The sequence below is a fragment of the Sarcophilus harrisii genome, chromosome 2, assembly GCF_902635505.1.
Source record: "Sarcophilus harrisii chromosome 2, mSarHar1.11, whole genome shotgun sequence".
NCBI classification, from domain to species: Eukaryota; Metazoa; Chordata; class Mammalia; order Dasyuromorphia; family Dasyuridae; genus Sarcophilus; species Sarcophilus harrisii.
In genome coordinates this window covers 532,091,478-532,335,270 of record NC_045427.1, presented here as the reverse complement: position 1 = coordinate 532,335,270, position 243,793 = coordinate 532,091,478, and the positions used below count along the sequence as shown (strand labels likewise).

At 33.1% G+C, this 243,793-nt stretch overlaps 2 protein-coding genes and 2 long non-coding RNA genes across 29 annotated transcripts in view; 1 reads left to right on the top strand and 3 right to left on the bottom strand.

The window, feature by feature from the left end:
* Positions 1-1,302: 1,302 nt before the first annotated feature.
* MEF2A (myocyte enhancer factor 2A) lies at positions 1,303-224,115 on the top strand. Of its 20 annotated transcripts, XM_031955499.1 has the most exons (15): positions 1,847-2,410; positions 61,027-61,148; positions 64,077-64,147; positions 64,397-64,491; positions 118,632-118,831; positions 134,166-134,345; positions 134,826-135,029; positions 166,950-167,087; positions 169,335-169,554; positions 171,053-171,112; positions 207,259-207,446; positions 209,666-209,689; positions 213,706-213,832; positions 217,606-217,732; positions 219,766-224,115. In XM_031955499.1, exons 6-15 carry the CDS (start codon positions 134,289-134,291, stop codon positions 220,142-220,144), a joined length of 1,524 nt encoding a protein of 507 aa, XP_031811359.1. In that variant the 5' UTR covers positions 1,847-2,410; positions 61,027-61,148; positions 64,077-64,147; positions 64,397-64,491; positions 118,632-118,831; positions 134,166-134,288; the 3' UTR covers positions 220,145-224,115. The 20 variants fall into 20 exon arrangements, with proteins under 20 accessions (XP_031811362.1, XP_031811363.1, XP_031811359.1 ...); XM_031955498.1 differs by lacking the exon at positions 64,077-64,147; XM_031955514.1 differs by lacking the exons at positions 1,847-2,410; positions 64,077-64,147; positions 64,397-64,491 and adding exons at positions 12,635-18,543; positions 166,754-166,885.
* On the bottom strand, positions 74,895-81,656 carry LOC116421851. Its single transcript, XR_004232413.1, has 2 exons — positions 81,070-81,656; positions 74,895-75,182 (listed from the first exon to the last, which is right to left on the bottom strand). It is a non-coding gene; the product is annotated as an uncharacterized LOC116421851 (long non-coding RNA).
* LOC105749481 lies at positions 149,567-183,468 on the bottom strand. The gene is made up of 3 exons (XR_001120564.3): positions 183,138-183,468; positions 161,999-162,081; positions 149,567-149,951 (listed from the first exon to the last, which is right to left on the bottom strand). It is a non-coding gene; the product is annotated as an uncharacterized LOC105749481 (long non-coding RNA).
* A 12,269-nt stretch (positions 224,116-236,384) lies between the features above and the next one.
* Positions 236,385-243,793, bottom strand: part of LYSMD4 (LysM domain containing 4) — an 8,658-nt gene continuing 1,249 nt past the window's right edge. For 6 of the 7 annotated variants that reach the window (XM_023497422.2, XM_012542657.3, XM_023497430.2 and 3 more), the window contains 2 exons: positions 242,067-242,342; positions 236,385-239,045 (listed from right to left, as the gene is read on the bottom strand). In XM_023497422.2, coding sequence (XP_023353190.1) covers positions 238,446-239,045; positions 242,067-242,333 — 867 coding nt within the window. In that variant the 5' untranslated portion in view covers positions 242,334-242,342 and the 3' untranslated portion in view covers positions 236,385-238,445. Of the gene's footprint in view, positions 239,046-241,513; positions 241,540-242,066; positions 242,343-243,793 lie in introns of all 7 variants that reach the window. The other variant, XM_031955496.1, reaches the window with a different exon arrangement.

Below are 243,793 nucleotides of genomic sequence, written 5' to 3'. Positions count from 1 at the left end.
CTGCTGGGCAGGTTTTGGCAGGGTTTGAGAGATGGGGTGGAACAAAAAAGGAACAGCGTTCCAGTTTTTTTGGAGGGCTTTAATTTCACGCCTCTATTTCTGAATCAAAGAAAACTACTTTGGAACATCTTGTTTTATTTCTTTCAGTTCTTTGTTTTACTCTTTTCCTTCTTGTGGGGTTTTAGCGAATCACCTCTGTATCATCCCTCCCTTCTCCAGCCAAGCTCCCACTTCTTTTGGCTAAAAATGTCGTTTCCTCCATTATAGTGGTGTCACAGAATTATGTCCAAAGCGGTTTGGAAAAGAGAGAAAAATATTTTCACATTAATTTTTGATTTATTTTAAATGTTGTTAAAGCGTACTATTTTAAGCACTTGTTTTTAACTACGGAATTCTTTTATTCAGCACTATATACAACTCCTTTAAGTTAAATGTTTATTTTTCCATTACATATGTCTATAGGTATGTCTTATTTGTCTCCCCGTTGTTTTCCCCCGTTACATTAGCAGTATACATGAGGGAGGATCATGTCTTCTACAGCATTCACTTTGTGATTCTCCAGTATTAGATGTTCAGCTCATCGTAGAGGCTCAATAAATGTAGACTGAATGAAGTTAATTCTCTCTCCCCGCCCCCCCCCTTCTTCCTCCTCAAAGAAAACCCTTTAGAGAGTTTTAGAATTTATTTTCACACCTACATGAAATGAACAATTCAGCTTATTGTGTTCGAACAGCATATATGTTATTCCCTATCCAGAGGTGGTGCTCTCATAAACAGAAATAGCCCTTGATAGTAACTGGCTCTCTTGGCTGAAGAAATGAGATAAGAACAAGATTAAGTATATTAAGGAACAGGTCCAAGATCTTTTGATTTTTTTTTTTTTTGGATGGGGAAAGAGATAAAAAGACAGTTTTTGTAGTTGCCAAGACATCTTCCTAATGGGAAGCTACTCTATAGATTGTTCCATCCTCCAGCGCATTTAGCCAGGTTGGCTTCAGGTAAAGACATTTTTAGCTATTTTTCCATCCTGTACTGGAGGGCTTTTTCTTCACACAGAGCCTGCACTTTTCCAGAAGTGGCGGCTCATTTTTTTTCTTCCGCCGCTAGTGTGGATTTGGTGAGGCCGGGATTTCCACTGTGTTTGTGGAGAGCGTCGGACTTGCGGTCAGGCACGTCCTGTGATTACAGGTGCTGTGCAAATAACAATAAACTAGCGCCCGGGAAGTGCGGCGAGATCCGGAGCGAGATAGAAAAAGTGTGCTGGCGGGCTGGGGTGGCTACTGGGCGGGGCGGGGCCGGGGGTGGAGCTGTGGCCAGGGAAAAGCCGGGAGAGAAGTGTGGCTGCACTGGCCCGAGACCACGGAGAAGGAGAACGAGTCTCCAGAGTAAGGGCAGGAGGAAGCAGAAAGGAGATGATCTTAAGTGCTCCGAAAGGCACGGTGAGGTACACACGCCATAGGCACTACTCGATACGCGGCTTCCTGACGCATGCGTTCCAGGTCCGTCCCCACCCCCACCCCCATCCCCATCCCCATCCCCTCCAGCCAGGCACCCCACCAGCCTCGGTCCGGATCCGGGGTCGCTTTGACTGGAGCATCTCCAGCTTCCCCAGGGAGCCCCGCCCTCCCTCGGCCTTTATTGGTTGATGACTCCGCTTGCGCGCAGTGATTTGAGAAATTTTTTTTTGTCCCTGCTGTCGCCGGTTTTGCTCCGGGTGATTTGGTCCGAGTAAGGGGGTGGGAGAAGCTGAAGGCAGAGGTGGGGAGAAAGGAGGCGGGGGAGGAGGGTGTGCCTCTAGAGGGCCGCTGAGACTGCCCGCGGGCCCCACCCCTGGAGGCGTCCGAACGAGCATCAAGTGACCAATATCCCTTCCAGGGGAACACCATCCTTCAGAGGAAAGCCAAGCTCCAGGCCATTCCCCCGGCGCCAAACCGCCGTCATCTCCTTCCTGTGCGGGGTGATCCGTCTTTTCTCCCACTCGGAAAAACATAGTCCGTGGTTCACCTTCCAGTGGAATACCCCTTGGTCCTAAATGCACTGATTAAGCTTCTGTCTAACTTCATTATCTTCAACTCCGGCTCCACTAGGTTCGAACGCAAGGGGAAGAGAGCCGCGGAAAGGAAGCTTATCCACTGGGGGGCGAGAGGGAAGGGAGAAGAGAAAAAAGAGGCGTAGGGACACTGAGGTAGAAGATCACACAGCGCACGCGCGCGGAGAGAGGAAGAAGTTCCGGTCTGGCTGGGGCCCTGTCTCCTAAAAATAGCCTCCGTGTTGGGATTCATCCGCTGATGTCCCAGTGAGTCCCAGGCTGAAGGAGGAGGAGGCTTCGGGCAGTGCTGTGTATGTGTGTGTGAGTGTGTGTGTGAGAGTGTGTGCATATGTGTGCAAACCAGCCCCGCGGGGGGATACGGTGAGTTCCGACCTGGCTCGTATTCAGACTCGGGTAACGGAGTGGAAGGGGGAAAAGGGGCTAGAAGAGGGGACGGCGGCTCCGTCTCCGTGGCCGGGGTAGGAGACTGGGAGGCTGGGTGTGGGTATATCGGGGTCGCGAGGTGGCGGCCGTGTGATAAAGCGTAATCGGGCGGCTCTGTGTGCAGTTGAAGGGAGTGATCTGAGACGGCTGACTATGCGCCGGACTGATGTGGCATTGACCTGGTGGGAGGGGGTCGGTTGGCTGCGGGGTCACGCTAATGAGGTCTGGTGGGAGGGGGGGATGTACTGGGGGGGTGTTAGGGATGGGGAGGGGCGCCATGGCGAGTCGGGGCTCACCGTCTGGAAGGTGAGGGTCGTCGAGAGGAGGTACCTTGAGGAGGTGGGTGGGAGGTGAGTGGTGTCACGATGCTGGGAGGCTTGGAGAAGCGTGAGCCTGGATGTACTGTTAGTAGAAGGTGTAGGGTTTGTGTGTGTGCGCTCTTTGGGGCTCTTATTTGGGATTAAGTTAGGTTGTTTGTGTGTATGTATATATATATATACACACACACACATATATATATATATAATATACATACACACACATATATATGAAAGACGGAATCTTTGAAGTAAAGGGATAGTCACTTTTGGCCATGTTGTAAAAAATACCGAAAAATTTCTGATGAACCCGTGGTATCTGTGCCCCTACCCAATTTTTAGGGCAGGGGATTGTTGGGAGGCCAAACGATATCAGTTTGGCTTTGAAAGTTAAGGTAGTATTGAGTTTAGCGAAATTCTGAGGTTGAGGTTCCTGAGGGCTATTAGAAGATGCCATTGTCTTAATTGGGCCACTGGAAGTTTTCAGCTACTTCTCATCCTGCCACTACGGTTAGGATACTCTTTGGATATGTTGACTTAATGGGATCTCTAGTTTAGATCTCCTAAGGTTTTCTTTGTGAAAAGGGCTGATGTAAATTTATAGATTAGTCATGCTACTTTTTGGTTTAGGAAGTTCTTGTGTGTTTATGGAGAGGGGAAGTAGAATATGTTAACAGTGCGACTTTGTAAGTAATCTTTAAAATGCTCTGTGGCAGTAAACGGTAAATGTAAAATAAGAGAAATGTTTGGGAATGGGGGAAGGGGGAGAAATGTAGTGGGAGACACCTGCTAATGTGAAGCAGTGCTGTGTTTAACTGAGAGAGTTTAGCATGAAGACTGCTTTCTCTATCTACTCTTTGTGGTTCAGTAAATTTTCAGTCCTATGGATGTGTTATGGATTATAGAAGCTTTTGAAATTGTGGTATTTCAATAGCAAGTAAGACGATAAGCGTTTTCAAAATTAAGCAGTTTTACCTCTAATTGTTGTTGAAGTGGAAAGTCCAGAGATTTAAATTGAGTTTTCTCTTATAGTGTAGTAGTGGCTGATAAGCTCCTGAAAAGTTCTAGATATTTACCTTTATATCAGGATAAGGAAATGACATACTAATAAGAAATAAGAATTAGAGATATGTTAGAAAAAGACCTTGCTCTTATATATTTTTTTCCCATTTTCTGTGTAATGAATGCCTCTAAGACTTTTAGGTATTTGTCAGTTTTTTTTTTTTTTTTAATGTAGCTTTTATTACTATGTAGTTGGAAAGTTTTCTGACTGCATTTAGGTAGGTATATCTTGAATAAAGATACTTTTTCTTTAAGAGTCCAGCTCTATTTGTTTTGTCATTTTAGTACTTAGCATTGTCAGTTTTAAAATCAGTTTTCATCATAACAGGTATATGAACAATGTAGGAAAAGGGAAGGGAACATTTTTTTGAAGACATATAAAATGCCATTTATCTTAAGAATTTAATTTAGGACATACAAGGTTAAAATTGCTATGACAATACCTTATTTTAAATAACAGCTATCTTTAAGTCTTTCAAGAGGTGACAATTTTGCTTTCAACATTGTGACAAATGAAATTCATGTTCATAGATTATATTTTTAATATTGGAATTGTTTTTATATGTTATTGTACTCATAATTAGCTTAGATATTTTTTTTACCACTAAGTGATAAAACAATACTTTCACAAAGGTTATGATAACGATAATCATACATACATATATTTCATAAACTAATGATTTAAAAATATTCCATTTTATTTAAACTTTAAGTTAATTTAATGCTTTCTACATGATACTTGTGCTTTAGGAATTGTAGATACTACAGTTTTTTTGCAATCACTATATTTTTTTGGTAAATGTACATTTACCAAATAAATGTACATTTACAAAAATCTGATTTTCCTTTTGTTTTTATTTTCATATTATATTCATGTTTAACTTTTAGGGTTTTATTCATAATGCTGAGGAAAGTTTAAACCATCTCCTAGTCCGTATTTCATAAAATTAAATTATGAACCTGAAGAATAATGCCACATGACTTGAAAGTTGTAATTTGAACAATTTTATGATGATAACAGTAGTATGGGGTGAGAAATTTTCATCTAAATTTTAATTGTCTTATATTGTCTATAATTTAGGATGGGGGATTATCTTATGACCCATAGAGGTTTTAAAACTAATTTATTTATATTGGTGGAGATCAAGGTATATTTAGCGAAAGTTTACATTTTAGTGTTTGAATTTTTTTCCAAGCAGTTTTTCTTTTTTTGCATAAGAAATTGAATTACTACTCCAAAGAATAAAAATGTACCGACATATTATAAATGCTTTTCACAGTACTGAGAATCTATTAAATACTTATGAGTAAGGTGCTGTGCTAGTTGCTGAAAATGTCTTCATAGATAACATAGTTTCAAAGATGTTAAATAACAATTCCCATCTTTGAGCAGCCTACATATTAATAGGGCAGAATCAAACACATACATATGATACAGAGTATAATGTGATATAGCTAAGAAAGTTTCAGACAAAAAATGTACGAAAATTTAAGGAGGAAAATTTAAAATTTTCACTTGTGAGAGAGAAGAATAAAAGACTATTCTTTGGAGGACATAGTACTGAAACTAGTACCATGAAGAAGGAATTGACTAAGTGTAGATGTGCAAACCTCAAAGCACCATATGAAGAAGTTGTTATTAGTATTATGTGGAATTAAGGCATTCTATCTTAAGAGTACATGGAAGTAAAAAGATGGTAAGAAAGGAAAAATAAAATTTGTTGTATAGTTGGGCTGAAATGTAGCCTGTATGAAAGGAAATTTTGTGAAACTTTAGAAGGTAGATTAGAGATTTTTCACTTCTCAAATACCAGGCTAAAATAAATGCCGTTTATCCTAAAGGAATTGGAAGACAGTGAATACTTTTGAGCTTAAAAATTAAATGATTAGACTTGTGCATTATGAAGATGATTTTGATATGTGAAAAATGCTGATGAGATCGGAGGTAAAGAAAACAGGATGACATTGTTTTAAAGGGCTCAGAGGAAACAACAGGATTGTGGAAGTATAATTGATTAATTTGGTCATTGATTGGGTATTTGGAGTTATGATGATGGAGAAACTAAGAGTCAAAGATGAGTGGAAGCTTTCAAATTTGGGTTAGTTGGAGGGTAGAGAGAGACCAACAAATAAAGAAACGCAAAGAAAGAGAAGAGGCTTCAACTTTTGAATACATTGAGTCTGAGGCATCTATGAAAATCCAGGTAGAGATATTCACCAAGCATTTGGAAATATGACTTGATAGATGTAGAAGAAATCTGTGTAAGGTATTTCAAACTATGTGAATGAATGATTGCCGTATACTTTCAACAGAAATGTTGACATTTCCTCCTACGTGATGGCATTCTAGTTCTTCAATTTCTCCAGTTTTATAACTTATTTTTTTACTCCACCTTGGACACACATAACGATGTGGCTTCAAATCTTTGATCCTAACTTCAATCACAAAAGCTCCACTTCTCTGATCACAAATATTTAAATTCCTCTGGCCAACTATACACTGCTGTTTAGATGGAATCATCTTTTCCCCTATGTCTTATCTAGTTAAACCTCTTCATTATCCTCCCTGTAATCTCATCTTTCCACTCCTCAGTATTTAACCTGACTTTCACCTCTAGTTTGGCCTAATTTTCCTCCCTTTTTGTGTAAATAATACTATAGTTAGTTTAATGTATAGATATTATACTTAACTATTAACATTTCATATTGTCTTTAGTTCTTGAATTTCTTGTTCCCCGTTATCCTATGCTTTGCCAAATATCAACCCTGTATTACTTCTACCATTTACTTTCCCTCTTCTTTATATGCTCCTTATGGTAGAAGAAACCCCTTAATTGTGCTAATCCCACTACAAACGAATAATATCTAATATTAGCTGGATCCTTATCATAACAAGTTTTCTCTAATTGATTTTTATGCTATTTTCCAAAGCATCTTTTCCAAAACTTCTCTTTTAAATCTCCCATCTCTAGTACTTCATACTTTACTGAGAAAATAGGGATCTTTGTTAGCAAGTTTGTCTCTTGTTTTTGTTTTTTCTACAATTCAAAACTCATAATAACTCCATAATTCTTCATAGTCTCAGTTCTTTTACTGTAGTCTCTGATTGAAATGCCTCTTCTACTTTTCAAGGCTAACCTTCCCACTTGTGTTTTTGATGATGTTTTTTCTCTAGTGGATTTCTTTCCAGATTATCCTTTTTCTCTTTATCTTCTTATCTACTGGCTTTTCCTGCTTCCTATACTTAGGCCTTGGTCTTTCCCTATCCTTAAAAAAAATCTTTGCTGACTCAATATTCATTTAAGCTATCATTTTATTTCTCTTTTCTTTTTCATAACTAAGCTAGAAAAATGAAACTCTACTTTTGTTGCCTCTATTTCCTTTCTTCTCACTTCTCAACACTTTGTAATACTATTTCTGATCTCATCATTCAACTGAAACTGTTGTCTCCAAAGATACTAGCTAACATTTGACCTGATTAACCACTCTTTCTTCCAGAATACCTTTTTTTCCCCTCTGTTTTCATGGTACTGCTCTATTTTGGCTCTCCTTTTATTTAGTACCATACCTAGTACTCCATAACTGCTTAATAAGGGCTATTCATCCTTAAGTGTCCTTTCATGGATGATTCATTCCTGATCCTTAATTGTAGGTTTGCCGTGGTTTTCTATCCTATCTGAGGTCTTTTTCTTTATAGTCTCTTTTCCCTATGCTCAATTATAATATTTAGGCAGATCTAGCTATATGCCAGTTTTTTCTTGAGTTCCAATTTCACTTCACCAACTGCCTATGGAACGTTTCAAATTGATTGACCTATAGGTACATCAAACTCAACGAATCTGAAACAGAACACAATATATATATATATATATATATATATTTTCTTCCATACATACCCTTCCACACTTCCCTGTTCAGGGCACTACTATCCTTCCAAGTTAACCTGTGTTTACAGACTTTAAATGATACTTGATCGTATACTCTTTCCTCACCTCACACAGCCAGGCAGTTTCCATATCTTGTCAATTTTACTTTAATATTTTTTGCATCTATTCACTTCTTTTCTATTTAAATGGCTACCACCATATTTCAATTCTGCCTTATTGGATGTCTCCTAATTGGTACATTTTATCTTCAATTTATCTTTTCGACTCATCTGCCAAATTATATTTGTATAGCACAAATGTAAGTGGCCTCTTCTCAGTGATCTCCTCTGACTCTCTGTTGCCTCTAGGATCAAATAAACATTCTGTTTTGCACTTAAAGTCCTGGAGATCCTGATTTCAACTTACCTTTCTGGGCTTATTATACATTAATTCACCTTCATGGCCACTATAATGTAGCCAAATTGGCCAATTTACTGTTCCTTACAGAGAACATTTTAAAAATATGTATATTTTATTTTCCCCCACAATTACAAGCTTAAATAATTTAAAAACTTTTTAAAAAAGTTTTGAGTTCTAAATTTTATCCTTTTCTCCTTCTCTTTCTCCCTTCTGAAGACAGTTAGTCAAATATAGGTTATATATGTACAATCATGTAAAATATTTTCATGTTAGTCATTTTGTATAAGAAGACTAATGAAAGAAGAAAAATTAGAGAAAGAAAGTGAAAACTATCATACTTCAGTCTGTATTCAATCAATATTAGTTCTTTCCCTGGAGGTAAATAGTATAATTCATTATTAGTCCTTATTGTCTTGGATTGTCATATTGTTGAAAATAGCCAAGTCATTCATAGTTCTTCATTGAACAATATTGTTTTTACTCTGTACAGTGTTCTCCTGGTTCTGTTTACTATGCATCAGTGTATGTACATCTTTCCAGGTTTTTCTGAAATCATCCTTCTTATCATTTTATATACACATTAATATTCTATTGCAATCCAATTCCTAGCCATCACAAAAAGAGCTACTATAACTATTTTTGTACAGATAGGTCCTTTTCCCTTTTTTGGATATCTTTGGGATATAGATCTAGCAGTGGTATTGCCAGATCAAAGAATATATAACCCTTTGGGCATAGTTCCAAATTACACCCAAGGGGGGCATTTTACCACCTGTCTCTTTGTATTTGCACAGGATGTTCCTCATCCTTGTAATGTACTCCCTGCTTTTTAGTTTTTATTGATATTTGTTTATATATACCTACATTTTCCAATATATCTCTGATCTCTCCTTTAGAGAGCCATCCTTTACCATGAGAGTAACAAAAGGAGAAAACTAGTAATAGTTTTACTATTACTAATTACACAATTAATAAACAATCAACTAGTCACTCATCATTAGTCCCCTGTCTCTTCAAAAACGTAGAAGTAGATACCTTCTCATGTATCTCTTCTTTGGGGTCAACTGTGGCCATTTTAATTTCATAGCATTCATTTTTGATTTTTCTTTTCTTTTTTTTTTTTTTTTCCTTTTAAGATTGTGTATATTATTTTCCTGGTTCTGCTTACTTCACTCTTCATCAGTCCATATAAGTATCCCCATGATTCTGTATATTTATCATATTATTTCTCAAAATATAGTACTGTTTTTTATATTCTTGTACCACAGTGTGTTTAACCAGTCCACAATCGATGGATCTGTACTTTGTTTAGTTATTTGATGCCACAAAAAAAATATTGTCATAAATATTTTGATATAGATGAGATCATTTTAAAAATCATTTCCTTTGCAGTGAGATCTGTGTGTCAAAGATAAAAAGCATTTTAATAACCTTTCCTTTTTTTTAAGCATACTTAGAAATGGTTGATCAATTCACAGTTCTACCAATAGTGTATTACTGAATTCATATTTCTATAGTTCCTCTACAGTTAAGTATTCCCATCTTTTCCAGTTTGTGAGGTATGAAATGAAACTTAAATGGTTTAATTTATACTTCTCATTATTGATGATTTGCTGTCTTGTCACCTAACATTTAAGAATCACTTTCTCCATGCCAAACACTATAGTAAAGGCCTGGGGATACAAAGAAAAGCAAAAGACAGCTCTCTTTTCTCAAGAAATTAATTCACATTCAAATGCAGGAGACAACCCATAAACAAATATGCATAAGCAATATAAAAAACAAGGTCTCATAATATATTATATGGGGGAGTGGGTTATATGAAGACTGGAAAAGTAGGAAGGAAGCAGATTATGAAGGGCTTTGAAAGTTGAACAGAATTTTATGGATGATGGTAGAATCATCAGGTCTTAACAACAAATTGGTTATGGAGGAGGATGAGAGTGAAGAATTAAGGATGACATCTAGATTGTAACTAGGTACTGGGAAGATGGTATCTTTGAAGTTTGGAAGAAGTCTGGATTTTTTTTTTGAGGAGATAATGAATTTAATTTTGGACATCTTGAGAATATAGTGTCTTATGAGACATTGAGTTGAAGATATTCCTATTTTGAGAATGGAGATCAGCAGAAAGTTTAAGGTTGGAGAAGTAGACTTGAGAATCTTTGTAGAAATGGTAATTGACTCTGGGAGCTGTTGATATTACCAAGTAAAATAGAATAGAAAAAGAAGACACAAGGGTCCAGGGCAAGAGCTCTGTGAGACATCAATAGTTAATGGATATGACTAGGATCGAGAACTTCCAAAGGAGACTGAGGAATGGTCAGACAGGAAGGAGAAGCAAGAGAAAGCAGTGTTGTGAAAACCTAGAGAAAAAAGAATGTCAAGAAGAGGGTGATCAACAATGTGAAAGCTTGCAGAGAGATCAAGAAGAGTGAGGTTTGAGAAAAGGTTATTAGATTTGGCAATTAAGAGATAATGAGTAATTTTGGAGAGAGCAGTCTGGATTGAATGATGAGAATGGAATCCAAACTGAAGATGAAAGCAAAGGAAATGGAGGAATTGATTGTATATACCCTTCCAAGAAGTTAGGTACAAAAGGCAGAAAAGAGATATGTAATGCTGGTAAATGAGTGTTCTTTGAGGGAACATAGACATTTTGATAGGATGAAGAATAGAGTGAATTCTAATGACCTCTTTTAAGCACCTTAATTTTTCAGTGAAATTTGAGAACAATCTTTCAAATAGTTGTTTGATAGTTTGTAATTCTCCTTTTTTGAGGACTGTCCATACATTTTGACACTTTTCTACTGTGTCTTTTGGTCTTGAAGAATTTGTGTATACCACACAGTGGTGTGTGTACAGTGCTTGACATGGAGTCAAAAAGATCTGAATCTAAATTCTGCCTCATAGATTTATAAGCAGTGTGATCCTAGGTAAATCACCCAACTACTCTGTACCTCAGTTTACTCATATATAAAACGAGATAACAGTATTTAGATAATAGTATCTAATAGTAACACCTAAGATAACATATGAAATATATGTGAATGTACTTTGAAAATCTTAAAATGCCATATAAATGTTACTTCTTATTATTACATTTGTGCTACTTCTCAAATTTTAGCTCCTAGGCCATTATCAGAGATAACTTAACATAAAGGTTGCATTGTTCATCTTTACTTTTTAGAATCCTAAGTTGCCTTTAGCTTAGTTTCAAGTACTACCTCCTATGTTAGGCCTTTACTGATTTCCTAGTCCATCTTGTCTTCTCCAGCAGATCATCCTTTATCTCATCCCTGATTCTCTTGAATTTTTTTTCTTTCTACCAGATTTTTCTCTACTACCTATAAACATGTTCCCATTCTCAACCCCTTTCCCCCCCAAAAAAAACCCTCCCATTTGATCCTGCTAGCTAGCATCCCATATCTTTTTTCTTTATGGCTATTCTTTTTTGAGAAGGAAATCTATAACAGATGTCTTTACTTCCTTTCTTCTCACATTGTCTTTGCAGTTTGGCTTTCACCGTCAATTGCATTCTCCAGAATTAATAATGATCTCTTAATTGCCAAATCTAATGACCCTTTCTCAAAGGGTCTTTGTACCTCTTGCACCTCTTCAGCCTTCCACATTGTCAGTCCTGGTAGTCTTTAGATTTTAATAACACTGTTCTTTGCTACTTCTCCTTTTAACGTTTTAAGTCTCTTTTGCTGGCTCTTGATCCTTTCAATCACTTATCATGGGTGTGACACAGGCCTTTCTCCTGGATGTACTTCCACCTCAATACTATATTAGTTTGTCATTCCATCAGATCCCCTAATTTCAGAAATTACCTCTTTGTAGATGTCTCTCAAATTGATTTGATTGACCTTAACCTTTTCTCCAGTCTCAGGCCTTCAATTGACTTTTTAAAAGTAAAAGTTTTTATTTGATTTTTTAACAAAATCACCATAGTTTCCCCCAGTTATCCCTCTTTCTTCTCCCAGTGTCATCCCATATAATAAATAGTATTTTTAAAGACAACCAAAAAAAAAAAAAAAAAGAAAGAAAGAAAAAAAGTAGGGAAAAAAATCAGTATAACTTATCAGCGCATTGAAAAAGTCTGAAAATATGTATACAATGCTTGTGGATGTCTCACCTCTGCAAAGAGGTGGATTTGGAGAGTTTTATCTCTTCTGTGGAGCCGTTTTAAGTTTTTCCATAATTTTATAACATTCACATATTTGTGTGTGAATGTGTTTGAAACTTTTTTTTTTCCATTTACATTGTTGTAGTTGTGTATGTTTTCTTGGTTCTATTTACTTCTTTACCAGTTCATGTAGATCTTTCTGTGCTTCTTTATATTTATCACATTTATCATTTCTTACATGAATTCATGGACTTCAGTTTGTTTAACCATTCACCAATCTATGGGGAGCTACTTTGTTTCTGATTCTTTGCTATTAAAAAAAATGTTGGAACATATATTTTAGTGTTTAAAATTCTTTCTTCTTATGGAGCCATTGTGCTGATCTCATTAGTGTATGCCTATGAAACCTGGACAATATACTAGCACCTTACCAGGAAATTGAATTGCTTCCATTGAATTGTCTTAGGAAGATTCTGAAGATCACCTGGCAGGATAAGATGCTGGACTCTGAGATCCATTCTCAGACTAAACTGCCATTCAAACTCTGCTGCAGAGAGTGCAACTCCATTGGGTTGTCCACAGTTTCTAATGCCAACTATACACTTGCCAAAAGGATTATTTTCTAGAGAATTCACACAGGGCAAGAACTCATTAAGTAGTCAAAAAAAGCAATACAAGGACACTCTAAAGGTGTCTCTAAAGAATTTTAGAATTGATTGTATGATATGGGAGACACTGGCACAGGACTGCTCAATATGGCATCACTTTGTACTCTGTGACCAAAGCATAATTGAATTATTTAAGAAGAAACACAAGATGTGCAAAGTTCATCCTAAATATTCATAGGAACTGTGTCCAACCTGTGGCAGAGCATTCCAAGCTCGTGTTGGTCTGATCAGCCACAGTCGGACACACTAATTTGACTCTAATATAACGATGTCATTTTGCTCCTCTTTGAGAATGAAGGACAATTAATCTTATTAGGGATTTGGCTAACAGTGGAATCTTTGGGACAAGTAAATCTACGTTTTAGTCACTTTTTTGATATTCCAAACTGCTTTCACTGTTGCACAGCCTTACCAATAATGCATTAGTAGGCCTATCTTCCTGCAATCTTTTGTAAGATGACTGTTGTCATCTTTAACAATTTGTATTGTGTAACAATACCTCAGGATTATTTTGATTTGCATTTTTCTTCTAATTAGTGATTTGGGATAGTCTTTTATGTGGTTGTTAATTATTTGCAATTCTTTTCCTTTCACCATTTGTCTGTTTAGAAATGGCTTTGGGTATTTAGTCTATGCTACTTGTGCCTGTTTGCATGTTTGCATGTGTGCTTGGGAGAGTGTGTGTGTGTGTGTGTGTGTGTGTGGTATGTATTTGTTTTCCTGTTAATTGTTTATAAATCTTGGATGCAAAGTCTCACAAAAGAAAATTAATGCAATTTTTTTTATTTGACTGTTTCCCTTCTTATTGTAGGTATATCAATTTTATCTGCACAAAACCTTTTTAATTTCATGTAATCAAAGTTGTTGATTTTTTTGTCGTTTGTAATTATCTCCATTCCTTGTTTAGTTAAAACTACATCTCCTTATAGCTGTGAAAAGTATGTAATTTGTTTCTTGCAGTCTTATCTATTCTATTTATGTCATTGAAATAACATTTTTTTTCCCAGGAAGAGGGCCATAGTTTTCACCAGATGCACAAAAATAATTAAGATCTTATCAATTATTAGATCACTAAGGTAATAAGATCATAGTTTTAGAATTGGAAGTGACTTTAAAGGTTCTTTGAATTCATCCTTCTTCATTTTACAGATAAAGAAACTGAGGCACAGAGAGATAATGAGTTTCCCATGTATCAGTAAATGTTTGAGGTGAGATTTGAACTGAGATCTTTCCAACTAAGTCTTTTCCCAATCTAAATCCTATGATTTCTGAGACCCTTTCAAGCTCTAACATTATATATGTAGAACCAGGTCACCCTTACTTAAAATCCCAGTGAGAGGATTTGTATTCTTTTACTAGGTACACAAGCACATTTATCCTGGTTTGGCATCTTTCTTTCTATTAATCTGGCAGTTGGATTTTCCAAGCCTTGCTTGGAGAGTATTTATTTTTTATTGTTAGCAATCTACTTTGCTTCTTTTTACATAAGGAATCTATCACCCCTCCTAAAGTTCATTTAAAGACATCCCCTTTTGTCTTTTGAGTAATACAGAAAGTTTGAGTAATACAGGATCTTGAAGTTAGGAGTGTTTGAGAAAATGTTCTGTAGTACTAATTTTATTATCAGATTGTGTATGAAATGTTTAGTTATTTTCTAAAGCAGTTTTTGACTGTTTAAGACTATGTTAAAAAAAACATCAAAACCCCCTGTTATCTATGTAGGAAATAATTCTTAAATAAAAGCATTTTTATTAATTTATGAGTAAAATCAACCATTTAAGGAGTAATTTAGAAAGTTGTAGGCAGGGTGTAGAATTTAAGGTGGCATTTGCAACCTAGTATTTATGTCCTAGGAATAAATGAAATTTTAAAAAGTTTTCTGAAGTTAGCTTCTGATTTTGAAATTTTCATTTTACTTTAGGTATGAAACAGAATGACTTTTAGTTCAGTAGCCTCAGATCAATCTTGCTAATTGGATAACAATTATAAAGATAGAGACAGAAATCTTACGTATTGTGGTATTGTGTGTTGTATTTATTGACACCTGTGTTCAATAAACTTTTTACAAACTGATTTCTTTTGGTTATTTACAAGTGATATAATCTGAATCATGATTGTAATGAAAGTTTGACTTATTAGTATGTAAATCACAGAGATTAAAATTAGTGAGAAAATGTGACAGGTGATAAGTTAGACATTTGAAGGAGGTTGTATAATTATAATCCTTTCTTTTCTGGTAGAAATAAAACTATTACTTTGACAATACATAACAAACGAAATGATTCTTGTGAAAAACAAAAGAAATGTTTGTTGATTCAGTATCCTTATCTGTAAAATGAGTGGTATTGGTCTTCATTATATCTTAAAGTCCTTTCTACTTTGAAAATCTGTGAAATTATATGCATTTAGAATATCTTTTACCTATGAATGAATGCTAACCAATGCCATTCTGGGGAGGTAATTGTGGGAGAGTGGGGACATTGAATACTGGAGAGTAGGAAACACTTCCAGACCTCCTGAATCCTTTTTCCTAACTGACTAGTGGTTATGGAATTTGGGAGAATGATATACATTTTTTTCCCCCTCAAAACCCAGTGACTGTGGTTGGGAAATTGATTAGGTAAACTTCTTAAACTTTATTGAAATGCATTTTCTTTATAGGTGTTAGATCTTGCAATTTAGTTCCTATACTAGCCTATGAATGTGTGTTTAACTCAGAACTTGATATGAAAGTACAGCATTAATTGTGAGAACCATGGTTTTTTGTGAATTAGTCTGGAAACTTAAATCATTATGGCACCATTGGTTCTATAGGAAAATGAATTATAAAATAAAAGAAAAAATTTCGATTAAAATGACCTTTGGAATCTTACCCATTTGTAAATTGATTGCTATCGGCATTTAGGTGATATTTATCATTTATTATTCATTTGACATGAACCGGACATTAATGGAGTTTTTAGGCCAAATAGTTGGGTCATGCGATGAAAAGAAAAGGGGGATTTAGAATCTGCTGTTTGTGTTCAAATCCTGCCTCTTATGTATCTCTTGTAGACTTGGGCCAGTCACTTCTTTGAGTTTCACTTTTTCTATCTGTAAAACTAGTGGGTTGAGCTAGAAGATTTCTTAAGATCCCAGCTGTCACTCTGGGGATTATGAGGAAGTTGAAACAATAATCATAATACAAAAACAACTTTATGCTATTGTGACTGGAGGAGAGAGGATCAGGATAGAAGTAAGCTTCTTATGCAAACTTTGTTTCTTTAATTTCCTAAAAAGTAAAATTTACAATTAGGTGAAGATTTTACTTTTTTTTTTTTTTTTTTGTTAGGAAGATACCACTTTTACATAAAACTGCTAAAGAAAGGTTTTTTTTTCCCTTTTAGAAATGCAAATAATGTGTAACATACAGTTTCTGTTTTTCTTTCATTTGAATACTGGTTTAATTTCAACAACTATTTATTAAATATTTATATTTGAGATGAAATGTGCAGGACCAGATAAGGATAAGGAAAACCTGAGTTCAAGTTCTAATTAATATATAAATAAAACATTTAACTTTTCAGACCTCAGGCAAGTGTAAAACTGAGTCACAGAACAATTGTTAACCATAATTGATAGAGGGAGTTCTGACTATTACTAAGATCACAGCATTCAAAAACATGAAAGACATAGTGCTGCCAACACTGATGATAACTTAGATATTTTATACTATTTAATGTTTGTAAAATGCTTTATATCAATTTATATTTCAGTCCAACAGTGTTATGCAGTAAAGTTACCATTATCCCCATTTTGAGGATGAGACCGTTAATATGAGAGGTTAGACCTACCCAAGTTCACCCAGCTAAGTGAGATGGAATTTACGTCTTCCTGACTGAAAGTCCATTCTTTTAAATATCTATCTCCTTACTAGGTGATTAAATCCTCCTTCTTAGGTATTGTGTATAGTGATTTGAATACAACATATGTGTAATAAATATTTGTAATCTGTATTTATGGAAAAGGATGTAAGTTATGTTTTTAGTCCTGTGTTTTCTTATATATAGGATCTGATGGTTGTATATGATTTAAAACCCCTTAAAAATTGGGGGAAATGTACTTTTAAAATCAAAGCTGTATGTAACATTTAACTAGTTAAAATGCATCAAAATCTTCAAGTTTTCATAATGTCAGTTTTTGATTTCAAATATGTCCACTCTAGGCCTTTGTCCTCATCTTTTATAAATTTTGATGTTAAACTAGGTACCTTGAAGGATGTTTCTAACTTTATGATTCTAAAGTATAGTAGAAAAAGTACTCTAGATTATGAGAGATGAGATTTTGAGATCTAGTAGTCGTGTTATAATCACAGGGTAACTTTGTACAATTTCTTTTTAATTTCCTTCAAGTTTAGTTGCTTTTGCAGAATGGAAATACCTTCCATAAACATTGGACTAGACCAGAAGATGAGGTTTTGCTACTCTGAGTATTGTAAAATATAAGTTTGAAACAAAACAGCAAGACTTTTGGCTTGATTTGAAAAATAAATTTCTCAAGATGAGGAGGAGGATGGGAGAGAAATTAGGCTACTCCATCCTGGTTTAAAAAAAAAAGTTAATCTTTAATAGAACATTGAAGTTTTGTTTCTGTGTTAAAAGGAACAGTCCAACAGCTAGAAAGTTATATTAAGTATATACTAGGTAATTTATTTAAATAGTTCCAGTACTTAAAGTATAAATAAAATATAATAATAAATCATGTTATATTCTTTAAACATCAGCCAGTTGAAAACATTTATGTCAATTTTTTCAGAACTCTAACTAGATGTGCCTTTCAGTTAGAAGTGAAGAAACTATGCTTCCCAGTTAAGAAATCTGTCCTATTAAATTTGATTTTTGTATTGTATGTTTTAATAAATTTAGTAAAAACATCTTTGCTTACTTTCCTGATAACTTAAATTTTGCTAACTTTTTTTCAGAAAAACTAAGCATGCCATCTCTCAAATTTTAAGATGTACTGCTGACACATGAGCATAATTTTGCTGATCCACCATAATTACATAATGAACTTTTCCTTATGGTGTTGACAGGTGATTCTTTTACTTTTATTTTCTTAACTAGTTTTTTTTTTGTGTAACTAATGGTACAGGCAGACAGGACAGACCTTGGAGCTATGGATAAGATAGGCTTGTGGAACATATTGAATATTGTTGTTATAGGCAGTAAGTTTCAATTTTGGCCAAATTAGTACAATACGATAACATTTTCAGAATAAACATATACACACATATATCCATAATTCATCATTTAAAACTAAACATTACACATATTGTGCATCTGTATCAATTTATAGTTGATAAAGTATTTACTAAGTGTCAGGCACTGTGAGGCACTGGGGATCTCCCCACTCTACTAAGATTGTCCTTTTAATCTCTAGGAAAAAGACTATATACCTAGAGAAGCTGAAAGGAGACAAAAGGTACCTGATACTTTGTTGGAAAAGTCAAAGAAGTTCCAAAGCCATTCTGTCAGATAGGAAATGAGATTTGTACTGAATCCTCTTCTTAAATGGAGGTTTTGGAATTCAAGACTTCTTCCTTCAATAAGAAGAGCAGATGTTCCATCAGGTGAAATTTCTACCTCCACAACATCTCTTCCATCTTACTCTTTTTCTTCACTCATATGACCACTAATTTAATTCAGACTCTCTTGCTTAGATTACTGTAAACTGACCCCAAAATAATTTTTTTAATTTAATTTTTATTTTTCAATTCTCTACTCAGTGAGTAGGCAAAAACAATATGCCACCCATTATCCACAAGAAGTCATGCAAAACATTTCCACATTAGCCATACTCTCCCTCCTTCCCTGACCAAAGTAAGAAAAATAAGGAAAGGAAAAAAATTCTGCATTGTTGAGTCATCAGTTCCCTATTTAGTTCATTTTATAGACTTAGTCTTTTGGAGTTGTGGTGGATCATTATATTGATCAGAGTTGCTACTCTTTTATAGATGATTGTAAAAGTTTACCATATTGTTATGTGTAGTTTGTTCTCCTAGTTCTTCTTTGACTTTGTACCATCAATTTATCCATCTTCCCACATTTTTCTGAAACATCCTTTTTTATCATTTGTCACAGTACAATGTATTCCATCACGTTTCTATACTATAACTTATTTAACTATTCCCCAATTTATGAGCATCTCCTTCAATTGCCAATTCAAAAAAATATTGCTGTAAATCTTTTTGTACATATGATTCCTTTTCTTTCTTTTTTAATCTTTATGGAATGTTGACCTAATGTTAATATTGATGGATCAAAGGATATGAACAATTTTATAACCCTTTGTGCATAGGTATAAATATTTCTAAACAATTATTTCCTATACTCTTCCATATGTGAACTTTCTGAGTAAAACTTTTAATTTTATCTTTTAATATAAATATATTATAATTTTTTCTTTTAAATGATATATTTAGTAGTTTTTTTTAAACACAACAAATAACAGTTTGGAAGCCATAAATCATTATTTTTAAAATGAGCAAAATCAAATTTCTGTTCAATCAAAAATATAATTCATTTTTCAATTTCAATAATCTGTTTAAACTTAGCCCTCTTGAGAGTCACCTTATCTCTATAATCAGCTTTTTCAATTGGACACCATATCTTTGCAACGGTTTGGCAACAAACAACTATTAAAGATTTGACTTTTAATGAAGTTAATGATTTTGATAATGATTTTAATGGATGATTTTTTTAAATTGGCTACAAGTTTTTGCCGATGGATCATGCAATGAGTACAAGTGATATATTCATTGCCATGATTTGATTTTTGCTACAAATCCAACATTCTTGCTTTAGCATGTTTGCATAGACTGCAATACGATTTTTCTACCATAATCCTTCACTTAAAAAAAAATTCATCAGTTAGGATATATATCTTCCCATCTTGTACAGTCTTCTAATGGCCAACAAAACAGCAATTTGCTCTTATATGCTTTCTTCATAAACTTAGTAAGCTATAGTAATAATTGTGCCATGTTAGAAATATCAGTTGTTTCATCTAACTAAATTGCAAACTGAGTTGCCTAACAATAAGCTGCTAGAATTGGTCATTGCTAATTACAGAAATTCTTTTGGAAACAGTACTTCTCCATATTTTTTCTTGTGAACTATTTCTGACATTTTAATTGCAGTAGGTAACACAAGATCTTCTATTGCATAGGGCTTTTTAGCTTTTGCAATTACATAAGAAGTTTCATATGATAGAAATAAATACTTTTTGTTGACAGGAAAAAATTTCTCAAAACATTGTTCTTCTTTATTTGAAGATTTAAAAAGTTGTTTAAAATATTTGTTTGGTTTATTGCAATACAATGCTTGGTATTAAGATGTTGCTCTGGCTGGTTTCATGCTCTCCGTAGCCAAAACTTCATTACAAAGAGATTTTTCCACGCCTTCATCTTTACTAGAAGTAAATCCACATTACAAAAATGATTCTACATATTTCTTTTTCTTGTCAGTATTATAACCTGGTAGTGAAAACTCTGCTGTCTTGTCATTTGTATTTTTACCTCTTCTATCTAAATTTAGCTAGTTGTTCACAACCACAATCAAAAAATATTTTTGTATAAAAATGGAAATAAACATTGCTAATATTTTCTTAAATAGTAGCATTAATTTATGAAATTACATTTGTGCTTAATTTAAAATATTGATGTTTACACTTACATAGACATAAATAGTGATGAGAGAAATATTAAAAGAGCTTTTGTCTTTACTTGTTATAAATAAACACGTTTCTGTAAAAAAAGGAGCAATTTAAAAACTCAAACATTCTAACACAATACAATCCAAAGATATACTAATTTGATACTTAAATCCTAAGAAATGATGATAGGAAATATTAAAAGTCTTTATTTTCTGTAATCCAAACTGTTATATTTTTATAAGAGCAGGAAATTTTGTATGTAAATAAAAACACTGTTATTCATAACAAACAGTAGCCTCAAATCTGAACTTGGGTATTTCTGGCAGCTTTCATTGATGTTGTGTTGTGTGATGACATGCATAGTATGAAATATGTATGTTGAATGTTCAAAAACAGGGCTGCAGTGAAATTGTTGAATGTAACATGGGCAAACCTTTTCAGAAACAACTCAGATTCAGTACACATTTGATTTTGAATTAGTTTTTGATGTTCAGAAACCTTTTATTGTTGCCATAACTTTTTTTTTGCGAGTTATGTTATGGGGTCACAACTCATAGTTTAAGAAGTTTTGGTATAGATAAGAGTGCCAGGCCTGAAGTCAAGAAGACTTATCTTCCTGAGTTCAAATCTGGTGTCAAACACTTATTACCGGTGTGATCGTGGGCAAATCATTTATCCCGTTTACCTCAGTTCCTTGGAATGAGCTGGACAAAGAAATGGTAAACCATTCCAGTATCTTTGCCAAGAAAAGTCCAAATGGGGTCACAAAAAGTGGGACATATCTGAAACAATTCAGCAACAATAACAAGTGGATGTGTTCTTTCTCACTGATTGCTTGTAGTTGTCCTTTCTTCTCAAAGAGACCAAAATGACATCACTGTATTAAGAGTTGAATCACAATGTGTCCAACTGTGGTTGATCAGACCAATATAAGCTTGGAATGCTCTTTGGCAGGTCAGACTTGTGCCCCTATGAATATTTGAGGTGGATTCTCTAACTTTGTTCATCTTATGTTTTTTCTGAGCTAATTCAATTCTGCTTTGCTCATAGAGCACAGAACCTTCTTTTATGAAAGAATGCCACACAGAGCAGTCCTATGCTAGTGTTCTCCTGTGTCATAGTTCTTTTTTTTTTTTTTAATTTAATAGCCTTTTATTTACAGGATAGATATATGCATGGGTAACTTTACAGCATTAACAATTGCCAAACCTCTTGTTCCAATTTTTCACCTCTTACCCCCCACCCCCTCCCCCAGATGGCAGGATGACCAGTAGATGTTAAGTACATTAAAATATAAATTAGATACACAATAAGTATACATGTGTGTCATAGTTCTTAAGAAACACCTTGATTTATCACTTTTTCTAATCACCTTGTGAGCCCTTGCCCTATGTGAGTCCTTTTGGCAAATGTATATTTGGCATTAGAACAGGGTGGCCAGCCCAGAAGAAATTTTGCTCTCTGCAATAGAGTTTGAATGCTTGGCAGTTTGATCCAAAAAAGGACCTTAGTATCTTATCCTGCCAGGTGATTTTCAGAATTTTCCTAAAACAATTCAGATGGAAGCAGTTCAGTTTCCTGGCAAGAGGGCTGGTATACTGTCCAGTTTCACAAGCCTACAACAGTGCAGTCGGCACAATGACTCTATAAACCTTCAGTTTGTAGGTCTAATACCTCTCCTCCCCCACAATTTGCTTTGGAGCCTCTCGAACACTGAGCTAGCTCTGGCAATGCATATGTCAACCTTGTTAACAAATGTGTATATCCCTGGAAAGTGTATTTCCAAAGTAAATGACTTTATCCATGGTATTCAAAATTTCTCCATTTGCTGTAACTGATGCTTCACATGTGCATGGTGTGGTGCTGGCTGATTGAACATTTGTTTTCTTAGTGTTAATTATTAGGTCAAAGAGGATGCTTGTTTTGATTATGGATTGGACAAGATGGCTTTCTAGGTCCTTTCTGATTCCAAGATTGTATAAGTATATAATATAGTACTGGAATTTGAAGAACCTTGTTATTTTGCTTTTCAATTCAAGAAACTGATTCATTTATTTTCTCAATTCTCACAAACAAGTGTGAGCTGAAATGGGGGGAAGGAGTAACTTTGGGATGAAACTGTATTTCTTTGAGTTGTCCAGACTAGCAGTGCAGCATCCACTTCACAGTCCTTGATCCTGATGCTGCTTAGCAGGGAAGCTTCGATCTGATTTCTTTCCCACCTGATCCATTTTGCTTCTCTTTAGGCAGCCTTTAGGCTTGATGTTCGAGACTCACCATATTAGTTCTGGATTAGAGCAGATACCTGGTTGACTTTTAGCCAGACTGCAGCACGACTCTTGAGTACAAGAGATCCATAAGTCATATTCTCTCCCAGTAATAGCGATTACTAATATTTAGTTCCCTGTGCCTGGCTCTGAGCGGAAATTTGAACTGAGTTTTTCTCTCCAGAGCTTTCTAGTTTTTCTTCCATTATACCTCATAGCTTGTGTAGCTGTCTTGAAATATTTGTTGAAAGTGTCTTGCAGAAGAGGGATTACTCTTCTGCTTAATGTAAGGAGGAACTTCCTAATAAATTAGATCTGTACAGAAATGGATGATTTGAGGAGGGGTAATGAATTCCCCTTTACAGATTAATGAAGTCTTTAAATGGGGATGGGATGACAATTTGTTGAAGATGTTATAGATAGATTCATGATTTGGACCTAATGATCTTTGAAGTTTCTTTCAACTCTGATGCTGTGAAAAAACATTATTAATACATCTCTATCATCTTTTTCACATCATTATTTGACTTCAAAGCTGATTCTCTACCCAGCGAGAAGAGGTGTGGTATAAACATTATTTCCTACTATTCAGTGTAATGTACTAACATTTTGAAAAAGAAGGATTAAGGGCTCGTGTGTAAATGGATTCAGGCTCTCAGGCTCCTACATTTTTCTAGTCATTTACTTTAGCCATAGAGTAAAGTTTTTCAACTTTTTAAATGAAATGGTCTTTTGTCTCTCCTGATTTCTTTTTCATTTCTTTTTACTTTACTATTGACTGCCCCTTCCTGTGATTGTCTTTCTCCTTTGCTTTCCTCATAACAGCTACACAATTCTAGTCTTCTAACAATTAAGCCAGCAGCAGTAAACTCCTTTTTCTTGTTCTGTGCCAGTGTAAAAAAACTCTAGTTATGAGGAAAATAGGGTGCCACCTTAATCCACCAATGAGCTAAAGACACTTAGAAAGTTGACTAAAGGTTAGAACTTGACCAACTGAAGTGATATCACTTCATTCTGTTGGTGTGTTTATGTGGCTTCTGAGAAATCAGAGAAGTCTGAGAAATGTTTTTTAAAGCAAGTTTATTAACACAAAGGCTTAAAAAAAAAAGCCAAAATCTAAAATGCACACTAATGTCTCTAAGAATCTCTCAATAACGGGGGCTTTTGAAGACACAGTTTTTGTTTTGTGTCGGGCAGATCAAGGTCTCTCTCATGCCTTCTAATTCTGTACTTATGATTCTTAGAATATATGATAATAAAATATATAATTTATAAACCAGGGATTCAATTAGGTGTATGTGTTAGGATAATGACATTCTTTGGAAAAGAGCACTGTGTTTGGAGCTAGATAAGCAGGGTTCAAATTCTTGCTCTGGTATTTATTACTTTTGTGACCTCAGTCAAGTCATTCAACCTCTCTGGCTTCAGTTTCTTCTTTTGTAAAATGAGGGTATTGGAATAGATGGCTTTTGAGGTTCTTTCAATATATAAGATTATGAAAATTTAAAAGTATGAAGTTAATGCTTATTTAATCTTGAAACTGCATCTTTTTTTGGGGGGGGGAACTGCCTATTAATTTATGGGCTTTAAAAAAATTTAGATTATATTATTGTTATATCTTCTCTAGATTCTTTACTTTTGATTGTATAAATTATAAGGAACCAAGCCATTCTCCAGTTGATAAATGACCAAAGAGTATGAACAGACAATTTTCAGACAAAGAAATTAAAGCCATTTCTAGTCATATGAAAAAGTGCTCTAAATCACTATTGATTAGAGAAATGCAAATTAAGACAACTCTGAAGTACTACTACACACCTCTTAGATTGGCTAAGATTACAGGAAAAGATAATGATAAATGTTGGAAGGAATGTGGGAAAACTGGGACATTAATTAATACATTGTTGGTGGAGTTGTGAACTGATCGAGCCATTCTGGAGAGCAATTTGGAACTATGTCCAAAGGGCTATCAAACTGTGCGTACCCTTTGATTCAGTAGTGTATCTACTAGGCCTGTATCCCAAAGAGATCATAAAAAATGGAGAAGGACCTACATGTGCAAAAATGTTTGTAGCAACCCTTTTTGTAGCAACAAGGAACTGGAAACAGTGAATGCTCATCAGTTGGGGAATGGCTGAATAAATTATGGTATATGATTATTGTCCAATAAGAAATGATCAGCAGAATGATTTCAGAAAGAGCTGGAGAGACTTGTATGAACTGATGCTAAGTGAAATGAATAAAATCAAGAAAACATTGTACACAGCACAACAAGATTATGAGATGATCAATTCTTTTTTTTTTATTTTTATTTTTTTTATTTAATAGCCTTTTATTTACAGGTTATATGTATGAATAACTTTACAGCATTAACAATTGCCAAACCTCTTGTTCCAATTTTTCACCTCTTACCCTCCACCCCCTCCCCCAGATGGCAGGATGACCAGTGGATGTTAAATATATTAAAATATAAATTAGATACACAATAAGTATACATGACCAAACTGTTATTTTGCTGTACAAAAAGAATCAGACTCTGAAATATTGTACAAATAGCTTGTGAAGGAAATAAAAAATGCAGGTGGGCATAAATATAGGGATTGGGAATTCAATGTAATGGTTTTTAGTTGTGATGATCAATTCTGATGGACATGACTCTTTTCAACAATGAGGTTATTCAGGCTATGGCTAGTTCCAGTGGACTAATGGTGGAGAGAGCCATTTGCATCCAGAAAGAGGACTATGGGGACTAATAGTGGATCACAAGATAATATTTTCACCCTTGTTGTTGTTTACTTGTTTTTTTCTGTCTCATTTTTTTCCTTTTTGATCTGATTTTTCTTGTGCAGCATGATAAATGCAGAAATATGTTTAGAAGAATTGCATATGTTTAACCTATGTTGGATTGCTTGCTGTCTAGAGGAGGAGAGAGGGAAGGAAGAAAAATGTGGAACACAAGGTTTTGCAGGGGTGAATCTTGAAAAGTATCTTTGAATGTATTTTGAAAAATAAAAAGGTATAAAAATAATAAATAACAAAAAATAAACTGTAAAAAACCAAGCAAGCAGTTAGTAAATTGATACAAGGTTCCAAAGCATGGTTCTAAGAATATAATCAATAGACTATTTTGAAGGCGTTGTGAAGAGTGATCACCAAACTTTTTGATCACACACCCATATTAGGTAAAAAAAAATAGCAAATACCTCAATAGTTTTTTTATTTATTATATACATATATTACTGTTCTCATAATTGTATACATTATTAAAACTTAGAAAATAGAAATTAAAAGAGAAATAAGAATGAAATTATATTTGATGTCAGACTCAATAAGGAGTCACTGGAGTGAAGAGGTCAGAATTGTATTTTAAACTATTTTGGCAACAGTTTGGAAGATAGATTAGAGAGGAAAAGAATTTGAGGTAGGCAGGTGAATTTGAAGTCTCAGAGACGTAATGAAAGCATGAACTAGATATTGAATTGCATCAGCAGTCAGTGTTGTAGAGGTAAAAAAAAAAAAAGGACACAATTTGGACATTGCATATATGGGGTGTGGGGATAGGAAGAAATTAAATATGATTCTGAGGTTGTGAACCTAGAGTGACTGGCAGTATGGAATCCTTGACAGTAATAGGAAAGTATTAAGATCTTTGATGAAGTTGATGAGGCATCTCTTAATGTTTTTCTAATGTGACTTTCTTGAGACCTCTGTGTATTATTGAAATTTATAATATGAGATCATTTATACTTTTTGGTTTTGATAGGAATTAATTTACAATATCATTCATTGTTTTATTCACAATGGTGCTATATTTTGTTGTATTGAAGATTTTCTGATTGACAAATATTGTTGGATAAAGTGAGTAGTGACAGGGGATTTTTTTTTGCTGAAGTAATCTCTGAAGGCAAAAAGTTTGAAAGCCACTACTTTGAAGAGTTATGAGGTATTTCAAAGCATTAAATTGAGTCTTAGTTACTGATCTGACTTATTATTTCCATGTAGGTTAGATTCAATTACCTGATTTCAGAAGCTAGGTAAAGTAGTAAAAGTGAGAGCTAGAGAGATATTTTAATTGGGGTTGACTGAAAAGCAGGATGAGTGCATCTGGACTGGAGTGTAAAAGTTGATACATTTATAAAACATGTATAAAATGTAAAAAAACCATACCTTATCATCTACAGTATGTATAATATATAGTATATTTAATAATTATGTATATGTATATAGAATTAATTGGAAAAACATTCAGCGTTTTGGAATTTGTTAGGAAACAATAATATTGATATATTAATATTAATAATATTAGTAGTAGGCTTCTTTCAGACTTGGACAATTTTGCTGATCAGAAGGATCAAAAGACAAAGATGAATGTGAGACTTGTTTATAAGTGAGGGCAACAACAATAAAATGCTAAGAAAACAGCCTGCAATGGCATTGCATATATCCAGAGCAGAAAGTAAGATGCCTTATTTTCCAATACTCCTTTGTATATGAGCAACATGAAAACTTCAGAATTATGTGGAACTCTGAATTTCCAACTTGGTTATGGTCTAGCTGGTAGAAATGAGGATCTGGTTACTCATCAAATAAGCAAAAACAAGGATTCTTAACTTTTTTTGGTGTGTGTGACATGGGCCAACCAAAAAAGCAATCTGATAAAGCCTCTTCACCCATTCTCAGAATGTTTCAAACTCATAAAATAAAATGCACAAAGTTACAAAGGAAACCAATTATATTGAAATAGTTATCAAAATGTTTTGAAAAATTCATAACCTCCAAGTTAGTAACCCTTGAACAAGAATGATGGTCCTTATTGGGAGGATTCAGCCCAGAACCGAGAAGGGTTGATCCAAGAAAATATTTTTTTGTTACGTAGAAGAAAGGCTTTCTTTTCTGCCACCTGTTACTTGAAAGAATTGGTTGGTAAAAGAGTAATGCTTATTTATTTGTACTGTAGCCTGCTGCCTGAAAGGTAGCAACACCTTGGAGCCCAGCCAAGGAAGCAGAATTTGAGAAGTTTTTGGAATCACAGACTTTCTGCTCTTTCTAAAAGAGAATATCACTACCCTGGTGGAGAAGCAGCCAGGCCCAGCACATCCATATCAGTCTTGTAGCAGAGTAGCTAATCATAGCCAAAGAACAGTCTAATTTAGCAGCAGAACTATTAGCCCAATAAAGACACTTAACTATCAGTGAACTTTGTAAGAATAGTTCCCAAGAAAGAGAATTGAGTCTTTAAATTTTATAGTTATGAGTTGCTCTGGCTACATAGTTTTCTAACATGCAGGCTTCGGTATTGTGATACTTTAAATTTGTAACTGTTCTTGACCATAGACATTATGTATGTTGGTTTGGAAAGTGTACTTTGATTTATGTGTAGAAGATTGGGAATTTATTCTTGTTTTTGTTTTATAAATTCTTTTGTTAAGAATTAATTTAGTCAGCTGGCTGACTTATTAAGAGAGATACATTTGATGGGCGCTCAGGAGCTACAATAATTGTAGTAGTACTTTGGGGAACCCCAACCCAGACAGCATGGGTGTAGGTCAGGAGAAATAAATCCAGAGAGAATGTCGGAAGATTTGATCAATTGGCTAACTGTGGTTTTTCCAGTTCTATTCATTCACAATATTAAAGGATACCAATATTTGTATTTTCTGCTGCCCAAATACCAACATTGTATATGTATTCATTAATTTTAGTGAAAAGTTTCTGGGTAATAATCCCAGATGATATTAAACTAGTCCAGATTTTTTGGACAGAGAAAATAATTTGACTTAAAATTTATTTTATTTTTGATATTTTAACCATCCTAGTTTTATTTCAGTCTCTTGTCCTGGATATTTTTAAAGGTTGAATTTGATTTGGTTAAGAGATCATAGTGAGGGATAATGGAAGTTACCATGGAAATATATATTTTAGGGGAGTAACCTTTGACAGTTCACTCTTTTGAGGTATAATTCTGCTTCAGAGTTCTGATATTTGCATATGACAGTGCAAGAACTTTTAAATATGAAGTGCTGATAAAAAAAAGAATGAAGGGAATATACATTACTCTATTGCCACTTGTTGCTGAAGAAAAGACAGAAGAAACTTGTGGGTATTGTCACCTGTTGCTGAGAATGGAGAAGAGTTGGGATTGACTTTTGCCAGTTTGGAATAAGGCTGTTGATTTTTCCTAAATAGGAATGCCTTATTATTCCTTTGTTTTATTATATGCTATTACGTTTTATATATGTATCATATATTATTATATTATTATGTATTATGTATTTTATATATGTATTATATTACATATAATATATATTATTCCTTTATTATTCCTACATTAAAATCTTGCATCAGCTAAGCCTAAAATTGGAAGCAATGGATATAGTTGTTGTCAAGGAGCAAGCCCAACTGAGCAGAGAAACATCACAGAATTAGAGTATTAAAGAAGCAGATCAGTAGATTGACTTGTTCAGCTGAATTGTCATGTCTAATGAATGAAGTATTAGTGCCACAAAGAATGGATAAGTTTAGCAGTGGAAACTATTGTTCATACAGTAGTTAATACTCTTCAAGGAACATTTATGGACAGATCCTGATAAAGAAAGGCCTACTAGGTTTTAAAAGCTGTGAGTTGTTCTGGCCTCATATATTTCCTATATTTGTACTTTGCTACCCTGGGACTTAAAGGGTATTCAACATGGTTTTATGGAATGCTTTGTAAATATTATGTGTTTTATATTTTTGCATGAAACCTAATGATCTTAAGAGAATAATGTAAAGAGAGAGGAAGAGAAGTGGAATGGATGAAGGAAGGAAAGTTGGGGAAAATTCTGTCATATAGCAAGGGTGTGCAAATAGAAATCTCTATAAATGAAAAGGAGTGATGGGGAGCTGCTAACAACAATTGAATTTCACTCTTATCTGGACTGGTCAAAAGAGGGAAGAATATACACACACTGTTGGATATAAGAATACATTTTATTCAGCAGAGAAATAAGAAAAGGGGAGAAAAGGAAAAGAGGGAGTTAAAAGGAAGGTAGATTTGAGGAGGGATTAGTCCTCAGCAAAACAAACTATACAAATGTACAAGAATATTCATACTTCTTCTTGAGGTGGCAGAGAATGGGAATTTGAGGGAGAATCTATAAATTGGGTAAGTATTGAACAAGTTAGAGAATATAAATGTGATGAAATATTGTGCTGTAAGAAATTATGAAGGGAGAAGGTTTCTAAGAAATTTGCAAGATTTGTATGAGTTGATACAGAGTGAAGTGAACACAACCAGGAGAACAATTTATTCAGTGACAACAATATAGTAAAAACAAAAAACCTTTGAAAGAATTTGGAACTCTGACCAACAATGAGTACAGAGGATTAATGATGGAATCTGCTACACACCTCTTGATGGAAAGGGAAAGACTCAGAAAATAGAATGAGGCATGCATGGTTTGTGTCATGTTACCTCTTGGTAATATATAATTTAATTCTCATAAACACATTCCATCCTGTTTACATACATATTCCATTATCACATATTAAATGAAAGTTCTGGATCCTGAACACAGTAGACGCATATGGCACAAAGTCCTAATGACTGCCAAACAAATGATTTTCCTTGTAGTCTTACACCTTTAAACCAGAGCTGAGTCACACTGTATTCTTTCTCATATTTGATTTCTCTGCCACCAGATAGAGTCTTCAGTAGATGCTCTGACTTTGCTCTCTTCTTATTCCAAGGAGTAAAGTCACTCTGCATCCTGTAATTTCTGACTTGTGTGAAGAGCTTTGTTAACAGTTTGAAGTACTCAAGATTCAGGGTGGATACTGTGACATAAAAATGGGGAAAAACTGAAGTAGAAATGGATTTTATCTCCAATGATTGTGGAAGGAGAAATTTTAGAGTTTAGTAGGAGGAAGTAGACATGGCTTTAGAATGGTAAAAGACAGGAGGAAAAAAACAAAAGGTAACTATCCAAATTTAAATCAGGATGGGCTGAAGGCAGCTTGTGACCCTTTTATTTTTTCAGCAGCAATTTAACATTCTTGTATAGAAGTCATACCTAGGGCAAGCTGTGCCATTCTGTCTTGTGCAAACCCCCTGTTCTGCACTATACTACAGTGCTATTCTTTCTAGCTTTCCTTCCTCCACTGTACATATGTAAGGATGACTTATTAAGTCTTCTTAAGTGCTTTCTTGAAGTATAATTAGGAAGTGTAAATGATTGATGTAAGATATTTTTCTTGTTAGAATTTGAGGAAGAAAGCTGGTACATCCTAGGTGCCTAGAAAATTAGAAGCAGCATAGAAAAACATTGTCATTTTCATAGTTAAACTATGTTTACCTTCAGTTATTGGAGATCAAACAGAAGCAGTGTGAAAACTGTTTTTCCCTGTGTGGGAATCTTGTTTGGGATCTGTAATATTCTTCTCTAAAATAGCACCTTGTAAGAATTGTAACAGGATCTGCCAGTGGGTTACATAAGATTTATTATACTTTATTCTCTGTTAGAAAAATGCAAAATAAATAAGTAGCTTGGTACATATTCTTCTTAAATGATAACTTTCTTTTTAATCTCTTTTTTCAGGAGATTGGTTTTTGTTCATTATATTTTTGATTTTCTGCAGAAATTAGGGTGTTTGATAAGATGGAAAAGTATAGTCTCTCTAAGGTAAAACTTCTTTCTCATTGGGAGTCTAAATTATGCTGTAATCCATTTATTCAGTTATCAGAATTTAAAGGCTTTTTGTTTACTTTCATGTTAAATTCAAGTATTGGGCCCTCTTTTTAAAGACTATACAACTGTGTTTTGCCCACTTGACTTCACTCCATCCTATATCCTACTTTAACCTTTGTTTCTCTCCCCCTCCCCCCACTCAAATTTGTGACATCTTTCTAGTTAAGGAATAGAAAGTTGTAGCTTACAATCAAAATTGGGAACAGGCTTTGCTTAAGGGTGGAGTAGGGAAAGGTAGTGAAGGAGGGAGTCAAACTATGTGGGAAAAAATTATTGCATGTATGGAATAGGTGCTAGACTGAACCATTTATTCAGTCCTTGTAAGGAGAGGTCTAAACATACCAGCTGAGCAGGCATGAAGCTTTTCAATTCCCATCTCCCAGCATGTTATGCTTGACCTGGCAAACCAGAAATAGTGAATTAGTTAAATAGCAAAAGACTTGGGTTCATGGATGGACTTCAAGCAGTCCAGATCCAGAATTCATTTGGGATGAAGGGACAAAGGTCTCATCTTCTAGAGCTGCTTCAGGCTGATAAGGAGCATAGAGTTGGCCCTGCCTAGTGGGATCCAGACTGAAGAGGGAGACAACTGACTTGTAAGTTGTGTTGGCAGCATCCAGTGCTGAATGTCAGAATCAGGTATCAGATAATTTTAGGTTGACCAAACAATGGGAATTTCATCACTTGGAGTCTGGAAGAAAAATCTCTCACAACTATATTAAAAATGCAAGGACTATTAAATATGAGCAAAAGAAAAATAAACAAAAGTGGAATTAATATGGGAGTTCTTAGGGACAGTAACCAGGAACCTCACCCAGAGGAAGACTAGGGGGGAAGATGAGGTTATCATGAATGCCTCTCTTCCCAACAGCTTTTTCTATGATAAATATCAAAGAGTATTTTCCCCAAATTCCTGCTTTTGTTTCCTCAAAGGAGTAGGATTAATGGGTGGAACATTGTGGTCTAAAGTGAGTGTGATCTCCTTTAGCAAAAACTTTCCTTACAAGAGAAGGCTTTTAGTTTCATTTAGTACAGGTGTTAACAAAACCAAAAGTAGTTTGAAACCCCTGCATGGGGGCATATGTGTAGGCCTTTTAAACGATCCTTTTAGAATTTACTTGCCTAAGAGATAAAGAAGGAATGCAGGAGTCATGAGTTGGAGAATTAAAGGTGCCATGGTCAGGGGGAAAGGGGCAACAGCATGGGCAGCTAAATCTACAAGCCTTGTTTCTTTGGCTTGAAGCCCTCTTCCTTTAAGAAACAACAGAAACCTCTCTAGATCCATGGACAGCTTGCAGTAATTGTTCCCCTACTACTTAATGGGGGAATGTTTGACTGTCAAAAATTCCCTTTCTTTCCACATAGCCCTCATGATCATGCAAAACATGAAAAATGAGATCTTCATTCTCATTCCCCCCCTACCCCCAATTTTAAAGTTCTGATATAGGCAAAAATGCTCTGAAGCATTTGTGGGGAAGCCAGAATTTCCAGTGATTGGCTCAGGATGAGTTTAGGAGCTTCCTCAATTAGAAGGGCTGTGGCAGTTAACTCTAAGGCAGGAGGATCACCCAAAATGTCTTTGAGAAGTAGGCAAGGGGTTTAGGATAGGGTTCCAGAGACTGACTTGAGACCCCTAGGAGCCTAGGAAAGTCCCGCCTTCTATCTATGTACCGTATAAAAAATAGGGCTAAGGTGGGGGTGGGGGTGGGAGGGGAGAGGTCAGTTTAGTTTTCAAGGTCTTAAAAACCTTGGTCTGATCCGGGTTTGTGATAAGATTGTCTGCTTTCTCTCCCAAAGAGCAAAAAATAGGTGGAAGGTAGTCCAAAGACTTAGGCAAAGTAGGCCTTCTGACAAAGAAACTTTCACCCCAGGAAGCAAGAAAGTTAAGGTTATATGGCAGCAGCCAGAGAAGCCTCCAGGGCTGGGCTACAGATCAAGATATCATCTACATACTTGTATTGTACCTTATATTGTGTACCACTTCCTTTGATTGCAGAAATTTGCTATAAGAGGAAAAAAGCATGAACATGGTTACAATATAATTAGTGAAAACTGATTCTTTGGGACTTGAATCTGAGAGCACATACATGACAGGATAAAGCATCTATAGCTCCGAAAACCAATCAGGCAATAACAATTACACCTCATAGCCAGACTCCGGAATAATCAGGTGAAAGCAAAGAAACAGAACTGGGAAACTGAGCCAGGAGAATCCCGTCTTAAGCAGAGGCTAAGGTTGTCCTCCCAGCTCTTGCCCAGATAAGTCTATCCACCTATAATAGTTCAGGGAAGGTATCCCTCTGAGTAAGTTATAACATTTCTCTGGAATGGTGGGTTACTGACTTAATGATCCATCAGGCAATCATATCCAAATTCTAAATTCAAAACAATATTAGTTACAAGTCCCAAGAGAGTTCATCTCAATAGCAAGTTTCACCAAGCAGGAGCTTCAGGCCTATATAAAAACAAAATAAAAATGTTATAAACCATTGGGCATCACTTATCAAATGTGCTTGCAAGACAGTCAAAACTGGTATAGGGATATCAGGTTAAAATTCAATTCTGGGTACTTCAAGCATATGTGTTATCATATTCATTGAAAAGGAGACCATTATGCACTTAAATAAATATTATAATTTGCTAAATGGGTTTTGAAATAACACTTTCAGAGAATTTGCAGTTAACCAGAAATTTAACAAACTTCTTTTAGAAGTTCCTTGCATTGTTAAGTGGCAGAACCTTTGACATAGAATCACAAATGACTTTGCCTTAAAACAGCCACAGACTTGAAAAATAAAAACATTCAGTTAGTAACATAAATGTAAGCTATTCCTTTAAACAATAAAAGCAATTAATGTTAAAGTAATTTTATTTAACCAGCAAAGGGGGGTGGGGAGGAGTGAGTGTTCTATCACTTCTAAGAAGCCATACCTAGTGGAAGAAGCATGGGTTAAATCTTCACCTTTCCAAGTTGACAGATCTTTCTCTTTCCCCTTCTCCTACTCCACATAAGAGTTTTTCCTAACTCCACTGATTCCCATTTCTCTTTATACTAACTTTTTTAGTGTGCCGAGGTTCCCTCTCTCCCCCCTCTCTACTCCTCCCCCCCCCAACCCATCAGGCAAGGACATGCCCCAACCTCACAGGGTATTTCCTTTTCCCTGGCAAATGGCAAGTTCCATTAGGAGCTTGCCCTTTTCATAATAAATCTACTTTTTGCCAAAGACAATGGCCAATGTGAATTCCCTATATGACTGAACCCCAACTTTGGTGCCTATCATCTGGTGTCTACATAACCCACATAATAGCTAATAATTTTAGGTCTCAATATTACCACAGTAACCCCAAATACTTTTAATTAGCAGTATTATAATTTTCATAAGTGATAGCCAAATAAACACAACATAATCTTATCACAAAAATGAATAAGAATCTCATGTAATTTACAGTCATTTCCAATTTTAACGTATACACCAATTAAAAAGTTATTTTAAAAATCAATACTTTACATTGTGATAGTCTAACTAGATGTTCCCTTCAAACTATTAATTGCTTTTGCAAATCAATCTTGTTTTTAATCTTGTCCCTTGTTTTTAAAATCACCTTTTTTTTTAAACTTTAACATTCACAATATACTAATATCTAAATAATGTTGGACTAAATTTCATAAAACTTATACATGTCCAGCAGAGCTGACAAAATTTTAAAGCACAGCTCATAATTTTTTTTTTACAAAATACACATTTTAGAAAGCAACATACTTCATCTAATTAGGGGATTCAAACATGTAACCCCCTAAGGTAAGCTACCAGAATTTTAACAACCTAATTTTTTAAACTTAAAATCAAATAAAATACAAATTTAAATTTCCAATAGTGTTTCACTATTTGTACACAAATTTCTAAGAAGTGCTTAAAGTAAATAAACTTACAATTCTAACACATACCATTTAGTAGTGATTGTCTCACAAAGTTTTAATAGTAAGAGATTCATATAAACATCTTAAACACTTTCCTGCTGTAAAAACCAATCCTTATAAAAATTGTTCTTGCTTAACAAAGTTGTAGATTATCAATAGTCATTCCTTTTTTTTTGAGATTACAATTTATATAAAACTTCTTTTACTATCATATCTTAAATAATAAATTTCACTGAACTGATTGAGCATATTTTCTCTCACTCATCCACCCCATCATGTATCTCTTTATCCTATACACTATCCTCATGGAGGCCTTAATTTAATTGGATTTGCTTCCAAATTACTTTACACACACAAAATTCATTTATCTTAACATTGGTGTTATATGTTTGTCACATCTAAAAACCCATATAAAGTTTCCAAATATGAAGCAATTAAATTTAATAAAATAGTTAACACTCATAGCATTTGTTTTATAGTGAGCACTTTTGCAATCTTGAAATGATCAATTGCCAAACTCCCCAATCATTGCTCTCAAAAATTAGCTAACTTTTTCTGTCATTCCTAGCTTGACCAGAGCTAAAGTCCACAGGGAAAAGTCAAGTCTTTTTAAAAAAAATTTTTTTTAAACAAAATCTAGTTCACAGAACAGACATTACACAGATATTTTGCATAAAGACATAGCCACAGATGAAAATTACATGGAAGAGGACCATCCCTTTCTCACACAAAACAGCAATATCTCATCAAGTGCACTTTTACTCCAAAAGATTTGGTTTAGACTGCTTCTTCGCTTTCCCTCTGCAGAGTAGCTCCAGTCTCAAGGCTTGAGATCCTGTAATACACAGAACTGACCTCTTGAGTTGGATCCCCAAGCCTGGAGAGGTCTCCTCCATCCAGCAATCATCCAGAGCACCCCTGGTCTGTGCCATTTATCAGGATTTCCTTCTGGCTTACTAGGTGGCACCTCTTAACCTTGGATCACCAAGCCTGATCCCAGGGTCCCCTTCTACCTAAAGGCAGCCCAAGGACATAGGTAGTGTCCTAGGGAAAGCAGCTTCATTCTCTGGACTGCTCCTTCCCCTTTATCCCTGGATTATGCATGCATAAATTATCTAACTGGTCACTTGCCCTTGAGCTTCTTCTGCTTTGGAGACTGGTGCTCCTGTTTGTATTTGGATGCCCCATTTCATTTTTATACTCCACAGAGAGGAAGGCTGAGAGTCTGATCTCAAGGAAGGTCAGAGAAAATCCAAGCTGGTACTTGTCTTGAATTGTAACCCAATCATCTCTCTGGGAAGTCACAGATCCCAGAATGAGTGAGTCCCCATAAATTATGTGAAACAGATGCTAGATCCCCTTACCCAAATTGACTACTCAGAGGCATCTTCAATTATAAACAGGAAGCATTTATTTGGTCCTTGCAAGGAGAGGTTCAAATACACCAGCTAAGCAGACACAGAGCCTTTCAGCTCCTATCTCCCAGCTTCTTTGAAAGGTCTAGTTCCAGGGAAAAAAAAGTGACAAGGCAACCATATTCTGCTTTCATCAGAATTAATCTCAAAAACTGTATTTAGTTCTGGGCATCAGTTTAAAAAGGACAATGGTAAACTAGAGAATAATCAGAGGAGAGTAATCAGGATGATGAAGAACAATAAGTCTGTATCAAGAAAATCATTAAAGAACAAGGGGTGCTTAAACTAAAGAAAAGAAAAGAATATTGGGGGAGGGAAACTCACAGCTGTCTTTTTCAAAAGGCTACTATGTGGAAGAATGTTTAGAATGTTCTGTTAATTGTAATTGTTAACCTCTAAGAAATGGCAAAAATTAAACAGAAGAAGAATGTTAAAAAATATTCAAGTTATCCAGGTGTACTGGTCATCTCTACTACCAAGGTGACTAAGAGTAGATCTTATTCTCTTGAGTTTTAGCTCTGAATTGCAGAGGGTCTGAGGTGATTTGGAAGTCCAAAGTAAAGTTTGGCATTAAATGAAATCGAGGTGAGGGGGAATGACACCAAGTTGCCAAAGGAAAGGACAACTTATTTATACTTATATGCCTGAATCAACTGATAATACAGATCACAATCACATCCAGTTTCAATGGTCAAGGGCTTATTTACATAATTTATTTGCTGAATTATATTATCTATCACTTGGAAGAGGTTAGTTAACCTTCTTAGTCTAGCTTTTTTTGACTTGGATTTGATCTTTTGTTCTTATTGAAAAAATTCAGTGTATTTATGCAGAGGAATACTTTTTAATCCAATGAATGGGGTCAGGCGAAGATTTCTCAAAAGTCTATGAGATGGTGTGGGTCAGACCCTAGGCCTAAGATTCAGGAAGTCATGTGATCTCTATTCTCAGAGGGCTGTAGGGAAGAAAAGGTCAAGACTATTTCTATCCATATGAAAAGGTGTTCCAAATCATTATTGATCAGAGAAATGCAAATTAAGACAACTCTGAGACACCACTATGCACCTGTCATATTAGCTAAGATGACAAGAAAAGATAATGATGAATGTTGGAGGGGAAGTGGGGAAACTGGGACACTGATGCATTGCTGGTGGAGTTATGAATGGATCCAAGCATTCTGGAGAGCAATTTGGAACTATACTCAAAAAGTTGTCAAACTGCATACCCTTTGATCCAGCAGTGTTACTACTGGGCTTATATCCCAAAGAGATATTATTAAAAAAGGGAAAGGGAACTACATGTGCAAAAATGTTTGTGGCAGTCCTTTTTGTAGTGGCTAGAAACTGGAAGTTGAATGGATGCCCATCAATTGGAGAATGGCTGAATAAGTTGTGGTATATGAATGTTATTGAATATTTTGTTCTGTAAGAAATGACCAACAGGATGATTTCAGAGAGGCCTGGAGAGACTTACATGAACTGATGGTAAGTTAAATGAACAGAACCAGGAGATCATATACCCTTCAACAACAACACTGTATGAGGATCAATTCTGATGGAAGTGGCAATGAGAAGATCCAAATCAGCTACACCCAGCGAAAGAACATTGGGAAATGAGTATGGACCACAACATAGCATTTACACTCTTTCTGTTATTGTTTGCTTGCATTTTTGTTTTTCTTCCCAGGTTATTTTTACCTTCTTTCTAAATGTAGCAAGACAACTGTATAAATAGGCATATATATATATGTATTTATTGTATTTAACATATACTTTAACATATTTAACATGTATGGGACTACCTGCCATCTAGGGGAGGGGATGGAGGGAAGGAGGGGAAAAGTTGGAAGAGAAGTTTTTGCAAGGGTCAATGTTGAAAAATTACCCACACATATGTTTTGTCAATAAAAAGCTGTAATAAAAAATATTCAAAGAAAGTAATTTGCATATTTGTCATGTTGTCCAAGAAAAATCAGACCAAAAAGGAAAACAAACAAACAAGGTGAAAATATGCTTCAATCCATATTCAGTCTCTATAGTTCTTTCTCTGTATGTTGATGGCATTTTCCTTCTCAAGTCTATTGGAATTGCCTCGAATCACCACATTGTTGAAAGAGCCAAGTCCATTACAGCTGATCTTCACATAATCTTCTTGTTCCTATGTACAGTGTTCTCTTGGTTCTTCTCACTTCATTCAGCATCAGTAAGTCTATCTATGCTTTTCTGAAATCAACCTGCTTATCATTTCTTATAAAACAATAATATTCTGTTACATTCATATACCATATTCAGCCATTTCCCACAACTGATGGTTATCTACTCAATTTCCATTTCCTTGCCATTACAAAAAAAAAAAAAAGGCACAAGTAGAACCTTTTCCCTCTTTTTTTATGATCTCTGCTGGATCAAAGGGTATGCACAGTTTTGCATTTTTGGGGGCATAGTTTCAGATTATCTTTTTCCTTTATTTTTGGGGTAAGGTATTTCATTACCCTCACCTCCTTGATTACTCAAGTTTCATTTAGTTTTCTTGTATTTCTGTTTGTCTGGAGTGTTTGCAAAGCGTATTTTCTTTATTTGGAATACTTCAGATATCTATTTTACTAAACATCTCTTTTCATTGATGATTAGGCTTGTGTCTTAGCTTGTTTGCTTTTCAGAACACCTAATCACCATCTCCCTGAAATTTTTCTTGGGTTCAGAATATCTTGCGTTCCCAAAATTTCCATTATTTTATATTTAATCTTTCTTTTTTGTCTCTTGCAGAATTTATCATTGAAATTGTAAAATTTAATTACTATGCATCCTTGGAGTTTGTAGCATAAAGTGACTCCTCCCACTTATGAACTCCTAGATACTCAATGGTATTTTGGTATTTGGTTTTCTGTGTTCAGAAGTTCTAAGAAGTTTTCTTACACTTCTTGCATTATGGTGTTAATGTTTTTTGACTTGTGTTTTGAGAGATTTTTAACTTGTCTATGCATCCTGTCTAAGAGATTAGTATATTTTCTTCTCTGTAAAGAGTGTGTGTGTGTGTGTGTGTGTGTGTGTGTGTGTGTAATAGTTATAACACTTTTGCTTTTTCTTCTTTTTTTTCTTTTTTAGTTTGTTTTTCACTTCTTTGTGTCTTCCCAAATCCCAGTCAATTCTCTCAATTGTTTTTGTGGTGAAGTTTCAAGTTTTAATATTCTGTCAGTTGTTTTTGTTTTGATTATCTAATTTCAGTACTATTAGGTGTCGAGTTTTTGTGTTTTAATTTCACCTTTTTCTGTTCCCCCTCCCTCAATTTTAAGAGATCTTATTAGTCAAACCCTCAATGTCTTCACTTTTGCATTGTTTCTAGTGTATTTTTTATGTTCACTTCACCCAATCTAGATTCTTTTCCTGTCTTTGTTCTTTTTAATACCATTTCTTCCTTTGCTATAAGCACATCTGGGACGGTTTCTATGTGGTGACTGCACTGTCCTTGAAAGTGATGTTTGTTTAAAATTGGTTTTATGATTATTTCTCAATTTAGTCCTTTAGTACTCTCAGGATGACTTTACTTAGTCGGATTTCTCATCATAAGCTTATTATAAAATGTTTTAAATCTGAACTCTTATTTTATTCTGATGCTGTTCATCTTCTAGTATCCTTATTCATAAGTCTTTTGTGAAGGAGTTTATGTTATAAATTGGTGTTGTCCTTGGCTGACATTTCTTTCCTCTTGACAAATATCAGGTATTTATTGACTTAGACACTTTTAGTCTTTGTTTTAAGTGCTTGATTTATATTGATTAAATGTCTGTGTAAAGTTAATGTAGTTTAGATTTGCCTTTTTTCGACATCCATATTGTATTTTTCTTTACCAATAACTTGTTTAAACAAGTCAGGATTGAGTTGTTTTAACTGCATGCTTTATCTTTTCCTCAATTTTAATTTTATTAGCTTTGTATTAAATTTGAACTGTGTCCTAAAATTTTGGTAGTCTGATATTTAGGAGTAACCCCTACAAACTAGTAGGTCTTGTAGATTGCTATGTCTATTGCCTTACCTTTGTCCAATGCCATTTATATTCTATCACTCCAGGACAATTTTTTTGGATTATTTCTTGCATTATTGTGTCAAGGTCCTTTTTTTGTTCACAGCTTTTAGATAGTCCAATTATTCTTACATTTTCTCTTAATCTGTTCTCTAGTTTTGTTGTTTTTCTTATAAGATGTCTCATATTCTGTTCTGTAATATTCTTTATATTGTTTTGTTATTTCTTGGTCACTTGTTATTTTTTGGTCGCTTATAGCTTGACTGGCTTCCTGAACTTGGCCAATTTTAATTTTCAAAGAGTTGCTTTTGTCTTTAAGACTCTGTATCTCCTTTTTTAGTTTAGTTAGTTAATAACTTTTTTTTTCATAATCTTGTTTTTAATAGTGTTTTTCCTCAATGTTTTTCATTTGATTTTTAAATTCTTTTTTGAGTTATATAAATTCTCTCTGGGCAGGGAGCCATTTAATGTTACTCTTTGAGGTAGAAGAAAGAAGACTTTTTAAAAATTTCATTGTCCTCCTCAGAAAATTAAAATAGGTTTTCTCTGTCTCATAGTAAGTTTGTATGCTTTACTTCAGCTTTCCCCTCTGACCTGGAACCTGCTTCGTATTTCTGTGTGCTGCCTCTTTCTTGCCTTGGGCCTTGGCTGGGTCTGGCATTCTTTTTTTTTTTTTAATTTATATAGCTTTTTATTTACAAGATAAATGCATAGGTAATTTTTTTCAGCATTGACAATTGCCAAACCTTTTGTTCCAGTTTTTCCCCTCCTTCCTCCCACCCAATTCCCCCAGATGGCAGGTAGACCAATACATGTTAAATATGTTAAATTATATGTTAAATATACATATCCATACAGTTATTTTGCTGCACAAGAAGAATCAGATTTTGAAATAGTATACAATTAACCTGTGAAGGAAATCAAAAATGCAAGGGAACAAAACCAGAGGGATTAGAAATGCTACGTAGTGGTTCACACTCATTTCCCAGAGTTTTTTCGCTGGGTATAGCTGGTTCTATTCATTATTGAACAAATGGAACTGATTTGATTCATTTTATTGTTGAAGAAAGCTACATGCATCAGAATTGATCATCATATAGCATTGTTGTTGAAGTATATAATGATCTCCTGGTCCTGCTCATTTCATTCATCATCAGTTCATTTAAGTCTCTCCAGGCCTTTCTGAAATCCTCTTGCTGATCATTTCTTACAGAACAATAATATTCCATAATATTCATATACCACAATTTATTCAGCCATTCTCCAGTTGATGGGCATCCACTCGGTTTCCAGTTTGGGGCCATTACAAAGAGTGCTGCCACAAACATTTTTGCACATGTGGGTCCCTTTCCCTCCTTTAAGATCTCTTTGGGATATAAGCCCAGTAGTAACACTGCTGGATCAAAAGATATGCAGAGTTTGATAGCTTTTTGAGCATAGTTTCAAATTGCTCTCCAGAATGGCTGGATGTATTCCACCAACAATGTATCAGTGTCCCAGTTTTCCCACATCCCCTCCAACATGCAGCATTATCTTTCTCTGTCATTCTAGCCAATCTGACAGGTGTGTAGTTGTATCTCAGAGTTGTCTTAATTTGCATTTCTCTGATTAATAATGACTTGGAGCATCTTTTCATATGGCTAGAAATAGTTTCAATTTCTTTGTCTGAGAATCGTCTGTTCATATCCTTTGACCATTTATCAATTGGAGAATGACTTGATTTCTTATAAATTAGAGTCAGTTCTCTCTATATTTTGGAAATGAGGCTTTTATCAGAATCTTTGACCATAAAAATGTTTTCCCAGTTTATTGCTTCCCTTCTAATCTTGTCTGCATTAGTTTTGTTTGTACAAAAACTATAAATTTGATCTAATCAAAATTTTCTATTTTATGATCAATAATGATCTCTAGTTCTTTTTTGGTCACAAATTCCTTCCTCCTCCACAGGTCTGGAGGTAAACTATCCTATGTTCTTTTAATTTATTTATAATCTCATTCTTTATGCCTTGGTCATGAATCCATTTTGACTTCATCTTGATGTACGATGTTAAGTGTGAATCAATGCCTAGTTTCTGCCATACTAATTTCCAATTTTCCCAGCAGTTTTTATCAAACAGTGAGTTCTTATCCCAAAAGTTGGGGTCTTCAGGTTTGTCAAACACTTGATTATTAAAGTTATTGACTATTTTGTCCTTTGAACCTAACCTATTCCACTGATCAACTAGTCTATTTCTTAGCCAGTACCAAATGGTTTGGGTAACTGTGCAGCTTTATAATATAATTTTAGATCTGGTACAGCTAGGCCACCTTCATTTGATTTTTTTTTTCATTAGTTCCCTTGAAATTCTTAACTTTTTGTTTTTCCATATGAATTTTTTTTTAGGTCATTAAAATAATTTTTTGGGAGTCTGATTGGTATAGCACTAAATAAATAAATTAGTTTAGGTAGTATTGTCATCTTTATTATATTTGCTCACCCTATCCAAGAGCATTTAATAATTTTCCAATTGTTAGATCTGACTTTATTTGTTTGGAAAGTGTTGTAGTTTTGCCCATATAGTTCCTGATTTTCCCTTGGATTCCTAAGTATTTTATACTATAAGTAGTTACTTTAAATGGAATTTCTCTTTTTAACTCTAACTGTTGGATTTTGTTAGTGATATATAAGAATGCTGATGACTTCTGTGGGTTTATTTTGTATCCTGCAACTTTGCTAAAGTTGTAGATTATTTCTAATAGCTTTTTAGTAGAATCTCTGGGGTTCTCTAAATATACCATCATATCATCTGCAAAGAGTGATAATTTGGTTTCCTCTACTCTACTCTACTCTACTCTACTCTACTCTACTCTACTCTGTCCTACTCTAATTCCTTTGATCTCTTTCTCATCTCTTATTGCCACAGCTAGCATTTCTAATACAATATTGAATAGTAATAGTGATAGTGGGCAACCTTGTTTCACTCCTGATCTCATTGGGAATGGTTCCAGTTTATTCCCATTATATATGATGCTTACTGATGTTTTTAAATAGATGCTACTGATTATTTTAAGGGAAAGTCCATTTATTCCTATACTCTCAACTGTTTTCAATAGGAATGGATGTTGGATTTTATCAAATGCTTTTTCTGCATCTATTGAGATGATCATATGGTTTTTGTTAATTTGGTTATTGATATGGTCAATTATGCTAACAGTTTTCCTAATATTTAATCAGCCCTGCATTCCTGGTATAAATCCTGCTTGGTTATGGTGGGGATGATTTTCTGTAATCTGTAATGTTTTTGCTAATATTTTAAGATTTTAGTATCAATATTCATTAGGAAGATTGGTCTATAATTTTCTTTCTCTGTTTTCAACCTACCTGGTTTAGGTATCAGTACCATGTCTGTGTCATAAAAGGAATTTGGTAGGAGTCCTTCATTCCCTATTTTTTTCAAATAGTTTATATAACATTGGAGTTAATTGTTCTTTAAATGTTTGGTAGAATTCACATGTAAAACCATTTGGTCCTGGGGATTTTTTTCTTAGGGAATTAGTTGATTAATAGCTTGTTCTATTTCTTTTTCTAAAATGGGACTATATAAACAGTTTACTCCTTCTTCTGTTAACTTGGGAAGCCTATATTTTTGAAGGTAGTCATCCATTTCACTTAAGTTGTCAAATTTATTGGCATAAAGTTGAGCAAAGTAACTCCTAATTATTGACCTAATTTCCTCTTCATTGGTGGAAAGTTCTCCCTTTTCATTTTTAAGACTAACAATTTGATTTTCCTCTTTCCTTTTTCTAATCAAATTTACCAAAAGTTTTATCTATTGTTTTTTTTAACAAAACCAACTCTTAGTTTTATTTATTAATTCAATAGTTTTTCTGTTTTCAATTTTATCAATTTCTCCTTTTAATTTTAGAATTTCAAGTTTTTTATTTGATTGGGGAGTTTTTAATTTGGTCTTTTTCTAGCTTTTTAAGTTGCAAACCCAATTCATTGATCTTCTCTTTCTCAATTTTATTCAAGTAAGCCTCTAAAGACATAAAATTTCCCCTTATTACCGCTTTGGTTGCATCCCGCAAATTTTGGTATGTTGTCTCATTGTTTGTCATTCTCTTGGGTTAAATTATTGTTTCTATGGTTTGCTGTTTCACGCATGGTTCTGGCAATCTTAATCAGTCAAGTTTCCTTCAGTCTTCTTAGGCCCAGATCCCAAACTCCACAACCTGTCCAGGAGGTGAAAATTTTTGTGGTTCCTTCAGAGGCTCCAGCCAAACCCACATAGCTCCCAGAGTCCCTACTTCCTGTTTCTGTGGAGCTAGCCTGGAGGTATTTGCACTTCATACTGCTTAATTTCCAGTGCCTTTCTTTGGATCTTTTTGGGTTGTTCTAGGAGGGCCCCTGTCTGCTCCCAGTCTTGACTCTCCACTGGTCTGTATTTGCTATCTGGGACAAATTTGTTCAGTTTGTGGGGGCAATCTGAGAGCTTGAAATTGATTGATCTCTATCATCTTCCCAGAATCCTTCTCTCCAAGTCTAAGTTTTAAGGAATTGTTTTCTTTAGCTTCTGTATTTCCTTTTCCATTTGACCAGTTATACTTTTTTTCCTCCCGAATGTCTTTTGGTATTCATGCCAAGCAGTGATACTGCTGGGTCAAAAGACCCAGCTGGGCACAAGTCACATCATCTGATCATTCATCAATTGGGGCATGGCTCTTATTTTCTATAAATTTGACTCAGCTCCCTCTGTGTTTGAGAAATGAGGCCCTGTCAGAGAAATTTACTTCAAAATTCTTTCCACAATTACCACTGCTAATTTTATTTCCCCCCATTTATTCTCTCCTTTTACCTTGTCCTCTCAAAAATGCCTTAGTACTGAGATACTAAAGAAGGGAAAGGGACCTGTATGGGCCAAAATGTTTGTGGCAGCCCTGTTTGTAGTGGCTAGAAGCTGGAAAATGAATGGATGCCCATCAATTGGAGAATGGTTGAGTAAATTGTGGTATATGAATGTTATGGAATATTATTGTTCTGTAAGAAATGACCAGCAAGCAGGATGAATACAGAGAGGATTGGGGAGACTTACATGAATTGATGCTGAGTGAAATGAGCAGAACCAGGAGATCATTACATAGTTCAACAACGATACTGTATGAGGATATGTTCTGATGGAAGTGGATTTCTTCAACAAAGAGATCTAACTCAGTTTCAATTGATCAAGGATGGACAGAAGCAGCTACACCCAAAGAAAGAACACTGGGAAATGAATGTAAACTGCTTGCATTTTTGTTTTTCTTCCTGGGTTATTTATACCTTCTGAATCCAATTCTCCCTGTGCAACAAAAGAACTGTTCGGTTCTGCACACATATCTAGGATGTACTGTTACCTATTTAACATGTATAGGACTGTTTGCCATCTGGGTGAGGGGGTGGAGGGAGGGTTGGGAAAAATCGGAACAGAAGTGAGTGCAAGGGATAATGTAAAAAATTATCCTGGCATGGGTTCTGTTAATAAAAAGTTATTTAAAAAAAAATACCTTAGTACTGACCACTCTCTCCCCCCAATATGCCCTCCCTCCATCACTCTAGTCCTCCCATACCCTATTTACCTCTTAATTTCTTATAGGGTAAAACAGACCTCCTTCCCATACCCTTATTGAATATGTATGTTATTTTCTTTTTGAGGCAATTCTGATGAGTTTAACATTCACTTCCTCCCCTTCACCATCCAGGTGAGATCCACCTCACCTCAATCCCTCTTTTCTGCCCTGGACCTGTTAAAGTGTGTTTCCGCCCCACTCTAGGTGTAAAATTTAGTGTGATGATTTTGGAGCCCTGGGATTGGTATCAAGGCTGTCCTGGTATGGCCTGTGTTAGGACTCCATGCTGTACTCCCCCTGGTGTCACAGATCTTTCCTTCTGACCTTCTAAATCAGGGGTCCTCAAACTATGGCCTGCAGGCCAGATGCGGCAGCTGAGGACGGTTAACCCCCTCACCCAGGGGTATGAAGTTTCTTTATTTAAAGGCCCACAAAACAAAGTTTTTGTTTTTACTATAGTCTGGCCCTCCAACAGTCTGAGGGACAGTGAACTGGCCCCTATTTAAAAAGTTTGAGGACCCCTGTATCTAAATTCTTTTCAGCTGAAAAATGTTCTAGTCTGTCTTTGGAATGTTCTGACACTTTAAAATTTGTTGAGAGTCATTATTTAAAGGAATTTGGAGCAGTTTGGGGAAAGGTTGGGCGAGTTCCTACCTTTACTCTGCCATCTTGGCTCCCCCTCCAGTTGTACTTTTTAAGGGGTTGTTTTCTTTAGCACATTTTTGTATCTCCTTTTCCATTTGGTCAATTCTACTTTTTAACCAATTGTTTTCTTTTCCCAATCTGCTGATTCTTTCCCCCCTAAGTTTTCTTGCATCACTCTCATTTCTATTCCCATTATTCTTCTGCCTTCGTAAGCTCTTTTTTGAGCTTTTCCATGAGTTTTATTTTTTTTTTTTTCTGGGCTTGAGATCACTTTATATGTGTTTTGACATTGTTATCTTCTGAGTTTGTCTCTTTTACCTTCTCTGTCACCATAATACCATTCAGATTCTTTCATGTTTTTTTTTACTCATCTGTTTTGTTCTTTTTCCTTTTAAATGTGAATTGTGCTCCTGAAGTAGAAGGGGCACTGCCAGGGCCTACAAGTCCTGGATGTTTACCTGGTAGTGCACTGATGTTGCTGTGAGGCCTATGGGAGACCCCCTCCTGTCTAGTGCTGCCAAATCCCATAGGGTTCTGGCAGCTTGCCTAGTAATGAGTTAGTGTTCTAGTGTTGGTGTCTGGTATTGCTGAGGCCAGTTGGAACGTTTGTGTGTTTCCCCAGGGTGTAGCAAGCTGGAGGCTACTTGTTTATCTGGAACTCTTCTGAAGTACGTGGAGGCTTAGTTGCTAGAGGTTGCCTGTTCATTTGGAGCTGTGCTGAAGCAGGTTCTGGTTCATGGAGCTAGATTCGGTCAGCTCCTCTGGCTATGCTGAGGTGAGTGAGGGGTCCTGGTGTTGGTGTTTGCCTGCTCCACAACACTGTAGGTCAGAATCTCCTCGTTTGTTGAGGTGGGGTTTTCTGTCCTGGCCTATGTTCCCTTTTTTACTTAACCTGAGTGAGATGGATCTTTCTTGCTACTTCTGAGTTTCTTAAGGTAAAGATTGTTTCATCTTTCTTTTTGCTGGTTCTATTGTTCTGGGATTTGTTTTAGTGTATGGAAATGAATGTGGAATATGGGAAAAGTTATAGTGATTTACTTCTTACTCCTCCATTGTGGCTCCTGGAAGTTTGGCTACTTCTAATTTTAATATTAATTGTATATATTAGTGTATCTAGCTTTTCTATTTTTTTTTTGTATTGTAATCTTTCAATATCTTGAGCATTTGTACCGTGCTTTCTCTTTTAATCACTAATGCTTGTTATGCCTTATACATAGCAGGTGTCTAATTTGTGGTTGAATTAGAATCTTTTTTGTAAAGGGCCTTCAAATATTAACACTCAGTTTTACTTGGGAGTAAGTTTATTTTTTAAATGAATGTGTCAGATCATGGTCATATTTTGTCTTTGTATTCCTAATACATTCCTAGACTCATTAGATTGTGAGCTTTTTAAAAGAACTATCTTTTGCCTCTTTTTTATATTCCCAGAAGTTAGCACCAGTGCATAGTATGTACAAAGTGCTTAATAAGTTTATTGATAGTTTCTAGCACTGCTTCCTGGATACAATAGATATTTATTAAATATTTGAATTGATTGATGGTATAACATGTTTGCTCTAACAGACAATAAGAGCCTTTTGATTCTGAGGATAAGTGATTTCTTCAAGATTATATTGATAATAAGTAGGAGAACCAACATTTGAAACTGATGGTCTATACTCCAGATCCTATACCACTTTCAGTCTTTTGAGTTGTATTAAGAGAAATTCTGTATAAAATGCATTTTAGTCCATTGTGGTGAAAGGGGACATAACATAAAAGGCAAAGACGATTGATCTGGAAATTAGGCTTTAGTTTCAACACCATATTTGATATTTAATTGGCCATGTGATTTTGGGGAAGTCACTTTGGGGAGGCTTACCTTCCTTATCTGTAAAATGAAGGATTTAGATTAGATCTTTACAGCTCCTTGAAAGCTCTAACATGCAGTAATTTTATAGAATTTTTAAAGGTTTTACTTCATATAAAGTATTTTTATGATAGAATAATACATGTCAATGGAAAAAGCTTGCTTAGATAAGTTTTGATTTCACAAGAAACTCATGGAACAAATATGCCCACAAAACTCTGCATTGATTATTGTAGTCATTTTATGTGTTCTTCTACCAACTTTTTTTTAATCTTATTTATATATTATATATTTCTAACCTATAAATTCCTCATTATTTAGATATTACATTAAAATTTAATTCTGTCTAATGAGATTTTGCTAATCACCTAAGTTCCAAGAGCAGGACTGCTATATTCATTAGCAAATTTCAAAGAAGGTACAAATGGAGAGAAAGGAGTTTGCTAAGTGACTATATAGTTACTTCGTTTGACCTATAGTTAATGGAAGTCATAAACACTCTAATATATCTGCAAAAAAGATGCCAATTGGATTCACAAAAGGTTGGATACAATTGAAAAATAACTAAACAATAATGACTGGCAGTCAGAAAATTTTAAATTATAGGAAACATTGATGCCCTGTCTGATTTTCAGTCTTCCTGACCCTGAGGTCAGCTCTCTGTCCACTATACCATGCTTCCTCTCATTACTCATCAATTCCTCTAGTGGAGAATGTACCAGAGAGTATGAAGCACTCATATCTTTCAGCTTTTTTTGTGTGCTTGAAATTTTTATAGTAGTAATTTTTAAGAGAAGTTTTGTAATTTGGCTAGATTTGCAATCTTTAGAACACTATCCATGAGTTTCCTCATACCCATTAATTACCATGGAAAACTAAAATTTGTTATTAGTTAACATTCTAGGATTAGAAGACAATAATATTAAAAATAAATTTACATTAATGCCACTGACCATTTTTCCAGCACATGTTGAACATTGAATAAATAATGATAAAATATTTTTATCACAATTTTTTTTCAAATACCCACATAATGTTTCTCTTTAGATATTTAATAGATGTGTAATCTTGAACAACTAACTTGTCTATTTGGGCTTTAATTTCCTTATCTTTAAAAATTAGAATCTTGGGCTTCATGGGCTATAAATTCCATTTTTAGCTCTTTGAATATGTGTTTTTATTTTGATATCATATTGTTGACATAAATGTCAGCAAAAAAGTGACTTCCTGGTACTTCCTCATCCCTATTTTCAAACCATTCTACCCACACTTTAACCATTATCTTCATTTTACTGCTCCCTTTGAAAACTTGGACTTGAACTGTGTCTTGGAACCAACCTGGGCTCTGATAGATGAGCTGATACCCTATATAACCATATCTTTAAGCATAGAACTAGGCCTCTACCTCATTTCCCAGTCATTTCCAAACTGTGTTGCTTTCATGATTGTATATTCAGGCATTCATTCTCATGCTGTTTCTACCTTCTTACCCCCCTTTTCCTTTTATGTGATATCTTCCTCCACTTATTGGAATGTAAATTTGCTTGTATTTGAATCCCTAGGCCTCAGTAAGTTCTGTCATCTCATAAATGCTTAGCAACCTTAAAAAAGGGCCCTTGATATATTTTCAACATTTATTTTAAAATTTCAACCAAAGAGCATCTTTTACTTTTACTTTAGTCCCTTTTCTTTAGCTTCGATTATTCTTCTTCTCTGCCATAAGCAGAAGATGGGAATTTCAAAAATGTCAAAGACATTAATACATACTATTAGATAAAATGCTTCTAAGATGTGTGGGGTGGTGGTTGTTTGACTTCACAGTTTCTTTGAATGTGGTTTATTAAAAAAAGGGGGGTTATCTGCATCCACTTACTGCCACATGACAATATTATCTCTTTGAATTGAGGTGATTGGAAATCTTTATTATATTACAGTCTTTTAAGGCTATTTTCTCTTTTGTATACTTGGGCTTTTTGTTTTTGGTCTTGACCTGTGATTTATTGTTTTAGACATGTTCATTGAAGAAACTCCTAATATCAACTGGTTTTCACTTTATAGTCTTAAATAGATACAGCCTTTTATATTGAGAAGTAGGAATTCAATTCAAGTCTTTTCAGCTCTGGTTAGGGTTCATATACCATATAATATTGCCTTTTACTATCTTGTTTATCATAATTTAGTTCTTCAAAGGGTATGAGATTAGTAGATAAGTATACTATATTCTAACTTAATTATAAAGATACATCTGTTTATTTGCTTCATAAAATCGAGGGTATAAATATGCAAATCATAAATGACAAAGCATTTATGGGATTAAGTTGTAAATACACAAATGGGAACCTAGTTAATTTTTATTTTATGTTCTACCATCCATAATACTAAAACTTGAGAACTCATCCTGCCATATACTAGAAGTTGATCTTCAAATTGAATTTTTAAGTTTACACAATTTGAATAGGATTTAGTGCTCATGAAAATTAGTTTCTTTTTTGTATTGCTGGTTTTTGAAATAAATGAAAATTAAATAGCAACTTCTCCCCACATTTTAGGAAAGTAAATCAACTCATTCCAGCAAGGAAAGATTAAAACTCACTGTTAATTTTGCAAAAAGGAGTCTTAAAATTTCTTTTTAACTCAATAATATTTAAATTTTTAGTGCTTCTTTAAAATATAATTAGCACATGTGTCTTATTATTGCTAGGCTATTTAAAAATTTAACAATAAAACTGATGAAAAGCTTTTAATTGTAGATTGGTTAAAATGGAAAAAAATTATAGAATCCAATTGTTATGACAAATTTGGTCAGAGATTCTAGTGTATATGGTATGTGAACTAACTATATCAGTGCTAAATGAGTTATTCTTGCCTATTTGGGACCTATCCCAAATTTGGAGTTAGACATATAGTTAGGGGTAAATATATAATTCTTGTGTCTTTGACCATCTTACCAAGTAATATATCATTTTCCACACTTTGGTGTTAGCCCAGTTCTTTCCATTAGTATGAGTAATAATAAATTGGTTCTTTTTTTAAATTAAAATTTCTAATTAATGAATTGCTAATTAATTGTGGAATTGTGAAATGAGGCAGGCATACCTAGTATTTTCTGGGAAAGATCACCGTAGCAGTGGGGAATAATATTTCAATAGCATTTTAATAAGACATAAAAAAAGTTCAAGGATGAACGGCATAGAAAGTATGGCGATGGATAAGACATAGAGGCCGACTGCATGGAAATAAGAAAGAGTGGAGAAAGGCAGGAAGCAAGGGGAAGGGGAATGGGGAGAGGGAAAAGCAGAGGGTGTCAGTTCTATAACTTTGAATTAGAGTTGGAAGCACTTAGCAGCATAATTATATGTGTAAAAACAGTTTTAACATTCCTTTTTCTTTTTTTCTTCAGATTTTGAGTTCTAAATTCTACTTTTTTCACCTCTCCACCTCATTATGAAGACAAGCAATTTGACATAGGTTTTATATATATATATATATATATATATATATATATATATATATAGTCATACAAAACAGATTTCCATGTAAGTCATTCAGTAAAAGGAAACATGGACAAAAAACCCCCAAGAAAAATAAAGAAATAATACATTCTGCATTCAGGGTCCACCAATTCTTTCTTTGGGGATAGACAGCACCTTCCATTATGTCTTACAGAATTATTTTAGAGCATTCTATTGCTGAGAATAGCTTAGTTATTCATAGTAGATTTGTAATAGACCAGAACTCTGAACTTGAAACAAGGATTCTTACAAGGTGCTGTCAGTGGAATTATCTAGTTTAGTATGGTGCTTAATAGTTCTCTAAGTTTAGTATAATTAATTTAATCTTACAACAAATAATGGTTTCCTAGTGATATAAGGATTTGGACTTTAACACCTGGCTATTCTTGTGGTGATTACTGAACTGAAAAACCAAGGCTGCCCAGAGACCTCCAGAAAAATCAAATAAGAATATCACATAGCTTATCATACAATATTGCTGTTACTGTGAATAGCATTCTCTTAGTTCTGCTTATTTCATTTTACATTAGTTCATGTAAGTCTTTATATGTTTGTCTGAGAACATCCTGCTCATTCTTTTTAAAATTTTTTTCAAATATTTTCTTTTTTCCTAATTACATGTAAAATGTTTAAAACTTTTTAAAAATTTGTGATATTTAATGTTTTTATTTTTCCCAGGTACATGTAAAATAATTTTTAGATTTGTTTTTAAAACTTTTGAGTTCCAGATTCTCTCCCTTCTTTCCTGCCTCACCCCATGTGAAGTTATACAAAACATTTCTATAAAAGTCATGTTACAAAAGAAAACATAGATCTTCTCCCCCCAAAAAAAAATCTTCAAGAAAAAAAAAATTTAAGTATTCTTCAATCATAAACAATTGTTTTTCTGGGTATGAATAGCATTTTTTCATTATAAATCCCTCAGAAGTAGTTATGGATCCTTGTACTGCTGAAAATAGCAGTCATTCACAACTGATACAATATTGCTACTACCTTGTATCCAGTACATTTTACTTTGCTTTAGTTGATGGAGGACTTTTCAGTTTTTTTCTGAGAGCATCCTACTTATTTTCCATAGAAAGTTAATATTCCACATGATACAGTTTATTCAGCCATTTCCCAATTTTCCTCAGTTTTTAATTCTTTGCCCTGAGAAAAGATCTGCTATAAATATTTTTGTAATCTTTTTCCTTTTTAAAAATCTCTTTTGGGATTCATGTTGAGTAGTGGTATTGTTAGGTCAAAGAATATGCATGATTTTATAGCCCTTTCGGCACAGTTCATAGCTTTTTATCATTTATTAATTGGGGAATAATTTATTTTTTAAAAGAATACATTTGACTTACTTTTCTATATTTTTGAGAAAGGAGGCTTTCATCAGAGAAACTTGTTTCAAAATTCTTTTCCCAATTACTATTGCTAACTGCATTTCCCATCATCCCTTGTTTATTCTGTTCTCTCCTTAAAAGTGTTTTTCTACTGACCATTCTTCCTCCAATATGCCCTCTCTTCCATCACCCTCCCTCTTTCCTGTATCCGTTTCCCTTCCTACTTTCCAGCAGGGTAAGATGGATTTCTGCATCCATAGTTTTTAAACTCAAATCCTTGCCCCATTTGTTTTTATCTCTTTGGGATATAGTCCTAGTAATGGTATTGCTTGGTTAGAGGATTTGCATGGTTTTATAGCTCTTTGAGCATTGTTCCAGATTGTTCTCTAGAAAGGTTGCATCAGTATACTTCACCAATAGTACATTAGTGTTTTAATTTTTCTATATCCCCTCCAACATTTGTCTTATTTCTTATCTTTCATATTAGCTAATCAGACAGATGTGAGTTAATAGTCCATTGTTTTAATTTATGTTTATCTCATTGATAGTGATATGGAAAACTTTTAATATACTATTGATAGATTACTTTGTCTGAAAATTGTCTCTTCTTATCCTTTGATCATTTATCAGCTGAGGAATGGTTCTTATTTTAATAAATTTGATTCAGTTTTTTATGTTTGAAAAATGAAGTCTTTTATCAGAAAAACTCACTGTAAAATTATTTTCACAGCAATATTTATTAGTTATGTATTTCCCTCCATCCTATTTTCCTTTTTTTTATTGTCTGTACTTTTACAGTATCCATTCTCAAAAGTGTTTTGCTTCTGAATTTTACATCTCCCAAATAGCCCTCCATTCTGTAGGCTCTCTTCCCCTCCCCCTTTTTCTTATTCATTTCCCTTCCTACTTTCCTGTATGGTATGATAGATTCTGTACCCAACTGAATTTGTTGTGTATTATTCCCTCTGAGTAAATTCTGATGAGAGTAAAGTTCATGTGTTCTCTCCACTTCACTCATTTTCCCCTCCATTATAAAACTTCATTCAGTCCTCTTTTACTTCAGATCATTTGTCCCTTTTTACCTCTTTCTCCTTTTTCTTATGTATCCTCTTTTCTCATCCCTTAATTTTATTTTTTTAGATAAACATGTCATCCCATTCAAGACAGATCTCTACTTTCTGCTTGTGCATATTCCATCTAATTGCCCTAAAAAGGAGAAAGTTTTTAGGAATTATAAATATCCCAGGTAGGAATATTAAGTGTAACCTTATCAAATCCCTTATGATTTCTCTTTTCTGTTTACCTTTTTATGCTTCTTTTAGATCTTGTGTTTGAAAATCATATTTTCTATTCAGCTCTGGTCTTTTCATTAGGTATGCTTCAAAGTCCTCTATTTCATTGAATATCCAATTTTTCCCCTGAAGGATTATATTCAATTTTGCTGAGTTGATTTTGATGTGTGACTCTTGGTTCTGAGTGAACCTACCTCTTGTGTTGTCCAGAATATTATGTTTCAGTCTTTAATATAGAAACTCCTAAGACTTGTATTATCCTGTGACTTCACGATATTTGAATTGTTTCTTTTTGGCTGCTTGCAGTATTTTCTTCTTAATCTGGTATATTTGGAATTTGGCTATAACATTCTTGGAAATTTTCATTTTGGGATCTCTTTTCAGAAAGTGATTGATTGATTCTTTCAATTCTCATTTTATTTTCTAGTTCTACAATATCAGGGCAGTTTTCCTTGAAAATTTCTTGAAAGACTTTTTCTTGACTCTTTTTTGATCTTGACTTTGATGTAGTCTTAAATTATCAAGTCAGTTATTTTCCCAATGAGGTATTTCACATTTTCTTTTATTTTTTTAAAAAAAATTTGATTGTTTCTTGATGTCTCATAAAGTCATTAGCTTCCACTTGTCCAGTTCTGTTTTTTAAAAAATTATTTTCTTCAATGAGCTTTTATGGCTCCTTTTTCATTTGATCTATTCTGATTTTTAAGGTGTTATTTTATTTGGTATTTTTGTGCCTTCTTTGCCAAACTCTTGAATCTTTTTCTCATGATTTTCTTGCATCCCTTTTATTTTCCTTTCCAATTTTTCTTCTACCTCTCTTACTTGATTTTCAAAATCCTTTTTGAACTCTTTCCTGTCTTGAGACCAATTCATATTTTTCTTGGAGGCTTTGGATGTAGGAGCTTTGACATTCTTTATCTTTTTCTGAGTGTGTTCTTTTTTGTCACCATAGTAACTTTCTATGGTAAGATTTTTTTCTGTTGTTTGCTCGTTTTCTAGTCTGTTTCTTGATATTTACCTCTATACTAAAGTGGGGCTCTGCTTCCCAACTGGAGAGGGCACTGTCTTAAGCTTCGGATTTTTTGTGTAGCTGTTTTTAGAGGTAATTCTCGGAACCTGTTACGTTTTTGACTCTTTCAAAGTTTTTAAGACTCTTTTTTGTTTGATTTAGGGCAGATTTTTTTCCTCAAGAAATTTTTTATGTGACTCTGGATATAGGTATATAAAAAAGGTGTGCAAATCAAATATTTACTGATAAGAAATCATAATTTTAAACTGACACATTCTTATGAGGCACCATATGGGATCATGAACCACAGTTTAAGAAGCTGACATCCCCAAAAGTTATCAAACTGTGCATACCCTTTGATCCAACAGTGCTACTACTTTTTTTTTTTTTTTTTATTTAATAGCCTTTTATTTACAGGATATATACATGGGTAACTTTACAGCATTAACAATTGCCAAACCTCTTGTTCCAATTTTTCACCTCTTACCCCCCCACCCCCTCCCCTAAATGGCAGGATGACCAGTAGATGTTAAATATATTAAAATATAAATTAGATACACAATAAGTATACATGACCAAAACGTTATTTTGCTGTACAAAAAGAATCAGACTCTGAAATATTGTACAATTAGCTTGTGAAGGAAATCAAAAATGCAGGTGTGCATAAATATAGGGATTGGGAATTCAATGTAATGGTTTTTAGTCATCTCCCAGAGTTCTTTTTCTGGGCATAGCTAGTTCAGTTCATTACTGCTCCATTAGAAATGATTTGGTTGATCTCGTTGCTGAGGATGGCCTGGTCCATCAGAACTGGTCATCATATAGTATTGTTGTTGAAGTATATAATGATCTCCTGGTCCTGCTCATTTCACTCAGCATCAGTTCGTGTAAGTCTCTCCAGGCCTTTCTGAAATCATCCTGTTGGTCATTTCTTACAGAACAGTAATATTCCATAATATTCATATACCACAATTTATTCAGCCATTCTCCAACTGATGGACATCCATTCAGTTTCCAGTTTCTAGCCACTACAAAAAGGGCTGCCACAAACATTCGTGCACATACAGGTCCCTTTCCCTTCTTTATAATCTCTTTGGGATATAATCCCAGTAGTAACACTGCTGGATCAAAGGGTATGCACAGTTTGATAACTTTTTGAGCATAGTTCCAAACTACTCTCCAAAATGGTTGGATTCGTTCACAACTCCACCAACAATGCATCAATGTCCCAGTTTTCCCGCATCCCCTCCAACAATCATCATTATTTTTTCCTGTCATCTTAGCCAATCTGACAGGTGTGTAGTGGTATCTTAGAGTTGTCTTAATTTGCATTTCTCTGATTAATAATGACTTGGAGCATCTTTTCATATGACTAGAAATAGTTTCAATTTCTTCATCTGAGAATTGTCTGTTCATATCCTTTGACCATTTTTCAATTGGAGAATGGCTTGATTTTTTATAAATTAGAGTTAATTCTCTATATATTTTGGAAATGAGGCCTTATCAGAACCTTTGACTGTAAAAATATTTTCCCAGTTTATTGCTTCCCTTCTAATCTTGTCTGCATTAGTTTTGTTTGTACAAAAACTTTTCAGTTTGGTATAATCGAAATTTTCTATTTTGTGATCAGTAATGATCTCTAGTTCTGCTTTGGTCATAAAGACCTTCCCCTTCCACAGGTCTGAGAGGTAAACTATCCTATGTTCCTCTAATTTATTAATAATTTCATTCTTTATGCCTAGGTCATGAACCCATTTTGACCTTATCTTGGTGTACGGCGTTAAGTATGGATCAATGCCTAGTTTCTGCCATATTAGTTTCCAATTTTCCCAGCAATTTTTATCAAACAGTAAGTTCTTATCCCAAAAGCTGGGATCTTTGGGTTTGTCAAAGACTAGGTTGCTATATTTGTTGACTGTTTTATCCCTTGAACCTAATCTATTCCACTGATCAACTAATCTATTCCTTAGCCAATACCAAATAGTTTTGGTAACTGCTGCTCTATAATATAATTTTAGATCTGGTACAGCTAAGCCACCATCATTTGATTTTTTTTTCATTAATTCCCTTGAAATTCTTGACCTTTTGTTTTTCCATATGAACTTTGTTGTTATTTTTTCTAGGTCATTAAAATAGTTTTTTGGGAGTCTGATTGGTATAGCGCTAAATAAATAGATTAGTTTAGGTAATATTGTCATCTTTATTATATTTGCTCGCCCTATCCAAGAGCATTTAATATTTTTCCAATTGGTTAGATCAGACTTAATTTGTGTGAAAAGTGGTCTGTAATTTTGCTCATAAAGTTTCTGATTTTCCCTTGGCAGATAGATTCCTAAATATTTTATATTATCAGTAGTTACTTTAAATGGACTTTCTCTTTGTAACTCTGAACAGTGCTACTACTTATATCCCAAAGAGATAATAAAGAAGGGAAAGGAACCTGTATGTGCCAAAATATTTGTGTCAGCCCTGTTTGTAGTGGCCAGAAACGAGAAACTGAGTGGATGCCCATCAATTGGAGAATGGCTGAATAAATTGTGGTATATGAATGTTATGGAATATTATTGTTCTGTAAGAAATGACCTGCAGGATGAATACAGAGAGGCTTGGAGAGACTTATATGAACTGATGCTAAGTGAAATGAGCAGAACCAGGAGCAGAAACACTTCAGCAAAGATACTGTATGAGGATGTATTCTGATGGAAGTGGATTTCTTTGACAAAGAGAAGATCTAATTCAATTTCAATTGATCAATGCTGGACAGAAACAGCTACACCCAAAGAAAGAATACTGGGAAATGAATGTAAACTTTTTGCATTTTTGTTTTTCTTCCTGGGTTATATTTTTACCTTCTGAATCCATCTCTTCCTATGGAACAAGAGAACTGTTGGGTTCAGCATATATATATATATATATATATATATATATATATAGTATCTAGGATATACTGTGACATATTTAACATGTATAAGACTGCCTGCCATTTAGGGGAGGGCATAGAGGGAGGGAGGTGGAAAATCGGAACAGAAGTGAATGCAAGGGATAATGTTGTAAAAAAAAAAAAAAAAATTTACCCAGGCATGGGTAGTGTCAATAAAAAGTTATAATTAAAAAAAAAAAAAAAGAAGCTAGCATCTAGGGAGAAGTATATTTACTATTCTCTTGTATCGTGCACTGGTTTGTGATCAACTACAAGCACTCTTTTCAGCCCTTGAACTGTGACTGGGGTAAGCTTTGCTATGGTAGTGCTCCTTCTTGGACTGTCATTAAGACCTAGGACTGTTACCTGATCCAAGTATAGGCAGTGAAAAAGAGTTGTGCCCTTGGTGCCATCAAAGGCATGTATGTATGTATGTACATGTATGTATGTACATCTCCCTCTGATCCATTGTCCCATCCCTTTACCATCTATGGGCTGAAAGGTTTGGAAACTGCCACTGTTGCCACTGATAAAGTCACCTGGTGGCCTGTTCCTGATTTGCTGGGGCCTGGTCTTGGCTGGCATTGCACACACTGGATAGCTTTCCTTTTTTTCCCTGGTGTAACAGATCTCTCCTGTAGATCTGAGTTGTCTTGGGCTGGAAAAAAACATTTCAGTTTTTTGGTGTATTCTGCTGCAATAGAATTTGTTTAGAGTCATTATTTAAAGATATTTGGAGGGATTTGGAGGAGAGCTCAGGCAATACTTTGACATCTTGGCTCCACCCTCATAAGATAGTCTTAATACAGGTAAAATCTTTTTTTTTTCTTTTTTTTTTTTTTTTGGTCTCCCTGTCTCCCTCCCTGTACAACTGAAAAAGTAAAAGTCCTTGTCACAATATATATGTAGTTAAGTCAAGCAAATTCTTACTTTGGCCAGGTATATGTATATATATGTGCATGCATGCATATACATACATACATGTATATATGTATGTATACATGTCTCATTTTGTTTTTTGGGTCCATCATCTTTCAGGAAGTCTGTGTTGTGTTTCAAATTGAGTACTAGGGAATTATGTTTGGTCATTGTGTTAATTAGAGTTTTTAAGTTGTTCAAAAATCTTTTAAACAATATTTTTCCCATTTTGTTCACTTTATTCTACAATAGTTCTTTATATAGGTCTTTTCAAATTTCTCTCAAGCTGTTCCCCCTTCATTTCTTACAGTATAATAGTAATCTATAACATTTATACACTAGAACCAATTCAACCATTCTTTTAATTAATTAATGGACAGTCCCTCAATTTCCAATTTTTTTATCACCACAAAAAAAGTTACTATAAATATTTTCCTTTTTTTTATTTCCTCCATTTGATTTCTTTGGGTATAGGAACTTCAATGTAGTGCTATTGTTATGTTCGAATCTTGACTATTTTATGGTTCTCTACTTGAAAATTCTCATGTGTATCAAGATAAAAAAATATTGTTATAATAATGTAGTGATGCAAATCATAGAACAGCTTGAAAGTTTGCTTTTAAAAACACAAAAAGAAGAGAGTGAGTTTTTAAAATGTGGACTATGAAAAATAAAGGACTTTTAGAGCTTTCACTGACAGTAAAATTCTAGTAGACAATTGTATTCAATTGACATATTCATTTAAATAATGTGGTTAAACTATGAAGTTCAGGAAATATTTTAGATCTCACATACAAAATTATAATACATTTTTCCTGGGATGAAACTTTCAAATGTTGTATATATTACATTCAGTTGACTCAAATTTTTGTTTTTAATGTTACTTAAACAGGTCTTATTTTGGAAGTAGAAAGTTAAGTTGACAATCTTATATATGTAAAACAAGGAGAGATAAATATTAACTCTTAATTTCCCCTCCCCTTTTTTTTTAAGGTGTTGCATTTTAAGAAAGAGTAATCAACAAGAACTTGCTGCAAGGGCTGAACTGTCTATACTTAATTGCTTATCTTTTTGCTGAGTTTTGTTTATACAAAAGATTCAACATACCAGTTCTGGTAAGAATTTTTTTTTTTTTTTTGATTTAGTACTGTATAAATATATTTTAATTGGAAGATTCTTTAAATATGTCTGAGTTATGCTGAGTGGTGTTTTATTTGAATTGGCTTTCAGAAAAAGAAAGCCTTACTCTATTAATTCCAAAAGACTCGTAATAACTTTTGGTGGGGGCTTTTATTTTTCTATATATTCTATACCTTTTATTTAGAGCAAATTTTTGTTTTTTAAAATTTTTTATTCATTTTAAATTTAAATACAAAGTGAGAAAAGAGAAAAAATGTTTATATACACAGCAGAACATGAGAGGATTTAATGTAAAACAATAAATTTCCATTTCACAAAAAACTATGTAATAAATCCTACACATTGTTTTCAAGGCAACCCATCTGTGCTTCCTTCTAGGTTTTATTTTTTTCTCTGCTGTGTACTTTAAATTTAATTTTATTATTATTTTTTCAAAGTCAGTGAAATAATTTTTTTTAGTAACTTAATTGTAATGGCATTGAATAGATAGATAAGTTAGATAAAATTATTGGCTTTACCTATCTATGAATGATAAATATTTCTCCAGTTATTTAAATCAGACTTTATTTGCACGAAGAGTATTTTATTCTTATGTTTATGGAGATTGCTCTGTCTGTTTTGGCTAGTATACTTTAAGGTATTAAAATTGCTTAGTAATTTTAAGTAGTCTAAAACAGTGTTAAATAATATTGGTGATATGTTGTATAGTTTCCCTATTTTTCTCTTTTAATTTATTTTAGCTTTAACTTTGATGTTATGATTATCCTCCCTGCTTTTTTTTACATAATAAATTCTATTTTAGTCTTATTTTATCTCTTTATCTTTTAAATAAATAAATTTTATTTATTATCTGCATATCTCTCTTTTGTATCCTGTTTCCTAAAAGCACAAGATGTTGAATTCATATTTTTTAATCCATTCTGTTTTTGTTTATGTTTTATAGGTAAATTCACATAGTGAATTATGACTTTATATGTATTGCCCTCCATCCTATATTTTCTCCTTGTCCTTATGCTAGCTCTCCTCACTTGTCTAATTCATATCTGATACCTTGCCCTCGTTTTTCCTTAATCTGCATCCCTCTAAGAGTTTATCCTTTATTTTCTCTCCTCACCCCCTCAATCTTAATTTACCTACCTTTCTAAGTATTTCTCCCTTATTCCCTTCCCTTCCTAGTTGTTAATCCACACATCCTTCTAAAAGTCCTTCCCTTTTCCTATCCCCTAAACCTCTTATTTCTTTCTAAAGTTAGAAGACATTTATAGCCTTCTAGGTGTATATATTGTTCCCTCTTTAACTTATATCTGATAAGAGTAAGGTTCCAACCTCCCAGCCCTCCTCTTTCTCTTGCTTTTTCTATATCAATTTTTCCTTTCATGCTTCATTTGTAAAAGATAATCACTCCTTTTCATCTCTCCCTGTGCAATTATATATTTTTAGAGGCATCCTATTTTACAGAGTACAGCCAAACCTTTCAAATTACCCAAATAATGACAGTCATAAGACTATTGATAAAATTTTCACATATAAGAAGTAAACATTTTGACCTTATTATGTTCCTTATAATTGTTCTTTAATGTTTACCTTATATTTCATCTAGATCTTACATATTGAATTTTCCATTAAGTTCTCTTTTTGTCACAAAATTTTTCAGTTTATTAAAGGTCCACTTTTCCTCATTTAGTATTGTACTTAATTAACTTTGTTGGGTAAATTACACTTGGTAACTCCAGCTCTGTAAAATATTGTGGTTTAATACTTATGGTCCTTCAAACTACAAGATCTTGTATAATCCTGATCATAGTTCCATGGTAGTTTTTTTTTTGTTTTTTCTTTCTGTTATTGATCCTTAGTTTCTACGTAACCTAGGAGCTTTGAAACTTGGCTATGACATGTCTGAAATTTTTCCTTTGGGGATCTCTTTCATTTGGTGATTGGTGGATTTGTTTTTGTTTTTGTTTTTTTTTGTGTGTTTCTGCTTTAGCTTCTTGTTGTAGAACTTCAGGGTAATTTTCCTTGATAATTTCTTGTAATACTGCATTGTATGTATGTATATAATATATGTATTATATTATATGCAGTGTTCTTTTTCTTAATTGAAAATTTCAAGTAGTCTGAAAATTCTTATATTGTCTCCAGTTTGTTCTCAAGATGAAATATTTTTCTGATGAGATATTTCACATTATGTTCTTTTTTTTTTTTCATTCTTTTGATTTTATTTTATTGTTTCTTGATGCTTGATACTATCATGAGTTTTCTCTTGCCAGTTCTAGTTTACCAGGGATTATTTTCTTCCTTAAATTTTAAAATTTCTTTCAAGTTGGTTGACTTCCTTTTCATAAATTTTCTTGATCTTGGATGGCTCTTTTTCCCCCCCTAATTGTGATGACCGCGTTTAGCACCCAGGGTATTTTGAAATCAGCCAGAGTCAAGATAAGGGAAAATTCTTGATCTTTATTCTTTGCAGAGGTGAAGGGGAATGGCTATATGAAGTGAGAGCAATAGGGACAGAATCCGGCCAGCAGTGCCTCTGACTCTCACACTCCACCCACCAAATCTTCTACACAATCTCCTATACAGCACATCAAACTTGCACAGAGAGTGGGCGGGGCCATTCTTTCTCCACGCATATATTAATAGAGTATTGTCCAATTGCTAATTAGCCTTAAGTGGTGGAACTCAGTGCATCTGCTCAGCTTCAGCCCATTACACCTAATTTTTCCTTCATTTCCCTTATTTTATCTTTAAAGTTATTACAAGAAGGCAAAACTTTTTTATCTCCACTATCGTCCTCTTAATATGAGCCCAGATTTTTCTCTATCCCCATAATAGTAGCTATCTATGATTGGGTTCTTTCTCCTTTGCTAACTCTTTTTAAAAATTTTTTAATTTTTTATTTTTAGCAGATTATTATATAATCAAGTACAACCTGAAGTATGAGGAATGGTGCCTCAAGTCTAAGATCCTTCTCATGGTTAGTTTCTAAACTCTATCCAGGGCCAAACTTTGGGCATTCCTATCCAATTCTCATTCATGGCTAGTGCTCTCAGCCGTATTTTCCTTTAAATGCTCATGCTTCTTGTGATTGCAAACATCCTTTACCCTTGGTGCCCTAGAATTGAAACCAGGGACTCTGTTCTCTGTCAAGTGCCCATAACCAGCAGGATCTCTGCCCCCTGCTACCACATTCACCAGGTGTATGTCTGCTCCTTTTCCTCTGCAGGAATCATGTCTGGTCATCATCCTAATTGAAGATGATATCTGTGTATGCATGGGAGAAATGGATAAGTTTAGTTATATTCTTGATTTCCAGAGTTTGTAAGTTTGATTATCTGTTTCTTATTTCTTTTTTTTCATTGATGTTTATTTTCCTTCTCTGATATGGATTAACATTAGCTTTTGGTATATCATTGTCTCAAATTGAAGTTTAAGAATTAAAGGAAAGTTAGTATCTAACTTATCTGAATCTTAGGAATATGGTATAAATCCCATCCTCTGCCTCTGTCTTCTTTCATAGGCATTTGGAGGATCTTATAATTAGAAGGAACTTGTACAATCATCTTATTTTTTCTGTTGATTTTTCTCAAATGTAGAAACTGTGGCATATAAATTGAGCTACTCATTGTCACAAGATACATGATAGATATTTGCGTTTAAATCATATATATATGCATATGTAGATATAACGTGTATGTGTATATATATATTAAAGATATGGGTATATATATTTATATTTGAATGTAAAATTCAAATAGACAAGCAGTTGTCAAGTTGTCAAATAGACAAGCAATTGCAAAGTACTATAGATATAGCTATATATATGACTAGATATACTGTTGCTTCAAAAACTGTTAAAAGTTTAAAGCTGAATTAAGACTTTGAGGCATTCTGTATATGTACATACACACACATAGCATCAATTAATTGATATAAGAATTCATGTGTTTTTATATTTGAAAGGAACCTTAGAGTGGTTCCAGATTCCTTGATGACATGTAGGACTTAAAAATTTGCCTATACTTTGGGCTAATTCCTCATGTTTTATTGTTGGGAAATCTCTGTATCTTTCCTGCCTTTCTTTGTGTGCATTTGGCTATCTCTCTTTCATTCTGACTACTTCAAAGGAGTTTTAAGTTGCAATTTTCCAAAGCTTAGAAAAGGTTCCTTTGAAATCTTAGGATGTTTGTTTTTTGGGAGTATGTAAGGGAACTATATCTTTTCTTTTAAAAATTTTTATTCTTCTTGAGGAGTGCTCTATTTGAATCTTTCTTACTACTTGAATCTTACTTACTTGGGGCTATAGATATGTACTTTGGATCCACTGTGTCCATATGTATTTTTTTTTAATTATTATAGCTTTTATTTACAAGATATATGCATAGGTAATTGTTCAGCATTGACAATTGCAAAACCTTTTGTTCCAATTTTTCTCCTCCTTCCCCCCATCCCCTCCCTCTGATGGCAGATTGACCAATACATATTAAATATGTTAAAGTATAAGTTAAATACAATGTATGTATACATGTCCATACAGTTATTTTGCTGTACAAAAAGAATTGGACTTTGAAATAGTGTACAATTAATCTGTGAAGGAAATCAAAAATGCAGGCATTGTCCATATATATTTAAGTTGTGGGTTTTTTTTTTTTTTTGGTGAGGAATTATAAGAGGTCCGTTTATCTGAACTATAGAGTACTAGATTTCTTTCTAAGAAGAGATTAAAAATTATTTGAACTATTCTAGTTCTAGACACTTTGCCTTAGAGATGCAAATACATTTTGGGGGGATAGGCTTGTGCCTAAAACATAGAATATTAAATTTTTTTCTCCAAGATAGGTGGGAGCCAGCGTGTAAAAGACTGAAAATGTTAGTGTTTATTTATATTTGATTCTAGAGGTAATAGGGAGCTATTGAAATTTTTTGAATAGGGAAGTGACGTGGCCATATTTGTGCCTTAGGAAAACATTTTGATAGGGATTTGTGTGTGTGTGTGTAGAGTTGGATTAAATTAGGGAAAGAGACATGACTGATATAGACTAATATGGAATCTAGTGCAATATTTCAAGTAAGAGATGATGCAAGTGTAGTTAAAGGAAGTTGGTAGCCATTTGAGTAGAGAGAAGGGTAAAATTATGAGATGTCGCATTGGTAGAAATAATAATACTTGACAACTGCTTGTTGTATCTGGTGTCTGGTAAATGAGAATGGAAGGTGTGGGACACTAATGTTATAAGCCTGAATGAGTAAAAAAAATGGTGGTATTCTGTAGGGAAACTGGAAAATTTGAAAGAGGGAGTGTTTTTGCATGGGCGGGAAGATAATGAAGTCTATGATACAGGTTGTAGCCTTTTTATGCTGTTCATATTGTGTTACTGTTCCCTTCCAAAATGAAGGATAATAGAATTTTGATTTATTGCCAGTCTCAACATTGAAATGATGATCTTAGGGCCCATAGTGGCATATGCTGGGGGAGGGGTAGACTTTCTCTGTGGCACCTGCTTAACTGCTGCTATTAGTGACTGAGTTGGTGTCTACTGTAGAAGCAGCAGAAAGAAGAAAGGAATTCAGGGCTGGATGATTGCCCAACAAGCATCAGAACAATGAAGAAAAAAATAAGGCCAGAGCAAAAAGAATTAGTAAAAGGTAGGGGTTAAAGTAAGAATAAATAATAGGTTTATGGGAGAGCGAGGTGGTACAATGGATAGAACACTGGTCCTGGCTTCAGGAAGACCTGATTTCACATTTGGTTAGAAACTTATTAGCAGTGTGACCCTGGACAAATCATTTATCCCCATTGCCTTCCTATCAAACAGAATAAAGTACATCTTTGTCACATTTTTTTAAAAAATGGCAGGACAGTAGATAATCAAAGTATTACTTTTTCAATTTTCAGGATGACAACAGTGGTATAGTTAATAAATGATATTGACTACCTTTGTAGTTGGCTTAGGTGGAATGAAGTAGATAAGAGGAATTGAGAGAGGTGATAGATAAACTTGAGATGCTAGAGTATTTGAAAGAACATCAACATGTATATTGTGATCTCTGAGTATGAGGACAAGGTTAGGGGATAGCGAGTAGTATTGTGAGCTAAGGACTCCTTTAGAAAGGAGAGAAAATGACTTGGAGGCAATAGAATAAAGCAACAAGAATCTGTCAAGAGGCAGTGAGGGAAAAAAATAGTCCAGTCTCTCTCCTTCCTTTTCCTGCCTACTTATTAGATAGTGGTAGAATCATGGCAATTAGGGGTCTTAGAGGAATGTACTAGTTATAAGAGAAAGGAAAAAAAAGTTTCAAGGTTTGTGATGACAGCGTAGTATTTCTGTAGGGACAGAAACTTCAACTTTTAGGATGAGAAAGTTTGGCTGGATTTTGATGTTGCCGTGTGAAGAGAGTTTCCACACTGTTGAGATTATGGATTAATTTATTGTTTACTACCTATTTTATAGCCAACTTCAGCAATGAAAGTTTGAATCTAGTATTAAGTATTAAAATTATTGACAATGCTATTTTGTATGACCTGTTGTGAGGTTTATATATAAGGCTCTAACAAAGTTTGAATATTGTCTCAATTCTCGTTTAATTAGAAATTATAATCACTATGCTTTAATGATATCTTTGAATTTGAAAATATTTCTGTTTCACAATTAAGTGCATATTCTAATTATGTAATATCAGTATTATTTTATATGAATGACTTTATAGTTTTGGATTTGGCATTTTACTATTTTTTTTTGTTGTTGATGCAAGTGATTTAGAAGAATTTGTTTTCTTGACAGATGAATAATAGTTCTCCAAAGCAATTAACAAATAAATTTGTTTTCTAGATGCAGTTCTTAATTTGTAGTAGGGACAGGAATTGAGTCTTTAGTTTCATTGATAAAGGGAGCTCTCAGATGAGAAAATTACTTCTACCAATGTAGGTTAGGACTTGTTCTGCAATTTAAAGTCTCAGACTTAAAGTTGCCTAGAGCACTTTGAGGTTAACTAACTTGCCCAGGTTATCTTGGCTAGTTTGAGTCAGAGATGGTACTTGAATCCAGGTCTTTCTGCTTCCAAGCACACTGTTTTTGTATTATATCTGATTTAACTAGTGTATTTTGTTTTTTTCCCCCATAGAGATTGCATTGTTTTTTTTATGTTAAACATGTACAATTGCTCCATACATGCTTCCACAAGTATCATGTTGTACAAGAAAAATCAGATCCAAAAGGGGAAAAGAAATGAGAAAGAAAACAAAATGTAAGCAAACAACAAAGAGTGAAAATACTATGTTGTGATTGACATTGAGTTCCCACTGTCCTCTGTCTGGATGCAGATGACTTTCTTCATCACAAGACAATTGGAACTGGTCTAAATCACCTCATTGTTGATGAGAGCCATGTCCATCTTGCTGTTGCCATATATAATGACTTCCTGGTTCTGCTCATTTCACTTAGCATCAGTTCATATAAGTCTCTCCAGGACTCTCTGAAATCATCCTGCTAATTATTTCTTATAGAATAATAATGTTCCATAATATTCATATGCTCTGACTTGTTCAGTCATTCTCCAATTGATAGGCATCTACTCAGTTTCCAGTTTCTTGCCATTACAAAAAGGGCTGCTACACACATTTTTGCACCTGTTGTCCCTTTCCCTCCTTATGTATGATCTCTTGATCCTATGATATGATCCCGTCATATAATCATGTGATAAAAGCCCAGTGGAAACACTGTGGATCAAAGGGTATGCATAGTTTGATAGGCCTTTGGGTATAGTTCCAAATTGCTCTCCAGAACGGTTGAATCAGTTAACTCCTCCATCAGCAATGTATTAGTGTCCCAGTTTTCCTACATCCCTTCCAACATTTATCATTATCTTTTCCTGTCATCTTAGCCAATCTGAGAAGTGTATAGCGATATCTCAGAGTTGTCTTAATTTGCATTTCTCTGAACAATATTGATTTAGAGCACCTTTTCATATGACTAGAAATGGTTTTAATTTCTTCATCTGAAAATTGCCTGTTCATATCCTTTGACCATTTATCATTTGGAGAGTGGCTTGAATTCTTATAAATGTGGGTCAATTCTATATTTTATAAATGAGGCCTTTATCAGAACCCGTTAAAGTAAAAAATTTTCTCCCAGTTTGTTGCTTTCCCTTTAATTTTGTCTGCATTGATTTTGTTTGTACAAAAACTATTTAACTTAATGTAATCAAAATTGTCAATTTTGCATTCAGTAACGTACTCAAGTTCTTCTTTGGCCACAAATTCCTTCCTTCACAGATCTGAGAGGTAAACTATCCTTTGTTCTTCTAATTTGCTTATAATATCACTTTTTATGTCTACATCATGAACCCATTTCGATCTTATCTTGGTATAGGATGTTAAGTGTGAGTCAATTGAATTGATTTTTGAAATTTATGCTTTAAAAAAATAGCTTCAAAAACTCATGCCATGAAGTAAATTAGCAGATGCCTTATATCTGTCATTAATCTTTACTAATCAGTTTATGGAGATAATGAAATATTAGGTTTATAAGAGAAAAAACTTTTTAGAAATATTAAGGAGAAATGAATCATAGTATCACAGATTAGGATCTGTAAAAAGGGGTGATTATTATTCCTTTATTCCAGGGGTCCTTAATTTGGGGTTATTTTGGTACTCAAGGGTTCAGTGGGTTAACTTTGGTGGGAGTGAGACATGAACTTTTATGGGGAGAAAATTCATCTTTATCTTCCAACTGGATTTAGCATTTCCTTTAAAGTATGAATGGCAAAAATGATTAATTGTGAAGGGGTTTATCCATAGGCTTCACCAAGTTGTATCCATGACTCAAAAAAGTTTTAAAAAAAACAACCCTTCCTCATTTTACAAATCATGAAATAGGTACAGAGAGGTTGTGACTTTCCTAAGATAACACTTCGCTAATAAGTGTAGATGGTGTACAAATCCAGGTAAGGTATAACATTAGGACTCTTTGTACTTCACTCTATAGTATGTTGTTTCTTTTCCTTTAAAATACATTTTATTGTTATCTGTTGCTTGTTTCACACATAACTCACATATGATCCTTTTTATTCACACTGCCACCATTCTCAAATAGAGTCTTGATCTTCATCCCACCACCTGCTTGTTCTGTTTCAAATATTTGTCATATTTGAATATCTTTATTATTTGTCATATTTGAATATCTTTCTAACAAGTCTTCCTCCTGTATCTCTTCTCATCTAATTCATCCTTCATATTGTTGCCATATTAATTTTTCTTATGCATGTGTGAATCTGGCCATATCTTCTCAGAAATCTTCAGTGGTTCCTTATTACCCAATTAGTAAAGTTCATCATCCTTTACTTATTGGTGATGGTCAAGATATTACTCTGAGCAGGACCAGGAGATCATTATATACTTCAACAACAATACTATATGATGACCAGTTCTGATGGACCTGGCCATCCTCAGCAACGAGATCAACCAAATCATTTCCAATGGAGCAGTAATGAACTGAACCAGCTATGCCCAGAGAAAGAACTCTGGGAGATGACTAAAAACCATTACATTGAATTCCCAATCCCTATATTTATGCCCACATGCATTTTTGATTTCCTTCACAAGCTAATTGTACATAATATTTCAGAGTCTGATTCTTTTTGTACAGCAAAATAATGTTTTGGTCATGTATACTTATTGTGTATTTAATTTATATTTTAATGTACTTAACATCTACTGGTCATCCTGTCATCTGGGGGAGGGAGAAGGGGGTAAGAGGTGAAAAATTGGAACAAGAGGTTTGGCAATTGTTAATGCTGTAAAGTTACCCATGCATATATCCTGTAAATGAAAGGCTATTAAATAAAAAAAATAAATAAAATAAAAGCTTTTTGTTTATTAAAAAAAAAAGATATTACTCTGAATTTATTTGCTATTATATGTTCCAGTTTCCTCATTTGCAGTTCAGTACGGCTAAATTTCATTAAGGTACCATTCCTTCCCTGAAATATACATGAAACTGGGACAGTTAGATGGCACAGTGGATAGTCCTGGTGTCAGGAGTACCTGAGTTTAAATTGGGCCCCAGCTACTTAATACTTCCTAGTTGTGTAGCCCTGGGCAAGTGATTTAACCCCAAATACCTTACACAAAAAAAAAAAGATAATTTTTTTTCTTTTAAAAGAAAGTAATATATACATAAGCCAAAATGTATAGTAAATACTGGCTATACTTGTCTCTTTTTCAATTTGCATTTGTACCAGGCTTGACATTGAATTCAGACATTAGAATCCTTCTCATTATTATTTTTTTTCCTGTCAGAGAGATGAAGTAGTTCAAGTGATTGTTCTAATTAAAAAAAAAACCAAAAGCAGTTATTCCTTTTGAATTTCACTGCCTCACATCTATCAATCTATCTATCTATCTATCTATAAGTTAGGATATAATCCTAACTTATTATTTTAATTTTTATTATTTTATAGAAATATTATATAAATATGTAAATATTATTTAATTATTATTATTGTTTATAGTGTACCACTAAATATTAAAAAATATTCTTATTTTTGCCAGTAATAAAAAGAAATTTTCCTTACTGGTATGGTTAGAGTCCTTAATGCTATGTACTTTATAGTGATCTGCTAAAAACTTAGTTACTGTTATAAACATTCCTTTTCTGAAAAGTTTTATTGATGCTGTTTTATTTTTACATTCTTTTAATTCTTAATGACTACCTCTCCCCCAAAACCATTCTTCATTTTTAATAAATTGATCTTGTTAAGTTGTTTTATCTATATCTAACTCTTTGTTCTTCCATTTGGGATTTTCTTGGCAAAGTTACTAGAGCGATTTGTCATTTCCTTCTCCAATTCATTTTACAAATAAGGAAACTGAGGCAAATAAGGCTAAAGGACTTGTCCAGGGTTATATAACTAGTAAGAGTCTGAAGCTAGATTGGAATTCAGATTATCCTGACTGCAGGCTTGGGAGCTAGACACTGTTTCACTTAGCTGGTTCAAATATAGTTAAACAAAATACCATGTTTTGAAAAATGTATGCCTCATTCTTTTCTTCCCCTCAATAGTATATTATGTTTCCTAATACTTATAAGAGGTATTTCTTGAAATTCATTTTTATAAGATTGTGTTCGAAATTTTTTCTTTCTCCTCTTCCTCCTTTCCCTTCCCCAAGACAGTAAGCAATCTGCTATAGGTTAAATGTGTACAATCCTTGTAAGTATATTTTCATATTTATCATGTTATGTAAGAAAAAAACAGACCAAAAGGGGAAAAAAATCTACGAGAAAAAAAAAGCAAGCAAACAAAAAAAGGTGAAAATACTATATTTTGATCCATGTTGAATCTCCATAGTTCTCTTTCTGGGTGCAGAATGGCAATTTTATTCTGAGTCTATTGAAATTGCTTAGGATCACCACGTTGATGAGAAGAGCTAAGTATATCATGTTTGACCATAGGAAGTGTTACTGTTACTCTGTACAAGGTTTTCCTGGCTCTGCTCACTTCACTCATTAATCAATTCATGTAAGTCTTTCTTGATCATTTTCCAAATGATGAGCACCTAGCATGCTCATCATTTCTTATAGAACAATAATATTCTATTACATTTATTCTATGCCTCATTCAGCAAATCTGTCATCCACTACCGTTTTATCAAAAAGCAAGAGACATAATTCACTATCATTCCCCTGAAGTCACAGTTGATCACAGGATTGATAGTTTTGAAGCCTTTTCAATACTGTTTTCCTTTAAGTTATTGTAGTCATTATGTAAATTGCGCTGTTTTATGCTTGATTTGGTTTGAAGTAGTTTATCAGACATTTTCCAAAGTTTCTCTGAATGTTACTTATTTCATATTTCTTATGTACAGTAATATTCCATTATATTCATATTTCACAATTTTTTCAGCCATTCCTCAGTGGGTCCCTTCTAGTTCCTTGTGGCTATAAAAGTACTCAATAAATATTTGCAACATGGGACCTTTTCTTCTGTCTTTGATCTCAGGATTATATGCTTTATAGCGGTATTTCTATAATGCTTATAGGCAATTTAGTGACTTGTTTAATATGTTTATAAAATGCTTTCTGAAAGAATTGAAACACTCATAAGCTACATCAAAAGTTTAATTAGTATTATGTTTGTTATTCAGCTTAAAACATCACAATATATTATAGTTGACACTAGGATTCTAACATATATTCCAACATTGTCTTAAATCCCCTTTCATTAAAAATTTAATCATGATGTCTTTGACTTTGAACACATTTCAAACTTTCAATTTACAGATTACAGGAATATAATAACTGGTAAAATTCCATTTTAATGAGGTCATAGAAACAATACACATTGCTTACAGTGGAATACTATTACTATGACAAATAGTAGAGTGTATTATATCTTTTAAAAGTTGATTACAAATATGATACTCCACCTCGTTGATTGGTCTTGTTGATCTTTGCCAGACTTTATGTTTAAAAGTGATAAAATTCAGAAAAAGTAGAAAACAAATAGCCATCAGATTATAGGTTGAGATTGGAAGGGAACTCAAACATCATCTAATCTGGTTCCTTAATTTTAGTTTTAAAATATTATTCCTTTTCCTTTTGTCCTAGTTACTGACGATAACAATATTTCCTGTTTTGGGAGGCATTGCACTACTTGTTAAAGTCAACCAACCACTTATTAAGTATCACTATGTGACCAGCTTTGTGTTGGATTGGAGATTGGAGATGGCAAGATAAAAACAAATTAGCTTTTATTCTAGATCATTACCTTTTTGCAATTGTTTTATAGAAACATTTAATATATAGTGGTGTTATTTTTTAAAGATAATTTTTGATAGCTACTATATCTTTTACACAGGTAGAATCTTAAAGTACTCTTGATTTTAGTTTATTTTTATATTCTGTTTTTGAAGTTACATGTGAAAATTAATTTAAAAAAATGTATGGCTATATAAACATGCATTTTCTAGTAGTTTTCTAATGAAGGTTCATTGCCTATTTTTGAACAGGAGTGTTCTCTAATATTTTGGATTTAGTTTACTATTCCTTTGTCTAATATGAATATAGTTGTACTTCGAACGCTTATGATTTTTAGATAATTAGTTATTCTTATTAGTACATTTGGGAACTGCTATTTGTTATATATTTTAAAATAAGAAAAAGAAATGAGAATTTTTGTATTTGTTTTAGATAGAAGGATACTTTAATTGTGTGGGCACAAGTTTTTCCAGTGTTTGTTACTTATCCTACCCAGAGGTGGAAGAATAGATAATTTTGGTACCATTGATTCAGATTAATTAACTATGACACTTTCTCAATTTTCTTTGAAATGACATTACCAGATTCATTGGAATGTCTTAAGGTAAATAAAATCCTTTCAGACTTTTGGCCACATAGGATTTAGGACACGTGTATGCTGAAGTCAGCTCTTGATCTAATGAGAACCTGATTATTAAATTTTTTAAAAAATTATTTTTAACATTATTTTCTTTTAAAATTTTGAGTTCCACATTCTTTCTCATCACTTTCATGCTCAATGAAAAGGCAAACAATATGATATTAGTTATACATGGGAAATTCTGAAAAACAAATTTCTGTTTTTAGTCAACCCTCTCTTCCTCCCTCCCTCCCCCCAAAAGCAAGAAAATTATTCTTCAGTTTGTAATCAGAGATCATCTCTTCTCTCTCTGGAGATAGATAGCAGTTTTATTTTTTTTATCATGAATCTTTTGGAATTATTTTCAATCTGTATTTACCAGAGTGACCAAGTCTTTCACTGTTGACTATCATCACATTGCTGAACTATGCACATTGACATCCTGGTTCTTCTCATTTCACTTTGCCATCCGCTCATGGAGATCTTGCCATGTTTTCTTTTCTGAAACTACTTCCCGCATCATTTCTCAAAATATAGTGATACACTTTCTTAATCTTATGCCATAGTTTGCTCAGCCATGAGCTAATTGATGGGCATTTCCTCAATTTCCGATTCTTTGCCATGACAAAAAAGATCTGCTAGAAATAAAATATAAATATTTTTGTAAATATAAGTCCTTCCCCATTTTCTTCTATTTGGGGTACAGATCTGATAGTTATTGCTAAAGTTATACAGTTTTGTAGCCCTTTGGAAATTGTTCTTTAGAATTGTTTGACCACTTCACTACTCCAGCACTTAACTAATGTACCTATTTTCCCATATCCCCTTCAACATTTTTCATTTCTGATAGTTGTGTGGTGGTATCTCGGAGTTGTTTAAATTTGACTTTCTCTAATCAGCAATGATTTAAAGCACTTTTTTAAAGCTATCTTTTTTCTCCCTTGTATTTTTTTTTTCTCAATTGTAAAAATCTTGACAGTCTTGAGTGCACTGCCACCTTTGTTGAGGGACTTAACCCAATGCTGAGAGCAATAGCCGTGGCAGTAGGGACTTGGCCATGTGCTGTGAGTCTGAAGCTTTTTTTTTTCTCATTCAATTCTATGACTTTTGAAGCAAATGAGTGCCAAGATACTACTGTATTCACTTTTGCTGGCAGATTATCCTTGGTTGTAATTCTATACATTTTGCCTTCCAAATATCATATTCTAAGCCCCTGCTTATTAAGGTGAAAGCTTCTAAATTTTGTGTGATCCTGACTGTAGCTCCATCAAATTTGAATTGTTTCTTTCTGACTTCCAGTAGTATTTTCTCCTTTTCCTGGGGGCTCTTCCCTTTTTCCTTTTGGAATCTCTTTTAGAAAGTAATTGTTGCTTTCATTCAATTTTTATTTTACCCTCTGGATTTAAGATATTGGGGCAGTTTTCCTTGATAATTTTTTGAAATATGATGTCCAGAAACTTTTTTGAGCCTTGCTTTCAGATAATTTAGTACAAAAATATAAAATGATCTTTCCTTGATCTATTTTCCAGGTCAGTTCTTCCAGTAATATTTTTTTAAGTTTTTTCATTCTTTTGACTTTTGTTTCATTGTTTCTTAAAGACTCGTGGAATCATTAGCTTCTATATGATCAATTTCTTATTTTCAAGGAATTGTACCCCTTTTTTCATTTGGTCAGTTCTGCTTTTTAACGCAGTTTTTCCCTCTTTTAGCCAATTTTTGTACCTTTTCTGTATCACTTAGCTTATTCCTTTTTGGTTTTTTCCCTGAGGTAATTGGGGTTAAGTGATTTGCCCAGAGTCACTGTCAGAGCTGGGAAGTGTTAGTGTCTGAGATCAGATTTGAAGTCAGGTCCTTCTGACTTCAGGACTGGTGCTCTATCCACTGAGCCATCTAGCTGCTCCTAGCTTTTTTTTTTTTTTAAAGATTTTTTTAGGTTATATATGTACATTCCTTCTTCTTTCTTCTTCTTCTTCTTCTTCTTCTTTCTTCTTTCTTCTTTCTTCTTTCTTTCTTCTTCTTTCTTCTTTCTTCTTCCTTCTTCTTCTTCTTCTTCTTTTTTTACATATTTCCATATGATTTATGTGAGAGAAAAATCAGAACAAAAGGAAAAAAAAACACAAGAGAAAACAAAGCCAAAAAAAAAAAAAAGGTGAAAAGGGTATGTTTCAATCTGCAGTCAGAAGGCATAATTTTTTCTATGGATGAGAATGCTAATTTTCCATCCAAAGTTTATTGGAATTGCCTTGGATCATTGAATTGCTGAAAAGAGCTAAGTCTATCATAATTAATCATCACATAATATTACTGTTATTGTGTACAGTGTTTTCTTGATTCTGCTCACTTTACTTTAAAATACAGTTTGATATTTGGTATTTTAGGCCTTAATGTTTATACTTTTTTTCCCCTTGAGTTTCTATGCCTTTTATTTCTCCAAATTAATTTTTTTATTTCCCTTTTCTCCCCCCACAGAATTTTGCTACTTTTCATAGGTTTATAATCAAAGGTCTAATTCCTTTAAAAATAAGATTGATCGTTTCTCAATCCAACATTAGCATATGTAGAAATATATATACTATAAATACTATATACTATAAAAAATAAAATACCATATAAATATATACTATAAACATATTATATTACATTTTTTTCCTTTAGTTGAAAAGAATTTTATGATCAATGAGTTATATTGAAGTTCAATGTGATTGAAATTGGCAGCATTTTTAATTATATTTTACTTTTTCTAAGTTAAGGTAAACAGATAAATTCTTAGGTAAAACTGGAATAGAATTATAGTTATTTTGGTATGATTAACTACTTTGTTCACAGTTTTAGTGTGAAGGTAATTATATTACTATCTGTCATTCAGATTGAACAGTTGAATTGCATGAAAGCTAATTAAAGCATAGCAATTTCATTTAAATAGCTAATAATAATTTTAAAGACACAAATCATCCCAAATAATCCTAAGGAATAAATTAATCCCTTGTTGATAGTGTACCTCTAAAAGAATCTAATTTAATTCTCAGGGTTGTAGGTTATTACTGCACAGAATTAGTCCTTTTAAATGGTGGTCATTGACAGATTTGTACAAGAGTATAAATAGGATAATCAGTCAATCAGTAAACATTTGTTAAATGTCTACTATTTGTCAAGGACTGTGCTAAGCACTGGAGTTTAAAAAAAAAAAAAGCAAAAAATAATCCTTAACCTTAAGGAGCTTATAATTTATTGGGTAAACAATATCTAGACATAAAAAACAATAAATAGAGAGGATAAATAGAAAATAATTAATAGAGGAAAGGCTCTAGAATTAAAGGGGATGAGGAAAGATTTGTTGTTCCTATTTTGTTCCAGAATTTTAATTAGATCCTAAAAGGAATCCAGGAAGGTTGGTATTTGGAGCACAGAGAGAGAGAATATTCCAGCTATGTGGGACAGACAGAGAATATGTCTTTAGAGTTGAGAGATGGAGTGTCTTATTTAAGGAACAATCATATGAGGCCAGTGTTACAGAATCAAAGTATGTAAAAATCAGGTGTTAGAATACTGGAAAGATTGGAAGAGGCTGGGTTATGAAAGACTGAGCAATTTTGTATTTGATTCTGGAGGCAGTAGGGAACCACTGGAGTTTATTTGGTAGGGAAGGGACATGATCAGATCTGTATTTTAGGAAAATTACATTGGTGGTTTGGAGTGGGGAGAAACTTGAGGCAGGCAGACCCAGTAGCAGGCTGTGTGATAGTCCAGATGTAATATGGTAAGTCATGATCTTTTACATATAGCAATATATAGTTGTGAGAGTTAAACTATGCGGAAAGCTGAACATCACAGAATTGATGCTTTCAAATTGTGGTATTGGAGACTTTTGAGAGTCCCTTGGACAGTGAAGAAATCAGACTATATTTAAAGAAATTTGTTCAAAGTATTTACTGAAAGTCAAATACTAAAGCTGAGGCTTATATCCTTTGGCAACATAATGAAAGGATAGAAGTCATTAGAAAAGTTCCTGATGGCAGGAAAGATTGAAGGCAAAAAGAAAAAGAAGATGGAAAAGGTTGAGAAATATAGATAATATGTTGGAAATAAGGAACATGAACAAGGACAGACTTTGAGAGATAGTGGAAGATAGAAGGGCTTGACATACTATGATCCATGGGATCATAAAAATTATTACATGACTGATTAAACAACAGTAATGTGATGACAACTTGTATTAGAGTGGTGACAGTGTCAGAGAAAAGGATGGGATGTACTCGTTGAGTAAAATGAATAGATGATGTAAGTTTAAAAAAAGATTTCAGATATCCTTGGACCAGCTTGTGGTTTTTGTAATTTTCTATAGGAAATATATGTCTCAAATATCTTCTTATTCCAATTCAACCTCCCTTAGGTATTAAAGTCCTTTTCCTAAATTGCAGATCTGACCTTTTTAAACTTTAAGAGGCTCTCTCTTACCTTCAGGATCAAATACAAGATCATCTGTTAAATCTGAGGATTTAAAGTGTTTGATAATGTCTCCTTTCCATCTTTCCATTTTTCTTATAATTTACTCTTTTACACTGTAATTCAGTGGGATACTCTCTGTTCTTCAAAACAGGATACTCTTCTTTCAACTCTGTTCATTTGTATTGACATCTCATTTAAACAAGATGAGCAGTCAAGGAGCCCAGATGAGTTCTGGATATTCAGAATGTAAGGGAGGGATGGTAGTGGCTTCAAATAATCTGACATTAATAGAGTCCAAAATTTACTATCTTTAGATTTCCATTTATTACAAATTGCTAAATAATTGCTTTATTCAAAATTTTGCTTTATTCAGAGAAACTTTCTCCTTAGAGTGGTGAACATGGAATGAGTAATCTTTTCTGTATCTTAAGCTCATATAGTATTTAGGAATTTGGGAATCTGAGGTACTTTTGCAAAAAATCTAGTTCTTTTAATAAAGATTTGTTGATTGACAGGACTTACCTGGAGTCCATTGTTAGGAAAATCTTGGGTTGAAAAGCATGATATTAAAAAACAGGAAAGTATACAGATGGGGAATAAGGTTTAGAGCTTAGTGGGGAAAAGGAAAACATAAATCAGGGGTGAGTGAAAGGTATTTGTGGGCCCAATGAGAGGTAGCTTTTAAAAAGGTGACTCAAGAAGGGTGGGAATATGGTGAGATAAAGTCCTGATTTATACCAGCCTTATATTTTCTTATTTCATTGCTTTCAGTTTTACTTACCAACACAGTAGTATTCTGTACATCTTAACATATCATTACACATAATCGTTATCTCTAAGATTTTAAGATCTGAAATTCCTTTCTCTGATTATATAGTTTTATTATCTTTTATCTGTCCCTCCTTTTGACTCCTCCTAAATCTGTTCTTTGTATTTCTCTAATACTTCCTTTCTTTTTTCTTCCAGTTCAGCAACCTTGATTTGACCTTATTTTCCTTCTTTTTTCTCTTGACCCTATGGATAACTAATATAATTATACACTGTTCCTCACCCTTGACCTCTTGTTCTCTCAATCATTGCTGCTAGTTATATTCCCATTTTTGGATTATTCCCTTAATCTGCCTTCTCTGTTTTTTACTTCTTTGATACTGAATGATATTAGAAAAAATGATAACAACATGGATTGAATTCATTATAAATTTGTTATTTAAAAAATAGATGTCATTGAAGCTGTTTATATAATTTATATAATTATCTATCTGAATACCAACTGGACCCATACTGCTGCCTTGGAAATCTCTTTATTCATCATGGACTGACTCCCTAGTGCATCTCTGCCATGGGCTGTTGTCCTAAAGTTCTTTGCATCAGCTTTCTCTGACCCTTACCTTTCTTCTCAGTAAATGAACTCAGTTTATTAACTGAAAAATAACTCCTGATATTTATATTTTCCATTTCCCTTCTCACTTCTCTGTCTTCAGTTTCTCGTTATCTGCTGGCTTCTTTCTTATTGCCTATAAACATTTAGGTCTTTTTTAGCCTTTACCAACTAAACAGATAAACAGTCCTCCACTTGATCTTGCCACCCCTTCAAATATTATCTCATTTTATCATCAGTCAAATTTCCTTTTTAAAAATATATTTTAATAGTATTTTATTTCTCTCCTTTCATATGTATATACCAACACACATATATGTACATATAGATTTCAGCATTCATCTTTGCAAAACTATGTTCTGAATTTTTCTCCCTCTTTTCTCCCCTTTCCTCTAGACAGAAAGCAATATGATATAGGCATAACTTATATAATTATTCTAAACATATTTCCATATTTGTCACACTGTACAAAAAATATCAGATCAAAAGGAAAAAAAGAGAATGGAAAAACAAACAAAGGGGAAATACTATGCTTTGATGCACATTCAGTCTCCATACTTTTTTCTCTTTCTGCAGGCAGATGGTACTTTCCATCACAAATCTATTGGATTGTTTGAATCATTTCATTTTTGAAAAGAGCTAATTTTATCAAAGTTGATCATTGCACAATGTCAGACTTCTTAAAAAGTTGATTGTCCTACCTGCTGCTGTTTATTTTTCCACTCCTGGAAGTCTACTTGTTGACTGTATCACTTTACTGAAACTGCTTTTTCCAGTTTTATTAATTTTCATTTAGCTGCTGATTTCGATGATTTTTCTCAGTCTGCATCATCTTCTCTTTAGCTCTTGGTATTATTTTGCCCCTCTGTCTGTCTCCAGGATATGTTCTTCTCACTTGGCTTTGACTTTCTTATGTACCTGCTGCATTTGGCATGTTTGACAACCTCCTCTTGGACAGTCTTTTCTCTTTGGATTGCTAGGACATTATTCTCTTCTTTTTTTCCGGCTCCATCTTGTCTGATTGATCCATCTTAGTCTCTTTAGTTGGCTTATTTGCCATGTTCTTCGTTTCCCCCTCTCCCAACTGTGGATGTTCTCTGACCTGGGCCCTTTCCTTTTTTTCCTCTGTACTGTCTCAGTCAGAACCTCCCATGGGTTTAATTATTTCTGTGTAAATAATTCCAGATCTATACATCTATTCCATTTTTGAGCTTCTGTTGTAGATCTTTTAATGCCTATTAGATATGTCATTAATTTTTTTTTGAGACATAATAAACTCAAAATACTTTAAAACTGAATCCCCCAAATCTTCTCTTCTTTCAGACTTTCCTATTTCACTTTAAGGCACCATTATCATTCCAGTATTGCTCAGGATTGCAACCTCATCATCATTTTTGAGTTTTCCACTTGCCAGATCTTGCCAATTTTACCTTTATAACATCTCTTGCGTCTTCTCTCCACTCATGCAGCTACCACATTAATTCAAGTCCTCTTTACATCTGACGTGGATAAATGTAAAAGCCTTCTAATTGTTCTCTGTTCCTCAAGTGTCTCCCTACTCTTAAGTCATCCCATGCACTACTATCAAACTGATTTTTTCCATAAGCAAATAGCTTACTCCCCTACTTAACTCCAGTGATTTCCTATTGCCCTTAAAACCAAACATAAACAATCTCTTTTTAGCATTTAAATCTCTGCACATCTTGAGTCCATCTTATCTTTGTAGCATCACTGGACATTTGTAATGTCCAGGCTAACTTTCTGGAGGATTTTCTGGATGGATCTTGGTCTTTAGGTGGAGAAGTAATGAAGGCAGGAGGGCCACCGGGAGGCTGGTCAAAGATGGAGTCCGGAGTTTGGAATCTGGAGTCTTCTCTGTGTCTGTGACAGTGATTCTTCTGATGTATCTGTCTCTGAGGGATTCTTCTGTTTCTGTGGCTGAGAGACTTTTCCCAGTCCTCCTAGCTCTTAAATACAGTATGTCAGTATGATTATATCACTGCAGCAACTGAGCATGTGCAACCATTACATCACCATATCACATTAAGTATATATTTAGAGAACCGTTATCTCACACTGAGTATGTACTTAACTATAAGCACCCTGTTGTCCTTGATTCAAGTATACCTTTTCAGAATTCTGGCCCTCTACAGGTATTATCTTTCCTCCTGCACATTCCTCAACTCACTCAGATACTGCATCTGCTTAAACTAGACTTAGTTCTGTTCCTCACACAGGATGCTCTGTCTCTGGTTTCAGTACCTTTATACTTGCTATATGGTATCCCTGGAACTCATTTGTTCCTACTTTGTATATATTTGTATTTACCTTATACTTATATTGTATATATCTTTACATTACATTATCTTTTCTACAGAAAGTGTTTTAATTGTGATCAGTAATTGTTTCATTCTTTCTACTTGTATTCTCATTGCCTAATGCCTGAAATATAGGAGGCACTTAATAAGTGCTTGTTGTTTGATTAATTGGCTCTCCATCTGCCTGCCTGACTGCTTCTCAGCCTTTTTTTTTTTTTAATGTGCTGAATCATTATTTATCTCCCATCTGCTAAGTGTAGATTTCTCCTAAGATTCTGTCCTAGGCCTCTTTCTCTTATTTCTTTATACATTTTCTTTTGTAGTGAGTACTTAATAAGTACTTGTTGATAGATTGATGATCACATCAGCTTCCATGAGTTAAATTATTTCCTATTTAGTTGACTCCCAGATATGAATATCTTAGCCAGATCTCTAGTCAATGTTCCATTTTGATATTGCTATCTGTTAGTCAATGTGGCATATAGAGAGCTAGATTAATTTTGGAAAATAAGTTCAAACCTGTCATGACATTTATCATGGACAAGTCACTTAACTTTTTTTTGATAGTTTACTCATCTATAGGAGATGAATAATAAAACCTATAGTACTTACCTCAAAATATGGTTCTTAGACTCTAATGCAGGGCTTCTTAAAATTTTTCTATTAGCATTCCCTTTTAATCCAAGAAATTTTGGGGATCCAGGTTATATAAGTATATAAAATAGCTATTCAAATAAAACATTTACTCATAATAAATCATATTTTCTTTTGCCCCAATTAGTTAATAAATCCTATAGGCATCAGAACCATAATTTAAAAGTGATTCTTTTTTTTTTATAATTTTTTAATTATTTTTTTTAAACCTTTTTTACAGGATATATCATGGTAACAAGCATTAACAAATTTTGAAACCTCTTGAATTTTTCACCTCTTACCCACACCTCCCAATGGCAATGACCAGTAAGATTTTAAATATTTTAAAATATAAATTGATCACAATAAGTATAATGAAAATGTTATTCAAAAAAATCCAACTCTGAAATGTTTACATTACTTTAAAAATCAAAATGGCAGTGAGCATAATTTAGGAATTAGATTCAATTAATGTTCTTAGTACATCCAGTTTTTCTCTTGTAGCTTTCAGTTCATTAACTGTCCATTGGAAATGATTTGGTTGTCTCTTTAGGGATGGAGGTCCATCAGAACTGGTCATCATATAGTATTGTTGTTGAAGTATATAATGATCTCCTGGTCCTGAAGAAGCTAGATTCTAATGAGATAATCTATGTGAGGTGTTCTGCCAAAATTTTAAGTACTACATGTCAGTTATTATAATTTTATTTTACTCTTAGTATCACTTGCTTTTTATCATTTCTTTGCCCCCCCCCCCCACTCTCTCATACACACACACTCTCTCTCTCTCTCTTTCACTCTCTCTCTCATAGGTCCCTATCATCTAGAATCAGTATTTCCATTCTTCAATTTGGTACCACCCAGCCACTAAATCAATTTTCTTAGATTCAGGTCTGATTGTGCTCCTCTCCTGCTCACCCCTAATTTAGTATTACCTTTAGGATAAAGTACAAACAATTTCCATACCAGGTCACCTGTACTTCTGTCATCATCCTCAGCTCTCCTACAAACAGAACACTGTGCTTGAGTTAAAAGGGCTTTTGCTTGATGTTGTCTAGAAACTAGGGCTCCATATCACTTCTTGAATTTCACTTAAAATCTCCCCCCTTCTCTCTCTGACTGCAAACCCATTTTCCTACTTTCTAGTTCCTCCCGTGCATTGTTGTCTTCTGCCTCTTTGACTTTAAATTCCTTGAGAGCAAGAACTATCATGTTTGTGCATGATTGTATTGCCTGCAATTTTCACAGTGCTTCATGCATAATAAATACTTAATAAATTTTTGTCTATAATGAAGTTATCTATAAAAACAAAACTAATCCCCCCAAATGTGAAGATCGCGTATTTTAAAATCAGCCAGAGTCAGGAATTCAGATTAGGGGAAAATCATCAGTCTTTATTCTCAGTGAAGAAGGATCAGAGGTGGAAGAGAATGGGCAATAGCAATGTATGTAGCTGAGTCAAGAAGCTAGCTAGACCAGCAGCCACACGACCAGCAGCTAGGAGTATGGAACCCAGGCTCAATCTCTCCCAGCTTCTCTCCTGTCTCTCTCTGCCTCCACCCACCCAAATCATCATTTCCTATATAACACATCAGGACTTGTACGGTGAGGGACCATTCTTTTCAATCATGTATATTAATAAGTATAGCCAATTACAATTTAGCCTCCGTCTTGGGACCTCAGTGCATCAACTCAAACCTCACATTACATCTCCGCTTTCTTTTATTTTAGAACACGGGTGGTCATGCATCCCCTGACTCCTCAGGAGGTCAGAACCCAAGGGAGGTGATCACAGTCTCCTGACTTCTTAGGAAAGGTGGTGGAGCACTAAAAGGAGATGATCACGCCTCCCTGACATCTCAGGAAGGGAGATGAGAAAGCACCAAAGGGAAGTGGGGTTGCTAGCAGTTTGGGCTGAAGGGTCTTGTATGCACAAACCCATCAGCATGGGAGGTATTACACAAGCACATAGCAATAATGCAGAGGCTTGGGATGACTCTCCCCACAGTCAGTGCAGGCTGATGTGGTGTAACAATCATGAATTGTACATGCAAGTAGCGAATAGCAAACAATATAAATCAACATGGTGTTGGAAAAGATCAAGAAGTCCTAGAAAGGAGGGTATTAAACAACAGTCACAATACACCTTCTTCAGCAGCCAAAGAATAGTCCAAAACCAATCTATTGTCCATTCACATGTCAGGAATCCAATGATCCCCTGAGTTTTGAAGTCCTCAAAGTCTTTATCATTTCTCAGAGAATCAATGATTCCTGAGGGTTTTCAATCCTCTGTCTCAGAGAATCCAAGATTCCTGAGGGTTTTCAGAATCCTACAACAAATCTTATCATGTCTCAGAGAATCCAATGATTCCTGAGGGTTTTCAATCCTCTGTCTCAGAGAATCAATGATTCCTGAGGGTTTTCAAGTCCTACAACAATCTTTATCATGTCTCAGAGAATCCAATGATTCCTGAGGGTTTTGAAGTCCAACAATTTTTGATGTCCATGAGTCAAACGCCATAACTGCCGTGCTCTTTCAATGGTGAGCACAATCAGCAATAGAACCACCGATTTTCTTGGGTCGTCTCCTTTGTTTCAAGGGTCTGCTCTGTTCTCTGTGATGGACAAGGCGAATATTGGCTCGTTGGCACCCATCTGATTCCTTCTCCACCTATGAGATACAAGCAAACCCCTCTCCCCAAAGCGGTTAGCCTGTCTGGTCCTTTCCATTCACCACTTTCTGGGTCTCTCCATTCACCTGGCGATTATCTAAAGATAGTGGAGCTGCTCGCACTGGACACTGACCTTCGGTGGTATAAACATGTCTGCCAGAAGTGAATCTGTCAAAAATCTAGAAATTAATGTATAAAGGGCTAGATTTGAAGTTCTCTAGGGTTATTGTGGCTCCCCTTTCTTTTGTTTTGGAGGGGTCTTATATCTGTTTCTCCTCTCTACTTTGCCTGTCCTTGAGGATTTAAAAGGTATGCCTGTGGTGTTGTAAAATCTTATACTGTGCACAAAAGTGTGCAAAATATTTCAAGTATAACAGGACCATTTATCTGTTTTATTGCTTGTGGCACACCCATAATGGCAAATGCTTGTGTGAGGAATTCAGTGACCACTCGGGCTGTCTCTTCTGCCGCTGGTATTGCAAAAGTGAATCCCAAAAAGGTGTCTACCACAACGTGGCTGAAAGACAGACGACCAAAAGATTTATAATGGGTCACATTCATTTGCCAGATTTTAAACCACGAGGGTTCTTCCCTGGAGGCAGTGTAGGAGCGTGGAAAGGAAGGCAACATACAGGCTTTTACTATGCTCCAGCTTCCTCTCTGTTATTCCAAATTTAGCGTAAAGCTCGAGCAGCCTGATGATATTTAGAATGAGATGCCTGGGCTTCTTGGAATAAAGGGGTATTGACCAATATAGTTAGAAGGCTATCTGCCTTTGAATTGCCATCAAATATGGGACCTGGAAGTCCACTATGAGAATGGACATGTAATATATAGATCTTACCTGGATGCTTTCTCACTTGGTCTTGAAGATTCTTAAAGAGCTGATATATATTAGAGGCTGCAAATTTTATTTGGGCTGTGGCAATTCTTTGTACCACACCTAATGAATAGGCCGAATCAGATATTATATTTATGTCTCCTGGATAATAAGTAAGAACTAGAATGATCGTACAATTCATTCTGCTGAGGTGGACTGAAAAAGGAGTTCTGACTACTCTCTTTATAGTTAGATCATAAGAGTACACAGCACAAATATTATGTTTGGATGCATCCGTGAAGATAGTTGGTCCTTTAAGAGGAACTTTAGAAACTTTTTCTTCAAGAATCCATTGCCAATTATGTAATAGTCTGGTTATCTTTATGGAGACCATGTATAAAATTTGGAGCATGGCTAATAAAATTTCCACTCTGGGATGTCTCACAACACACATTAATTTGTGTGTTGGTATAAAATCTATTCTTGTCGGTCTTGTCCAGATAATTGTACTGCTCGCAAGTGGCCTTTTAATAAAATTCTAACCACAAGCACTGGGTAGGGTGTAAGGCTTTGTTCTGGTTGTGCGGAGGTTCACCCACTCTATACACTGTGCCTTATGAAGGACTGCTTGGGTGCCTCTTGTGTGCAAAACTGATATCTCAAGGGTTTTGGTGACTCTTTCAACCACATTGGATAAAACCAGTTCAACTTCTCAAAGCCTCTTGAGCTTCTTTTTAGCTGGGCTTGTGAATTTAAACACTGTCTCCTTAAAATGTCATATAACGGTTGTAACTGATAGGTAGTCAAACCCTAACATTGGTTGCATCCATTGGATATCTCCTATCAATTTCTGAAAATCATTCAATGTGTTTAGCTTTTCTGTTCTTAAGGAGAGTTTTTGAATTGTAAGCACCTTGGGGTATACTTCATATCCTAAATATTGAAAAGGAGCATGTCTTTGAATTTTTTCTGCTGCTGTGTATAATTTGGAATTCCTTAGTGTTCCTATGTTTCTTTTGTAGACATGCTTCTAATATTTGTTCCTCAGATGCACATCCCAATATGTCATCCATGTAATGTAATAGCATAACTTTTGGGAATGCTTTTCTTATTGGAGCAAGAGCAGCAGCAACATACATTTGACACATAGTAGGGCTGTTTTTCATTCCTTGAAAACTGTCCATTCATATCTTTTATAAGGCTCAGGTAAGTTAACGCTGGGCACTGAAAAGGCAAATCTTTTATATCCTCCTTATCCAGAGGGATAGAATAGAAACAATCTAATATCTTGGAAAAGGAGGCCATTCTTCAGGCAACTGAGTAGGAGATGGAAGTCAGGCTGAAGAGTTCCCATAGTTTCCATCTGCTCATTCACTTTTCTTAATCCATTAAACCTCCATTTCCAGATTTCTTTTTGACAACAAACACTAGAATTCCAAGGACTTAGAAAGGTTTTAAGTGTCCTTGGTCAAGCTTCTCCTTACTATATCTAATAAGGCCTGAATTTATAGTTACTTAAGGCCACTGTTCTATCCACACTGATATATCAGTTTTCCATTGGATGGAACAGGTGAAAGTTGGCAGGCCTTCAATAGCACCCTGCCTAAAAACCGAAGTACTAATTTTAATCATAATTGCTGTAAAATGTCTCTTTCCCACAGATTGATGGGTTTTTCAACTATAAAGGAGTAAAAACTCCTGTTTGCCTAAAGTCCATCTCATAGGGGCGCACTAACTTCAGCTGCTGTTATCTCCCTACCAACCAGACATGTAGGTGTCTGCTTTAATCTTTATTGATGACTGGGCCAATTGGCACCTCTAATGACGTCCGATCTCCAAGTGTCTACCAGTTCTTCCAATGGAAGGCCATTTATATAGATCATGAGCATAGGTGGTCCAGTTGTTACACTGCTGTCAATATATTTGGATTTTGTGATCTGAAATGGAATCTGGGTGACTATCACCAAGTTTGCAATAGGATTCTGTATAAGTAAACCTGATGTTACTATTTCTCCTTGGTGATAAGTCACACATTTGTCTGCCTGTATTGGTGACTGGGATATTATCTACACATTCCCCAGTTTCCCACATCAGTTGTGGATGGAACTGTTTTATGCGATACTCTCAGGAGGTAAAATGGTCAAGTGTACTGTGCCTGGAGGCAAGGGATCCATAGGCTGGAGACGAACAGATTTCACTTCTCCAGGGGGTATCTCAGTTGTCTCAACTGCATACAACTCTATTCTCCCTAATTGTAATCCCTTTCTCCCATCAGGTTGCTTCCTGGCTGATTGATTGTGTAATCCCTTTCTCTCATCATATGGCTTCCTGGCTGATTGGTCATGTCTGGGTATTGGACTTCTAGGCCTCTCTGGGTTGCACCATTGCTCCATCATGCCCCAAGTGTTTTTGCCTGGGGCCCTGGGCTGGGCCCCTCATCCGTTCCCTGAACCTGTCTACATTCTGAGGCCCAATGGAAACCTCTGTTGCATTTGGACATGGGTGCTGGGTCTTGTTCTCCCACCCTGTTTTCTCACTCTGCCTCTATACCAACATTGAGCTTTCAGATGCCCTACTTTACCACACTGAAAGCATTGATGTGTCTCTCTAGAAGTCCCTTGCTAGAAGGGACCCTGTCTACCCATGTTGGGATCTTGGGAAGTCTGCATCATAGTCTCACTATAAAAGGCATTTGTGTCCACTGTGGCACAGTGTCTTATGAACTCCTCTAAAGGAGCATCCTTGCGCAGTCCTAGTATAATTCTTCTGCACACCTCATTAGCATTTTCCTTGAAGTTGCCTTATTAAAACATCTGTTGATGAATTTTCCATTAGTTCTTGTATAGCAGTCTGCAAGCGTCCCAAAGTCAGCAAAGGGTTCATCTGGCCCTTGTGTTATTTTTGTAAGGTCACCTTTGTCATTTTATTGTGAATCGAAGCCCATGCTTTGATAGCATTAGCAACAATTTGCTTATAGCTGCTACTGAATAATTAATCTGTGCTGTGACATCTGCATAGGGACCTATACCTGTTAGTAGGTCTGAGGTGATCGCAACATGAACAACTTATTTGACTATTTTGTTGGCTTGTATCCTACAAGAGCTCACTATAAGAAAGCCCATGTAATTTTGTCCAGGTTCTAGGTATACCCTTGCTATAGATTTCCAGTCATTAGAGTCAAGATTTCCAAAACAAATTCTGTAATAGCATCTTAACATAAGCTGATGTAGCCCCATAAAGAGTGCAAGCCTTTTTCAGGTCTTTGATGATTTCTGTGTTAAAAGGGGCGTATCTTCGACTTTCTTGACCTGAGGAATTAAATTGGGAAATTACAGGGAAAATATGCATTTGGAGCTCTGTGACATCTACACCCTTTTCTTTGGCCTTCATTAAGCCCGTCCCGGAGGGTGGAGTTGATGGAGGAGAGTCAATCACTTGCTCCTGAGGTGGGGCTGAAGCTGCCTCCTGAGGTGGAAAGTCACCACACCCTTGCTCACTTAAGTCTCCATGCCCTGTGGGGATATGGTCATTAATCTCTTCATTGCCTTCCTCCTTAATATCAGGCTTCCCTATTTGGCTACTGGGAGGGGGAGCAATGGGTTTTTTCTTTCTTCTAGGGATAGGGTTTCTTAGTGCTAACTGAATTATATTGTATAAATAAAATGCCTCAATGGAAATTGAATGAGGACCGTTTTCACTGTAATACGTGGGCAACTGTTGTCCAACCAGGGACCAGTTATCTCGAGAGATCTGCTCCTCTACGAACCAAGGGGAGATGCGGTTTAATGTACCCACAAGTCTAGCTACCTGTTCCCAAGTTATAAGTAGCCCTTGTCCTTCTATCAGCTTAAGCATGCTTTCTATAGCATCACTCTTGGGTGGAGTTGAAGGGGTTAGGGGCGGGGATGGAGAGTCTTTAGCTAGCATTTGTTCCATTTTAGCCAAAAAGAAAGATTACTAGTTAAGTTTTTAAGAAAATAAGTTCCCTGTTTGTCTATTAACAATACTCACCCAAGTTACTGGTCACCGGAGACTTCTTCAGTCCTTCGTTCCCACCGTTGGGTGCCAAAAATGTGAAGATCACGTATTTTAAAATCAGCCAGAGTCAGGAATTTAGGTTAGGGGAAAATCATCAGTCTTTATTCTCAGTGAAGAAGGATTGGAGGTGGAAGAGAATGGGCAATAGCAATGTGTGTAGCTGAGTCAAGAAGCTAGCTAGACCAGCAGCCACACAATCAGCAGCTAGGAGTATGGAACCCAGGCTCAATCACTCCCAGCTTCTCTTCCTGTCTATCTCTGCCTCCACCCACCCAAATCTTCATTTCCTATACAACACATCAGGACTTGCACAGAGAGTGGGCAGGGACCATTCTTTATCCAATCATATATATTAATAGAGTGTAGCCTAATTACAATTTAGCCTCACGTACTTGGGACCTCAGTGCATCAACTCAAACCTCAGCCCATTACAGCCAAACACAAAACCCCCAAAACTCTTCAGTATTAACCTTTAGGATAAAATAGACTTCCCTATCTTGACCATGAAAACCCTCCACAATTTGGCTCTTGCTACCATTATTAACTTATAGTACTTCATTTCACATATTGTTTTAGTCAATCTGTTTTACAGGCTTTCCCCAAACTTAACATTAAATCTCCCTCTCAATCTTTGCCAAAGTTTACCCCCAGTTTCTGGAATGTGCTTCTCACCTCCATCTAGATAGCTAATTTATTTCAAGGCTCAGCTCAGGTGACACCTTCAATGACAAATCCTTCCTGCCCCATTTATAACTCTCCTCCCTAACCCTATGGTTGATTCTTTTTTCCTTCTAAGATTTTCTTGCATTTTAATTTTGTGTGTATGTTACATTTTTCCAGTCCAGTTCTTTCCCCTTCCTTCCCTGAACTTTAATTTCTTTGAATTGTAGGCTTGCTGTTTGAACCCCCATAATAGTACTCTGCATAATGCCTGAGACATGGTTGTTATATAATAAATGTGTATTGACTAAAATAATGCTTTGTAGGTGCTTAATGTTTGTTCCGTTGAATTGGTTTGTTGAAGGGATTTGTAATAGTATCACAGTTTCTATGGGTAGAGTAAAAGTCCTAAAAGGATTGAACATATAAAATAAGGAACTGACTTTATAAGTTAAAGTACAAAAACAAGCCAAAATATTCTAAATGGCTTGTATTAATTTCTTGTACTTATAATCTCTTTTCATATTAACTAGAGGAGTTTCTTTTTTAAAGAATTGCATGAACTATAGCAATTTAGCAATTCTGGGATCTCTCTTTTCTGTTATACTCTAACTGCTTGGTTGTACTTTTTGTGATGCATCCTGAGTAAGCATTTCTTCCATTTCCTTACCTCACTTTTCATTGCCTCACAATTTACTTATATATTGGTGAGCTACTGTTTCTTCCCTAGAATTGTTTGCTGTTGTTTAGTCATTTCAATCATGTTTTAACTCTTCATGGACCCATTTGTGGATTTTTCCTTTTGTTATTTCATTCTCTAATTCATTTCATACTTGAAGAAACTGAAGGAAATTGTTAGTGACTTACCCGGATTTAGACAATTAGTTTGTGTCTGAGGTGATTTGAATTCATGAAAATGATTCTCCTGTCAGAAGAATCATTTTCATGAATTCAAAGTCACTTAATATAAATTCTTTTAGTCATATATATATATATATATATATATATATAATAATATATACACACATATATATATATATACACACACACATACACACACACACATACATATATATATATATATATATATATATATATATATATACTTTCTTAAATTAGTATGGCTTTCTGAAACGTGCAGCTTTTCCACAAAAGTATAATTTTCCTTCTACTTACATGTTGTCCCCCCCCCCAAATTACAAATATGGATTTTTTTTAAAAGTTCACTTGGCAGAGTTACTATGTAAATCACACTGAGTATTTCAATCATACTAGATTTGAAATCCTAATCTTAAGTGGCAAATAGGATTACATATACCTACATATGTAAATTCTTCTGAATTTGCTGATATAAAAGATTAATATAAAATAATAAGCTGTCAATATCTTGCAAAGTACAAACATCAGTAGTGTTTTATTTTCTATGATTATTTAAAAAAATACCTATGGAAATTAATAAAGTTGTGTGTTTATGCACATACATAAAGTGCTTTTACAGAGCACTTTATAATGTGGAAGGCATTTTATATACATTATTTCATTTTAACTACACAATATAAGCTTGTCTTGACAAGTTAAGTAGGATTCTACATAAATTTTTATCACTTAGTGATAGACATGGTTCATAACTTTGAAGGAACAAAAGATCAACTGAGTCACCAAGGTGAGACTAAAAACCAAGATCTCTCTTTCTTCAGGAATTCCTTTCTCTTATACCAAATTATTCAATTATTTGCACTGAAAAAGGAGTTTTAAAACTGAATGGAGTAAGCTATCAGCCAAAATCAGAGACAGAATCAACAGAATCCTAAACTATCCCTTCTCTTCCCCTTTTCAGTCCAATAACACTAGTCTTCTAGTTACACCACCAAGAAACTCAGTCTCTGACAGGCATTTTCTGTCACTAATTTTCCAAGTTTACATGTTCCTTCTTCTCTACCTACTAGCTTCCCCAAGTCCCAACTAAAACTCCTCTTAATTCTAGTGCCTTCCTTCCTTAATTATATCCTATTTATCCTATATTTAGTTTGTTTGTATGTATTTGTATGCTTATCTCCCTATTAGATTGTGAGCTCTTTGAGAGTAAGGACTATCCTTTGTTTATGGATATGCCTGTGTTTAGCACATAGTACCTAGCTTATAATAGTTTCTTTTTTTTTTTTTTTTTTTTTTTTTTTTCTTTAATAGCCTTTTATTTACAGGATATATACATGGAACTTCAGCATTAACTTGCCAAACCTCTTGTTCCAATTTTTCACCTCTTCCCCCCACCCCTTCCCTAAATGGCAGGATAATTAGATGTTAAATATATTAAAATAACTTATTAATAAGTATACATGACAAAAATTATTTTCTGCAAAAAGAATCAGACTCTAATTATTGTACAATTAGCTTTGAAGGAAATCAAAAATGATGTGTGCTAAATATAGGGATTGAATTCAATGAATGGTTTTAGTCATCTCCCAGAGTTCTTTTTCTGGGTATATAGTTCAGTTCATTACTGCTCCATTGAAATATTTGGGATCCAATTTGGGGTGGCCTATCCATCAGAACTGGTCATCATCTGTATTGTTGTTGAATTATAATGTTCCTGGTCCTGCCATTTCCTCAGCATCAGTTTTTAAGTTCTCAGGCCTTTCGAAATCATCCTGTTGGTCTTTCTTCAGAACAGTAATATTCCATAATTTTCATATACCACAATTTATTCAGCCATTCTCCAACTGATGGACATCCATTCAGTTTCAGTTTCTGTACAAAAGGGCTGCCAAAAATTCTGCCAAAACTGGTCCTTTCCTTCTTTATAATCTCTTTGGGATATAATCCCAGTAGTAACACTGCTGGATCAAAGGGTATGCACAGTTTGTTATAATAGTTTCTTAATAAATTTATAGTGACTCATTGGTGATTGATTGATTCATTTTTATTTTTTTTCCCCTCAGCCTCTCCTTCCACAAAAACTTACAGTATTGAATATATTTTTACTCTCTCATTCACCTTTTATATATTCAATCATTTGCTAAATTTTGTTAGTTCTACCTCAGAAACATTGCTTCTAACTTGTTTTCTCTCGACTCATAGGGCTTCATTACCTCTTACCTGGTATTTCAATAGCTTCTGGATTGACTTCCCAATATCTAGTCTCTCCAGTCTATTCTCCACAACAGTACTGAATATTCCTCAAACACGTCTGACCATATTACTTTCCTTGTTCTCAGTACCTCTGGGATTAAATACAAGTTCCTCTACTGTTCATTTAAATCTAGCCTCCACTCACCTTTCTAATCTTAATACATATGCTTCTCCTTTTATGCTATGCTTCAACAAAACTGACCTATATCAACAATTAGATGGCTACAGGATCTGGAGTCAGGAAGACCTGAGTTGAAAGATGGTTTCATTCATTAACTATGGGCTCCTAGGCAAATCACTTTATCTCTGCTTTATTTTCCTTCCAGGTTAAAAAACAAAAGCCAAAGACCCATAGTAGGAAGTGGTAAGGAAGTGGAGGCAATATTTCTGGGCTTCCCTTAATTGTCCTAAGATCCTAACTTCTATGGTTCCTTTTCCAGACCTTCTTAATTCTAGTGCCTTTCCTCTCTTAATTAGAATTGTAGTGTTGCCTTCCAAAAAATAATGAAATTCGGAGGAGGGTGGGAACTAGAATACAGTATCACAGTGAATGTTTTCCTCTCAATTAGGTAATACAGTGAGTAAGCCACAACACAAAGACTTTTAAAAAATTTCTTATCAATACTCCTCTTGCTCCTACCCCATTTCAGAAATCTCATATTATCACTATCAATATTGGGCTATAATGTTGGATGAATAACAAAAAATACAGTGCTAACAAAACGGCACAACTGGACTTGGTGTTCCCAATAAGCCAAGGTTCACTCTTATTTCCCTGACTCAGACCCCCACTCAATTACCAGTTGGGGAGGTGAAAGTTTCTGTGGTTCCTGCTGAGGCTCCAGTCACAACCAGCTAGCCCAAGGGATCCCCACTTGATATTTCTGCAGAGCTAACCCCGAGATATTTGCACTTTAGAGAGGTTAATTTGCCCAGGTTTTTCTTTAGATCTTATGGAGTTATATCTGAAGGACCTCTATTCTGCCCCAAGTCTTCTTAGTTTTTCACCAGTCTATATTAACCCCAAAGGCACAAATTTGTTCTGTTTGTGGGAGAAATCAGGGGAGCTTGAAATTTATTTATTCCAAAATCTTCCCAGAATTAAAACATATTCTTTATCATAAAAAGAAGAGAGTAAGAAATGAGTGAAATTTTAACAAAGCCTGAGAAGTGACTAAAAAGTCAGTAATTTATGAACTGAACAAATTAAAATATTTTAAATGTTAATAGTTACTTGTATTGATGTTCAGTGTAAGTAAATCTAATAATAAAAGGGAGCCTATGTTCTCAATTCAAACATCTGATTAAAATTAAAACATCTGATTGTTAAATTTCTATTTTGATTTTAGGCATTTTCCTTATGCTTTTTTGGCCTATTTATATATTTTTCCCCATATTTATAAAGTCTTTTTTTCATGAAGACTTTTACTTTGTCTTCAGCTTACTTTTAATGTTTGTGGTTCGGGTAAACTTTTAATTATATTATTATTCCATTATGTGTGATTTGGAGCATTTGGACTTTTTTAGTGACGTAATGCCATTATTTATGGTTGTAATTAATGCTCCCTGGTTTCCTTTAGTGGCACAATAGTTATCTTTCAAACACCATTACAAGTCGTTATTGCTATTGTTTTTGAAAAGCTAAGATATTGTCATTGTATTATACCCCTTGATCAAATTTTTACTTTTTATTATATCAAAGCTAAATCTCAATAGTATCTTTTGGAATGTATATGGAAAGAAGAGAAGTTTGTTTTACAACCTTTAGAGTGATAGTAATAATAATAATAATATCTGTCACTTATATAGTACCTACTGTGTTTCAGGCACCATGCTAAGCACATTACAAACATTATCTTGAGCCTCACAACATAAACATTCTATGAACATAATTCATAGAATTATGAAGTAAATGCTATTATTTTATTGATTAGGAAACTGAGGCAAACAAGTTAAGTGACTTGTCCAGGGTCAAATAACTGGTAATTGTCTGAGGCTGGATTTGAACTTGGGTAGTCCTGAATAGAAGTTTTGTGTTCTCTCCATTGTACTACTACCTGCCTCTAGATTTAGATGATATTTTACTTTTTATTTTTATATCATCTTCAATTTTGGATTTATCCCTCTATTCTCTCTTATGAAGTAAACTGTCCCTTTTAACAATGAATATAAATGAGAGAATAAAAAGGATTCTTGTCATAATATCCAGTTATTCTCTGCTTGATGATTTTAGCTGAAATATACCTTTTATGGAAATGAAATATTTTATTATGATTTGTGTTCTCCGATAAATTTTTACATATCATCTTTGTTCACTTAGCATAAATCTCCAATGTTGAATTTGTGCTTCTGTAACCTTGTGATGGCTTTATTTAGGGGGACTGTTTGGTGACAGTCAGTCATATCCATACATCCCCATTACCTTTAAGATAGGTGTATAATATTGTACAGGGAAATTAGACTTGAACTACTGTGTGACTGTTAAGGAAAGACTAATCTTAAGTGTAAAATACAGTAAAAATAAAATACCATTGGTAAAATTTATCTGGGCAGAAGGCCATCTATTCTACTTTGTGTTCCTATCCTTTGGTGTTATCCTCTGCCTTTCTACTATGAGTATCCATCTACAAGGCAATACATATAATTGACCAATTCTGGTAACTAATGTATAGTAGGCATTAATAAATGCTTGTTGATTGTTAATCAATAATTATCTCTATCAGCTCTTGGCTAAAGTTAAATAAACCTTTAAATGAAATTACTATTCCCTATATTTTGAAAAATTAGTAGTATTTGAATTGAGAACATAGGCTCCCTTTTATTATTAGATTTACTTACACTGAACATCAATACAAAGTAACTATTAACATTTAAAATATTTTAATTTGTTCAGTTCATAAATTACTGACTTTTTAGTCACTTCTCAGGCTTTGTTAAAATTTCACTCATTTCTTACTCTCTTCTTTTTATGATAAAGAATATGTATCTTATTCTGGTTCTATTTTTTTTTTTTTTGGTGGGGGGAAGGCTTCATTTTATCAAGATCTTTATATTTTGGAATATTCTTGTCAATCTCATTTAATTTATTCCATTTCATTACCTCATTGTTGTGCATTTAGATTTTTCCAGTTTATTTTTGTCATTATATATAATCTTGCTATTAAAATCTTCAGATAAATATTTTTTAAAATTGTTGTCGATGAAGAAATTTTGTATATTATTCCCCATAATGGAATTATTGGAATGGTTATACCAGTTAATACAAGAAATACTATTGTATTGTTTTATTACTTTTATTTTGCCCAGTTTGATAGATATTTGAAGAAATATTTCAAAGATATTTTAATAATTATCTCTTTAAATAATAATGACCGTGTAGATTTTTTTAATTGACAATTTCCATTTCCTTTTCCCAGAAATTGACTTTTTGATGTCCTTTTACCATTGTGAATAAGGGATTACTTTATGTAATTTAATAGTTTCTTTTATATATTATATTTGTATGGCAGGTTTTATCAGTCAGAAGTTACTGACAAGTAATTTTCTCCATTCATTTATTTTTAAATCCTGCTCCTCTCCATTTTAGTATACTCAAATCTTTTCTCTAATAGTCTTTCATTTGTTTAATAGGACTAAACATTTCTCTAACAGTTGAGCTAAAAGTACATTGTTTATTCTTTCATTTTTTAAAATGGTGTTTTAAAAATGTTTAACACCTGGAATTCATTGAGGTAAATAGTGTAAGTTGTGAATCTCAATCTATTTCTAAAGAAACTTGATATCCAGTTTTCTCAGGTATATAGTTTAAAATTATTTTTCTTTATTTTCTCTGAATCTTCTAATCTTTGCTCCTTTCCTTTCTTTTTTAGACCTTAGTTCTCCTTATAATCTTATGCCTGAACTGTTAAAATAGTGTAGGTCTTCCTGTCTCAATTTCCTCCCCTTTTTAATTCATTTTCCACTAAACTTTCACATTGATCTTAAGAGTGTAGGTCTGAACATTACCTTCCTGATCAAGATGTATCAAATATAATACTGCTGTTACTGCTAGTACAACCATCACCACCACATTGTGAATGTGAATCAGTTAAATATTTAAATTAATAAATACTTATTGGTTAAATGATAAACATATCAGTCTTAATTTTAATATTCTAAGTGATTACTGATTTCACTTGATTTATGTGATTTATTGTTATTAATGATATTAGTAATTTATTAAAATGATTGACTTGGAAAATGCCAATGGTAGATGAAAACATTGTATATGGTATGTGATTAAGTTTCGGCATTTAGTTAACTAATTTTTTTTAATGTTTTAAATATAGCACTACAATTGTGGAGTCTTTTCCAGTTTTATGTTACTATATATATATATATATATATATACATATAAATGTATATATATATACATATACACACACATATATTTCAGAAATTATTTATAAATTTGTTTTTACACTCTACTCAATTTTTTTTAATTGTCTCTTCTCTTACCCCTCTCAGAAAAAAGGGGGAAAATGTTCAGCAAAACTAACTGACACATTGATGAAGCCTAACACTATATGCAATATGGTTTGTATGCTTAAACTCCTATATCTACAAAGAGGGTGGGCTGGTGCCTTTTCTTTTTTCTTCTTTGCAGCCAAGCTTGTTCTTTATATAAGCTATACTAAAATTTTGGCACACTCTTTAGCTCTGCAGTTTAGTTATATCATTCTTGACTCATTATTTTTCATCTCTATTAGATTTTAAGCTTTTTGAGAATAGAGATTTGTCTTTGGTCCCTTTTTGTATGCCCAGTGCTTAGCATAGTGCCTAGTACACAGTAGGTACTTAATAAAAATGTATTGACTGACTCCTCTGTTTCCATAGAGTTCAGTTATCTTGTTCTTTATGTTCACACTGTTCTAGTTATGTCTCTTGTTTTCCTGGTTCTGCTAAATTCACTTATCATCTCTTCATATCATCTTTCAGTGCTTCTCTGTGATCTTTATATTAAATCACTTCTTATCATATAGCAATAATCTGTTTACATTCACATGGTACAAAATTTTTAGCCATTCCTCAATCTCTGGACATCTACTTTTGTTTTCTTTCTTTTTTTTTCTTTTCTATTGCAAAAAGTATTGCTGTGCTTATGATTGTTTACATACAGCCTTGGATATGTAACAAGCAGTGGAACCAATCTCAAAGTATTTTTATGATTTTCTTATCACAACTTCATATTACTTTCCAGTATGTTTGTACCACTTTAAAGCTCCACCAGCAGAGCATTACTTTTTGTTAAAGAACTCCCCCATTATTGACTATTCCCACTTTTATTATTAGGGGTTTTAAGCAGTCTTTTGTGAAGCTATTAATAGTTCCTAATTCTTTCAGAATTTTTTTTTTTTTGTGTGTGTGTGGGAATGGTTTTTGCTCTTAAGTATTTTTGATAGTTGCTTCTGGGTCTTGGATTAACCCTTATGAGAGATATTTAATGCGAGGTTTTTTTCCCCCACTCAGTATTCTCTTCTAATCCTAATTGTATTGATTTTATTTCTTTAAAAGTGAAAAAATTTTTGTATGATGCAATCTTACTGTTTGCTCTTACTTAGTTGCTTTCCCAGAGGCTATGAAATTTTATCCATGACTGTATGTTCTCTTCCATTCTGGATGCCAGTTGTATCAGGACTTCACATTTCCCTTCTTCTGAGACTGGAACCAGTCAAAATATAATACATTTCTAATAGAAGAAGGCCTTTCAATCCAAAGACACCTATAGAATAAATAATTGTAAAGCCTCTTTCCAAAACCAGGCACCAGTCTTAAGTGAAATCCTCTCCCCTAGGCTGAGATCCACTCTTCCAACTCCTCCATTTCTCCTATTCTCAGTCTCCACTTGTGCCTTTCTCCTTCTTCTGCAGTCTCCTTTCTTACTTAGAGACTAGAATTGCCATCTCATCCCTTCATTCTTCTATCACAAAATTCCTTTTTCCATCTGTCCTCTAGTCTTTCCTCATGCTGCTTCTAACCTTGCAACTATATCCCTCAAGAGACATTGATTCAGTTTTATAAGGATCACATGATTCACCATGCTTTCTTTAGCTTTCTTCTACATTTGCTTCGTGTCATTCTCAGTTCTTAGATTTATTTTCTTATGTTTTTTAGAACCCTTTTGATGATGATTCTTTGTTCTATCTTATAAGTCAATCACTTGTTTTATCTCGCTCCTTATCCTGTCATTTTTTCCCCCTTTTCTTCTGCCTTTCTTTTTCTCTACCTCTAACCTTGAGGTAGTGTGTTTCATTGTTTTTTATACTTATTTTGCCTGTCTTTTTTTTGTCCTATTAAATTTTAGGAATTTAGGACTTTAGTACTTAAGAATTAGGGTTAGTTTTGTATGCAGTAATTCTCAAAGTGTTTTAAGAATTTGGGTTAGTTGTTTGGTTCTGCACACATATATCTAGAATATACTGAGACGTATTGAATATATATAGGACTGCTTGCAATCTAGGGGAGGGGGTGAAGATAGGGAGGGGAAAAATCGGAACAGAAGTGAGTGCAAGGGATAATGTTGTAAAAAATTACCCTGGCATGGGTTCTGTCAATAAAAAGTTATTATAATAAATTTTAAAAAAAGAAAAAAAGAATTTGGGTTAGTTTTGTAAGCAGTAATTCTCAAAGTGTTTTCCAGGAAAATCCTCTTGGCAGAACTTGATTACTTGATTATGATCTAGTTATATATGCACTTATGGCAGTTATGCAATTAACTGATATGCAAAGGAAGAAAGGAAACAAGTATTTATTGGGTGATTTTTATGTACATTACTAATATTATTTCATTTGATCCTAACAATAACATTTTTTCCTGGGAAGTAGATGCTATTATTATCCCCATTTTGTAGTTGAGGACATTGAGGGAGACAAAGATTAAAGAATTTGCCTAAAGTCACATAACTAGTAAATGAGTCCAGCTTTGAACTTTTCTTAGCCTTAGAGCCTATGCTGTATCCACTGTGCCACCTAGCTGCTTCAAACAATTAGATAATTTCAGTCAAGAAATTACTACCTTCTACTATATGTCAGGCACTGTGTTAGACTCTGGAGATTATACCTACTCCTTACCCTCAAAAAAGCTTACATTCTTTTGGGAAAGAAATATACATATATGACAAGTCTGTCAAACAAGCATTTATTAAGTGTCTTCTTTATTCTAATCACTGGAGAGACAAAAAGTAATCCCTGCTCTCAGGGAACATACACACGCTAAAGAGAAAGACAATTTGCAAACAAATGCTTACAAACAATATATAATCAGAATTCATTGGAAATCACCTATGAGGGGAAGTCACTAGCATTAAGGAAAGTTCAGGAAACATTGTTGTAGAAGGTACAATTTTAACTGGAACATGAAGGAAGGATAGAGGGAGAAAATCCCAGGTATGGAGAATAACCATTGAAAAAACTTGGAGTTCTAGAGATGGATTTCTTTTTGTGTGAGAGTCTGCAACAAGGTTATATTCATTAGATCAAAGAATACATGGAAAGAAATAAGAAATGTAGAAAGGTTGGGGGGACCAAGTTATAAAGGATCCTTAAAAGTTAAACCAAGGTTTTTTTATTTGAGGCTAGAGATTATAGGAATGGAGTTTATTGATTGTAAAATTAGTGTGGTCAGACCTGTGAATTAAGAAGATTAATTTATTTTTTAAATTAAATTTTATTTTCCTTTCCAAATTCTTTCCTGTCTTGCTTTGAAAGTAAGATAAAGTACATTACAAATTTGTATAGGTATAAAAATAAATTCCCAAGATAGCCGTTTTCCTCCAGGGTACCCCTTCTCCCCACCAAAAAAAGAAGAAAAGAAAACATGTTTCAATCTGTATTTGAAAAGAAAATGTATTTCAATCTATTTGTATTCAGAGTCCAGATGCTTTGTATCAAGAGGTGGATAGTGTGTTTCATCTTAAATCCTTTGGAATTATGATTAAGCATTGTGTTGATCAATGTTCCTACGTTTTTCAAAGTTGATTACCTTTACATTATTGTTATTGTATAAAGTTTTCCTGTTTCTGCTCATTTCAATTTGCACCAGTTCATAGAAGTTTTTACAGGTTTTTCTGAAACCATGCCATTCATCATTTCTTATAGTCCAATAGTACTATGTTCATTATGTTCATATAACATAAGTTCCCCAATTGTTGAATTTCCCTTTGGCTTTAGATTTTTTGTTACTGCAAAAAAGAATTGCTAGAAATATTGTATGTGTATATATGTAACTAGTAATAGTCTCATTGAGTTAAAGAACATGTACAGTATAATAGCTTTTTAGGAATAGTTTTAAACTTATTTCCAGGATGAGTAGACAATCCACAAACAGTGGATTGAACTATTTGTTTTCTCATAGCCCATCCAGCATTTGTTATTATTATTACAGTTTTTTTGGTCAGGTTAGCCATTCTGCTAGGAGTTGGAGGCTCAGTTTTCATTTGCATTTCTTCATATGACTTGATAATTGTATTTCTTCCTCTTAAAATTGTTTATTCATTTCTTTTGACTTTATCAAGATGAATGGTTCATATTCTTATAAATTTGACTCACTCCCATCTTTATCTAAGAAATGAGACCTTTATTAAAGAAACTTATTACATAGATTTTCCCCCTAGTTTCTTACTTCTCTTCTAACTACATTGATTTTGTTTCTTCAGAAAGTTTTTACATTTTATCTAACCACATTTTCCAGTTCCTTTGAACCTTTCCATATCTTGTTTCATCATTAACTTTAAGGAAGATTAATTTGACAAATGATGGGAAGATGGATGGAAGTGGGGAAAGAGATATATACAAAAAAAGTTACAAAGGCAGAACTGATAAGACTTGGCAAAGGATTTGATATGGAGGGAGGAAGGTTTAAAAGGAAGGAGTCTAAGATGATGCTTGATCTAGGAACCTGGGTTACCAGAAGGTTGTTAATTCCTCTCTGAACAATCATAGGGAATTAAGGAAGATGGGAAGTCCTGGAGGGAAATATAATGAATTCAGATTTGAACATGTCAAGTTTAAGATGTCCAAAAAGACATGCAGTTCAAGATGTCTAATAGGCAGTTGAAAATAAGAGAAGAGGTCATGAGAGAGTTTAGGTCTACATAAGTAGACCAGAATCATCAGCATAAAAATGGTAGTTAAATCCATAGGCACTGGTGAAATCATCAAATGAAGATGAAGAAGAAAAGAGTACTTAGAATTGAGCTTTAGGGGGATTCATGATTAATAGGTGTGACCTGCATGAAGATAATTAAAAAAAAAGACTGAGGAGTCATTAGACAAATAGGAGAACCAGGGAAGAAAAGTATCAGGAAAGCTAGAGAAAAAGAGGAACAAAGAGAAAAGAATAATTGATAACATCAGAAATTATAGAAAGATCAAGAAGGATTAGGACTGAAAAAAAGCAATTAGGTTTAGTGATTAAGAGATCATTGGTAACTTTGGAGAGAGTATTTTCAGTGGAATAATAAAGTTGCGATCCAGACTGCAGAGAGTAAAAGGAAATAGAAGCACTGGTTATTATATATGATTTTCTCAAGGAGTTTAGCAACAAAAGTGAGGAAAGATATACTAACATATCTGTGCTGATAAGAAAAATTGGTAGCAGGGCTGGATAGGGCAAACCATGGTTTTGAGCAGGAAGGAGATATTGACATGATTGTGACATCAACGAAGCATCTTGTAGACAGAGAGCAATTGAGATTTTGTGTAGTTATGGCAGGCAGTGAAGTCTGCTGGAGAAGTTGTAAAATGGGATCACTTGCTCATAAAGAAATATTTGCCTTGGCAAAGAGAAGGGCTATCTCTTCATGTGAGACAGGAAAGATAGAGGAAGGCATCTGTGTGATACAAAATGAGAAGAAGAATAACAGGGAACCCCTCAGTGAATGACTTCAATTTTTTTTTCCACCGTAAAATATAAGATGAAGATCTTAGCTGAGAATGGGGGGTGGGGGACAGGAAGTTTAGTGAGAGTTGTGAATAGATGAAAAACTTTAGAAAAGGTGCTATGCTGAGTGGGAGATAAGGGACTTGTAAGAAGAGGACATTGTAGATTTGATACCAAATTATCAAGAAAGGGAAGAAGCTAGGGCAAGGGAGATGGCTTGGGGAAAAACTAAAGAATCAAGAAATTATAGAGTTCACAGTGAAGAAGAGCTGGGTTTGAAGTTGCAAGGCAAAGAGAGAAGTATAATGATAATAGATTTTGATCAGATTAGGAAATATCAGAGTTCATGAACATGGAAATGGAATACTTGTGGATAATTGGCAAGATCCAGGGTATAGTCATCTCAGAATACTTGTTGGAGTGGAAGGAGGATGTCATGCGGGGAAAAAACCAACATAATTTGAATAACTAGGAGGTTAGGGTGTAGAGGGCCGGAACTTTGGAGAAGTATACTTGAAACGAGGTTAACAACAAGGTTAACTCAGTGGAATGATGATTCTCTATAATACATATACTTAGTACTTAGCATGGTGATGTAATGGTTCTCTAGTTCACATATAATCAGTGTGCCATAATGATGTAATTGTAAATAGGGTATTTAAGGGCTGAGAAGAACTGGAAATGAGACATTCCATCTTTGACCATCCTTTTGGTGGCTCTCTGGCCTCCTATACTCCTCCATTAAGATCAAGAGTGAGTCAGTCAGAATGAACAGACTGTGAAGTAGACAGACTGTGGAGAAGAGACTGAGTGAAGGAGAGTGAAAGTGAATGGCTCTAGCTCCATCTCAGACTTGAGATTTAAGAATAAAAGACTTTAGGCTCTATTCTTGACCATTCTTGTGGTGTCTATCCTGCTGCAACCAAAAAAGCTAGCCCAAACATTACATCAGGGTATTTGAGGAAGAATCTCTATATATCTATATCTATATGCAATCTATATATCTATATCTTTATCTCTAGCTCTCTCTGTCACAGTCCCCTAGAATGAGAACAAGAATTGGGAAGAAAAGAGAAATGCCCAAAATCTTGTTTGGACGGTGAATATGGCTTGAGTAAACCTGAAAGAGAGATTACTGAGTGATAGAGTTAGAGGGAGAACCTGGAAATAGCAACGGAAATGATGAAATATTCTAACTTCTCCACGCTGACCAGTGAATTGGGTTTGAGTAAAAGGGCAACCAGCACTTTAATAACTAGTCAAGAAAGCTGAGAGACCAGGTTTCAGTGAGTGTAAGAAGACTGAAGGAATAGAAAAGGTTTAGTCTAAAGGCACATTTGTTGTCTTTATAATAGGCATTCCAAAGAGCACAATGAAAGGGATCAATAATTTTAGAGTGAGATGTTTGTGGGGAGGATGCATTGAAAAAGGTAGAAAGAAGGAAGTCAAGTAGGCAGTGGATGACAAAGAACAAGATTTGATTATTACATTCTAGAGGACAAAAATCACTTAGCGCGGTAGCTTAATGAGGCACAGACATACAGATATAAATGTAATAAATACAAGGTAATTTTTGAGGGACAAGATACTAGCCTGGGAATGAGGTGACATCAGCAAATGAGTCATATAGTAGTGGTTCTTAAGTCTTTAAAGGAAAATAGATATTCTTAGATATAGTGGTGAGAAGGGAATACATCCAGTAAGTAAATTCACGGAGTTGTGCATGAAGACAAATAATGTATGATAAAGCTGGAAGGATAGATTAGGGACAGTTTATAAAATACTTTAAAAGATAGAGTTTATATTTAATTTCAGAGCCAAGGTTTTTTCCCTCCCTCCTTCCTTATTCCCATCCCTTATACTTGTGCTCCTAATTATGATATGTCTCCTTTACCTGTTTTTCTATTTTTCTTTCCTAATTAATTCTTCTAATTAATTCTTTCTCTTTCTTCCTTTTATTTTCTCCTTTTAAAATAATCAAGTCATGACAAAAATCATCCTCTACAAACCTTGATGATGACATTATTCCTAAGGAGTACTTATATCATCCATCTTATCTCTTGCCATTAGAATCCAAGTGCTTTATTATTCTAAAGCCTTTTTCAGTTGCTTGCTTGTTTTTACCTTTTTCACCCTTTTCTTTATTTTGTATTTTTAAATTTCTACTAAATTATCTTAAAACATCAGAAATTCTTGGAATTTTTTTTTCATGAAAAGTTTATTTTCCCCCCTGGGTACTCTACTACTATATTTACTGGATAAGTTATTATTAGTTGTTAATCTTTTTCTTTTGCCTTTTGAGATATCATATTCCATGTTTTTTTTCTCCTTTATAGTGCTAGTACAAAATTTTATGTGATTTTCACTGTGGTTTCTTTATATTCTTTATCCTCTTTCAGGTTTCCTGAAATTTTCAACTTGTATTGAAGTTCTGAATTTTGACTCTGAGCTTTTTGGGAGTTTTCATTTTGGGATTTCTTTCAGGAGAAGGCTGGTGGATTTGAATTCCATTTTCCCCTATTTTCTAAAAGGCGTAGGTAGTAGATATATATAATTGAGTTTCTTTGTCATGTTTTTAGGGTAGTCCAATGAGTTTTAAATTATTTTTTCCTCAATTCCAAAATATTTGGTGTTTTTATATTGGATATCATAGACTTTCTAATATTTTTTTCATTCTTTGATTTTGTTTTGGTATTATTGGTTTCATAAAATTACCTCTTTGTTCCATTCTGATTTTCAAGAAGTATATTACTTGACTAAAGTTTTGTATTTGTTGTGACGTTTCTTTCCTTATAATTCTTTCCTCTATTCTTATTTCATTTATAATTATATTTTAAACTTTTTTTTTTTTTTTTAGAAACTCTTGTGTTCTTTTTTCTACAAGTTCTAATTAATCTTGTGGGTGATCTAAGCTCTGATCAGGCTACAAGCCACTGGCCTGGGCTAAGGCTAAGTTCTTGATCAATTTTAAGAGTTCCTGTTTTACAGGCTTAATCTACAGTTCTGGGGTTTGAGTCCAGGCCTCTGTCTTTGATGGGAGACACCACACTATTTATTCTGGGATCCTTGACTGAGTTGGGGGTTCTAGGTAAAGAATAGTGCTACTTCCCTGAGCTGTTGGCCTAGATCATAGACTAAGTATGTGGTCCACTCTGATGTAGCTTGAGCCTCTGAGTACCCCTTTGTTAAATTCCTTGTTTGGCAATGAATTTAGGATCCTGATCTACTAATAAGTTTCTGCCCTGGTCATTTACCTATAGCTTGAGTTTGTGATTTTTAGCTAAAAAGATATTCCACTGAAATGAATTCTTTATTTTCCTGTGTACTATTCAGTTTTGCATTCTTTTTAGATTGTTGTTGGAGCAGTTATGGGAGGAGCTGGGCTGTAACTATTTCCTCCTCTCCTGCTCTTAACTGTCTCTTTCCTAGAATTTTTAAAAATGTAATTTACTCATTTTTCTCTAATTCAGTTCTCAATCCATTTTCCATCTGCATTATTTGTTCAGAGTATTTTGGTGATCATAATAATACCTATGGGGTATCTATCCCCCTGAATATATTCTAGAAAACAGGTATTTATCATCCACTTCATTTTTACTATGTGAATAATTATACTGAACTCATTTGAATGGTTATGGATCTCATTTTTGAGGTTTTTCAGTGTTCTAACGTTTTATGCAGTCATTGTCATTTGTAAATATGGAAGCTTATTAAGAACTGACCATCTAAGAAATCCTTTCATTTTAAGCTCTTTGCCGACATCCCTATATAATGACAGAAAACACCTTTGTTGATCATGTATTTCCTTATCATGTGCCTCATTTGATTTTTTTGGAACAAATTATTTGCAACATGTTTTGTATTTTTGTATATTCTATATACATATATTTTGTATCTTCTATATATACATGAAAAATAGTTTGTTGGAAAACAGTTTTTAGGTTAACATTATTTTTATCAGTTATTTCATAGTCAACAAGCAATATGAAAAGTGAGGTTTTATGTTTTCTTCATTTGGTTATTTAGCTAACTTGGTAAGGGGCAAAATGTAGTCTATCAAAGGAACTCTGATAGAATATTTTAAAAATCTTGTCTCCAGTTTTAAATAAGATTGTACTAAAAATACTTAGGTGCTAGCACCAATTTGTTATGTGTCCCTTTATACCTGGGAATTGTTAGGTTCAGCTGACATAGATGAGGGGGAAAAAAAGAAATAATTTCAATATTGAGCTATGATAATCTGTGTGCAATTTCATTATCTTTACAGGATAATTTCCATTAGCTTACTGAGGCCTTTCAGGCCCATTGAAAAAGGCAAATTGCCAGCCTCATAAATCAGGCAACAAAAGGCAGCACTACCTTGGGCTACTGCAGCTCCCAAAGCCAAAGCTCAAAGGGGCCCCAAAGCTCAAAACTGCACAAAAAGCTTGGAATAACACTCTTATGCTCCAGGAGCTCAACTTTAAAAGTCATCAAATAGGTAAAAATAAAGAAAGATAAAATGAGCAAAAAAGGAAAAGAACTTTGATCATAGAAAGCTGTGATGGTGACACAGAAGATCAAAACACCAACTTAGAAAGAGACAAAATGCGTATGTGTAAAACATCAAAGGGGGATATGAATTGGTGTCAAGCCCAAAGAACCTTCTTAGAAGAACTCAAAAAAGAAAGAGAGCTCAAAAGTCAAATGAGAGGTAGAAGAAAAATTGGAAAAAAAGCAATGAGGGGAATGCAAGAAATATACAACAGCTTTGGATAAGAAAGAACAAAAATTGATCGAAGAATACAATTCCTTAAAAAATACAATTGACCAAATACAAAAACAAATCCACTGAAGAAAACAAATGGGAAAGGAGGTACAGAAGGTATCTGAAGAAAATTATATGTCAAAAACTAAAATTGGGCAAATGGAAGTTAGTGAATATGAAACATCAAGATTCAGTTAAAGTAAAAAAAAATGTAAAAAGTAGAACAAAATGTAAAATACTTCACTGGAAAAACAATCACTCTAGAAAATAGATTTAGAAGAGATAATTTAAGAAAAGTGGACTGGTAAAAGCCATGTCAAAAAAAAGAATCTGGCCAGCATTTTCCAAGAAATCATCAAGGAAAACTATCCTGATATTCTAAAACCAGAGTGCAAAATAGTCATTGAAAGAATCCCTTGATCACCTCCTGAAAGAGCTCCCACAAGGAAACACTCCCAAGAAATACTGTAGCTAAATTTCAGAATTATAAAGTCAAGGAGAAAATACTACAGGCTGCCAGAAAGAAATAATTCAAGTATTAAGGAGCCAAAGTCAGTATTACTCAGGATTTAGCAACTTCTACATTAAAGAAATGGTAGACTTAGAATATGATATTCTGGAAGGCAAAGGAGCTTGGATTACAGCCAAGCATATATTGAGTATAATATTTCTGGGGAAGAGATGGACATTTAATGAAATAGGGAACTTTCAAATATTTTTGATGAAAAACCAGAACTAAACATAAAATTCAACCTTCAAATACAAGACTCAAAAAAAGAATAAAAAGGTAAACAGGAAAGGGGAAAAATGTTATTTAAAGGTTAGACTGTTTACATTTCTACATGGGAGCATAATATTTCTAATTCTTGGAATTTGTATTTTTATTAGGGCATTTAGAAGTGGTATACATAGAGAGGTATGGATATAAGTTGACTTTGATGTGATGGTATTTTAAAAAGACTTTAAAGGTTGGGAAAAGAATTGTATTAGGAAAAAAGAAAAGGGGAAGTAAAATGGGGTTGGGTAAATTAGATCCCATAAAGAGGAACACAAGATCTATTACAGTACAAGGAAAGAAGGGAGGGGACATGAGCATTGTGAGAAGCTTAATCTCATCAGTTTTGGCTCAACAGGAAATAACATACATACTCTTCTTACTCTATAGAGAAGTAGGAGGAGAAAAGGGAAAGAAAAGGGTGGGGTGAATAGAAGGAAGGGAAGATTGAGGGAGAGTGTGGTCAGAAGTTTAATTGGCCTGCTAAATTATACTGAATATATAATTGTCTCATCTCAAGTCTCAGTTTTTGCTAGAAGCCTTTTCTGATGGCCCTTAATGCTAATACCTTCATCTATTTAATCAGCAAGCACCATATGTAATGGTTATAGATAAACTGGAACCATTCCCAATAAGATGAGGAGTGGAACAAGGTTGCCCACTATCACCGTTGTTATTCAATATTGTATTAGAAATGCTACCTCTGGCAATAAGAGAAGAAAAAGAGATTAAAGAATTAGAGTAGGTAATGAGGAAATCAAATTATCACTCTTTGCAGATGATATGATGGTATAATTAAGGGAACCCCGGAGAATCAACTAAAAATCTATTAGAAATAATCCACAACTTTAGCAAAGTTGCAAGATACAAAATAAATTTACATACATCATCAGCATTTTTATACATCATTAACAAAATCCAATAGCAAGAGATACAAAGAGAAATTCCATTTAAAATAACTCTGGTTAGGATAAAATATTTGGGAATCTATCTGCCAAGGGAAAGTCAGGAACTATATGAGCAAACTACAAAACGCTTTCCACATTTTGTGGAATAATTAGATCTAAACAATTGGAAAAATATTAAGTGCCCTTGGATAGGTCAAGCGAATATAATAAAGATGGCAGTACTACCTAGACTAATCTATTTAGTGTTATACCAATCAAACTCCCAAGAAACTATTTTACTGACCTAGAAAAAAATAACAAAATTCATTTGAAACAATAAAAGGTCAAGAATTCCAAAGGAACTAATGAAAAAAAAATCAAATGAAGGTGGCTTAGCTGTATCAGATCTAACATTAAAGCAGCGGTCATCAAAACTGTTTTGTACTGGTTAAGAAATAGACTAGTTGATCAGTGGAATAGGTTAGGTTCACAGGACAAAATAGTCAATAACTATAGCAATCTAGTGTTTGCCAAACCAAGAGATCCCAGCTTTTGGGATAAGAATTCACTACTTGACAAAAACTGCTGGGAAAATTGGAAACTAATATGGCAGAAACTAGTCATTGACACACAGTTAATACCATATACCAAGATAAAGTCAAAATGGGTTCATGATCCAAACATAAAGAATGAGATAAATAGATTAGAAGAACATAAGATCTTTTACCTCTCAGACCTGTGGAGGAGGAAAGAATTTGTGACCAAAAAAGAACTAGAGATCATTATTGACCACAAAATAGATAATTTTGATTATATTAAGTTAAAAAGTTTTTTTACAAACAAAATTAATGCAGACAAGATTGGAAAGGAAGCAATAACTGGGAAAACATTTTTACATTCAAAGGTTCTGATAAAGGCCTCATTTCCAAAATATATAGAGAATTGATGCAAATTTATAAGAAATCACGCCATTCTCCAATTGATAAATGGTCAAAAGATAAGAACAGACAATTTTCAGATGAAGAAATTGAAACTATTTCTAGCCACATGAAAAGATGCTCCAAGTAATTATTAATCAGAGAAATGCAAATTAAGACAACTCTGAGATACTACTATACACTTGTCATATTGATATATGGTCATATTAAGTTGACAGGAAAAGATAATGATGAATGTTGGAGGAGATGCAGGAAATCTGGGACACTGATATGTTGTTGGTGGAACTGTAAATGGATCCAACTATTCTGAAGAGAAATTTGGAACTATCCTCAAAAAGTTATCAAGTTGTGCATATCCTTTGACCCAGCAGTGTTACTACTGGGATTATATCCCAAAGAGATCTTAAAGGAGGGAAAGGGACCCACATGTGCAGAAATGTTTGTGGCAGCCCTTTTTTTAGTGGCTAGAATCTGGAAACTGATGAATGCCCATCAATTGGAGAATGGCTAAATAAATTTGGGTATATGAATGTTATGGAATATTATTGTTCTGTAAGAAGTGACCCAACAGGATAATTCAGAGAAGCCTGGAGAGACTTACATGAATTGATGCTGAATGAAATAAGCAGAACCAGATCATTATACACAGCAACAAGAAGATTATATGAAGATCAATTCTGATGGACATGACTCTCTTCAACAATGAAATGATTCAAACCAATTCCAGTTGTTCAGTAATGAAGTCATCTACACCCAAAGAGAGAACCACGGGAATAGAGTGTATAACATAGCATTTTCACTCTTTCTGTTATTGTTTGCTTGCATTTTTGTTTTCCTTCTCAGATTTTTTTCTTTCTTTCTAGATCTGATTTTTCTTGTGCAGCAAGATAATTGTATAAATATGTATACATATATTGGATTTAACATATACTTTAACATAGTTAACATGTATTGGACTACCTGCCATCTAGAGGAGGGGGTGGGGGGAAGGAGGGGAAAATTTGGAACAAAAGATTTTGTAAGGGTCAGTGTTGAAATTTACCCATGTAGCTGGGAAAACATTTTTACAGTCAAAGGTTCTGATAAAGGCCTTGTTTCCAAAATATATAGAGAATTGACTCTAATTTATAAGAAATCAAGCCATTCTCCAATTGATAAATGGTCAAAGGATATGAACAGACAATTCTCAGATGAAGAAATTGAAACTATTTCTAGCCATATGAAAAGATGCTCCAAGTCATTATTAATCAGAGAAATGCAAATTAAGACAACTCTGAGTTACTACTACACACCTGTCAGATTGGCTAGAGTGACAGGGAAAGATATTGCGGAATGTTGGAGGGGATGTGGGAAAACTGGGACATGGATAGATACATTGTTGGTGGAATTGTGAATACATCCAGCCATTCTGGAGAGTGATTTGGAATTATGCTCAAAAAGTTATCAAACTGTGCATACCCTTTGATCCAGCAGTATTACTACTGGGCTTATATCCCAAAGAGAATTTAAAGAAGGGAAAGAGACCTGTATGTGCAAAAATGTTTGTGGCAGCTCTCCCTGTAGTGACCAGAAACTGGAAACTGAGTGGATGCCCATCAATTGGAGAATAGTTGGGTAAATTGTGGTATAGGAATATTATGGAATATTTTTGTTCTGTAAGAAATGACCAGAAGGATGATTTCAGAAAGGCCTGGAGAGATGTACATGAACTGATGTTGAGTGAAATGAGCAGGACCAGGAGATCATTATATATTTCAACAACAATACTATATGAGGATCAATTCTGATGTACGTGGCCCTCTTCAACAATGAGATGAACCAGATCAGTTCCAATAGAGCAGTAATGAATTGAACCAGCTACACCGAGTGAAAGAACTCTGGGAGATGACTATGAATCACTCCATAGAATTCCCAATCCCTCCTATTTTTGTCTGCCTGCATTTTTGATTTCCTTCACAGGCTAATTGTACACTATTTCAAAGTCTGATTCTTTTTGTACAGCAAAATAAATGTATGGACATGTATACGTATATTGTATTTAACTTATACTTTTACATATTTAACATGTATTGCTCAACCTGCCATCTGGGGTGGGGAGAAGAAGGGGAAAAGTTGGAACAAAAGGTTCGCAATTGTTAGTGCTGAAGAATTACCCATGAATATATCTTGTAAATAAAAAGGTATAATAAAAAAGTTACCCATGCATATGTTTTTTTACATAAAAAGTTATAATAATAATAATGATAAAAATGCTAATGCCTTCACTGTAAGGCATTGTATGTCTATATTTCCAGTTTTTCCTTTCTTCATATTATTTGTACATAATTATTTTGTCTCCTCCATTAGTTTGTGAGCTTTTTGAAAGCAATTGTCTTTTTTTGCCTTTCATTTTATCCTTAATGCTTAACATAGTGCTTGGCACATAAGTTTGTAATAAATGTTTGTTGATTTAAGTTGTAATAAGATTTTGTAGGTAAATATCTATGCATGTGTCCCACCAAAGCCAGGTCACTTTATTCTCCATGAGTTTTTTGAATAATTCCCAGTGTCTTTTGTACCACTTAAATTGCTTGTCATCACTTTTATAAAGTTTTCTTTATTGTCTTTTTATGTATTCTCTAACAAGGGATATCTGATGGCCACTGGTCTTTTTATTCTTCCAAGAACGTTATGTTTATTTCTGCCTCTGTGCTTTGGCTCATTTTATTTCTTCTGCTTATGCCATTGTCCCTTCTCAGATTATGCTATCTGTCCTTTGAAAATGTTCCAGTTCAAATCTTGTTTCTTCCATGACATCATTCCCAACTAATTTAACCCTTATAAACTCAGAATATTAGAGCTGTAAGGAAACTTGGAGATTCCCTAAATCAATTTCTTCTTTCAGAAAACTTCCCTTGTACTAATTTGCATTTTATCAACATGTATTTTTATCTCACTTTTTATTTTATATTTTTTCCTTCCCAAATTAGATTGTAAACTTGGAGAAATAAAAGTAAATTTTCTTTTGGAAAGATGGAGACATAAATGCTAGGAGATAATTCAGTTAAGATGATGTGGAACTGATTGAATACCTAGACTGTAAAAAATATTCACAAATGATTTGGTGTCATCACTAAAGATTTTTAGTGAAGTTGCTCAGAGATCTGTACTTAGCCCTATAGTTCTTTTTTTTTAATCAGTTATTTATAAGGAAAAATTGATAGTTAAGCAAATATGCATATGACAAAGCTGGGAGGTATCGATGACATGTTGCTTGACAGAAGCAAAATACAAACAGACTTTAATAGGTTAGAAAACTGAGCTAAATCTAATAACAAATATAAAGGGAATATTTGCAGTTATACACAAGTTTAAAAATATGGGTTTCAAATATAAGATGGGGGATGCACAGTTAGATAATATGTCTAAAAGAGATCTTGGTGTTTTAATGTGTTGGGAACTCGTGAAACAATAGTATTACTTACATGGTAGGCATAATGATAAGTAATGTGATGTTGGGCTGTATTTTAGAAACATGTTGGTCACAGATTAGGATCACATGTGAAATATTGTGCTTGTTTCTTGGCACTAAATTTTAGGAAGAATTTTGAATAGAGCCTCAAGGAAGGCAGTCACAGTTGTGAAGGGTTTTGAATTCCAGCCACATGAGGATCTGTTGAGGATTTGGGTTTGTTTAGCTTAGAGAAGGAAAGAATCGGGGTACACGATAACTGCCTTTAATTATTTGGAGGATTTTTTCACGAAAAAGAAACAATAACTAAAAATATCCAAGAGGCAAATTGAAGTTTGATACAGGAAAATCTTTCTAAAAATTAGAACTGGCTATAAGAACAAGGGACTGCTGAAGGAGATAATGGATTCCTCATTAGAAGTCTTCAGACAAACAGTAGAGGAACTTTTATTGGACATTTTTAGTGGATGTCCTTTTGGGGCAGTATAGATAATATTTTGTCTCTAAAATTTATAATTCCATATCTTTCTTTTCTTCATTCCATTCTGTGTCATTTAGTTGACCTGGAACAAATAATAATTATCCATGTTTTCTAACTGCCTCTTTATGTGAATGTTGTCTCATTATCTTGGTTTTGAAGTGGTACATGTTAACTGATGTTCAATAAAACATTTGATATTGAAATCTTATTAGGTCTTCTTTAAATAAGAGACAGTTGTACACATTATGGCTTCACCTTCTTTAAATTCTTATGATGTCTTTAGAAGTTTTATTTTCCTTTAACAATATAGAAGAGTAATACTTTCAAAGACCCTTGTGCTAAATTTTTTTTTACTAGAATTTATTAATCTTGATTTTGAGCTATACTTTTTGACTTGTGTGTTTTAATATTAGAAGTTAAAGTGATTTAAAACCTTTGTATATCAGTATTGAACCACTGATTCTTTGTTTGCTTTGATTTAGTATAATACTTGACTCTTTACATATAGTCAGTTGCCAGATGCAGGGAGTTCCAAAAGTCTCAGTGCAATCTATCCCTTCTTAAAGCTAAATCTGCATGAAGACTTTTGGAACTCTTTTATTATTTCTGTCTCTATAATATCTCTCCCTTTGTTCCTTTTTCTGTACTCACAGTCACAGTCACACAAACTCTCATTCCCTTTTCCTAAACTATTGGAATAGTCTCATATTTTACCATCCTTCCTTTGTCAGTCAACTGAGTACAGGTTTAATCATATCTATACCTCTTCATTCTTAACATGATCCAAGGGTATCTTATTTTCGCATATGAAAAATAACCTTCTCAGGCATTCATATCTTTTTACAACCAAACCCTTTCTTACCTTTATAGTCTTCTAGCATTTTATTCTCTTCCTTGAATTCTGAGATTCACTTCTGGTGGTTTGTTCATTTTTCATAATTTTTCCACAGTGGTCCATCTCTCATCCTACATCTTTATGCTGCCTTAATAAATGGAAAGTATTGGATGCCTTTCTTCCATGGTTTTCTGAAAAATTCATCTGAAGCACCTTTTCTTTTTTACATAAAATCCTTCCTGGTTACCTAAGTGCTAGTACATGCCTCAAAACTATACAGCATCCATTTTGTATATATTAATTATCCTCCACATTGGAATATAAATTCCCTGTGGTCATGACTTCTGTCTTCATATCCTCAGAGCTTGCTTAGCATGGTACATCCTTATTGATGAGTTGAATAATTATGTAATTTTATTTCCTTAAATATCCAGTGTGATTTTGTGACTTACAAAAATTATAATTCTTTTTTGTCATTTAAAATTCTTAATAAGGAAGATAACTTTGATTATAAAAAATACAGAATTAAAATTTTGGTGAGATTTTACTTCCTCTTTTTAAGCTGCATCAGCATCAGAATGATATGGCTATATCTTTAATATGGGGTAAATATATTATGAAATATATTCTTTATGGGGTATGCTACAGCTTCACTGTTTTCCACATATGGATCAAAGATTGTGGTAGTTCAGGATATTTCAGAGTTAATTTCAGTCTGTTAAGTCTCTCTTTTATTTATAATTTAAATAAAATTATTAAAATTTATAAACCTTAATTTTTTTTAAAGCAATTTTGTGCGATGGTAATACTTTTGGTTTTGCTAGTTGAGTGATTTTCTAGTTTTAGTATTTGTTACCTGCATTCACATTCAAAATTTTTCTAGAAATTCGAAGGTAATATGTTGTTTATTATAATAGATTAAACATTAAGTTTAAAATTTGTTGTCATATTATTTTTTTTACAAGTAATTGAGATTTGGTATTTGAATGTTTTGAAAAACTTGCATAGGTAATTTTGTAAAAGAGCATATCTGATTTTCTAATAAGTATATAGGTGTTCTAATTGGGAGCCATTGGAACTCACTCAATAGTGTGGTGTGGTCAAACCAGTGTTTTAGGAAAGTCACATTGGCAGTTGCACTTTCTGTCCTCTCTCCTCTTCTCTCTTGCCTCCCATTTATTTCATTTCCAATCCACCATCTGTGTTAGTAAAGGCTGCTTTGCAACTCCTTCAAATGTTATGATTCACAGTTGTGGAGACTCTCGGAGAATTGACCTGCCCCTTCACTTAGGCATGGTCCTTAACACCTCACTAGTGGAATTGGTAGGCCAAAGAATATGGACAACTTAATAAATAACTTACAAATTGGTATCTAGTATGATTGGTATATAGTATGCTATATTATGTTAGTATATCTGTTTTCCTACAACAATTCTGTCTTAATAAAATCTTGGTAGTTCTTCTTTTATTCAATTTTTACTTATTGTGTATTGACAAAATACAAAATATATATGTTGTTTGTATGTTTAAGTTATATTAAGGTAGAAAATGAAATATAAACAGTGTCAGTAAAATTTGAGGGAAGAAATAATCATGTAATTTTCTTTGGAAACTTAGGTCCAGTGAACACTTTGGATTTGTCATATTTTAAGGATAAACTTATTTTCTATTTCCTTTAAAGGTAGAATGAGAGGGGATGAATTTCCATATTGATAGGAGAGAATTAAGCTTGACAGGAAAAATTTTCCTAGAATACAATCAACTGGGAAGCCAAGAATCTCTAATTCATAATGTTTACTGTTACATTGTGGTAGTTATTTTATAGGGACAACTTTTGAAGAGCTGGTTGTACTTACTGATAATATATGATTGAGTTTTGGAATTCCTGGAGACAGAATTTTATCTCGAAGTATCATCTACTTTGCATAATTTATGTCACAAATTCTATTGTTTCTTTTAGATCTTAAAAAAATAGTTTCAGAAGCAGCCTTTGGACTGGAAGCTGAGACAGGAGAAGCTGTGTACCATGCATTAGGATATTGAAGAGAAATAATTCTAGAATTAAATAGTTATTTGGATTGTAAAGAAGAAAAGGAGAACGCAAAAATGGGGCGGAAGAAAATACAGATTACTCGGATTATGGATGAAAGGAACAGACAGGTAAATAAGAGAGTTGCTTAATTATTTAATTAAAGGCTTAGAGTATAACATAATTATTATATCTTATATTGAAATTTTATTTTATCTGTGAATTCCCTGGGATTTTTTTACCCAGGTGTAAATTTAAAATTTCCCAACTATTATGAATTTTTGAAAATGAGATTGAATGTGTTTTTGTTTAACAATTAAAAAAAATTTCTTATGCTATATTGGATGTTTTCAATTTGAAGGTATAAGAGAGTCCAGTTTTATTTTGTTTTTTAAAAGTATTGACACTACTAGGTAAATCCTTGCCCTGCAGCATCTAATGACTTTGCCCAATGACTGGGTATTTATGTATTTATTTTATATATACGTATATAATATATATATCTATACATGTTTCCCATTAGAAGGTAAGCTCCCTGAAGGCAATTACTGACCCATTCTCCATTCCTAGAGCATAGTAGATACTTAAAAACACCTCTTAATGATTGATTGGAAGAACTCAGTTTTCAGTGGGAAAATGAGTATATCTTTTTATGCTTGCTCACATTAAATATGATGATGTTTGATTTTTGTTCTATTATTATGGAATGAGATTTTCTTACAAAACATCACTTTCTAGATATTGTAAGTGTATCTACTTCAAGTACCAAAACCATGAATAATTTCGTTAACTATCTTTATAAAAATATTTGCTCTTATCTGTGGGAAAAAAAGATGTTCAAATTAATTTTCCTTTTTTTTTCCATTACTGTCACCATTACAAACATTGGTTATTATATTCTGTATGTTCTCAAGGATTATATGAAAATGTATATCTGATTGCCTTTATAAAAACCCCTTGGTGATACCACCTTTTTTAAAGCCCACTTCTAAATTGCTTATTTTTATATATTTTTTATTACTGATAGCCATAAAGTATAATTTTTTTTTTTGCTACAGTTGTTGGTATTCTACCTTTCAATTTTAAGACAGCAATCTGTTATGGACTGTGAAAACACAATCAAATTAATTAGTATTGTATCTAAATTTAATAGGACATAGGTAAAGGTTTGAGTAAGTCAGATCTTTATTATTAATATCCATGAACTTTATACCTTTGTACCTTATAGTCTTTCTTTTGGACTTGGGCTTGTGTTTTGGCTCTTTTGACATTTAAAAAAAATATTGCAGGTTACAAAATAAAGGACTTCTAAATAAATAAAATGCTTTACTGCATTAAAATTACTGAAAAAGAAATCTCTGTTTCTTGAGTCACAACAGAGGTGGTACAATAGTCAATACTTTTAACAACTGTACTTTGCATAATGAAGAACAAAAGTTCCAAAATTTTGCAGAAAAGATACAGAAGGTCTTGGTGATGCAGTGTGATAGAGTGCCCAGCCTGGACATAGGAAGAACTGCTTTTCTTAAGTTCAAATCCAGGTTCAGATACTTCTCAGTTGTGTGATCCTGGGCAAGTCATTTAATCTTATTTGCCTCAGTTTGCTCATTTCTAACATGAGATAGAGAAGGAAATGGCAAACCACTCCAGTATCTTTGCCAAGAAAACCTCAACAGAGATCATGAAGTGTTAGATACAGCAGAAGCTATTATTGTTAATAGTTTCTGAGAATTAATACCATCCTATCCTGTATTCTCCTTGATATTAATAATTTCTAAGGATTTAATTGTTATAGAAGAGGAAGAAATAGTTTTAGAGATTATAGGTATCTTATTTAAATTCCTTGGGATTTTTTCCACCAAGTGTAAGTTAAAAACTTCCCAATTATTATGAAATTTTGAAAGTTAGCCTGTATGTCATTAACAATTAAAAGGAGGAGGGGCCTAAGACAAGATGAACCAAGACAGGTAAAAAAGCACAGAAGTCATTCAATAATAATTAAAAAATTTTTTTAGAAGTCTTATAACTTTTAAAACACTTTTTTTTTTGAAACTAGCCCTCTGAGAGTTTTATGTATTAATTTCATTTAAAATAAGAAAATAGATTCAGCCAAAGCAATCTACTTGCTTACTTAATTTTCTTGGAAGTGGCTGGGGGGGGGGGGCGGAGAGAGGGGCTTGGAATGAACCTAGGTGCAGAGAGAAGCCAGCATGCCTTAATGAATCTAGAAATCCTGGATTCAGATCTTGCTACCAGATACATAATAATTCTGTGCTCCTAAACAAATAGTGTAATCTCTCACTTCAAATTATATATATACCTATTATTTGGAGGTTTTACATTTATGATTCCATTCTACCTCCAAATATTATAATCTTTCCTCTACACCATTCTTATATATGGTCATAATTTTTCAATGCGGTACTGGGTGAATTTAAAATGTTACCTGATTTATTTTTTGAGGAAGATTTGTCAGAAAGCAGAATTTAAGAGTTGATTGGAGTTAGGAAAAATCTGAGGCCACTCAGGAAGCAATTTTAATAGTCTTTCTTAAAAAATATGATTTCATTTTCAATTTTCCTAATTCAATTTTCCTTTTTAATACCTTGCAAGTGCAAACCTATGCTACATTATAATTTACTAACAACCTTTCAAGTTTCCAGAGCTAACTGAAGGTTGTTGTTTATTTTCTGAGATTTAATAAGGCTGTTTTGCAGGACAATTTCTATTTCTCACAGCCATTCACCAGTAGAATATTGGTATTAAAAAAGATGGCCTTTGATTTCTGCAAGTTGAGGGTAATTAAAGAAATTTTTCAATTTTCTAAAGGTAATCCATGCCTTCTTCCTACTTAATCTCTCATAGGTTGTTGTCCATATGTATCATCTCTCTCGGATATAAATATTGTGTATGTGTGTATGTGTGTGTGTGTGTGTATGTGTGTAAGTGTGTGTATTCATATATATGTTCAGATCTGTGTGTATATATATGTGTACATATATATACCTTGGATATAAATATTATGTATATATATATGTGTGTGTATATGTATATATGTATAACTATATATCCAGATCTGTGTATATGTATATGTGTATATCTGTGTCTCTCAGTATCTAATATCTACATCTTTCTCTCTCTATATATATTATATATATATGTATATACATAGATCTGTCCATGCATAAAGCATGAGTTGTCTGTCCAGCTGCTTGTCACAATCTAGACAATGAACATTCTTCATTCATTTGGGCTTTTTTGATGGGGCCAAACTCTTGAGTCTGCAGATTTCTTCTAAGGACCTTAAAGTAGTCTGATAATGTTTGCTGTATGGTTACAAAACATGAAAAATAAGTTTTTTGAACTGATGCTAGGATGTGATAGTTTGTTTCAAGTATCAACTATTCACTGCTGTGAGAAATTACTTGGTATAAGCAATAACTTTGATAAAATTGCATTTTGTGCTAACAGTGGTCATATTTGTGTGCTTTTTCTGACACTTGGTTAACTCAGAATGCTTGACCTTTACTGGGTGAAACTGAATTGAACTGGTTTCCCCACTTTTAATTAGTTCTTTATCAGTTAAGTGCTGGATTTCATGCCATGCACATATTTTTATTACTCTTACATACATTCTACAATTGTGTATTATTAAAGAATGTGTATGTCTTCCAGAAAAACATGTAAAATTTATAGTTCTGAAAGCATACATTTCAGTCACTGTAATAAAGATATTGCAGCAGCTGTTGGTGTGGGGAATTCAAGCATTTCAAAGATCTTTTTAAATCCAAAGCGAAACATCTGTTGAACCACACTGCAGAGGAAAGCGTGGTTCACCACTAAAAACTGACAAACTATGTCTTGCAAAACAGCCTTATTAATCCTCAGAAAATAAACAACCTTCAGTTAGTTCTTTTTTCATGAGAGAGTTGTTAAGTTTGTCTCTTTTGAATGTTTCTCTAGTTAATTAAGAAATTTTTTCATATCCTGGGACTTAATAGAATTAATGGGATCCTATTATCAAATAGGATTACATAGAGGATCTCAGTTATTATAACACAAAAGTGCTTATTAATGTATAATAGCATTATCATTATAATAAATAATAATAATTGGAGTGGTAGCATCACTTCATGTAATTCTTTCCAAATTTTTCTGAAATCATTCTTTTTGTCATTTTTTACAGCACAATAATATCCCATTACAATCATATATCACAGCTTGTTTGGCCTTTTCTCAGTTGATGGGTATCACTTTGATTTCTAATTTGTAACCATCACAAAAAGAGCTGTAATAAATATTTTTGTACAAATAAGTCTTCTAGCCAGTGATGCTGGATCAAAGGGTATGCACAATTCTGTAGCCCTTTGGGCATTGTTCCAAATTGCTCTTTAGAATGATTAGATCATTTCACAATTCTATCAATAATACATTAGTGTTTTCTCCTGGAGCTACTTTCTAACAAGAAGCAGCAAAGAATTTCTGTGGAGTCAGGATTATATCATATGGTAGGACCTAAGTTTATGTGAGAATAATTGGATGGTAAATTGGAAAAGAGAGCCTAAGTCAAGAAGACCTGAGTTCAAAATCAACCTCAGACTTTTCTCATCTTTGTGACCCTAGACAAATCACTAGTTTAATAGCATCCCCTTCACTGGATTGTGGGGACCAAATGAAATGAAACACAGCATCTTAAAGTGATATAGAAAACTACTACTATTACTATTTTATTTTATGTTTAACTCTTGATATATTTAAATCAATTAAGGGAAACTTGAGATCTGAAAAAAAGCTGTTTTTTTTTTATTGGCATTAGTTTCTTTATGGCATTTGGTATTTAGTTTAAAAGAATAATTTAGTTTTTTTTTTCTGTGCTTTATTCCAAAAGTTCACTAATAAAACTAATAAAATAGGTCCTGTGATAATGATTTTGCATTATTTTAAAAATAAACTTTAGATGAAGTATTCAATCTTTATTTCATCTTTAAACCTTAGTGATTTATTTGACCCCTTAATTAGGGAATATTTAAATAGAGGCAACTTTTTTATTTTTAATTTAATAGCCTTTTATTTACAGGTTATATGTATGGGTAACTTTACAGCATTGACAATTGCCAAACCTCTTGTTCCAATTTTTCCCCTCTTTCCCTCTACCCCCTCCCCCAGATGGCAGGATGACCAGTAGATGTTAAATATATTAAAATATAAATTAGATACACAATAAGTATACATGACCAAACTGTTATTTTGCTACAAAAAGAATCAGACTCTGAAATGTTGTACAATTAGCTTGTGAAGGAAATCAAAAATGCATGTGCATAAATATAGGGATTGGGAATTCAATGTAATGGTTTTTAGTCATCTCCCAGAGTTCTTTTTCTGGGTATAGCTAGTTCAGTTCATTACTGCTCCATTAGAAATGATTTGGTTGATCTCGTTGCTGAGGATGGCCTGGTCCATCAGAACTGGTCATCATATAGTATTGTTGTTGAAGTATATAATGATCTCCTGGTCCTGCTCATTTCACTCAGCATCAGTTCGTGTAAGTCTCTCCAGGCCTTTCTGAAATCATCCTGTTGGTCATTTCTTACAGAACAGTAATATTCCATAATTTTCATATACCACAATTTATTCAGCCATTCTCCAACTGATGGACATCCATTCAGTTTCCAGTTTCTAGCCACTACAAAAAGGGCTGCCACAAACATTCGTGCACATACAGGTCCCTTTCCCTTCTTTATAATCTCTTTGGGATATAATCCCAGTAGTAACACTGCTGGATCAAAGGGTATGCACAGTTTGATAACTTTTTGAGCATAGTTCCAAACTACTCTCCAAAATGGTTGGATTCGTTCACAACTCCACCAACAATGAATCAATGTCCCAGTTTTCCCACATCCCCTCCAACAATCATCATTATTTTTTCCTGTCATCTTAGCCAATCTGACAGGTGTGTAGTGGTATCTTAGAGTTGTCTTAATTTGCATTTCTCTGATTAATAATGACTTGGAGCATCTTTTCATATGACTAGAAATAGTTTCAATTTCTTCATCTGAGAATTGTCTGTTCATATCCTTTGACCATTTTTCAATTGGAGAATGGCTTGATTTTTTATAAATTAGAGTTAATTCTCTATATATTTTGGAAATGAGGCCTTTATCAGAACCTTTGACTGTAAAAATATTTTCCCAGTTTATTGCTTCCCTTCTAATCTTGTCTGCATTAGTTTTGTTTGTACAAAAACTTTTCAGTTTGGTATAATCGAAATTTTCTATTTTGTGATCAGTAATGATCTCTAGTTCTGCTTTGGTCATAAAGACCTTCCCCTTCCACAGGTCTGAGAGGTAAACTATCCTATGTTCCTCTAATTTATTAATAATTTCATTCTTTATGCCTAGGTCATGAACCCATTTTGACCTTATCTTGGTGTACGGCGTTAAGTATGGATCAATGCCTAGTTTCTGCCATATTAGTTTCCAATTTTCCCAGCAATTTTTATCAAACAGTAAGTTCTTATCCCAAAAGCTGGGATCTTTGGGTTTGTCAAAGACTAGGTTGCTATATTTGTTGACTGTTTTATCCCTTGAACCTAATCTATTCCACTGATCAACTAATCTATTCCTTAGCCAATACCAAATAGTTTTGGTAACTGCTGCTCTATAATATAATTTTAGATCTGGTACAGCTAAGCCACCTTCATTTGATTTTTTTTTCATTAATTCCCTTGAAATTCTTGACCTTTTGTTTTTCCATATAAATTTTGTTGTTATTTTTTCTAGGTCATTAAAATAGTTTTTTAGGAGTCTGATTGGTATAGCGCTATAAATAGATTAGTTTAGGTAGTATTGTCATCTTTATTATATTTGCTCTCCCTTTCCAAGAGCATTTAATATTTTTCCAATTGGTTAGATCAGACTTAATTTGTGTGAAAAGTGGTTTGTAATTTTGCTCATAAAGTTTCTAATTTTCCCTTGGCAGATAGATTCCTAAGTATTTTATACTATCAGTAGTTAACTTTAAATGGAATTTCTCTTTGTTACTGACTGTTGGATTTTGTTAGTGATATATAAGAATACTGATGATTTATGGGGGTTTATTTTGTATCCTGCAACTTTGCTAAAGTTGTGGATTATTTCTAATAAGTTTTTAGTAGAATCTCTGGGGTTCTCTAAGGATACCATCATATCATCAGCAAAGAGTGATAATTTGGTTTCCTCATTGCCTACTCTAATTCCTTTAATCTCTTTCTCAACTCTTATTGCCAAAGCTAGCATTTCTAATTCTAGCATTTCCAATTAGTTAGATCAGACTTAATTTGTGTGAAAAGTGGTTTGTAATTTTGCTCATAAAGTTTCTAATTTTCCCTTAGCAGATAGATTCCTACGTATTTTATACTATCAGTAGTTACTTTAAATGGAATTTCTCTTTGTAACTCTGACTGTTGGATTTTGTTAGTGATATATAAGAATACTGACGATTTGTGGGGGTTTATTTTGTATCCTGCAACTTTGCTAAAGTTGTGGATTATTTCTAATAGCTTTTTAATAGAATCTCTGGGGTTCTCTAAATATACCATCATATCATCTGCAAAGAGTGATAATTTGGTTTCCTCTACTCTACTCTACTCTACTCTACTCTACTCTACTCTACTCTGTCCTACTCTAATTCCTTTGATCTCTTTCTCATCTCTTATTGCCACAGCTAGCATTTCTAATACAATATTGAATAGTAATAGTGATAGTGGGCAACCTTGTTTCACTCCTGATCTCATTGGGAATGGTTCCAGTTTATTCCCATTATATATGATGCTTACTGATGTTTTTAAATAGATGCTACTGATTATTTTAAGGAAAAGTCCATTTATTCCTATACTCTCAAGTGTTTTTAATAGGAATGGATATTGGATTTTATCAAATGCATTTTCTGCATCTATTGAGATGATCATATGGTTTTCTTAATTTGGTTATTAATATGGTCAATTATATTGATAATTTTTCTAATATTGAACCAGCCCTGCATTCCTGGTATAAATACTCCTTGATCATAGTGTATTATCCTGGGAAGATTTTCTGTAGTCTTTTTGCTAATATCTTATTTAAGATTTTAGCATCAATATTCATTAGGAAGATTGGTCTATAATTTTCTTTCTCTGTTTTCAGCCTACCTGGTTTAGTTATCAGTACCATGTCTGTGTCATAAAGGGAATTTGGTAGGACTCCTTCATTCCCTATTTTATCAAATAATTTATATAGAATTGGGGAGGCAACTGGTTTGATGTATGGAAACACTGCATTCAGGGTCTACCCCTAGCATTCAGTAGATGAATACATGCAAATTATTTAATTTCTATGTTTGAGCTCCCAGCTTGAGAGTTGCTCAAAGTGATGAAATCATGAATTCTTCAGGTAGTCTATGTAACAAAGGGATATTTAAAGAATCAATAACCTCTAAATTAAGTGAGACAGAAAAAAATGAACATCTTTTTTTTTTCCTCCTAAAAGTTTCTGGTGTGTACATATTAGAATACCAGTCAGCAAATATACACATACATACATACATGTCCATATTTGCATTCATATGTAATGTTCATTGTTGCTAGAAACTCGTAGAAGACTGATGCTTACATTACTAATGTCAATTTTTATAAAGCCTTAATAATAATAATTTAAGGTAAGACTAAGTTTGATAAACTATAATATTTAATGTTGAATATTATATGATATACAAGTTTTGTTTTTTTCTCACCTATTCTATGGTAAAGTTTAGATAATTTTGATAAACCATTAAAAATCCCAGATCACTTATTGGGGACAATTCTAATTATTTAACAAAGCCATAGGCAAACATTTGGTCCAAGGCAATTTAGTCTCTAGCATCAGTCTTAAGAATCTGATTCATTCTTTCCACTTTACCTGACGAGGGATAAAAGTTGAACTGAGTGATTTTTTTTTTTTAATTTAATAGCCTTTTATTTACAGGTTATATGCATGGGTAACTTTACAGCGTTAACAATTGCCAAACCTCTTGTTCCAATTTTTCACCTCTTACCCCCCACCCCCTCCCCTAGATGGCAGGATGACCAGTAGATGTTAAATACATTAAAATATAAATTAGATACACAATAAGTATACATGACGAAAACATTGTTTTGCTGTATAAAAAGAATCAGACTCTGAAATGTTGTAGAATTAGCTTGTGAAGGAAATCAAAAATGCAGGTGTGCATAAATATAGGGATTGGGAATTCAATGTAATGGTTTTTAGTCATCTCCCAGAGTTCTTTCTCTGGGCGTAGTTGGTTCAGTTCATTACTGCTCCATTGGAAATGATTTGGTTGATCTCGTTGCTGAGGATGGCCAGGTCCATCAGAGCTGGTCATCATATAGTATTGTTGTTGAAGTATATAATGATCTCCTGGTCCTGCTCATTTCAACTGAGTGATTTCTTACCTTAATTCCATCCCAAATATTATTATTTCAAAATTATACCATCTTATATTTGACTAAAAATTATTGCAAAGTAAGAGGATCATTTTACTTTAAAACTTGATATGGTGTACATTCAAGAGTTACTATTAAAAAAAAAACTAAGATACTGTTGTTTCAAAAGTATAATATAAGTATTATACTTGGTGAAATTTCTTATGAAATCAAAAAACCTTTTCTTATTTAGAGGTAATAGGTAAGCAATTAACGAGAAACCAACTATCCACAGAATAGTTTTATATGACATTATTCTTCATAATTTTTTTATTTTGACTAAAATTAGCCTGCTTGTTAATTACAGCACATTCTATCTCTTGTCTCTGTGCCTTTGCATAGGCAATCTTCCATGCGAATGTACTCCTGTATCTCCACCTCATAGCTTCCTTCAGAAATCAGTTCATATGCCACTTATTACAGTAAGCCTGTTTTAATTGTCCTACCCTCAGCAGTCCCTGTCAGGTGTTCACACATTTATTATGGAAATTACTTTTTATATGTCTTATATTTAAATTTCCATTGTACCTGTATAATGACCTCTATATATAACAGGAGCAGGGGCCATTTCATTTTTGTGTTTTTACACCTTGTGCCTCAACAGTCCCTCATCCAGCACAGTGTTAGTCACATGATACTACCTAAATTCTTGTTATAATTGAATTTTATTCTATTACTGACCAATCAGATGACCTTTGACAGATTATAGCCTCAACTTCCTGAATTGTAATTATATGAATTCCAGGGTCCTATCTAGCTTTACAATTCTATGATTGTATTTTTCATATAGCAATGAGTAATTTTCCATGTTTACTGCTAATTATAGAAGAATTTGGCACTAGCATTTTATTTTATTATTTTTGTATTGTGTTTCAAGGGAAAGAATAATTAAAAAGTTTTAAGACCTTTAGGGAAAACTGAAGCTACTGGATTTTTCTGAAACATAATTGTTAGACTGATTTTCCTTTTGTACTTAATAGGCATTCTGCTCTTCCAGATATAAAGAACATAATGATAATCCAAAACAGAGCTATCCATTGAAGCCATGGTCAAATCCATGTGACATTCAGTTAGAACTTAGAGTAGATAGTCCTTTCCATTTTTAAGATTTTGTGATTCTTCAATGAAGAAGCTTTGCTTGATTAATATCTTTTTTTGGGTAATCCTTTTATTTTGCCCTTCCTGTATGTCTTATTTATGAGTTATTTCACATAACTTTTCATCTCTCTATGATCATGAAAAGTCAGCATAGCTGCCAGATTACAGTTTTAGGACACAGAAAAACCTGATATTAAGTCCTGCCTCTGATAACTATTAACTGCTTGATTTTGGACAAATAGCTTTATCTCTTAGTGCTTAGTGCTTAAAGTTTAGGTAAACTTCAAAGTTGGTGCTGATCCATAGTGGAAAAGTAGTTATTTTCATCTGGGGGTTACCTGTATCTAGTAGGTCTTATCCCAATTCAGGTGATTTAAAATCAGAAGGAAGGGACCTTAACGATCATTGTGGTTTTTTTTTTTTTTTTTTTTTTTTTTTTTTTTTTTTTTTTTTTTTTTTTGTTGTTGTTGTTGCTTTGTGTTTTGTTTTTTTACAGGTGAGGACATTGAAGAGAAGTTAAGTGATTTATCTAAGATCACATATGTAGTGATTAGCAGATTCTTTGACCAGAAATTTAGCTTCTTTCTATTGTATTGCACAATTTCACTAGGAATTAAACAGCAGAAATTACAAAACAGTTTGTATTCTTGAACCTGGTAGTATGTATAAATATGTCTCATAAAATGATAAATACAAAAAAACCCAGAAATGTGGAAAGACTTGTTCAGTGAAGTGATTCAGATTAAAGAAATAAGAAAGAAAGTGCAACCATATAAAAGTAGCAAAAGCAACAAAACCTGTCTATCTATATATCTATATATTTGTTCCCAAAGGTTCAGGAGGAAAGTCAGGAAAAACTAGAATGGTTTTCATTCTACCATGTTGAAATTTATAATAGCCATTAAAAAAGCAAGGAATAAAACTCCCAAATAATGGAAGTCTTATGTTTTTTTTAAATATAGTTTTGGAGAGGTTCTGTTGATTTGTATTACATTTTCAATAAGAATACAAGATCACAAAAAGCAACTTTATTCTATTTTTGTTCCATATAAAATATTAAGAAATTAAGTTTAAATGACAATATAAAGGAATATGTTGAACATAAAGAAAAATTTCCTGAAAGCAAGAATGGTTAGATATTAGAATGAGTTATAGTATATAGTTATCTTTTTCCAAATGCCTTTAAAATAAAAATATATCAATTCTACTTTAGGTATGTTATTATTATCTGTAAGTAGAAGAATAGGCCAGTTAACCTAACTTTGTTCTTTGGATGTTATGATTTGGAAAGAATTTTTAGACTTTACTTTCTACTTTTATTTCAGAAAGGAAACCAAAATAGTCTTTCTATTATTTCAGCATTCAAAGGATCAATATGTTCAGCTCCAAAGTTTTGTTATCTGTTCATGAAATTGATTGTTTTAATGAGATATTAAAATGATATTACATAGATCCTTCACTTGTGGAAAGGATTGAGAATTTGATTTTGGTAAGGTAAATGGTATAATTAGTCCACATCTTAAATGTTTATCTGTTAACTATGCTATTACATTCTGAAGCTATCCATTTTCTCTTTTCTAAGCTGAATTTTTTCTCTATTTCTCTTTTCTTCTTGCATCATTCCTCTCTGCAATTTATCTATGTCCCAGGGACTGAGAAGAGATGAGTTATTCATTATCCCTTTGAAATATGGAGATTTACCTAGCTTTTTGCCTTGTGACTGAAAAACAAAACATTTCTATTTTCAATGTTTGTGTAGTGGAACTTCTTTTCTTTGGATTCACTGAAATGCAGGAACTTGGGCTGGCATATTTGAGGTGTGGAAAATAAAAAGTCACTGAGAAGTGCCTGTTTAGAGTTTTAAGTGACCAGTTTATAAGTAGGAACTTCTCTTGTTTTTAACTCCCTTAATCAAGTATATAACCTTGACCTTTCTTTCCCTGAATCTTTCATTTACAGAGGAGAATTTCCAGTTCAGTTCAAGCCCTGAATTGAGCGTTATTTATGTTTAAAAATGCTTTTAGTTACATTGATATTGCAGTGTTGTTCTGTTCCTTAGTCTAAAGAGAAAAGATAAGGAATCAAGATTTTGGTGGAGTGTGGCTAGAAGGTTTTTGGGTTAATGTTGCTTTTTTTTTAAGTTGTTGGGTTTTATATTCACAAAAAAAAAACAAAATGAGTGCGATTTTAGAGTGACTTTTACCTTGCTTCTCACCTATTTTGAAAGAGCCTGGGTAATTTACCCATATTAAAGTTTAAGTTTAAGTGGGTGAAGTTGCTTTTTTCTTTTTTCTTTTCTTTTTCTTCTTTTAAAGGCTAGTGAAATGAAAAATGTCTAGGGCTTAGATTTGTATGAACCTGCAGGTCTTTGAACAGAAAAGAAAAAAAGAAAATTTTTCTTACTGTCTCCTCATGCAATATTGGGTTTTAATTTTCATTTAACTATTTTTTATTCTGTCTTTTGTCATTGAAAATAGCCAACAAACAGTTATTGCCAGGTGCTATGCCGAGCAGTCTGTCACCAACAAGCCTTGTACATTAACATATCTAAGAACATATAACATTTATAAGATAGATTCAAGACACATACATACAAGGCACCTTTTTAATGGAAAGGAATTAATATCTGGGACCAGGATGAGGGGTATGAAGGAAAAAGAAAATGCCTCCTGCCTATAGTAGTATTTTGTTAAGTCTTTAAGAAAACCAAGAATTCTGAAAGGTGGAAACAAGGAAGAGAATGTGTTTCAGCCTGGCGAACAAATAGTACAAAGGCATAGGAATGAGAGATGGAGAGCTATATGTAAGGAATTCCAAATAGGTTAGTATTGTAGAGTGGGAGAAATGTATAAGAAAATTGGAATGACAGGAAGGGATCATGTTGTGAAAGCAATCTCTTTTTCTGTAGCACAATGGTATTGATTACATATAGATATCATAATGTGTTTAGCTAGTCCTCAGTTGAAAAGTAGCCCCTTGGTTTCCAATTCTTTGCCACAACAAAAACAATTGCTATACACGTTTTTGTACATATGGGTCTTTGTCTTCTTTAATTCTCATCCATTACTTTCTATTATGTCTATGGGTTTTTGAGTTTTTAAAGATGAATATCTTCAAGATGTAAAATACTGCCCTAACATCCACTTTACTCTAAGCTTTTCCATTTTGAGCAGAGTGGCTTACTGCTGGGCATTGCTGGAAGGTAGCTATGAAAGAGTGGAAGAAACACTTTATTCAGCTCCCTTTTTTAGGGCCTTAATTTTTTGTTTTTGTTTTTGTTTTTGTTTTGATTTGTGACATAAAAGGATTATACTAAATTATCCCTAAATTTCATTCCCAAATTTCAATAAACCCAGAGTCTGTGGATAATGTTGTCTGTTGACTATTAATTGTCCATCTTTAATATGGAAGCTGGTTGTTTATTATTAATATGTAGTATAATTCATTTTTAGTTTTGCTTTTGGTAATTTTAGTCATGAGATTCATCTCACTAAGTTTTTTTTGGTATAAGTCATTTATGTTTATATTAAAACTATAGTTCACTGATTTTTACTTTACATAACACCTCCATTGAGTATATAAATAAATTATTATCCCACTTTTATACAGGAGAGAACTAAGATTGATAATTTGTAACTTGTTCAAGATTCTTTTGACTAATAAATGGTGAAGCTAAGACTTGAATCTAGGTTTCTGACTTAAGACCTCTACTGTTCTTCCTATGCCATAACTTATTATGCCACTATCATATCTGTTGTAGCAGCTATATCTAAGATTTCTTCTACTCTACTTTCCTTCCCCCCCATATTTCATTTCTCTTTCTTATATCATAGTGTTTAAAGTCAAATTGAAGTTTTTAGAATCATTTTTGGCCAGTTATTCCTAGTATCAGTCCTACTGTTTTATCTAAAAATCTATGTTTAATCAGTAATGATGAAAACACCACCTGTGCCTCTAAAGTTCTTCAATTTTCTACTCTAGACTTAATCATTCTTTAAAGTGTTTAAAGGTTTTTTCTGAGAGTATCTTCTGTTACCCACATGAAACACTAATATAATAGTTCTTAAGTTTTGACAAATCTCTGTCACATCTGGTAGGCTTTAGACATGGCAAACTTCACGATAGTGCTAAGTTTACATAAGTACCTTTATACACCTTTCAGCACCTTTGCCACTAGAACACACCTCTTCTTTCTGGGGCCAATAATAGATGCTCTTTTTCTTAGTAGCATTGTGAATCCTCTTACCATTCTGCTAAATAGAAGAAGCTATGTCCAATTCAAAAGACTTAGTCCTTCCTCTCTGACAAGTACTGTTTAATATTTACTTGGAAAAACACAGGTTCATCCTTTTATTTTCCTCATAGTCTTCCATCTTCCAACTTCTTTATTGCTTACTTTATTCCCAGGTCTTTTCTTTCTTGCTAAAGAATGGACCATCTTCCCTCATAGATACCAGAGTACAGAAAAGGATTTCTCCAGGCATTTTGCTTTCTCCTCTCATAGACTAATTTTCATTCAGTGCATCATACTTATTGCCTTCCTGTGACAAACATCAGATCTCGCACATTCTGTCTAGGTTTCAAAAACAATTCTTTTCCTTCCCTATCTGCTGAAATTAATTATTTATCATTTTCCCTCAACTACTTTGATTCTTAAAGTCACAAAACTGTTGGGCATTCGTTATACCTATTGCTGCAGATTCTCTTCTCTTGGTCATATTTGGGGTTCATGAACTTGTGTTTTTATGGACATTTTGTTTGAGTAGAAAGCCCTTAGTGCAGAGTTATTTAAATTTGAATTCTGCCTCTTTTACTTATTTTGTAATTTTATGCCTCATTTCATCTCTTTCACTAGATGGTAGCTAAGGGACTGTCTGACTCTCTTCTAGTTTCTTCTAGGTAATTACCACATCCTTGCCAATGCTATAATTGCCTGAAGTATAAATAGTATCATTAAGCAGAGGAAATCCTTGGGAAGCTTTGCCAATCCAATTGTCCATTCTCTCAAAATCATGGAATCTCTGTGTATAAGGAACATCAGAGTCTATGGAGTCCAACTTACAGAAATGGTATGCTTACCATACAGCATCTCCAATAAGTGACCATTTAACTATATTAAAAATGATGAATCTTTTTTTGTGTTCAAGGAAAGAGAATTATCACATCTCTTCTGAAATATTGAGATTTGAGAACAAGATATCTTTGCTTTCCTTACCTGGTTTCTTAATTTCATAGTCATTTGCAAAAATTATACCTGCTTTTTGAAGTTGTTGAAAACGGATACTCTATAGATAAATTATGAAAGCATTAGTGTTTATTGTTGAAAATGCTTATCACTTTGGATTTTTCTTTTAACAGTGCTGTAAAAGATAAAACTTGGATCTCTTGGAACTTTTGAATATTGGAAATTTGTGTTGTCATTATGATTTTTAAATGGAAATTCAGTTATCTTAGACGAGCCTTCATGTGTAAGGAAGACTTAAGATATACTTTTAAAATATGCTTAAAACTATTGATAATTTTTAAAACTTTCTTTTTCTTTTTTTCAGGTGACTTTTACAAAGAGAAAATTTGGCTTGATGAAGAAAGCCTATGAACTTAGTGTGCTTTGTGACTGTGAAATAGCACTCATCATTTTTAACAGCTCTAACAAACTATTTCAGTATGCCAGCACTGACATGGACAAAGTCCTCCTCAAGTATACAGAATATAATGAACCTCATGAGAGCAGAACCAATTCGGATATTGTTGAGGTAACACATATATCTAGAAATGACTAATTTAAAGATAATTAATATTTTTACATTTTAATTATAATTCGAGTAATCAAATTAAGTTTTGTGTTTGAAATTGAAATACTAAAAAGTGAACATTTGTATTCTGGTTTCTCAATTGCAAAATGATATGAATTAGTTACAGGGAGAATTGGTTTTCTCTTTAAGTATAATGCCTCCCTTCCAAAAATAATTTCTTGTGTTGATTTAGTAACTTAAACATTATAAATCCCTCTGAGAAAATTTTGAAAGTATACTAAAAATATACTAAGTTAACCTAACTATTTATCTATAGCTTTTTAGCTTGTTTTATGTTGAAAAGTTAGAATTGTATCAAAATTATGTTGTGTAGTTTTAATTGTTTTATTTTCATCAATAAATATCCTTAACTTCAAAAATTTAATGGCATAGAAAAGGATAGAAATCATATTTTTATATTGTTAACAGAGCTTAATGTTGGAGGGCCATAGTAACAGGATATATATATAGTTCCTCCTCCTTGATTGTTCTCCTAGACATTTCCTCTCCCTCGTCAGTAGACCTATTGTTTTATCAGAAAAAAAAAAAAAAAAGGCAAAGGTTTCCTACTTAAAAACAATGTACCAAACCAAATCTTCCCAGAAAAAGGAATAAAACCTAATTTCCAATTTCATCTTACCCTGCCTTGGAACCACAAAATGTATTTAATTTTCTTTAGTCCATAGAAATACTGAGTACTCTTTTAAAATAAATAGTAGAGGGTTTTTTTTTCCCACCTTAAACATGTAAAAATATTCTTTCATTCACAAAATCTGGCTTCTTCATTACCTAGGAAATAACAGAATTTAGTAGACTTGTAGTATTTTTTAATATTATGTGACCATTCTGGTACATTACATTTTCCATTACCAAAAATGTTGTGGAATGCAAGACAAAATTAATTTTACAAGAATTGAATAAAACCAAAGTATAAATTTTTTTCCTCAAAAAATTGATGAAAAGAGAATTTTTAATGATTTCACTGTCTAGGAGTTTTAATATATTTGACTTTGCCGAGATCATTTGTATTACATTATAGTACTAAGATGAATACATAATATATTTTAAGTGTATTTTATGACATTTCTTTATACAGAATTCTTTTGGATTTATGATATATATGTTATATACATACATACACATACACATATGCTTAAAATGACTAAACTATTTGAATTTTTCTAAGTGTTTTTGCTAATTTCAAGCAATAGTTGAATTTTTAAATAAGACGAGGTAGCAAAATACAGCGTAATCGGTGGAAATAATCTTGTTCATTTTTTGGCCACAGTTTGTTGAATGCTGTCTGAGTTTATCTTTTGAAATGCATGTCAGTTCATTTTATATTAGATAAAAATTCTGTTAGTTGAACTATATACTATATAACTATGACTTTCCTTCCCATGTTTAATCTATAAACCTTATTTTAAAATCACATGTAAATGACTTTATCATTTAATACTTAAAAAGTAATACTTGGAAAATATAGCCAACTTTGTTTGTTATATCCTGAAAACCCTTCACCTGAATATGATATCACACACTTAACCTTCAGCCTTTGTTACTTATTATAAATTCTATATATAATTTATAGTTAACCAAGGTTTCAATTTAAGATTGATCCTTGTATTAAAAATGCTGGCCCATGGGTATTTATTTTACTTCCTATGTTTCATTGTTCCAGATGTTCTTATCTCTATTGGGGGGTTCTGAATACTTCTCAGATATGAAGATCTACTTCTTTAAAAAATGAAATATATATTCTGATTTTTACATATAGCTTTTCTTACTCCATTTCAGTTGTGCCAGTGTAAAAATAAAAAGGCTATTTTTATACTCTTCTTAGAAAATATCTGCTTTTGTTATGTGTAAATTAGAAACATGAATTGTGAATTAATGAGATTTTGATATGTGCTTTTTAAAATTACAAGTGTGTGAATGGAGCTAAAATTATTCATATCATTTTTATGAAACTCTAAGGAGCTAAATATAAAGAAGAGGGAGAATATTGGATTACTGAAAGAGTAAAGAATTAGTGAATGTGTTTTGTTATTAAGTACTGAAAAACAGCTTTATTTTTTTGCCTATTAAATTGCTGCTTGACTAAACCATGCTTTCTATTGGAAGACAGTGGATAACATGCTTCATAGCTATAAATATCTTCTGTCTTTTTCACATAACAGCGACACTACCAGCCTAGCATTGGTGAACACACTTTTTCTTCCAGTAGTAGAAACGAATGATACTGAGACAGATATAAAATTATTCATAAATTTATTTATAAGTTCTTAAAAAAAAAAATATATATATATATATATAAGTTAATATCTTACTCCTATTCTTCTACAAAAATTCTTGAACAGATTCAAGCCTCAGGCTTTTTTATGGAATTCTGGTATAATCTTCATTTGACATTGTATTATAAGTGTTGTCTTATTTCCCAAAACTTTGCACACAGTCATACAAATTGTTAGATGGGGAAAAAATTCTATATAAATTACAGCTAGTTGGCAATGAATTTCTGCACTGATTCTTTAAAGAATTTAAAAATGGAAAAAAACCCTATAGTTTACTTAAGTACTATATTTGGACAAGTAGTGATCTTTAAATTGAGTGTACCAGTTAAATTACAGCTAACTCCATCACATTAAAGATGTCACCCTTACTTAAAAAGTATTGGACTTATGAAAGATGTTAATTAGACTTATAGACTAATTTTAAAAATAACTCATACATTCTCTCACTTGGTTTTCTTCTGTGAATAAAAGTGCATGTTTGTGACCTTTTTTTCTTTTATTGGTTGGTTTTGGTTTTATTTTCCCTCTCTCATGATGAGATCATTTTGTACATAGTTTTGAACATTTACATTAGAATTACCTTAATTAAGTTAAGGTAAATTAAATTAAAAATAAATAATTAGAATTAGCTTAAAAAAATAAAAGATCTAATAACTACCAGTATGATAGCCAATGGAAATATTTTACTACTACTACTATAGTTACCTGCTAAGAATAATTTAAGATTTTTTGGTAGACATACTTTAATTATTAATTAAAGCCGGTGTTTTGGCTGTGTTCAGTGTGTGTGTATATATATATATATACATATATATAAATATATATATATATACTGCTACATAAAGATCCTCATGTGTTTCATCCACAGCACCAAATAAAGTTTGTTTTTGGAAAATAGTATTCTAAGGAGAACATCAACAAGAAGTTGTTCTTAGCACTTAAATGATGTGAGATGTAGTGCTCACATATATCTTTCAGTATCTTTTTTTTTTTTGAATACAGAAAAATTAGTGTTGCATTTTCTTTTTCTGTATCACTTAAATTTAAATTAGGTACTTAAAATGTAATTTCTTTAAAATGACAACTTTACAAATTTTGACCATTTAAGATTTTTTTTAAAGGTTTTTAAGTTTTTAAAGGTTTTAAAAATTTTTTAAGGTTTTAAGTTTTTTTTTTTTTATAAACCAGTACTTATTTTCTCCCCAATTCAATTAAAAGTTTTAAAATATTTTAAATATAGAACAAAATATTATATGTGTGACTGGTCATATTTTTCTTTAAGCAAAGCTCATATTTTGAAAATTAAAGATTATGCAAGAGATAAATGGAGAAAAGGGAAAAAACTGATTCGTTATAAAAGTATTTACGAAACTTTAAAGAGACAGCACAATTGCTCTTTTTTAAATGACTTATTTTAAAAATTGATTTGCATAATAATTTTGACATAAGATTAAAAAGCTGAAAAAAAGTTACAAATCATCTAGTCCTATCCTCTTGTCCCATTTTATAACATTATTATTGTATATTTTAATTACCAAAATTAATGTTTTTTATAAGCATAAAATGTTTTGAGGTTTCTTATACTATATTATTTCATCTATGTTTCAATATTTCAATCTATGTTTAATTGTCAGATTATAATTAAATTAAAAACAAACAAATTGTTTATTAGAGTCCTAAACTTTTTTGAATCCTATACTAACTAAGAGATTAAAATTCAGGAAAATGTAGGAATTATAGTGTGAACTAAAAAAAAATATTCTAAAAACTCACTAGATGAGAATTTTTGTTTATGGCAAAAAACGAAGACTTTGACCATAGATACCTCAGGGCCCACATTATCTTCTTTCCAATTTAGTAGACACAATTGAAATAGTAAATTATACTGCTGGTTTTTTTTAGAAACTCATATTGCAGTAGTATATTTCATTCAGTTATATGATGTTCATTTATAACTATTCAGCAGTGTAATCTTTCTTGTTATGAGGTTTTTACTTGAGGACTTTTCTCCATCTTCAAAAGGGAGACTATAGTAGTATTTGTGGATTTTTGCTATTAAGAGAAATCTATAGAATATATCACTCCCATCCCCTTTATCATTTAATTTGTTTGCCTAAGTGTCTCCACCAACAGATATAGATTATAATCTGTAGCAAACTTTTAAAAAAAAATTGCTGGTACAAAAACCCCGTGTTGGCCAACCTTTTGTTAATAAGCTTTTTCAAACTTGATCTGGCTAAAAGTGAAAGTCTTATCCTAAGTAGTTATAAACAGAAAAAAAGAAAATGCAAAATTATAACATGTCCAACATTGAATAAAATGCATAATATGAAAAATTTTCAAAAACAAAAAATTATTCTTTTAAAAGTTAGCTGAAACAAAGATTTAATGATACTTAGTATATATAAGATTTGAAAGAAAGAAAAATTGGCTTTTTGGTAGACTATAATCTTCCCTCTTTCATGTTAGAACAGGGCTTTGTAGATTTCAGAGCATGTGAACTTGAAGGGTAAAAAAAGTTACATATTTATTCTTATTGACTTTTAAGTAAAATGAGCATTTCTTTCAGTTATTTAGAAATATATGTATATGTGCTTCATATGGCACACGCACAAAAAGGTTAAGAACAATGACTATCAGAAGGAATTTGTATTTTCAGAAAAGAAAGAGCCCTCCTTAGCAAAAAGTACATTGAGCTTTAGATAATAAAGTGATATAATTGGAAATAGAGTGATTTAATTTTTTTCCCCACAGAGTCTAAGAAAATTTGTTTTATTGACTTGTTTCTTGCTTGGTTGTTTTGTATTAATTTGTTGATTGTAATAAATATAGTAGACACAATTGGAAATGAACACCTTTAATGAGGTAGTGGTGATAATAGGGTAGCTATTGTCTCTAACAATGGTATTAGAAATAACAGGCAGTAAGTTAAAAATTAATGAAGAAAAAAAAAAGGAAAAGCGCAGCTATTGATTTGTAAGGTAATTCAAAATGGCATGTCAGTTTGGTTATACATAAATTGTAAAGCAGAGAATGAATTTCTAAGACATTTTTACTTAATTTGCTTAACATAATTTTTGGTCCCTTATAGATTCATGGTGGGAAAGAGGGTAGTGGGGAGGAGGGAGTATATTTGCCACAACGATAAGCCAGGAAGAAAACAAAACTGCACTCCTCTGAGGTCTGATGCTGATTTGTCCAAACTGGGGACATTGTTATGTTTTAGGCTTACAATATTGTAATAACTTTTTTAAAAGGCTTTTCAGCCAATAAACATTTTTTTCCCCATTTTGCAGATAAGGAATGGAACAGACAGGGAACGGTTAAGAGGCTTGCCTAATGTTTTACAGGGATGCAATGGTGCGGCAGGGAAAGGGGAAAAAAAATATTGTGACACCTGGAGACAAGACAAAGCTTCCCTCCACCTCCAGCCCCCTGCCCTGCTCCTTTATTGATAACAGAACCTGAAGCAGCAAGATGATGATTCACAGGGTGAGGCATACAATCCTCATGGCCCTCCTTCTCCTTCCTACATTTTGCTGCACCACCACTTCACACAATGATCACCATAGTTTCTTGCAATTTCAGTTTTAGTATTTTTATTTTGCAATGTATTTTGAGTATTATTCATCATATGATTATCAGTTTTCTTTTATGTGCTTATTAAGAAAGTATGCTGCATTTCCAAATGTGATTTTGATTATTTTCAGGTCACAGTTTTTTTTTTTTTGTTGTTGTTGTTGTTGTTTTTTTTTTTTTAAGGAATGTATCTTTTATTTTTTTTTTAATGGGAATTAATGGGAACAGATAAGAGTTAATCCATACAACATCGCTTCACAGCCTACTTTTCAGCAATAAATCTCTTTTGTGTTTTAAAGAAAACTTCTACTGCATTCTGTATTGGTTCTCTTCTTCAAGGTACAGATGCAGTGTTCATTTTCTTTTTTTTTAATTAAAATGATTGGTAATACTAAAAAGCATTGGTGAAATATATTTGTGAAAGGCTAAACAGTTTCACAGGCTAATGTTTTTTAAGGCTATCTAGTTATTTTATATTTGAATAAATTCGGTTACTTATTTTATAATTGAATAAATTTGGTTTTGGAGTGTTTTGTTTTACAAAAGCATTCCAATGAAATTATTATGGAAGGATGAGCTGTCATTCTAAAATCTTGATTAAGGTGGTAGGAAAGGATTGTCTCAGTTACCATGTTGGGGCATGTACTTGATCATTAACTAACACATTTGTTTATATTTGATGAGTTGGGCAAATACAAGGAGAAAAATCAAGTTGTTTTGAAATTGATTGTTGTTGACTTGGAACCTGCAAATAATTTATTAACAATTTGTCTTTCATGATACCATATTGCATTTCTTTCGAGGATAAATGCACACTTTGCTTTTTGTTATGAGTAATAATGTAGAGGCAACGTGTCTTATTTTGAAGAAAGAAACAACTTTTAATTTCCCCTCTATTCTTTTCAGTTTTCAATAAAAATAATCATATCTTTTCAGGGTCACATTTACTTCAAGAGTTTCCATCTTTTGTTATTTACCTTTACTTCAAGACAAAATACTTGGTAAAAAGCTTTACTGTTTAGTCTTTATAGTGATGATTTCCTTTAGTGGTTTCATAAACAATGAAAGGAGAAAAAAATGAATTTAACTGCTTTTATACAGCGTAGTAAGAATGAAAAGAAATTTCTAGTAAACAGTTTACTTTGAAAAATACCAAATGATTAGTATTTCTTTAATGTCATTTACAAATTCATGGTGCATTGATTCTGTTTAAGAAGATGAAAATAGTGAAAAAATAAAATAAACATAATACTTTCTTGTGCTAAGGGCTGATTTGGGAAGCATCCTAAAAGCATTGATTTGTTCCCAGTATAGTTCAATTCCATTCTTGTCTTTTTTCCAAAGGAGGTAAATAATGTCCAAGTGATTACTTAAACTTGCAGTAAATTAATTATTTTCTTCAAAACAAACATGCAAACAAACAAAAAACCAAACTGAGCAGCATTATGGATACTGTGAAAATATATCAAATTGTTTTGGAAAAGTGAAATAGTTAAAACTGAGTAAAACAGTAAATCTCTATTTTATAAGATAGTTTTGGTTATGTGTTATCTTACAGTTAATGATGTTCACTTGCAAGCCAAGAAGTGTCATGGAAGATTTTAAATGATAATCTTGACAAATTATTTAAATACAATAACTGTTTTGTAATACACAAGAAAATAGCTGCAAAAAAACACAAGAGTTACCTTTCAGTATTCAGCACCTTTGCAGACCAATGTACCTCACAAAGTGAGAAGAATTTAAAAGACATACATTAATTTTGATAAGTTTAATTTTAATAAACACATGATTGTGGAGGTAAATCTAAGACAACTATTATGTTTGATGCATATATACATTTCTACATATATGTATGTGTTATTTTTTTCTAAAATTGACTAGAAATGGATTGATAGTTGCTCAGTTTTTCTTTTTGTTTACTCCAAAGTTGAGAATATTTATACATATTATCAATTTTCAACTTGTAAGGTAGTTTAACCTTTAAAATTGCAATAAAATAAATAGGAAAAGTTAGAGGCTAAAGTAAAACCCAAATTAGAGAACATAAACATTTAGCTTTATACAAACCAAGCCAAAATGAACTTTTATTTCAAATTATTTTATGTTATTAGAATGAAGAAAGACCTTCAGAATCATACAGTTCAACCCTTCTTTTTTTTTATAGGAAACTGACATTCAAGGTAGAGTGATTTAATTAGGATCACATAGCTAGTTGGGGGCAACCTCCCAACTCTCTTGCTGATTCTCGTTTTACTACATCATCCTTATTTCATTGATCTTTATATATGCTGTAGCAAAATGGACTATGGCAAGTTCTACCTCTAACACATGATAACTGATTATATGACCAAGGGCAAAGGACAGTCTCTCAGTGTCTCAGGCAACTGACTTTGAGTATAAGTTGCTGATAAGTTTTGATCTTTATAAGAATAAAGAAATTTTATATTACATTGATCTTTTTGAATGCTTGGGTTTATTGTCCACCCAGGCTGTGCGGAGCTCTGTAGCATCCTGTTCAACTTTAAAGATTTCTTAAATTGCAAAAGTACAGAAAGCTTATTCCTTTCCTTCTATATTCTGTATGTTGTATAAAACAAACCTCTAACAATAAAAAGTTAGTAAATTATCTTGCTGGAAGAAGTTTTTTCTTAGACATAGATGCACAGTTTGTCTCAAAATATTTTAGGCAGAACTTACACAATTGTAAAAAAATGTTTACCATGTAAGTATTAGAAAAACTATTGGAAGCTTTCTCCTTATTGTAATCTTTAATTGCAATTAATTATATTAATAATTAATTCAATTTCATTAATTATTAATCTGCCTGGATCTATACAGTGCTGTTGTTAAGTGATAATACTCTTAACACTTTTTTCTGTTCCTTAAACTTTCCAGTCACGACCCCTTTTCACCTCGGAAATTTTTATGCAATCCTATCGCAAATTTGAGCTGATGTATTTCTGGCAGCATTCATGTATTCATAGTGTCCAAAGTGTGCATTTTGTGTGTTCAAAAGTAGAGCTGCAATAAAATTGCATGATACAGCACAGGCAAGTACTACCAGAAACACCTTGGACTTACTACATACTTGATTTTGAATTGATTATTGATTGTTGTATTTAGAAATCTTTGCTGTTGCCAAATTTTTTGTAACCTCCACATTTAGTTATGGGTCATGACTCACAGTTTAAGAAACTTTGCTCTGATAAACACTTTAGTAAAGTTAAAAGTTGAGTTTTTGCATTTTTCATTTAGTGAAATTTCAACTATGTTACATTGTATTCACAAATGTAGATTCAGAAGTTCTTCAGAACCTGGCAATCATACTTATGTATGATCCTGGTAATTTTTCAATTTTAATAGAGAAGCAACATTATAGATATCTTGGATTTTTAAAAAAAATTCTTCTGAGACTGAGATTTAAGAAAAAAAAACCCTGAGGTGCAAAGATTCACCTATTGTGCCCTTTCTCCTTTATGTGATAATTAATTTTACTGTTCAGACTTTTATTAACTTCTGTCCTCAAAGAGAGGAATATAGGATTTAGAGTAAAAGAATGATTTTCTTGGCATAAAAATTTTTTAATTGGGGGAAAAATTTTTTTGCTGTGGAGAATTGCCGGTGTGTCAACACTTAGATAAATAACTTGTCAGCAACTCATATTCACAATCAGTTATATGTTGGAGTTAAAATTTGAACCTTTATCTTTCTTGATTCCAAAGTTGGCCTGGTCTGTTTTGCTAGTATGTCTTGTGTTTCATTTAAAATTTCACTTAATTATTTGTTTGCTCTTAAGCTATTTCTAATCAGTAGATAAAATCAAAATATAATATGAATATTTTTTATATTTGGGGAAATATTTACTTTTAAATTTTCTATTAATTTTTGAAATACTAAATATAGTTTAATGAGTTTTTGCTTTTACTAGCATTTGTTTGCTTTAAAGTAATTTTAATCAAGTAATGTTTCTTTAGGTCTCACTATAATCCACCGACACCAATATCAGAAAGTTTGAGACATGTAAACTTTTAAATTATTATTCATTGTAAAAGTAAGAAACTTATTTTTGTAAATGAACCTTCATAGCAGTTGCCAGCAAACCAGTTTGTTTCAAATTAATACATAAATACTTGGCTCATCTTGAATTAAAGACAATTTTTTTTGTCTGTCTGAAATTTTTAAAAGAAATATTTTTCTTCTGTTAACTGGTTTTTTATTTTCTAGAAATTGTTTAACTTAACTAATTCTTTGGGACTTAGGACATTTGTATTATAAAACAGACTTTTGTGTGTATACAGAAAGTTGTTTTCATTCAATAGCTTTTGAATGCCTTTTTTGTGTAGCACTTTATTATAAAGTATTAATTTTTTTGTCACTTTTATTTATACAAATATTTAGTTGTATAAATATTCAGCAGTACTTCATAAAATGGCAAAATTCATATAGGATGATAAAGAAGTAATTCTTTGTCAGATAATTAGTTGCAGATGATTGTTATCTGATAATAGAATATTTTCATTGGTATTTGATATGTGTGGCTCATTAATAAAATAGAGTTCATTTTATTTTAGTTTGTCTAATCTTTCTAGATTCCTTAAGTATATGTGTCTATTATGTTTGTAACTGCTAGATTGTTCAAGTGATACAAAAGTGTCAGCTTTAATATAAGGTTATTCAGAGAATTAAATGAGGTAATTCATATTGAAAGAATTGATAGCATGACATGGGAGACGTTGGCACAGGAACATCCAGCATGGTGTGCTCTCATCAGACAAGGTGCTGTGCTCTATGAGCAAAGCAAAGTAGAATCAGCTCAAAAGAAACTTGAGATGCGCAGTTAGAGAATCTATCCCAAATGTTCATAGGGACTTTTGGTGCCCAACCTCTGGCAAAGCATTCTGAACTCGTATTGGTTTAATCAGGCACAATTAGACACATTATGATATAGTGATATCATTTTGGTTCTCTTTGAGAACAAAAGACAACAACCAACCATTTTTAAAACGCATAAAACACAATATAGACCAAAAATAATACATTTCTAATTTCCTAAGAGGAAATATTTTTTGAGATATACAGAAGCCTTTATTTTGTCGTTTAGGATATGTAGTCAATTCTTTAATGCTCTTCATGTGCCATTTCTTGGATTATTGAATATCTAATCAGATTGTATTTTTTAAAAGTTGATTTTATTTGTAGAAGCCAGATAAGACAGTAGTAAAATCAATGGATATATACTCCCAAGAGTCCTGGTATTTTATTTTACTTCCTACCTTTATACCAGCCATGTGACTGTGAGTGAGTTGCTTAATTCCTTGTTTGAAGGCGCCAGCCATGGTACTAAAAATGGAAATTCAAATACAAGCAAAAATAAGCACAATCCTTACTCCCAGTGTAATGGAAGAAGACTACACATAAAAGAAAACTAAACAGGGGGCACAGAGAAGATATATCTCTGTAGCCCAGTAAAAAAAAAATTTGAAGAGTCAGGAATGGAACCTGGAGAATAACGAATACATGGATTTCTTAAAATGAGGTTTCTGGGAGGAACCAGACATTTTTACAAGTAATAAAAGTCATTTAGCAGAGATTTTTTTTTATACACCCACTGTATCCCAGATTCATCATCTATAAAATATACTTCAAATGATTGTAAGGATCAAATGACAGTGTAAATAAAGCATCTTGCAATTATGAAATGTCCTTGTTATCATAATGATCATTTTATTAGTGCCAAGAGAGTAGTAGTAGAATAGATAGGGTACAGGACAGAGGGGAGGATTATTTTTTCATAACTATTTGTTCAGTGTTCAATGGATAGCCATAATAGAAAATTAAAGTAAAAGTTAGGAGTCCTATTTTGTTTGTTTCATTCTTATTGTGCCACTGACCTTGAGCAAACTTACCCTCTGTGATGCCAACTTTATTTGTAAAAGGAAGGATGGGACTAATTATCCTTAAAACAACTTTGTTCAAAAATTTTCTTTGTTATTGTACAGACTGTAAGTACAATTGAAATTCAGTTTAATTGAATAAACATTTGTTAATCACATATTATGTGCTAGGCAGTACACTAAGTGCGGAGAGTTACAAATAAGAAAAAGATAGCCCTGGACCTCAAGAATCTTACCATCTAATTGGAGAATTAGAAGAATTCTCCACAGAAGAGAAAACTGGAAGGTGGGAGGGAGGGATGGTACTGTGGGACTGAAACCAAGCAGAGCTGCAAATGCAGAATCTAGTCAATTGGAAGCCCAACTTCTGCCCTTTTTAAAGAAAGGTTTGGGGTGGAGTATAGTACTCTACCTTCTAGGCTTCAGATCTAAGAGGAGAGGAAGCTGAGGGAATTGGGAAGGTTGAGTTAAATAGTATTATGAGATGATTTCTGATGATCAGCTCATATAAGAAAGAATATGTCCTCTTGTGATGAGAGAGATAATTAAACTTCTTTTTATTGTCTGTTATGTGTATGGAATAGAAGTGAGAATTGGCTAGTTATAGTTATTGTGACTGAGCAGTTTGAAGCCTAATTCTATCATCCAAACAGCTACTCCACCACTTAGCTACTGCATTTCCATTTCCAGGACTTTGGTCATTTTAATTTTGTGAGTAAAGTACAACTAACCAGTAACTGGAAAGTAATTATTCTCTCCTTTCTCTTACTAGTTTACTTATTTCTTTTATAGGTACATTATCATTGTTGTGATTATAATTTATTATAGTGCCTTTATATCTCTGATTTCAGATGGAGTGAAGATTCAGATAGAGGAAATAATATTTTTTGACTTGTGAAAAATGCCATATCTTTTATTTCAATCTTAAGATACTTCCAGGTGAACATTTCAAAAGGTGGCAATGATCTTGATGCTTTTATATATCAGTCCCAATACTTATGTCTTAGATAAGCATAATTAATTTACATTATATGGATATAGAAAGTAAAGAGCAAGGAGACCCATGGTTTGCTAAAGAGTTCCATAATAAACATATAGAATAGCTGAGATTAAAGAATTCCCTGTCTCCCCAAACTGTTTTTTAGTTCCTTAAATCGTATTATCTATCAGGCAAGCATATTTAGAATATAAATTTGCAACATGTAAATTCTTTATATAATCACTTTGTATAGATAATCTCCAATTTGGTGCTATTAAATTGAAAATATTGCCATGTGGTACAAAAAGATACTGTGACATTTTTCTTTCTGCTTGAATAACACTTCAATAAAACATTCTAATGTCAACTGGATTAACTAAGTAAATATATATCCTTTAAAAATGTAGGTGAAAAAGCATGTTATCCATCTGTCCATCTATTCATCTATCTGTTTATCTGTCTGACATCTCTCCCAAAGTATTCACATCATAGATTTTGAATGAGTAAATGAATGTTGAATATTATACTAAAACACTCAATAAGACTATGATACAATGGTATTTAGAAATTTAGAAATTTAGATTTAGAAATTCTTTATACTGATGCATCTCTTAATCCATCTGTGTCTACTTGTCATATAGAATCTTATCTATATACTCCTGTTTACTCAGTAAGCTAGAGACCTTCATTACTTTCTTCTGACAGTGTAGAGGTAAGTACCCATGGAGCACTTTGGCTGTCCCTCATTCTTAATACGTGACCAGACCTTTGTTTCTTCTATTGTTTTCTTCATGACATCTTTTTACTATTATTCTTAAAATGCCCCATTAGGGATGCAGCTTGTTCACATTTCCTATATGTTTCTTCATTGCTTTCTCTGTAATGTTTAGTTTTTAATTTTTCATAGGCTTTTATGTACTTTGTTTCATTGCCAAAGAGCAACATCAATAAAATTATCTCCCTTTGGGAGAAATTGAAGTCTTTAAAATAATTTATATATTTCCTAAAAATATTCTATGCTGCTCTTCTCCTTTTCAACTCTAGGCCTAATTTCTTATCCATCTGTATTTTATGTCTTGGGTATACATAATGATGGATGAGCTCTGTAGGGTGTCTTTCCCAACTAATCTGGACTGTAAAATTCTTCCTCCACTTGGTCTTTCCTATATGCATGGTAAAGCAAAACTGTTTAGTGGTTATAAACCTTTTCCAGGAGACTATAGAGTCTCCTGGGGCCTAATGCAACCAGATGAGTGTCATGTAAGCAAAAACATCTGGAGGACTTTACCACCCTTAGAGAATCCCTCTTCAGCTTGAACTGTGTTTTCAGTCTCCCCCATTACGGTGGTTAACACCTTTGGCAAACATTTCTCTGTTCTATAGTTTACCTCATATTTATGATCAGAAGGTTGTTGGTCAGAATTATTTTTCTTGTTATACCTTTTGAGGAATCTTGAATGTTTTTGTTATACAGATCTGAGATATTTTGCTTTATTGAAATAAATGTTTTCTTTTTATAATGCAGAAACAATAAGCACAGTGGATTTCTCTAGATCTTTTATTAATGGTGAATGGTAAAGATGCTATGTTAATTGCAAATGTCCACTTACTCCTTTTTAATATTGTCATCAAAAAAATGTCTTTGATATGTATATAAATGAATCTCCTAAAGATTTTGTGTAAGTGGGAGAGTAAGCATATATATTAGTAATAGTTGATACTTTCTTGATTGTTTTATTTTGATACTAATTAAAGTCTCAGTATTTTTTCTTCATACCTTTGGTACATTTTCCTCAAGATGCCTTGCATTTTGTCCCTCTGTACCGTCACATTTGTGCTTCCTCCAACATCTACTCAATATCCATTTGATCCATCTGGCTGTGCATCTGGAACTGTGTAGGTCTGAAGTGTAGTAATTCTGTTGTCCTTGATGATAAAAAAAATCTGCTTTTATAATTTTCACAAATTTCTTCTGTTTTTCTTAAGTTTTTTGTCCTTCCATTTTCACTCTTCAATGTCCTTGGGAGGACTTTGCCTAGTGGAATCTCTTGCTAAACTTTTAAAAAATTTTCCTTTTCTTCCACTGCTTCTTTCTTCTATATGAGATAGTATTGCATTCTCTTTATGTATTTTCCTAAAATTTTGCAAAAAACAGCTTTTGTTATAAACCAGTTGCCTTTGGCTTCCTTATCTCTATATAAGAAGAGAACCATTCTTCAGTTGGTGCTATAAATTGGGCAACATTTTATTCCCACAAGAGAGTGGAGATTTCACATTCAGACTGTATTAATACTTGTTTACATATATATGGATCATTTTAAAATTGAATGAAAAGTGTGATATGTTTAGTTATGGCACAAAATTCCCCCCATGAGTCTCTGATGCACATTTGCGAACAGTTTCTAATTCTGAAATTTAAAAAGCATGATATGTGATATTTTCAGTAAAAACTCTATCTAAAACTCACTTTGCATTCTAACAACAGTTTCATTTCAAACTATATCAAGGAGAGTGTTTTTTTATTATAACTTTTTATTTACAAGTTATACGCATGGGTAATTTTACAGCATTGACAATTGCCAAACCTTTTGTTCCAATTTTTCCCCTCCTTTCCCCTCCCCCCTCCCCGAGATGGCAGGTTGATCAATACATGTTAAATATGTTAAAGTATAAGTTAAATACAATATATGTATACATGAGCAGTTATTTTGCTGTACAAAAAGAATCGGGCTTTACAATAGTGTACAATCAGCCTGTGAAGGAAATCAAAAATGCAGGCGGACAAAAATAGAGGGATTGGTAATTCTATGTAGTGGTTCATAGTCATCTCCCAGAGTTCTTTCTCTGGGTGTAGCTGGTTCAATTCATTACTGCTCTATTGGAACTGATTTGGTTCATCTCATTGTTGAAGATGGCCATGTCCATCAGAATTGATCATCATATAGTATTGTGGTTGAAGTATATAATGGTCTGGTCCTGCTCATTTCACTCAGTTCAATTCATGTAAGTCTCTCCAGGCCTTAAAGAGAGTGCTTTTTTAATAGTTTTTTTTTTTTTTTTTAACCTAAGTATTAGGACAACTACGGTTTTAGTAAATTCTAGATTTGAAATCTGAAACCTGTGTTCAAATTCTAATTCTGTCATCAGTCCTTTGATGATGGGTAGATAACTTAAACTCAGTAAACTCAGCTATTTTATCTATAAAAAATTGGAAAAAAATTTTTGCACCAACAGATTTTGCGTATCCATTAATTATAAATATTAGCACTTTATATTTGCAAGAAAGTATTAAAGGAAGCTATACCTCAAGGAGGTCTCTGCCCTCAGGGAGTTTATATTTTAATAGAGATGATTTTAAACACAGACAAGAAAAGACTTCCCAGAGAACATAGCATCTTTGCTAATCCTTAAAGGAAGAAAAACATGCTTAAAGAGTAGATAGAGGAGGAAGGATGGTTTGTTCCGAGGTTTAAAGATAGAAGCCAAGTTCATCAAATGGTCAAATAGTGAAGTGCAGTTGTAATACAAAGGATTTAAAAGAATAACATGAAATAAGCTTGTAAAGTTAGATTGAAATCAGTTTATGTTCAGTTAATTTGCTTTTTAGCTCATAGGTTTAGAGAGTCTCTGGGAACTTTTGAGCAGGGGACATGGGAAGATTTGTAAGATTATTTTGGTAGCTTTGCAAAGGATAGATTGGGGGTTGGAGAAAGGAAAGTAATGGCAAAGAGATAGGTTAATAGCCTTTTTGTCTATAAAATTTCAAGTTACTTATTATTATTCATTGTTGATTTTTTTTAAATATAGAAAATTCTCCTAAGTCACATTCTGCCCTTCAGTAAGTAAATACACAGGCTTTTGCATTAATGCAGTGCTTGGCACCATAGTAGGTAATTTAAAAATATTAATGATTGATTGATTAGTTTTTCACATAGAAAATTATAATGGAAAGCATTGAGATAGAAAGATTGCTTGAGTAGGTGAAAAGAGGGGGGAAATGTTCTAAAGATGAAAAAAGATTTATTCCAATATCTCATGTATTCTCTTCATTCATAACCACAGCTAAAAGCCCTTATCATCTAGCATTCCCTCTGGCTGTTCTCCTTTCCTCAAGTTTCTCCTCATTCTAATCCATCTTTCATTCAATTGCCAAAGTGATCTTTTTAAAGCACAAGTCTGACCATATTCTTCTCCTAAGCTAGTAAACTCTGGTGAGTTTCTGCCATTTTGGGGGTCAAGTATAAAAATTCCCTGATTTTTAAAGCACTTCACAAAATGGTCCTGTGCAAGTCTTTCCCTACAAGGCAAGCACTTGCATGAAGGTCAGAAAAAATAATACAAGGACATTCTCAAGGTCTCTCTGAAGAACTTTAGTATCTTTGTGAGACATGAGAGATGCTGATACAAGGCTGGTAAGCATGGCATGCTGAAATCAAAGGAACCATACTCTGTGAACAAGACAGAATCTCAGTAGCTTAAAAGAAATGTGAGATATGCAAGTTTAGAGACATTTCTCTCCCAAATGATCAAATGGGATATTTGTGCCTAATCAATGGTAGAGCCTTCTAAGGTTATATTGGTCTGAACAGACACAGTTGAACATGCTGCACCTTGACCCAAATATCATGATGTCATTTTGGTGGTCTTTGTGTATGAAGGACAAACAACAACCACTCATTCTTTTACTCTCTGATCCAGCAATAACTGGCCTTCTTATTCTTACTTTCATGTGACACTTTTATCTCCCAGTATTGTGTCTGAATTCTCTTTTTGTTCCTTACCTCTGTCTTCTAGCTTCCCTGGCTACTTTTAAGACTAGTTGAGATTCTATTTTCTGCAATCTGCATTTTCCTGACCACTTTGCTACTAGTGCCTTCTCTCTGAGCTTATTTGCCATTACAATGTCAATATTTTATATGTGCATAATTGGTTGCATATAAACTGGTTTATTTCAGGGAATATATTTTTGCCTTTCTTGTATCTCCATTGCTGAATACAAGTGCCTAGCATATAAGTAAGCACTTAATAAATGATTGTTTACTATTGACTAACTTAAAACTAAAATTTTCTAGTAGTACAGAATTGTCTCTTTTTATTATTCTTATTGCCTTGTAACTTGTGTAACTTTTCTGGTATAATAGAGTGAATAGTTTTACAAGTTTATAAATATGTGATAAAAGTAGGATTTTTTTAAAACTAAGAAAATAGGCCACTATTAGATTTGATTTTTTCTTGAAGGGATGATAACCAAATTACCAAAAAAGAAAATTCACAATAAATAATACGGTAAAATAATTGTTAAACTACTTTACCCAATTATGTACCATCAACACCAAAAACTTAATTTTCCCTTAAGATAAATAAATAAATCTAGGGCCCAAATGGACTTGTGAATTCCACTAACTAATCAAAGAACAATTTAGTTCCAGTATTATATAAATTATAAACAAGAAAATAGGAGTAACCTTCACATTCTTTCTTTGAGAAATGTTTGGTCCTGACACCAAAACTTGAATAAATAGATGAAAAAATTATAGGCCTATATTGCTATTGAATATTGATGCAAAACTATTGGATAAAATATCAGCAAAGAGGCTATAGCCAAATATTCAGAAGTTGACCAAGTTAGATTTATATCAGAAATCTAAGAATAAAATATGAAGAAAATTGTAAGTGTAATATTCCATATTAGTAGCAAAAAAAATCAAACGATTGTCAGATACATAGAAAGTCTTTTTAAGAATATGAAACTAATTCTGCTTTTATTTTTTTCGAGCAAATTTATTTTTAAGATATTTATGAAACATTTTGGTAGAGAAAATCTTTTTAATGAGCTATCTCTTAATATGATGAATAGTATTTATATCCTTGGGCTACATCCAGTTTTAATTTTCTTTTTTTTTTTTTTTCTTGTGGTCATTGTATATATTGTTTTCTTGATTGTAGTTACTTTGTTCTGCAACAATTCATGGTTATCTGTATTCTTCACATTTATTATTTCTTTTAGCACAATTATATTTACAATCATTGAACATTTGCTTTTTTTCCAGTTCTATGCTGTTCTGTGTTTGTATCCAATTCTATGAAAAGAATTTGGTAAGGTTACTCATTTTGGAGACAAATTCAAAACTTACTAATAAGTTTAAGAGTAAAGTGAGGATATCCATTTTCACCACTCTTATTTGACATTGTTCTAGAACTACTAACTATAACAAAAAAGGAAAATAAATTCAGAGGATAATTATAGGCAAAAAGGAGAACATTTTCCCACTTTTAAGATACAATATTTTACTTAGAGAATCATAGACATAATAAAATCTTACAAATGCGTCATGCTTTAGAGCTTTTCTAGTGATCTGTGTTCATTCTTTCAACAAGGCAACCAGTTGGCATCTTTTGGGCAATGCTGTATGCATAGTTTCTTGCCAAATATTTCAGTGTTTTATCAAATCTCTCATCTCATAAATAAATATCTCAATCACATCGTAACTCTTAACATTTTTTGTGTTCTCCATAAATCCATGAGAAAGCATACTAAATGCTTTTTTTTAGAGTTAAAGTTAAAAATAACTCTTTTAATATATCTTTTTTATATTTGATCACTTATTGTACTTGGGCTATTGGAAATATGATATGGCCTACTTTTACCTATCAAACATCTCTGTTGCTCCCATGGCTGCTAACAGTTTTGTTTCTTAGCACAGTGTCACATAGTGGGTGATTAATAAATGTTTATTGATTAGTTGGTTGATTCTTGAAGGGAGTATGGTCTTCAGTATTTGAATCCTATGACATAATTAAGGAATGATTATGTTAGATAGATTGATTTTTATACCAGAGGTCAGCTTTTATGATCATCGAAAGGGCTGCACAATTTCAAAAAATATGGTTTAATCACATTTCTTATTCCTATGTAGTTCTAGAACCAAATTATTATCCATTGGTAATTCTTTATTTGTTAACTCAATAGACATATTATCTGGGTAATAATTATTTTATCATCTATTTGAGTTATCATGGATCTCATTGAGGAAGCCTAATAACTTAGATTTAAAAGTTCTCTTACAGTGCATCTTTCATGGTTATATTTATTATACAAGATTATTCGATAAAAACAGCCATCAAGACCTCTTCAAAAGATCTCTGATAGCTAAATTTAAGCAAGACATACAAGAAAACGTAGTCACTCAAGACATTCATCATTATAAAGAATACCTTATACAAGATCCCAGTGAAAAGTTTCCATGTGATTGATATGATCCTACATTTGCAGGGTATAGTTTGATAGTTTGGCCCATAACTGTAGAAATTCTTTTTTTTTAATTCCTTTTTTTAGATATATGCATAGGTAATTTTTCAGCATTGACAATTGCAAATCCTTTTGTTCCAACTTTTTCCCTTCTTCCCCCAACCCCTTCTCCCAGATGGCAAGTTGATCAATACATGTTAAATATGTTAAAGTATAAGTTAAATACAGTATATGTATACATGTCCAAACAGTTATTTTGCTGTATAAAGAGTCGAACTTTGAAATAGCAAAAAGTTTAGCCTGTGAAGGAAAACAAAAATGCAGATGGAAAAAAAAAATAGAGGGATTGGGAATTCTATGTAGTGGTTCATAGTAATCTCCCAGAGTTCTTTCGCTGGGTGTAGCTGGTTCAGTTCATTACTGCTCTATTGGAACTGATTTGGTTCATCTCATTGTTGAAGAGGGCCACATCCATCAAAATTGATTATCATATAGTATTGTTGTTGAAGTATATAATGATCTTCTGGTTCTGCTCATTTCATTCAGCATTAGTTCATGTAAGTCTCTCCAGGTTTTTCTGAAATCATCCTGCTGGTCATTTCTTACAAAACAATAATGTTCCATAATATTCATATACCTTAATTTATTCAGCCATTCTCCAATTGATGAGCATCCACTCAGTTTCCAGTTTCTGGCCACTACAAACAGGGCTGCCACAAACATTCTTGAACATACAGGTCCCTTTCCCTTCTTTAAAATCTCTTTGGGATATAAGCCCAGTAGTAACACTGCTGGGTCAAAGGGTATGCACAATAACTGTAGAAATTCTTAATGTGTTTTAATGGAACCTGGGCTACCTTTAGTTCTGAAACAGAGATTCAATAAACAGCTATTGCATTTTAGTCAGTCTTTTGTTAAATAGTGGTTTATATAGCAAATATTCCTAATAAACATTCAGGCTTTTTTTCTTGTGTTTTATCTATAACTAAATAATTATATCTAAATTTAAGATAAACAGAACATTGTAGTCCCTTGGATTTGTAAACATTTGACTTTGTTTACATATTTTTTAAAATAATTAAATGAACAAAAGATTTAAAATTAATTGGTGTTAGTATACAGTAAAATGGAATCTTGAGATATGGTAATTATAGTAACATGTATTATATTCCCTTTTGCCTAATTTTTCTTCTCCAAATTAGAAATGTCCATTTTTTTTTTCAGATTTTGAACGGTGAGCTTAGGTGGAAAGGAAAGAATAGAAGCAAAAGAATAGGAGAATTTTTTTTAAAGGAAAAATTAATAATTTAAATTTAGAGAATTTAACATAGAGCAGACAACTAGGAGTATGATTAGAGACAAGAATAGACTAGCATCAAAATAGTATAAACAAAAGTAATTACAGGAGCAAAGTACTGAAGTAAAAGAAGGGCATAAAATTATCATAAAAGAAATAAACAATTATAACTTTAAGCTTGAGTGGATTTAACAGTCTTATAAAATGCAAAAAAAGTGTGGCAAAAAGGATAAGAAATGTATCTTTAAGATACAAAGAAAATTAAAGGAATAAAATAAATGAGAGACCGGCAGAAGTTACTTATTAAGTGATTGCCCAGAAGCGGGAATTACATTCATGCAAAAGATGGAAGAAAAAAAAAAAACAAACCCACACATAATGCCAAGAGAAAATGCCAGAGAATGTACTTTACATTTAAAGATAGTGAAATATTATTAATATAAAATGTCTGAGCATTAAGTAGATAAATCAGTGATTTAGTTGTCACTATATATGTACAGGCACAGAGCTGGGCACTGGGATTACAAAGAAAAGAAAACATAAATACATTCTCTGACAATACTAAGGGGGGGGGGAGGAGTGGAGCTTCAAAGTGTCATGAAAGACTGAGTCAAGTTGGGAATGAGTGGGACTAGAGTAGGCATTTCCTAAAATGGAAGTTGGAGAAGAAGGTAGTAGAAGTGGAAGTAGAATTTAGCAAGTAGTCTAGGAATTTATTGAACCAACTAGTTTTAAAGAAATGATGTGTCTAAATTCACAAAGGAGACATATAACTAGAATTATAAGACATAGATATTAACATTGTAATAATAAAAGACTTCAATATTACTCTGTACACTTACAAAATAAACAGAGCAGGAAACATATAACTGAATAAGCTTTTGGAAAAATTACATCTGAAAAAACTTAAGGCATCTTTAAAAAAAAGTTAATTGTGTTTTGTTTTTACCTTGCAAACTTTTAAAGATTACTCCCACTATGTGAGAGGTTCCTTGTAATAAAGTAAAACTTGTAACAAAGTAAAAACTGCATGCAACATTTTACATCACCCCCTTTTCCAATCATTCTCTTTTTCAATGAACATTTAATTGTTTTTTCTTCCTCTCACTTTCTCCATCCTAGAGAGGGAGAACAATTTTTGTAACATGTCATATTCAAGCAAAGTTTCCCTTAAATGATTACATATATCTGCATACATACATACCTACATATCTACATACCTACCTACATACATATATATACATACATACATACATACATATGATTCTGCACCCTAGATCCATAGCCTTGCTTTAATGAATATATTTTTCATAGAATCAGGAATGCTTATTCCCTTTATCATTGTTCTGATAGCTTTCAAAATTGTTTTTATGAAAATCCTTGTTCATTTTAAAATTGCTGATGTTCTGATTCTTTTTGATACTTCACCAGTTCTGCATTTTTTCTGTGTCTTTTTGAATCATGTTTCCTTATTTCTTGTAAGACAATAGTATTCTGAGACATAGATGGACCATATCTTATTCGGACATTCCTCAATTGATGGTATTCCCTTAGTTTCCATTCTCTCCCCTCTCCCCCCCCCCCACACACACCAGAAAACTGTTCTTAAGAATTTTTGTACATAATGGATCTTTTCTTCTTTCTTTGATCTCTTGGATAAAGTTTTATCAGTGGTATAGTTGAGTCAAAGGATAACTTTTTTTGTGGATACTTCGAAATTGCTTTCTGTTATAATTATATCTATTCACAAACTTCCAACTGTGCATCAGTATGCCTGTTTTCCTACAGTTCTTTCAATATATTATTTTCCATTTTTGTCATCTTTTCTATTCTAAGGAATGTGAGGTAGAATTTCAAAATTGCTTTAATAAGGATTTCTCTTTTAGTAATAATTTGAAGAATTTTTTCATGTAGAGTGATAGAAGAGCACATGAGGGCATGTTCATCTTCCCTTAAGAGTTATTTATTCATGTTCTTAGAGTATATGTCAATTGGGGAATTGATTTTTTTTTTTTTTTTGTAGATTTGAATCAGTTCCAAATATCTTGGAAATGAGACTTTTGTGAGAGCAACTATATTTATAAAACTTTCCCAGTACTTTTGCCATTTAATTTTAACTTTATTAGATTTATATAAAACCTTTTTATGTTTTATGTAACAAAAAATATCAAGTTTATGTTCTGTAAACCTATTTTTAATTGTGTTATTCTTCATAGTAGACCTTTATCTTTATGTTCTCTCTTTTAAAGAGAGAGTTGCTAAATCTTGTGCAAGTATAATTGTAGTTCATCACTATGTGATTTCTTTTTGGTTGCTTATGATAATTTTTCTTTTGTTTGGACACTGAATTTTAGTGATGAGATTCCTAGGCATTTTCATTTTGGAGTGCTTTTTTAGGATGTGATTAGTGAATTTTTTTTTTATTGTTATCATGGCCTCTTGCTCTAATATATCTAAACATTTTTCTTTAGATGTGTTAAAATCTGGTATGTAGGTTCTTTTTATTATTTCAGGTAATCTATTTATCTTATAAGTATTAAGTTATTTCTTTTTTATTTGTTTTTCTAGCCTGGTTGTTTCTGATATGTCTTAAATTTTCTATTAAAGCAATCGATCTTTTTTACTTTGTTTTAAGAATTCTTATTGTCTTCTAGACTCATTAGTTTTCATCTGCTCCATTTTAAGATTTTAAAACTTATCTGTCAAGTTTTAGTTAAGTTCCATTTTCCATTTTTGGATGTAGCTTTCATTTTTTTATAATTCTTGTTTTTGTTTTCTTCAAAGAATTCTATTTTTTTGTAAGCCATCTACTTTTTTCCTCGAGATCTTGATTTTAGATGTTTTTGAATTATACTAGATTTGTGTCTTAGTCATCATTGTCATCATTAAAGTCCTTTGATTAGTTATTTAACTTATTATTGAAATTTCAGATGCTGCCTTCTAGGTCTTCCTTATTGTAGGGATCAAGTCAAGTTGAAGACCTTTCTTTCCTCCTTTTCTTTGGACTGTTTCTTTCACTTTGTACAGTGAAAGTCTCAGCTAGATGGAAAGAAAACAAGGGTAATGTCCAAAAGCTTAGAGGGAAGAGACAGTCAAGAACAAGAGAGTGATCAGCAGTGTCAAAGGTTTCAGAATGGTCAAGGAGAACAAGGATTGAAAAGAAATGATTGGTTTTGTCTACTAAGAGATAATTTGTAACTTAGGAGAGAGCAGTTTTGATAGAATAATAGGGTTTGAAGCCAGATCATAAAAGAGTACCCATATAATTTGGTTTATTTAGGTGAACTCACTCCCCAAAGATTTGATATGTCTTTCATTTGTTTCTAAATGATAATAATTTCTGAAGCAAAGATTCGTTTACAACTCCCAGTCAGATCTATATAAAAATGCATATTTGTGTATATGTACTCCATCTATTACTGGTGTGTTATTTAATTAGAAATTTATTCCTTTGAATTTTGTGACATTACTCCCAAACGTAGAGGTATAAACCTTTTTGCTCCTGAACTAGAATATCATGATTTTCTATCCCATGAGGAAATTTCCTCTACCAAGGCATTTTAACAATTGTATTTATCTTAAAAGGTCCATATTCAGAAATTTTGGCAAATAACTTGTCATAAATGTGCATTGTGAAAAGAGGATTAGCCCTCTATATCATTCTTGCCATATACTGCAGGAAGTGACATCTGTATAGTTTTCAAAATGTCAGTCATTTAAGGAATAAACAAGTGCAGTAATTCAGGTTGGTTTATTATTCAAATTCACTGCTTTTCAACAAAAAGATAAACTTGTTGCTTTGAATTTTGAAAAAACCTGAAAATTCAGCCATAGTATTATGACTTTTGATGTCTTTTGCTCCTGCATTTTGTAGTATGACATAATATACCCATACCGTTGATTGTCTGCTCTGCATTTGTAGGGCATTTCACTAGACTGAGAGTATGCAAATCAGTCAATAAATAGTTATTAATCACTTCCTATGTTTCAGACACTATGCTAAATGCTGGGGATACAAAAAGTCAAAAAACAGCCTCAAGTAATTTACAATGTATTGTGTATGGGGACATACATGATAAATATGGAATAATTAAGAAAAGGTTAATTAAGACACTCAAGAGGGGTTGGGAAAGGCTTTCTATAAAAGATAAGATTTTAGTTGGGACTTAAAGCCAATAGGCAGAGATGAGCAACAGGAGCATTCTGGTCATGTGGTTTGGCCAGAGAAAAATCCCAGAGTTTGAGAGAGGAAGTCTCTTGTTCATTCAACTTCAAGGAGGCGCCGTGCCACTGGATTGAAAAGTATGTAAGAAGACTGGGAATATAGGAAGAAGCTACATTTTGAAGGACTTTGAATATCAAACAAAAGGATCTTATATTTGATCTGGAGGCACTAGAGTTTATTGAGTAAGGGGAGAGGGTGGTACCATGTTTGGGCTTGTACTTCAGAAGATAAATCACTTTAGTTTCTGAATTGAGGATGGATTGGAGTAGGAAGAGGCTTTTGAGGCAAGCAGACCCAATAGTAGATTATTGCAGTAAATTGTAAAGTGATAAGGGCCTGCACCAGAATGGTATTTTAAAATAGGGACTTTTCTCTAGATGTAAACATACAGAGATCAATCAATGCGCTAATTTTTTATGCTGATTATGTAGCAATAAAATAAAGGATAATAAAAAAAAGCAATGATTAGAATGAAGACTTCATAAAGTATATATAGAACTAGCACTGAATATCAAATAAAGGGTAGGTTTTAGCCAGTTATAGAAGAAGAGGGAAGACATTCTACATAGGAAGAACATTTGAAGGAACAATTAATTGACCAATTTGACTGGATCAGAGGGAAAGATTGAGTTGGTAAATAAATCTAGAGAGGTGATAGTACCATAGTAATATATAAAGTACTTAAGTTCAGAGACATAAAGAATAAGAGGAAAAGGAAGAAATCACAAGGATAGAAATGTAGTTGAACTTGGAGAATCAGAATATCATGCAGGACTTCGAATGTTAGGCTCAAAAATTTGGATATGCTTCTTAAGTAGCAGTAATGATGATCTTATCATTTTATCAAGAATCTTACTACTCCATTCTACAGACTGTTGCAAAAGTATTTTTCCTTAAGTACAGAAGTGACCATGTAATTCTGCTACTTGATAAATTCCCCTCTGACTGTTAAAGCCCTTTATACCTTTTCTTTCCTCATTATACATTTTGTTCTCTTCCTCTGTGATCAGCCAAACTAATCTTTCTCTTATTTATACTGACTATGAATCTTGTCTATAATTGGCTCCTTCTTTCCCTGTGTCTCATAGTGTCCCTCTCTTGCTTTCAGAAATAGTTCAAGTATTATCTTCTATAGGAAGCCTTTCCTAATCACACCCCTCCCCCTATTTCTAATTTCTGTCCAGACCACCTTGTATTTAACCATTTTTGTATATACTTACTTGTTCTCTGTTTTTCTCTGTCTCTCTGTCTCTCTCTTTCCTCCCTCCCTCTTCCTTTTCCTCTCCCCCTCTCTCTCCTTCCCTCCTTTCTCTTTATAAAAATGTGTGTGTGTATATAATTACATTGTTGCTTCTCCCACAAGAGTATAAACTCCTTGTTAACAGAGATTGTTTCATTCTCTGTACTTACATCGCCCATTCCAGACATCTTCTTCTTTGATTGTAGAAAGCTCTTTTAGAAGCTCTTCTTTTAGAAAGCTCTTCCTCACAATTCTGTAATATAAGTAAGGAAAATTTTCATTTTACAGGTGAAGAAACATTTCCAGGAAGGTCAAATACCACTAAGCCATTTAATGGCAGAGTAGAGCAAATATAGAACTTTTTTTTTTTTTTTTTACTCTTAAAGTGAGACTTCAAGTGAACTAAAAGGTAATTTCCCAAGAAGCATATTGGATCCCTCCAAAAAAGGCTTGTGAGAGAATTATTGCCCTTTTAAAAGAGAAAGAGATGGAAAAAGAAGGAAATATTGTTGTACATAATTGTTTCGTATGACTTCTTTTAGGCAATGTCTTACTATTTGGAAAGACAACATATTTTTGTACAGTTAAAATACCTGGGCAGTAGACCTGGCACTACTATTTTGGATAAATCATTTAACCTCTATAGGTTTTGAATTTCTCATTTGTAAAATGAGAGAATTCAGTGAGCTATATAGGATCCTCTCAGTTTTAGTAGTGTCTAATTCTGTTCTAAATGTCCTTTGGCAGACTCATTCTGTCCTGTGTTGCCTTAAAGACAAAACACTTCAGAAACAGATAGTACTTAGTTTTTTTATTATTGAAAATAAACTTAACATTTTTTCTTGCATTTATCCAAGTTTTCTATTATCCCAACAGTTATCACTTTTTTTTTTGTTTACTCATGCCAATGCTATTACTAATAAAGTGGCTAGAATAATAATGTCTTTATAAATAAAAGAGATGTATTCTCTAACTTATTTGAAAGTCAGTTTTTCTTTTATAAACTATAATACATAAATTACTTATATTGTCCAAAGACATATCTCAGTAAGAGGAAAAGGAAGAAATCACAAGAATAGAAAGATACAGTTGGACTTGGAGGATCAGAATATTATATATGTCTTACTAATTCTGTGAATTTTGGTAAGTTAATTTTTCTCTGTGGCTAGCAGTTTCTTTACCTGTAAAATTAGAAGTTTGAAGTGGCTGCTTTAAAATGGATTCTCAGAAATGGGAATTTTAACTACAAATGTTTAAATTTTTTGTGTGGAAACAAAAAAATGTCTCTTTGACAGTGCTTGAGTAACCATTAGGAAATTTTTTTAAAAGTCTGATATTTTTGTTGTTCAATGAGACATTGAATTACATTGAATTTTAAGACTTTAGAAACAAAGTTACAGATGAGAACATTCAAGTGATCTATACATTGTGATACCTTTTTAACAAAAATGTTCAAAATAATTTTCAATTTGACCTTCATTGATTAGTCATTTAATTGGTCATCAAAGTATATCCCTTCAGCAATTTGTGTACTATGTTTTGTAATAGTTACAATTAAGAAAGATTGAAAAAATAGATAATTCTAAATTGTGGAAGTCCTCAGTGTTTAAATTATTTTGACCTATTATGTGATTTTTTTCCTAACTTGTCAAAACTTCATGAAACATTTTAAAATATCATCTGTTAGCACAGATGGATTTTAGAAACAATATTTCCTGCATAATGAAAAACAGATCACTATTATTAGCCTCAGAGGAAGCATAGGTTGATCTTGGTTTGTTTTAATGGATATTTTTACCGTTAAAAATCATTTATATCCTCAATGATTATGTGCATTCTCTGCCCTTGTTCTTCATTAAACAAGAGCTGCTTATGCTTAACTTTCTAGCCAGTGAAAAAAACTAAAACTGTCCTGTGTCCCTTGGGCCTCGCCTGGCCTTGTCAACAGATTACAGCATTCCACTGGTTAAGACCAGCCACACAGTAGAAACTTTTTACTATTATGCTATTGGGTAATGATAAAGAAGACAGAAAAGGTCTTTTTATGGTAGTTGGGTTCTCAAAGCAATAGTCAGTGTTTTAGTGATAAAGAAACAAGTTGGATATCAGACAATTGGACATTAACTTGTTATCTCCAATAGTGAACCAACCTCTTAAGTTCTCTGGCAATGACGGGAATCCCATCTGCAGTGAAAATTTCCAGAAACTTGAGCTGTAGATACTACAGTATTTTTCTTCCTCCTAAGTAAATGCAGAGTTAACCCTACCCATGTTAAAATAAAAAATCATGTGTATTCATTGAAGAAATGCTATAATACTACTTATTACTTTATAGTAGTGTAATATCATGTATAGAATTTTTTGTAAATTCAAAGATACTTTCTCAATTGTTAAGATTTTTAACTTTTAATTTATATGCTATGAGACACAGGATTTAGTCAGCTTCTTTATTTTTTATTTTCTTGTAAATTTTTTTTTTAGTATTCTCAAAAAGAACAATAAATATAATTAAGGTCAGTGAAGAAAGAGCAGCTAACAAATTTAGACTAAAATAAAAAGCAATTTTTTTTACTGACATAAAATGGATAAATTAGAGAATGCAGTATAATTTAAGCAAATGTTTTCTCCAGATTTAGATTTTTAATAATTTATTATTTTTATGAGAAGATATGTTTTGAGATAGAATCCTTATCAAGTTGCTGCTGACTTTTTGTGTTTTGTTTATAGGTCTATGTAAGTCAAAAGGTTTGATTGTGTACCAGTATATAAAGTGTTAACATTTTTCTTGCTGATATCAGTATACAGAGAACTGGCAAGCAGAACTTGCTGAGAGGAGTAGAGAGGATAACTGTCTCCGACCTTCAGTGTCCTAAACAACAGGTCCTTTTATGGCAAAGACCAAATAAATGTTCACATGATTGGTTAGACCAGAAGAGCTTAGAGTAATGACAGGTGTTTGAGAAACAGGTGTAACATTTGCCATGTGCTGATTTAATGATAACATTTTAGCTCTGTGTGTGGGATAGTACATAGCATATGCCAAGTAATTTGAGAAGGAATTATGTCTATATTGATGATGACTGATGGTCTTTGAAGATTTTTATCTTATAGCTAATGTCATTATGAAATCAAATAAACAGTTCATCTTTATAGTAGAACTATTGAGTAAAAATTTATGGAATTTAGTGCAGGAGCCTCTCTCTCTCAAAAATTATCAAAGAAAGCATTATAATGATAATGTACTTGGGGATGAATTCAACTACTTTCATTATTATAAACTGTTAAAAATCATGAGGAAAAAATAATAATTTATTAAAAAGCTTACAATTAGGTTAGCTCAAACAAAACTTTATTCAGTGATGAAACAAATTTTACTAGACTTTCTTGAAAAACTTTATGTACTTCTGAATATATCCTCCTTATATTTAGGACAACAAGTAAATTACAGAGTTATATAAATTTTTGAACCAAGTAATTTACCAAGAAATAGACTCAACTGGATTAGAAAATCAGAGAGATCTTCTAGAAGAAGTTTTAAGAATAAAGTATGAGAAAAATCTCAACTTTTTCTCTCCCTTTAAAAAGATTGAATAAGGATTTAAAAATATTTTGAAGCCAGTATTTATACCTCCATAATGACAGTACGTCACTAGGTATACTGAGTTACATTCAGTAAACAGGAAGTAAAATCCAGTAGGCAAGCCCATAACATTATCAAAAACGTGAAGAAGATAAGTTAAAAGAGCTATAAAAACAAAAAGTTATGTTTTGAGTAATTGTTTTATTTACAAATGTTCTGTGCAGTATTTTTCATCACTTAAATATGAAGTTAATTTTATATTCATATATTTTTATTCAGTGTCACTTTAAAAATAAATTTACAATTTAAAATTAAGCATGGGATTAATTGGACTATCATGTTTTTTTTTTGTTGTTGTTGGAGTAGAGAAGAGGTTGAGTAATTCATGTATTTTCAAAGTCAAGTCATTTAATCAGTAAACATATAATGAATGCTTGCTATGTGTAAGATGCTATGCTAAGTGCACAGAGTACCAAGAAAAATAGAAATATGGCCTCAAATATCACTCTACAAATAACACAATGCAAAAGAAAAATTACATAATATATTTGTAAACACATTGTAAATGTGTGTATATGCATATAGATATATAATATATATCTTTCCATTTCTATTGTATCTGTGTGTAAATAAACACAGACCACAATGTAAATAGAAAATAACTGGAATAAAATAAGGAAAGAGTACAATCTGAAAAGATCCCATGAAATTGGTAGGATTTAAACTAAGTCTTTAGGGAACAGTAGAAGTTAGGAGAAAAGAGATTCCAGGCCTGAGGGACAGCAAGTTAAAAAGTAGGTAGAAGAGATGAAGTATCTAGTATAGAAATGCAAATAGGCTGATATAGCTTGATATTGGAGTATGTTTAGGGAAGCAAATTATAAGAAGATTGGAAAGGTAGGATAATATATCACTGAAATGGTTATTTTATCATAGAAGTGAAATGGTTTAAAAAACAATTTTTTTCAAAGGACCATTTTTTACATTTCCATTTTTGCTCTCTAAATTCCTGTTCATCCAACTATCATGATAAGAAAGTTGATTAGGGCCCATCATATAGTAGTAGTAACTATTAAAGTCATATGTGATTTTAGTGTTCATTAAAAAAGGGAGAAATTAATTTAACCATAAATATTCTTTCTACTTTATGTTTCAAGTATTTACTGTGTTACGTTATCTTGAGTATTCTTAATGAATTTGTTCTTTTTTTTTTTTAATTAAAGTATATTTAAAGTCATTTCAGTGGCTCAATATAGTTCAGTTCAGTCTGTGCTCTCTTAATAAAAAAAAAAAAAACATGGAAAGTTAGTATTATTTGTGTGTGAATTCTTCAATTGTATTTCAGACATTAAGAAAGAAAGGCCTTAATGGTTGTGAGAGCCCTGATGCTGACGATTACTTTGAGCACAGTCCACTCTCGGAGGACAGATTCAGCAAACTAAATGAAGATAGTGATTTTATTTTCAAGCGAGGCCCTGTAAGTACTTTCATTTACCTTTACTTTTTATTTGTTGATCCTTTTTATTAACTTCATTATTTAGGCTCTGAACAAGAAGGAACACAGAGGGTGCGACAGCCCAGACCCTGATACTTCATATGTGCTAACTCCACATACAGAAGAAAAGTATAAAAAAATAAATGAGGAATTTGATAATATGATGCGGAATCATAAAATCGCAGTGAGTACTAAAGTATGGTTTGTGTTTTTATCTTGTGCATGAAGATGTTCACAAATATAGATTATTTTAGATTTCAGTGCTACATTCCAAAAGCAATAGTACAAAATCATTCATTAAGGAGCAAAGATTCCCTTTTGATTTGTTAGTCCAGTCCAGATCAGTGGGGCACTGGAGAATAAAAAGATAAATGACAGTCTCAATCCCTTGGAGGTCCCTGTTAAAGAACAGGATAGGGAAAAAAATAGTTAAGTTCATGGGCATTTTTTCTGTGATAGTGATTTCTAATCTTTTTTTTTTTTTTTTAAGAAAGAACTAATTTTCATTTTAATAGGTTAACTTTTTAATTTAAAATTTTTCATTATTTTAAAGTATTCTTTTGAACAGTATTTATCTAATATCTTAAAGTAGAAAAGGCAAAGTTGAAATTCTTCCTTTTTCTATTTCCTTACCGACTTCCTTCTTTTTCCTTTCTGCCCTTAAATGGAAGTTGGCAACTTCAAATCTAATGTCTAGATTTAGCCTACTGTGAAACTTCCTCTTATTTTTAAAGGTAGTTTTAGCTACTTTAATAATAAATATACTTTCCTTCTGGGAGTTTTGTAAAAAATTATCTGATCTTTATATTACCATATTTGGTAGTATTTCCCTACAATTTTTTTTCAGTACTGTCCAATGCTGAATCTATAATCCTATGAGATTATGTTGATGTGTTTAGAGCCTTATTTTAACTTACAAGAAATAGTTTTTTCTAGATTTTGAAGAACACATTTTTATTCTTTGGATTGGCCAAATAAATGACTTCTGAGATTCCTAAATCTAAATCTATAGTTTTATGATTTTATTAAAACTATTTGTATACATGTATCCAGTAATAATGAAAAGATATTTTCTCTAGATTCATGCTTTTGCAAGAACCTTGCTTCTGCTCCAGTTTTGTGATTTTATTGGTATAGTTTTTTTTAAGTCCAGTGGCAGTGCTTTTTCTCTAAGGTGCTTTCCATAGGCTTACTATCTAATTTCACTTAAATACATACAAACACATAAATAGGTATCATGAATAGCATAAGTAGGTTAAACTAACACCATTGCAAGAAGATAACTCTTCATTAAAACAGCAAACAAAAACTACCTACCTCACAGGGTTGTTGTGAGGATTAGTAAAATGATGTTGAGCTTCTGTAGTATTGCAAAAATAAAGTTTTATTTGTGATAAAATTCATTCTCCTTATTGTTCAGTTAATATAATTCTGTAGTAAATTTATTTACATTGGGTCGGTAAATTATTTGCATTCAGTCATTTTTCTTTTGGATTGACAATGATTTGCTGATAAGAAAAAACAAAGTAGTTTCCTCTCAGAATTGAGGTATAGGTAACTCTTACTTTGTAATAATTTAAAAGAATTTTTATAGGATCTTTAGGGATAAAATTAAAGAAATAAAGAGAAAAGACCTTTTAAAAAAAAAAGAATATCTCTCATAGACCTGTAATTGATATGACTAAATATGACATGTTTTAGAAGATACCATTTATGTTTCGTACATAAATTTTCATTTTCTTAAAACTTTCTTCAAACAAATTTCTTTGTACAAATATATTTATTTTAAAGATAGAGTAGTAAAGTTAATTCTTCATTGATGATATCTGCCAGTGGTTACCTGTTTTTAAAGTATATTTTCTGTATTTTATTTTTAAGTATGTAATTAATATGCTGATATTTTGATTTTTCTAAAAGAATCAAATAAATTACTAATTGGTGCTTTATTTTTCTCATGATTGTTGAAATAACATGCACACATTTACATTTTGTCGTACTTTGAATCACTAACAAACATGATTCATGAATTAATTCATGAATTATATTTAGAATAAAGAGTTAAATCTAGGCTAACTTTTATTTTTGATGTAATTATTAGCAAATAGTTCTTTTTCTTGTTATTTTATTTGTATTGTTATACAAAATTGCCTTTAGCCTAAAGGTATTCTGGCTTCTGATTTTCAGTTGTTAATATTTGTTATAAAAATTAATATTGTAATTAATATCAGTTTTCAAGGTGAACTTTTAAAAACTTAAATTATTTATGTATTAGACTTTTGCAAGACTATTGAACAGAATAACATCTATCTTCTATATTTAAAAGTTATGAATACATTATGAAACAAACTATACTATAAAGTATGCTAAGTTTTTTCATTCTAAAGCATAGGTAAAAACTAAAATTTTCCTTTTTTTTTTTTTAAACTTGCAGCCTGGTTTGCCACCTCAGAATTTCTCAATGTCAGTTACGGTACCAGTTACCAATCACAATGCTTTGACCTATACTAACCCAGGAAGTTCACTTGTATCCCCATCATTGGCAGCCAGTTCATCATTAACAGACACAAGCATGCTCTCTCCACCTCAGGCTACAATGCATAGAAATGTATCACCTGGAGCTCCTCAGAGACCACCAAGTACTGGCAACACAGGTAGTCTCTTTTCTTTTCATTTTTCCATTCCTTGGTATTTTAATAATAAAGCTGATTGACATGATGTGTCAAATCATGTTTGACCATCTTAGTGGCTCAGTCTAACTTGGAATCATTGCTCTTCAGTTTTTTTCTTTTGACTTTAATTCAAGAACTATTCTTTGAAAAGTATTAATGTGTCTAGTACTATGAAGGATAAAGCATAGATTGCTTTTATTACTTCATTTATTATATTCATCATCATATTATTATTGGAATGATATGACATTTACAATTAGTTAATAACAACCTAAGGTAATATTTAGTTGCATGAGAAAAAAGGAGATGGTAAGAAAGAGCTAAAAAATGAAAAGATCAGGGTGGACTTGCTAAGTCAGAAAAACAGCCCTTAATTTGAATTTATAATAGAGTAGCTGGGATTTTAAAGGACCTTACAGATATTGATGATGTTTCATTAGTTTCAGATCATTATGACCCCATTTCAGATACTGTAGTGGTTTATCATTTTCTTTTTTAACTCATTTTACAGATGAGGAAACTGAGGCAAATAGGGTTAAATGATTTGCCCAGTGTCTGAGGCTATGTTTGAATTCAGGAAGATGTATCTTATTGACCCTAGGCCCAGGTTTCTTATCATTGCATCGCCTAGATTCCCCAAGTGGATAGAAGACTACTAACAAAAGCTTGACATTAGGTATTTAAAAAGTTGTACTCGGGGAAACAGTAATGAGACCTGCTTAACTAGATAGGTAGGGTCACGTTGAAGTTCAATTGTATTCATTTTGGAAGAAAATTTACTCAAATGAACATTACTGGATTTTTCCTTATATTTCATTTCACTCCTGTTAATCCCACTACCTAGATTAAATCTCCTTACTTCCCTCTTTTCCTCTAATTTCTCTACTGTCTCAATCCTGCTCATTTATCAAAGTCCAGCCTAAATTCATCTTTTCCAGTAAATGCCATGTCACAGATAACTTTACTTTTCTAAAATCTACATTTGTTTGATTGGATTATATCTAATAATTCAGAAATATATGTCTCTCCCTTCCTCCCAATTTAGTGATCCTTTTGAGGAGAGAAACCATGTTGGGTTTTTTTAATCTCCCATAGCACCTAAAACAGTTCCCTGCACAAAGTAGACATTCAAAAATTGGTGATCCATTTAAGAAAATTATGGATATGCATGATGGGACAAAAATATGCAGCTTTTAAGTGGCAAGATATAAAATATGGAATTGAACTTGTAGGTGGGTAATTATTCTAAGTTTTTGTACAGGACCTTGATAAATGAAATAAAAATTTGGTGTTATCTAGTGGCATTTATCAGGACCGTATAAGGAGTTATGTCCATGGCCAAGTAAGCATATTCTCCAAAAAAGTTCATGTTGAAACATTTTGCTAGTGATTCCTTACCAGAGTATGTTCTTAATGGTCAAGTGATGCTTAATACAAATAGAAAGAGCTAATCTTTATGTCTTCATTTTTAACATTTTAGGTGGAATGTTGAGCACTGCAGACCTCACAGTGCCAAATGGATCTGGAAATAGTCCAGTGGGTAAGTAGGTGATATTATTCTTTGGTTCATGTAAGTAGGCATCCATTCCCAAGTTTAAGACATAAGAAACTTGATCTTAGATCATTACCTCCTGTTAAAACTAACATTTAGAGAAGAAAAAAAAATAGAAATATTACTAGGCTACTAGGTTCTGATTATTGTTTTTCAAAGAAAAAAACATTCACTTACCTCTTTAGAAACTTCTTTGCACTTATTTTCACAAATCTTTTTTTTTTTTTTAATTTTGAAACTATGTTAACATTGTAAAAAAAGGAGGGGAGAGAATACACATTTGCATCAAGGTATAATAACTTAAATAGAAGCATCCCAAATTTTCTATCTTATATTATTTGGCATTTGACTTTATATAGGATATTCAATCTTATGTTTAGATTTTTATCTTCAAAAGATCAGTATTTCATTTGGAGAAAATTTTAAGTGATTGCCAATAGTTTTTTCATTTCTCTTTTCCCTTTAAGCTTTTTGTGTACTGTTTTTTGTTTCCATCTATTTAAGATGCCTTGACTTTGATTCTGTTATTCACATCCTTTGGGTCATTCTTTTTAGTTATTTTTCTTTATCTTTATATAGCAGCAGTAGGGAAAAAAATGCTGAACTTTTAGTTAGAAGACCCAAGTTTAGATTCTGGTTAAGGTGCCTTCTCACATGTTTCACTGTGGACGTAAGCTTTTAATCTCAGAGCCTAGGTTTCCTCATATGTAAAAATAATGTGTGTAAATGCCTACTTCATAGAGTTATTGTGAAGAAAACCTTTATTTTAAGCCTTAAAATTGTGGGCTTTAAAAGATCCATAATGATTTCCTTTGTCCCCCAACTCATATTCTTCTTTTTCTCCTTTGTTATACAGCTTAAATATGTTGTTGCAACCTTAGAAAGCAGTGGATTTATTTTTATTTTGAAATCTTATTCATTATCCTTTTTCACAGAAGATAATGACATCTCCCATACTTCTCATGAATGATAATTATCTTGAATTCCTTTTTCTTTCTTGGTATTAACTGACAATTATGAATTTTGATTTTCTCTAATTAGAGGACAGGATTGTTGACCTCCAGCTTTTGTATCTAACCAGATACAAATCAGACAACAAGATGAGTACCTCTAAACATTGTCTTGTGCTTTTTGTTGTTGTTGTTGTTTTACCCAGCTGAAATTACTGAGTTTCAAGAAGTTGATATGTGGAAGCAGCTGGTTTTGATTACAGTATTTAATTAATATAATAAATATTTAATTTCCAAACCTGGGACTGTTGTATAATGGAAATTTTAAAAGGCTGTCTTTGAGCCCCTTTACTATTCTTTTAGGACAAGGGTATGGATGAGAGCTGCCAGTTGAGGAACTACCCATTCAAGTTGACACTTTTTCTGTAATTTATACTCTTTAGAGAATAGCCTAGAACTTTTAGAGGTCAGTGACTTGGCCAAGGTCACATAGTCATTATGTATTAGAAGCAGGTCTTAAATCAAGCTTTGCTTGGTCCAAAGTCATCTCTGATCATTCTGCTGACCTTTTCAGCCCTCCCGCCCCACCCAAAAAAGGAGTGTTAACGTTTATTAAAAGCCTACTGTGAATATAACATTACACTAAGATTTGGTCTTATTAAGAACTACTGTTGTTTTTTCTCCACCACAAGTGTGGTAAATAAGATAATCAAATATTTGTAATGAGCTTAGCAATTGTTAATAGTAGCAGTACAGTAATTTTATATTACTGTAAGTGTAAATATAAAGTTTCCTTACTAGATGAACAATTTAAATGCATAAGTCAGAGACTTTCCTTGAACATTACTCTAAGTTTTTATCCTTAATTGGAAAAAAAAATTATAATACATTAGCAAAATACAGATTCTTTTTCAATTTTGTGGAAGATAATCCCTGAGTACTTTTTATTTATTGTAATCATATCTAGAGCTATTGTATATTCCTTCTCTCCTGTAGGGAAATTTGCAAAATATTTTATTACAGTGTAAAAACATTTAGATAATCCTAATCTCTAAACTCTCAATACGTATTACTCTGTCAAGATGCTATAACTCGCTCTATATTTTTTTGAAAGGGACTGGCAGTTGTGAATTAATCTTTTCCATTTCAGAGTTTTTACTTGCAACCCAGCAATTTATATATCAAATAGACATTTCACAGACAGCTCCAGTCTTGGTAATCTGCCAGTTAAAACTCAAGCACCACTATACCTGAAATTTAAATGTCATTCTCAAGTGAATAAACCTGAATTAATGTGATCCTCCCTTTTTAATTGATTGCCAGTAATTAAAGGATCAATTCTTTAACAACATGTTAGTGAATTATTTTAGCCTTTAGACTACTGAGTCAATGGAATTGTTTTTTTATGGCTAAAATATTTTCAGTTGCATTTGATTTATTGATATCATCTGTGTTTTTTCCATGCCAAACTGAAACATAGGTTCAGAAGTTACCTAATTAATTAATACATACATTTTCATTTTGGGTGTCATCTCTCAATAAGATGAATTCACCCAATTCCTATATTTTTGCCTGCTTGCCTGCATTTTTTTTTATTTCCTTCACAGGCTAATTGTACAATATTTCAGAGTCCAATTCTTTTTGTACAGCAAAATAATGGTTTGGACACGTATACTTATTTTGTATTTAATTTAATTTATACTTTAATATATTTAACATGTATTGGTCATCCTGAAATCTAGGGGAGGGAGTGGGGGGAAGGAAGGAAGGGAAAAATTGGAACAAAACGTTTGGCACTTGTCAATGCTGTAAAATTGCCCATGCATATAACTTGTAAATAAAAAGCTATTAAAAAAAATAAAAATAAAAATGATGTTATTTCAAAAAAAAATAAGATGAATTCAGTAACACCTATGAAATTGCTTATTAAGTAGTATTCCTGACATAATTCATAATTTCAAGAAATTAATAAATTCTTTAACTCCAGATCAAAAGGGATGAATTGACAGACTACTGTAAGTCATAGAAAAGAAAGTTATTGCAAATTTATGCTACATATTTTGTTAATTTCAGCAGCAAATTCAAAAACCTTACAGATTTATAGGAATTAGCTACAGGATTGAGTTAATCTACCTTAAAGTGTGTGTGTATGTGTGTGTGTGTGTGCGCGCGCACATGTGTTTTATCTGAATTACTTTGAGAGTTTGGCTTCCTAAATATCTATCTATCTATCTAAATAGATAGATAGATAGATATAGATGTTAGTTAAATACTGTCATTATGAGGTGTTCCTAATGTAGCTACTCCCAAAAGTGACTTTAATTTTTGAGGTGTGAAATTAATATTTCAGTTCATTTGAGAATAAAAATGCTAACTTAATATGGTAGCTTAATCTTTATATCTCTTCCCTTTTATGTGTAAATAAAATCCTTTCATTTTATTTACCTGAAAATTTGTGAGTCTTCTCATCCCATTGCAGTTCTTCTTTAATATGACTTATACATTCCCAGAAAATATCAACTTATCATGTAATTAAACAACCACAGTTTATGGGAAAAATGAGGTTGGGACATAGTGCTAAAAAAAATTCATAATTGACACATAAAAAAGAGAAAGGAACCCATTTTTAAAAGTAGTACAGTTTTTAGATAATAAATGGTTAAGACATGCATAATACACATATTAAGAAATACAAACATGATACAATAAATAGTGACCGAAGCTGGGTGGCTTTGCTTACATGAATAAATTGGGCATCCCTGAACTCCAAACCTTAGAAATAAAAGTCTTGCTGGAAGAGGTGGGAGTATTTGGGACCAATTTTTCTCTTTTTACAGCTACTGCTCTATGAGAAGATACACAATAAATAAATATGGTATTTTATCTTAACAAGGAACTGAAATTTGTTTATGGAATTAGGCATTAGAAAGGTTACAGTTAGTGAGTTATGCATTTTCTGCATTCTCACTTAGAAGAAATCACACAAAAGCAAATTCAGAATTTGCTTTTATATTCAAAATGTTCCCTAATATATCAGTTGTGTTAGAACTAATTAATATTTCCACATGTTATAGCAGAAATGATTATAGGCTTATTTGGGGATAATCTACTTTATACTTATTCAGGAAAAAGTTAAGAGCAATAAATTTAGTACCTTGTCTTTAATGTTTTATTTTGGAAGACCTTTGGAAAGCCCACCAATTTAAGACCTAGGTTTAATGTGATGTTATAAAAATAAATTAAAATAGATGTCATAAACTATATGAGAAGCTTTAAGTTTTTTTTTTAAGAGATATCTCTGAGCCTCATAACCTATTTATGGGTCTAACAAATTAGGTTACCTAGTACCCAGACCCAAAAAGAATTGATGTGATGTTATAGAAGGAGGAAGAGACACTATTAAAAGCAGACAAAATAACATGAAAAGCAACAGTCTAACTGAAAAAGAACAAATGTATGAGAGCATAGAACTCAAAAAGTACAGCAGTATAAGATCCTAAAAGCATCACTTTGTGGCTCTCACTCATCACTTTGTTGCTGCTCTTGTTAATGGATAATATAGTTCCTAACATTGTAAAATATATATTTTTTGTTAGTTAACAAGCACTTATTAAGTGTCTAGCTCTGGATTAAGCACTAAGGATCCAGAAAAAAAGCAAAATATAGCCCCTACTTTCAAAGAATCTAGAGGAGTGATTTCACATGCAAAACTCAAAGTACAAAAAGTTACATACAGGATAAATTGGAGATAATCAACAGAGGAAAGGCATATTAAGAGGGATCAGGGAAAGTCTTCTAGAAAATAGAATTTTATCTGGGAATTGAAGGTATCTAGGAAAGTGAATGGGGGGGGAGCATTCTTGGTCTAGGGGCAACCTGTAAAAATTTATGGAAGTGAGAAATGTATTGTCTTGTTTGAAGAGTAGCAAGATTAGTGTCACTGGATTGCAGATCATATGTGGGTGATTAAGATATAAACAAGACTGGAAAGGAGAGGAAGAAAACCTAGGTATGAATTTCTTTGAATGCCATAAAAGGATTTGATCTTGGAGGTAATATGGAGCCACTGATAACATTTTTTAAAAATATTCACTATATTACAATACCTTTATGTGGCATCAAATCTGTCTTCATTTTTCTGTGATATAAAATAAAGAGCAGCTCTCAACTCATATCCTTGAATCCTTGTATAGCTTTAAAAAGATAAATTAAGACAAGAGGGAGTCAGGAGAGCTTAACCTACTAGACATGTTCAGTGTTGTGCCTAGACCAAGGTCAGAACTGGACATATTCAATTTTGTGCCTAGACCAAGGTCAGAACTGGACATATTCAATTTTGTGCCTAGACCAGGGTCAGAACTGGACATGTTCAATTTTGTGCCTAGATTAGAGTCAGAACCTTGTCTTCAAGTGTAGTCAGGAAGCATTTATTAAGTGCTTACCAGGTACTAGACACTGTACTAAGCAGTGATACAAATAGAGCAAAATCTCTCGAGGAGTTCACCTTGTACAAACAAGCTACGGATAGGATAAATTAGAGATAATTAACAGAAGGACATTAAAGAGGATTGAAAAAGATTCCTTTAGAAAGCAAGATTTTGGTTAGATTTTGCCCTTTAGTGTTCGAAAGGGACCAAAGTGACATTATATCATGGTCAAGGTGCAGTGTATCTGTGGATACTCTGGATAGTGTGTCAGGATAAGCTCAGAAGGTTCTACCAGAGATCAGATGCAGATGAACATTTGGAGTGGAGGTGTCTCTAACTTTGTGCATCTTTGAGCTACTTCAATTTTGCTTTACTCATAGAGCCCAGCTCCTTCTTTGATAAAGGCACACCATGTTGGGCAGTCCTGTGCCATATCTAATGCCAGTTCCAAAATTCTTCAAGAGGCCTTGAGAGTGTCCTTGTTTTGATTCTTCTGACCTTGATATGAGTGCTTGCTTTGCATATGTTCTCTGTAAAATAGTCATTTAGAAAAACAGAAATTTGAGAACATGAGAACAAGAGCTGCTGAATTTTATTGAATAGAATAACATGATTAGATTTAGACTTTAGAAATATCAGAATACTAAGTAAAATATTATGGAAGAAAAGAGTCCTGAAGGATATTTACCATTAAAAGGTGTGAGCTGGATGAAAATCCAGCAAAGCAGACTGTGAAGGAGGCTTCAGACGGGTCAACTAAGGGAGAACACTGTCCTGAAAACCTAGAGAGGAGAGGATGGTTGACAGTATCAGAGACTGCAAAGATCAAGGAGAATGAAAACTTAAGAAAAGATCATAGATTTCACAATTAAGAAATGATTAATAACTTTGAAGATAACAATTTTGGCTGAATGGTTAGGTCAGAAGCCTGATTGCAAAGAATAAAGAGTGAGAGGAAAGGAAGTAGAGGCACCAATTGCAAATGGTTTTCTCAAGCTTAATTATAAATGGGAAGAGATATTTTTATTGGGTAAAGATAAATCAAAGAAAGGATATTTTTAAGATTTAGAGAAACATGGGGGTGTTTACAGGTAGTAAGGAAACAGCTAGTAGACAGGGAGATGAGTGAAAGAATGGGAATTATAGAAGAGCCAATCTACTGGAGAAGGTAAGATGGAATGGAATCATTTGTGTATATAAACTCATTAGTTTTAGCAAGAAGGGTCATCTCTTCATGTGAGACAAAGATGAAGGAGAAAACAATATGGGTAGGCACATGGGAGATGTGAGATAAGTAAAAGGACATAATACAGAATTCTCAGTGAATTGCCTAAGTTTTTTTCAGTAAAACATTAAACAAGATTCTGAGCTGAGAGGATAGAACATGGGAAGCCACTGGAGGCATAGGGAGGCAGTAAAAGGTATGGAAAAGCTGCTGTGGAGAGTTCATAGTGAGTTACTCTATCAGGGGACTATATACAAAAGAATTGACTTGTCACAGTGAAGGCATTCACTGAATTTGAAATTGTGTGACATATATTTGTTGGAGGCAATTAGATGGTTAATTGTATAGAATGCTAGGACTGAGTGCAGAAGACCTGAATTCAAACCTGGCTTCAGACACTCACTGTGTGACCCTGAACAAGCCACTTAATCTACTAGAGAAGGAAATGACAAATCACAATATTTTTACCAAGAGTACCCCATGTGAGGTTACAAAGAGCTGGGCATGACTACAGAACTCAACAAGAACAACCACCATAAGTTTATAGGTAATCCAATCAGCACAGCTTCACAATTTTCTCCAGCTTCATTTAGCAGCATCTGAGTTAGGAGTGAAGACAGGATCCTGAGAGTAATCCAGGAGTTGAAGCTTTGAAGAATAAAATCAGAACTATGATAAAGGAACAAGGAACTCAAGGGAAGAATGCTTAGCACAGTGCCTGGCACATAGTAAGCGTTTAATAAATATTTATTGATGGATTGTTTAATTAAGAAGATGGCAGTATAGAATTGAGGGTCAAGATCAGGCTATGCAAAGGAAATCTTTTGTGTCATTAAAATTTTTTTTTGATTTCCAGTATACTTTATTTAAGAAGTGTATCACTCTGAAGTTAGGAAAAATCAAAACAAAACACCCAACTGACATGACATGATATAACACAGAATCCTGTGGATTTCCAAGAGAGCATAGAACTACAACAGTATGTTCCAGAACAGTCCCAAGAACAATTCCAAGTCTTGAGATGAAATAAGAAGGGAATAAATGACAGAATTTGTAGCTTGCATAGTAGAAATAATTATCATAATAGAAAAACTTGAATCCACAGAGATGAGTTTCTCAAAAGATGTTTAAGAGAGAAAAACAGATTAGGAATGAATTCTGAAGTAAAGAACAATTTGCAAAAAGAGGCAGAAAGCAGCAACATTAAAACACATGATCTTTCTACAAGCAAAAAACATTTGTCTGTAAAACAGGATATTGAGAAAAAACTTAAGAATGACAGCTCTCCCAGAATAACATGACAAGTCAGAAAATCTCAACACTATAATGCAAGAAATAATGAGTAAATAGGGCAACTAGATCCAGTGAATAGAGCACCAACCCTGAAGTCAGGAGGACCTTAGTTCAAATTTGGCCTCAAACACTTAATACTTCCTAGCTGTGTGACCCTAGGCAAGTCACTTGACTCCAGTTGCCTCAGCAAAAAGAAAAAAAGAAATAATGAGTAGAAAAGTACTCATAACTTCTAAACATAGAAAACAAAGTGCCAATCAAGTGAATCCACACTGCCACATATGGCACATATGTTGCAAAGTGTGAGACACATAATGTTTAAATTTAACAATTGCCTTGGCAGGCAATAAATTCTGCAAATGATCAGGAGAAAGATCTTCACATATAGGAAGAAAAAATTTGAATAGCAGAAGACTGTGTACTCATCAGAAACTGCATAAGGAAATGGAATAATATATTCCAAAGAGTCAAGAGAAGCTCAAAGTGGAAACCAGCACAATATACCCTGCAAACCCAAGCTTTTTAATCAATGAAAAAAAAAAGGACTTCACTATAAAAACCAAGGCATTTGAAGGATTCCTTGAGGGGGAAAAATAAGATCAGACTTTTTGCTGTCTAGTCATCTCAAACAACAAAAACATAAGAAATAGCAACAAATGCAACTACTAAGGAGAATATAAATATTGAAATAACTTACTCCATCTGTACAGATTATTAGAAGGAAAAAAATTATAGAAACTTACTTGGTTTCATAAAAGCAAGTATCATTAAGAGATTTCTTAAAGTACATGAGAGTTAAGATTAAAGAATGACTTAAAGAAAGAGAAGAAGGTGATAATGGAAGAATAGATCTGAAATATTATTTACTGAACTCCTTAAACCTTTCTCCTCCATAGCTAAACCAATATGTTTTGAGGAATTGAAGAGAAAAAATGAAAGGGTGCAAAAAAGGGGAAGTAGAATAAAGAAAAGAATGTATGATATATCCCAATCAAGCCTTAAGTAAACTAAAAGATGATTTTCAACTGTAGTCTCTCAGGAAGTAAAGAAATTACAGTAAATTTACTTAGGTGAATTGAAGAGGTGTTGAAATAGGAAAGAAAAGTGGTGATTTTGACTCAGTTGGAGGAAAGGATTCCACTGAAGAACAGTTCCGTGGGAGAGAGAGATATGAGGGTTTACAAGGATGTACACAGATGCAACTTTGTAAATATTGTCTGATTAGTAGCCCTTTAAATAGAATGCTGTGTCTGGAATAAGAGACTATTGAGATTAGACACTACCATTTTGATCTTCAACAAGTCACTTTACCTCAGTTTTCTCAACTATAAAATGAAAACAACAGTACCTACATCCCAGGGTTATTGTTAGAATAAAGATATGAGATAGTTTCTATAATGTGCTTATTAGTACAATGAAGGCTTGTTCCCTTCTCAGCCTTCTCTTAAATTTTTCTGGTTTTTTTTTTTTTTTTTTTAAGAAAAATCTTTATTAAAAGAGATAACGCTGGCAAAGTATGGAAGAGGAATACTAGGCAGTAAAAAAAAAAACCCTATGCTGAAAATTTATTTTCATAAAGTTACATATTGAATTTCTTACTCAAGAAGTAAAAACAAGCTCTACCTCATATAAATTGGGAAAAATTATTTTAGATTCTTAATAACCTTGTAAATGTGATCATCACAACCTCTTTATCTGTTTTTTTTTAATGTAAAAAATAATAGTTAGATTTGATAACTGAAGTTTCTCTAGTAGGTGCTTATAAGCTTTTTTTTTCCATTTCAATTACTGTAGCCAGATGTTATATCAGTCGGTCCCATTTTTTCAATGTTCATTTTACTTTTCTTTATGTTCTTTTTCATTCTACAGGACCTTCACTCTATAAAATTAGGCTTTGTTGAATTACAAAGGATATAAAAATGTATAGGTTAAACTCACATTCTGCCTATTGTGCCGAATTTCTGACCCTGATTGGCTATAATGTATCTCTGCTAGCCAAATTAATCTGTGTCTAATTAAAGTTACTTAGACTGAGAGCATTTTTATTCTATATAAATCATCATGTTAACCTCTAAATAAAGGAGCTTTCAAAATGCATGAAAATAATTTCTTTTAAACTTGGTATGTGTACTGGTTTTAAGAAATTCTAGAACTGAATTATTTAAATGAAAAGGAATTTTAAACATTTTTTCTAAATAAAAATCTTTGTAATTTTATAAATAAAAAAGAATTTGCATGTGAATTCTTATTAAGGAATTTGACTTTTCACCATTTTAGCAACCCTTGTTTGTGTTGATCATTTAAAGATTTTTTTTTTATAATTTTGAATAGGAAATTGCAAAGAAATCTCATTCCTAATTTAAAAATGTTGCTGTTCAGGTTGTGGTTCAACAAAATTATTTTGTTACCATAGACAACTTTTAGGAGTTTCTTTCCATTTGTATTTTTAGGAATCCTGAATTTTGCAAGGAATATTTTTACTGTGCATATAAATGCTTTGGTATTTAAAAAAAATTTTTTTTTACTAAAACTTGCCAAGCACAGAGTCTCAGTTGCTGGGTTTGCAATAAAAAATCAGATGTGTTTCACACACACACACACACACACACAAAAAAAAGAACTAATCTGTTGCCAAATTCTATTTAACGAACACCGAGCAATAATCAGGTACCAATGCATAATGTGAGGTGCAAAAAGTGAATGAAAGCCTCTCACATCTGGGATTTTATAGTGTAGTGGGAAGTTAAGCAGTGTACCTCTGGCATAACATTAAAAAAATAAAAGCTCGCATTTCCAAAGCTTGGAAAGAAAAGACAAAATATATCTTCTCTTCTTATAGAAGTGGCACACCATGAGTATTAAACAATGCATATAAGATTATCTAAGTGTTTTTATTTAAATTCTTTTAAACTGTCTAGGTTAGGAAAAGTACAGGAATACAATGGGAAATGTAGCTAATGTAAGATTTCCATAGAAACATTTAAATAAAAATTTGTTTTAGTGATTGACATTTATAAAATGCTTCAAAGTTTGTTTTTTTTTAAATTTCTTAAAACATTCTCTTAATTGTTCTTCATAGCAACCCTATGTATTGGTCTAATAGTATCATCTTTTTTCTCATTTTACAGATAGGAAAAACTAATTCATTATATGAGGTTGTTTACCAAAGGCTATTGAGGTGGTTAAAAGTCAGAGCTAGGATATGAACCTTGGTCTTCTTGTTCCAAATGTCTTTCCACTAAACCAAAACTTTTGAAAGAAATATGAACCTTAAGTGAGACAGAAATAAGTAAGAAAAATCACATCTGGAGGGCAGGATTCAGGGAATGTTCCACAGTGGAAAAAATATTTGATCTATGTCTAAAAGGAAGAATTGGAAGAATCTTTGTCAGGCAGAAATGAGGAATATTTTAGATATCCCATAAGCAAGGACACAAAATAGGAAAAGTTAGGGAACTGATTATTTGGATGGAAGTATAGGGTATTAGGAGAAAGATTTCTGGGAAATAAGACTAAGAAAGTAGATTGGATCAGGCTAACAAATATGTGCTTAATTCTGTTAACAGTGAGCAGCCAATGATGTATTTTATTTTATTGATAAAAGAAGTTTAATTATAGGCATTGGGGAGTAAGGTTAGAAATCCTGACAGAGAGGCATAAAGCCTGGTTAGGGAAATAGGTGAGGGTAAAGAGAAAGTGGCACTGAAAAAGAATATTCCAGTTGACAGAGGCTCCTTGGCATACCAAGCATGGCATAGCTGTCATGTTTGGAACTTCTACAAAGAGAAGATTTTAGTTTGCCTCTTTTATATTGAATGTGGGGGGTGGGACAGCCCAAGTTGGCTCATCAGCTTGGGTTGGGATTTGAATAAAATTCAATGAGTTTAAAAGTTGGTGGAAAACTTTTCCAGTGATTTGAGAAGATAAGATTGGGTCCCAATCTCCATTGTACAGTACCCCAATAAGGGGGCAGGATAGGAGCATTTAAATGACAGGTTACTAAGCCATATGGGAAAGATCTGAAACAGGCCTTCAGAGTTCCTCTGCGAAGCCCACTCTATGGGGGAGGGGGAGGAAAGACCAGAGGTGTCAATGGAGAGGGAGAAAGAAATGCTTACCTGGCTGTTTCCCAAAAAGCGAGGGTTCCTCTGTTGATTCCATAATGGAACTTGAGGGAGGGAGAGCTACCAAACCCCAAACTCTTGTTGGAGGACAGGGCATTAGGGAAGACGGCTCAACCCCTATAGTTCCCGGTAGTAGCAAGCCAAGGGTAAAGAGATGTTTTCCAAAGCTTGCTTTGATTCAGTGACCTTTTTCCTCCTGGCTACAGCCTGATCATTAAAAGACCCCCAGCAGTTGTATGTAATACTGGAATGGGAGGAAGAGCTCAAGCATGGCTTCTCTTAAGTTTCTCTGGTTATCTCCCCAAGACACACCAAAGAGAGTGCTGGCCTTGGAGGGTGGGGTCCCCAGAATAGCCATGTGTCTCCTTCATCTGGGGCAGGGGAGTGTTCAGCTTCCTCTCTTGTCTCAAAGTTCCTGCATGAGGGCAGGGCTTTCTGGTGAGAGAAAAAGGAGTTTAGGAGTGTCTTGAGATGCAAAGGAAGGTCCTTTGTCTCTGGAGGGCTGGGCAGAGGGAGTTTGATTCCCTTCTAGCAAAACCTAAGCATTTTAAGCTTGCCAGTTAGGGGATTTTTATGCTAGAGCAATGCAGGTATTCTCTCTGGGAGAATACTGCTCCAACAGCCCAAAACCCAAGTGGTTCTGAGTGTGGAGAGTTTTGGGGTTCCCTTTGGTCGCCAAATGATGTCTAATTTTTTGAGGTTCCGTTCTGTCAGAGAACCAACTGATAAGGGATTTAGGGAACCAAAATGAGATTAGGGTTTCTGGTTGTCAGGGAATTAAATGATAAGGTCTAATGGCAGATTCAGGGTTCAGGGAACCAAATAAATGGAGTTTGGCTCCCCTGCATCCCCTTGGGATTCGGCACAAGGGTAGGGAGTTTGGGGAAAACTCCTTCTGGCAGTGCAGAGGTTCTCTGTAAAAGAATTTACAGACCCAAAAATCTAGATTGATAAAAGAAGTTTAATTATAGGGATTGGGAAGTAAGGTTAGAAATCCTCACAGAGAAGCATAAAGTCTGGTTAGGGAAATAGGTGAGGGTAAAGAGAGGGTGGCACTGGAAAGAATATTCCAGTGGACAGAGGCTCCTTGGCATACCAAGCATGGCATAGCTGGCATATTTGGAACCTCTGCCCACTGATGTTTTTTTAAGCAGGATAATGAAATATCAGAGCTAGACTTTGGACAATTATTCTCACACAATATATTGGATTAATTAGAAGAAAGAGAAACTAGGAGGGGAACTAGTTATAAATCTTACAGTAGTCCAGGCAAAGTTATGGAAAGGCTTGATCAGGGTGGTGCTAGTGAAAAATAAAGAAAATGATACATAAGAAAGACTTTATATAAGAAGCATCTACAGGACTTGACAACTGATATATTGAGAGATAAAGGAATAGTCAAAGATAACACCCAAGTTCCAAGTCTGAATGTCTGGTTATATGAAAATCATAAATATTGATGTCAGGAGGAAGAGATAGAAAAGATGATGAGTTCATTATATATGGTGAATTACTATCACAAGGATTACTGATTGCCAACTGCTAATAACTAATATGTCATTTGTAGTACAATTATAACATGTTTAAGTTAAAAGTAAAACTGTTGTTTCTATGCAAATTTAATAACAGAATTTATAATAGAATTTGAATTAAGAAAAATTAAGATTAATGTTAAGCCTTAAGGAAGAGAAATATAATAAATGCAGAGTTAAACTTAAATAATAAAGGTAAAATAAACTAATACTTAGAAATCCTTTAATTCAAATCTTGTCTTCATAGACCAGCTGTGTAATTACTTAGCTTCTCTCTACTTACCTTTCCTTCCCTGAAATGGAAATCTGTTGGAATGTTACTTTCTAATATTAATATTATTCCACAAATAAACTGGATCATTAGCATTTTAAAACCATTTTAGATTTCATTAAAACTAAAATTTAGGATATATATAGTAATACCTAGCAAAATTTGTTGTGTCTCCTATTTGTAAAATATTTTAAGCAGACCTGCCTAAAGGGCGGGATGGTGACATGATTTAGGAAAAATTGCTTAGTGGCAGAAGAGAGGATGAATTGGAGTAGGAAGAGACTTGAGGCAGGCAGACCTCCATAGCAGGCTATTGAGGCAGTCAGGATGTGATTGAGGTCCTGTACCAGAGTAGTGGTAGCAGTGGTAAAGGAGAGAAGGAGCAATATTCAGAGTTGTTGCAAAAGTGAGATCATGATGCCTTGACAACATATTGGATTGGGGTGGAGGGAAGGTGAGATAGTGGAGATTCCAGATGACTCTTAGGTTTGTGAGCCCCTGAGGGTCTGGTAGAATGGTATTGACCTCTATAGTAATAGGAAAGATTGCCCAGTAATAAGGAAGGTAATAAGCTCTGGTTTGGACTTTTAAGATGTCTACTAGATATCTAGTTTAAGATGTCTGAAAAGCAATTGGAGATGCAAGATTGGAGCTTGGCAGAAAGATTGGGTAGGAAAGGAAGATTTGAGAATTATCAGCTTAGAGGATGTAAAATACAGGCTAACTCCCTGGAGGGTTTTAGGGTCAGTCAGAGTCAGGATAAATCAAAGTCCTTGGTCTTTAGGAGGAGAAATGAAGGAGGCAGGCAAGCTGCCATGTGGCTTGCCAAAGATGTATTCTGGATCCTGGAATCCAGAGCCTCTCTCCTCCTCATCCTGCCACCAGTGACTCTGGCTTCTTCATCCCCCACCTCCAATCTTTGTCTACAATTATCTCAACACCAAACATTCAGCAAACACCAATGGTGAGGAGAGCCATCACATCACCATCTCATCTAAATATGTATATAGAGCCATTGTCTCACATCATATGGGTAATTAGCCTTAAGTGCTCGATTGTCTAATTCAAGCATTCCTTTTTGGAGTTTAGCCCTCTACAAGAGGAAGCAATTACATCCATGGGAGCTGATGAGATCATTAAGTAAAAATAGTATGAGGGAAGAATAGGGTCCAGGATAGAATTCTAAGGAACATGCTTAGAGGACATGCTCTAGAGAAAGTACCAAAAACAGAGAGAAAAAACAAGCAGATAGGTAATAAGAGAACTAACTAGGAGAGAAGGATAACCAAGATGTTATCAAGGAAGAGTAATCAACAGTGTCAGAGGCTGCAAAAAGGTCAAGTAGAATGAGGATTGAGTAAAGGCCATTGGCTTTGACAACTAAGAGATCATTAGTAACTTTGAAGAGAGCAGTTTCTTTGGTCTTAAAGAATTTACATTCTTTGTGGGTTGAGAAGAGATTTTTAAACAAAATAATTATTATTAATGATAGTCACTAAAAGTAATAGAAATAGAGAAACCAGGAGAAAACTCTGTATGTATTTTTTGGAGGCACAAATAATGAGTTCCTTTTTAGATCCATTGAGTTGTGAAACAATCAACAAGTATCTGAGAATGGTAGAAGGAAAGTTCAAAAAAGAGGTCAAAGATGGAGATATATGTTAGATTTGAAGCCATGGAAACCTCTAGAACTCTCAGAGCAAAATAATGCTGATGCTGTCAGCTAACATTTATGTGGCACTTTAAGTGTTGCAAAACAGTTTAAATATATTATTTTATCTTTATAATAGTCCTGTGAGAAGAATATCATATCACTATTTTATAGATGAGGAAGCTTGAAAGATGCTGATTTATTTCCTTGCATCAGGAGACACTCCATGTATTATTCTTTGCTTTCTCTTTGAGGAACTACCTGAGAAACTTGAAGTTCAGTGATGAATTTTTGAAGGACATCCAGAGAAAGAATATTCATAACAGACATAGATTAAGAGTTAGGAAGAAATACTGTCAATTTAAGAGTGGAAAGTTTCAAGGATAATTTTCTTATATGTTATTTGAAAACCCAGGGCCTGCCTAAATTTTGTATTCTGATGGCTGTTTTAGATTCCTCTAATCTGTATTATAATTATGAACATATTCTTTCTTTCTTCTGCAAATTGCATTTATCCCTGCCGCCTATTTGATGTTAATGCTTTACAATCTTAATCAAATATTGTTTTGTTGGTGTTCAGTAGAGATTCTTTTATTTTTCTTATTTGTATCCACAGTGACTAGAAGAGTAAATTCCTAATAAATACTTGTTGATTGATTATATGCCATTCTTTTGCTTAGTTGTTAAAAGTATTTTTTGTTTTATATTGAATTTTTTGTGCTAATGAAAGAGAATCCAAATAGTCATTTTAATGTTTTTTGTTATCAAGTATGACCATGCCTATATTAATTTATTTCAGAATTCCCAGATTATTATGTTTTACTTCGAAAACATAAACAACAATTTTGTTAGACATATGGATATACTTTATGCTTTTTTAATGTATTTTTGCTTTTTTAAAAAACCACATAGCAGATAGATTTATTGGTTTAAAAAACTATATATATGAATGACAAAATGATTCTTTAACTTTACACTGAATAAGTTGCTTTTCAGAGTATCATTTCAAATCTATACATCCATTCTGTTTTTAAAAAGAAATCACAGAAAAGATTAATGAATGACATCATTGGCAACAAATTAAACATGATTGTTGTCATTTTTATTAATATAATAAATTATCACAAGTAAAAAACAATTTTAACACAAAAAGTTGTTTATTTTGAAAATAAACTATTTTCCAAACATGTAAGATATGAAAGTGTTAGACATCTTTTCTTATATTTGAAAATCTACTATATTATATATACTTAGATTAATATAAAAATCAAACATATCAGCAATCTATAAAAGCATATGCATTTTATTATTTTTGTCTTTTGAAGGAATTGGTTAAAATTGAAGAAGTTTGCCAAAAGAATCATTGTTCTTTGCTACACAAAATAACAAATGGTATTTTGAAGATGATTATAACTTGAGTATGGCAAGTTGCCAGACAATTACATCACCTTATAATCATTATCTAGTTCTAGTTCCTGACTTTGCATTAAATTATATATATATAAAAAATGCTTTTAGCTTCTCTTTCATTCTATTTGTAATCTGATTTTCTTGAGTCTACCTATCTGAGAAACATGTAGAAGTGCAAAAGCCTCTTGAGACAGCAATACTCTAAATGTAAATGTATTTCTTTGCATTATCTTGAAATTCTTTTAGGTTTTAGAAAATGACAAGCAGATGTATTGCATTGTCCTTTTGATTTGAAAGCAAATTAAATAAATTATCTCTTATAGCAAATAGAATTATATAATAGTTGTCATGAGAAGGTATGTATTAAGCATGGATATGTCCTTGATATTTAATATTAAGAGGAACAGTTATTGTTTGGAAGATTCTGATGTAATTATATAGACACGATACTGAAATTTTTAGTTCTTTTTTTTTCCTTTTGCGAGAAGGGGAAGTTGATAGGGGAGAAGACTATCGAGGATGGGTGAACATAATTAAAAAATGTTTTTGTGTGCTAAACACACTGTAGCATCTCGCTATTAGATGAGAATATTTTCCCAGGAGATGCAATCATGAGCAGGTTATTGTTTTAAAAGCACTATTAAAAACATGCAGTGTTTTCTGAAGGTCATCAATAGGATCCAATAAGGGCTACAAGAAATGATTGTATATGTAGTTGTAGAGGAAAGAGAATCATGCCAGACTTTTTTTTTTTTTTTTTTTTGCTTCTAACATTTATTCTTCTACAATTCTGTTTCCATTTTTTCTCCCTCTTCTTTCTCCTCCCAAAGATGTTAAGCAATATAAGTTATATTTCAATATGTTCAAGCATATTTAACATATTTCCACATTAGTCATGTTGTGAAATAAGAATCAGAAAGGGGGAAATCATGAGAAATAAACAAAAAAAGTGAAAATAATATGCCTCAATCTGCATTCAGAATCTATAGTTCTTTCTCTGAATGTGAATAACATTTTCCATCTTGAGTCTTTTGGAATGGTCTGGCTGAGAAGATCTAAATCTATCAAAGTTGATCATTGCATAGTGTTGCTGTTACTATGTACAGTGTTTTCCTAGTTCTTCTTATTTCATTAAGTAAATCTTTCCTGGTATATCCTCTTGTTCATTGTTTCTTTTTTTTTTCATATTTCTTTTTTATTTCATTTTATTTTTTTAAATAGTATTTTACTTTTCCAAATACATGTAAACATAGTTTTCAACATTCATCTTTGCAAAACCTTGTGTTCCAAATTTTTCTCCCTCTTCTCTTTCCATTCCCCTAGGTAGCAAGCAATCCAAGGTTAAACATTTGCAATTCTTCTAAACATATTTCCATATTTGTCATGCTGCATAAAAAAATCAGATTAAAAGTAAAAAAGCACAACTCTGCTTATAATTTCTTATGGAATAATAATATCCCATTACATTGATATACCATAATTTGGCCATCCCTCAGTTGATAGGCAGCTCCTTGATTTCCAGTTCTTGGTCACTACAAAAAGAGCTGCTGTGCATATTTTTGTACATAATGGTCCTTTTCCCTTTTTTATAATCGTTCTGGGGTACAGAAAGAGTTTTATAGCCTTTGGAAAAACACTGGCTGTTTCCCATCTTTCTACTTTGCTTCTAATCATAGTTGTATTGGATTTGTTTGTGCAAAATGTTTCAATTTATTGTACTCAAAATTATCTGTTTTGTATTTCATAATATTCTTTAGCTCCTGCTTGGTCATAAATTCTTTTCTTCTCTATAGATCTAATTGGCAATTTATTCCTTGCTCTCTTAATTTGCTTATGTATCGCTTTGTATATCTAAGTCAACTACCCATTTTGCCCTTTTCTTGTATATCATGCGAGATGCTGGTGGTGCAGAATTTTTACTATATTATTTTCCAATTTTCCCAGCAGATTTTATCAAATACTGAGTTCTTTTCCCAGAAGCTAGAGTCTTGGGTTTATCAAACAGTTGGTTGCTGTATTCATTGACTAGTGTGTTGTGTATCTGATCTATTTCATATCATTATCATGATCTTTTTCTTAGCCAGTGCCACACAGTTTTGATGATTGGCGCTTTATAATAGAGTTTTAGATCTAGTATGGCTAGACCACCTTTAATTTTTTTTATTACTTCCCTTGATATTCTTGACCTTTTGTTCTTCCAGATGAATTTTGTCATTACTTTTTCTAGCTTTATAAAATAATTTTTTGATAGGGTAATTGGTATGTCACTGAATAAGTAAATTAAGTAGAATTGCCATTTTAATTATATTGGCGTGGCCTACCCATTAGCAGTTAGTATTTTAACACTTATTTAGATTTGATTTTATTTGTAATTATTTTGTTTTGTAATTATGTTTCTATAGTTGCTGGGTTTGTCTTGGTAGGTAGATCTCCAAACATTTGATATTGTCTTGTCACTTTAAATGGAATTTCTCTTTCTATCTGTTACTGCTGGGCTTGTCCTTATTACAAATAATATCTTATGATTGTTTTACATAGATAGTACTTATCATTTTAAGGAAAACTCCCTTTATTTTTAATAGGAATGAGTGTTGTCTGTTGTTGAAAGTTTCTTCTGCAGCTATTGAGATAATCATGATTTTTGCTGGTTTTGACATGGAGGTAGTTCATTATGCTGATAGTTTTCCTAATATTGAATCAGTCCTGCATTCCTAATATAAATCCCACCTGGTCATAATGTATTATCCTGTTGATAAATTGCTGTAATCTCTTTGCTAATATTTTATTTGAAATTTTTGTATTAATATTCATTAGGGAAATTGGTCTGTAATTTTCTTTTTCTGATTTCTCCTGGTGTAATTATCAGCACCATATTTGTGTCATGTAAAGAACTGGATAGAACTCCTTCTTCACCTGTTTTTTCAAATACTTTATATAGCATTCATTGTTCTTTATATATTTTATTGGATTCATTTGTAAATTCATCCGGCTCTAGAAATTTTTTTCTTAGGGATTCACTGATGGCTTAATTTCTTTTTTCTAAAATGGAGTTGTCTTTTACTTCTTTTGTTAATCGGGGCAATTTATAGTTTTGCAAATATTCATCCATTTCACTTAGATCATCAGCTCTGTTGGCATACAGTTATGCAAAATAGCTCCTAATTATTACTTTAATTTTTTTCTTCACTGGTGGTAAATTCACCCATTTCATTTGTGATACTGTAAATTTGGTTTTCTTTTTTAATCAAATTAACCAAAGGTTTTTCAGTTTTATTAGTTTTTCATAAAACCAGCTCTTAGATTTATTTATTAGTTCAATAGTTTTCTTTTAGATTTATTAACCTCTCCTTTGATTTTTTTTCAGAATTTCCAATTTGTTTATTATTTGGGTATTTTCAATTTGTGCTTTTTTTTAAGCTTTTTTAGTTGTATGCCCAATATGTTGATCTCTTCTTTCTGTATTTTATTCATGTAAGCATTTAGAGATATAAAATTTCCCCTCAAAGCTGCTTTATCTCATAAATTTTAGTATATCATCTTATTGTCGTTCTCTTTGGTGAAATTATTGATTAATTCTGTGATTTGTTATTTGACTCACTCGGTTTTTTATGGGTCAATTGTTTACTTTCCTTTTTTTTTTTTTTTTTTGGAGTTTATATTTCCCTTATCCTTTTATTACATATAATTTTTATTGTGTTGCCATCTGAAAAAGATGCATTTTCTATTTCTGCCTTTTAGCATTTGTGAGGTTTTTATGCCCTGATATATGATTAGTTTTTGTGGAAGTTCCATGTACTGCTGAGAAAAAAGTATATCCCATTCTATTCCCTATGAAGACCCCATCTTCTGAGGTCTATCATCTTAATTTCTTCAATGACTTTTAAGCTCTGGTTCTAGGATATCAGGACAGTTTTCTTTGATAATTTTTGAAACATGCTGTCCAGGTTCTTTTTTGAACATGGCTTTTCAGTAATTCTTAAGTTATATCTTCCATGAGATGTTTTACATTTTCTTCAACTTTTTTTCATTCTTTTGATTTTTTGTGCCTGGTTCTTGATGTTTCATAAAGTTATTATCTTCTATTTCCTCAGTTCTCACTTTTTTGGGGAATGATTTTCTTCTGTTAGCTTTTGTACCTCCTTTTCAATTTGGCTAATTCTACTTTTAAAGCAGTTGTTTCTTCAATGGATTCCTCCCCTCCCCCCCAATTTGGTCAATTGTATTTCTTAAGGAATTGTTCTTTTCAATTAATTTTTGTCCTTTTTCCAAGTTATTGAGTCTTTCTCCCATGCCTCTCATTTCTTTCCCGAATTTTTCTTCTACCTCTCTTTTTGATCTCCAGAAGCAGAAATTCTGTCCTGAGTGAAGTTATCAGCACAGTTAGGCTGACTCTGCATAATCAACAAGCAAGCCCTGGGGGCAGTTGGTTGAGAGGCAGCCTCAGCCTTAGAAACTTTCATTTGGCAGACAGGGTGGAAGTCTGACAGCTGAATAGAAAACTAAAGGATCTTCCACTTTCAAGGGATGCCAAGCCCAGCTGTGCTGGCCAGAAAAGTTCCAGGCTGCCACTTTGGAGAGAAAGAGCTAGCAGACACATCTAGTGAGTGCAATAACTAAGCGGAGGGATCCTGCTGGCTGTGGGCATTTGCAAGAGCAGGACCAGCTGTGGTTTGCAGCCACTGTAGGGACTGCTAGGAGCAAGATTGGTTCAAGATTAAAGAGGAGAGCCTATGGTTTGGGCCTGAGATATAACATGGAGAAACTGAAGCAGGAGAGAGATTAGAGAGCTTTTTAATTTTTATTAATTGGAGAGTATAATTGACTGGGCAGGACTCTCGTCTCAAATTATTCAGTCAGACAGAGTTAAAGATATACTGGGACCAAGGAATCCATGTTGGTCCCAGGACTGGAGGAGACTGTCATCTCAAAGAATCCAGCATCCAGCCTCCAGCCTCCAACAATGAATAGGAGAAACCCAACTTCTTAAATACCTTTTAGAAACAAAGAAGGGGTAAGAAGCTCGGGAAAACTTCTGTCAGCATGGGGGAGGCCATAAATCCTAAAAACCCAGAGACGGGATGGCTGAATACACAGAGGTAAAGATGTCAGTGAGGTATCTTGGAATATTTTAGAGGGATAGTGTAAATTCTTGAGGACAGAAAAGAGTCAGGAGGTCTACTCTTTTGTTTATCTTGCTTGCATTAACAATTTACAACTTAGAGCAAATAGTCCTCAATCTTAATGGGCCAGAGGGAGAGTTTTACAATTTAGGGGATTGAGACAGAACAGTTAAGGAAACTGAGACAAGGGAAATTAGTACAGGGAAATGGGCAGGACAGTTACAGAGAACTGTGGCATAACAGGACTACAGTTTGATTACACTAATAACTAACTGTTAAAAAAACAAAATAAAACAATAACTAAATAAATATGAATAATCAAAGGAGAAAGAACCCAAACATGGAGAGCTACTATGAGGATAGAGAAAATCTGGGTTCATCTTCAGAGAAAGATAACACAGAACTAAAAAAGCTCTTTTTTTTTCCCTCTGATTTTTCCTCAGTCTCTCTTATTTTATTTTTAAAGTTCTTTTTAAGTTCTTCCAAGAACTTTTTGTTCTTGGGCTTTTTTGAGATGTCAAAAAGAAAATAAAGATTAAAATAAATTCAAAAGAATGAAAAAATAGAGAAAGAAAAAAATAAAGAAATCTCATCAGAAAAATAAGTGATCTGGAAAACAGATCGAGAAGAAATAACCTAAGAATAAGCAGACTGTTACAAGAAATTATCAAGGGAAATAGCCCTGAAGTTCTAGAATAAGACATCTACCAATCACCACCTGAAAGAGATCCCAGAGGAAAAACAGGAACATAATAGCCAAGTTTCAAAGTTCTCAGGTTAAGGAGAAAATATTGGAAGCAATAAGAAAAAAACAATTTAAATATCATGGTGTTACAATAAGGATTATACAAAATCTAGCAGCTACTATGTTGAAGAACTGTAAGTCTTGGAATGCTGTGGCAAAAGAGCTGGGGTTACAACCAAGGGTAATTTACCTAGAAGAGTTAAATGTATTGCTGAATGGGGGAGGAGGGGTGGAGGGGGAAGAAGGACTTAATGAACTGAAAGACTTTCAGGTTTTTGTTACAGAGCCCCCAGAACTTAAGGGAAAATTCCAATAACATTTAGAAGAAATATAAAGTAGTTATTAAAGTGAAATTATAAGGGACTCAATAAGGTCAAATTGTTTACTTCATATATGTGACAATATTAGCAGTACTCTCATGATTTTCATTCTTTAGGCAGTTTGAGAGAAAGGCTTGGGCTTAGCTAATTATGATGGGGCCATTTCAAAATATAAAATTCCTTGGGGAAAGATAAAAAGGAGTAATTATCACATATACATGAGGCATAAAAAGGAGAAATTGATCCAGAAGAAGCTAATAGGAGGGAGGGCAAGTAGTGCTAGGACTATTGGGAATAGATTAAACAGGAAATAATATACATATATATACATACATTTATACATGATACATATCTAGAAGGGCCTAAAAATCTTCAAAATTCAGGGGAAAAAATAAGAGGGTAAGGGGCTAAGGTGGAGGGAGAGAATAAGGAAGGGATTTTTTTGAAGGGTGAGTAGAATAAGGCATAGGAAGGCAAGAGAGCAGATGGAAATAAAGCAGAGTGAGGAGAGATAGGGTAAATAAGATAAGAAGGATAATGAGGGAAAATAGGAAGGAGAAAAATTCACAAGTAATTATAGCTTAAAATATGAATAGGATGAATTTACCCATAAGATGGAAATGAATAGCATATTAAAATTTTGAATTCAACAATATGTTGTTTTCAGTAAACATTATAAAAATGAGAGATGCACACAAAGATAAAGGGCAAGAGTAGAATTTAGTATGTTCAAAAAGAAAGCAGGGATAATCATGATTTCAGGCAGGTAAAATTAAAATAAGTTTAATCAAAAGAGAAAAATGGATAAACTACACTATCAGCAATATTATTCAATATTGTTTTAGACCAATTAAAATTCCTAGACAGTATAAAATACCTGAGCGTATAACTGCTAAAACAGATGGAAGTATATAAACTTAAACATAAAACACTTCCAACAAATAAACTCAGATCCAAATAATTGCGGTGACATTTGTTCTCATGGCTTAGGTAAAGCCAGTATAATTTTTTAAATGATGGTTTTATCTAACTAATTTATTCAAATGATACCAATTAAATTACTACAAACTTATTTAACTGAGTTTGAAAAAAATAAAGTTCATTTGAAAAAGTGAAAGGTTAGGAACATCAAAGAAATCGGGAAAAAAGTTGTAAAGGAAGTAGATTCAGCAGTATCAGACCTTAAACTATATTAAAAAGGAGAGCATTGTTGAATTATAAAAAGGATAATTTTGATTATCCTAAATAAAACTTTTCTTGTATAAAAGAAACCTATGTAGCCAATAATAGAAGGAATGTAGAAAATTGGGGAAAAAATGTCATAGTCTCTCAGATAGGCTATCATTGGATTGAAATGTTGCTATACTATAGGAAGTGATGAGTTGGTTGATTTAGAAAAACATGGAAGACTTAGACCTATGAAGGAAGATGCTGTCTACCTTCAGAGAAATAGATGACAGGTGGAAATAAGCATAGTATGGCCTCATACATATGTGTTTGAATATATATGTGGATATATATGTATGCTTATAGATATTTGTGTGTGTGCCTCCATGTTAAGTTATAGCCTTCTGGGGAAAGAGGGGGGAGTTGAGGAGTAAAAAATGCACAGCACAGAAGGAGAGAAAAGTTGGGCAACTTTGAAAACAATAGGTAGTATTTATTATATAGGTTTTCTTGAAATAGAAATTTATTGGTTTATATTTAATCTTCTCTTATGATCTACTGTATACATGGCAGCTATTTTTCTCTTTTTCCCAATTTGTGTTTAAATTTAAAATTAACAAATTTTACAAAAACAAATTTACCTACTGTATATTAGAGTATCTATTTTCCCATATATCCCCTCCAGCATTTATCATCTTTCTTTTCTATCATGTTTGCCACTCTGATAGGTATAAGCCCACAACACCTCCCCCCACCCCCTCTTAGCTGAGGACCTTACCTTACACTTAACTGAAAAAATTAAGATAATTTTCCAAGGATTTCTTCTTCTTCCCACATCATAGAGATATTGTCCATTATTATCTTCTCCTCCACTCCTGTCTCAGGAGAAGAAGTGCCTCTTTTCCCTGTCAAGGCCAGCCTCTTATACATGTACCCAGCTTGATCCCATCACACATCCCACAGGTTGCCCCAACTGTTGTCCTAACTCCCTCATCAGTATTTCCCTCTCTCTTCTGTCTTCTTTCCTGCTACCTACAAACATAGCCCCTGTATCTAATAACATTAAAAAACCTTTCTTTGACCTAGCCATTTCTGGCAGCTGTTGCCCATCTTTCTCCTCACCTCCAAAACTAAATAATAGCTTTCAGCTTTAAATTTTAGTAGCTTAAAATTTCATAAAGATTTTTGAGCATCCTGTATTAATAAAGCCCAAAGATTTAACTTCAGACTTGACTGACTTATTTCAGTATGGGAAGTTAAAACAGTGTTTATTTTTTTAAAAAAATACTATTAAATCTTAAAGCAATGTTTAAATGGAAGCCAATAAAATGTTTTTTTTTTTTTTTGTGTGTGTGTGTGTGTGTGTGTGTGTCTGCTGTACTCCTGATCATGTATCTGTCTATTCTGTCTGTCCTGCATCAAGAAAGCAGGAAAAAGTAGACTGATGTAACATACTAAACAGACTAACCTCTTCCAATCTTCTTTTACTAATCTCATTGCTTATCTCTTCATCACCTCTCAACATGAACTCTCTGTCCCAACTAACCTAATCTGTTTATCACTCATGATTTGTTCATTTTTGCTCTCTTCCTTTTTGTCAAACCAACTTATCCCTGCTTTCTCTTAGGACTCTAAACAAAAGTCATTTCCAAGAAAGATTTCATGTTTAACCTTATCAGGCATTATGTTTACTTTCTCTTGTTTATATGTTGCTTTATAAACATGTAATTTATCTTTATATCTCTATCCTTTTTTCAAATACATGATAAATGTCTAGAGAAAATGCCTATTTATCTTATACATTCTCTCTTCTCTCTCTAATAATGTTCTCCTTATGGTATTTAATGTTTACTGATATTATTGGTACTAAATGTTTACTGACCAATGAGTATCCAATTTTTCACTCCTAATCAGTTAATAACTTCTTGTTTAGTTAATATTTGTATGCTAAGCGCTATTACTGGAAATTCAAGAAAGTCCATGAAAAGCTTACAATTTGTTAAGCATGTTCATTCTTAATAAAGTTTGTTTTTAAGCACCAAGGTTTTGCTTAAGCAAAATGGTTTTTTTGGTTGTAATTTTCAGTGATTTTGAATTAATCTTTACTTACTGTAATAGAATTGGATACAAGGGACTATTCAAAATATGGTAATGGTATAATATGCATAATACCAAGGCTCTGTAAGCTATTAAAAGGAAATTACAAACAGTAAATTTTGAAGTAGTAGTACTACTACTACTACTACTATTACTCCCCCTCCTCCACCTCCTCTTCTTCCTCCTCCTTCTCCTCCTCCTACTATTAATACCACCACCACTACAATTACTACTACTACTTTCTAACATTTATATAATGCCTAATATGTGCCAAGAATTGGGCTAAGAACATTACAATCATTATTTCATTTGATCCTTACAACAACAACCCTGGAAGATAAGTGCTATTATTATTATTCTCATTTATAAAGAAGGAAACTGAGGCTAACAAAAGTTAATGCTATATGCATATAGCTAGTGAATGTCTGAGGCTGAATTTGAATTCAGATATTTAAAAATATGAATATTTCATTATATGAAGAAAATTTAAAAAGTATTATATTTGATATTCTAATCATCTGTTAAGTATAATGGTTATTTTCTCTTCTGTACATTTGTAAATGCATGCCCTTCAATTAAATTTTTTTTTAGCCTATTGCTACCTACCAACTTTATTCTACTCCCAGACAAGAGCCCTCCTTTGTGACAGATATAGCCAAGCAAAACAAAACTCATTGACTGAAAATTTATGTTAAATTCCACAGCTTTAGTCTGTGCTAAAAAATAGGTTACAAAATTGATCAGTTATGGGGTCTTTCAGAGTTGTTTGCCTTTATATTGTTGTGATCACTATGTAAATTGTTTTCCTATTTCTGCTAACTTAGTCTTAGTTCATGTCTTTCCACATTCCTCTGAATCTGTCAGTTGACATTTTTTATACCATGGTATTAATGTATTATGTTCATATACCATATTATAATTTATGTATTGTTGAAGTGATGAATCTGCACTTTGTTTCCCCCCTTTTATTTTTTTCTTATCTTTTTTTCTGGTTATACATGTATATTAACTATTTAAATACACATTTCTTTATGAATCATGGTAGGAGAAAAAAATCAGAACAAAAGGGAAAAACCACGAGAGAGAAAAATCAACAAAAAAGAAGTGAAACATAGCATGTGTTGATTTACATTCAATTAAATTTACATAGTTCACTTTCTAGGTGCAGATGACATTTTCTATCCAAAGTTTATTGGTATTGTCTTGGATCACTGAACCACTGAGAAAACCAAGTCTTTCAGAGTTGATCATTGCACAATCTTGCTGTTACTGTGTACAATGTATTCCTGATTCTGCTGGTTTTGCTAAACACTACTTCATGTAAATCTTTTCAGGCCTTTCTAAAATCAGCTTGTTCATCATTTTTTATAGAACAAGATACCTTCATCTGCCACAACTTATTCAGCCATTCCTTAATTGATGGACATCTATTAATTTCCCAATTTTTTGCTACCACAAAAAGAGCTGCTTTGCACATTTGGGGCCTTTTCCCTCTTTTATGATTTTCTCGGGATACAGACCCAGTAGTGACACTGCTGGCTCAAAGGGTGTTGCACAGTTTGATAGTCCTTTAGGCATAGTTCCAAATTGTTCTCCAGAATGGTTGGATCATTTCACAACTGCACCATTAGTGTCCCATTTTTCTCATATCCTCTCCAGCATTTATCATTATCTTTTCCTGTCATCTTAGCCAATCTGAGAGATATGAGGTTGTACCACAGAGTTGTTTTAATTTTCATGTCTCTAACCAATAATGATTTAGAGCATCTTTTCATATAATTGTAGATTATTTTAATTTTTTCATCTGAAAATTATTTGTCCTTATCCTTTGACTATTTACCAGTTGAGGATGAGACCTTTATTGGAAACCCTGGCAGTAAAAAAAAAAAAAATTTCCCCCAGTTTTGTATTTCTCTTTTAATATTATTTATATTGGTTTTGTTTGTGCAAAAACTTTTTAATTTAACATAATCAGAGTCATCAATTTTGCATTTCATAATGTTCTCTAGTTCATCTTTGATCATAAATTCTTCTCTTTTCCAGATACCTGATAAATAAACTATCCCTTGTTCTTCTAATTTGCTTATGGTATCACCCTTTCATGTACTCATTTTGACCTTATTTTTGTATGAGGTGTGAGATACAGGTCTATGCCAACTTTCTGATATACTGTTTTCCAGTTTTCTTAGCAATTTTTGTGAAATAGTGAATTCTTATCCCTAAAGCTGGATTTCTGAGTTTTATCAAATATTAGATTATTATAATCCTTGATTGTCATGTGTATCTAATCTATTCCACTGATCCACCACTCTGTTTTTTAGCCAGTATCCATGATTTTGATGACTGTTACCTTATAACACAGTTTTAGATCTGGTATTGCTAGTCCACCATCCTTTGTATTTGTATTTGTATTTGTTTTTTGTCATTAATTTCCTTGATATTCTTGCCCTTTTGTTTCTCCAGATAAATTTTATTGTTATTGTTTCTAGCTCTATAAAATAAATTTTTGACAGTTTGATTGGTATGGCAGTGAACAAGTTAGATCAATTTAGGCAGAATTGTTATTTTTATCATTTTTGCTCAGCCTATTCACGAGAAATTGATATCTTTCCAATTGTTTAGATCTGACTTGATTTGTATGAGAAGTGTTTTGTAATTGAGTTCATATAGTTCATGGGTTTATCTTGGCAGGTAGACACCCAAATACTTTTTTTTTTGTCTACAGATATTTTAAATGGAATTTTTCTTTCTATCTCTTGCTGCTAGACTTTGTCAGTAATATATAGAAATGCTGATGATTTGTGAGCGTTTATTTTAAATACCCTGCAACTTTGCTAAGCCTCTTAATTATTTCCAGTAGGTTTTTGGATGATTTGGTAGGATTCTCTATGTATCATATCATTGCAAAGTGTAATAGTTTTTATTTCTCATTCCCTAATCTAACTCCTTTAATTTCTTTTTTTTTTCTTATTGCTAAAACCAAAATTTCTAGTACAATATTGAATAATAGTGGTGATGATGAGCATCCTTGTTTTACTCCTGATCCATTTGGGAATGAGTCCAGTTTCTCTCCATTATAAATAATGCTTGCTGTTGGTTTTAGATAGATACTGCTTATTAATTTAAGGAAAGCTCCCTTTATCCACATGCTCTCTAGTGTTTTTTCATAGGGATGGGTGCCATATTTTGTCAAAAGCTTTTTCTGCATCTATTGGGATTATCATATGATTTTTGTTGGTTTTGCTATTTTTATGGTCGATTATGACAATAGTTTTCCTGCTATTGAATCAGCCTGCATTCCTGGTATAAATACCACTTGGTCATAGTGTATTATCCTGCTGATAAGTTGTTGTAATCTCTTTGCTAATATTTTATTTAAAGTTTTTGCATCAATATTCATTAGAGAGATTGATCTGTAATTTTCTTTCTCTGTTTTTGGCTCTTCCTGGTTTAGGTACTAATATTTATGTCATGAAAGGAATTTGGCAAGCCTCCTTCTTCACCTATTTTTCAAATAGTTTACATAGTATTGAAATTAATTGCTCTTTAAATTTTGGTAGAATTCACGTGTGAATCCATCTGGCCCTAGAGATCTTTTCTTAGGGAATTCACTGATAGCTTGTCAAATTCTTTTTCTAAATTGAAACTAAGTAATTTATTTCTTTTCTGTTAATTTGGAGCATTTATATTTTTATAAATATTCACCCATTTCAGTTAGATTGTCATACCTGCTGGCAGTTAGGCAGAATTATTCCTAATTATTGCTTTAATTTCTTTTTTATTGGAAATAAGTTTACCCTTTTGATTTTTGATACTGGTAATTTCTTTTTTTTTTTCTAATCAAATTTACCAAATGCTTATCTATTTTGTTGGGTTTTTTTCTTAAAACCCACTCTTAGTTTTATTAATTGAGCCAATAGTTTTTTTAGTTTCAATTTTACTAATCTCTCCTTAGAATATCTAATTTGGTATTTAATTTGGGGTTTTTAATTTGTTCTTTTCCTAGCTTTTTAAAGTTACATAATCAATTCATTGATCTTATTTTTCTCTATTTTATTCATGTAACTATTTAGAAATATAAAATTTGCCCTAATAACTGCTTTGGCTATATCTCATAGGTTTTCGTATATTATCTCATTATTATCATTCTCTTAGATGAAATGACTGTTTCTCTGTTTTGTTTGACCCAGTCAATATTTAGAATTAAATCATTTAATTTCCAATTGGTTTTTAATTTTATCTTTCCTTGACCTTTTATCGAATATAATTTTTATTGCATCATGATCTCAAAAGAAAGCATTTACTATTTCTGACTTTCTGCATATGATGATGAGGTTCTTATGCCTTCATACGTGGTCAGTTTTTGTATAGGTGCTAAGTATTATTGAGAAAAAAAAGGTCTATTTCTTTCTGTCCCCATTTAATTTTCTACAGAGATCTATCATATCTAATTTTTCTAGGATTCTATTAGCTTGCCTAGTTTCTTTCTAGTTTATTTTGTGGTTAGATTTGTCTGATTCTGAAATAGGAAGGTTGAGGTCTCCCACTAAGGTAGTTATTTCTTCCTGTAACTGGCTTGGTATCTTCTTTAAGAATTTAGATGCTTTACCACTTGATGCATACACATTTAGTATCAATATTATTTCATTGTTTATGGGTACCCCTTAATGAGATATGGTTTCCTTCCTTATCTCTTTTATTTAGATCTATTTTAACTTTTGCTTTATATGAGATCAGAATTGCTACCTCTTCCTTTTTTTTTTTCAGCTTAATCATAATAATTCTGCTCCAACCTTGTACCCTTACTCTGTATGTTTCTCTTTTTTCAGATGTGTTTCTTGTAAACAACATGTTGTAGGATTCTGTTTTTTCATCCATTCTGCTATTTGCTTTTGTTTTATGGGAGAGATCTCCCATTTACATTCAAAGTTATGATTACTAGCTTTGTATTTTCCTCCATTCTATTTTTTCCTTTGTATATACTTTTGTTCTCTTTCTACTCGGTCCTTCCTTAGTATTGTTTTGTTCTTAATCCACTCTGTCCTGTACCTGTCCTAATTTTTAGCACTCTCCCCCCTTCTCTTACCCCTTTTACCTAGTGTTTCTGCCCTTTCTTCTATCTCTTCCCTCCCTTTTCTTTTTCCTTTCTCCTATTTCTTTATAGGGTAAGATAAATTTCTGTACCCAACTGAATGATTAAGTTATTCCCTCTTTGAGCCAAAGCTGAGATTAAGCTTCAGATGATGCTCCTCTTCTTCCCTTCTTCTCCTCTATTGTAATAGTTCTTTTGTGCCTCTTCCATATGATCTAATTTGTCCATTATAACTCCTCTTTCCTCTTCTTCCAGTACAATCCTTTTCCCACCCTTTAAGGTCTTTTTCTTTGATATCACATCAGAGTCCATTCACAACCACACCCTTTGTTCATGTGATGCCCCCCTCCCAACTGCCCCAATAACAGATATAGTTCTCAGGAATTATAGATATCATTCTCCCATCTAGGGATGTAAACAGTTTAACGTTTAAATTATATATATGTATATATATATTTTCCCCCTTCCCCCCCCCGTTTTCCTTTCTATGCTTCTCTCGAGTTCTGTATTTGAAGATCAAATATTCTGTTTAGTTCTGGTTTTTGCAATAGAAAGGATTGGCTTTCTCTTACTTTTTTTTTTGTTTCATTTCTGTTAAAAAAAAATACAAGGCGAACATAAGTGGTAAGAAAAAACAGGATTGTAAATAATAGAGCTTAGTGGACTTGATACATAGAAAAATAGGTCAGGGCAGGTCAGAAAGAGGAGAGAGAGAACAAGCATTTATTAACCATCTGCTCTGAGCCAGGCAGTGTGAATAGCACTTTACAAATATTATTTCATATGATCCTCACAACAACCCTATGATGCTATTGTTATCCCTATTTTACAGAAGAGGAAACTGAAATAGAGTTTAATTTAAGCAGTATTCCATAGCCGAGTTATGATTTGAATTTAAGTCTTACTAACTCAGCACTGTACTCTATCTACATGCCACCTATCTGCCTAGAAATAATACAAATTCTCTCTACAGTGAGTGATAGGAGAAATTCTGGACAAATGAGCCAAGCATTTATAAGAATTGAGGTAGGTATCTTTCAGGAAAGAGTCTTAAGCATGAGAGAACAGTGAGAGAACACTTAGCTGCCATTGCTAAATTTTGGTTGCCAAGATCAGATAAACTGTATTCCAATATATTGAAAAATTGCTATTTCCAAGGAGTATCATTTTTTAAAAATTATGATGAATAGCATACCATAGAACAGTTTGGAACTATGCCCAAAGGGCTGAAAATCATTCATAGCCTTTGACCCAGGAATATCACTTCTAGTTCTGTATCCCAAATAAATAAAAAGCAAAAAGGAAAATGATTTATATATGTACAAAAAATATTTATAGGATCTCTTTTCTGGTGGTGAAGAATTAGAAATTGAAGGGATGCCCATTGGTTGGAAAATGGCTAAACAAGTTGTACTGTATGATGTAATGAAATATTATTGTGCTGTAAGAAATGATGAGCAGGAAAACTGTGAAAGATTTACATGAACTGATGCAAAGTAAAATAAGTAGAGCTAGGAGAACATTGTACACCCCAACATTGTACAATGAAGAACTGTGAATAACTGAGCTGTTCTCAGCAATACAATGATACAAGACAATCCCAAATGACTTGTGATGAAAAATGCTATCCATTCCCAGAAAAGGAACTCATGGAGTAGGAAGAAGCATACATTTTATACTTTTTTTTTAATTGAGAAAGAGGGGAATTTAGGTCTGTTTTCTCTCATAAAATAACTAAGATGGAAATATGTTTTGCATGAGTACCTGTATCAAATTTCTTGCCTTCTCAGTGAGGAAGGAGAGAATTTGGAACTCAAAAATTTTAACAATGAATGTTACAAAATAAAATAATAAATTTCAAAAAATTATGAGTAGGAAATGTACCGACAAAATTTATTTAAATTATGGAACAGTGAGAGTCTTATTGTGATATTATGTATTATGTGTGTATTATGATATAATATTATGATATTATGATAGAATTTTAGAGATTTGAAATATGAGAGGCTGTTGTGGAAAGATTTGTCTTGTTTTACTTTTCCCAATGACTCACTTAAAACAAATGAATGAAAGTTGTAGAAAAGTGAGTTTTTAACTAGTTAAGGGAAAACCTTCCCATTAGGAAGTACTGTATAAAATAAGAAAAAGGTTGTGGAGGCATGAACTCCTGTCACTCGAAGTCGTCAGGCAAAGGAATTGATTGTAGGATCTACCTACAATACCTACATGAGAAGTCATCTAGAACAACCCTTTGTAAACTAGGTATAGATCAGGATTTTTTTTATCATGAGGTGCATGGACAAATTTCAAAAGAGTCTCTCTTTATTTCACTACAATGGCTTCCTATGTATTTTATTTTGGACATTGAAAATATCCTGAGAAGTGATCCACAGACTTTATCAAACTGTCAGAGAGATTCATGGCCCACAAAAAGGTTAAGAATGCTTTATCTAAAAAATCAAAAGTGGTTGTACAGAAGGTTACAAAGTAACAAGTGGCAAACTCATGTTCAATGGGTTGTGGCTGGGCTTAAAATTTTGTAAAAGAATTATTTTATACTGATTTCACTGAACATAAAAGCCCCTTTTAAATACATTGATCTTTTGATTAAACCAGGCTGTTTTCTGTTTATTAAGGATTCTAGAGAGGATTCTCATTTTATCATCGATTTATATTCTGTGTATTTTGTGGCTTCGTTAAATTCTCATCCTTTGCTTCTCTAAGATGGTCTTGCAGATTTTAGAGTTCAGGGTGTATAATATTCTCCTTAAAATGTAATGTTCTTTTGTTGGGGTTTTCTTGGGGTTCTCTGGGATCAGCCTTCTTTTCAGTTAAGTAATCACCACAAATGCAGCTAGGGATTAAAGTCCAAATCCTTTATTGTCTCTTTCTAAGTCTTGTCTCCTTTCCTGTGGCCTGGTTAGCTTTCTTATAGTTCAGATCCTTTATTATCTCCTTCCTGGGGCTGGGAAGCTTTCTGGAGAATCTTTCAGTCTGGCGTTGGTTCCAAGAGCTTGAGCTCCAGCCTGCCTTCTCTGGTTTCTGAATCTCCCAGACTAAATCCTGGCTGAGGCGCCTAGCTTATTATATATGCTGTTTTAAAGGTGTGAATCTTGTTGAATTCTAGTAAGTACTGAATATATGTACTGAACTAGAGAACTGTTAAGCACCATGCTAAATTAGATAACTATTGTCTCTATCAATTCTACTGACTTAGCACTTTGTTTCAAGTTCTGGCTCATAACAAGGATGGAACCACTGAGCAAAACAGGATCTTATTTACCAGAATCACAGCAGTGATTGTGGCTCTCTTTTTTTCCTTTCTCTGATAATAGTGAATACTATTATTTTTAACTAGTCTTGGAACTTCTGAAAATCTTGAAGTTTTTGGATCTATCTTTTCAGTACAAGAAAAAAATTTCACTCAAAGATGAAATGCTTCTGCCATTTGTTTTGTTTTGTTTTGAAACTTTTGAGTTTAACCTCAGGTTCCAGAGCTTCCCCTTCTTCTTCTTCTGCGATATTTGCAGCTAGCAGCTCAATCAGATCTTTGTTCAGTTATCCTAATTCATATTTCTTTCAGAATTCATACATAAAATAAAATTTTGTAATGTGAATTTCTAAATAAGAACTGTCTGTAGTATTTTGCCCTATATACTGGTTATGAATATTAGTTAAGAACACAAATGAAATACACTGTAACTATTTTCATTATTTGGTAAGAAGAAATATTGTCTATTAGTACCTTTCAAAGAGATTTTTAATGCTGAAGGATCTCAGGTCTAAACTCATTTACCCCTTTAGAACTATTCCAAAATTTTGAGCCGCACTATGATAAATTTTGTTCAGTACATATGGTGTTCTTCTTTAAAATAATGGTTTTCTGGGAGTAGGTTTCTTGGGGAGGTTTTCTGGAGGCAGCCTTAGTTTCAGTTCAGAGTAATAATCACTCCAAATACAGCCAGCTGATAAAATCCACTTAGCTTTAATAGAGACCTATCTCTCTCCTTGGTCCAAGAGCTCTTGCTGCTAATCTTTTGCTTCAGTTTCTCTTCTTCCAAATATCTCCAGCCAGTACCAAGGTGAAAGTTGGAATGAATCTGACTCCACTTCCAAGAGTGAGCTTGTGGGCTTCCTCCCAGAATGCTCTGTGTCTGTCCCAGAGTGCCCCTTCTGTGACTCCTGGCAATGTTCCAAACTGAATTAACCTGAAGCTAAGAGCTTCTTTATATATGATATCCCAAAGATTGACTCCTCCTCTGAGGGAGGGGTTAAGGGAGGTGTGAATTCACAGAGCTACAAAGTTAACTTTGTGAATCTCCCATACTGTGAACTCCAATGAGTACTTAAATACATTAGTGAGTTAGAGAATTTGCTAATTACCATGCTAAATTAGGCAACTGATTTATCACTTTGTAAGGATTTGTTCTAAGGTGTGAACCAATAAGCATTGTATCAATTCCATTGAGTTAACACTAGGATTCTAACAAGTTCATACTATACAAAACTGTTTTGTGATACTAGGTGATAACAAGTCTTAAATATCCATAAACATATTAAAGTTACAAGAGCTCTTTTTTCTTTTTAACAATTCATTTTTAGTTCTTCTAAAAATCAAAATATATTTTTTTCTTTTATGAATGGGTTTTTGTATATTTTCTATTTTAATACCTACTGCTTATTATAATGATTAATATTTTTATTTTCTAGGGAATGGCTTTGTAAACTCAAGAGCATCTCCAAATCTATTAGTATCTACTGGAGGTAGTAGTTTGGGCAAAGTGATGCCTACAAAATCTCCCCCTCCTCCTGGAGGTGGAAACCTTGGAATGAACAATCGAAAACCAGACCTTCGAGTAGTGATCCCCCCTTCTAGCAAGGGTATGATGCCTCCGTTGGTAAGTTTAACCATTCTTAAAAACATATTTTACTGGAATTATTTCACATGGTTCACAGCTTTCTCTAGGGATAAAGATACCCTCCTACTTATTTAATGAAGTGTCACTATAAGGAAAACATTTTCATACAAATCTTTTAAATTTAATACAGATTTATATAACTTTCATCAACAAGTTAAGCCAATAGGTTAGGCAGAATGTACTTGAAGTAAAAATGGTTTACCTCATAAAGAAGAAGAATAGGCAATAAATTTATTATTTGGCAATGATACAAAAAGTACCAGCTAAACTTGTGAAAGATTTTGTAGGGCAAACCACCAGATTGGTTTTTTCATTCTATACTTTTCCGGTAATTGAAGAGTGCTTAAAAACTAGAATGAAGAATATCTATCACCTTTAGTGTTTTCTCTCATCCATAGACAGCTTAGTTATCATTGTGATGATTGGAAGAACTAAACTACACCTTCTTGTTTTCTTAGCCCAAGCTTCCATTATTTTTCAGGCCCTGATTTTATGGAGAAGGTAAATCCAGGAATGTACTCTCATAATTGATTGACTTTTTGTAGTGGATGAAAATATGGTTATTAGATGCAGCTTAACATATTTTAAGATTATACCCTAATAATTTAATTAATTTTTTTTTTTTACCTTTATTACCTGACACACCATTTTGCTCCTCCTGGCTAACTGAAAGAAGTGCTGGACGATTTAAAAAAATATCCATTAAAGCGCTTTCTCTCCTCCCTCTCACTCTCCCTCCCTCCTTCCCTTCCCCCCTTTCTCCCTCTCTCTCTCTCTCCCCCTCCTTTTCTTTCTCTTCTCTCTCTCTCTCTCTCTCTCTCTCTCTCTCTCTCTCTCCCTCCCTCCCTCCCTCCCTTCCTCCCTCCCTCCCTCCTCCCTCTCCCTCTCTCTCTCTCTTGCTTTCTTTATATATATATATCAGAGTAGTTTAGCTGATGGGGTAGGGTGGGGAAACTTAGAAATAACTAAATCCTCCTTATTTTAAAAGTGGAAAAACTTCAAATCAGAGAAATTAATGATTTGCCCAGAGACTCACAGGCCAGGCTACTGTTAGCCATGACCAAAGGTAGCATTTAGAATTAGGTCTTCTAACTATATTCTGTGTTGAGGGAATTGGGCCCAAATAGTAAATTAAAATGCTAAGAAACAGACTCAAAACCTAATAATCTCTTAATTGAAATAGAATTAAATATATCTGTGAGTGAAGCTATTTTAACTTGACGGAAAGTCCTTTTATAAAATGATATTTTGCAGAGTTAAATAATCGCCCCTTTTGTTCATATGAGAGGAAGTGTGGAGGAATGGATAGAGAACTTGCCTTGGAGCCAGAAAGATCTATTCAAATCTTGCTTCTGACAAGTACTATCTGTGTGAATTTTGATAAATCACTTAACCTCTAGATGTTCCAGGGATCTCTCTAAGAAAAAAGGCTCTAACCTACTTTGATAAAGGAAGTTTTCTCATTCTTAAGTTCCCTCTGTTTATGACATCATAGGTCAAGTCTTTATCTCTAACTTACCTTTTTTCATGGGTATGAAAAAACAGAACAGTAATTTTTTTTTTTTTTAAGTCCAGACTTGTGATTTCAAACTTATGGGGACAAGTGGGGATACTTCCATTGATATAGATCAGTAACTGATCTGTAACTTAGTTTTAGTTTTCTAGAGAATAAGGTAATGACAGGTAATATGTATCAGAGGCAGCTTCCTTAAGCTGCTTTGATTATACTGGGCTACTTTATAAACAGCAATTGATATAAACATTTAATTATTCAATTAAAAAAGGAACCATTTTAGTACAGAGTAAAATAGCATTGATAGTTCTTTCACAAAAGTAGCTAAACATTTTCAACTGTGCAAATAGTACTTTCTAGATGATTTAGGGAAAAAGAACAAATGTGTTCAATTGTAGCCAATCTTTTAATTTAATTTTTCAGTATTCTTCCCATTTAATTTATGGCCTTGCTTGTTTTTACACACTTAAATTATTTTACATATACAAACTTTTGTACAAGTGAGAAACCTGTGATAGAATTACATAGCACAGTCTTTGTGAATAAGCTTTAGGCATGTGTACAGTATTTAGCAGGTTAAGTATGTAACATTGTTAAAACCTAAATGTGTGTTTTTAAAAAAATAATAGCATAGAGCAATGACAGTCTTAGTAACTCTGTTATCCCTCTTGTTTGCTGAGTACAGTCGGAGGAGGATGAATTGGAGTTGGTGAGTGTGGGTTTCTGTTTGATAAGATAAAAGGGGTTCAGAAAGTCCTTGTTTCTATCAAATATTTTAAATATAAACAGTGTTCCCTTTAGCAAATTTTTACATATTTTGGGGGGAATTATTTAATAAAATATAGTCTTATAAATTAGATTCTGACATTTCTACTTTAAATCATTTATGCAGTTTTATTTGTTAGAGGGAACATTGGAACAGAGCCTAAAAAACAGTAGCCGTCCATGAGCAGAAGACACTAAGGATTTGGCTTTAAAAAAAAAACAACAAAAAAAAAAAAACAGAAAAACTGAAAGATACAGAATATCTTATATAGTTCCCCGAATTATTAAAATGTTTTTAGAAAGTGACTTCACTCTTAAAGTTCCTTAAATTGTAATACAAGGTCTTGCGTTGTTTCTTCTTGTTTCAAAAAGATTACATCATTTTTGGTGAGGTCACCTTTTCACAGAGTTGGAATTATTTCATCCTGTATGAGAAGATCAGAACCACAAGGGGGTTCCCTGTTTACTAAAAAGGATATATATGTTTATAAATAAATTCTTCTACATTTCCCCACTTTATTAAAAAAATATTCTATTTTAAAAGGAACTACCTTTTTTCCCCTAAAATAAGTGATTTTTTTATTGGCTTTCATTATGGAAAAATAAATGTGACTAAAAATAACTTGCAGTTGGTAAGAAATATTACTTGTCTGAAAAATAAAATATAAATCTTTTCACTGCTGCACAACAAAGACTTTTTATCATTTAAATCCAAACTATCAATTTGTAGTTTGCTTAGTAATTTAAGAGGGAAAAGCTAATTTGTCATCAACATGGACCTATTGCTGGTAAGAGGCTCAGATTGCATGAAAGCATGGGGGGCGAAAATGCAATGTTTGAGTTTTCACTTGATAGTTTCATGCTTATGCATGCTAGTATTTTTTGCACAGTTCTTGTTCTTTCTAGATATATTTTTCTCCACATTATAGCAGTGCTTTGTCTTTAAAATAAAAGATCATCCCTCATTAACCTTTGTGGTTTCCTTTCTTATTCCCACTACAGTTGATGGTTTTCCTTCCACCTATTTGATACCAGATTATGATATATTACAGCCTTATGCTTTCATTTTGATTACTATTAAATGATCTGCTTCAATTATACATGGTTTACAAATTAAAGTTTACACTTGATCATAGTCTAATTCACTAAAAGATAATTTATTTTAAATTTGTGTGTATTGTTATTCCTTTTATTATGACTTTCTTATAGTATAGAAAATTTCAGATCTCCTTTACTACTAACTTAGAAAAATGTTGCCCTCTAGTGGTTTTCAAAATTAATCACTTGTCAAGGAGTCATTATTAACCAGAAGTTTTGGTGAATGCAATAATAAATAATACGTAGAATTCTTCCTTTAACTTGGGGTCTGTCTTGATTAACTTGAGACATGAGTGGAAGACCAAAAAGATCTGCTTTATATAATATATTCTCCATATGTTCCATAATAATTAGCATCAAAAGTGTATTAGAGTATTTCAACAATCCAAATGGAAAAAGTTGTTAAATTCCAAAGAATTACCTGAATCAAAAATGTTATAAAATAATTTAACAAATTGAGCATGTTGAAACAGAAATTCATACTTATATTGCTTTATTTTCTAATATCCCTTAAATTTGACTTGTTTTTATAAATTGGAAAAAATTTCCCAAGTATGTATTTTGTAGATTATGATCATCAAAAATATATTACATTTATCTAAAAATATTGTACTTGCATAAAATTGTAAAAGTGTGAGGTCATCTACAGAGCTACCAATGATATATTTTTATACTTTCCAGTTATTTTAAAGCTATAGAGAGTATAACTAGAACCTTTCATTCAATTCAGTGGTATATACTAAGCATTTGATTTGTGTAAGGCACAACAGATAGAGGGGCAGAAATGAATAATAGCTCCTGACATTATCTGTAGAAACTTGGATATTTTCCAAATAAGTAATATTTAAGAGTGGAATTACACTCACAGGTGGACTTATATTCAATTCTAAGAAAAGATGAGTAACTGCCCTGAAACCTACATCTGGATTCTTTTCTCATAGGGCTTCAGGATTTCTCTAGCATCTTTGCAGCTTCATAAAAGTCCCAACTTCTTTATGAACAGCAGAACATAGTCAGGAGACATAACTATTTATTCCTTTCATCTTCTGTAATTTTGGATCAGATTGTCACAAGGAATAATTTTCACATTGCTTTTCAAAATACTTTTATTTTTCAAAATAACTTTTATGTTATGATCCCATTTTATTGTCACAGAACTCTATTTGACAAGCAAGAAATTGATATTATCACTATTTTAACAGATAAGAAGAATGAAGCCCAGAGAGGCTGAACTGAGTCAAAATAATAGATTTCATATCGTCTGCTTCCTAATCCATTATTCTTTCCACTATGCCATAAATCTTTTCAATGTTCATCTAGCTTACTGGAATAGTAAATACAAAGAAGACAAAAACAATACCATAATTGTTCTTTGTAATATTAACATTCTATATCCTGGGCTTTTTTGCACAGTAGCAGAAACCCTATTAAATATAATATAGAATTATCAGCAATTATAGTCTGCCCAATACTCATACGTTCTGAAAATGGTGATGGGGAACTCTCTACAACTCTCTGAAAAGGTTGTTAATACTGATGAATTATAATTACTTGCATTATTATAGTCTTAGAAGCGCAAATGTCAGTTGCCGTACTTTATTATCTTCATGTACAAAAATGTCTGGATTTAAAATCTAGCTATTTTTGCCTTTGCAAAGGATATGTTTCCCATTACTGATTCATTGTAAACAGAAAAAGATAGCCTAAATCACTGAAAATAGATACGGGTTCCACAATATTATTATATGGAAATAACATAATTGTTATGCTACTAGTTCTATTTTAAGGAAATAATCACATGAATATAGGCATTATTTGTTATGTAAATCATCAAACATAATTTCTTCTCTTCAGATTAAAAAAATAAAAGTTCATTATAATAGTAAATATAATAGATCAGTGTCTTATTAAGTATTTTAATTAGTATAACCAATTTAATTTTGAGACAAAGTATAAATGTCATTGAATAAGAACTATAGAATTAAAATAAGACAGTTGAAGGGTATTTATTGAAAATTTAATATTGTGATAAGGAGGTGATAAAGTAGAAGACAATTTCTTGAGCCAGTAATCTTAAGATTGATAAAGAAAGTATATATGAAACAGATACAAAGCAAAATATAAAAATAATTTGATAAGAAGTTATTTTAAATTATAATGCAAACTAAACTAAAATTGACTTTTCCTCATATAACATGTAAAATTCAAATCTTTGTAGCAAATAAGCATTGTTCAATTTTGTGATTGTGTGATTGATTCCCAAATGACTTACTCTCTATAGAAAGCATATTTAAAATATAAACATGTGTCCATTAAGGATATATTTCAGTAGTTGCAGTGTTAACATCTTTTTATTCTACTAGTTATCACATACCTAGAGGTGTTATCATATGCAATAGACTCCTCTTATATACAATGTTATCTCCATGACATTAATCAGGTTGCATCAAGACTGTACATGTTTCCTAGGATCTCAGAGGTCTTATTTTAAGGATAAAAAACAGGGTCCCCCACCCCCTGCCAGAGAACTTAAGGAATTTGCTTAAAGTCACTAAAAGTGAAGTAACAAACATTGGTGTTTGAGCCCAACTCCACCTTAATTCCAATCTAGTGTCCTTTCTCCTACACCACTTTAGTGGAAATATTTTCCCCTTAAAAATCAGACAGATGAAACATTCTGGTGGTATTTCCTTTAGTAGTTACTTAAAAGTTTTCACATAATTCCTACTATGTGAAATAACATTTTCAACATATGAAAAGCATGAAAACTTTAATATTTTAATTGAATGTTATTTTAAAACTATAGATTGTTCATTATTATATCTACATGATATAGCTTTCTTTGTTACTAATCACTTACAGAATTCCCAAAGGATAAGCAGTTCTCAATCTACTCAACCTCTTGCTACCCCAGTGGTATCTGTGACAACTCCAAGCTTGCCTCCACAGGGACTTGTGTATTCAGCCATGCCTACTGCTTACAACACTGGTAAGCCTTTCCTTGTCTGTTTTCTGTACTGTAAATATTTTACAATTCTTTCTATTCAATAGTCAGCAAGTGCTTTACAAAAGCTTATGAAATCATGAATATTGAAATTAAGAAGAGAGTATCAAAATATTTGAGCTCATATTTGACTTTTAAGTAATTTATAGTAACCTTTTCTTTATTCTCCTAACCTCACTTGTCATTTGCCAGAATTTAGTAGGCCCTTAGTATATATCTTGTTGATTGGTTGATTACCCACAAGAAGTAAACAAGCAGCCATTTCCTGCTATTAAAAGTCATTTCACATATTTTATATAAAAAGTAACATATACTTTATTCCTCTGTCTTTTCTTAGGTAGCCCTCCACTATTATGGTGCCATTGTTAAGTTTTTAAATAATTCCATGTTTTTTTAATACTTAATCTACTTTAGAAAATAAATCCCCCATTCATATTCATATAGTTTTCAGATGTGATCATCACAGCCATGTGGATTTTTTTTTTCTTCTATATCCAGCAGTTTGGTTGACTAGTATCTGAAAAATAAGATAAACACTGCACCTATGCTTTTCTCAGAACATTATACAAATATTGCTTTTGTGATTAAGGTAAAGTCAAAATTGTTAAATTAATTTTCATTAGCTTATCTTTAATTAAGATCCTCCCCCTTTATGTCATCTTGGCATAGAAATAGCCCAGAGTTCTCAAATACAGTGATAGTTGAGCATATTATATCAGTAGAAGAAGCTTAAATTAAGGGTCCCAAAATAGAATAACATTTAAGTTAAAATGTTGGACAAGTTCAGAAAGTTCCATCATTAAAAGCTTAAGGTCCAGGTAATGAATATTTTTGGTTATAGTAATTCACTTAGGCATGGAAAGGGGTTCCTTTTATGTTGGAGCAAATATGTGTTCCAATGGAATTTCTGAATTTTGAAGCATGTTTCTAACCTTTTTTTTTTTTGTAATGTTATTTGCATATTTAATCTAAGTACACATTTTTAATACATGTGAAAATCTCAAGTAGTAATTTAACTACTTTATAACAAGTTACATAACATAGCAAGCAGTTACTTGAATACAACTAATTTTCATTTCATTTCAACTAATTTGCCTCTATTATTTGGTACACTTTTTAAATTTAGAGAAACTAAGATTTTCTTTTAATATTTCTGTCCAGGCCACCATCTTATGGTATGTTTTCTCAGATACACTGAAACTAACTGCTAAGCACTTGATGCTTCAGATGAAGAAAGATAATTAAAATTTATCTAGATTTTTATTAAGATATGTTATTAACTCTTGGTTTAAAAAAAAGTAAGCATTTATTAAACTCCTGCTATGTACCACAAACTGTATTAAGCATTGGAGATGCAAAAAATTAGGCAAAAAATAGTCCCTGCCCTCAAGGAACTCACATTCTAGTTAATTTAAGAAATTAACAAATATGTACAAACAAGTTATATAAATAAGACATAATTACCAGAGAGAAGGCATGCAAATTAAGAGAAACTGGGAATGACTTTCCATGGAAGGTTGGAAACAGAACTAAAGAGAGAGAGCTTGTAGGATAGCTAGAGAAAATTCCCACAGATTATGCGATGAATTGTTCATGGAATGGCCAGGAGACCAGTGTCACTTGATTTAGGAGTTTTCAGAGGGTTGCAAGGTGTAAGAAAACTGGAACAGTTTGAAGATAGGAAGAAAAGATCTAGATTATATTCTATATTGGTCTTCTATAGAAATATGCATGCACATTTATGTGTGCACATATATGTATACTTATATGTATATAATGTTAAAGAAGTTACTACCACAAAGGAACTCTGTAATTGAAAACATTCAACAGTTCAACAAATACATCACAATTCAACAAACAGCTATTAAGTACCTCCTATAGTTAAGATAGGTTCTGGGACATGCAAAATAAAAAGTGAAACAGCTCCTGCCTTCAAGAAACTTGGGACGGAAGAAGGGAGTACCCAGAAAAAGACAAAGTACTTATGATTTATACATAGCTAAGTAAATATAAGGTAATGTAAGGAAAGAGAAAACATTAATATCTGGTGGAAGGAATCAGGGAAGGCTTTGGAGAGATTTGGCCTCTTGAGCTGAACCTTAAAGAAATATAAGAATTCTCAAAGGCAGACTTGAGCAGGAAAGTACATTGTAGGCATGAGGAAAAGGCTTGTGAAAATTCATTGAGCTGCCCAGAACATGGGAAAGAGATGGAATGTTGGATTTGGGGAACAACTTGTGGTGGAATGTAGAGTGTGTGAGGGGCAGTCATGTGAAATAAGGCAGGAAAAATGGATTGAAGCCAAATTATGAAAGCCTTAAAAACCATTCTGAAGAATTTTTATTTCATCCTAGAGAAACTGAGTGCTCTGACATGACCTTGGGTCTTCAGAAGATTATTTTGACGTTTATGGGGAGGAAGGATTGAAGATGAGAGATTAGAAACAAGAAGACCAATTAGGATGCTACTGATTGACTTGGGTTTAATCTTTTTCTAACCCTGCCCTCTCTATCTGCAAGGATTTAAAGAACATATATGTATACTAAAGAACATAAATAATGAATTAATAAAAAAAAACTTTTAGAAAATACATCAGATTAGATCCAATGAGTGAGTCAACTACATTTATTCATATCTTCTCTTATAGCTTTTCAATCTGTGAAATGAGTTGTTATGATTGAAGGGTTTTTTATCTCATAATGGAGATAATTCTTTAATACTTTGGTAATCTATCTTAATTAAGACTGTGAGCTAGTGGTCAAAGGGCAAAATGAGTTAGTTAAAGTTAGCCTCAGAATCTTGAAGAACTGAATTTGTGTTCTCTCTGACACATTCTCTTTAAGTGACCTTGACCTCTCAAAGTCCTAGGCATCTCTCTGACAGGAAGTTCTAGAGCAAGTACCAGTATACTTTAGTAGAAGAAGTTCCTTACCTCGTATGCATTATATTCATTTAGTTAAGAGATAGTCAGAAATAGTGTGGCAATAAAATTTTCATTAAGCCTTTGGCAACAGCCAACATTGTTAAACTCCTAAATGCCAGGCATTATATATGCTAAACGCTGAAGTTTACAGAGAAAGTCAAGAGACAGTCCCTGCTCCAGAGGAGTTCACATACTAATGGGGGAAAGAAACAAACAAGGCTATGTGCGTAATTGTAAGAAAGTGTTTGCCTGTTCACCCTAGAATGAAATAGAACAGATGATCTTAATGGTGAACCGATGGCAGTTTTGAGTAAGAACTATATAAACAGCACTGACACAAAATTCATACTAACCTCTTATACATCTAGCAGGTGTAGCTTTTCCCACAAGTATGAAGTTATTTTACAAAACCCCCTAAAACTTCTTTAGTTGCAGTATTCTACATCACATGTAAGACTATTAGTATTATAAATTTTCTAGATAGACTCAGCAAATAGGGACTACGATTTTCACATTCACATAAGTTTGTCTTTGTGCTACAAAAAATGTAGTCTTAAAAACCTTACACAAGTCTTATATTTGCCTAAGTATGTCATTTTTCCCCAGAAAGAATTAAACAAAAAATCTAAAGCCCCATAAAAGAAAAGTCAGTGCATTTTAATTTTATAGTTATGTCAAAAAATCGTTGTTATATTATGTTTGATTTCATCATCTTTGTCCCCATGTAATTTAGAGTTGTGATTTGAAAATACTTTATTTCACACAGACTTGTTCAGAGAATTTAGTATGTCCTTTATTTTCTGTATGAGGAAAATTTTTTTCCCTTCTTTTTCAGATTACTCACTTACTAGTGCAGATCTGTCAGCCCTACAGGGATTTAACTCTCCAGGAATGCTGTCTTTAGGACAAGTATCTGCCTGGCAACAGCACCATTTAGGACAAGCAGCCCTCAGTTCTCTTGTGTAAGTAATTACTAAACTGTGATTCTGTTATGGTATAGGTATATTTATATTTATATGTTGGTTAAAATTTTATGTTTCTAAGACTGCACACCAAAATCAAATAAGAATTTTTAAAATTAGGACATTGGTGTTTTCCATATCTCATTATATTTTTCACTATTTTGAAATTCCCTGTCTACTATAGTAAGGTACATACGATGATCACTGAACTAGTATTCCTCTAAGAAATTTGGAGGACAAATGGTTTGTTGTTGTTGTTGTTTGTTATGGAGACAAAATAAGTTGATTAAGGTTTCTCAAAAAAGTTTCTGGTGATAATAAGTCTAGAATCCAGTTTTCCTGACTCTTAGACTAAGACTCTCCAGTTTAGATCATATTAAAGGTTTTATGTGACAGACATATCGGATTTTAACTTTTTCCAAATTTATACTATGATGGTTCCTAGCGACCACTAGAGACAAAATTCATATTTGAAAGTTCTAAACTAACTCACATTAAGATTCATAAAAGGATCTACAATAACATAGATAGTCTTAAATACAAAAATTGCTTTGAGGGAAAACAAGTTTGTTACACCAGATGTTTTTTTTTTTTTAAAAATAGTCAGCATAAGGCAATCACTTTAATCTTTCTCCCTAGCTCTCTTCTCTCCATCCTCCTAGAGTTAATTAATCTACTAGAACTCCTGTTCCAAACCATTCTGCTCTATTGCTTCCCTAACCACTCCAATTTTCATTTCTTTTCTGACTAGCTACATACCGTTTTCTTATTTTCTCTGAGAGGAAAAAAGTGTCAGTTGATTCTACTCATGTTAACCTTCCTCACCTAAATTTTTTTTAGAAGGTGTAGTAATAGAAGGAATAGAAGAGAGGTGCAGGTTCCCCAGACTGGTATGTGTCTGCATACTCGCACCAGATCTGGGAAGTAAGTGTACTAAGAAATTAAGATAACTGACCACCCTTCTTCCAACCCCTCCAACTCCTCAGAAGCTGAGTTTTCTAAACGGTCATCTCATTAAGTCTTCCTCTTTGTCTTATCTCCCTGACAAGGAGGAATTTGAGAAGAGCACAGGTGGAACCTCTGAGTATCAAGACAGTATCTTGTGACACAAAAAGTCTGTGTATGGGAGGGAAAACAGGGGTAAAGGAGAGAGAATCTTAAAAGGAACATGCAGTGGAGTCAAAAGGATGAAGCATGCAACCCCCCACCTGACAGAGGAGTTGCATCAATATGCAGAATCATACTTTTACAATAGTTTTATCTTTATTTTTTTCCTCCCCCACCCAAGGTAAAGTGATTTGCCCAGGGTCACATAGCTAATTAATGTCAAGTATCTGAAGTCAAATGTCCATTGTGCCCCTCTAGCTGCCCACCTTTTTTTTTCTTTTTAATGGGAAGAGGGTAAAAATTCTTGTTAACTGGAAATTATTCATTGATTCTAAAAATGTATAACATTCAAATGTTTTAAGAATTAATTTTAAGAATATATAAGCACTATTAAATGCTGAGATAATTTACCTAAATAAATTACTAAGAGCTCCTTTAAATAATATTTGACTACAGATACCACATAAATTAGTTTTTCTTTAAATGGAGTTTCCAGATGTAATTTCCAGGCCAAAGCAAAGAGGAGGTAAAGAAATATCTGATGCTAGCAACAATAAAATTACCCCTTTGCCATCATTTTCTTAATCAGTTAACTAAGTTGAAACACTGGACACTGGCTTTGTTCTGACTATTTGGTCTGCAGACTTACAGCGATTTACCTATTAGTGCCATTTTGGAGGTGGCAGATAGGCTCAAATATGAAGCTATTATTATTTCATCTTTTTTGGGAGTTTGTGACCTAAAAACACCATGGGATACCATTTCTATATAGACTTTGATTTGGGGAACTGACCCCAAAATGTCTTTGGGAATGCAGATTTTATTTCAGATACATGCAACTGTCAATAAGTTTCTGGAATCTCTCTTCAATTAATACAGATGCACTCAGAGATTTGCTAACATATGTAACTTCTTTTCTCCTTTAGTGCTGGAGGGCAGTTATCTCAGGGTTCAAATTTATCCATCAATACCAACCAAAACATCAACATCAAGTCAGAACCAATCTCACCTCCTAGGGATAGGATGACACCGTCAGGCTTCTCTCAACAACAGCAGCAGCAGCAGCAGCAGCAGCAGCAGCAACAGCAACAGCAACAGCAACAGCAACAGCAACAGGCTCGTCAGGAAATGGGTCGATCCCCTGTTGACAGTCTGAGTAGTTCCAGTAGTTCATATGATGGTAGTGATCGAGAAGATCCCAGAAGCGACTTCCATTCACCCATTGGGCTTGGCAGACCCCCAAACACTGAAGACAGAGAAAGCCCTTCAGTAAAGCGAATGAGGATGGACACATGGGTGACATAAAGCTATTGATGTGGCTGTTTTTATTTTATGTTACTGCAACGAACTGCCCTACATATCTAAGTTTATAAATAAGGACGTGAGTTAAATATATTTATATCTATATACATACATATATCTCTTTACGTATATATGTATGTGTGTGTATGTGTGTGTGTGTGTGTGTGTGTGTGTGTGTGTTGCATACACCGAATTAGGCACTTACTGCAAATTCCTTGTATATCTGCAAATGTCCAATGGTAAACAAAAGAAACCCTGTAGGCAGGGGTCTGGTCTGGCACTTTCTTAGGCTTTTTGTTTAATAATATAATCCAGTTTTTGAGGAGAAACATTGTATCCATATAATCTTACCACACTGGCTTGCAGGAACCTAGAGGGCTCACCCATAGTAATGTCCCCTATGTGTTTTATTCAGACTGTGTGGTTACTTGTAGTTTGTTAAGGAAAAAAATGCTTTGTAGCAGCAGGGCAGTAGGAAAGCAGGAAAAAAAGAAAGCAATACTGTACATAAAATGACATTTATATTACCCAACCCAGCATGGGTCTCTTGCAAAGGGGTGCATGGGAAAGGGCTGATGCTATTTAAACAAAACAAGAAAACACCACACATACTGTTTTGCACGTGCAAAATGTATTGGGTCAAAGAAGTGATCTTTAGTTAATAAAGAGAGAGAATAGAGAAAAAAACGCATGAGATATTCAGAAAAATATTAACCTAGAAAAATAGAGCATTAACAAAATAAAATTAATATATTAATTTATAATTGGAATATGTCAGAAGTTTCTTTTTACATTCACAATTATACAAAAGAAAAGAATTGATTTTAGCTCATGTATATTTTATATTAAAAATACCCTTATGAATTGATGGCTATATATAAGGTTATATATAGTACTTTTGAACACATTCTGCTATGAATTATTTATATAAGCCAAAGCTGTATGTTGTAGCTTTTTTTTTGTAGAGTATAGTTTTATCTTGTTTTGACTTTTGAGTTTTACTTTCAGAGGGAAAAAAAAAAAACTTGCAGGCGGAACCTTGGAAACAAAAAGCCATGAACACTTATTATCTATATGTAAATTAAAATTTGAGCCAAACTCTTTTTTGTGTATATAGCATCTTAAATATATTATCACCTTTGGTGTAAGTACCTATGTATTGTACGGTCACCAGATTAAAAAGTATATTTTTGTGGATTGCCGCCAACTTGAAAAAAAAAAAAGGCGAGGTCCTTATTAAGTAGAGTATTCACTGTTTAATATTTACTATTTTGTTAAATATACTGTACTTTCTTTGGATTTTAATTATTATTAATATCCCAGTTTTTTAGAGGGTTGTATAAAGGGGATTTTCCCCTCACTGGTGGTGAATGTGTGATGTTAAATTGTAATCTTTGTGCTGTATGGTTAAGCTTCATTATACATTATACATTTTATACATATGTATATAAATAGCAAAGTGGAAAAAAATCTGGTGTTAAAGTTCATTCTGAATAAATATAAAATGTGTTGTAACAGATTTTAAAAGGCATTAGTTAAAACTTTGCCTTTTGTGAGAAAAAATACAGTGGAAAAAGTTGACCTAATTTAATTCATGTTAAGAAAATGGTAACATATCAGGTGAGCACAAAAGGTTTTATAAGTGGTAGAAGCTAAGGGAAAAACACTTATTTTGGAAATAAATTTCCTTTTCTTCTAACCCTCCAGAAATAGAGGGATACAGCTGGCCACAATTTAGCTTTTTTATTACTATTTTTAAAATATTTCATACTCAAATGATAGTCATTCCACTTGGGGGGGAGGGGCTTAAATTGATTATAATGCAGCTTCCACTTTAAGTGCTTAATATTTTAATTGAGCAATGGCAGCCCTCAGCTTGATTTTTTTAAACTCCCTACCTGAAGATTAATCTGTGATAGCAGTTTTCCTTTCCTGAGTTAATCAGTTTTTATTAATAAGCTCGTGCCATATGAGCCAAAATTCTGTATCTTGCTATATTTTGTATTTTCAGAGTTAAAACTGCACCTCTCACCAGAAACTCAAAGTAGAGCTTTTAAAAATTGTTCCTTTTGTACTGAATTTAAATTAACTTATTATAACGGCCATCTGTCATCTTTTACCTAAATTTCATTTTATCTCCTAAGTTAAGGGTCATTTTCTTATCTACAGTGTTTTGGCAAAGTTTTTTTTTGGTTTGAAGGTTTGTTTTATTTTGTTTCTGCCTTTTCACAACAAGCCATTCAAAACACAGACAGCCAAATATTCTGACTGACACAGGTATTAAGAACACTCACTTGTTGGAAGATGGAAATTTTTGGAGAAGAAGTCTTGGATATGACTAATAAAGTCTATTACCATAGCTAAAAATTGGAGGATTATCACATATTCTCTCAATTAAATATAAGTATTTGGGTCTTATTCAAAAAGGTAGTTTTAAAAATTTAAAATGAATTTTTTTTATTAAAGTATCCATGCCTTTTGCATGGTCATACATAATCTAAGCAGCAAATTTTAATTTGTTTTTTTATTTGAAATTAATTTAGGTTTATTAAGCTATCTACATGTTTTTCATAGGGTCACATACAATCTAAGCAGCAAAATATTCTACCAACACCAAATTTCCAAGATAATTCCACTTCCTTACCACTTTATAGACCATTTATAGCTTTGAAAGTGTTAGTGATTCTTTCATTATTATTTATGCATGTTCATGAATTTTTGCTGTATATGTGAATAGGAGTTATGCATTCACATTTACTGTCTATTTTCTTGTGTGCCTTATGAGATGGCTTTGCTGACTGTATCTCAATAGTCTTTATTTCTATGCAGGTTTATATGCAGTACAATTACTGTTTTCTAAAATAATGTTACCCAAGGCTCAGAGTTTGTATTTAAATTGCTTTGACAGAGTAAAAATTTGTTCATTTTGCAGGAAGTGAGTATCTGACTGTTAACCTCTTTCCCATAAGCCCTATTTGTGAATTTAAACAAGTAGATTTTATAAAAAATCCCTTTACACATACATACATGCACATATAAATATACGAATATTCATATAATGGAAAGTGATTTTTAATGAGGATAATGTGTAATTTTAGACCCTACTTTTAAAAAATTAGACTAGTGTTATGTGACACCGTAAAAGAAATAATTAAATCTATTCAAGTGTAGCATTTCTTTTTTCTTAAAAAAATAATAATAATAAATAAAAAAGAGCAATTCTATGGTTAAATTACACAGGTTAAAATAAGTTTTCCAATAGAAAATATCCTGTCTGTACTCTTTTAGCCAATCCATTTACAAATGAAACTCACCTATTGTATACATATGATCCCAATGAAAACTCCATTTTTGAGCTCCAATTAAAAACATAATGTTGCAGAGTAAATCAGGGGTTTGTTATAGAAAAATAAAATGTTTTAGTATTTCCTTTTATTGTAAAGGACACTAATGCATCACATACTTTCTGGATTAACTGTCATGCGCACAAGAAATACATAGTAAATAAGGAACCTAAAAACTCCTGGCATTTGATCATGAAAAGAAGTTAGATGATTAGAATGTGAAAGAAAGATTTGCAAATGTAAAATGTTTATTTCTCTGTAGAAACTTTCTTCACTTTGCTGTGCAAGAGGACACTGCTTTGCTATATTTAAAATGGCTTTTTTAAAAGAGATTTATGTATTTGGTAAATGTTTGTAGTCAACAGTTCACACAAGAAGCTGTTCACGGTTTGATAATGTAAAACCGTTTGGCGGCACAAGCTGGACTTTGTTGCCATCTTTGAGATGAACCTTTTAAGAAAAAAATAAGTTAATCTCAATTTTTCCCTGAATGTGTTGTTTTTTTCTTCATTATACAATAAATATTCTAGTGAACTTTTTATCAAATGGTTAAGAAAATGCTAGAGGTTGTTGTAAAATATTTGTATCCTGCATTCACTAAAGTAAAGATATACTGGCTTTTACTGTGTATTCCAGACTCTGTCATATTTGCCTAAAATTAAGTAATTCCTCTTGAGAGAAAGTTCATCAACAATTCTTGCTGACATCTGCAGTCCCCTTTCCTAAACAGCCTTCTTGTTTCCTTTTAACTCTGCAGGCCTCCTTTATTTTGACTTAGCAACTTTCTAAACGTTCAAGAAGGAAAACAGGCTTCCCCCCCCCCCAAGCTGACTACCCAAAGACTTGCAGACTCAGTTTTTCATCCCCCTTTTTCTTTTGCAAACTTCCAGTAATTTCATTCACTACCAAATATAGGAAAGCCACTTTTTACCTTATTTGCCTTTTCCTTCTATGAATTTTCTAGAAAGTTTACTCTTTTTTCCCCCCTTATGTCTTCTTTACTGCTACGAGACTTGATTTTTACATACACATTTAAAAACATGAATGCCTTTGTAATATTTAACATCCCAAATGAGAACCAGGACTGCGAATTTTTGTACCAAGGGGAGTTGGTCTGAGTAGGGGGGAAAAACAACAGAATACCTTAACACCTCCAAAGAAGTGTGCTTTCTGGTAATGTCATAACTAGACTTGCTAACTAGATACCAACTTCAATTTTTTTCACATTTAGTATCCACTAGTTTACTTACTAGTAGGTTATGGGAGGTGGGGTGGTAACTCATATAAAAGGAGATTTGGGAATAGGGAGCAGTTGGAGGAAAACTTGAAGCCAATTACCCCACTCCCAGAAAAGAAAACTTTCAGAATATGACTTGGAAAATACAAAAATTGGAACAAATTCCACTCCATTTCATAATGAAAGAAATCAAGGTCTCAGAAAGGAAGCTCTAAATCACAGAAATATGTTTATTAAACTCTTAACTGAATTTTGAAGTTAAATCAGAGAGAACCCAGATCTCATAGTTTCACAGATGGTACATCATCCAACCATCTTTCTTTACAGAGAAGGAAACAGAAGCCTAGAATTAGTGTCAGATCAAGCCCTGAATCCAGATTCTCCAGAATGCCAGTACAATGCTATTTTGAAGCCAAGTTGCTGAATTTTGGCCTTGTAAGATGCCTTATAAGGGATTGCTTTCCTGAGAAGGGGCACCCTGGTCTCAAGACTTCAACTGATCAAGAAAGAGAGTCTTTCAATCCTGTTGATGCCCCTTGGTTCCAAATTCACCCATTGAGATTGCACTTGAGGGCCTGGTCCCTCACAGCCATGGCCCTTCCCATCTTTAGGTGGGAGATATATAGGGCCAATTTCCTTCATCTCCTAGCAAACAATCTGTGGAAATCTCTTACACAACATACACTATTGCTTCACAGTTACTGCTTTCTAAAATGAAAGCACAATATCTTCTGACCTGTTTATGTCTACCCTAGTCACAATTCTGTCCCCCAACTCATGGAAAAATACAATTTGATTAAACCTTTAAATCGACCTAGGAGATTTTTTTTTACTGTTTGCTCCTTGAAAATAACATTTTTGTCTCTTCAGTGTCTGGAAGAATTTCATTTTTTATTTTTATTGATAACTTTTTTTTATATCGCCTTTATTTCAAAACAACCTTTACCTCTAACTAGAGACTTGTTTATCCATTATGGCAAAGAATAAAAAAAGAAAGAAAAACTCAAATTAGACAAAATTAGCCACCATCCATCAAGTCTATATTACATATAATTCTGTATTATATGTGCAATCCTGCACAGTATATAAGATATCCCATATCCATATTCCTTTCTTCACAGAAATGAAGACTAATGTACAGATTGAGGATGAGAGGTAAGTGGCACTATTTTTCATGGGGTCAGGCTTAGTCATCATAATCCCAGCCTTTAGTTTTGATTTGTTATTTCCATTTCCATTGCTATAATTATTGTTTACATTATATTCTTTGTTCTACTGAGGAAATGTTTATTTTTTAATCAACAAGTCACATATATGAAACAGATACCCAAGAGTTATTAGGAAACTTTTCAAGTTTCTGACAATATGCTTTTGATTATAAAGCTGGTTGTTATATTGGTTATGATAATTTTTAAACCAGAAGATTCTTTCGTATTCACTTTTCATTTTCTAGCTGAATTATCTCTCTGAAAAGTCTCTTACTATTCGATCTGCTTAGCCAGTCTTCTGTAATGTCAAGTGCAATTCAAAGTCAGATATTCCATGCTAATTTTACTTTCTGGCTTCAAAAGGGTTTTCATTAGCAATTTTTATGAGTTGCTTGAATCTCACAGCTAAACATTAAAATCACAACTACAACTACTTAAAATCTATTCATTATTATTTCCTAGTTCTCATTAATATTTGTCTAGGCCTTAATGTGTTTTTTATATTCTGTGTCTGACTAGCACCAACTGGTAGTAACCTATGTCAATTGTATGGATGTGTAAGAGCCTTCTGGACAATTTAGTCTTTGGAGAAAATGATGAAATATAGAGTGCATGTAATGAAGTAATAAGCAATCAAGTCAGATTAAGACAGGATTGTTGATGGACTTGATTGTAGAATAAGTATAGGCAGTAAGGAACCTCTAATGGTGCTGAAGGTTATTAAACAATGAAAAGAGGAAAATAGTGATTATTAGACTCATCAGGGTCTGACTCCAAATCATGCAAGTCAAAATGGCTGTTTTACTGCCTACTAAGTATTGGCCTAAGCACTCAGCCTACAAAGAATGAATGGTAAACATGGTCCTTGTCTTCAAGGAGCTTACATTGTAATGGAGGAGGCAACGTGCAAACAACTCTGTATATATGGGACATACACAGGGTAAATTAGAAGTAACCTTGGAGGGAAGGTTCTAACAATGAGGGCACCAGGAGAGGTCTCTTAGGAAGATAAGTAGGTAGGATTTGAACTGAATCTTGAAAAAAGTCAAGAAACAAATTATAAGGAAAAGAATTAGTGACATGAGAAAAAACCAGTGGCAAGGCAAAAAAGGGAAGAAATATCACGTTTTGGAACATCAAAAAGGCTAGTGTTGCTGGGTCAGAGTCCAGGGTGATATAAGACTAAAAAGGTATTAAGGTCCATGAGTTGTGAAGGCTTGAAAAAAGAAGCATTTGTATTCAGTCCTGGAAAAAAAAATAGGGAGACACTAGAGTTTTTGGAAAGTATGCTTAAGGAAGATCACTTGGACAACTCAGTGGAGAATGGATCGGAGCAAGGAGAGATTTGAAGCAGGGAAATATCCTTTTAGGATTCAGAGGGGTCCTTTGCCAGAAGGGTGTAGGGAAATCTATTTTTAATAAATTAGAGGAATACATTCAGGGCAAAATGGTATACATGAACATTTTATTCTTTTCCTTTAATACAATAAAAAGATCTTAATTTGTGTGGTAACTTACATCTGGGACAAACATTGGATTTCTCTGCTATACAAACTACAGACATTCCATGTCCTATTTTCCTCAGGTTAAGTGCTGCCAGGTAAGTAAAAACTTTGTCAAAACAAAATAAAACAAAAAACATACCGACAACACACTTCACTAGTATTGCATTTGCTCATTTTCTGGCACATGTGTATGTGTTCAAGCTGTTTTGGATTTAGTTTTTGAAGACTTAATTGTAAAGTTCTCTTACCCTTAATGAATATTTACTAAACTACAAAAAAATAAAAATATTTTTTTCTTTCTCTCTCTTAGTTGTGTTAGCAATCCCAGAAAAAAAAAAAGGTGGGTTTCCTAGAATCTATAGTATTGAAAATCTTAGGTTAGTTTTTATTTGGGAAGAATATGACACATGGAAATTTTTCTCCAAGTCTCCCTTACTTAGCCATCTGAACGCTTCATAGTCAAAGATAACCTTCAATTAATTCCTGGAAAGATCACAATTAATCCACCACCACAATGGGAAAAGTTGGCTGTTTGCCTGTTGCCGAACAGCCCAGGCCTTTGGATTGAAAATCCAGAGAGAGGCCATGATATCACCAAAAATCTGCAACTTCCCAAAGATGAAATTACTAAGGGTTGGTTGGTATCAACAAGTGAAAAAATAACCCTCACAATCTTGTGCTCTGTTTGTGATGTGGGGAACTAAGGAAGACTGACAAGCTTCTGTCTTAAAAGAATAGCTAGGAAAATCAATTTTAAAACCCATATTCAGATAAGATAAAACCTTGTGTATAGTGTTAATAGTTAAATTAATCCTATAGGATAGTTTCCTTACACTTGTCCTTATGCTAATCCCTCTTCCCAGTTACTATAGATAAAAGTTCTGAAGCTATAGTTAGTGGGAATGGTTTGTATTGTCAAAGATTACAGTGCTACATATGTAAGAATGTTTGTGGCAGCCCTTTTTGTAGTGGCAAGAAACTGGAAATTGAGTGGATGCCCATTGGTTGGAGAATAACTAAAGTTATGGTACATGAATGTTATGGAATATTATTCTATAAGAAACGATCAACAGTATGATTTTGGAAAGGCCTGGAGAGACTTACATGAACTGATGCTAAGTGAAGTGAGCAGAACCAGATTATTGTACATGGCAACAACAATATTATAAGACAATCAATTCTGATGTACATGGCTCTTCATTAGACGATTCAGGCCAGTTCCAATGATTTTTATGATGATGAGAGCCAAATACACCCAGAGTGGTCTGTAAGAACAGAGTGTGGATCATAACAGCATTTTCACTTATTTTGTTGTTTGCTTAAATTTTATTTTCTTATTAAAAAAAAGAAAAGATTACAGTGCTAGTTCTTGGAAGAGAAATGGAGAAACTATTATTTACATAGTATCAACATTTGACTTAAAAGTCAAGAAAGCTGGGTTCAAGTCTTAATACTATTATTTGCCATGGGCAACTCACAAAGTCTTCAAGATTATTTACTAATATGTTTTAAAAAAATTATAAGCTAGCATACCATCCATAGACTTAAACCACAGTATGTCAGGAAGACTGACATACTGGCTTTGTGGTGATGGGCAAGTAACAACCTCTTAGTGCTTCAGGCAACTCCCAAACTGTATCTTACAGAGCTGACAATCTGAATTTATAGAATAGGTTTCCATTGAGAGGAATTCCTTACACACACAAAATCATGGGTCTAGAATAAAAGAAAAAATTTTAGTTGGGTCAGTCTTAGATGCTCTCAAAGGTCTTTTTAGGATATAATATATAAAGGGAAAACAGGAGATGAAAATTTGAAACTTAAGTTTTTCCTGTTATCATCACCTGTACTGATATTTAATAAACATTTCTTCTGTGGTAGGGATTTATTACTTACAAAATCCAAATCCCTAGTAATATTAGCTCACGTTTACAAACCAATTTAAGATTTATAGGTTTGTGTTCTTCACCTGAGGCAGGTAGGATGAAAAGAAAGAAACACATTAAGTTTGCTTATTCCACTGATCCACCCCTCTATTTCTTAGTCAATACCAGATGGTTTCGATGACTGCTACTTTATAATAGAATTTCAGGTCTGGTACTACTAGACTGCGCCCTATATTTTCCGAGTGCTGCTCTCCATTGTAAAATGGATAGGATTTTTTCACTGAATAAGATAAACACAGCAATTTCCTTTCCTCATGGATTCCAAAACATTCTGCTTGTCAGTAAACAGACATTCCAACTCCTAACTTCTCAAAACCTATAGGAAAATCTTCATTTCCCAAGGGCTTAAACACTTGGAAAAGATTATTTATGGAACAAAACAAATATTATTGCTCACTTGTGAAGAGTCACACAGTTAAGTGCTAAATAAGCATTTAGAAATTTGTGTTTGCCTCTGCAGAACCATCATATTGGTCACTAGAAATGGTAAAGCCTCACTTGTCTGATGGGATAATATGCCATTTCTTTGCTTTATAACAGTAAGTATACAACTTCTTTCTAGGCAATCACTAGGATCCAATGCATAATTCATGTATGCCAAATTGCTTATTCCTGTTTTGCTTTTTAAGTGCTCTGAAATCTACCAGCCAAATTTTATTCCTGTCTTATTGGGTTTTTTTAACTCTTGTAATTTTTTCTCTTTAATCTCTTATCTCTATTACTATTCCTTCTTAGCAGGTGATCTGACATTGTAGAGTTAATAGAGTGCTAGATTTCAAGTCAAGCAGACCTAAGTCTTTTTTTATTTTTTTTGGCAGGATATTTTTTTTTAAAAGGCAATAGGGGTTAAGTGACTTGCCCAGCAAATAAGTGTCACTGGATTTGAACTAAGGTCCTCCTGATTCCAGGGATCATGCTCTATCTTACCGTGGTACCTTGGCCTAGATAGTCTACCCCAGGTCTAGTTTTTAATCCTACTTCAGACATTGGCTATGGGCAAGTCACATGATGTCTCAAAGTCTCATCTTCATCAGTAAAATGTAAAGTGGTAAAGAGAGAAAATGTATTATTGTAAGCCTTAAAAAATTCTATATGTTGTATATATATGTAGAAATAGACATATATATATATATATATACATATTAGCTATTGCATCCCACTTTACTGAGAAGACTCCCCTCATCTCCTTTACATTCTCATTTCCTCTTACCTCAAAAGGTAAATTTGAGTCTCTTCAGAAAACTAGTTCATTACCAATGTCTTTGATACCATTCCTTGACAATCATCTTCTCACACACTTTCAATCTTTTTCTTTCTACCTGGTTCCTTTATCTGATCTGCCTAGAATATCTACCCCCTTACACTTCCAAACTTCTAAAAAATAATTTAAACTCACTTGCTTCTACTACTATTTCTGCATTCTTGAGTTCCAAAGTATGGTTTGTACTCACAACTCTATTGAAAATGGTCTCTAGGTGGTTACAGTGATTTCCTTTTCTTTAAATTCAAGGTCTTTTTAACCTGTATGCCAAATCTAACAGTCCTGACCACTATTTTCTAGTTTCATTCTGCAAGGACTTTCTCTATGCTCCCAAAGCATCAGTCATGGTCCTCCTATCTCTAAATCAATTCCTTTTATTCATTAACTCTACATCCTCCAAATGCAAACCTCTCCTAAATTTGTCTTCTCTCTACACTTTCCCTTCTCATCCACTTCCATGACTCTAATCTCCATTTCCAATCCAATCTTTCTCCAGTTTCATATATCCATTTCTATCTGTATCTCCCCCCAACATCTCAAACTGAACACTTTCTCCAAACCTGCCTTTCTCCATAACTCCTTTATTTTTACTGTTGCTCCCAAAAGATCTTTCCTTTTGCATTGCAATACATCCTACTAGCTACTAGTGGACAGGCATTCCAACTCCAACTTCTTGAAAGATATAGTAAATTTTTCAAACTTGAAAATAATCTAATTCTTCACTCTCTTTACCTTTTGCATTAGTTACCAAGACTTGTGGATCTATCTTAATTCTATCACTCCATTTAGCTTTTTTTCTACTTTATCACAACTTGTATAATTCAACAGCCTCTCTGATTTTCCTACTTTTTTTCTCTCCACTTCACACTGCCTTCAGAATAATCATTCTGCAACACCACTCTGATCACATCACTCCTTTATTCAAAAATCTTCATTGATTTGCTATTGTCTGATTTAGTTCTTTATCCTGACATTCAGGATGTCTGAAATGTAACTTCAAATTTATTTTTTTCTTCTCATCAAATTATTCACTGTTCTCCCATTTTGTTCTGTCCTCCTTGTTACTCCATACCTTTGTTAAGAGAGTGAGCTCAAAGTTCAGGCATTGCTGACCATGTATATCTGAAAGGTAAGAGGAAACAATGGCCAAGCTGCAAAGGGAAAATAGCTAGATAAGAACTAGGATCATGAAAGCTAATATTGCAAGAATTCCTAGAAAACTATTGAAGGTAAATTGGGGCTGCATAAAAACAGGTGATTATTTTAGGTCTATCACTCAAAAATCTGGTCTCTAGTTGGTTGCCTTGACCTTGAAATATTGAATGGAGGCAACTAAGACTACTATGAAGGATCAGGTGAGGAACATCTCCCAGACCCCTCCAAACTACTCCCAATTGATCCACTGTCCCCTGACCTCAAATGGGGCCAGATTATATATGGATCAGCCACTATAAATGCAGGATATAAATGATCTCAAAAGTTGTAACAGGAATATAGACAAAAATTTATTGTGCATCTGGAAATATTGAGTCTACAGGAATAGAAAAGTCAGATAGATAAAGAAGCCTGACTAGAGATACCATTTAAGTTTTAAGAGTAGACTCACATTTTTCTCTCTGGGTTATTCTCAGGACTCATTGATAGCCAGAGAAAGGTAAGTTTGAGGATCCTTAGTGATTAAGGTCTTTCCTTTCTATTTTTATTTTTACCTTCCCTATACTTGGTGTGAAACATTGCCTATGTATTCAAATCTGGTTGGAATTTTTTTTTAAATTTTTATTGTGACAAGGAATGGGGATCTAGATTGGGGGATAGAAATGAGTTATGATATTCAGAATGGGGAGAAATAACAAATACAAATTTTAAAATCTGGGATTAATCTAGATTAAAATAGGCACTCTTGATGAGGGCATAAAAAAAAAAACCCAGGAAGATTTTCACACAGAATATCATTGAATCCCCAAGTTGACTGAAAAGTAAAAAATTTAAGATTGTTGACTTTTATGTAGAGTACAACACTTAACTCAATCTTCCAAGTTGTCTTTCATCTTAATCTTAAAATCATACAAGATTCCTTAATAGAATATTTAATCCAACTCCCTCATTTTAGAAATGAGAAAACTGAGTTTTTGGAAGGTTAGCTCATTTGTCCAACATGACATGAGTAGTAAAAACATCAGCGATGAAATTTGAATTCAGGTTCTCCAACTCTAAAAGCAATGCTTTTCCCACTATATCCTGCTGCCTTTGTCTAGTGTAGACTACAACTGAAACCAGAAATGCCTTAAAGTTACTTCAGATGTTCCTGTTTATAAATGAAATTGTACCTATCACATCGAATCCTAGACCACCAGTCTCCTAAGTAAGATACATTGTTACTCAGATTGATTTAACTGCATAGGAAAAATCTAGATGAAAATGTCTTCTTATCCAGCCTATTTTATGCAGTTGAACAGAAAGCCAATTATGTAAGTATTTAAATGTTAGACACTGCAGATGGTAAAAATTGGAGTAAGAACCTTTAATTGTTGTTAGACAAAATGTTCCTTAAAAAAAACAAAAACAACTCCAAGTTGTTATGGGCCAGAACTCTGAACTTGAAACAGAGGATTCTTATAAAGTACTAAGTCAGTGGAATTGACAGAGACAATAGTTATCTAATTTAGCATGGTTCGGTATGGTTGATTTCATCCTACAAGGAGATGTTATGGGCAAGAACTTGAAAAAAGGAACTAAAAAGGAACTAAGTGGAATTGAGGAGACAATGGTTAAATCTAGTTTAGCATTGATTTAATCCTACAACAAATAATGGTTTCCTAGTGATATAATGATTGGTTTGTACTCAGTGTGGAGCACATAGGCTAGAAGCTTCAGCCAGGGAGATTCAGAGACAAGCAGACAGAAGGCTGGAGCACAAACCCTTGGATTCAGGCAGATTTATCCCATCTCACACCATCTTGGTGGCAGGCTCTCCTTAACTTCTCCACTGAAACCAAGCTTCTGGTTCCAAGGACCAAGGTCCAGAAGGCCTCCAGAAAACTAGCCAAGCCCAAGTGAAGGAGACAATAAAGGATTTGGACTTTAACCCCTAGCTGTACTACTGGTGATTACTGAACTGAAACGAAGGCTGCCTTCAGAGACTCCAAGAAAACCTCAACAAAGAACATTACATTTTATAGAGAACATTACACTAAGTGACTTTCCTGACTCCTCCAAACTTGTCTCTCAGAAACAAAGGTGCATCTATACACACACACATAGTTATTAAATACTAATACTCATTTTTGAAGAATTAAAGTTGCAAGTTACTCAAAGGATAATGAAGAGATTCATGGTGGCTAGTGGTATATTACCAAGAAAGAATTATGTATTTGAATTGGCATTCAAAGGTATCAGAAAGAGATAAAGTATGAAAAATAAAGGTAGACTGCTAAACATTGTGAGCATATAGGATACCAGCCAGGCAAGTTTGTTTCCCTCACTGATATACAGACAAGTTTACAAATCTAGAGTAGGGTAAAGTGGACTTAAAGGATATGTGGAAAGACGTGATGGGGATATATATACAAATTTAAGTGGGAAAAAAGATTTCAATAGGTTAGTTTTCTACCTTTAACTTATGCATTAAAAAATTCTGAAAAGCAGTCCAGAGGCTTCACCAAATTCCCATAGGTCCAGGACACAAACACAAACAACCACCACTACAACAACCACTATAACCACAACCACAACCACAACCATAACAAAAATTCCTGAGAATTATAACTAGCAAACTAGGATGAATCCCCTGTAAAAGATTTTAGGGGAAAAATATAAATAAGAATCTGCACAGTTAGAGGAAATATTTGTTTCAATCAGATTAAAGATGCCTCAAAGCAAGTTGCTTTAATTTTATGCAAATAATTTTGGGCCAGATCTGTATAATCAAAGCAAAGGTGTTTGGTGTAATTTCCCTTGTAATTGGAACACACAACTCTGTGGTTACCAATTCTATAGAGGGAAATATGTTTAGAGATTCCCCCTGCCTTTACATTATTCAAGTAATATAACTTGCCATACAGTATGTGCAGTCCTTGACAAAGTTTTATCACCTATTTATGCAATTATTTGTTCTACTTCTTACCTTCTGACAACAGATGAATGCTTAAAGCAGAATTTGCGATCTCTCTCAAGCGAATCCCCAAATTTCTGAACTCAATTTAGGATTCAGTATAATGTGGAATCATTTTGTCTTTGTTAGACTCTATGTTTAACTACAAGAACTGGGGGGAAAAGGTGAGGATTCATATTTCTTAATACCAGAAAGAGCAATTAAAGACTTTAGGTTACTAATTCAAGTGTAGAAGTTATCCTGACATTTATGTAAAAAAAAGGTTTATGATCAGAGCATTTACAAAGAAAATACTATTAATACTAGTCATTAATCAACATATTCATGTTAACACAACTTGAAAAGTAAAGAAAAATAAGATAGCAAAGTAAATAAAATGTTAAAACATCCTTAAAAATCAGCCATTTTGTTTCAACTTTTGTTTTATTCAACCAGGAGCAATCTTTACAATAAAGTGCAAAATTATTTCAGAAAAATACCTTCTCTCTGAGGTAGTATGGTTTCTGGATTGGGTGGTAATAGACATAATGGTCAAGTCTTGATTCTCAGCTTTGCTATCGGCTGCACAGTGTCAGTAGCTTAGGTTTGTGCTACTTTTCTCCATTTATTAAATATTAATAATACTTTCCTGACAGGGTTGGTGATTAATTAGATTTACATAAAGCAGAGCACTGGAACTCCTTAATCATGGATACTATGAAAATTTTTTAAAAAATTATTACCCTAAAATAGTTTCTGAAGGCACTGAAAATTTGCTATCACTAAGGCAAATATATTTTCTTAGGTAGTATATTTCATACACTACTGGTACCTAATAAGAGAATGTTATACATGTTATACACAACGTTAAAACAGCTACCATAAGCCACAACCAACTCGAAAAAGAAAACCACGGTCTTGAAGGCTATCCCATTAACTGCATTTAACATGCCAGCATCTCACATTTGGAAACACTCATAAGTTTAAAGACAGATTTGTGGGACATATTTCCACAATATATGTGTGTGTGTGTGTGTGTGTGTGTGTGTGTGTGTGTGTGTGTTCTTTTGGTGAGTTTTTCAATTTGAAATTTTAACCTTTTTTAAAAACCCTGGTGGGGAAGAATATGGTAAAGAGATACAACCAACTTTCTCTCAGAAAAAGTCATGGTATATCATTTGTGAAAATCAAAGCAAAGATCAATCTTTACTTGGCAAAGTGAATTCCTTGGAGGATTCTAAATCCTTCCTAACATACTTCATAAGGACAAGTATTATAGAAACCTTAAAAAAAATTATATCTTATTGGTACAGCATGCTAAAATATTTGGCTATATAATTAAATAAGATAAAAAACATTTATTATAGCAGTTTTATATGTTTTCATTTTACCTGGAAGACAATTTCACCAAATGACAGTGCGTTTAATTTCTTAAATACAATTTTAACCTGCTATAGGAAAAAGGGTTATCACCATATTCCCACAGGAATCTACCAAAAAAAAAAAAAAAAAAAAGGATAACAAGAATCTCAATCATTCTTATATTGAGTATATCTCATAAAAGATAATGAGACTTTTCAAAATGTCAAAAGAACTATAATCTTTCTAAAGCTAGTAAACTAAAAAAGGATACACCAATACGCTCAAAGATGTCAAATATATAAATGGTCAATATTTTGGGGTGTTTTGCTTTTTTCTCTACAAAGATTTTTTTTCAAGTTATACCAAATAGGATCAATACATGTTGGGCATAGCAGTCATGATACTAATCACATCTCTACCTTTGAAAGCCACCATTCTCCATTTCAGCTCCATTGCGGCTCCAAATCTCTAGAGCCCTGATTCAAAGCAATTAATCTACTGTATTCAGTACCATTCACAGCACAAAACAGGAAAAGTGAGAAACAGGCCCTGTTATATTATTGGCAGTCTTACCCCAAGCATCTAACATTAACAATAAGGATGGATACTATACAAAAAAAGCAAAAAGGAAGGTACAATGAGTACCATTCGAAATGTTAAGTTTTATAGGGATAGAATAGAGATTGACAATCCATACATATACCTTAAATGACACTTTCTTTCAATGTCCTTTTAACAGCAGTAGTTATAGTAAAGGTCTGAATTCTTAATATTTACTTAGGATTGTACTAGCATCATTTATTTGAAAATGTATTAGTCCAACTCAATATCTGCAGGACTAAACAATGTATTCCCTATACGAATGCATGTTAAAAAGGGATTAATGAAGGGAATTGAATTTATTTCCTTTCCCCTATCTGTATGGACAGCTGCCCCAAACATGGCTAAAAGATCTTAGTGTCTGATTCACTATTTATCAAAAGCCACAGTAGAAGGACAGCACCAACTGTATCCATGCTGAAACTTTATAAGGGAGATTTTTTTCAATACTCCCTATCCCCCAATCATCTAGATAGCAAAACAGTTTTCAAAGTTAACTATGTAACTTTACATAAAGAATGAAAACATATATAATGAGAATTTACCTGAAATTCTAGAACCTACTCTCAGATAAAAATGAACAGTAGTCAACAGAGAAATAATCCAGTGCTATTTAACACTATCAATAAGAGAATTTAAGATTTCTAACATTGTAGTGGAAGTAGTAAAATACTATTTTAAGCACATTTGAAAATACAATATACAAAAAAAAATTTTCAAATATGAAAAAAAAAGATTTAAAGCAGTTTAAGATTTATAATTTTAAAACACAGATTTAAATAAGAACTGCCAGGACATGTGTCAAAAAACAAGTAATTAAGCAAGTGTGAAGTGTGAATGCCACAATTAAGTGGATCAAGTAATGAAGATACTTGTAACCTCTGTCAAAGTATTAATATTATTAATATTATTCCCCCAAATGCTTGGCTCTTTACACTTGCTAAATTTATCATTACAAATCATTGGATACCACAGATACAAATCCAAAGATTTGATATAATATGGACCATACTATCATCAGACCCCCAAATATCAAATTGCAATCAATTTTCAAAGACACTGATCAATTAGATGGAATTTTTACAATGAAATCAGCCATGGTTCTCAAAAGCGAAATGAGGAGTCACTCAATAACTCAAATGAATTACCTATTGCCACAAACACTTCCATGTTACTTTTATCCACATAGATGGTTTTTTGTTGTAGCAACATGCTGTTAAGTCACTCAGAATGCCCAGCATAAAAGGGACTTCTTAATATTATCCAAGATTAATAATTACTAGCATTTAACACTAAAAATACCCATTTTGAATAGAGGCATAAAAGTTGCAGCTAGTTCTACTTTACTATATAATCTCCTTTAGTTTTTACCAATTTTGTTTGCAATTAAGGAGGAAAAACTTTCAGAATAGAGGACACACTCAAAAAGCATTTAAATACTATATACCAAAATGGTACTCCATGTAGGAAATTTAGCTTCAACCACATTTCTAAAAGAATTCATTTAAACTTAGTTTTCTAGGAAATAAGGTGCCTGAAAAAAAGTGGTTTCATATGTATGACTGTACCTGAGACAAAGATAAATGTGGCCAGATAATTTGTCCTGGCCTCTTTCACAAAATCCAAGTAAATGGCTAAAGATCTTCATTGTGAATTGTTTACCTATAGGAAGTTACCAACACATGCCCAATGAGAACCCAGTTACTAGAGGTGAGACCCAGATTTCATTGCTTTCTAAAGAAGAGATATGCTTAACTTCCTATTTGTCCAAAATTGTCTGAAGAAATTGTAGTCTTCAGTGGAATCTCCAATTCTAGGGCTTTGCCTGGAATTGTATTGGTTGATATTGAGCCATTGGGACCTACAGTTCCATTCAAAGTACTAGTGGTTTCTCCAGTGCTCTGTATTTTAAAATAGACCACATAAAACACTGGTAAAATAATTCCTATCAGAAGCATGATAAAAACAGCATTCCACCATTGAATTCCACAGTCTGCACCATTCATCAGAGTCTTCTGATTAATTGGAAGCAAAGGCTGGTTTGGGGTTTCTGTGCAATAATCTTGATTTAAATAGATTTCTGATTGTATTGCACTCTCAATATCTTGATCAATCTCCTTAAAAAAATCTGTCAGTTGGTTGGATTTTGCACAATTAGTCTCTGTAGCTGCATTATCTGAGTCTGGAAATTGAATGAACGTCAACCTAGACTCAGATGTAGTTTGGAGTGGTTTTAATTCCTTGCTTGTCTCTGTTAAGATGCCATAATTTTTTACTGGAATCTTTATAGATTTTAAAGCATATAAGTCTTGTTCTCTGATAAAGTTGTTTACTTTCTTGATGTCGGCAACCTAAGGGAAAAAAAAAGAAATAATACATATTAAAATAAGTACTTTAAAATCCTCAAAAATTCCACAAGTGCCTAAAATACTATAAGACATAGCAAATACTCTTTTTAATTGAATAAACCCTTACTTTAGTGGAATTCTTAATAGTTCTAATATAATATGCATTTATCAAATGAGATAACTGTAAGGCACTAAATGAAATAAAAATATTAGCTATTATTTGCTAAAAGTCTGAATAAGATGAAACTGTAAAAACAAAAATATTTAGCTATTTAACATCCAGTAAAATAAAACAGAAAATAAAATTCCTAAAATCCCTAAATTTAAAATGAAAGGTTTTTCCATGTGTACTTTTCTTTATTTTTAGAGGCAACAGTGCCCTCTTCTGACATATTAAGCTCATGATAAATGGGCCCCAAAGATATTACTAACACAATTTATTGACCTAACAAATTTTCATTAACTAAAAACCAAAAGGAATGACTTGAGTAATGTACTTAAGGTATTATCTTCACCTAGAATGTTTCATTTTGCCCCAAAACACAAAAGTCAATGATTCTCAAATTTGTAGACAGTAACTCCACGTTTTTGCTTAATTTCATAGTGTTATCCTATTTGCTTATACCCTTTCTCTCAAACATGCTATGGAATATATGTAAGGTTTAAATGTAAAAGAACTAAAAAATCCACATGCTTTGGGAATTTTGAACTATTACTTGTGAGAATTGGAGACATAGGATTACCATTAAACCAACCAAAAGATGGTCTGTTAGGGTGGCTTTATTACATAGCCAAAATATACTACAAATTAACTAGTAAAAACTACTTTCATCTTATTACTGAACAAACTTACTTCAATTTAAGATTTAAGATATAGATGTTTTTAACTCTAAACATACTTCCCCCAAGCTAATTCCTATTATAAAGTTCACTCAAAGGATCATGTTCTTTCAAATTCAGAAAGCTAATATGCATTTTCTTCTGTATTTTGAAAAACAAAAAGAGACTACCTATAATATCACATTGCACAATCCCTTTAAATTAAAATTTTAAATAAATTCAATAGATGTTTGAATTGGGGTTTTATTTAATTCAGCTGTCCTATAGTTTTAATTGTTTCTATACTACTTGATCATTTAATTTAATAGACTGGGGTGGTGGAGAGGAAAAGAAATTCAGTATAACTCAGTCATAAATACTAACTTATATGTTAAATAAGATGTTTGAGATCACTTAGTCAAAAAATTTTTTTTCTAATAACCAGAAGCAATTTTTCCAATCTATTTTAGGAAATTTGACCTATTTAGGCACAATCTAAGTTAGTTAAACATCTTCATTTTGACAAAGCTAATTTAAGTGGTAGTATGGTACAATCAAAAGAATATTGGATTAAAAGTCAAAAGACCTAGACTGTGTAACACTAGCCCTCCTGTTCATTTACTAGCTATGCAACTCCTTACTCAAGTTATTTCTGTTCTTTAAGCCTCAGATTTTTTTAGATTAAATAAAATTAGTTATTTGGTCTACATATCTCACAAGATTATTGTGAGAACATATGTGAAAGCTCTATGTAAACTATAGAATTTATCTAAAAGTCAGATACTACTATTTTTTTATGGCTTTGGTAGTGCAGAATATAGAAAATGATTACTCTCAGTCACTTTTTTTCCCACAAAGAAAAAAAGGGGTACACACCTAAGGGGTAATTATGAAGTGAAAAGCAAATTATAAGTCAGAATGTTAAATCTTGAAAGGGCTCTTAAAAGTCATCTAGAAACTAAGGGTTCTTAGCCTGGGATCCATGAGCTTTCAGAGAAAAATTAATTATATTCCTGAGAAAAAATGTAATAATTGTATTCCACAGAATTAATTTTCTTAGTAATCCTCTATTTTGATAAGCATTCTGAGGTCTATAGCCTTCACTAGACCTAAAGGAGTCTGTAATCCAAAAAAGGCTAAAAACCCTGATGTGGACTAACCCTTTCATTTTATAGATAAGAAAATAACGTATATAGAAAACTAAAATAAAAATTCCCCAAAGAATTAAAATCTTAATATTTGTATCCTTGTTATCAGTTTCATTTATTTAGAGAAACATAAAAATCCCCCACACTGAGAGAGGTACAATGGTAAACGCACTGGCTGTAGAGAACCTACATTCAAATTCTACCTTTGATTTTTACTATTTGTATGAACTTGAGAAAGTTATGTAACCTTTTAAGGCTGAAGTCACCTGTAAAATGAAGGGACTGTACTAGATGACTGCCTGGGGTCTAAGGTCCTATTTTCCTCAGGTATTTTTCATTATAAGCACTCCAAGTATGTAGAATAAGTTCACATAATTAGCTTTTGTGAATACCACACAACCAAATTTGACAAAATTTGAAACACAGTACTAACAAAGTTAAATTATAAGTAGTTTTGATTTGTGGAGAACATGCAAGGAATTCTATGAATGCTTTCCTACTTACTTCCCCACTGTTAATCGTTCTGTATGCTATGAAAAAATACAATTAAAAAGAAAAACAGTATTACAAAGATGTCATAGAATAAAAAAAAAAACCCAAAACCAAAACAAAACAAAAACCCAAGGTATAATAGACAGAAGCTATAATTCTACCTGTTAAGAACAACTACAAATCAACAACAGAAGTTGAGAAAGTAAGAACAAAAACAAAGAACATAAATGCAGGAAGACTTCTCTCCCTAGCCCCATCATATGAAATACTATTTATCTACATTACAGTTTCTAGGGGGAAAAAATGTCACAACATGATCCTTGATCAAAATTTCATATCCCCAGACCCCCAATCCCTAAAGGAATAAAACTAGAGGTTATAATCTATATTAAAGCTAGTAGCAGAGTTCTTCATTGCCATGCTACTGGATCTCTTCCTTCAAATGATAAAATTTAGGAAAACAAGTGTCCAAAATATTTAGTAAGCTTTATTAAATTTAACTGAAACAACTGATAAAATAAAGAAGCTAAGTCATTTCTATGACCAAAGTAGAATAGATTCTTACTTTACAACCATACTGAAGAGCAAGTTTGTTAAGGTTATCATCTTCTGTGAGTTCCCGTTCTAGCAATACCACATCCCCTACTCTCTCTCTTCCAGCATTCTTTTGTCGCTCCTTTCCCCTTGGTCTCAATTCCACATTTAGTTCTTCTTCAGACAGTTCATCTGAGTCTGAATTGTCATTTTTAAACATGTAAATGTGACTATTTGAAGAACTACAAACAACAGCAGGGGCTTGGAAGGTTTTGGTCAACACTTCTTTCTGTCTCATCTTTAGCACCTGAAAACAAAATTGAAAGAGTTGAACAGTTCTGATTCTAACAAGTCACACTTATCAATCCTAAGAACCTAGCAGAAATCCTACATTAGTATTATCGATTTCCTTATTAAATGAGGTCATTTGTATCCTTTTCCCTAATAACTATAAGCCCTAAGAAACAAACACAAACAGTTGTTACAATAAAAATTTAAACTGGAAGAAACTTCACGGAAGGAATAAAAGAGTATGTGCTTGTGTATTTTCAACTTCTGACTTTTTGCTCAGTTGATAAAAGAAACCCATTTCCTCTTCCTGCATTTCATCCTGATACTGACCAATGAAAATCCAACCAATCCTACCATTGGACAAAATGTTTTATTGACAAAAGAAGCAGTGCAAAACAAGATCCTCAATTATGCAATTTATTGGTCACTACACATACTACACAGTCCTTTTAAGACTGGCTTGGGTAAGAGAATGATTAGCAAATGATTGCATATTCAATTACTAAACTGTGAGGCAGGTACTTCTAGAATCATCTTATGATGGAATAAACTAGCCATCTGCCGCATGAAGTGCAGAATTATTGGTCCAGAATTTCCTTTTTAAAGAACTACATTTCCATTCAATAATTTTACTGTACTAGACAATATCTTTTACTAGTAAAGAGGTTTATTAAGTGACAAACAGTAAAAAAAAAAGTTACTGTTTTGATAAGAAAGAAATTTCATAAACTGTATGCCAATTTGATAGACATTTACAACTTTTTTTTCAGCTTCTGTCCATTTCATTTAACCATAATTTGTTTTAGTGTTTCTCCCTTTCAGCCAAAAACAAAAATATTCTATAATTTTGAAATACTGCCCCAGAATTAAGATTCCTACTTAGAAAATGTTATTAGAACCTGATATTTAAGAACTCCAAAATCAACTTTTAAATATCTGCAATGATGAGGCACTAAGATGATGCCTTCAGAATTAAGCAAACACTACTTTTAAGAAACTATTACCAAAGGCATGAATGGATTAGAACCTGCTCAAGAATCCTAGATGAGATCCTAGATCCTAGGATCCAAGATGAGACCACAGATCTAACCAAATACTTAAGTAGAATTATTAGACAAGCAGTAATAAGGCTGTATGCTGCTGCTGAGATTTTCCTTGAATGGCTTTCCTTGATATGCAAATTTGTAGAAATTTGGCTCACTTTATTTACTACTGCTGGACTTTCAGCTATAATACTGAATGTGTTCTTGAATTATCCTTATGGGAAATTAATTTTTTGAAAAAGCAAGTAACTTTCAAAATAGTATTAGGCAATTATGTAACTTAGGAGAGGAAAAAGATATCGTCCATGCCATAATTATGATAATTCCGGTTTCGTTTTAATTATAACAAAACCTGGCTTTCTAGAAAGCTTTCTGGTAACTGTAATACAAATCATGATTTTGTAACTGCTTTGCTGCAATACAG

What these genes read in the sequence shown, in the direction of transcription:
- MEF2A (XM_031955514.1), top strand. Translation starts at nt 134,289, where the DNA reads ATGGAATCTCTGTGTATAAGGAACATCAGAGTCTATGGAGTCCAACTT. An exon ending in ACCAAGTACTGGCAACACAG is followed by an intron (nt 169,555 to 171,052) that starts GTAGTCTCTTTT and finishes TTAACATTTTAG; the next exon opens with GTGGAATGTTGAGCACTGCA. An exon ending in GCAGCCCTCAGTTCTCTTGT is followed by an intron (nt 217,733 to 219,765) that starts GTAAGTAATTAC and finishes TTTCTCCTTTAG; the next exon opens with TGCTGGAGGGCAGTTATCTC.